Raw genomic sequence first — 214,185 nt, forward strand, 5'->3', positions numbered from 1 at the left:
AATCTTAAACCAGGTCCTAGATAAAAGCTTAGGGTTATAGCATACATAAGACTGGCTATTCATTGGGTCACAGACTGAATAGGTTGTTTGGTTGTACATACAAGTCTCCAGAGGGGTTTCTGTGTATTCATAGTATGTATGGTACCATAAAGTCTTAACTACTGTGTTTCTTATTTACGTAGCGTGCACGCACTGATGGCTACTATCTATGTGCTTTTCTTTTTGTATAGACTTAGGTACAAATAAAGCCAAGGCAAAAAGTAACATTGTTATACTAAATATGGACAGGAAGAGTTCTCCCTTGGGCAGAGAGATTGGCAATAATGGTAGCATGGTAATAAAATAACTAGTCATACTAAGATAGTAATTAAACATAAAATTTGTATGCACATCTACTCATTTGATGAAGACTCCTCAAGCTTCGGCCATGCGTAGACTAGTCAACTTCCGGTTGCATGACTAGAGCAGGGCTTACAGTTTTCCTCCAGCTTCCGCCGTGTGTAGACTGGCCAGCTTCTAGAGTGGCCAGAGCAGGGCTGCTGTTATTTCTACTGGTTACATGGTCTTGTCGCAGGATCAGCCGTGTTGGATGGTCTGGGTCTCATTGACTGATCCACTGATCCTGGGCCGCTGGTTTTAGCTGACTGTGGTGAATCCAAGGCATGATACCTGAAACTTTAACAGCAGTGGGAGTAGACAAGATTATTATAGAATGGGGCCTATCCTATATGAGTCCTAGAGTAGTTGGATTTTCTTTTTTAACTTAACTAAAGTTCCTAGGTTTGAAAGGGTGTATTGCGGGGGGGTCTGTGAGACTTATAGGCATTTTTTCTATATCTAGCTATGTACTTTTTGCATGGCCTTACTTAAAGACTGCATTTGCCTTTTTAAAGTTAGTTTTCCTAGTTTACAGAGATCACTTTTAATCTGACTTATGATGAGGGGTGGCTGGCCGAACAAAATCTCATAGGGCGAATACCTACTTTGGTTGGTGGGGGTGCACCTGACTCGGAGGAGGACCATGGGCAAGACCTGATCTTACCTTAGATGAGTTTCTTGGCAAAATTTCTTCAGCAGCTGTTTGAGTGTCCGGTTCATGTACTCCACTTTACCTGAGCTCCGCAGCCTGTAGGCTGTATATAATTTCCACTTTATTTTTAATAGTCAAGTTAAGTTCTGAACTATTTCAGCCACAAATGTTGGTCCATTGTCTGATTCTAGAGTTAGAGGCAGTCCAAATCTGGGAATAACGGTTAACAACACATTGGTCACCTCTAGTGCCTTCTCTGTCTGGGTGGGGAAGGCCTTGACCTATCCTGAAAAGGTGCAAATGAACACCAACATGTATTGATAATGCCCCTCTTCAGGGCAATTCAGTGAAGTCCGTAAGCAGTTTTTCACAGGGCGTGGCTCCTGTTTCCTGAACTCCCAGGGACTGAGTAGGCCCTTGTCGTGGATTGTTCTGAACACAAGTTAAACACTGTTTGTTTATAAATGGCTTGAGTAATAGCAATGAGCCATGGCACATAGAAAATAATGTCCTAATAATGTCTTTAGTGCTTTTTTTTTTTTTATGTGAGTTCCTTGGTGGAACTGTTTTACTAATCTGGGGGCCACCATTTCCAGTATGGGTAGCCTCACATTGGAGATTTTTTACCATTCTCCTTCAATGTAGTATCTATTTTCGTGGGCAAACCAAGTCCTTTCATTTGTAGTGTAGCTTGGGATCTCTGGGAGGGGAATCTCTAGGAAGGGAGGCATAGCCAAGGCTTCCTCTTTACAAGGTGGAGTTGTCATGGCAGCCTGCTTTGCCTCTTTGTCTGCCTTTCTGTTTTATTTAGCCTTCGGTGTTCTTGCTTTTTGGTGCCCTTTGCAGTGCATTACTGCCACCTTTTTGGGGGGCCTATACAGCATTTAAGAGCTGTAGAATTTCTTCCTTGTACTTTATTTCTTTACTTCCAGCAGTTAAAAGTCTTTTTTTTTCTTTTTAAATAGCCTCATGAACATGCAGAGTGGCAGAAGCATATTTGGAATCTGTTTAAATATTTGCCTTCTTGTCTTTTGCTAGCCAGAGAGCTCTTGTCAGAGCTATTAGCTCTGCTTTCTAAGCAGAAGTTCCTGCAGGCAAGGACTGCACCTCTACTACCGAGTTCAGAGTTACCACTGCATATCTAGCTCGGCGGACTTCCTTTAGTATGAAACTGCTTCCATTAGTAAAATATTCAATGTCCGGGTTCCTGAGGGGCTGATCTGTCAAATCTTTCCAGCTTGAGAGCACCTCATCTACCACATCCTCACAGCAATAAAGGGGGCCTCCTGGCACTGACTTGATGAGGAAGGAACAAGGTAGCTGGGTTTAGGGTATTCACAGTCTCTAAAGTCAGTTTATTAGCTTCCTGCCCCAGTAGGGCAGCGGCAGCTAGTGCTTTAAAACAAGAAGGTCATCCAAGTGCCACAGAATCTAATTGCCTGGATAAGTATGTCACTGGGTGATGCCGTGACCTTATGGCTTGAGTTAGAACCTTTATAGTCTCCCTTTTACTTGTGGACATACAAGAAGAAAAGTTTAGTTAGTTAGATCTGGTAGTCCTAAAACTGGGGCCTGAGTCAAGACTTTTTTTGATTTCCCTAAAAGCCTTTTCCTGGTCGGCCTTCCAGAGGAGGGGCTCCTTCTTTCCTCCCCTTTGTGGCTTTGTATAATGGCTTAGCCATGAGCAAGAAATTTGGGACGGAAATGCGGCAGAACCTTGCTGCTCTTAGGAACTTTTTAATCTGACGCCTGGTGGTTGGAGTAGGAAGTGCACAAACAGCCTGCTTTTGTTCTCTACTAAGCCATCTTTCCTCTTGGCTTATATAAAAGCTTAAATACTGGACAGTTTTAGAGCAGATTTGAGCCTTTTTTCCTGACACTTTATATCCTGCCTTTTACAGCAGGTGCAGGAGGTCTTGGGTTCCTCCTGGGTGCAGTAGCCCTTGGCTGGTGATTTTCTTATACCACAGCCCTGACCATTTTCCTTATTCTTTTGACATTCATCTTTTCAGTGTCCTTTCCTTTTGCACCGTGCACATTAATCTCTCTTTAGCCTCTGCAGGCTTTCAAATTCTTGTCCAGAATAGCCTCTTCCACGACTGCGTTCATGCCCATGTCCAAGCCTCCTTGCAAAGTCAGCTTCTCTTCCCATAAGGGCTGCTGCTAGCAAATTAGCCTTTCTTAAGCCTCTGATCAGCCTCCTTTTTTGCCTGCTGATCTCGGTTAATGTACACCTTGGTAGCCACTTTAATAAGCTGTGTAGTATTCACGCCTGCGTAGTCTCTGCGATTTTTGCGTGATATCTCCTTGGGCTTGCCTTACAAACGCTGTATTCACCATGCACTGATTTGCAGCAGCCTCAGGGTTAAATGGAGTGTACAACCAAATTGCGTCACAAAGTCTTTTATAAAACTGGCTGGTGCTTTTATCTGTACCCTGCAGCACCTCTGAGATTTTTTTCTATATTGATTGCCTTTTTCTTCTACCATCTTTTAGCCTTTGCAGAAGTGCTTCTCGGCATCTTTGCAGGCACTGAAGCTGGACTGCATCATCTGTGTCCTAGTGGGGGTCCACTCGTCCTCTTAAGAGGTGTAAGCATAACTTGGGCACGGACAGACCTGAGACAGCCTGCTCGACTTTTCGAGCATTTCACTTTAACTTCCTGGAGTTCTGATTTCTCCTTCTCGGGTGAGACTGGGAGCCTGTATCCATTTGAACGTAACTACTTAGGGGCAGTTAGACTTGGTAAAGGGGGGTAGATTGTCCCGCGATTCTTGCAAAACCAGTTTTTTTTGTTTTTTTTTTTTTTTTTTTTTTTTGCCTTTCCTGAGACGTTTCTTTTGTCTCCATAGCTGCCAGGCTGATTTTTACTTTCACTTTTGGCCTGGCAGTGCTACAAGCCCTTGTGACTTTCCTTTTAACTCTGTAGCTGCCGGCGCAGCTGATTTCTCTTGGCGTGAGCTGCGAGCATTCTGCAATAAACTGCTAGGCAGGGCTGCATCTATTTTGCCATTAGTCAATATGAAGCCTTTGTCTGAATGTCCTGGCTGTCCTCCGACCCTAGTCACCACCTTAAAACACACGACCAATTTCTTTATCTACAGTGCCTTCGGTCAGCCAACCACACTAAAAGAGGGCTATTTTAATTCACAGAGAGTTTTCAGCATCTGAGGGGTTAACCTGACTCCTTAATCTCCTGGAAAGCCTTTTTGTAAAGTTCTTTAGCATGCATTCCAAGGAGGTAGGTTTAGAGGATTTTCCTCCTATTTCCTCCCAGTAACCATACAGCACATTCACCCTTCCTTTTCTCCCTTCAAGGCTTAGCACACTCCCTCCTCCTTTCCTTTTAGGCTGATTGGACCCAGTTGGTCCTATATGTTGCTCGGAGTATACAGCCTCTACTAAGAGACCTGCAGCTCCCTGCATGTCACTCCTCACATTGGTTTATCCTGGAACCGTCTCTTTCACACACTTTCACAAACTTCCCCTGCCCCAGGACTCCTCATCAGATGAAACTGTAGCAGGAGGAGCCGCAGACAAAACCCCTCAGACACCAAGATAAAGAAGGAAGAGGTTTATTTGACTGGGGGCATCGGCAAGACTCCTGTCTCAAGAGCCGAGCTCCCAGAGTAAGCAATTCCTGTCCCTTTTAAAGGCTTACAACTCTAAGAGGGTGCGTGTGAGAGGGTCGTGATTGATTGAGCAAGCAGGGGATATGTGACTGGAGGCTGCATGCACCAGTAATTAGATCGGGACAAAACAAGATAGGGATTTTCACAGTGCATTTCTATACAATGTCTGTAATCTATAGATAAGAGAACCAATTAGGTCAGGGGTCAATCTTTAACTACCAGGCCCAGGGTGCAGCACCAGGCTGTCTGCCTGTGGATTTCATTTCTGCCTTTTAGTCTTTACTTCTTCTTTCTTTGGAGGCAGAAATTGGGCATAAGACGATATGAGGGGTGGTCTCCTCCCTTATTCCCCCCTTTTGAGACTCTCACTCATTTTATTAGTGGGAGGTCTCACTTTCATTTTCACTACCCATGTCTTCTTGAAAGACAGATCGATAGTAATTCATATAGTACACTTGTGCTGAAGCATTTTGGTGAACTAAGGTAGCGATGAAGCTTTTTATCATTCGAAGAAGTACAGGCAGCAAACAAGGGAGCAGTAAGTAGGTTCTTATTACTATTATAACTCTTGTTGTTAGGGTTTTAATCCTCCTAGTGCTGGGAACCATTTTCTAAACATGGCCCCAGGATCAAATCCATGCCACACTTGCACAGTCACATGTGCCAATTTTTTCATATCTCTAACTATGTCTTCAACTACTTGCCCTTGATTATCTATGTGTAGGCAGCAATTAGTAAGGTTAAATTTCCTACAGACCTCTCCTTCAGCTGCTAGCAAGTAGTCGAGAGTCAATCTATTTTGATAGATAGCATTTCTCATCTGAGTTTCTTGCCAGGCCAGAATAGTCAAGGCTCTGCCGGTTTTATAGTGATTATTTTTAAGACAGCTTGCAACCATATGATTCGGTTGATCATGTAAATGGGGGTCCAGTATTCCCATGAACCATCTTGCACCTAAGAAGCAGGCCTATAATATTGTATGATTCTCTCAGAGGGCCATTTATCATTTTTTCAATTTCTTATAGCTATGCTTCTCTTTTCACGGGAAGCATAGACAAGGAAGCCCAGGAGTTCACCTGTTTTTATGGGCAGTAGGAAGAAAGATGGTTTAATGGTGCCAATAACACAACTACCTGCCCACTGATCAGGTACTTTGGTGTAAGTTCTATGACCACATATCCAGTATAATCCAGTGGGGACTGTCTAGTCCTAGTGGGACTCCAGGTGGGTCCACATGGTTTGCAACTTTGGGAATTTACTAAACGGATTTCTCTCTGTGTGATTTGAACTCCACCATGTGACTGTTTTTGTGGTACCCCATTATACAGTTTTTGTCTCAGACAACTAAGTCATCCTACGGGGTGAGTGAATTCTTTTCCTTCTCTAGCTATGCAATGTTGTCCAATAATTGAGGCTTTTAGGACCTAGAAATTATCAGGGTGATTCTTTTGAGCTGGGAATTCATCAGGAACTGGGTCTGTAGGTACTAATTCTCGGGCTTCCTATGGCCATTGATCTCTCATTACAGTTCCTCCACATACATAACATGAAGTGACGTTGAGAGACTGTGCTACATGCTCGGCTAATTGCAAAAACAAATTTCTTGTTTTTCCTGGAATTTCTGGTACTGGCACTTTTAGTTTATCATGGAAGATTTGAAATACTGGCTTAGGAGAGCATTTATAAACTTTTTCTCAAACCACGATATTTACTTGAAGATTCAGTCTAGCTCCCTCAATTTTTAGGGTTACACGTTCCCTTTTTTTTCCAGCGAGGATCAAGGGGATTGGTTATTACTGGCTCTAAGGGGTTACATTGTCCCTTAGTACAGGAAGGGCCATTTTTTCCTTTCTGAAGGTGGACTGGATCCTTTTCATTTTTTATTTTTTTAATGTGCAGATGGAATATTTGATTCATTTTAACCAGGCATTTGCATCTTGGTATCCTGTCTTGATTGCTAAAGTTTGTTTTAAGTCTTTAACTTCTATGATCCCCTAGTAAAATGAATGTATGGTTTGAGGGAAATTACAAAAACCGGTTGGGGCAGTCCATCCTTGTTTTTCAGTGGTCCACAGAACATTGGACCAACTACGGCATGAAAGCTCTACATCAGGAGGCAAGACTCCTGGTTGGCACTGGGGTCTTTATCAAAATCTCCCTGGATTAAATGGTCCTAGTTTACTAATGCCTAGTCTGAGGAGAGTCAGGAGGGACAGAAGTACTTTTCTGAAGTAGAAAGCTATCTTTAACTTGGCAAGTCCCCACAGTGTATAACAAGGAAGGCATTAAATGCAATAGTTTCAGGTGAAATTGACCTGGTTATATTAATAACTAGATGGTCAGCAATAGAATGAGGAAAGAAGAAAGAGTAATACAATAGGTTAAAAGAGTTACATTTTTCTTAGCTTTAGTTTGGTAGGATTTTCCCCTGGGACTATGGCCCACCACTCTGGAGGGAGTGGCACTTTCTTAACTCGGGTGTGATGAGTCCATCCTTTTTTTTTTTTTGCTGTACGAACAGCAGTCTCAGTGGTTAGCAGCACAAGGTAGGGTCCTTCCCAGGCTGGCTCGAGTTTTTCTTCTTTCCACCCTTTGATGAGAACGTGATCTTCAGGCTGGTGCTGGTTTACCAGAAATTCTAGGGGTGGTACATGTGCTAAAAGACTTTTAGCTGGTTTTTTGTTTTGTTTTGTTTTGTTTTTTTCAAGAAAGGAAAGTGGAAGATAAACCAAGTATATAATTTTTAAGAAATTGACCTTTTGTTTTAAATGGGGGGACCTTGGCAGTGGACTTTATAGTCCTTAGTGCCTTTTTACTGAGAAATTTCCTTTAGCGCCTATTTTTATTAGTTTTTTAACCAAAGAAAGCCAAATACCATTTTACATTTAACAGTGCTTCTTATATGATTTTTATACCTGATAAGCTAAATTTTATCTTTATATTAGTGTGTTATTAATGTTAAACCTAATTTTAATAAAACATTATAGAAATATGTATCTAATTTTTAATGTTTGACCATAAGGTAAGATTTTATAGACTCTTTTTAACATTTTATAATTTTTGCTAAAGAGCAGGTTAGTGCTTTAAGAAAAACCTGTTATGCTTTTACTTTAATGTCCAGTTCACAGAAAAACTGGATGATATTTCTTTAATTTTAGCTAATATGTTTACACACAGAATTTTCTTTACAATTAACGTTTTAAAACTTGCTTAAACCTTCAAAACAATATATTTTTTTAACTTTTTAACGTAGGTAAAAATGTACATTCTTGTGCCTCCTTATAATCCTTTTACCAAAGGTATATTTTACTTTTCATATACACCTTGCACGTTAACTTTTTTTTTAATTGTTTTACATTCAGGAGACCTAGTTACTTTTAAATTATACAACATTTTTTGCACAATTCTTTTTTTAACACACATTTTTTTATAACCTTTTTTTTCTTTCACAACTTTTACAGGCAATTTTTTGACATGCCTTAACTTTCTGACTTATTACAGACATTTCTTTCTTTAAACAACCAGTTAATTTATTTCAGGACAAGAATTTACCATATAACACTCTTTTTGTATCAGTTCGGCCCCTCCCTTTTTTTTATTAACTACTTGTATATCTCTCTCTTTCTCTGTTTGACATTCCGTCCCCCCACTTTTTTTTCTTAACTACTTGTGTATGTCTCTCTTTCTTTCTCTCTTTGACTTTCCTTTTGCCTCTGTCTCTTCCTCTCTCTCTCTCTGCCTCTCTCTTTCTCTCTCTCTCTCTCCTTGATTCCCTCTTTGTATCTTCCTCTCCATCTCTTCCTCTCTCTCTTTGCCTCTTTTCCTCTCTGTCTCCTTTCTCTCTCTCTGCTGGTCTTTCCTTGCCTCTGCCAGTCGCTTATGTTGCTGTTCTCTCAACCACTGTGTGTTGGGGGCAGGGGGGTCTAAAACCAGCTGTAACCAAGTGTCTATGTACAAGAACTGGTCTGGGTTCCCTGGCTTACATGTTACCTTGTGTCATACCTTTGAAACAAGGGACCTGTCCAGGCTTCCTTCTAATGGCCAACCTACCTCTAAAGTTGGCCAGTCTATCTTACACAAAGTTTTAAGTTTTCCTGGTGTCATGGTACTCCATAGACTCCCTTAAATTCTTTTTTGAAATTTTTCAACACAGTGCCTAGTAGGGTGGACTTATTTGTGCCTGACCTACGCTTCTTCAAGACAAAACACCACGCTCACACCACATGCACACCACAAAACAAAGAATGGGTAAAAAGGGCACACACACGCTTTTGTAGTTTGCACCAAACCACAATCAAAACCAGAATCAGAGTATCCAGAAATCCAAGCCAGGTCAAATCCAAAACCAAAGTATCAAGCAACCAAGTCAAAAACAAAAACAAAAGTGCCGGTACAGGCACACCGTGGGTGATCAGGCCACGCTTCCACTCAAATGGAGTAGGCAAGTTCCCAAGCCCAGTCCTGTCAAGCAATTCAAACCAAGTCAAAACCAAAACCAAAGTGCCGATAAAGGCATGCTGTGGGTGATCAGCTCATGCTTCCACTTAAATGGAGTGGGCAGGTTCCTAAGATTGGTCCTGTCAAGCAATTCAAACCAAGTCAAAACCAAAACCAAAGTGCCGAAAAAGGCACGTTTCCACTGAAACGGAGTGGGCAAGTTCCCAAGACTGGTCCTGTCAAGCAATTCAAACCAAGTCAAAACCAAAACCAAAACCAAAGTGCCAATAAAGGCATGCTGTGGGTGATCAGGCCACACTTCCTCTCAAATGGAGTGGGCAAGTTTAAAACACTAGTTCTACCAAGTTTTAGATGTCCAGACTCCAAGTGCTTGTTCCTTCCCGGTGTTCAGCCACTGCGTTGATCCTCCATGGGGGCCTGCCACACGCTGCTGTGGCAAGGCGTCCCACTGGGGCAAATGCCTACCAGGGAGCACTCTCAGGATCTGCATCGCTTGGGCTGGTCTGAGTCCCCAGCAGGGATGTTCCACAGGGCAGGCTTAAGCTGCCTAAGGAGTCGCCTCAACCATCCGCCATTCACCTCACTTCCCAGTCAGTGAACCAAGAAATGTTGACAAAACTCAGACACCAAGTTAAAGAAGGAAGGGGTTTATTCAGCTGGGGGCATCAGCAAGACTCCTGTCTCAAGAGCTGAGCTCCCCGAGTGAGCAATTCCTGTCCCTTTTAAGGGCTCACAACTCTAAGGGGGTGCGTGTGAGAGGGTCGTGATCGATTGAGCAAGCAGGGGGTACATGACTGGGGGCTGCATGCACCAGTAATTAAATCAGAACAAAACAAGATAGGGATTTTCACAGTGCATTTCTATACAGTGTCTGTAATCTATAGATAACATAACGGATTAGGTCGGGGTCGATCTTTAACTACCAGGCCCAGGGTTCAGTGCCGGGCTGTCTGCCTGTGGATTTCATTTCTGCCTGTTAGTTTTTATTTCTTCTTTTTTTGGAGGCAGAAATTTGGCATAAAATGATATGAGGAGTGTTCTCCTCCCTTATTACAAGCCTCTCTCGTGTCCTGGGTAGGTTCACACGCACCCACACACTCCCAGTTGCGGTGGCAAGCCACTCTTGCCACCCTGCCAGCAAGCTCTACCTTGCTGCACTTGCCGCTCTATTGGCCCATTTCCTCCCTTTTTCCAGTTCCTGTCTCCAGATCCAGTGAACCACTTTCACTTTGTTAGTGGGGACAAGAGGCTCATCCAAATCGGTAAACCTCTCCTGCCGCCCCCAGCCACTCTGGGTTGGATTAGTGGTCATTCCCCCGGAAGTGATCAAGCTCCCCTTCGTCTTTAGGGGATGGACTTCCCTGCCTTGGGTCCAAAACTTACCGCAGTTCAGATGTCTGCGTGCAACTCTTGAGATTGTCTGCAACCCTCCAGGTTCTGATGCACTGTCCGGGGAGGGGCCCTAACACTAACATCATTTTCACTCACCCCTGTGCCTTCAGGTTGAGGCCTTCCTCTGGGCTCTGGGCTTAAGTTCTCCCAGTGGTGCCTGAAGTTATAGGTCTCCCACTGCTGGGGCCCCAGATCACCTACAGGCAAAGGACACAGCCAACCTGTCCTCTCCATGGGCCTACTGGCTCGCTTGCCAGAAATGTTGTGAGATGCAGGAAGACGAAGAGAGATCTCTGGTTGAAACAGGAGAATCTTTATTGAGTTCACTCAGGCCCAGCTGACTCACGTCCAAAAGACAGGGCCCAGAAAAAAGACAGCACCTGACTTTTATACACACTTCACGAAACGGGGCGGGCTAGCTTGAAGCAAGCTTACTGTGGCATGAAAGGAGGGATCCAGAGGCAGGGCAAAGACAGGGTGGCGTATAACCGTTGCCAAGCAACCCAGATGTTTGTTATTTAGGTTTGTCTGTGCACAGGCTTGTCCTGTGACCTTCGCTATGGTGCCCAGGCAGCTGTAGTTCAGGCCTACTCAGGTTTCTCATGGCCTTTGTTGTACTTCTTAGATAAAACAGCATACTTGAAGTCACTAGTTAAGAGAACAAGAATCTATAAACTCATTCCATAAAACAAAAGGAAATGTGTTTTTCTTCTCACTGTGTTGAGGGAGTGCTGGGAGAGTCTTCAGAGCACATTAGATAATATTATCAAGACTTTTCCCGGGTCTGGGCTGTGCTTGTTGCTGCCTCTGGGACAAGTTAACCTAAAACAGGAAAACTTTTTTCTCTGTCTTTTAAATTTTATTTTTCTTTAATTTCCTGCCTCAAGACAAGATTATTTCAGGATAACCAGCAGTTTCCTTGACCTTTTGCTTGCTTTTCTGAACATTTTGAATATAGCACATTTCTTTCTATTTTATTCCAGAGTATGCAAATGTGAATGACATGAAACATCACTGTACTGGAAGAATTAATATATTACTTTTAGTAATGTACCTGAGCTAAATGACTGAAGCCTTAGGGTGCATAGAAGTGACAACAATTTGCATGACATTTTGAAGTGAATTAAATATTTTCAAACATGCTTATTTGACAGCCAGTGTTATATTTTTTAGATCAACGCAAAGGACAATGATTACTCCAAACCCAATATTTTCAAATTCACATATTTAAAGTCAGGGAAGCTACAACTTCTTTGTCAAAATTACAGGCTGCCTTACTTATGCCTATTTCTTCATCTGTATTATTTGATACTCAGAATTTTTAAATTTCTATAATTTCTGATTTTGTAGACTGTAATGTGTTCATTGCATTTGTGAAGTGATATGTAATTGTACAGTTTCTGTGAGTAAATGGAATGCTTGGGCTTTCAATACAGTATTCATATAAAAAAGAAAGTATATGATGGAATGTGTGTAGGTCATAAACAAATACTACACCATTTTATATAAGTGACTTGAGCACTCATCTCTACAGTAATGTAGAGTACTGGGGAGGAGGCAACCAATCTCCCATGGACACCAAGGGATGACTGTATATGAAGACACAGATAAGTTTAAAGTAAAGGAGCCAAAAAAAAAAAAAAATACCATGTTAACGCTAATCAAAAGAGAGTTGCAGTAGCTATATTAACTTTAGACAAAGCAGATTTCAGAACAAGAAAAATTTTCAGGGACAGAAGAGGGCATCATATAACAATAAAGGTGTTAATTCTCTAAAAAGACAATAATTTTCAATATGTATGTGCCTAACAATAGATGTTAAAATATGTGAGGCAAAAACTGATAGAACCACAAGGAAAAATAGACAAATCTGTTATAGCCAGAGACTTCAACATCCCTTAATAGATCAAGCTGCCAAGAGATCAGGAAGGATATAATTGACCTGAAAACACTATCAATCAACTTAATAACATTAAGAGCGCTTTATCCAAAAACACCAGATTGTTTGTTTTTCTCAAGTTCACATAGGACATTAATCAATCTAGAACCCATTCTGGGAGTTAAAACAACAGTTTAACATTCAAAATATGTTATCAGACCACAATGGGATTAACCTAGAAATAACAAAAAGATAAATGGAAAATCCCCAGATATTTGGATATTAAACAATATATTTCTTTTATTTATTTATTTGTTTGTTTGTTTATTTATTTATTTATTTTTGAGACGGAGTCTTGCTGTGTCTCCCAGACTGGAGTGCAGTGGCGCGATCTCGGCTCACTGCAAGCTCCACCTCCCGGGTTCACGCCATTCTCCTGCCTCAGCCTCCCGAGTAGCTGGGATTACAGGTGCCCGCCACCATGCCCGGCTAATTTTTTGTATTTTTAGTAGAGACAGGGTTTCACCATGTTAGCCAGGATGGTCTCGATCTCCTGACCTCGTGATCCACCTGCCTCAGCCTCCCAAAGTGCTGGGATTACAGGCGTGAGCCACCATGCCCGGCCAAACAATATATTTCTAAATAACATATGGGTTAAATAGGAAATCTAAAAAAAAATTAAAAATACTTTAAATGAAAATAAAAATACTACTTATCAAAATTTGTAAGATGCAGTAAAAGCAGTGTTCAGAGGAAAAATCTATAGCACTAAATGCCTATATCAGAAAAGATGAAAGATTTAAATCAATAAGCTTCTACCTTAAGATACCAGAAAAAGAAATTTAGGAATTCCAAGGAGTGCAGACTGTAACCTGAAAATTAACTGTATTATAAGTGTATCTATGCAAACATAAGAATTGACAGTGCACACACTTGATAAGATGTGACGAAAATGGCACCTTACCTCTGGGAGCTTTCTGCCAATCCATAACCCCAGTCTAATAATGAGAAAACCATCACACAGGCTCTGAGAGAGGGTAATTCTACAAAATGCTTGACGCCTCAAAGTAGTCTAAAAGTTATCAAAAACAAGGTAATTCTGATAAATTATCACAGCTAAGGGAAGCCTAAGTAGACATCACAAGTAAATGCAGTATGATATTCTGGTAGGCACCCTAGTATAGAAAAATACATTAGGTAAAAACTAAGGAAATCAAAATGAACTGTGAACTTTAGTTATGAAAAGTGTATTGAATTTGGTCTATTAATTTTAAGAAATGTATTATGTTAATGTATGATGTTAATAATAGAAAAAAAAAAAAACTAGAGAAGAAAGTACCTAAGAACTCTGTACTGTCTTTTCCATTTTTCTGTAAACCTAAAACTGTTCTAAAAAACAGTATCTTAAAAAAAAGTGGTTTTTCTATATATCTTCAATAAACTCATGGAAGAGAAACACTTGAATATAGCATTTACAACGGCTCATCTCCCCATTAAAAAGGAAGAAAAGTATATGTAGAAATAAATACATTAAAAGGTTTATAAGACCTCTCCACTAAAACCTGCAAATATTTCTGAGAAAATTAAAGACTTAAATAAAAGGAAAGATATAACATACTCATACACAGGGAAAGGCATAAAGATGTCAGTTCTCTCCAAGCTAATTTTTAGATTCAGCACAAACCTAGCCAAAATTCAACCAGTTTTAAAAGAATTTTTAATTGTGAAAATCGACAAGCTGATTCTGAAAAAAGTCAAGATAATGAACAGAAGACTTACCTCTGTTCCAGATGTAAAGCTAAAGTAATACGATGTGATATTGATTTAAGGATAAGAATATACAATAAAATAGTGATTTAGAAAAAGACACACAAATACAGTCATCTGAGATATATATATATATATATATATATATATATATATATACATACAAATAAAACAGACAGTGCATAAGATTAGAGAAATATGATCTTTCCAACAAAAGATGCTGTGTCAATTGGATATCCATGTGGAAAAATTATATATTGTATATTGACCCCTACCTAAGACTGGAGACAAAAACCTATTTCAAATGCATTGAAGATTTAAATGTGAAAGATAAAATACAGCAAAACACAGCTTTTTTTTTTTTTTTTTCCTGAGACAGGCTCTCATTTTGTCACCCAGCCTGGAGTGCAGTGGTGCAAACTCAGCTCACTGCAACCTCTGCCTCCTGGGCTCATGTGATTCTCCCACCTCAGGTTCCTGAGTAGCTGAGACTATAGATATGTACCACTATGCTTGTCTAATTTTTTTTTTTTCTTTTTTTGAGACGGAGTTTCGCTTTTGTTGCCCAGGCTGGAGTGCAATGGCGAGATCTTGGTTCACCGCAACTTCTGTCTCCCAGGTTCAAGCCATTCTTTTGCCTCAGCCTCCCGAGTAGTTGGGATTACAGGCATGCACCACCACCTCAGCTAATTTTGTATTTTTAGTAGAGACGGGGTTTCTCCATGTTGGTCAGGCTGGTCTTGAACTCCCCACCTCAGGTGATCCATCTGCCTCGGCCTCCCAAAGTGCTGGGATTACAGGCGTGAGCCAATGTGCCCGGCCCATGCTTGTCTAATTTTTAAATTTTGTGTAGAAATGAAGTCTCACCATATTGCCACAGCTAGCCTCAAACTCCAGGACTCAAGCAATCCTCCCACCTTGGTCTCCCAAAGTGCAAAATACAGCTTTTAAAAGAAAATATTGTAGAACATCTAAATGACTTTAGTAACCATATAAAAAAGCTTTAGGAGTTCACCCACCACTACACCTGCCTTACATGTAATGATAAAGGGAGTTATTCCAGTTAAAACGAAAGAATGCTAACAACATGAAAATATGAAAGTACAAAACTCACTATAAAGGTAAGAATATAGTTAAATTTAGGATATACTAAATACTATAAAGGTGGCACATAAATTAGACTTAATCCAGTGTAAAAATTTTTTTAAGTATTAAAAATTACTATAACTTCAAAAATTTGGTCATGGAAATAATATGTAAAAGATGTAAACTGTTATATCAATAGCATATGTGGAGGGGTAGAGAAATGAAAATGTAGAGATTAGAATGGTGCTTACTAGGAGATTGAGGATGGAGGAAAAAGGAAATATAGTGATGTTGGTCAAAGGGTACAAACTTTCAGCTGAAAAGGAGCAATAAGTTCTGTAGATCTATTGTGCAACATAGTGACTATAGTTAATAATATAGTGTATATTTGAAAATTCCTAGGAGAATAGATTTTTAAGTGTGTCACCACACAGACAAAAAATAATAAATGCGTGAAGGGATATATATGTTAATTAGCTTGATTTAATTATTCCACAATATATACACATATCAAAACACCACATTGCACACCATAAATATATATATATATATATATATATGGTCAATAAAAAGAATCTCAAACCAATAACCTAATCTTCCACCTTATGAAACTAGAGAAAGAAAAACAAACTGAATTCAAAAAAGCAAAGGAAGGAAACAATAAAGATTACAGCAGATATAGAAGGAGAAATAGAAAATAGAAACAAGCAAAACTGACTAAAAATAGATAATGTGAATATAACTATAACAAGTAAAGAAATTGAGTTGGTAATAAAAAAATTTGTTACAAAAAAGAAGCCACCAGATGGTTTCACTGGTGAATTCTACCAAATGCTTAAAGAGGTAACACAAATTCTTCACAAATCCTAACAATAACAACAAGTAGAAGAGAAGGAAACACTTCTTAGCTCATTTTTTGAGGTCAGTATTACCTGGATACTGAAGCCAGACAAAAAATTCACAAGAAAATACTATTGATCAATATCTCTTGTGACTATAGATGCAAAAATCCTCAGTAAAATACTAGTAAACTAAACTCAGCAGCATATAAAAAAGAAATTTATACGTCGATCAAGTGGGATTTATCTCAGGAATGTAGATTTGGTTCAACAAATGAAAGTCAAGGGAATGCACCATAAGGGAGAAAAGCTTTTGATAATCTCAACACATGCAGACAAAGCAATTGACAAAATCTAACACCTTTATATGAAACATATACTAAAAACACCAAAAAAAAAAAAAAAAAAAAAAACCCTAGTAATAGAAGGAAACTACTTTGAATTAACAAAGGGCATGTATGAAAAACCCATAGCTAACAGCATACTTAATGGTGAAAACAAAGTTTTTCCCTAAGATCAGGAACAAGACAAGAATGTCTGTTCTCCCTACCTCTATTAGACAATGTATTTTAAATTCTAGCCAGGCCAATTAGGCAAGATTTTTTAAAAGGTGAGGGATGGGGTGGGATACTGTTTGGAAAACAAGAAGTATATCTATTTGCAGATGACATGACCCTATATACAGAAACCCCTAAAAATCTACAAAAGGCCTATTAGAGCTAATATTAGGTTGGTGCAAGAGTAGTTGTAGTTTTTGCCATTACTTTTGCACTGTCCTATAAATGAGTTCACCAAGGTTATAGGATACAAGATCAATACAGAAAAATCAGTTGTACTTCTATACACTAGCAACGAACAATGCAAACATAAAATTAAAAAGCCAGTTCCATTGTGATTGCAAAAAAAAAAAAAAAGAATTAAATGACCAGGATTAAGTTTAACAAGAGAAGTGCAACGCAGTCCATTTGCTGATTTTTTTTTTTTTTTAGAATTTGTTGTTGTACTTTTTGCATCTGTAATTTTCATTTGACTTCTCTTTATATAACCTATTTTTTTCCCTGGAACTTTACTTTTTTGCCCAGAGTTTCTATTTTTTCATCTATTTTAATAGTGTTCGTAATTATTAGTATTTGCTGAAATATTTTTATGGTGGCTATGTTAAAATCTTTTTTAGATAATTCTACCATCTGTGTAATCTTGGGGTTGGTGTCTTTTATTGTCCGTTCTCATTCAAGTTGGGATCACCTTGGTTCTTGGTATGATGAGTGATTTTCAATTTCTATTTGGGCATTGCAGATATTATAAGATACTGGATCTTATTTAAATGCCGGGTTTTACCAGGCATCCTCTGACACTGCTCTGGCAGGAGAAGTGGGGTCACCTCTTGTAGGCAAGGTGGAATAAAAGCTCAAGTTCTCTACTTAGTCTTCACTGACACACAGCCGAAGAAGCGGTGTCTTCTTAGTGCTTAGGTAGGAGCGGGGCTTCAGGCTCATCACTAGGTCTCTGATGATAACCCCTGGATGGGAAAGAGAAGGGTGTCCCATTAGTGCTCCCTGCATGGTCTCCACTGATACCATGGGAGGTGGCTTACGTCTATAATCCCAGGACTTTGGGAGGCTGAGGAGAGGATGGCTTGAGGCCAGGAGTTTGAGACCAGCCTGGGCAACATAGCAAGACTCCATCTCTACAAAAAGAATTTAAAAATTAGTCAGGTGTGGTGACATGCCTGTAGAAGTATTCACCCAAATATTTGGGAGGTTCAGGTGTGAGGATTGCTTGAGTCCAGAGGTTTAAGGTAGCAGTGAGCTATGATCATACCACTACATTCCAGCCTGAGTGACAGAGTGAGATCCCATCTCTTAGACAAAAAAAGGAGAATGATTTTGGATTACAAGGATGTCCAGTGTGTGGTCATTGGAGTGTACTGCTAAAGAGAAATACTAGACAACATTTAAATTTCCTGTTTGATATATATATATCTCAATAATATATATATATCAAGTATATATATACATATATCAAGTATATATACACATATATACTTAAGACATATGTATATAAACAAATACATAATGTGGCAAATATTAGGTTTGCAACTTAATTAATTTTTAAATATATATCCACCTATGAACCATAACCCACACACAGATATGTGGTATTTCCAACAATGAGAATCTTTTTTTTTTTTTTGAAACGGTATCTCACTCTGTCTCCCAGGATGGAGTGCAGTGGTGCAATCTCGGCTCACTGCAACCTCCACCTCCTGGGTTCAAGTGATTCTCCTTTCTTAGCCTCCCAGAGCTAGGACTATAGGGCCTGCCACCATACTCGGCTAATTTTTGTATTTTTAGTAGAGACGAGGTTTCACCTTGTTGGTCAGGCTGGTCTCAAACTCCCGACCTCAGGTGATCCACCCTCCTCAGCCTCCCAAAGTGCTGGGATTACAGGCATGAGCCACTGCAACTGGCTGAGAATAGATTTTTTAAAGACCCAAGAAAAGGGGCAGCCTAGCAAGACAGAAACTTTTTCCAATAACTGCTCTACTTTAACCAAACACCACAGTAAAATGTTCACCCTCTCCCCTTACCCACATACCAGCCAAGACTGAGTAGGAAGTTTAAACTTCAACCGTACCATACAAGATGCCAAAACCCTGCCTGTTCCCCCAACCCAACCAGAGCAGTATCAGAAAAGGCCTAGTGGGAGCTGGAACTTTCATAACAACCAGGTCATAAAGAGGCACCCCATGCCTCAGTGGAGACCATGTAGGGAGCCCGAACTTCTACTCCCATCCAGTCAAACAAATTACCTCATGCCTTCTTAGTCAGGGTAGTATCAGAGGAGACCAAATGAAGAGCTGGGAATTTTACCACCATTCACTTATAAACGTGTGGGTCGGGAGAAAGAGATGAAACACAGAGAACAGAACATTAAATACAATTTAAAATAACATTAAGATATTTTATGAGAGTAGGAATATGAAAAGTTGGCTCTATAGTAATAACTAAGTAATTACAATTAAAATATTTTTTACATATTGTGTTTAGAAAAAACGAATGAATATATCATTATTCTTGAAAATTTCCTCACATATATCCCAGAGTGAAAGTTCACCTTGTCATCTTGATTTCATTCTCTTACATGCCCAGAATATCCATTTACTTTTTTCCTAACCCAGCAACCTGCGTCTTCATATCTCTACCACACTATCTTATCCAGGAAACTTCCTTCTAGAGTTCTGGGAAAGCAGTGTCCAACAGCTCTTTGTCAGAAATCCACCGTCCCAAAGCCTTAAATTAACATAATGGTGTAATTTCTGTAGGTTCATTTTCACCCCCTATTTATTTATTTTTTAAAATAAACAAAACAAAACCTTAAGCCCTCAAATGCCTGAGGTATACGGGAGCAATGACGTTGTATTTCATCAACCAATCAAGTCAGAGATTATGGGCCTGAAGCTAACGGGTGCAGACTAGGGGCGAGCTTGGAGCATGTAACTGTCAGTGAGGTTGCAGTTGGTCTGGGCTGTTTGGCTGTGAGCGAAATAGCTGCCCCCCACTTCTCACTTGCACACCACGGGATAGTCCACCTGAGGCTCCGGATGGTGAGCTCTCCAGTCTCTAGTTTCCTTTTCTGGAAGTTGACCTTTCCTACTGGTACTTTCTCTCTCAGTCTCGCCTCCTAGAGGAACAAAGGCTCCCACAGTTTTCCAGCTGCAGATTTGGCCACTCGCTCTTGGAGCTTCCGCCTTTTTTGTGGCAGACTATGAAACACTTTCCCAAAGTTCAGCTAGCCTCTCGGTTTGAACTTCTATCCCCTAGCCGCTTGCCCTCCTCCATTATGCTTTTTACATGAACTCTTTGTGAACTATCCAGTAACATGTGTTCCCTTTGCGTTACTGAAACTGAAAAGTCCAGCCCCTGGGGAAAGCTCACTGGTTCAGGGAATCGCCTCAGGTGTGTGGAGCTGATCCTGAGCCGGATGAAGGGCTCATTCTGAGTGCAGGGGCATTAGGAGGGCAATAACCCACCCACCTTCAGAGTCAGTAAGATGTCAGCGATGTGTGGTGCGAGAGTTTACTAAGGAGACAGTCCAGCCCCAGGTACCAAAATAAATTAAACCAGTAAGCATGAGCTTTGTAGTTGTGAAGATTACTGAGACCCCACAGTGCCCTCTTCAGGATGCTTTCTTCAACGAATTCTTGCAAACCCTTCCATTGTGAAGGAAGAAAGACTGTTTCCATGTTCAGGAACACGGTAAATTAATATGACTTCCGGTTCATGAGACAACATTTCTCAATGTTGGCTGACTGACAAGGACAAATTCACGTCATTTTTGAGAGAGCAGTCATTAGTTTCCTCCACACACAAAGAGAATTAAGATTTTAGCTAACATGTTTATATATATTTGTGTGTGTATGTGTGTGTGTATATATATAATTTTTTTTACATACATATAATTTTTTTAATGGAGTCTCACTCTGTCACCCAGGCTGGAGTGCAGTGGCGCAATCTGGGCTCACTGCAATCTCCGCCTCTTCAATCAATTATCCTGCCTCAGCCTCCCACGTAGCTGGGATTATAGGCACGTGCCACCACACCTGGCTAATTTTTTTTTTTTTTTTTTAATTTTTAGTAGAGACAGTTTCACAGTTTTGTCCAGACTTGTCTCGAACTCCTGATCTCAAGTGATCCATCCGCCTAGGCCTCCCAAAGTGCTGGGATTACAGGCGTGAGCCACTGTGCCCAGTCAGCTAACTTACTGATAAATTAATGCGGAGGACCTTTGTGATAACCAGTATTTTTTTCCTTAATGAGATTTGGACTCACAGACTTTTACAAAGCTGTCAAAAGTCAGCTTAAGATGAAGAGTTTTAATTACATTGAAAGCCTGTTTATTCTCATCGCTATTTCTTTACCCATACATTTAACATATTAAGCTACAGTAATGCTAGTATTTTAAAAACTATTTTAAAATGACATCTATTCTGAAATAAAGATTTCTTATGAGATTTTGGAGTAGGGGTTGGGGAAGCCAAATGGTATTTATCACATATGCATAGCCAGAGAGATAAATTGTGTTGAATTTGATCATCTGTATCTCTGAATTTAAGAGTAAACAGGATTTGTGGTAATTTTATTATTATTAATGTGATTATAATTTAACTTTTATGTTCTAGGGTACATGTGCAGGTTTGTTATGGGGATTTGTTGTGCAAATTATTTAATCACCCAGCTATTAAGCCTGGTACCCATTAGTTATTTTTCCTGATCCTCTCTCTCCTCTCACCATCCACCCTTAAGTAGGCCCCAGTGTGTTCCCCTCTATGTGTCCACGTGTTCTCAATATTTAGCTCCCACTTATAAGTGAGAACATGCAGTATTCGGTTTTCTGTTCCTGCATTAGTTTGCTAAGAATAATGGCTTCCAGCTCCATCCATGTTCCTACAAAGGACATGATCTCATTCTTTTTTATGGCTGCATAATATTTCATGGTGTATATGTGCCACATTTACTTTATCTAGTCTACCATTGATGGTCATTTGGGTTGATTTCATGACTTTGCTTTTGTGAATAGTGCTGCCATGAATGTACACGTGCATGTGTCTTTATGATAGAACAGTTTACAGTTCTTTGTGTTTATACCCTGTAATGGGATTGCTGGGTCAAATGGTAGATCTGTTTTTAGGTCTTTGAGGAATCACCACACTGTTTTCCACAGTGGTTGAACTAATTTACATTCCCACCAACAGTGTATAGGCATTCTTTTTTCTCCACAACCTTACCAGCATCTGTTATTTTTTGACTTTTCAATAGTAGCCATTTTGACTGGTGTGAAATGCCACCTTCCTTGTGGTTTTGGTTTGCATTTCTCTAACGATCAGTGATGTTAAGCTTTTTATCATATGCTTGTTGGCAGCATTTATGTCTTCCTTTTAGAAGTGTCTTGTCCTTTGCCTACTTTTTAATGGGGTTGTTTGTTTTTTCTTGTAGATTATTTTAAGTTCCTTATAGATGCTGGATATTAGACCTTTGTCGGAAGCATAGTTTGCAAAAATTTTCTCCCATTCTGTAGGTTATCTGTTTACTCTGTTGATAGTTTGTTTTGCTGTGCAGTAGCTCTTTAGTTTAATTAGATTCCCATTTGTTAATTTTTGCTTTTGTTGTGATTGCTTTTGATGTTTTTGTCATGAAACCTTAGCCCACTCTTATGTTGAGAATAATGTTGCCATTACCAGTCCCTACAAAAACACACTTAAGTACACAGACCAATGACACTATAAAGCAAGCACACAGTCAAGTCTGCATAATAACCAGCTAACATCATGCTGACAAGATTGAATCCACGTATATCAATACTAACCTTGAAAGTTTAATTGGGTTAACTACCCCAATTAAAAGGCACAGAGTAGCAGGATGAATAAAGAACCCAGACCCTATGGTAGGCTGTCTTCAAGACACTCATCTTACATGCAGGATCAAAAGAAATGGATGGAGGAAAATCTACCAAGCAAATGTAAAACAGAAAAAAGCAAGGGTTGCAATCCTAATTTCAGACAAAACAGACTTTAAACCAGTAAAGATTTAAAAACAAAAAACAAAACAAAAAAAAGGGAATAACATAATGGTAAAGGGTTCAATTCAACAATACCTAACTATTCTAAATATATATCCACTCACATAGGAACACCCAGATTCATAAAGCAAGTTCTTAGAGACTTTCAAAGAGACTGACACTCCCACACAACAATAGTGGGAGACTTCAACATTCTACTACAGTTTTAGACAGATCATCAAGGCAGAAAATTAACAAAAACATATTCAGGGCCTAAACTCAGCACTGGCTCAAATGAACCTGATAGACATCTACAGAACTCTTCACTCAAAAACAAAAGAGTATACATTCTTCTCATCACCGCATGATACATACTCTAAAATCAACCATGTGGTCAAACAAAGAACACTCATCAGCAAATGCAAAAGAATTGAAATCACAATAACCACTCTATCAGACCACAGCACAATTTTATTATTTTCTGAAAAAAATTTATTATAATTGAATGTGTAAAATTTTAAATAATTTTAGAAATGATAAAAATGCTCATGGGAACATGTATTCCTAATTTGGAAAACAATAGACTTCTTAACTATATTAAATTCAGAAAGCATGTAGGAATGTATAACTGTGGTACAGAAAACAGTTTTCCTTATTTCTTCTAGCCTGTATACTCGAGGATGGTTAGTCTTGGCATAAGAGTGGGCAAGTTAGGAGGTGACATTGCCAATATTTTTCTCAACAGTTTGATGTTAAGAGCAAATATTACCAATTGACCAAAATGTTCTTTCCTAAAGGCAGGGGCTTCCCCTGGAGCAGTGTTTCTAAACACTGTTTGCTCATTAGAATCACTGGAAAACTTTTAGAGTTGCCAATACTTAGGCTGCACCCCAGATGAATTAAATTAACCTTGGAGGGTGGGCACCAAGGCATCAGTATTTTCTAAAACTTGCCACATGATTCCATGTGTGGCCAAGGTTGAGAATCTCTGTTAAGAGACATAGCTGAGCTCACTCTTCTCTGTCACTTACATTACATTCGAGATCTTCAGGTCTACCTACAGTTCTTGATATGTTTAGGTAATGTTAAAGAATTTAGAAATCCTTTGAGGAAAACAACCAAACACAAAACCCAAAACAGCCCCCAAATCCAGGAAGTGATCTGATACTGAGACAGGACTCAGTATGTTGCTCCAAGCTGGCCTTAGGCTCATAGCTGGGCCAATGTTGTTCTCCTCTTTGACATAAATGATCCCACAGAACATCAACATCAGACAAAGTCACTCCAAACCTTAGCAAAATAAGACACAAAGGTTGTTGTGCAATCTATACAACACCAACCACCCTCACTCTCAGCTAAATGAGTGACTGCTGCTTCTGTGCCCATTACAGTTTATCTTAGCTCTAGTCCACCCTCTTTATAGTAAAGTTTTATTGAAATACTCAATCACAGAATTGTCCTCACTTTCTGACAGCACCCTATCAAAACTGAACCCTCACTTCCATACACCTTTTCCAAAATTACCCAAAGTGCAGATGCTCTAATAGGTTATTTCTAACACTCTTTTGCAGATATACCCCATGGTTTCCCATGGTGAGTCATCTCCTTCACTGCAGCAAATAAATAATAAACAAAACTTGTTGACTACAGATGTATTTCTGGTAGCATTTGGCTGAAGGACATTGACAGCTTTTCTCACAAAACCTCACCAAGAATACTGAAAAGAAGCTGGCTTTGAGACTAAATATTGAGCAATGTTGTCTTTGAATTGAGTGAATCACAGTGGTTGCTAACCTTGGCTGGGTTAAATTAAAATTACCTAAAGAGCCCAGACTGCAAACCAGACTGAATTAAATCAGAATCTCTGAAGATAGGATGTAGGCACCAGTATCATTATAGCTCCTTAGGTAGTTCCAAAAAATAATAAATATAGGGAGAGAAATTACATAAACTAGAAAATTACAGATTTGAAAACTGAGGCCAGTGGTGTTGAAGTAAGTTACCCTGAGTCTTTCAACCTACAAGCAGAAGCCCATCAGACCTATGAATGCAAGCAGTCTGACTGCAGATTCTGAAATTTTTTTTAGAGACAAGGTATCGCTTTGTCACCCAGGTTGGAATGCAGTGGCATGATCATAGTTCACTGCAGCCTTGAATGCCTGGGCTCAAAACAATGTCCCCCACCCCCTCAGCCTCCTGAGTAGCTAGGACATAGGTGAACACCACACTGAGCAAAGTTTTTTATTTTTTGTGGTAATGGAGGCTTGCTGTGTTGCCCAGTCTGGTCTTGAATTCCTGGCCTCAAAGGATCCTCCCATCTTAGCCTCCCAAAATGTTGGGATTATAGGCATGGGCCACTATGCCAGCCTGAGAATGCACTTTTACCTTAGTGGTAATACGTTACAACCTTTGTGAATGTTACCTATAAGGCTTTTGATGCTGGTGATACAATAATAAGAGGAAAACAGCACAAAATATAATCATAAAAGGATGAGCCCAACAACCCTAATAAAACCTGTAAGAGCCACTAGATATGATTCGGGGTCATTTCTTTTCTGCTTTTGAAATACTTGTTTACATATTTATTTCAGGAAGTGTTCACAATAAACGTGTATTTATTTATTTTCCCCTTCAAAATATTGTTTTATAATAAAAAATAACACATAAGGAAACATATATATATATCACATATATATGTATATGATGTGTGTGTGTGTGCGCATGTGTGTATGAAACTGAAAAACAAATTGCCAGATTATGAGATGAATTATAATTTATTTATTTATTTATTTATTTTTGAGATGGAGTCTCCCTCTGTCACCCAGGCTAGACTGCTGTGGCGTGATCTTGGCTCACTGCAAGCTCTGCCTCTCAGGTTCATGCCATTCTCCTGCCTCAGCCTCCCAGGTAGCTGGGACTACAGGCGCCGGCCACCACACCCGGCTAATTTTTTGTATTTTTAGTAGAGACTGAGTTTCACTGTAGTCAGGATGGTCTCGATCTCCTGACCTCGTGATCTGCCTGTCTCGGCCTCCCAAAGTGTTGGGATTACAGACGTGAGCCACTGCGCCCGGCCAGGAATTATAATTTCTTATCAAGGCAGCCATATGAGATGCTGATAGAAGGCACTAAAAAATGTCAAGCTACCATTATGAGAGATGGAATCATAATATCCTGTGTGAAATATAAGACCTTGATGTAAAACTTTCCTTTCCCTGGGAAGCAGACGAGATTACCTGACTGTGGTTAACTGTCTATTGCTTCAAACTCTTATCAAGGCCCCTCTTGTTCCTCTTCCAATAAGTAACAAAGAAATAGAACATATAACAATTTCCCTGATTTAAGAAAGTTTTTTTGGTTTTAATATTTTTCTTACATTCTTGGTTGCTATATACACATATAAATTTAGAGAACACCTGGCCTGTCAGTGTCCCAAATGAGATTAAAGGAGGCTGTGATTGGACATCATCATGATTTATTAATTTCTGTCTGGATAAAACAACAAAAGCGATCCAAATATTTTTCCCAGGTTTCCCTCCTACTTTGAAATAGCCGTCAGAACATGCTTCCAGGGGCTTAGATAATCTGAGGACAAAACCCTTTGTTGTCCGTCCACAGAACTAAGTAACCTGCACCAGCTTGTGGTTCCAATGACCACAATGGTGAGTGTGAATGGTTAGATGGAGAATCCTTCTTTCAGACGGTTGGATGGATTCAGGGTAGGTAACAACTGAGTAGTGCTTGGCATTATAAGTGAACATAAGGTAACACTGGTAGTCTCTATCACTTGGGGTTCTGACTTTTTTATTACATTAACTTGAAAGCATCGTATAAGGGAGAGGCATCCCTAAATTTGGCAGACCATGAGAAATCACTAGAACTAATTAAAAGAGAATAGGGCTTTTTTTCTTTTTTAGAAAATTATTACAAGGCCACCGAGAAGGCAAATCTTATGTTTCTTAGATTCAGATGGACTGTGAAAAACGACAAGATGGATGATGATACAGACATTGTTTCTGACATCAATCTTCAGAAAAATGTTTCTAGCACGTGGCTGGAATATTTAAGGAGTTTATTTTTCAGTGCTCCTGATGACCTCCCTGAAATCATTCTAACATTGTCTTTGATCAGCACCATTGGAGGTAAGTATCACTCTCTCTTTATCTGAGTTTATTCTTCAGGTACGTCTTATAAATGCTACCATATAGAATTAAGGAAAGTAGAAGTAATAGGATATAATTTTGTCCTCAAACTTATATCTTTATATCAATATTTTCAATCAAATGAATCCAATAATAATTTGCTCCTATGGAGAGACATGTAGAATCTGATTTTCATAACATTCACCCTATTGGGTTCAAAGTGTTCATTCATACTTTCTTACTTGCTATGTCAGGGTTAGGTTTCAGTGAAGGAGACAATTGAAGAAAACAGGTAGAAAATCACGGGTTAGGGCAGGGTGTTCCATAGGTTTTGTCCAAGTTATAAATTATGCCTGCTATTTTGAGAAGAAAAGAACATGGTATAAACAAAAAGAAAACACTTTTTGCACTTTCTTTGACCTGATTAGGGACTGTATTACAAAGAAGCAGAAAAAAATTAAATGAAAGCAAATGTTATGATATTACTTATTGCACTTTTATAACAATAATACACAAAGTTAAATATTTGTTATGGGCTTTTTAATGTGTAATAAGAAACTAGTTTTTTTTCACAGTATTATAAAATTTTATTTCAAAGCTTTTGATATAGCAACACATAAAAGCAATATGAAAACTAAATGTCAGGCCAGGTGCAGTGGTTCACACCTGTAATACTAACGCTTTGGGAGGCTGAGATGGGCAGATCACTTGAGTCCAGCAGTTCAAGACCAGTCCCATGAACATGGCAAAACCTGGTCTCAACAACAACCAAAAATTGGCTGCATGTGTTAGCAGGCACCAGCAGTCCCACCTACTCAGGAGGCTGAGGTAGGAGGACCGCCTGAGCCAGGAGGTGGATATTGCAGTGAGCCAAGATCATGCCACTGCACTCCAGCCTGGGTGACAGAGCGAGATCCTATCTCAAAAAAAAAAAGTAAATGTTAAATTATAACTGAATGCCAGAAGGAAAAATACAGCTGTTTGTAGACTTGATGTGCATATTTACATCTGGTTAAATATGCAGGCTCCCTAGCTTGTTTTACATGCAAGGAGTCCTGGCTTTGAGCATGCAAGCTGAAATTATGCAATGTAATCTTAATCTTTGCAAAAATTTATGGTTGTTTTGTGACTTTTAAGTTTGCTAGATTAAAAACTCTCCTGGCTGGGCACGGCGGCTGATGCCTGTAATCCCAGCACTGTAGGAGGCGGAGGCGGGCAGATTGCTTGAGCTCAGGAGCTCAGGACTGCCCTGGGCAACATGGCAAAATCCTGTCTCTACTAAAAACACAAAAAAAATTAGCCTGGAGTGGTGGTGCACACCTATGGTCCCAGCTACTTGGGGGGCTGAGGTGGGAGGATGGGTCCAGCTCCGGAGGCGAAGGTTGCAGTGAGCAGAGGTCAGACCTCTGCCCTCCAGCCTTGGTGATACAGCAGCACACCCTCTCAAAACAAAAGAAACCTCTCCTGCTGTTGTCTATAAATATTTTTCAGGAGATCGAGACCATCCTGGCTAACACGGTGAAACCCCGTCTCTACTAAAAATACAAAAAATTAGCCGGGCGTGGTGGCGGGCGCCTGTAGTCCCAGCTACCTGGGAGGCTGAGGCAGGAGAATGGCATGAACCCGGGAAGCGGAGCTTGCAGTGAGCCAAGATCGCGCCACTGCAGTCCAGCCTGGGCAACAGAGCGAGACTTCATCTAAAAAACAAACAAATAAATAAATAAATAAAAATTTAAAAATTGTATTTTTTTCTAATAATGTAAAACTAATATTTATATAGTATACTAAATTTTAGTAATTTAAAATATTAGAAACATTGAAACACTAAAACGTTTCTTTATACTTTTATCAAGAGTAGTTTGAACAATGCTTGTCTTATATAACTTAACTGGTGAGCATCTTTTCTATGCCTTGGCAAATTGTCTCACTCCTTCTTAGCTTTGAGTCAGCTTTCAAAAGTTTATCCTTTGCATTTTCAATGTAATGAAGTATACGAGAGCTCCTTTAATGTGAAGTTTTTTGCTGGCATCACTTTCTGAGACATGGTCGTTCTTTAAGTCACAACCACTTTCTTAATTTATGTCTATGCATTTGACTTTGCTAAATTCCTCTGGCTACATATCTAAAACTGCCTCTTGAACAGCAGCAGCGTTAACATTCCCGTAGTCAGCTATATCTTCTGTAATATTCCATCCGAAGCTTTGCAGCTTCATGAGATAGCTTAACGTCAATTCATGCCGACTTCTGAAATGATGAACCCAGCTTTTACTGGTAGTAATATATTCTCTTTCAGTCTTCTTGTCATTACCATTTTCTTTCAATGCAGTAACTAAGGTTATCACTTTGGCCTGAATGCTAGTCAAATTGATTGGGATTTGTTTTTGATTAATCTTCAATCCAAACAAGTAAATGTTCCATTTCAACCACAAGCAGCTTTCTGTTCCCAGTGCAATTAAAACTGAAAGACACTGAAGCAACTTAACCTTTTTACATTTATCAGCCTTTTAAAATAGGTTTGTATTACAGTTTCATGCAGGTCTGAGTCTCAACCTATCTTTGCTTTGCTGTCACCACTTTCAAATCTAATCACATCCAATTTCACTTCCAGCATTATCACTTTTCTTTGCTGCCCTGTTCTTTGCTAACCAATTACCTCTTTTGATTATCCATTTTTGTAAATGGTCATGAGTTTAATCTTTGGGGTCGAGGAGGCAACACTACTAGCCACTTTGTGCTTTGCTATCTGTGCATGAACTGATGATCAGTAATGAATCACCAACAAACTTTGAAAGAAGTAATGTAATTGAAGACTGATCATGATGCACATTTTTTTTTTTTTTTTTTTTTTTTTTTTTTTTGCACAATGGTTTATGGAATAAAGAGCTAGCAGCAAAATTTATGCAAGTTTTCCCAATACTGTGGTCATGGAAATATTAACCACATTGTTGGACTGGTTTTATTTAACTTTACTGTGGTAACTGATATTTATGCATATTGGAACTGTGCAAAGCAAGGACTGCCTGTATCTAAAAAAAGAAAAACTCCTTATTAGTTCACAAAACAGTTAACTTTTAATCCAATTTAGTTAACTACTATCCAAGCCTAATCCTGAATCAAATAAAAACTGAACTGCTCACAGGAGTTAGAAAAATGTTTGGCGAGAATTTAATGCAGAATTCTTCAAATTAGGATTTGCATAGCACAAAGACATTCTAGTTTATTTTTAGAGATAGGGTTTTGCTCTGTTGCCCAGTGTGGTGGCAATAATCACAAATCACTGCAGCTTCAACACCTGGGATGCAAGTAATCCTCCCATCTCAGCCTTCCCAGCAGCTAGGACAGGTACACACCACCATGCCTCGTTAATTATTTTATTTTTTTGTAGAGACAGAGTCTCATTTTGTTGCCAAGACTAATCTGGAACTCCTGGCCTCAAGGAATCCTTCTGCTTTGGCCACCCAAAGTGCAAGGATCACAGGCATGAGCCTCCATGGCCAGTCGACATTCCTTTGGGGATTCAGATCCCCTCCCCTCATTTCAACAGTCTTGAGGTCTGCCAAGAGTAAAGCTGTAGACAAAACAATCATCACAAGGCACACGACTGTAACTTTTTCCATAGCAGCCAGTACCATGTTTACACCTCAGTAAAACAGTAGCATCCATTCCATTAATGTTGTTTTAGTTTGTTTCTGAATGCATTTATTTCACAAATCTGTTTGTTAGGGGCTATAAACAAAATTTGTATCGACTTTTATGTTTATGTATATTTACAAAATAGAAAATTAAGTCAGCATTAATTTAAGTTATCATGAATGGTCACAAGAATTTTTCCCCTCTATAAGGGGTGGATATTCAAGGAGACTTCAAAAAGTTTGTGGAAAAATGGAATTAAAAGTATAAACTATATTTCTAAACATTAGCTTGAAAAGATAAAAGTATAAGCTATATTTCTAAACATTAGCTTGATCGAGTTCAAGACACTTTTGTAAGGGATAATACCAGCTATTTAGTCCATCGTAAAGAACAGAGAGTTCTGGGAATTTAACCACATCAATGCAGCTTTTTTTTTTTTTTTCCATTATTAACTGAAGAAAAATGTACTGCCTTTAAAAAAATTATTAAGATTAGGAAACAAAAAGTCCCAAGGTGCCAAACCGGGACTATAGGGTGGATGCCTAGTGATTTCCATCAAAACACTCACAAAATTGTCCTTGTTTGATGAGAGGGATGAGCAGGAGCTTTGCTGTGGTGAAGAACTCTCTGGTGAAGCTTTCTCCAGCATTTTTCTGCTAAAGCTTTGGCTAAATTTCTCAAAACACTCTCATAATAAGCAGTTGTTACCATTCTTGGGCACTACAGAAAGTCAACAAGCAAAATGCCTTGAGCATCCAAAAGCTGTTGCCATGACCTTTGCTCTCAACCAGTCCACTTGTAGTTTGAACTACTTCTGCATCTTGGTAACCATTGTTTACTTGCACTTTGTCTTCCGGATCACACTGGTAAAGCCATGTTTCCTCTCCTGTTACAAGTTTTCAATGAAATGCTTCAAGATCATGATCCCATTTATTTAAAATTTCCACCGAAAGGTCTGCTCTTGTCTGTAGCTGATCTGGGTGCAATGGTTTTTGTACCTCTCAGGTGTAAAGTTTGCTGAACTTTTCCAGTCAGAATTGTGTAAGGTGAACCAACTGAGATGTCTATGGTGTTGGCTATCATTTCTGCTGTTAATTGTTGGTTTTCTTCAATTAGGCCATCAACTAGATTAATTTTTTTCTCATAAACTGATGTGGATGATCTGCCACTGTGGGCTTCTTCTTCAACATTACCTTATCTCTTCTTAAAACTAATTATCCATTTGTAAACTGATCTCTTTGGAGCATTGTCTCCATAAACTTTTCATAAAGCATCAATTAAGTCACCTTTCTTCCACCCAAGTGTCAACATAAATTTGATGTTTGTTCTTGCTTCAATTTTAGCAGAATTCATATTCCTCTTTTCAAACCAATGTCTTATTCTTCTTAGTGCTTAAAACTGTATCCTTATGATACAAATCTTCAACGTCTTGATCAAATAAATATGACAAATGATGTTCTGTAAGAAAAACACTCTTCACTTTTATTCCTTCCCTGCATATTTTGAGTAATTATCTTCCAAGACCCATGCATCTTTTCCCAAAATCTCTGAGAGTACAGTTCCTTATTTCCTTCACTGTGGTAAAGTGTTTCAGAAAAGGGTTCCTTGAATTAAAAGTCGGCATATCCTATTTGACTCCTGCTGCTCCGGTATCACATACCTACAGCCAACCATGCCAAGAGCTTCCCCCTTATCTCCGCATTGGAGAGCCCTTTCTCCAGATATCCTCCAGTTTCAGAGACTGCACCCAGAGACCCATTGGCAGGTTCCCAGATTCGCCTCAATTTTGGTCCTGCCTCTCTGCTTTGCATTTTCAGGCTTGGCCTTACAAGAAGGACAATGGTGCTGATTGTGCCAGAATGAGTGAAAAGAGGAGGAAAATGAACCAGTTGCAGCAAAACCCACTATTTCACAACTAGTTTTTAAAATTGGGCTAGTTTCTCATTGTTCTGAACCGGAAGATTACGTTAAAGTTTACTTATTAACCTTTTATTGCAGGATTGCTAAAGAAATTAATCTCTGATTTATGATGTGTATAAAACTACTACAAATATTTCAGTAGTAACCCAAGAGACAATAATTGCTAATAATGTTTGTTAAGTTTCTAAGGAGATGAGAATGAGATACATCATAGGAGAAGTAAAACAGTAACCCGGTAGATTAACAGTTACACTAATTCTCTGTGCTGCTAAGTGTAAGGGATGATTTTAAACTCAGGAAAAAAAAAAAACAAGTAGTGAAACTGTAAGATATTGTTCACAATTTTAAGAAATCCTGTCACATTAAAGTTCTATAAATGAGATACCTCATTGCCTTTCACTAACAACATGTTTTTTTGCAGCATTTTTGAACCTGCACTTGAAAGACTTTCCAATTCCTCTCCCTGTGATGTTATTTTTACTTGGATGCGGTTTTGAAGTATTAAGCTTTACATCTTTGCGGGTGTGTATTGTAAATGAGTATTTTATGCTATTTATTTGAGAATCATATAAATGCTGAGATGCCATTTAAAAATGTTCAGAAATTATTCATCTGCTCACTGTTCTGCCAGTTGATAGATGATTGTTATGTGGATAGCATCAGATCAGGTGTGTAGAAAAAGGAGCCAGGCCTGCAAAAGCTGAGATCTAGCTGAGATCTGCAAAAGCTGAGTACATACAACTACTGAGTACATACAGCTACTGAGTACATACAGCTACTGAAAGTATTAGTGGCCAAGGAATGTTAAACAGATTTAGAAAACTTGGAAAAAAAATGGCTAATGACATAGGAGCTCAGTAAGACTTTGTATTGCTGGTGCAGGACTTGAGTAGCAAAAATATTGTAATATTGAACTAATCTATTTCCTCAATGAAGACTGTTTTAAAGGGTTTCTGTTAGAAGAGAAACTATTCTCTTAAGCGTGCAGATTTGGCCAAGGGGCCATAATTTGCCAGTCTGCCCTAGTCAATCAGAATGGATGTGAGAACTTGTCTGAAATGATTGACTTTCCCAAACAAATTTAGTCACTGATGTTAAAAATATTATACAAAACATGTATTCATGTAAGAACTAGAAACAGTTTACTACTTTACATGTCATAAACAGGTTTTACAATCATATGATTTTGACACAGATGCAATTTGAAGTACTTCTATAAGCTTTATTATTTGTCAGCAACTCCTTCAAAGGAGAGACCAATGTTAAGACCCATGAAGTGTCTAAGATTTTTCTCTACTTGCCAGCTAATAAGCTAGCTTGCCAGTTTCATGATCCCAGCAAAAGACATGGGACTCCTGGACCAGAGAAAAAGGGTTTTATTATCCACAGCAATAGCAGTAACCAGAGTTAACACTTTCTTGTGCCTGTTTCCTGAACCATAATCCCAAAGAAGAAAAGAGGGCCAGGTGAAATCTGTACCTACATTGGGTTATATATCTGGCCACAGAAGAAGAAATGTAAGCTTAGAGAACCTGAATTCTCTATAATGCGTAGTAAGCTCATTTGCTCCCTTGCCTATTCTTCCACATACATCTTCTATATAAGCCATGGCCAGTTATTTTTAGTTTTTAGAATTTGATACAATCACTTACTCCTTTGTGAATTTTGTGCTTGATTATCCACCTACCTGAAACTTCTTTCTTCATCTTGATTGCCTGAAAATCTGCTGCATATTCTTTAGTGCCCATGTCAATGTACTTCCTATACCTGTTCTTTAAATATAATAAATGTCTCTGAGGGAGATATTATCTTTATTACACTGGACAGTAAAGTAAACCTGTCATTTGCTCTGGAGGAAGACACTTGCTCTGCCTTCTAAGCCATACCAACATTCATGAAAAGATAGTCTGGAAGAAAAACAATCAATGCCTGTATTCATAAGCCATGGACAACACAAGAGATGCATGGAGAATTATCTCCCAAATGCAAGGATATTACCTAACACAGTAGGTACTCAGTGTTTCCCTAATAAGTGAATGTTGAATGGATACCTATAATAGGATTTCAACTAAATATCTCATGTTAAACATTGTTAATTAGTTATTGCATGAATTGCATTAACTTTCCAGTCTCTATCCCTTCTATTCTTCCACACACATCTTCTACATAAGCCATGGCCAATTATTTGTAGTTTCTAGAATTTGATACAATCACTTACTCCTTTGTGTGATATGTCTTTTAAAAATTGTCTTTCTCTACTGTTAGATTTAGGAGTGCCTAGCATGTATTCTATTCTAATAGTGATGAATAAATGAGAAGATGATATATTTGTATAATATTAGGTCCAAAGATATGCAAACGCCATACAATGGATGAGTCCAGACTTACTTTTTTGTATATTTGCACCAGTAATTTTCTTTACTACTGCATTTGACATGGATACATACATGCTTCAAAAGTTATTTTGGCAGGTAAGCTTTCTTTTTTGGTAATGTCATTCATTCGTGAACCACATATTATCTATGTTCAAATTTTTAGAATTTTTTTTCCAAAATAGGGAACAAAGAAGAAATAAAAGGGCATGGGAGTAATAAATTCAGCTTCATAATTTAGTGAATAAATCATATCTTGGCAATAGTCTGGCATATCAAAGACCCAGGGGAAAAATTATGAAAGAAAACAGTAATTCTGAGACTCAGACTCGCGTAACTTCATACCAGATATAATATTAACTCTGAAATACTACAAGAGTGCTATAAGAAAGTGTATTAGCTCCAGTAAAAGGAAATTGTTAAGAAAAGTCATGTTTTAAATACCTATGTTCTAAAGCTTCCCACATTCATATCTAAGAGAATAAAAGCAGAGAAGAAAACACAGAAGCAGCTAAACTCTAATTCAAAAACCATAAGAAATTTTGTAACATGCAAGATTTGAACTGTATCAGGGAAAGACCTCAAGAGAAAACACTCCAAATCATAAGTAGGGTGTACATTTCTTTCAAAGTAATCAAAACAGTTTTATAAATACAGCCCATTACCTAAACTGCATTAGAGGCAAATAATTTATTAGAATAATTTATACTTTTAAACCAAACGCAGACACATGGAGTTCAGACAAATGACAAAAATATGAAATCAAAAAGAACAGACTTAAAAGGGGTTTGGGTTGTCTCAGCTGAGCTCTGCCAAGCCATCTCCTGCATCTTTGGTCAAGTAGAAGTCAGCTGAAGCAGAGTGAGCTAGATGGCCCCACTCCTGTGTCTGCTGGTGGGTACTATTGGTGTTGGTTGATTCTGTATCTCCAATAATCCTGATTATCTTCTTCTTAAAATGGACTACAAAAGCAGTCTGATTTTTCTAATTGTAAATTTCTTTGCAGATACTTTTAATTACAATTCCCGGCTTTTTGGTTAATTATATCTTAGTTCTTTGGTATCTGGCAGCTGTAAATAAATTACATTTGAAGCCCACCCCATGGTTATTATTTTCAGCTATCCTTGTGAGTTCGGATCCCATGCTAACTGCAGCTGCTGTAAGAGACCTTGGTAGGTATATTGCTCTCTTCTTCTATATTTATAATATCATATTTCATAATGAACTTGCATTTGTTTTAAGATCTTTTGTTTTTGGTAGCTTTCCAGTATGAGAAGTCAGGTAGTGAGGGATTGGGGGTTGGGAATTAAGCAGAGATTTTGGAGGTCATGCTTAGGGCAGAAGAAATACCAGTGACGGGCTTATTTAGTGTCAAAAAAAGTGTTATACCCAATTGTGCAATGAGGGAGGGAATTCATTTAGAATCCTTGACTTTATGCGTACTTCTACCTTGAGCCAACAGAATAATTCTGGGACATTACAATATTGCATATACACTGTCGTGACATTTCTGTTGCCCAATATTTCTTTTCCTTTGTAAAGAATCATTAGGACAATTCCATTTAAAAAGTATTTTGCCTTTGGCATCATTGTCATCATCAAGACTGAAAGCCTAAAAAGTCAAAAACTGGTAAAATCATCAGTCATACAGTGTTTTGAGTGTATACTATTTTAAGAAAAATCAGTCTATATTTAAAAGTAAAATACCAACTCAATTAAGCCCAGAAAAACAAAAACAAAAAAAGCCTCATGCAAGAAAAACAATAATTTTATTGTCTCTTTTCATCACTTTTTAATAATGAGAACTAGAAAAATTGCTTTAAAATAGAATATTAATATGGCACACACACGCATGCATTTGCACACACACAACACGCACACTCTTTTCAATTTTAATTTCACTTTGCAACCAGTTAAAGGGGAAATAGCTATCTGAGGCAAGTAGAAATAGAGTAGGGGAGATACATCAAGTGTAAATATATGAATAAATGAGAACTGAGCCTTCAAGACAAAGGACATTAAGAGAGTGAGATGACACTTTAGAAGAAGATACCAACATCCACCACCCAACCCTGAATTCTTGTCTTCCTCCCCACACTCTCAGCCCACATCCCTGCCTCCTTGTGACTGTCAATGCCAACCCTTTTCTCCCCTATATTTGAGAGACTCTTATGATACCTGAGAGCTGATTTCCTTCTTGTATAACTTTCTTATCTTGTAATCTAGTATTCCACTGATTTTCTACCCTGCCACAATTGAATTGAATTTACTCAGAGTACCTTGCGAGGTTATTTTCATAAATTTTGTCCATCTTGCCATTACTTTCAGAATTTTGTTTCTCTCCTCCCTGTATCTTTCCAGAAGATATTTTTAAAAGTAATTTCTTCTTGGCAGCATTGTTCCTGAATTTACAAAACAAGATTTATAAGATTTAGAAAGACGTATATATGTGTATGTGTGTGTGCGTGTGTATGTGCACATATATATATATGAAAAATTTGCCCAAGACTGTCAGAATACATAAGTACATTCACATTGGCTTGAGCTTCTCATGGTCCTTTGACTCCTCCTATGCCCTTATATTATCTACTATGTATTTCTGAATATTTACATTTTGCCATAGTTCCATTTATACAATAATATCAGTTAGGTTTTGCTGAGTAATAAACAACTCCAAATGTGGTGGCTTAAAACAACAATTATTTATTATTTCTCATGAATCCAGCAGTTCTGATGATATGGGCTGGGTCCTGCTGATCTTGCTAGGTTCACTAAGGAATCTATCATCAGCTGGTGGATACTGGGGGTGCTAAGTGATCCAGGATGGCCTCAATTGGGAAGATCTACGTTTCCTTCATGTATCTCTTATATTCCTACAGAGGAATGCTGCCGTGGCGGTGGCAGAAGTCAGAGAGGAGGCAGAACTTTTCTGCTCTCATTGAGTCTCATAACAAAACAAACTAGATCTTTTTGGTGAGAAACACTGCCAAGTCTTACAGGGAAGGGCTTAGATACAGGCAGAGGTGAAGTATGGGATGGCCAAGGCAATCGAGCCACACAGGAACAGCCTTGGTGTTTCCTCTCTTCTATCAGCATACTGATTGTAGTTAGGTTGTGATTGCGGTTATAGACTGGTTGATTCACAGAAAGGACTTTTACTGTATAATAACATTTCCTCCTATGAGTTTTAGAAAATCACGATAGATGCTCAAAGTTGTAGCTTTACCACTACATGCACATTTAAGGGCAGAGGAAAAGGACAACTGATAGACATTTAAACTTAGAATGCCATCATAAATAGAGGAAAATTTGGATGGAAGTGCATAATATCAGGAACTCTCCATTCATGGAGACTGATTTCTAAAACCATTGGGAAGAATGAATGAGAAAGTCAGATAATCTCTAAGCCTAGCTAGATTATGTGGACAAATGCCTTAATACTTATGTTATAAAGCTTTGGTTTGTAACTTTATTTTATTCCTCAATCATCATTTTCTGTCTTGCCTTAAATATATCTGATTTATCATGTATGTATTTATATAGAACAACTCACTGAATTAAAAATAATAAATTTCATGTTTTCTTCTGTACTTTGAAGCAAGGAATGAGAACTTTAATTATCTCACTTACGTAAACATAATGGACCCTAATTAATTTAGTGCCAATTATGATGGTCTAAACTTAACTTGCAGTAAATCCGTAGCTAAGACCATCCTTATAGTTGCTAAGAAAATTTTATTCTTTAACATTTAATATTTAATGTTTTTCTCACTTTATAAAACATCTTTCCCCCTCAACATATGTAGGGCTTTCTAGAAGCCTCATCAGTTTAATTAATGGAGAAAGTCTGATGACCTCTGTTATATCGTTAATTATATTTACTAGTATTATGGATTTTGACAAAGAACACCAAAATAAAAGGAACCATACCATAGGTAAGGATCTTTTTTTTTAAATGTTTTTTTCTTAACATCAGAATCCTGTATTTTCTGAAAGCTGATGTGTATTTTGTAATATCCTACCATAAGTTATATTTGTAAGAATGTAATAGTGAGTATTGGTTTAGTGACTTACTCTTTACAAAGCACTATTACCCATTACTTATTTAATGTTAGTTACATATTTGTTGTGAGACTGGGTTGAGACTCTTCATGAAGATGCTTATGGGAGAGGCCTGGGATGAACCAGAATGCCAGACAACCAGAATGAGAGATGTTCTTTTTTATGTGCTGAAGATGAGCTTAGAAGATAAACCAAATAGTGCATCCACTAGTAGTGAGAGGAGGCAGCTTCTCTTCCGTTTGCCCTGGGACTATATCTCATGCAGGCAACATAAAAAGCTGTCAAATAAGGGAGGAAGTATGCATTATTAGCCATCTACAGGGTCAGAGAATAGTGCTTATAAGCAGAGGGATTGCAAAGTGCCCATGAGCTGTTTCATTTACCGCTTTCAGATAGCCCTAAACCATAAGCACTTTTCTCCCCTTTATCATGTGTATGTGTGTGTATAAAATAAATGACATATGTATAATATAATAGTGATTATAAAGTATACAGCTATATAACTATTAATCAGGAGAAGAAATTTCATGTTACCAGCATCCCTAGAAGCATCTTATGTGCTCTTCTCTGGTCAAAGCCCTGTATCTTCCTCCTAGAAAAGTCATTTTCAACATTGAGTCTCTGAATCCCTGGCTAGTGGAGGAGAGGGGTTCATAGGATCTTTTCAGGGTGTCTATGAAATCAAAGTATTTTCATAATATTACTAAGAATTTATTTAGCTTTTTATTGTGGTGCACTTGCACTGGTTTTGGAAAAGCAATGATTATAGTCTCCTTGATAAACTGACGACGTACTATTCTGCGCACTGGGTGTCTTCTTTGTTCTAAGGTCTTATGCAGCATTGTCTCATTCTGCCACTACTCCCATTCCTGTTGAAAAGGTGTGCTTAAGAGGTGCCTCCACAACATATTCTAATCCATTGATCTGTATGGTATCGAACAATTCACTCTGCTGCGGTGGGATTCTTCTACTCCCCACCTCCCCTCAGCAATGAAGAATATCTTAAATTACCTCTCCTAATATTCAGGAAGAGGAGATTTTTAGCTGTAATTGTTTTCCCTGCCCCTAGAGAGTGCTTCATTGTTGTGCAACTAGGGACCCTGTATACCTCTATTCTTTCCTATTCCTGCCTTATCCTAAAACTCAGAAGTGAAGAATATTCTTTCCCAAGAAGAATCATCCTGAGGACCACCACTCCTCTCACCCCTTCCTCAAAGGAGCTGATCCAGGTGGTGGACAGTTACCCTAATTGGGCATAGGAGATATTTACTTTCAGCCTTTGAGGCTTGTGGGCAACAGATGGGTGAAGCTCTGTGTATGGTGTTAGTTTGCCTAGCTCACGGAAGCTTGGAGCATCTGTGGTGAACCTGGAACCTCAGATTAGCTCAGAAAGGTACATTGTCTTTAGGTACTTCCAATTCACCATCTGTGATGTGTGTGAAAGCCAAACAACCATAAACACAACCTCTACTAAAATCCAGGGTGCAAAGGGAGGTGACGCAATATGGCACTCAGAGAGTGCTCACCCTAAAACCTCCTATAGCTATGACCTTCCTGCAGTTGACTAAGTTGAGCAACAAAGACATTTCTATATTCAGAAGCATTTTAAAAACTCAAGGGCCACCCTTGGGGGAACTAAAAAACCTTAAAGAAGTACAATCTTGCATGCCATTGGGGAGGATCCATGTTCACCTACTAAACCTGGTTCAATGTTCTACCAGGCTTTATTTAAGATATTATATACTGACCACGGAATTTCAGGGAAACTTATATCAGAAATAACATCTACAGGCTAATCAGGGGAACTTTTTTGGTGCTCCTTGGGAGAAGGGAAAGGAAAAGGAAGAATGGAAGTTCATTCATTCACTGATTCAACAATGATTTATTAATATGTACTATGTGAGAATTTCTATTCTAGGACCTGAGGATTTAACCATACACACAATTGGCAAAGTCCCATTGCCTCCACAGAGCTTGCCTTGTAATTTTGATAATAATCAATGGAATGGAACTTTATTTTTTTATGTTTCAGAAGAAGAAAAACTGTAAGTAATCACTGTAAAATAATAAAAGTAATAACTTCAACAATAAAAACTCTGCGGTAGGAGAAAGAGAACGATGAAGTTACTTTCTTAGACATTAGGACTTTCTCTGAACTTCAACACCTTTGAAATACAAATTTTCTTTAAGAAATAAAGATGCTTAATAAGCTTTACTGCTATTTCATTTGACATTGTGAATCAATAATTTTCAGAGTAACCATTGTTTTTATAACTTCTGTAATTATTTAAACAGTGTTACTAATCTTTGAAGTTAGCACGTATTTTATAATAGGGAAAAATTAAGAAAGATTATTTCACTCAGAGTTCTTACTCTTTCCAATTTGAGTGCTAGAAATTTTAAAACAGTATAAGCAGTAATGGCTTTGCTTTGAGACTTTTCCTGGCTTAACAAATCTAGTCAGCAAATATGTTACTTATTAAAATGTATTTTCCTTTCTTAAAGGAAAAAACAGCTTTCAAACTGGGGTCTTCTAACTCCAGATTCCTGTATGCTTCTGCCACTAGAGTTGGCCTCCATCCTATATTTCAGTGACAGGAGATGCTGGACTCAAAATTATTGCCATGACCAGCTCTGTGCCTAGAGCTCATGTGGCCTGGAGGCATGTGTAGTTCCAGAAAATGAGCCTATGATGGCCTCCGGCTCCCTGTTTTCCTGGGAAGGGCATCATGACATTGCTCTGTGGAAAGTAATTAGGCAAAACATAAAAGTAACAACACCAAAAAGCAAATATATTTTGGCGCATTAATTTTACTTTTGGAACCTAAAAAGTACTCAGAGAAGCCCAAGAGAGAAAAATGTATGTACAGAAATATACATTGCAACATTGTTTATCAGGGTGAAAAGGTAAAACATATGAAATGCCGAAAAAGAAGGAAGCCATCGGTCACTTTGGCAGGCCAACATAATGCAGGAGATTCACCCAGCTGAGGCCTAGAGACGTTCCTCTTTCTGTAGTTCCTGTATGTATTACATTAGATCTAGATTATCACTTCCATGAGTTTAGGGACTTCCCACTAGTTCCTTCATATATCTCTAAAATCTATTACACGTTTGACACATTAAAGGCACTGAATAAATTCCTCAATGGAGACCGAAAGGAGCTCTTAAACTAAACTGACCAAATTTTCCAAACTTAAGTGTGGCTTTTAGCAGTTGAAAAGAAACTCTTTCAACACAGAAACAAGAAAATACTGTCCATCTACCCCAAAGGCAGTGAGCTATTTTTATTAATATTAGTTTTAGTGGACAAATCATAATGTCTACATTTGCGGGGTACAATGTGAGGCTTTGATATATGTATACAATGTAGAATGATTGAATCAAGCTAATTAACATCACCTCATTTAACTATAATTTTTTATGACGAGAGATTTGAAATTTACTCTCTTAGTTATTTTGAAATACCAATATATTATTATTGACTATAGTCACTTTGCTGTGGAATAGATCTGAAAACTTAGTACTGCTTTCTCTTGGAAACTTTGCACTTCATAATCAACAGTTCCCTATTCTCTTCCTCCCTACATCCCCAGCCTCTGGTAATAATTATTCTATTCTCTATTTCTGAAAGTTCAACTTTTTAAGTTTCTACATAAAAGTAAGATCATGCGGTATTTTTCTTTCTGTGCCTGTCTTACTTCACTTAGCATAATGTCCTCTAGGTTCGTCCATCTTGTTGTAAATAACAAGACTTCCTTCTTTTTTAAGGATGAATACTATTTCATTGTGTATGTATACCATATTTTCTTTATTCATTCATTGATGGACACTTAGGTTGACCCCATATATGGGACATAAATAATCCAATTTAAAAAATAGGCTAAGAACAGATAGACATCAAAAGAAGACATACAAATGGTCAACAGGTGCTTTTTTTTTTTTTTTTTTTTTCCCGAGACAGAGTCTTGCTCTGTTGCCCAGGCTGGAGTGCAGTGGTGTGATCTTGGCTCACTACAACCTCCACCTCCCGGGTTCAAGCTATTCTCATGCGTCAGCCTCCCAAGTAGCTGGGATTACAGGCATGTGGCACCACACCCAGCTAATTTTTGTATTTTTAATGAAGATGGGATTTCGCCATGTTGGCCAGGTTGGTCTCAAACTCCTGGCCTCAAATGATCTGCCCACCTCAGCCTCCCGAGGGATTATAAGTGCTGGGATTGTAGTCATGAGCTACAGCACCCGGCAGTCAACAGGTACATTAAGAAATGTTCAGCCTCACTAATCATTAGGGAAAAGCAAATGAAAACCATAATGAGATATTACTTCAAATCTGTTAGAATGTCTTTTATCAAAAAGGTAAAAGAGAAGTGTTAGTAAGATTGCAGAGAAAAGGAAACTCTTGTACACTGTTGGTGGGAATGTAAATTAGTACAGCTATTATGGAAAACTATGTGGAAGTTCCTCAAAAAACTAAAAGTAGAACTCTACCATATGATCCAGTAATCCTACTTCTGGGTATATATCCAAAGGAATTGAAATCAATATGTCACAGGGATATCTGCACTCTCATGTTCATTGTGGCAATTAGCTAATTTTAAAGATAATGACAAAAAGGAAAATTAACCCAGAATATCAATTAAAATTAAGGGCAAGTTCTATTAACTACTTATTTACTCCCCTTTCTTGTAGCTCGACACATCGTGGGTGAATTTTTTTCAAATATTATAGCAAGTTTCTTGTTTGGAATTCTAAGTTCAAAACTGATTCAATTTTGGATGTCAACTGTTTTTGGTGATGATGTCAATCATATAAGTCTCATCTTTTCAATTCTGTATCTCATCTTTTATATTTGTAAGTGAGGGGCCTATGCCTATAATAAAATAACATAGAAAACTTCAAAATAAAAATATATGAAAAGTGTATACCAGGCAAAAGCTAGTAAAAACATTCAACTGATCTAGACAGAATATTTTTACTAAAATAATCTATCAAAAGAGATTAAAAATATGAATATCTATACAACAGAAAATAATGTACCAATATTAGCAAATACTATTATAAAAGAAAGAAGAATTTGACAAAACTATCATTACAGAAATTATGCCTTTCCCAGAGAATTTCATGACCAATTGAAACAAAAAAAATTATGGCTATAAAAATATTTAAATATCTTAGAAGTTTGGTTTATAAGATATATAGTTTTACCTCCCAAAACTGAATGGATATCCTTTACATATACATGTAGACAATTTGCAGAAATTAACTCGAAAAACATTTCAATACAATTTCAAACATTGTTCAACCATGATGCAATTAAATTAAATATGAACTACAAAAAGAGGGTTCCTACCAGGCATAGTGGCTTATGCCTATAATCCTAGCACCTTGGGAGGCTGAGGTAGGAGGATCACTTGAGCCCAGGATTTTGAAACCAGTCTGGGTAAGATAGCGGGACCCCATGTCTACAAAAAATTTTAAAACTAGCTAGATGTGGTGGCACATGTCTATAGTCCCAGCTCCTCAGGAGGCTGAGGTGGGAGGATCACTTGAGCCCAGGAATTTGAGGCTGCAGTGAGCTATGATCGCACTCCAGCCTGGGCAACAAAGAGAGAAGCTGTCTCTCTAACAAAAGGGCAGAGGGGGGCAGTTTCAACCTGTACATTAGATATTTTGTCTTGATAACTCTTAGATCAGAAAGGCAATCAAAATAGAAGTTACATATCAAGTAAAGCTAAATGTTGGAAAATCTATCAATATTATTAATCCATGTCCCACAATCACCTCCTCACAAAAATATGATAGCTATTGATAATTAGTCATACCATTGCTTCCTGACACAGCCTCAGAATAACATTTAATTCAGCTCTTCAGACAGCCCTTCTTATGATTCAGAATTGACATGCACGATAATACCTAGTTACCTCACCTGCACTATGTCCCCGTTACATTTCGGAATAAGACAATGGTGTATATTCTCACATCCATGATTAAAAATAATTCTGAAAGCTCTAGCTAATGTGATAAGGGGAAACATTTATACATATTTTAAAAGAAAAAAATGGGTAGATTAATCACAACATTTTATATCATATAGAAAATTCAACAGAATTAATTGGTAAACAAAGTCAGCAAGACCCTTTAATAGTTTGATATAAGATAAAGTTATCCAAACAGTTGATGATATTTTTATCAGCCAGCAATAACTAACTAGAAAATAAGAAAATTGGATTCTTTCTATACTGGTAAAAAGTTATAAAATATCAATGAATAAACTTAACAAATAGTTTGGATCTAAACATAGAAAATTATAGAAGTTATTAGGAAATATAAAATTTGAATAAATTTAAGCATAGAAAAACTTCTCTTCAGAAGTGCTAGAGTAATGGGGATTTATTATTTTCCCTCTGAAGAGGAAAAGGCAGACCAGAGGATCTTGAGGCTTTCCAGTGAATTAATCAGTGGATTAAATTCAATTATAATATACTGAGGGTTACGGAATAAAGCTAATGAATTAACAGACAGTGAGAGAATGATCAGTTAATTCAGGTAGGTTCCTCATGTACTAGTATTCGTGTGTATACTTAAATTCTTAAAAGAAAATCCAACAAATATAATTTCATCTAACATTATTTTTAATAAGTAACCCTAATTTCAAGATTAAAGGTTATACCCAAGGAAATAATTTAAAACTTTTAGAGTCAAGATGTCTCAATAAACATTTTAGGAAGAAACCTGCCAGGACAGAATTTCATTAAAACAAGGTACAGAGTAAATATAAATTTAATGTAAAAAGACTTTCCCTGTGACCCGGCTTTGTGTTTATATTTAGTACCTTCAAGATAGTCATTATAAATATTTTCCTGACTTCACCATCACCTAACAAGTTATAATACCTAATCCAGGGCTTGATTATTTCAAAGAACCTATGTCCATGATTTCTTCTTCTTTCATGATTCAACAGTGACTCTGCCTTTGCTACCATTTTCAGCCAGGATTAAAATAAAAAATAGAAAACTTGTAATTTTCCATCTTTAGAAGGGAAAACTCAATAATGTAATAAAGGCATTAATTTCACTAAATTAAACTTTATTACAATCCGTATCAAACAATGATAGAAATTTTTTTGGTTTTAAAATTTCCTTCTCTCTCTCTTTTTCTTTTACTTTACTTTTTTTTTTTTTGATGGAGTCTCCTTCTGTCGTCCAGGCTAGAGTGCAGTGGCTCAATCTCTGCTCACTGCAAGCTCCACCTCCCGGGTTCATGCCATTCTCCTGCCTCAGACTCCCAAGTAGCTGGGACTACAAGCACCTGCCACCAAGCCTGGCTAATTTTTGTATTTTTAGTAGAGATGGGATTTCATCATGTTAGCCAGGATGGTCTCAATCTCCTGACCTCGTGATCCACCCGCCTCGGCCTCCCAAAGTGGTGGGATTATAGGTGTGAGCCACCGCGCCCGGCCCTCTCTCTCTCTTAGAAACAAGAGTCTTGCTCTGTTGCCCAGGCTCAGGAGTACAGTGGCATGATCATGGCTCACTGCAGCCTCAACCTCCTGGGTTTAAGCAATCCTCCCACCTCAGCCTCCTAAGTAGCTGGTACTACAGGCATGTGCCACCAAGCCAAGTCAATTTTTAAAATCGTTTGTAGAGACAGGGTCACATTATGTTGCCTAGGCCAGTCTCAAACCCCTGGGTTGAAGCAATCATCCCATATCAGCCTCCCAAAGTGCTGGAATTATAGGTCTGAGCCACTGTGCCTATCCAAAATTTCATGACAATTTCAAAAGTTCATCTAGAGAAATTAATGTGGGAAAATAGGCAAAACAATTTTTTTAAGTGGTGAACTTTCTCTACCAGATAGGTATTAAAACATTTAATAGGTCTACAGTAATTAAAATACAACTGTTGTAACACAGGAATACAAAGTAAGTCAAAGAAACACAAAGGGCACAGAACTAGTCAAAGTATGAATGGCAATTTAATATATGATAAAAGTAGAATATCCACAATATTCTTTAGTATTAAAAACACATATTTCAATTTTTACTTATTAACTAGAACTATGTCTGCTAAGAAGGAGGTATAAGTTGTGGGCAAGTTCACAAAGAAATCATCAGCTGATTTTCATTTCAACCCTCCAGAACCCATCTGAAACAACCAGACCTCTAAAGTGTGCTCTAGCCTCAATGGGGTATGTGAAGCCGTGCAAAGATGTCCACAGTAGGCTTTACAATACAATTGGATATAAGTTGGAGGAAGAAAAAGGACATGGGGTGGTGGTAATAATTTGCAATATTTTTCAGCTGAAATCAAGTGAAGTTGCCTTTCTATAAAAGTCACGGTACTGTCACAATATCTGATACTTCTAACTCGGGTAAAATTTGTGCTGCTGCTGATGTTAAATTAATACTTTATATTTATTTCTTTTTAAAAATAGGTGAGTTACTTGGAATGTCAGGAATATTTACTCTGGCCATTGTGGGACTTCTTTTAAATTCTACAAGTTTTAAAGCAGGAGTTGAAGCACTTCTTCTTGAGTAAGTGGCTAGCATATTTTCACTTTATTTCATACACTGGAACGTATAATATCATAATAGTAACAATATCTACATCTACATGGCCAAAGTAAGATTTTCAAAGACTTGAAAACTACCCAACTAAAAACCTTTACTAGATTTTATTTTTTCTTGCCAGTATCTTTGAATCCTCCAATTTAAAACAAATTCGTAACCTTACCTTGAGTCCATGTTGGTTCTCTTTCCCCACTAATTCCTCAAGTCTCTGATTATCTCCTCAATAATTTCCCATGTAAAATCTTGTACCCACTAGTAAGAGGGTTCCAAAAGTGCAGTAATCGAGAAGTAATATTTTAATATTTTAATGCAATATTTTAAAATTAAGTTTAAGTTGAACTTAATGCAAAAAAAATCTAAAAATCAGTATTTTAAGGACAATGAGGTGCTGTGTAAAGCAAATCAGAAGAGTAAGCTGGGGCATTTGAAGAGGATTAGCAGTGTTATAAAAGAAAGTATGACCAAACTAAATGTAAGCAAGACTAAGGGTGGAAAAGTGCAAATTGTGCCTTGCTCAAGGGCATTCAGCTGAGGGGTGAGTAGTTATCAGCCAAAAGGAAGAGCACTTTCTGTAATGCTTCGATACGTAGAGTGGAAACTTGACCTGAACCACATAATGACAACATATGTGTTAACAAAGACCCTGAAAGTAAACCATGATTTTTAGAGTTTTGGGACAACGTTATAGAAGATAGAATTAATTCTGATGTAAGAAGCTTAAAAGATGTAGGGTCTTATAGGATTCTGGAGCACTTCAATAAAATTCCATGCCAATTACAATGGAAGTCAATTGTACTTACACTTAGGCAAAATTAAATGGACCACAGTTGAGGGAAGAATTTAAAATGCTACACAAGTATTAGCTATATGTATGGGGAATTATTCTGAAGGTTTTCCTCTCCTTCTTGCTCCAACTGTAAGCTGGATCTTCAAATATATTACTTATCTTTATTCTTCATTCCTTGTAAGTTGTGATGTCTTTCTTGCCTGCATTCCTAGTACTATTGAGCCTACAATTGAAGTAGGTGATCTCTCTGTACCTCATATTGATTTCTAAATCATTCTATCTCCCACTTCCTTAAAAGAATCCAATTTAGAAGCTCGTGCCATCAGAATATACCATCTGCCTCTTGGTTGTGGCTATCTGTAGAATTCTAACTCACATTCTCCATTTTGTGAAGATTTTAGTTCCTGTCTCACTGTGACTCTCCAATATTACTCTATCACCATTCTTAGTGATGTCAATATTCATACAGTTAATCCTTTACTCCGTCATCTTCCAATTCCTGTATCTTCTCTCCTTGTATAAGTATGTCCACCATTCCTCTTTAACCACCCACTCCCACAGTTGTACAAATAACTACTTCATAAACACAGTTGCAAGAATCTTACTGTCTAAAATATGGCACGTACCAACTTCTACTCTTGAAGATAGTGGAAATCTAAGATAATGGTGTTAAATTCTACTAACATCTCAAAACAACCTGTAACAGATCCATGTTAACTCTTAAACAGAGAAGGTGTACCATCTCCCATCTTTTCACTGTATGCCCTCTAGTACCTAAATTCTAACAATTCCGCAACCATACTGAGACTAAAATCCATTGATTCTATCATCTTTTACTGACCCTCACCCATCTCATATTTTCAATTCCTCTTTATCCAGGTCATTTCTTTTGTGTAAAATAATTTAATAACTTTTCATCATTTTCAGCTAAAAGTCAAAGTTGTTTGTAAATGTTTTATTCATTTTTTGATAATCATTAGCACAATGATTCACATAGATAAACCTTGTAATCAAGATGTCAAATTAATCAATTATAAATATTTTTAATTTTTTCTGAATAATGCAGATTCTGGAATTTTCTATCACGTGTTGCTTTTCTCATGGTGTTTACTTTCTTTGGACTTCTAATTCCTGCACATACATATTTGTATGTAAAATTTGCTGATATATACTATTCATTAAATATCTACTTCACACTGATTGTTTTAAGGTAAGAACATCATTAAAATTTTTCTATCTATAGATAATTGAGTAAGTTTAAAGATCATCTTTTAAATAACACAAAGATTTCATACCTTAGATTGAAAAATTGACTCAAACTTTCCAAGGATCATCAGCAAATAAATGCTTAGTAATATTTTTCTTGGCTTTTAACTAAATTTCAAAGCAATGCAAACTCTGTTTTTTTTTTTTAATTAGAAACAAACACAATTAACATTTAACATATTTTGTCCAATGTTTTTGTAATGACATTTCATGAAGTTAAGTACCTCTTATAAATAAAAATCTTGTTTTTGCTCAATATTATATAGCAAACAATTTTCTATTAATTAAAAACTACAGTTAGAAATTGCTTTTTAAAAATCATAGGGAAGCCCTCTTTGTAAACGTCTTTTTTTCTCAAATAATTTTTGTAGTTTCTTTTTCCACTGTTAAGAGGTAGAAAAAAGTCTGTTCATGTAGCTGAAAAGGAGATAGCATAGAGTGAGAAAAACCATCATAACTAGAGTCTCATAGTTCTTTAATCTCCATCACTCAAATGGTTAACATTCTGCTTCCATCTAGTTGAATTGTTGAAGTCAAGGCAGCTAGTGCCAACTAAAACAAAATTATTTCCCAAATTATCAGATCAAATTAGTGTAAAACATAGGAATGATATATGACTGAGGGGAAAAAAATCTGGCAAATATTGGACCAATTCAGCAAGATTAAAATCTATAAACAAAAAGAGAGCATTTTCTCACTTTTTATTCATTAGATTTGTTTTTATTTGGGGTGCGAATTCAGAATTTATGCACAACACATCTTGAACTTTTTTTTTTTCCTCCTGAAGGAGCATCACTCAAGGATGATGTAAAGTTACTATGCTACTCACCTAATAGAAAGAAACAAAGAATAATGCCATTCTCTTGGCATGTCTCTGTATGGAATACCTGCCGCCTTTGTTTGGTGTCATGTCAACAGTGTGTGAAAGATGTCTCATTTGTTTGAGAGTTACGAATTCTACAGGGAGTAGATTAGAGTAGAGTAGAAAGAAATGGAAAGAAACTCCTATGAAAGAATAACTTTCTAAAAATCGTTTTGTCTTTTAGACTTGTGACCCTTCTGTTAATGAGCCCTGCTTTGTCTCGAGTTGGTCATGAGTTCAGCTGGCGCTGGGTATTCACAATGATCTGGAGTGAAACGAAAGGGATGCCTAATATAAACATGGCCCTTCTGCTTGCCTACTCTGATCTTTATTTTGGATCTGACAAAGAAAAATCTCAAGTAAAGAAACCTGTATTTTCTTATTTGAATATTGTATACAACTATTGCTGTGTATATAAAATATATTTTTTGTAGTGAGGTAGCTCAACTTCACTTGGGATGTAGGAGTGATTTAGCTATGATGGCAAGACTGGGGAGAGGAGGAACAACTGGCAACTTTCCTTCACCCCATTCTAGCTTAGGAATTCCTAAGTTTCTTCATACCCTAAAAATAGGTTTATTACAAAGATCAAAGTAATTCAAACTTATCAATCATTTAAAATAGTATCTGATACAAAATGTACACTCAATAATGTTTTAATTATTTATTGCACTCAAGAAAAGTGGAAACTTTCTTATGATTGGCCCTGTTGCCTTCTGTAACTTTCTGAGGCCTCATTTAGTAATGCTATGAGCCAAAACATTTTAATTGTCAAGTAAAGCACTCTAAACAGTACCCTCAGACTCTGCTTGGCAGAAAATACTGGGCATAATTCTTCTACCATGTGCCTGGGCAAGATAATTACAAGGATCTCTATAAGAAAATTTCTATGCAGATATCACAGAGCATCTGATGCTTTTATTATCTGAATTTTTTTAAACAAAAATTCCAAGTGTATAAAGAGAAGTGGCAAGATAATCATTATGTGTCTACTTAAATAATATTCAGTCCAAATATTTAAAAAACTAATCTTTAAACTGCCTTTAAAATCAAAATTATCCAATATTGTATGACCTCTCCCTTCTATCTATTTCTTTTTTTTTTTGAGACGGAGTCTCGCTCTGTCGCCCAGGCGGGAGTGCAGTGGCCGGATCTCAGCTCACTGCAAGCTCCGCCTCCCGGGTTCACGCCATTCTCCTGTCTCAGCCTCCCGAGTAGCTGGGACTACAGGCGGCCGCCACCTCGCCCGGCTAGTTTTTTATATTTTTTAGTAGAGACAGGGTTTCACCGTGTTAGCCAGGATGGTCTTGATCTTGTGACCTCGTGATCTGCCCGTCTCGGCCTCCCAAAGTGCTGGGATTACAGGCTTGAGCCCCTTCTATCTATTTCTACATACCCAAATAATCAAGATCAATGTCATCACCATACACCTGATCAGTGTGATGGCTACCCTTGTGCACAGATCTAGGTTCTGAAATTTTTAGCTTAGCTGCTATTTGCTGCGTGGACATCAGCAAGTTTTTAGTTCCCACCTCACCTCAAGTATCAGTTTCCTTACTCCAAAACAGACTTAATAGTATCAATGGTTTGCTGGTAAATATTTAACAAGTAACTTAAGTGTTGAGGTGAGAGGAAGCCCTAATTTGCAGTATTTGTCCATTTCTGTTGTGTAATCACTTCCACCAACAGAACATCAGTCAGCTCACAAACTTCCTGAAATTGAATGATTAGCTCTCATGAGCTAGTGAGAGCCAGCCCAGCACACTACCATCACAAAGCATTATTATGAGAAACAAAAAATGTACATAAAATGCTTGGCACATTGTTTCGCATATAGCAATTGTACAATAAATACAAGCTCTGATGATGAAATTATAGTGATGATATACTCTGCAGTAGTGTTTTGAAACAAAATTTTAGTAAATAAAATCATTTAGTAAAATATCTTCACTAGAAGTAACTCCTTGAGAAGAAAGTAGCACTCCTTTTCTCAGTTTAATCTAGCAGAACCCTACAGTTAACCTAATACTTACCCAGAGACATTACAGTAAAGGGTTAAAAATACTAACATCAAAGACCTATTGCCTTTTTAATTCTGTCTCTACTATTCATAAGTTATGTTATATTGGGAATGTCACAGTGCCCCAGCCTCCCATCTGTGTGATTGTACAGTATTGGTAATTACCTCACAAAATTGCAGTGAAGATTAAATAAGCCTGGTATATTGTATTATATGACTATTATATGTGTCAGCTACTCAGGAGGCTGAGGCAGGAGAATGGCGTGAACCCAGGAGTCAGAGCTTGCAGTGAGCAGAGATTGCGCCACTGCACTCTAGCCTGGACGACAGAGCGAGACTCCATCTCAAAAAAAAAAAAAAAAAAAGAATTATGCCCTAAAGAAATGTGTATTTTAGACCTATTTGAAGAAAGACTAGAATCATACCTTAGTAGGATAATGTGATCTGCCAGTAAATTAACTGCCTGACACAAAACTTGAAACTCTTTACAGGAAGACAATGTAATCAAGACTCTCAACAATGTAACATCCATAATACATAGCCTAAAATCAAATATTACTGTGCATGTGAAGAAGCAGGAAAATGTGGTCTATCACTAAGAGAAAAAATTATTCAATAGAAACAGCCACCCAAAGATGACACAGATGTTGGAACTAGCAAAACTTTAAAAAATATACTCAAGAATCTAAAGAAAAAATGGACATAAGAAATGAAGATATGGGGTATTTCAGTGAAGAAATTGAAACTATAAAAAAATCGAAAGAAAAATTCTAGCAATAGGAAATATCCAAACTAAAAATTTTTGTTATCAGCTTAATGGCAGATTGGACTGTGCAGAAGAAAAAAAAAAAAAGCTCTAAGTTAATATGTTCTACAAGAGTGAGAAAATATATGAAGCAAAAACTGATAAACCTAAAGGGAGAAATAGATAAATTATAATTGGACATTTTAATACTTCTCTATATAACTCAACAAATTATAGAACAACTAGACAGAAAATCAGCACAGATATGAAAGAATTGAAATCATCATCGACCAATAGGATCCAATTTTTATGGAAATTATATCAATTGATGCAGAAAAAGTATTTTACAAAATGTAAAATTCATTCATGATAAAAACTTCAAAACATATGAATAGAAGGGAATTTTCTAATGTTGATAGAGAGCATCTGTAAAAAGTCTATAGGTAACAACATAATTAATAGTGAAAGACTGTTTTCCCTTTAAGATTTGGAACAATGTGAAAGTGTCTGCTTTTTCTTTTTTTAAAACTTTTATTTTAGGTTCAGGGGTACATGTGCAGGTTTGTTATATGGGTAAACTGCGTGTCATGGAAGTTTGGTGTACAGATTATTTCACCCAGGAAATAAACATAGTACCTGATAGATATTTTTTCCATTCTCACCCTCCTCCCAACCTCCACTCTCAAGTAAGCCCAGTGTCTGTTGTTTTCTTCCTTGTGTCTATATGTATTCAACGTTTAGCTCCCACTTATAAATGTGATATATGGTATTTGGCTTTCTGTTCTTGTGTTAGTTCACTTAGGATAATGACCTCCACCTCCATCCATGTTGCTGCAAAGGACACGAGGACATGGTCTTGGGTTTTTTTTTGCTTTTGTTTTTTTGTTTTTGTTTTTGTTGTTGTTTTGTTTGTTTTTGTGTTTTTAGAAAACCTTTTATTTTAGGTTCAGGGGAACATGTGCAGATTTGCTACATAGGTAAACTCACATCACAGGGGTTTGTTGTACAGAATATTTCATCACCCAGGTACTAAGCCTAGTACCCAATAGTTATTTTTTTCCGATCCTCTCCCTTCTTCCATCCTCCATCTTCAAGTAGTCTCCACTGTCTGTTGTTCCCTTCTTTGTATCCATATATTCTCATCATTTAGCTCCCACTTATAAGTAAGAACACCCAGTATTTGGTTTTCTGTTCCTGCGTTAGTTTACTAAAGATAATGGCCTCCAGCTCTGTTCATGCTCCTGCAAAGGACATGATCTCATTCTTTTATGTGGCTGCATAATATTCTGATATGGTTTGGCTCTGTGTCCCCAGCCAAATCTCATGTTGAATTGTAATTCCCAGTGTTAGGGGAGGAACCTGGTGACTGGATCATGGGGATGGATTTTCCCCTTACTGTTCTCATGGTAGTGAGCGAGTTCTCATGAGATCTGGTTGTTTAAAAATGTGTAGCACTTCCCCTTTCACTGTCTCTCTCTCCTGCTCTGCCATGTGAAGATTTTGCCTGCTTTTCCCCTTTGCCTTCTGCCATGATTATAAGTTTCCTGAGTCCTCTCCAGCCATGCTTCCTGTATACCCTGCAGAACCATGAACCAATTAAACCTTTCTTCTTTATAAATTACCCAGTCTGGCCGGGTGTGGTGGCTCATGACTGTAATCTCAGCACTTCAGGAGGCTGAAGTGGGTGGATCACTTTAGGTTAGGAGTTTGAGACCAGCCCGGCCAACATGGTGAAACCCTGTCTCTACTAAAAATACAAAAATTAGCCTGTGTGGTGGTGCGCACCTGTAATCCCAGATACACAGCAGGCTGATACATGAGAATCTCTTGAACCCCGAAGGCGGAGGTTGCAGTGAGCCGAGATTGCACTGTTGCACTCCAGTCTGGGCGACAGAGTGAGACTCCATCTCAAAAACAAAAACAAAACAAAACAAAAAACCCAAACAAACAAACAAAAAACACCCAATCTCAGGTAGTTCTTGATAGCAATGTGAGAATGTACTAATACATATTCTGTGGTGTATATGTACATTTTCTTTATCCAATCTGCCATGGTGGGCATTTAGGTTAATTCCATATCTTTGCTATTTGTGAACAGTGCTGCAATGAGCATAGGCATGCATGTGTCTTTATGGTAGAACAATTTATATTCCTTTGGGTATATACACAGGAATGGGATTGCTGGGTCAAATGGTAATTCTGATTTTAGCTCTTCGAAGAATTGCCACACTGCTTTCCACAACGATTGTACTAACTTACACTCCCACTAACTGTATAAGTGTTCAGTTTTCTCTGCAATCTTACCAGTATTTGTTATTTCTTCACTTTTTAGTAAGAGCTATTCTGACTGGTGTGAGATGGTATCTCATTACGGTTTTGATTTGCATGACTCTAATGATCAATGATACTGAGCTTTTTAAAATATATGCTTGTTAGCTTCATGTATGTCTTCTTTTGAAAAATGTCTGCTCATGTCCTTTACCCACTTTTAATGAGGTTGTTTGTTTTCTTGTAAATTTGTTTAAGTTCTTTATAAATGCTGCATATTAGACTTTTGTCAGATGCATAGTTGGCAAATATTTTCTCCCATTCTGTAGGTTTTATATTTACTCTGTTGATAGTTTCTTTTGCTGTGCAGAAGCTCTTACGTTTAATGAGATCAATTTATCAAGTTTTGCTTTTGTTGTGATTGCTTTTGGCATCTTTGTCATGAAATCTTTGTCAGTATGTCCAGCATGGTATTGCCTAGGTTGTCTTCCAGAGTTTTTATAGTTTTGAGTCTTACATTTAAGTTTTTAATCTATCTTGAGTTGATTTTTAAGTAATGTAAGGAAGGGGTCCAGTTTCAACCTTCTGTATATGGCTAGCTAGTTATTCCAAAACCATTTATTGAATAGGGAGTCCTTTCCCTATTGCTTCTTTTTGACAGCCTTGTCAAAGATAATATGGTTATAGGTGTGCAGCCTTATTTCTGGACCCTCTCTTCTACTCTGTTGGTATACATGTCTGTTTTTGTACCAGCACCCATGCAGTTTTGATTACTGTAGCCTTGTTGGACATTTTGAAGTCGGGTAATGTGATGCCTCCAACTTTGTTCTTTCTGCTTAGTATACCTTGGCTATTTGAGCTCTTTTCGGTTCCATATGAATTTTAAAATAGATTTTTCTAGTTCTGTGAATGTCATTGTTAGTTTGATAGGAATAGCATTGAATTTGTAAATTCTTTGAGGCAGTATGGCCATTTTAATTATATTGATTCTTCCTATCCATGAACATGGATTATTTTCCATTTGTGTGTGTCATCTCTGATTTCACTGGGCAGTATTTTGTAATTCTCATTGTAGAGATTTTTTACCACACTGGTTAGCTATATTCTTAGGTATTATTTGGGCAATTATGAATGGGACTGCATTCCTGATTTGGCTCTTGGCTTGATTGTTGTTGGTGCATAAGAATGCTGATGAATTTTGTATGATGATTTTATATCCTGAAACTTTGCTGAAGCTGTTTACCAGTTGATGGAGCCTTTGGGCCAACTATGAGGTTATCTAGATACAGAATCATGTCTTCTGCAAATAAGGATAATTTGACTTCTTCTTTTTCTATTTGGATGCACTTTATTTCTTTCTCTTGACTGATTGATCTGGCCAGGACTTCCAATACTATAATGAGTAGGACTGGTGAGAGAGGGCATCCTTGTCTTGTGCCAGTATTCGAAAAGAATGCATCCAGCCTTCGCCTACTCAGTATGATACTGGCTGTGGGTTTGTCATAAAGGGCTCTTATTATTTTGAGGTATGGTCCTTTGATACCTAGTATATTGAGAGTTTTTAACAGAAAGAATTGTTGAATTTTATTGAAGTCTTTTCTGCATCTACGGAGATCTTCATATAATTTGTCTTAACTTCTGATCAATCACATTTATTTACTTGCATATATTGAACCAACCTTGCATCCCAATCAAGACTACTTGATTGTGGTGGATTAGCTTTTTCATGTGCTGCTGGATTTCGATTTACTAGTATTTTGTTGAGGATTTTTGCATCAATGTTCATCAAGGCTATTGGCCTCAAGTTTTCTTTTTTGTTGCTTCTCTGCCAGGTTTTGATATTAGGATGATGCTAGCCTTATAGAATGATTTGGGGAGCAGTTTTTCCTCCTTGGTTTCTTGGAATAGTTTAAGTAGAAATGCTACCAACTCTTCTTTGTGTATCTGGTAGAGTTAGGCTGTGAATTTGTCTGGTCCATGGCTTTTTTTGGTTGGTCTATTTGTTACTGATTCGATTTGGAAACTCATTACTGGCCTGTTCAGGGAAACACTTTCTTCTTGGTTGAGGCCTGGAAAGATGTATGTGTCTAGGAACTTATCCATCTCTTCTAGGTTTTCTAGTTTGTGTGCATAGGGGTGTTCATAGTAGTCTGTGATGGTTATTTGTATTTTTGTGGGGTCAGTGGTAGTGTACCCTTTGTCATTTCTAATTGTGCTTGTTTGAATGTTCTCTTTTCTTCCTTATTAGTCGAGCTAGCAGCTTATCTGTCTTAGTAATTTTTTCAAAAATATAAAGAACTACTCGATTCATTGATCTTTTGAACAATTTTTTTTGTGTGTTTTGATCTTCTCAGTTCAGCTCTGATTTTGCTTATTTCTTATCTTCTGCTAGCTTTGGGGTTAGTTTACTCTTGCTTCTCTAGTTCTTTTGGTTGTGATTGTAGGTTGTTAACTTGAGATCTTTCTTTTTGATGCTGGCATTTAGTGATATAAATTTCTCTCTTGACATTGCCTTAGCTGTGTCCCAGAAATTCTGGTATGTTGTCTTTTTGTTCCTATTAGTTTTGAAGAACTTCTTGATTTCTGCCTTTATTTTATTATTTATTATGAGTTTTATTTACCCAAAAACTCATTAAGAAGCAGGTTGTTTAATTTCCATATAATTGGGTGGTTCTGAGTAATTTTTTAGCCTTAATTTCTGTTTTTATTGTGCTGTGATCTGAAAGTGTTTACGGTATGATTTTGCTCTGTTGCATTTGCTGAGGATTGTTTTATGTTTGATTGATTTTAGACTATTTACCATGTGGTGATGAGAAGAATGTATATTCTGTTGTTTTTTGATGAAGAGTTCTATAGAGGTCCATAAGATCCATTTGGTCCAATGCTGAGTTCAGATCCTGAATATCTTTGTTCATTTTCTGTCTTAATGATATGTTTACTACTGTCCGTGGAGTGTGGAAGTCTCCCACTATTATTGTGTGGGAGTATAAGTCTCTTTGTAGGTCTCTAAGAACTTGCTTTATGAATCTCAGTGCTCCTCTGTTTGGTGCATTAATATTTAGTATAGTTAGGTCTTCTTATTGAATTGAACCCTTTACCATTGTGTAATGCCCTTCTTTGTGTTTTTAAAAACTTTGTTGTTTTAAAGTCTGTTTTGTCTGCAAATAGGATTGTTTAACTCCTGCTTTTTTTTGTTTTCCATTTGCTTGGAAAATATTTTATTTTGAGCTTATGAGTGTCACTGCAGATGAGAAGGGTCTCTTAAAGACAGCACACCATTGGCTCTTGGTTCTTTATCCAGCTTGCTGCTCTCCATCTTTTAAATGGGACATTTAGCCCATTTACAGGCAAGGTTATTATTGATATGTGTGGATTTGTTCATGCCATTGTGTTGTTAACTGGTTATTATGTCAGTTTGTTTGTATAGTTGCTTTATTATGTCACTAGTCTGTGTATTTATTTGTGTTTTTGTGTAGGCTGGCAGTGATCTTTCCTTTCTATATTTAGTGCTTCTTTCCAGATCTCTTCTGAGGCAGAACTGTTGGTAACCAACTCTTTCAGTATTTGCTTATCTGAAATAAAAAAATCTTATTTGATGTTCACTTAGGAAGCTTAGTTTGGCTGGATATGAAATTATTGGTTGAAGATTTTTTGTTTAAGAATGTTGAATATAAGCCCCCAGTCACTTCTGGCTTGTAGGGTTTCTACTGAGAGATCCACTGTTAGCCTGATGGGGTTCCTTTTGTAGGTGACCTGCCCTTTCTCTCTAGCTGCCTTTAATTTTCTTTTCTTCATTTTGACATTGCAAAATCTGATGATTGTGTGTCTTGTGGATGATCTTCTTGCGTAGAATCTTGCAAGGGTTCTCTGCATTTCCTGAATTTGACTGTTGGCCTCTCTAGCAAGTTTGGAGAAGTTTCATGGACAATTTGCTGAAATATGTCTTTTAAGTTGTTTGCTTTCTCCTCATTCCTTGCAGGGATGCCAATATTTCGTAGTTTTACCTCTTTACATAATCCCATATTTTTCAGAAGTTTTGTTTAACCTTTTTCATTTTTTTTCATTTTTGTCTGACTGTCTTATTTCGTGGATCAAGTCTTCAAGTTCCAAGTTCCTCATCCTGATTTATTCTGCTGCTAATACTGGAGATCACCTGTGGAATTTTTGTAGTGTGTTTTTCAGCTCTATCAGATTAGATCTGTGCATCATTTATTGTGATTCTTAGCTTCCTTGGTTTGGTTTTGCCATTCTTCTGAATCTTGATGATATTCATTACTATCCATATTCTGAATTCTATTTCTGTTATCTCAGCCAACTCACCCTGGTTAAGAACCCATGTTGGAGAACTAGTGTGGTCATTTGGAGGACATAAGACACTCTAGCCATTTGAGTGGACAGAGTTGCTACATTGGTTCTTTCTCATCTCTGTGTTTGGGTGTCCCTTTAACTGTGGTGCAGATTGAGTGCAGTCAGTAGACTTCTTTTCTGAATGGGCCAAGGCTTTGTGCAGAGTCTTTATTTGTAAATGACTTCTTGTCTTTGGTTTCACAGGGGGTATATGTTAGTGAGGTATTTTTGGTGTTGAAACTTTGGACTGTGAACCAGTAGGCGGTAGTTAGGTATTGTGGTTAGTTGGTGGGCTCTTGCTCAGTCACATGGCTCCCCTATATTTCCTCACAGTTGCAGCCATGCTCTCTGTCAATGACCTGAACATGTGGGCTCCTCTCCTACTTGAGTGCTGGCTGTAGATCACAAACTGGCACTCTAAGACTGCCTACCACAGCTCTTGTGTGATCTCAGGTTTTATGTTTCTTCCCCAACTTGGAGGCAACAGTGGAAGGGACCTTAGCAGTGGTTGTGGATGAAGGTCTGTTGCCTGTCTACTGGGAGCTCCACCCCAGAGAGATGCAGGTGAGCAATCATTCAGTGCAATTGTCCAGAATAGGGGGTCTGTGCTGTGGGCCCCAGCTTAGTGAGGAGATATGGGCTTAGAGGCCCACATAAGAGTCTAGTTACTTTTTCATAAGGATGCTGTGGTATACTGGCAGTCATCTCCAGTCCCTAGTCTGCTCAGATTTTCCAGGACCTGAAGGTATCACTAGTGATGACTGTGAAACAGAAAAATGGTGGCCTGCCCCTCCCCCTCCCTTTTGGAGCTCCAGCCAAGGGAGGTACAGACATTTTGCCAGCCTGAACACACCAGCAGGAGGTGGCTGGAGTCTCTAGTTGGTGGATCCCACCTAGTGAGGAGGAATGGGATCATGGACCCACTTAAAAAAGCAGTCTGGCCTCTTTTCCCAGGGGCAGCAGTGCTTTGGGGGCAGTTCACTCCAGTCCTTGGTCACCCTTGACTCTCTAAAGCCTGAAGGCAACAATGGCTAAGCCTACTAAACAGCAAAGATGGCAGTCCACTCCACCTTCTGAGAGCTCTGTCCCAGAGAGTTTTGAAATTGCTCCTGGCCAGAAAACACCAGCAGTGGTGGCTGGAGACCCCAGTCAGGGTGTTCCACCCAGTGAGAAGGATCAGAATCAGGAACCTGCATAAAAAGGCGTTCTGGCTGCTTTTTCATAAAGCAGTTGTGCTATTCTGGGGGTCTGCTTGAAGACTCTCCAAAGCCTAAAGGCCACAGTGGCTTAGGTTGAGAAGCAGCAAAGATGGTGGCCTACCTCTCCCTCTAGGTAGCACCGTCCCAGGGAGGCTGGAAACTGCTGCTGACCAGAAAACACTGGTGGGGGTGGTCATAGACTGTGGTCAGGAAATTCTGCCCAGTGAAGAGAACCAGGAACTGGGACCCATGTGAAAATGCAGTCTGGCTGTTCATCCATAGAGCTGCTGCACTGTGCTCCCCAGAACAGGGAGGACTTTTCCAGTCCCTAGTCACCTCAGAATCCCTGGAGCTCAAAGGCAACAATGGCTAAGCCTGTGTAACAGCAAAGATGGTGGCCCATCCCTCCCACAGGGACCTCCATCCCATGGAAGCCAGGAACCACTGCCACCTAGAAAACACTGGCTAGGGTGACTGGGGAGCCCAGTCTTCAGTCTGACATGCAGAGCTACATGAAATATTCACAGAGCAGCCACTCAGGCACATATGGAGTCCTGGGCACTTCAGATACCTGGGCTTCCCAGCAAAAATGGCAACAATTTGAGCAAAGTTGGGAGTTAGACCCCTGTTTATACTTCTAGGAAAGGAGATGATTCAGGGGGCTGACCCAAGAGTTGCAAAGTTCCATGGGAGAAGCATGCATACCCACAATCACTCATTCACTCACCCACCCGGAGAGGACAAGCAGGATCAGGGACCTGCATAGGAAAGCAAGCCGGCTACTCTTCCATAGGGCAACTACACTAAAGGCAACAATGGCAAAGGCTGTGAAACAGCAAAGATGGTGGCTCGCACCTCCCTCTCAGAGCTTGGTCTCAGGGAGGTGTAACGCTGCTATTGGTGGATGACTGAAGTTTCAAGCAGTGGGTCTTATCCCGGGAGGTGCCATGGCAGCGATGCCTGTAGACCATTGCTACTCATCCCCCCTGGATCACCTCCTTTCCTAGAGTATGTACAGGAGTCTAATCTCTGACTTTGCTGAAGTTGCAGCCACTTTTGCTGGGAACCCCAAGTATCTGAAGCACCTAGGGCGCCACCTGTGCCTGGATGGCTGCTCTGCTAAGACTCCATGTTAGACTGAAGGCCCTGATGGAGTGGGTTCACGAGGGGATCTCCTGACCTGAGGGTTGCAAAGATCCATGGGAGAAGAGTGAGTGCCCGGGATCACTCACTCACACATCACTTTCCTGGGGAAGGGGAGGCTCCGCTGACTCTGTGTCACTCCTAGGTGAGTGGTCATCCTGCCTTGACTTTCCTTGTTTTCTGTGGGTCAAGTTTTTTCTTGATGAATCCCAATGTGTGTACCTGATGTTTCAGCTGAAAGTGCTGTATTTACTCACCCCTTCTATTTCTCTCCATGATAGAGGTGCATACTAGCTGCTTCTAGCCAGCTATCTTGGTCAATTTCCCAATCTTGTTCTTTTTATGACTGCAGAGTATTCCATGGTGTATAGGTACCGCATTTTTTAAATCCAGTCTACAATTGATGGGCATTTTGCTTGATTTCATGTGTGTGCTCTTGTGAATAGTGCTGTGATGAACATACACATGCACATGTCTTTATGGTAGAACAGTTTATATTCTCTTAGATATATACCCAGTGATGGGATTGCTGGGTCAAATGGCAGTTCTAAGTTCTTTGAGAAGTCACCAAACTGCTTTCCACTATGGCTGCTCTAATTTACATTTCCACCAGCAGTATTTAAGTGTTCCTTTTTCTCTACAAACTTGCCAGCACCTGTTATTTTTTGACTTTTTAGTAATAGCCAGTCTGACTGGCGTGAGGTGGTATCTCATTGTGGTTTTGATTTGCACTTCTCTGGTGATAGCAATTTTCACATGTTTCACATGTGTGTTGGCCATCCGTATGTCTACTTTCTTCTTTTGTGAGTTGTGAAAAACCATAGAAAACACCAATGAAGCCAGAAGTTGTTTATTTGAAACAATAAACAAGATTGATAGGTTGCTAGCTAGACTAATAAAGAATAAAAGAGACTATCCAAATAAACACAATCAGAAATGACTTAGAGGACATTACCACCTACCCCACAGAAATACAAGAATCCCTCAGAAACTGTTGTGAACACCTCTGCACACAAACTGGAAAACCTACAAGAAATAGATAAATTATTGGAAACATACAAACTCCTGAGATTAAACCAGGAATAAATTGAAACCCTGAACAGACCAATAATGAGTTCCAAACTTGATTCTGCAACTAATAACCTACCAACCAAAAAAGCCCAAACAAATTCATAGCTGAATTGTACTATATAGATAAAGAGCTGGTACCATTTCTACTAAAACTATTCCAAAAAATTGAGAATAGACTCCTCTCTAATTTATACTATGAGGCCAGCATCATCCTAATACCAAAACCTGGCAGAGACACAGCAGAAAAAAAACTTCGGGCCAATATCCTTGAAGAATATAGATGCGAAATCCTCAAAAAAATTCTTTGGATGCCAGGTAGATTCAATACATACAAATAAATAAATGTGATTCATCACATAAACAGAACTAAAAACTAAAACCATGTGATTACTTCAATAGGTGCAAAAAAGGCCTTTGATAAAATCCAACATTCTTTCATGTTCAAAACCCTTAAAAAACTAGATATTGAAGGAAGATACCTTAAAATAAGAAGAGCCCTCTGTGACAAGCCCACAGTCAACATCATACAAAATCAGCAAAAGCTGGAAGCATTCCCCTTGAGAGCTGGAACAAAACAAGGATGCCCATTTTCACCATTCCTATTCAACACAGTTCTGAGAGTCCTAGCCAGAGCAATCAGGCAAGAAAAAGAAATAAAAGGCATCTAAATAAGAAGAGATTAAGTAAAACTATCTCTCTGTGCAGAAGATATGATTTTATACATAGAAAACTTTTTGTGAAACAGAATTTGAAGAAAACTACTTTAATCTAATAGAAGGGATTTATTTAAAAAGAAAAACTTAAAAACTTAAAGGTAAGTGACACTTAATGGTAGAATACTGAATACTTTCCCTTAAGTTTCAAATAAGGGCAAATACATCTGCTTTCTTCATTTTTATGGAACATTATGCTCAATGTCCTACCTCAGGCACTAGGGAGAAAAAAGGCACACAAATTGGTAGATACTAAATAACCAGTAGAATTAATAAGTGAATTTAGCAAAATCATGAAATTCATGTTCAGTATACAAAACTAAATTATATTTTTATTTTTATTTTTTTATTTATTTATTTTTTTAAATTTATTTATTATTATTATACTTTAAGTTGTAGGGTACATGTGCATAGCGTGCAGGTTTGTTACATATGTATACTTGTGCCATGTTGGTGTGCTGCACCCATCAACTCGTCATTTACATCAGGTATAACTCCCAATGCAATCCCTCCCCCCTCCCCCCTCCCCATGATAGGCCCCGGTGTGTGATGTTCCCCTTCCTGAGTCCAGGTGATCTCATTGTTCAGTTCCCACCTATGAGTGAGAACATGCGGTGTTTGGTTTTCTGTTCTTGCGATAGTTTGCTAAGAATGATGGTTTCCAGCTGCATCCATGTCCCTACAAAGGACACAAACTCATCCTTTTTGATGGCTGCATAGTATTCCATGGTGTATATGTGCCACATTTTCTTAATCCAATCTGTCACTGATGGACATTTGGGTTGATTCCAAGTCTTTGCTATTGTGAATAGTGCTGCAATAAACATACGTGTGCATGTGTCTTTATAGCAGCATAATTTATAATCCTTTGGGTATATACCCAGTAATGGGATGGCTGGGTCATATGGTACATCTAGTTCTAGATCCTTGAGAAATCGCCATACTGTTTTCCATAATGGTTGAACTAGTTTACAATCCCACCAACAGTGTAAAAGTGTTCCTATTTCTCCACATCCTCTCCAGCACCTGTTGTTTCCTGACTTTTTAATGATCGCCATTCTAACTGGTGTGAGATGGTATCTCATTGTGGTTTTGATTTGCATTTCTCTGATGGCCAGTGATGATGAGCATTTTTTCATGTGTCTGTTGGCTGTATGAATGTCTTCTTTTGAGAAATGTCTGTTCATATCCTTTGCCCACTTTTTGATGGGGTTGTTTGTTTTTTTCTTGTAAATTTGTTTGAGTTCTTTGTAGGTTCTGGATATTAGCCCTTTGTCAGATGAGTAGATTGCAAAAATTTTCTCCCATTCTGTAGGTTGCCTGTTCACTCTGATGGTAGTTTCTTTTGCTGTGCAGAAGCTCTTTAGTTTAATGAGATCCCATTTGTCAATTTTGGCTTTTGCTGCCGTTGCTTTTGGTGTTTTAGACATGAAGTCTTTGCCCATGCCTATGTCCTGAATGGTACTACCTAGGTTTTCCTCTAGGATTTTTATGGTATTAGGTCTAACATTTAAGTCTCTAATCCATCTTGAATTAATTTTCGTATAAGGAGTAAGGAAAGGATCCAGTTTCAGCTTTCTACTTATGGCTAGCCAATTTTCCCAGCACCATTTATTAAATAGGTAATCCTTTCCCCATTTCTTGTTTCTCTCAGATTTGTCAAAGATCAGATGGCTGTAGATGTGTGGTATTATTTCTGGGGACTCTGTTCTGTTCCATTGGTCTATATCTCTGTTTTGGTACCAGTACCATGCTGTTTTGGTTACTGTAGCTTTGTAGTATAGTTTGAAGTCAGGTAGTGTGATACCTCCAGCTTTGTTCTTTTGACTTAGGATTGTCTTGGAGATGCGGGCTCTTTTTTGGTTCCATATGAACTTTAAAGCAGTTTTTTCCAATTCTGTGAAGAAACTCTATATTTTTATATACTAGCAACAAACAAACAGAAAAATGAAATAAAGAACATAACAATAGCATCAAAAACATGACATAGTAACCAAAATAATGAAATACGTATGTATCAGTTATCATTATCTATGGCTATGTAAAAAATTGTCCCAAAATTCAGTGGCTTGAAGCAAGAAACATTTATTATCTCAGTTTCTGTGAGTCAGGAATCTGGGTATAAATTACATGGGTGCCTCTGATTGTTTCTCTCATAAACTTGCATTTAAGCATAAACTGGGGGTGCAGCCATCAAAAGGTTCAACTGGGGCTACAGAATCTGCTTCTAAGGTGACTTGTGTGGTTTTGTTGACAAGATTCAGTTGTTTGCAGGCAGTGAACTAAGGGCTTTAGTTTCTTGTTGACTCTTGGCCAGAAGCCTCCTTGTCATTTGGACCTCTTCATAGGTCAGCTCGCAATATGGTAGCTGGCTTCTCTCAGAATGACTATGCAAGAGAGCTAGAGAGAGCAAACCCTCAAGACAGAAGCCACGGTCTTTCTTTAACCTAATTTTCAAAGTCACTTCCCATTACTTCTTCATATTCTATTTATTAGAAGTGAGTCAATAAGTCTAGTCCATATTTAAGATGACTAAGTATCGAATATCAACAGTATATTTCAGTATATTTCAGTGTGTGAAATACACACACACACACACTCAGTGTAAACTGAGTACCACTTTACATTTTCTCTTCCAGAGTGAGATGTATGCAGTATGCGGCCATGTTTGCTAACATATTCATTCTTGACAAAATTCTGAGATTATAAAATGTATATGGTTAATATTTGGGCTTGTGACCTGACTTCTAAGAGCTGCTTCTATCACAGAGTTAGGTATTCAATTAACAAAGTAGAAATTTGAGCACAACCTTGTCCACAAGACATTTTAAACAAACATGTAGCCCGGTGTAGTTAGTAGGTGGATGGACGCCACTTTCATAAGTTGAGGTTGAGTTCACTACTCACTTGTGCAGCTTAATATGCTAGGTAGGGACACTCCCCCATGGGTTGTCTTTATATCACCATCTTTCTAAGCCCAGAGATGTCATAAGTGACAGGAAAAGTGATAGGATTGAGAAATGGGTGTCACTGCTTCATTTGGAACACATTGTTAACTATGGTTGAAAGATCAAATAAAATAGTAGTTTTACGTTTCAACACAAGTCGCTATAAGCAGTCCTTGATGTTTTTTTGATGGTATCAGCTGGAAAGCCTCAAATCTAAGAGGGCTTCCCACTCCAGATATAAAATAGATGTTGCCTGTTGCTGTGCTTATAAATGAAAAAGGAAGTTGAGGACACTTTTGCAAATGCCAGAATATAAGATTCATTCAGTGTGCTCCCTGGGCCTCTAAAGCATGCATTGACAGGATTTGCTTATTTTCTAAAATTAGCTTCATTCAATATTTATTATTCTCCTTTTCCTCTCTGAGAATGAACTCTGTATAAAATAAGCTTCTGCCTATTTGCATTTATCCTCCAAACCCAATCTAACAGGATGTTTTCAATTTAAAAACAAGAGAGGAAAAGACCAGAGTTTTTCAGGAGAAAAACTGGAGGAAAATGGGGACAAAACCTCAGAAAGCAGCTATTCCTAGCAGCTTCCTAGTTAAGAACCTCCATGCGGACTCTAGTCTCTGTCTGTATTCTTCCGTATTTAACCTTCAGATCGTAAGCCTTTTCTGGCAAGCTTTTCTTCTTCTTCTTCTTTTTTTTTTTCTTTTTTAAGCTCTTTTCCTGAAACTTTCTATGAATGGCTATGGCATCATTAATGCTGCTGAGTTTCTTTAAACTCTTCGCACAAGCAAGTGTGTAGCTTAAGGCCACTACTGGTGAGGAAACCAAGTGTCCTCTGTGCCTTTTTACTTTCTGTGAAGTAATTTAAGAACATCTAAAAAATTAGATTTTAAAAAGTTATCATCTTGGTACAACACCGTGTGCATATACACTTGGGAGCTTAAAAAGGTGTTTTGTCTGGAACTTAGAAGCAGCTCTAAATCTAGTAGGGCAGACTTTCTAACATACCTAGTTTTATTTATTGACTTTACTGGAGTATGATAGGAAAATGAAGATTCTTTACTCAGTTCTGGTATTGCTCATAACTTACCGAGAGGCTAATACTAAACTTGGAAAATTGTTTAAGTACGTTTTATCAAGCAGTCTGGGTTTTGTTTTTTAATACAGTTTTTAATGGATATCTGAAAACTGAAGGAAACTTTAAAGGTTTTTTAGTGGTGCAGGTGAAGGTGCCAGTTGCTATTTGGTATCACACTCTACAAAAGCTTCATTACTTTACTTGATGCTGGTTGCTAAGCAGCAATTGCACAGAGCATTAGTCTACTGGGTGCCTTTACAAGCCAGAGGCTGATGCTACACTCTTGATGTCATGTGAGGAAATAATGCACATGCTCTAATTGCTCACCAGGAAATAAACCTAGAAACAGAAAATGAAGAACAAAAAGGTTGCTTGAAATAAGACATGATCAACATGACCATATTTTGAAACATTTCAGGAAGGTTGCTTCTTGTCAAACTTGCCTGGCAGAGTTTGTTCAAAACTTGTATTTAATAAACGAACACCCGACTTACAAAAAAAAAAAAAAAAAAAAAAAAAAAAGGTGACTAAGTATCAACAGATAGATACCTTTGAAAGCCAACTTAGAGGTTTCTTTCCAAAATATGCAAGACTTGTGCACTGAAAACAACATGGCATTGTTGACAGAAATTTTAAAAAACCTACATAAAATATATGTTCCAATCATGGATTTGAAGACTGGGAATTATTAAGATGTCACTATACTTGATGCAATTCCAATCCCAGAAGATTTTAGAAATAGATACACAAAATCTGATTTCCATATAGAAGTACAGAAGACTGAGAATAGCCCTAATAATATTGAAAAGGAAGAACCAAATTTAAGGACTTATACTATCTGATATCAAGACTTACTGTAAAAATACAGTAGTTAAATCAGTAGCATCCTGGCATAAGAATAAAAAAATAGATGAATGGAGCATAATAAAGAATTCAAAAAAGACTCACATTTATATGGTGAATTGGTTTTTGACAGATTCTGAAACAGTTCAATGAGAGAAAAAAATATTTTTTTCAATAAATGATGCTGAACTACTGTATTCACTTAGAAAAAAAGAAAAGAAAAACTCTATTTTTACCTCACACCATACCTAAAAGTGATTTGAGATGGACCATAGACTTAAATATAAAATTAAAAACTCTAAAATTTTTTGAAGAAAATACAATGGTAACCCAATTTTTAAAAAATGTACAAAATATTTGAACAGACACTTCTTCAAAAAGAAAGATGTGTACTAATATGCATGTTAAAAATATTCAACATTATTACTCTAATGAAACGCAAATTAAAATCACAATGAGACACGTCATATGCTGTTTAATTTATATGAAGATTTTGGAATTGGCAATTCTTATCTACAGAAGTAGACATCAAAATACTTGCTGCCTCTCATTGGTGAAGGACTGATTAGGAAGGAGCATTAGAGAAATGTTGGGGATGTGAGAATATTTTGCGTCTTGACAGGACTGAGAGTTACAGGAGTAGATATACACTGTCAAAATTGACAAAATGGTACTTGAGTACATTTCAACGTATGTACATTTTACCTCAGATTTCCTTATTACCAATGCTTGGGCTGCACTCTTGAAGAATTACATCAGAATATTCACTGGGGATCTCCTGGGCACCAATATTTTAAAGTTTCTCTTGATTCTAATGTTCAACTTTGGGAGCCTCTAGTGTGGTTTCATGCTCTATCCCTAATTCCACCTGTGGATATAGAACAGAAGAGTAGCTAGGGTTAAACATAAATTCTGGAAGTTAGAATTCCATAAATCCCCAAAAATGTGTAGCCTCAGACTGAAAAGTGTTAGTTCACTTGTCTATCAAGACTGACTTGGGATACAAGAAGATAAAATATCAAGTGGCACCAAAGACATTTATTGCTCCTTCTTCCTGACAATGAAAGGGTACCAATGAGGCAAAGTGTGAGATGGAGAACACATATCAAGGGCCTTGAGTTGTTCTCCTTTCCCAGGTGAGGAGAAGTTTTTGATGCAGATATGCTGGTAATGTTGAACAGAGAACGATGTGGCTATGCACAGCCAGGTGTGTATAGTGGATAAGGACTGATAAGTATAAGTGTATTCTCAGCTACCAGGAAGTGCAACAGTGGAAGTCAAAGATAAATATTCCTTCCCAACGTCTGTATAAGTGTTGATTTACTTGTCAAAACTCATGTCTTAATTTTGGTTTGGTAATAAATCATGGATGAATTATGAGCAGGAAGATGGAGAATACCCAGAGTGCTTTCATCATGTCTTAGATTAATTCTTCCCCTGCCATGAGCATCTATTAACACAGTACAACCTAGCTTAATTTATATTGTTAAATATAGGCTATATTATATGAAATTATATGAATACTTACTTTATATTTTCTTCAATTCTAGGTATTATTTCATGGAGTGTTAGTATGCCTAATAACCCTCATTGTCAATAGATTTGTTTTGCCAACAGCAGTTACTATACTAGGTAAGCCCTAACAATTACTATTCCTGTGGAGAGAAAAACATTCTAAATATGGTCAAAAAGTGATAATAATAAAGAAAGAATCCATAAGCAGCATAGTGAGACTCCGATCTCTACAAAAAGTCTGAAAATTAGCCCGGTGTGGTGGTGTACATCTATAGTCCTAGCTATTCAGAAGGCTGATAGGGGAAGATTGCTGGAACCCAGGAGGCTGATGCTGCAGTGAGCCAAGATCACACCACTGCACTCCACCATGGGCAAGACAGCAAGACCCTGTCTAAAAAAAAAAAAAAAAAAATATATATATATATATATATATAAATTATATAACTATGAGTCAGTGGTGCCTAATTTTTTTCAAATTTTATTTTACATATGCAGGTTTGTTACATGGGTATGGGTATATTGTGTGATGCTGAGGTTTGAGATACAGATCTCATCACCAAGGCAGTGACCACAGTACCCAAAAGGTAGCTTTTCAACTCACATCCCATTTCTCTTTCCCCACTCTAGTACTCCCTGGTGTCCACTGTTCCCATTTCTATGTTCATGTGTACTCAATGTTTAGTTCCCACAAAAGGTATTGGATTTTCTGCTCCTGCATTAATTCACTTAGGATAGTGGCCTCTGGCTTTATTCATGTTGCAGCAAAGGGCATAATCTTGTTCTTTTTTATGGCTGTGTAGTATTCAGTGGTGTATCTGTACCACATTTTCTTTATCCATTCCACCAATGATGGACACCTAGGTTGATTCCATCTCTTTGCTGTTGTGAACAGTGCTGTGATGAACATACAAGTGAATGGGTCTTTTTTGTAGAATGATTTATTTTCCTTTGGCTATCTTGGGGTGGCTAGCTTGAATGGTAGTTCTGTTTATAGCTATTTGAGAAATTTCCAAACTGCTTTCCACAATGACTGAACTAATTTATATTCTCCTTTCTCACCAGGAGTATATAAGTGTTCCCTTTTCTCCACAGCTTTGCCAGCATCTGTTATTTTTTTGACTTTTTGATAATAACATTCTGACTGGTGTGAGATGGTACCTTATTGTGATTTTGATTTGTGTTTCTTTGATGATTAGTGATGATGAGCATTTTTTTCAGGTGTTTGTTGGCCACTTGTAGGCCTTCTTTTGAGAAGTGTCTATTCATCTTCTTTGCCCATTAAGATTTTTTTTTAGTTTTAATTTTTGTGGATACATAGTAGTTGTATATATTTATGGGGTACATGAGATATTTTGATACAAGTATAAAATGTGTAATAATCAATTAAGGTAAATGGAGTATCCATCACCTCAAGTGCTTATCCTTTGTGTTACAAACAATTTAGTTATACTTTTTTGTTATTTTTAAATGCACAATTAATTATTCTTGACTATAGTCACCCTATCGTGCTATCAAATGACAGATGTTTTTCATTTTTTCTATTTTTTGAACACATTAATCATCCAAATTTCCCCTTAGCTCCCCACTACTCTTCACAGGCTCTGGTTAACCATCATTCTACTCTCTATCTCTGTAAGTTCAATTGTTTTAATTTTTAGCTCCCACAAATAAGTGAGAACATGCAAAGTTTTTCTTTCTGTGCCTGGCTTATTTCACTTAACATGACCTCCAGTTCCACTGATGCTGTTGCAAATGACAGGACCTCATTTTTTAAAATAGTTTAATGGTATGCCATTATGTATATGTATAATATTTTCTTTATCCATTCATCTGTTGATGGGCACTTAACCTTTGCCAATTTTTAAATGGGGTTATTGGTTTTTGCCTGTTGCTTTAAGTTCCTTGTAGATTCTGGATATAAGATCTTTGTTAGATGTATAGGTTGCTAATATATTCTCCCATTTTGTAGGTTGTCTGTATACTCTATTAATAGTTTCTTTTGCTTTGCAGAAACTCTCTAGTTTAATTAGGTCTCACTTGTCAATTTTTGTTTTGTTACAATTGTTTTGGGGACTTAGCCAAAAATTATTTCTCAAGACTGATGTGGAAAAAGTTATTTCCTAGGTTTTCTTCTAGGGCTTTGAGGTCTTACATTTAAATATTTAATCCATCTTGAGTTAATTTTTGTATATAGTGAAAGGTAGGGGTCCAGTTTCATTGTTCTGCACACAGCTAGCCAGTTATTGCAGCACCATTTATTGAATAGGGAATCCATCCCCCATTGTCTGTTTTGTCATCTTTGTCAAACATCAGATGGTTGTAAGCATGCAGCTTTACTTTTGGGTTCTCTGTTCTGTCCCATTGAGCTATGTATTTGTTTTGTACCAACACCATGCTGTTTTGGTTACTGTAGACTAGTAGTATAGTTTGAAGTCAGGTAGTGTGATGCTTCTGGCTTTGTTCTGTTTCCTTAGGATTGTATTGGCTATTTGGGCTCTCTTTTGGTTCCAAATAAATTTTAGAACTGTTTTTCTCTAATCCTGTGAAAAATGACATTAGTAGTTCAATAGAAAGTGTGTTGAATCTGTACATTGCTTTGGATAATGTGGCCATTTTAATGATATTGATTCTTTCAATCCATGAGCATGGAATGTTTTTCCATTTATTTGTGTCATCTCTGATTACTTTTGCAGTGTTTTATAGATCTCCTTGTAGAGATCTTACACCTCTTTGGTTAGCCGTATTCTTAGATATTTCTCTTTGTTGTGGAGATTTTCTTCTTTTTTTTTTTTTTGAGACAAAGTCTCGCTCTGTCGCTCAGGCTGGAGTGCAGTGGCGTGATCTCGGCTCACTGCAAGCTCCGCCTCCCGGGTTTACGCCATTCTCCTGCCTCAGCCTCCGGAGAAGCTGGGACTACAGGCACCCGCCACCTCGCCCAGCTAATTTTTTGTATTTTTAGTAGAGACAGGGTTTCACCGTGATAGCCAGGATGGTCTCGATCTCCTGATCTAGTGATCCGCCCGCCTCGGCCTTCCAAAGTGCTGGGATTACAGACCTGAGCCACTGCGCCCTGCCGATTTTCTTCTTTTTTATTTTTAAAATGTTTGTGGGTGCATACTAGGTGTATATGTTTGTGGGGTACCTGAGATGTTTTGGTACAGGCATGCAATGTGAAATAAGCACTTCATAGGGAATAGGATATCCATCCCCTCAGGCATTTATCCTTTGAATTACAAACAATTAAATTGCTCTTTAAATTATTCTTAAAATTTAAAATGTAACTCTTTAAATTATTCTTAAAATGTAAAAGTATTATTGACTATAGTCACCTTATTGTGTTGTCAAATAGTAAGTCTTATTTATTCTTTCTATATTTTTGTGCCCATTAACCATCCCCACCTGCCCCCATTCCCCACCACGTTTCCCAGCCTCTGTTAAACATCATTCTACCCTCCATGTCCATGAGTTAAGTTGTTTTTATTTTTAGATCCCACAAATAAGTGAGAATATGTGATGTTTGTCTTTCTGTGTGTGGCTTATTTCACTTAACATAATGATCTTCAGAAAACACAACAGGTGCTAAATTTCTTAGGAAGCTAGAAACTGGATGTATTCTAAAACAAAAAGATAGTTTGAGAGATTGGAGTCTTAAAAGATAATGCAGATAATTTATCATATGTGCTTAACTGGCTCATGCAATTATAGAAGCTAAGTCCCAAAGTATGCATTCCAAAGGCCTGAGAACAAAAAGAACCAATGGTACAAGTTCCAGCTAAAGTCTGAAGGTAGGAGAAGACTGAAGTGCCTTCTCAAAGCCCATCAGGCAGAGACAACAAATTCTCTCTTGTTCAGACTTCTGTTTCATTGAGGCCTCCAAAAGATTGGATGAGCCACACCCACACTGGGAAAGGCAATGTACTTCACTCAGTCTACCAATTTAACTGTCACCCTCATCCAAAAACACTCTCACAGACACACCCAGAATGTTTGGCTGAATATATGGGTACCCTGTGGCCCAGTCAAGTTGACACATGAAACTAACCATTATACCTCTGTTTCTTTGTTTCCTCATATATCAAACTGGGAAAAAGGACTCACCTCAAAAGGTGGCCAGATAACCAAAAACGTAATGCATGCAAAGTGCTGAAATATGCTTTTGCAAAATATAGTAAGCACTCAATAAACATTAGCTGTTACTATTACATGCCTCACCTTCTGTGAGAAGAAATATGAAAGCAGAAAATTTTTAACTCTTTAGTATTCCCATTATTAAACAATTTATGTTGAAATTTTACTTAAAGATTAGTGACAATAAGTTAAAAGGAAGCTTTCTAACCCATATCAAAATGGTGGTGTTTCTACTATGTATCAAATGTGTGTTTGTATCAAAGGTCTTCGTGATGCCACGTCAACAAAATATAAATCAGTTTGTTGCACATTTCAGCACTTTCAAGAGCTAACCAAGTCTGTAGCCTCTGTCCTTAAATTTGACAAAGATCTTGCTAATGCTGATTGGAACATGATTGAGAAAGCAATTATACTTGAAAACCCATACATGGTAAGCAAGTAATATCTTTTTTATTGCTTTAATGCAGATTTGATTACACTGAAGTATATATCAGATCATAAATATTAATTCACAATTTTTAACGTTTGTAATTGACAGAGAAGTCGTGTTGATAACTCTATTTAACCAAGTAGTAAGGGGGGGTGTTAAGGAATTTCATGGTAACTGTGGGGCAAAGTAGAAGTCATAACCCCTTTGAATACATATGTTTAAAATACATGTTTTATGTTTATGTTTAAAATACATATGTTTAAATTCAAAAGAGGAAGCTGTGTACTGGAGATCCTTTTAAAAGACATCATAGGTCAGCACAGTGGCTCATGCCTGTAATCTTAGCACTTTGGGAGGCTAAGGCAGGTGGATTGCTTGAGCCAAGGAGTTTGAGACCAGCCTGGCAACATGCCAAAACCATGCCTCTATAAAATATACAAAAATTAATTGGGTGGTGGTGTGCACCTGTAGTCCCTGCTACCCGGGAGACTGAGGTGGGAGGATCACTCAAGCCTGGGAGGTTGAGGCTATGGTGAACCATGATTGTGCCGCTGCATTCCAACCTGGCCAGCAGAGAGAAACCCTTTCTTAAAAAGAAAAATTATATATATGTGTGTGTGTATATGAAAGTGAACCTTAGAAAATGGCTAGTTCTTGACCAAATTGGGAGGGGCCAGGGGCCTTTGTTTGTTTATTTAGGCTATTGTATATCTAAGCATTTGCTAGACCTTAATTTATGGTTAACAATATTTTTAATATAAAATAGAATTCAAAGCCAATACCATAAGTTTAGCTGTGCGAGATGTCACCTTCTGCTTCTGAGATATGCTTTAAGATATCTGCAGTCAGACTTATTCTTTTAAGAACACTCAGCACACTCATCTGTCATGGTTTCCCTCAAGGGAAATAGTAAAAGTTGTCCTGGAGTCCTCAGAGCTGCTGCACTTTTCCATGTCCTACATCATGTCCAATTTTCAATGGTTTTTACAATGTTTTTGTTTTTGTTTTTTTGCATCACACAATATGAGGGGCCGAGTTCTAGGAGTGCTTAGGTGAGATAATTAGTCTCTATGAAGTAGAATTCTGAAAAAGTCCATTTCCTATCCACTGAAACAGTGCTTAAAGCTCCAGATAGGAATTCAGAACTAACCATTGTACCTGCAGGAATACTGCCAGGATTTCTGGATGGAACAAGTACCGTGTCATACCCAAGGATTTCTCTAGTAGCTTCCAATACCTGATTGTGAACTTTTGCTGACTTGTCTGCATCAGAATTATCTAGAAAGCTTATTCAAAATAACGATAGCGTTTTCACCTGCTCTCTGAAGATTTTTATGCAGGTGGTCTGAGCAGGGCCCCAGGAATATTTTAAATCCACTATCCAGCTAATTCTAAAGTAGAAGCCAGTGTTGGGGCCACCACTCTGGTACTTGATCTGTTTCAGAAGGCAGAGGATCAAATGACTACATTCTCCCTTCTGTGATGCAAACATGAGGGATATTATAGTATTAAAGATAGAACGCTGACCTTGGAATCAGAAAATCTGACTTTATAGCCTAGTTTTCTCACTTAATAGCTTTGTAATTTCGAGCATATCATCAATTTTCTCTAAGCTTCAGTTTCTCATCTGTAAATTATTCATACTCCCATTTCCTTTATGTGTGTTCACTTTCTATTTTACATTAAGTGATCATTTTAAAGCAGTGGTTGTCAAGTTTTAGCTGCAGCAAAATTTTCAAATGGGGTTTTAGAAACACAGATTGCTGCCCACTCCTCCAATTATGATTCAGTAGGTCTAAGGTGGGATCTGAGAATGCACGTTTCTAGCAATTCCCAGGTGATTCTGATGCTGCTGGGAAACCACACTTTGAAAACTGCTAGTGTAAAGCATGATCATATATGTGATAGCTTTTTAAACTGTTAATAATGCCATGTAAAAGTAAAGATATGATATAACTCCCCCCCACAAAACTGACAATTATTTTACCTTCTATAACTGAGCAAATGATTAGACATCTAAGCAAATGATGAGGATCTGAACATTTTTCTGTATTTATTTCTGTAAGAAATATATGTCTAATTTCTATAAGAAATTCACTCACATTGCATTCTAGCTGGGAAAAGATAATATCTCATGATGGTTTTGATTTTCATTTTGCTATTTACTAGTGATGTTAAATTTTTTAATGTATTTGTTGACCATTGTGTGTCTTTGAGAAATGTCTGTTCAGATCCTTTGCTCATTTTCAAATCATACTATTTGTTTGTTTGTTTGTTTGTTTTTGCTGTTGAGTAGATTTGCTACCATTTTTGAAAGCAAACTGGTACAAAAACTGCTTGTGGATTATGCTAAACAATGTGTTAATATTCATGTGTTTTTTGTTCTTTTATTTATGTTTTATTTAGTTGAACCAAGAAGAAACAACAGAACAGCAGAAGGTGAAATGTCCACACTGTAACAAGGAAATAGATGAGATCCTTAACATTGAAGCAATGGAGCTGGCCAACAGGCGTCTCTTGTCGGCACAAATGGTACTGTGTTATTCTCTTTTGAAATTATTTTTGGCTAAAAATTATACTGGAAAATTCCTCCTTTATAAAGACATCTTGATCATGCTCACTTAATAGATTGTTTACAAAAGCAAAGGGAAGTTTGACATTGTCTTAGGAGTCTGCTTGATCGCAAAAAAAAAATGAAAGAAAGAGAGAGAGAGAAAGAAAGAGAAAGAAAGAAAGAGAAAGAAAGAAAGAAAGAGAAAGAAAGAGAAAGAAAGAAAGAGAAAGAAAAAAGAAAGAAAAAGAAAGAAGGAAAGAAAGAAGAAAAGAAAGAAAGAAAGAAAAAAGAAAGAAGGAAAGAAAGAAAGAAGGAAAGAAAGAAAGAAAGAAAAAGAAAGAAAGAAAAAGAAAGGAAAGAAAGAAAAGAAATTCACTCACATTAGCTTAAGTAGAGTGGTTTATTTATGAAGAAATGGCAATTTCACAGATCCCAATGGCAGAAATTGCAACTGGGGTTAAACTTCAGATGTGTTAGGCAATGAGTTCTGTGACATTGCCCATGTCTGGATCCAAGCCAGTTTTTCATGTAATGATACAGCCAAATCTTCTAATAACTGACAGAAGAGGGTATTATGTTTTCATTCAAATCTTGGCTAAAAATTAGAGAAATTCTGTAACACAGCAGCATACAAACTGTTGGAAATTTTACCTTTTCAAACTAATATTTTATTCCAATATGAAATGTAAATTTAGGGTCAAGAGGGTAATTTTTATTGCTGTTGTTTTAATTGACATATAATTATACATATTTGTGAGGCATAATGTAATATTCCAATACATGTATACATGTGTCATGATCAAATAAGGGTAATAAGCATATAGATCACTTCAAACCTTTATTGTTTCTTTAGGTTGAGAAGGTTCAAAATCTTGTCTTCTAACTATATGAAAAAATACAGTAGATTATGGTTTACTGTAATCACCCTGCTGTAGAACACTAGAATTTATTCCTCCTATCTAACTGCAAGTTTGTATTTGTTAACCAACCTACTCCTGCTAGCTCGCCTGTCCCCCTACCCTTCCCAGCCTCTTGGAGCCACTATTCTACTCTACTTCTATGAGGTCAACTTTTATAGCTTCCACGTATGAGTGAGAACAAGCAGTATTTATTTTTCTGTGCCTGACTGCTTTCACTTAACATAATGTCCTCTAGTCTTATCCATGTTGCCACAAATGAAAGCATTTTATTCATTTTTATGGCTCAATAGTATTCTGTTGTGTAAATATACGACATTTTCTGTATGCATTCGTCTATTGATGGGCACTTAGGTTGATTGCTTATTTTGGCTATTGTGAATTGTGCTGCCATAAACATTCCCCATATATAAACATTGTATTCTAGCCGGGAAAAGATAATATCTCATTATGGTTTTGATTTTCATTTTCCATTGACTAGCGATGTTAAATTTTGTATGTACTTGTCGACCATTTGTGTGTCTTTGAGAAATGTCTATTCAGATCCTTTGTTCATTTTTAAATCATACTATTTGTTGGTTGGTTGGTTGGTTTTTGCTGTTGGGTAGTTTGAGTTCTTTGCCTATTCTGGATATTAATGCCTTAGTAGAAGAATACTTTGCAAATATCTCTTTTCATTCTGCAGGTTGTCTCATTATTCTATTGATTGCTTCCTTTGCTGTGCAGTCATATTTTAGTTTGATATAATCTCATGTGTCCATTTTTTCTTTTGTTTCCTGTGCTTTTGAGGTTGTAGCCATGGAATCCCCAGTCCAATGACCTGAAGTGTTTCTCCTCCGTTTTCTTCTAGTGATTTCATAGTTATGAGTCTTACATTTAAGTCTTTAATTCATTTTGAGTTTATTTTCATATAAAGGAGAGACAAGGGTTTAGTTTCATTCATCTGCATGTGACTATTAATCCCAACACTATTTATTGAAGAGACTCTTCTTTCCCCAGTGTACGTTCCTCATGACTTTGTTGAAAATCAGTTGGCTATAAATAGGTTTTTTATATATATATAAAAATATATTTCTGGGTTTTCTATTATGTTCTATTGGTCTGTGTGCCTGTTTTTATGCAAGTACCATACTGTGTTGGTTGCTATAGCTTGTTGGTTGTAGTATATTTTGAAGTAAGGTATTATAATGTCTCCAGCTATGTTCCTTGCACTCATAATTGCTTTGGCTACTGGAGGTCTTTTGAGGTTCCATACAAATTTTAGGAAGGTTTTCTCTATCACTGGTATTTTGCTAGGGATTGCATTGAATCTGTAGGATTCTTAGGGAGTATGGTCATTTTAACAAGATTTGTTTTTCCAATATATGAACATGGAATGTCTTTCCATTTTTTTGTGTTCTCTTCAATTCCTTCATCAATCTTTTGTAGTTTTCATTGTAGAGGCCTTTCACTTTCATGGTTAAATGTATTCTCATGTATTTTTGGTAGCTATTATAAATGGGATGTATGCTTTGATTTCTTTTCACATAGCTGTTAGTCTGTAGAAATGCTACTAATTTTGTTTGTTAATATTGTATCCTGCAACTTCATTAAATTGGTTTATCAGTTCTAGGAGTTGTTTTGTGGAGTCTTTAGCTTTCCTAAATATAAGATTTTAACTTACCCTCATTCAGCATGATGTTGGCTGTAGATCTGTCATATATGGTTTTATTGTATTTAGGTACATTCCTTGTATATCTACTTTGTTGGGAGTTTTTATCATTAAACAATACTGAATTTTATCAAATGTTTTTTGAGTCTATTGAGATGATCAAATGGCTTTGTTCTTTCTGTTAATGTGATGTCTCATGTGTGTTGATTTGTGTATGTTTAAATATCCTTGCATTCCTGGGATAAATCCCACTTGATCATAGTGTATAATATTTTTGACGTGCTGTTAGATTTTGTTTGCTAGTATTTTGTTGAGGATTTTTGCATCTGTATTCATCAGGGATATTAGCCTATAGTTTTCTTTTTTGTTGTGTTCTTTGCTTTTGGTATTAGGGTAATGCTAGCCTCAAAAAATGAGTTTGGAAGAATTCTTCCCTTTCAAAAATATTTTTTTCTTGGGAGACTTTATATTACTGCTGCAATCTTGTAAGTCTTCATTGGTCTATTCGGACTTCCTATGTCTTCCTGGCTCAATTTCAGTAGGTTTATGTGTCCAGGAATTTATCCATTCCCTCTAGGTTTTCCAATTTGTTGGAGTATAGTTGTTCATAATAGTCTGTAATGATCCTTTGAATTTCTGTGGTCTCAGTTGTTGTGTCTAGTTTTTCACTTCTGATTTAATTTACTTGTATCTTCTCTCCTTATTTTCTTAGTCTAGTGGTTTGTTAATTTTTTCTTATTTAAAAAACAACATTTTGTTTTTCTGATCTTTTGTATTATTTTTGGTGTCAATTTCACTTATTTTACTTCTGATTTTTATTACTTCTTTCCTTGACCTAATTTGGGGTTTGGTTTGTTCTTGCTTTTTTAGTTCCTCGGGGTGCATAATTAAGTTGTTTTTGAAACTTTGTGTGTGTGTGGGGAGGAGGGGGGATGTAGTCTTACTCTGTCACCCAGGCTGGATTGCAGTGGTACAATCTTGGCTCACTGCAACATCCACCTCCTGGATTCAAGCAATTCTACCTGAGCCTCCTGAGTAGCTGTGATTACAGGCGCTTGCCACCACACCTGGCTATCTTTTGTAATTTTAGTAGATATGGGGTTTCACCATGTTGGCCAGGCTAGTCTCAAACTCCTGACCTCAAGTGATCTGCACACCTCAGCCTCCCAAAGTGCTGAGATTACAGGCATGAACCACCACTCCTGGCCCTCTATTTTTTTGATGTAGAAGTTTATTACTATAAGTTTCCCTCTTAGTGCAGCTTTTGCTATATCACATAGGTTTTGGTATGTTGTGTTTCTATTTTTGTTTCAAAATAAAGAATTACCTTCTTAATTTTTTTCCTTGATCTATCAGTGGTTGAGGAACATGATTAATTTCCATGTGGTTGTACAGTTTCCAATGTTCCTCTTGTTACCAATTTCCAGTTTTATTCCATTGTTGTCAGAAAAGATACTTGGTATAATTTTAATTTTTTAAAAATTTGGGGGGCTTGTTTTGTGACCTACCACATGCTCTATTCTGGAGAATGATCTATGTGCTGATGAGAAGAATATGTATTCTGCTGTTCTTGAATGAAATGTTCTGTCTATAGTGCAGTTTAAATCCAATGTTTCTTTGTTGATTTTCTGTCTAGATAGTCCTTCCAATGCTGTGAGCGGGATTTTAAAGACCCAACTATTATTGTATTGGAATCTTTCTCTTCCTTCAGATCTAATAATTTTTGCCTTATGTATCTGAGTGCTCTGGTTTTTGGTATTTATATGTCTTCTTGCTGATTTGATCCCTTTATCATTATATAGTAAACTTCTTTGTCTCTCTTACAGTGTTTTACTTAAAGTCTATTTTATCAGTTATAAGTATAGCTATATAACTACTCCTAATCATTTTTGGGTTCTGTTTGCCAGAAATATCTTTTTTCGCCCCTTCACTTTCAGTCTGTGGGTGTCATTACAGGTGAAGTGACTTAGTTGGGTGTCACTTCAGTGTGTAGTTGGGTCTTATTTTTTAATCAATTCAGCCAGTCTATATCTTTTACATGGAAATTTTAATTAGTTTACATTCAGGGTTATTATTAAAAGGTGAAGACTTATTCTTGTCATTTTATTAGTTGGTTTTTTTGGGGGGAGTTGGTGTGTATTTCTTTTTGTTTGTTTATCTTTGAAGTTTGGTGTTTTTCTGTAATAATAAGATTTGATTCCTTTTTCTTTAAGATTTGTGTATCTGCTCTATCATTGGCTTTTACATGTTTTTACAATCTTAGTTATTGTTGTTTTGCTTCCAGATATTGGACTTTTAAACATTTCTTGTGAGTCCAGTCTAGTGATGGTGAATTCTCTCAGGTTTTATTTGTCAGGGAAACACTTGATTTCTGAAGGATAGCTTTTCTGGATATAGTATTCTTGGTTGAAAGTTTTTTTTTTGGGGTCTTTCATCACTTCAACCATATTATCTTATTCTCTTCTGGCCTATAAAGTTTCTGATGAGAAATATGCTGATATTCTAATGGAGATTCCTTCATATGTGACTTGACACTTTTTCTATTTTTAAAATTCTCTCTTTGTCTTTGACTTTTGACAATTTAACTATAATGTGCCTCAGAGAATAATTTTTTAGGTTGAAACTTTTGGGGAATATTTGACCTTCCTGGATCTAGATGTCTATATCTTTTCAAAAACTTGGAAGCTTTCTGTTATTACTTTATTAAATATATTTTCTATGCCTTTTCCCATCTCTTCTTCTTAGATTCCCGTAATGATAACATGTGTTTGTGTAATGATGTCCCATAGGTCCCATGAGCTCTCTTGGGTTCTTTGGCTTGCTCGCTTGCTTGCTTGCTTTCTTTCTTTCTTTCTTTCTTTCTTTCTTTCTTTCTTTCTTTCTTTCTTTCTCTCTCTTTCTCTTTCTTTTTTCTCTTTTCTTTCTTTCTCTCTCTCTCTTCTTTCTTTTTTTTTCTTTCTTATCTATGTATCTTTCTCTTTTTCTCTTTGTTCTTTCTCTTTTGTCTGACATGGTTATTTGAAAATATCTGGCTTCGAGTTTACAGATTTTTTCTTTCTGTTTGATCTAGTTTGTTATCAAAGCTCTCAATTGTATTTTTTTTCATTCGTTGAATTAGCGCCAATGTTTCTGTTCGGTTATTTTTTTTAATAATATCTATCTTTTTGTTGAATTTCTCATTCACATAATGAATTGCTTTTCTAATTTTATTGTGTCCGCTGAGTTTGCTTAATATCATTATTGTAAATTCCTTTTCAGGTAGTTTCTGCATTTCCATTTCTTTGGGACCAGTTGTTGATGAACTATTGTGTTCCTTTAACAGTGAGATATTTTCTTGCTTTTTCATGTTTTTTGTGTCCTTGTATTGATGTCTTTAGATCTCGTGAAACACTTGCCTCTTTCAATTTTGTATAGTGGCTTTCATGGGGAAAGACTCACCTGCAGATATGTCCCAAGGTATCAGTTGGGTAGGGTGCATTAGCTTTATACTGGGTGGATACAATAGCATAGCCTCAATACAGTTTCTTCAGTTACAGTCAATGTCATTGATGCCTGTGAGTGCCTCAGTTGCTTAGGCTGCAGAAGTTTGTGTGGCTGGTATACCTATGTGGGGTCTGCTCCCTTGTGAATGAGGGAGCTGGCTATGCTACCATGGGTAGAGAACCAGGATCATCTGTGATCTGGGGGAAGTGCAGGGACTGGTCAGTCAGAATCTCTTCTCAGGTGCTACTCCCTTGAGGGCAGTGTTCCAGGCTGATCTTCACTCTGGGAAAGCAAGGGGCTGGTTAGCCAGCAGCTCAGCTCATATGCTGCTATCCTTGAAATTTTGCTTTTTAGTATAGTTAATTTTCCTTGTAGGCAAATCTAGTAAACCTAGGTAATATTTTTTAGGCTAAAGACTGTGATTTATTCATCTGAATGTCTTCAGTGAATCCCACAATGTGTAGTACATAGTAGGCGCTCAATTAATATTCACTCAATTAATTAATCTGAACGTCTTTGGAGTATTTCAGGTTTATTATAGGATCTAATAGCTCTTCTATTTTGATAACTCAATTCTTCTCTTCTTTCACTCCTCTCTTGCTGTTTAATTTCCTTTCTTTTTCTTTCTTTTTTTCTTTTCCTTTGCGTGCCTACTTTCCTTTCTTTGTTTCTTTTGTATTGAGATATATATCATTCTTTGTTTATTTCTGTCTGATAAACTAACTTCAAAAAGTATCTAATTTTGCCTTACAAATGATATAAATGTCAATAATACTCTCTAACTTTCTAACTAAAATGTTAACTATAGATGTACTTTTAGATGTACGTTTAGAGTAGCCACATGTTTTCATTTCCCTTTTCTCAATCTACCTCTACGTTCATTTAAAAAAAAAAATTGCTTACTAGGCCTTGTACCCATGGCTGGAACATGAATTTAGTTCAATGTTCTGAAACCTCTTTGTGCTCCTCTTCTATTTTTTGAAAAAAGGTTTCTTTATGTTGCTCAGACTGGTCTGAAATTTCTGAGCTCAAAGAATCCTCCTGCCTTAGTCTCCTAGAGTAGTTCCCTTCTTTTTTTTTTTTTATTATTATACTTTAAGTTCTAGGGTACATGTGCATAACATGCGGGTTTGTTACATATGTATACTTGTCCCATGTTGATGTGCTGCACCCATCAACTCGTCAGCACCCATCAACTCGTCATTTACAGCAAGGAAGGAGTTCCCTTCTTTTCACTTTTATACTTTAAGTTTTGTTTTAACGATTATGCTTATTATTCTTATAAACAAGAAGCCGTTTATAGATATATTTAATTACATATTTCATTCTTTAATATATTGATATTATAATTTTCACTGATTATTTCCGATAATATTCCCAGTTGAGAATATCTTTGAAATGTATTTTTCAATGGTTTGGCTAGTGTCTCTAGTGTAATTTTATAGAAAAAAAATTGATTAGTAAATATTTAAAGATGTTTCAGATCAAAAAATAGGAGTTTTATCCAAGTAATGATACATTTATATGAAGACAAATGGATGATTTTTATGCAATTAATAAATTAATATTTATGAAATTAAATACAGCTTTCTTTTTTGTTTGGATACCTGTAGAGTTATTTTTATTTCCTTGTAACTTAAAAATGTTATGAGGCCATGTCTTTTAGTCACTTCCCAATTTTAATTTATTTCAGGAAAATATGGTGTTCAAGAACCCACAAAATAAATGAAGGAGACTTCATTTTGAGTCTTCTTTTTATTATTAATATGATATGTGACTAAGGACTTATCTATTTAGTTTTTATTCTCCCGATCTATAAAAGGGGAAACTTATGGTGACTGAATAACCTCTTTTTCACTTGTGATATTCTATGTTTTCTGCAACGTACACTCCACGTAACTTTTTGATTTATTGCCTCAAATGTTTGGGTTCTACTATTATATTTCGATCATTGATTTTGTGCTATTGTTATGTCTTAATCAAGAAATCCCACTTTTCAAAGTAGATTGGATTTCTCTACTCTGTTCTCTAGATCCTCATTTCACTTAATATCTTCTGAGTTCTTCTTAATTTTAGATATATTTTCATGCTTATCTTGATTTGTTGATTTGGTTTCTGCATTCCCATTGGGAAAGATAATTTAACAATTAACATCTTCTGGTATCTAATTGCTTTGGTATTTGTATTGCTAAGCTTTCACGAGATCCATATAATCTTCAGCTTCCTCATTTTTTCACAAAATACTATTCTTATCTTGAGGATACTAAGAATATTTTGATTTAATATTGTTTTAAACATATTTTAATGATATTTAAGGAGAAGAGTGCTACTCTATTGAATTCCTGTAATTATGGGAAAAGTTTTTTCATCCCACATCCTCAAATGTCATTGCTGTTTCTTTCTAGTATTTCCCCAAAACAAAGCAGTGTTTAATATTCAAAACTGATCATGCAGAGAGAATCCCTGCTGCAGAACCTAGAATTCTTTGGTCATATAATAAATTTCAGTTAAGGAAGTTGGTCTACACAGTGATTCTCAACAGTGTTCAGCACATGGATGCCAGGAACAGTATCAGATACTGGTTTCCACATCATCAGACATAGTCCCTGAAGCTCAGAAGGGTCTTTACATATGTATTGAATGAAGAAGTGACTGCATTCTGCCAAACAGTAGCAGTCTCTTATTATAATATTCCTTATAAATTATAAAATTTTCTATAAATAATTATATAAGTTACAAAGCTATAATAATTTTAATCCTTATCACAGATGAGGCAGCAGAGCCTTGTTGCGGAAATATTTGAGAAAATTCAATTAAATAAAGACGTGTAGTAGGATTTTTTTTTTTTTTACTGTAGGGTTTCTCAGAGCCTTTAATATTCATTATTAACTTCTGAGATGTGGATATAGCTTGCAGCAGTTCCCAAACTCATTTGCCAACAAGTTCAGTTTATTTTTTGAAAACCTAATTCCATGTCTAGAAGACCTCTAGTTTCCTTCAGAACCAGTGTGGCTCCACCCAAAGCCAAGACCTATCTTATCCAGTAATCTTATAATCTGAACTCCATAGAAAGATTCTTTTTACAAACATATTAGATTGAGTGTTTTTACTTCTTTATCACACATTTTTTCCCATCAAGATTGTAATAAGTAGTCATTGCTATTCATGCTATATAATGACTTGAATTAATATTTCTTTTAGGCAAGCTACCAGAGACAATACAAGAATGAGATTCTGTCCCAGAGTGCTGTCCAGGTGTTGGTAGGTGCAGCAGGAAGTTTTGGTGAGAAGAAGGGAAAGTAAGTATGTTCTCAAGAGATGGCTTCTATTCTAAGCCACAGCATTTAGGAAATTACCCAAGTGAGTTTTCTTGTTTTTGTCTGATAACTTGGCTCCCTCTACTATTAACATTAATACCCTAGTATTACAGAAGAGCTGCCTGCTCTGTATCCCACCCTCAGGCCAAACTATCTATTTCCAGTTTCCCAAATTTGCTGCATTCATTCATACCTCTATGATTTTGAACAAGCTGTTCCTTCTGACTGAAACTTTCTTTGGTTCTTTGTCCTCCTGCTGCCAAAAGGTAAGCTAGGGTAAAGAACGCTTCCTTTTAGACAATTTGAATGCCAGACTAAGTAAGGGTGAAGCCTTCCTTAATCCCTCCAGGTACATCTTCCCCAATACATAGGTATTACTTCAACATCTTCTCTTAATACTCAGCACACATTTGTAATCTTATAGTGATTTCTTTAGATATAGGTCTCCAAAATAAGCTTGAGTACCTCAAAATTAGTGTTTTGGGGAGTACCCTCAGATCATCCCCTGTGGAGGAATGCTAGATCTATGATTGGGCAAAGAGAGGGGTTAAACTGCAATGCAATTGTAACAATGTCCACCCAGACACACCTTCTTGTTCTAGACAACAGTCCTGAAGACACCAAAATTCCCTGCTTAAATTATCCTAAGCTTATTTTCAGAGTCTATTTGGGCCTCTACTCCTGGTCCATCATCCCATGAGCAAACCAGGTCTTTGGTGTGCATACCCCTAAACCTGAAGGATGTGCCAACCTTGTGTTAAGTCACACTTATAACATTGTGGTACACTGAAGGATAAAGTTAGATGTTAGAAAAGAAGCAGCCAGAAATTAAGGGATATTTGCATTTCATTTCAAGTACAGACTTTCAAAGTAACTAAGAGTTTTCATTTTAAACCTAGTCATACAAATCATTATGACATTATATGTGTCATGATAGGAAGATGAAATATATCTTATTTAAAATATTGTTTCCTTGATTTATAATGCTTGAATATTTTCATCTATGGTACCAGGGTCTCCATTTGTCCTTTTGATCCAGGTCCTTCTAATGCTTTAGGTGACCAAGTAAAGTTGCGGGAGTTGAAAGAGAGGGCTGGGCAAATGTGATCAATTCAAAACAATATCATGCATATTTTAAAGAAGAAAGGTGCACATTGTACAGGGGAAGTTTTTAATAAATGACACAATAAAAAGCATCATTAATATATTTTCCAGGAGATGTTAATATAAAAATAAAACAACAGGCTGGGCATGGTGGCTCATGTTTGTAATCCCAGCACTTTGGGAGGTCAAGGTGGGTGGATTGCCTGAGGACAGGAGTTCAAGACTAGCCTGACCAATATGGTGAAACCCCATCTCTACTAAAAATACAAAAAAATTAGCCAGGCATGGTGGCATGCGCCTGTAGTCCCAGCTATTCAGGAGGCTGAGACAGGAGAATTGCTTGAACCCGGAAGGCAGAGGTTGCAGTGAACTGAGATCGCGCCACTGCACACCAGCCTGGGCGACAGAGCAAGGCTCTGTCTCAAAAATAAAAATAAAAATAAAACAACATAGAGCAATTCAGCCCACTGCCTCTATTTTTTTCTCTTTAAATGTTCCACAAAGGCAGAAGCAACATATGACTATGAAGGCAAACTTTGGAATGTATTACATTTTTTATGCATACATGTAACAGATATACATTAAATACCAATATGTGCAAAGCTATATATTATCAATATATGCCAGTCACTGTAGGGAATATTAATATTAGCAAAATGGTATTCCAGCCCCTAGAGAACTTTCTATTGATTATGCTTATATTCAGTTCTTGCTTCTTTGCTGAGCTGCCTTGGAGTTGATTTTACCATTTGCTAATTATTCCTATCAGTGCCTCATGTGTCAGGGTGACCCGTGGCAAGAAAAACAAGTCTAAGAAAAGAAAGAGTGGAGGGTTTAAACAGGAGCACCAGGACCTATGCTAAGTGCTTGTATAATTGCCTAGAAAATAATATTTTGAGCACATAGTTTATTTTTATTGAGTGCCATACCGGGTACAGTTTTAAACACTTTACACGTATTAACCTATTTTACCTCAGAAGAATCTTATGAGATAGATGCTGTTATTATATTCACGATGCAGATTTTCTTTCCTAGGAAAGAAAAGCAAAGAGAAATTAAATAACTTATGCAAGGTCGTTTGACTCATAAATTACGGAGTTGGGATTCAAAGCCAAGCTGCCTCACTGTCTAGTTAAATAGATCATACTGTTCCCCTAAATCAGGACTAAACAGTGAACACGTTGATAGGAATTCAAGAGCCTGAATTACTTAGTAATTTGTGCTGTAAAGTGTCACACATAGATATCACAATAAGACTATATTAAATGCTTATTTTTGTGGGTCCAGGGGGCCCTCTCGTTTATTATCTCTGTGGCAACACTTACCACATTTTACTGCAATTGGTATTTACATGTTTCATCCCAGTAGTCTGCTGGAGCCTTGAGGGCAGACCAGTATTTCTTTGTGGTTTATCTTTAGCATTGAACAACCATAGCAGATGTTGAATAAATATTTTTTCAATTATAAATGAAGCAAGTCATATACACATTCAACATTTTCCATTTATTTACCACATATTATATTGAATTACAGATAATTGAATGACTTCATTATTTTCGATTACATTAGTATCCCTGTAGTAAGATAGATAGATAGATAGATAGATAGATAGATAGATAGATAGATACACAAGTTTTAAAGTAAGAACATTATAATTCATGGAAAGGGCGAAGTTTACCTTTGAACTTAGGTTTCCAATGCCCTTCCATTAAGCCACATTATAAGGTAGGGCCTCAGACCCAAGGGCAGAGCCTTACTCTCCTTCTGATCATGATAATGAAAGTATCTGGTCAGCAGAAGGTAAATTCCTTGAAAAGCCAAGGAGATTGGCTAAACAAGACACAATCATATACACAGATCTGAGCTGTCTCAGTTTAAAAAAAAGCCAGCAGAAAGCTACAGAAAACTTGGGACAAGGGCTACCAAAATTATACTGAGCTCTTATAACCAGTGACTTCTCCGAGTTACCATTTAAACTCATTTTTAGTCATTCTAAACCTTACTACCTGCTTTGAAGGTGAAGACAAAGAGATGGGAAGATGTGTGATATGAGTTGGATGCCTTATACATGCTTTCCCATTTAATTATCCCAGCCTAACATCGGTATTTTTATCCTTACTTTGCAGATTAGCAAGAAGTAAATGAGGTAATGTGTCCATTGCCATACCAGACAATGGCGAGTCTAACATGAAAACCCAGGTGTCTGAATCCCAAATATTTGAAACATAGTATGTTTTCTCTCCCTGAACCTTGAAATCTCCATTATTTTCAACCATATATCTCCAATTTTTAATACTCTCTGTTTAACAAGTGAGCCTTACAATCTAGCTTCATGAACTATGCCCATGAAAATGTCTTAATCCAGCCATCATGGCACAAAATAGTCTTCCTGCTTTCTGACAGTACAACATTAAACTTATTTCAAAATGTTTAAAGCATGTTTGAAGATTTCTTTCTTTTTTTAGATGTATGCGTCTTGAGACAATAAAGAATTATTCCGAAAGCCAAAAAACAATTACCTTTACTAGAAAACTACTTCTCAATTGGGTGTATAATACCAGAAAGGAAAAAGTGGGCCCATCAAAGTAAGAGCTTTTCAACCTTATAAGAAATGCTATTATATTCACTTGAAATTCCCTGTTTATTTCTTTTAAAATTGTATCCTGAATATTTTGCAAAATATTTTGAGTAATTTTACAATGAAATTTCTTTTTAAAAATGTTTGCATATTTTATTATTTGAAAAATGGCCTTATTTACAGTCACAGAAAATGCTCACAAACATACCTACAGTAAGAAAACAAAAATAATTTGTATGAACAAATTCACTTTTTATACCTGTTACTAAATCAGCCTTGAAACTCACCACAAGTTTTGGTACCACCATAAGTTGTTAGAGTTTTCATAAAAAATCATAGGAGATTATGGCATAATCTAAGAGAAAAATGATCTGGCCAACATCCACTGTAAACCTTAGCTACATCCTTTTAATTTTTTATTTAAAAAAAAAAAAAAGGGTTTTTTTTCCTGTCTTTACAGTTGATGTAAAGCCTTGAAGTGGGTGGTAGCCACCTCAGAGGAGACTGATGAGTATCCTAGGGCATAAAGAGCTACGGAATGTTTATTAGAAATGTGAGGGTCAGTCACCACCCTAAATTTCTTATGTACATTTGTAAAGTTACTTGAAGAATAAAAAAGACAGGAATAGTATTCTCTTTTTAATTGAGGTAAATTTCACATACATAAGTTAACCATTAACCATTTTAAAGTGTACAATGTAGTGTTATTTATTAGTCCAAAAATAAACTGCATATTCATTAAGCAGTCATTTCCCATTTCCCCTTTCCACCCTTCTCCTGGAAAGCACCAGTCTGTTTTCTGTCCCTGTGAATGCATTTATTTCAAATGTTTCATATGAATGAAATCATCACTATGTAGCCTTGTGTTTCTGACTTCTTTCACTTAGCATAATGTTTTCATCCACATGGCAGAATGTGTTAGTAGTGTAAGGGTCATCCTCTTTCTAGCATGTATCAATATGTGATTCCTATTGAAGGTTGAATAATGTTCCATGGTAAATATACCACATTTTATTTACCCATTCATCAGTTGATGGACATTTGAGTTGTTTCTGCCTTTTGGCTATTATGAATAGTGCTGCCATGAACATTCATGTGCAAGTTTTTATTTGAATACCTGCTTTCTATTCTTTTAGGCATATCCCAGGGGTAAAATTGCAGGACCGTGTGGTAATTCTATATTTAGTTTCTTGAGTAATCACCAAATTGTTTTCCACAGCTGGTATATAATTTTGTTATCAGGAAATATAAGTCCTTCAACTTTTCTTTTTCAAGATTGTTGTAACTAGTTAAGGTCCCTTACAATTCCATATAAATTTTAGATTGTCTTGCTTGTTTCTGCAAAATAAAGAAAAAAGTCAAGATTTTTATAGGATTTTGAATATTGTTGGAACAATATTCAAAATAATAGTATTCGTCTCTGAAAATAGGAATTATCAAAAGTTAGAAAATATTCTCTTTATTTAAAAAAAAACATTCCAGTTTGAATTTTTCCTGTGTTATACCAAAAATATTTCTATTAAAAGTAAAAAGAAAAAGTGAACGAGATTTACGGAGGGAGAGAAAGAAAAAGGAGAAACCAGACTCAAGACAGAGGAGGATCAGTGGAAGAAATTAAAAGGAAAATTTCTGAAGCAGGATGCCAGAACGTGTTAGCTAGTGGTGGCTGCTTTCAGAATTAAGGAGGGCTGGCCAGGCGCGGTGGCTGAAGCCTGTAATCCCAGCACTTTGGGAGGCCGAGACGGGTGGATCACGAGGTCAGGAGATCGAGACCATCCTGGCTAACACGGTGAAACCCCGTCTCTACTAAAAAAAATACAAAAAACTAGCCGGGCAAGGTGGCAGGCGCCTGTAGTCCCAGCTACTCGGGAGGCTGAGGCAGGAGAATGGCCTAAACCCGGGAGGCGGAGCTTGCAGTGAGCTGAGATCTGGCCATTGCACTCCAGCCTGGGCGACAGAGCAAGACTCCGTCTCAAAAAAAAAAAAAAAAGAATTAAGGAGGGCTCTGTGGCTGTTGATAAGCAGAACAGAAATGAGTGTATTTGAAAATCATTTAATGTAAACCTTTTATCAGATAAAACTGTCTTTTTATTTTACAGATACTTCTTTTTTCATTTATGCCATACAATAGTATTTACTGAGGAATTTGAATATGTTGGATACCTTGTGATATTAATGAATATATTTCCTTTTGTAATCTCTTGGATATCCCGGTTAAATGCAATCTACCGCAGAGAATTAAAACACACTAACTACTGTTTTCTCACACTTTATGTTCTAGAGGCACTACTTAAGGTAATCTAAAATTTATGTGTGTATGGAAGTGTGATATGTCTGACAGGGAGATTTCCTAGCCTTGTTTTTCAACACTAGCAACAGACAATTTTCTGAAGGAGTGTGTGAATTTCTTCCTCACATCTCCAAACTTTAATTTTTGAAAGTGATTTTTATAGTAACTCAATAGATAATATACATACTTGAAGCACTGATTTCATATTTCTGAAATAAATTTTAAAATGGTGTGTGTCAAAGGGACGCAAAGTGAGTTTAAAAGGTATTGGCAATGTTCTCAGTCTTAGCAGTGTGGTGAGTACTTGAATGTTCGTTTTATTATTTTTACACTGGATAGATATTTTTATATCTATCTAGTATGATAGAGTAATACACAGAGTACCATGGGAACAGACAGAAGGAACTTCTTATGCGGAATAGTAGGGTCAGAGAAGGAAGGTATTCAAGGGAAAGTGACACTTCAGTTGAATTTTGAATAATGTATAGGTGTCAGAAAAGAGAATAAGTATGAATACATTGCATAATAAACAAGAACAAGGGAAAACATAGAAGCAACACTATGACACGTGTGAGGAATACCACTCCCAATGACTGAAGCTCAGGAATGAGTTGGTCAGAGTGGAGATTGGAGAGATGTTAAATGTGTTTTCAAGATATGAAAAATGAAGGAAGAGACATAGATGTGAATTAAATAATAAAGGGCAGGCCATGCTGTCTCATCTACTTTCATGACATCAACTGTCATTCATAGTCTAATGACTCCCAAATTCATGTCTATAGCTCAAATTTTATCCAGAGCCTTAGGTTATATAGGTAACTGCTGACTAGATCCTTTGGACAAAGTACTGTGCAAACATTACAAGCAGCATACTGAGAAGAAATGTGTCTTCTCTAATCCTACTCTCCCTTCAGAATTTCAATGAAGACCCAATTTCCCAAGCTGAAATCTACAATCATCTTTGAAACCTGCCACTTTCTTAGCTATAGTAGGTTTCAAGAAATCATTTTTTGAAATATACAGAAGGACTGACTGTATGAAGTATCACAAGATAGTAGGAATTTTGACTATTTTTTCCCTTGGAATAGATGCTTCAGTATTTTAGCTATTTGATTTCAAATTAGTATGATCATTTACTAGTATAAATATATATTTTAACATGTCTAAATTCAAATTCTTCTTCTTATTATTATTATACTTTAAGTTCTAGGGTACATGTGCACAACGTGCAGGTTTGTTACATATGTACACATGTGCCATGTTGGTTTGCTGCATCCATTAACTTGTCATTTGCATTAGGTATTTCTCCTAATGCTATCCCTCCCCCATTCCCCCACCCCACAACAGGCCCTGGTGTGTGATGTTCCCCACCCTGTGTCCAGGTGTTCTTATTGTTCAATTCCCACCTATGAGTGAGAACATGCAGTGTTTGGTTTTCTGTCCTTGTGATACTTTGCTGAGAATGATGGTTTCCAGTTTCATCCAAGTCCCGGCAAAGGACATGAACTCATCCTTTTTTATGGCTGCAGAGTATTCCATGGTATATATGTGCCACATTTTCTTAATCCAGTCTATCATTCATGGACATTTGAGTTGGTTCCAAGTCTTTGCTATTGTGAATAGTGCCACAGTAAACATATGTGTGCATGTGCCTTTATAGTAGCATGATTTATAATCCTTTGGGTATATACCCAGTAATGGGATTGCTGGGTCAAATGGTATTTCTAGTTCTAGATCCTTGAGGAATTGCACTGTCTTCCACAATGGTTGAACTAGTTTACACTCCCACCAACAGTGTAAAAGTGTTCCTATTTCTCCACATCCTCTACAGCATCTGTTGTTTCCTTTTTAATGATTGCCATTCTAACTGGTGTGAGATGGTATCTCATTGTGGTTTTGATTTGCATTTCTCTGATGACCAGTGATGAAGAGCATTTTTTCATGTGTCCATTGGCTGCACAAATGTCTTCTTTTGAGAAGTGTCTGTTCATATCCTTTTGAGAAGTATCTGTTCATATCCACTTTTTGATGGGGTTGCCTTTTTTTTTTTTTAATCTGTTTAAGTTCTTTGTAGATTCTGGAGATTAGCCCTTTGTCAGATGGGTAGATTGCAAACATTTTCTCCCATTCTGTAGGTTGCCTGTTCACTCTGATGGTAGTTTCTTTTGCCATGCAGAAGCTCTTTAGTTTAATTACATCCCTTTTGTCTGCTTTGGCTTTTGTTGCCATTGCTTTTGTGTTTTAGTCATGAAGTCCTTGTCCATGCTTACGTCCCAAAGGATATTGCCTAGGTTTTCTTCTAGAGTTTTTATGGTTTTAGGTCTAACATTTAAGTCTTAATCCATCTGGAATTAATTTTTGCATAAGGTGGAAGGAAGGGATCCAGTTTCGGCTTTCTGCATATGGCTAGCCAGTTTCCCCAGCACCACTTATTAAATAGGGAATCCTTTCTCTGTTTCTTATTTTTGTTAGGTTTGTCAAAGATCAGATGGTTGTAGATGTGTAGTGTTATTTCTGAGGCCTCTGTTCTGTTCCATTGGTCTATCTCTCTGTTTTGGTATGAGTACCATGCTGTTTTGGTTACTGTAGCCTTGTAGTATACTTTGAAGTCAGGTAGCATGATGCCTCCAGCGCTGTTCTTTTTGCTTAGGATTGTGCTGGCAACGCAGGTGCTTTTTTGGTTCCATATGAACTTTAAAGTAGTTTTTTCCAATTCTGTGAAGAAAGTCATTGGCAGCTTGATGCAGATGGCATTGAATCAATAAATTACCTTAGGCAGTATGGCCATTTTCATGATATTGATTCTTCCTATCCATGAGCATGGAGTGTTCTTCCATTTGTTTGTGTCCTCCTTTATCTCGTTGAGCAGTGGTTTGTAGTTCTCCTTGAAGAGGTCCTTCACATCCCTTGTAAGTTGGATTCCCAGGTATTTTATTCTCTTTGTAGCAATTGTGAATGCGAGTTCACTCATGATTTGGCTCTCTGTTTGTCTGTTCTTGGTGTATAGGAATGCTTGTGATTTTTGCACATTGATTTTGTATCCTGAGACTTTGCTGAAGTTGCTTATCAGCTTAAGGAGATTTTGGGCTGAGATGATGGGGTTTTCTAAATATACAATCATGTTATCTGCAAACGGGGACAATTTGAGTTCCTCTTTTCCTAATTGAATACCCTTTATTTCTTTCTCTGCCTGATTGCCTTGGCCAGAACTTCCCACACTATGTTGAATAGGAGTGCTGAGAGAGGGCATCCCTGTCTTGTGCCAGTTTTCAAAGGAAATATTTCCAGTTTTCGTCCATTCAGTATGATATTGGCTGTGGGTTTGTTATAAGTAGCTCTTATTATTTTGAGATACATTCCATCAATAACTAGTTTATTGAGAGTTTTTAGCATGAAGGGCTGTTGAATTTTGTCAAAGGCCTTTTCTGCATCTACTGAGATAATCATGCGGTTTTTGTCATTGGTTCTGTTTATGTGATGGATTATGTTTACTGATTTGCATATGTTGAACCAGTCATGCATCCAGGGATGAAGCTGACTTGATCATGGTGGATAAGCTTTTTGATGTGCTGCTGGATTTGGTTTGCCAGTATTTTATTGAGGATTTTTGCATCGATGTTGATAAGGGATATTAGTCTAAAATTCTCCTTTTTTGTGGTGTCTCTACCAGGCTTTGTTGTCAGTATGATGCTGGCCTCATAAAATGAGTTAGGGAGGATTCCCTCTTTTTCTGTCGATTGGAATAGTTTCAGAAGGAATGGTACCAGCTTCTCTTTGTACCTCTGGCAGAATTCGGCTGTGAATCTCTCTTGTCCTGGACTTTCTTTGGTTGGTAGGCTATTGATTATTGCCTAAATTTCAGAGCCTGTTATTGCTCTATTCAGAGATTCAGCTTCTTCCTAGTTTAGTCTTGGGAGGGTGTATGTGTCCGGGAATTTATTCATTTCTTCTAGATTTTCTAGTTTACTTGCATAGAAATGTTTATAGTATTCTCTGATGGTAGTTTGTATTTCTGTGGGATCGGTGGTGATATCCCCTTTATCATTTTTTATTGCGTCTGTTTGATTCTTCTCTCTTTTATTTATTAGTCTTGTTAGTAGTCTATCAATTTTGTTGATCTTTTCAAAAAACCAGCTCCTGGATTCATTGATTTTTTTTGAAGGGTTTTTTGTTCTCTATCTCCTTCAGTTCCGCTCTGATCTTAGTTATTTCTTGCCTTCTGCTAACTTTTGAATGTGTTTGCTCTTGCTTCTCTGGTTCTTTTAATTGTGATGTTAGGCTGTTGATTTTAGATCTTTCCTGCCTTCTCTTGTGATCATTTAGTACTAAAAATTTCCCTCTACACACTGCTATAAATATGTCCCAGAGATTCTGGTACGTTGTGTCTTTGTTCTCATTAGTTTCAAAGAACATCTTTATTTCTGCCTTCATTTCCTTATTTACCCAGTAGTCATTCAGGAGCCGGTTGTTCAGTTTCCATGTAGTTGTGCGTTTCTGAGTGAGTTTCTTAATCCTGAGTTCTAATTTGATTGCACTGTGGTCTGAGAGACAGTTTGCTGTGATTTCTGTTCTTTTACATTTGCTGAGGAGTGCTTTACTTCCAACTATGTGGTCAATTTTGGAATAAGTGTGATGTGGTGCTGAGAAGAATGTATATTCTGTTGATTTGGGGTGGGGAGTTCTGTAGATGTTTATTAGGTCTGCTTGGTGCAGAGCTGAGTTCAAGTCCTGTATATCCTTATTAATCTTCTGTCTCATTGATCTGTCTAATATTGACAGTGGGGTGTTCAAGTCTCCCATTATTATTGAGTGGGAGTCTAAATCTCTTCGTAGGTCTCTAAGGACTTGCTTTATGAATCTGGGTGCTCCTGTATTGGGTGCATATATATTTAGGATAGTTAACTCTTCTTGTTGAATTGATCCCTTTACCATTATGTAATGGCCCTCTTTGTCTCTTCTGATCTTTCTTGGTTTAAAGTCTGTTTTATCAGAGACTAGAATTGCAACTCCTGCCTTTTTTTTTTTTTTTTTTTGCTTTCCATTTGTTTGGTAAATCTTCCTCCATTGCTGTATTTTGAGCCTATGTGTGTCTCTGCACATGAGATGGGTCTCCTGAATACAGTACACTGATGAGTTTTGACTCTTTATCCAATTTGCCAGTCTCTGTCTTTTAATTGGATCATTTAGTCCATTTACCTTTAAGGTTAATATTGTTATGTGTGAATTTGATCCTGTCATTATGATGTTAGCTGGTTATTTTGCCCATTAGTTGATGCAGTTTCTTCCTAGCATCGATGGTCTTTACAATTTGGCTTGTTTTTGCAGTAGCTGGTACCAGTTGTTCCTTTCCATGTTTAGTGCTTCCTTCAGGAGCTCTTGTAAGGCAGGCCTGGTGGTGACAAAATCTCTCAGCATTTTGCTTGTCTGTAAAGGATTTTATTTCTCCTTCACTTATGAAGCTTAGTTTGGCTGGATATGAAATTCTGGGTTTAAAATTCTTTTCTTTAAGAATGTTGAATATTGGTCCCCACTCTCTTCTGACTTGTAGAGTTTCTGCTGAGAGATCCGCTGTTATTCTGATGGGCTTCCCTTTGTGGGTAACCTGACCTTTCTTTCTAGCTGCCCTTTACATTTTTTCCTTCATTTCAACCTTGGTGAATCTGAAAATTATATGTCTTGGGGTTGCTCTTCTTGAAAAGTATCTTTGTGGTGTTCTCTGTATTTCCTGAATTTGAATGTTGGCCTACCTCGCTAGGTTGGGGAAGTTCTCCTGTATAATATCCTGCAGATTGTTTTCCAACTTGGTTCCATTCTCCCTGTCACTTTCAGGTACACCAATCAAATGTGGATTTGGTCTTTTCACATAGTCCCGTATTTCTTGGAGGCTTTGTTTGTTTCTTTTTACTCTTTTTTTCTCTAAGCTTCTTTTCTCGCTTTATTTCATTAATTTGATCTTCAATCACTGATACCCTTTTTTCCACTTGATCAAATCAGCTACTGGAGCTTTTGCATGTGTCACATAGTTCTTGTGCCATGGTTTTCAGCTTCATCAGGTCATTTAAGATCTTCTCTACAGTGTTTATTCTAGTTAGCTATTCATCTAATCTTTTTTCAAGGTTTTTACCTTCCTTGCAATGGGTTCAAACATGCTCCTTTAGCTTGGAGAAGTTTGTTATTACTGACCTGCTGAAGCCTACTTCTGTCAACTTGTGAAAGTCATTCTCCATCCAGCTTTGTTCCATTGCTGGCAAGGAGCTGCGATCCTTTGGAGGAGAAGAGATGCTCTGGTTTTTAGAATTTTCAGCCTTTCAGCTCTGGTTTCTCACCATCTCTGTGGTTTTATCTACCTTTGGTCTTTGATGTTGGTGACCTACAGATGGGGTTTTGGTGTGGATGTCCTTTTTGTTGATGTTGATACTATTCCTTTCTGTTTGTTAGTTTTCCTTCTAACAGTCAGGTCCCTCAGCTGCAAGTCTGTTGGAGTTTGCTGGAGGCCCACTCCAGACCCTGTTTGCCTGGGTATCACCAGCGGAGGCTGCAGAACAGCAAATATTGCAGAGCAGCAAATAGTGCTGCCTGATCCTTCCTCTGGAAGCTTCATCCCAGAGGGGCACCCACTTGTATGAGGTGTCAGTCAGCCCTTACTGGGAGGTGTCTCCCAGTTAGGCTATATGGGGTTCAGGGACCCACTTGAGGAGGCAGTTTGTCTATTCTTAGAGCTCAAACACCATGCTGGGAGAACCACTGCTCTCTTCAGAGCTGTCAGACTGGGATATTTAAGTCTGCAAAAGTTTCTGCTGCCTTTTGTTCAGCTATGCCCTGCCCCCAGAGGTGGAGTCAACAGAGTCAGCAGGCCTTGCAGAATTGCAGTGGGCTCCACCCAGTTGGAGCTTCCCAGGCTGCTTTGTTCACCTACTCAAGCCTCAGCAAAGGCGGACCCCTCCCCTCCACCTACCATGTTGCTGCCTCGCATGTCAATCTCAGACCGCTGCACTAACAGTGAGCAAGATTCTCTGGGCATGGGACCCACCGAGCCAAGCGTGGGATATAATCTCTTGGTGTGCCGTTCGCTAAGACCATTGGAAAAGCACAGTATTTAGGTGGGAGTGTCCCGTTTTTCCAGGTACAGTCTGTCACGGCTTCCCTTGGCTAGGAAAGGGAAATCCCCTGATCCCTTGTGCTTCCCAGGTGAGGTAATGCCCTGCCCTGCTTTGGCTTGCCCTCTGTGGGCTGCACCCACTGTCCAACCAGTCCCAGTGAGATGAACCAGGTGCCTCAGTTGGAAATGCAGAAATCTCTCATCTTCTGCATCAATCACACTGGGAGTGTAGACCAGAGCTGTTATTCAGTCTTCTTGTAATGAACCCCCTCAAATAATTATTTTTAAGAAGAAAGATGTTATTACATTAAACCACTATAGACACCACAGTTGTGACTGTTGGTCACAATTCTGTAAAATTTAAAAATTATTTGTTCCAGTATTATAAATTTAGCAGATCAATTAATCATTAGATAACAGTTAAGTGAGATAAAATATGCAGGTACAGATACTGGATCTAAAATATTCACATTAACTTTAACTAATCCAAATTTCACTTTAACTAATAAAATGAACTCCTTCCATATTTGTATTCTACTAAAAATGTCATATTTAACTAGAAACCTACTTTAACTATCTTCAGTTGGCATTCAGCTAGCCCTGGACAAAATTGCCAGAAAATCTTTTTCAATTGTGGATTCAAGGCAATGAAATCTTTGTTTCCAGAATTCAGACTAAGTTATGGTACTAATGCCTGCAAATTAATATAGGGAACACAGGGAAAGGGAAGGAACTATATATTCTAACTTGATTTTATGCCTAGCAGTAGGAGATTTGTAAGTGCTTCCATTTTATTATTTTCTTTTGAGTTGCTTCTAAAAAGTCACCCTTTTTAGGGATCCTTAAAGAATGTTGTCTGAATCAAGAAATATTCTAGTTGTCGTTGCTGGATCTCTAGATGTGTGAAGGAGAAAATAGGAAACAAACAAACAAACAAACAAACAAAGTAATATGCTTTTTTTAAAAACGGCAAAAACAATTTCTCAACTGGCAACTATCTGATTTGAAAGACTGTCAAATTAGTGGACCTATTTAGAATTATCCTAATAAGCTATTCTACCTCCAAGGTAGGAATACATGATTATGGAGTAAAACATACACATAGAAAATATGTATTTATCTCAATGTTTATGTGTTGATGAAACCTTATGTTAGCTCTGCAAATATATTCACTGAGATAAAGAAAAGGGTTGGTGGAATTGCTAAGGTAATTCTGACAAAATATTTACTTCTACTTAGATCTTCTTAGGAATTTTTTTGAGAAATTAAAAATAACTTATTCTGCGTTATCCCAGAATGAAATTACACAAGTAAATTTAGTGAAGAGAGCATAATCTTTTAATAAATACATTTTTAAATCTTGAACTACTTTAATAAAAACTTTGCCCACATGTATCACAACAAATGTAAACTAATTTTTCTTGACTACTCAAGATCATCATTTTGTATATAAATTACAAAATAATAAAAAATGGACACAACCCCCAGGATTTTTATGGCATTTAGGGCAATTTGTTTTAAATTTAAAAACCCTGGCATACTATATTTTTGTCTGAATTTGCCTTTCCATTGTTGCTACTTTTTACTAGTGTCGTTATATAAATCTGTTTGTTTTCATTATACCTGTCCTTTAAACCCAATCCTAAATTAATAGTCCTAGGAGTATTCCTTTACTACAGGATAAATTTGATGAACTTGTTTGTTTGTTTGATTTTGGTTTCCTGAAGATATTTCATACATGTGGAGTAGATAAGAGAAAAGCCTAACATGATGTTTAAATTATTGTGGAAAATGGTGTAGTAAAAGCAGAAACAAACATGATAATGTAATTTCCTTTTAAATCAACAGATAGCAGCAATGAGGAAGGACTTTTTTTCACATACCTGGAACCTATTCGAGTTAGCAATTACATTAACTGGCATATTATATGCAATACTTACTGAAATAGAAGCCATTAAGTATATTTTTGCTGTGACTGAAGTAATAGTCTTTATAAAACTTGTTCAATTTATTCGTGTACTACGCATTTTCAAGGTAAAGAACCAGTCAATCATGCAGTTTCCAATTCCTACTGATTGTTTCATAAAACATAGAGTAAAATCAGTTTACTAGTTTTATGGTTACCATTTTCTGTTGGGTTAATGTTTATATTTTAAATTTTAGCTCCCTTTGACAAATTAAGTTTTATAACATTTCATATTATAAACATCCAAATTATATTAGGAATTCGTTGAGCATATGAAAGTATAGAAATACTCATCACAACTTTTCCTTTAAATAGACAGCACATGAGAAATTCTATATTAATGTAAGTATAAGTTAACCTCCAAGTAATGTTTATTTTTATAGAAACTTGGGGAATAAAAGATGGAAGTTAACAAAACAACCATGCAAACTATTTATAGGGAGAAAGAAAATAGCCTACATTTGTACAAATCAAGAAAAAAATACATATAGTATTATAGAAATATGGTTTCAAAAATAACCTTTGATTGTCTAGTAACATGTTTCTATAACAAATATTATGGGTAGTTATTTTCTGTGTGATTATTTCAATGACATGAAACTCACTCCTTCACAAATAAGTATATATATGAACGTAGATATACTCTATCTTTCCTATCTTTTTCACTATTCATACACAAGCAAGATACATACATATATAAGCACTGTGAGAAATACAGTTAAATAAAACATAGTTCGTATGGAGATAAAATTAATAGAATCTTTACATTTAGATCTTTCTTACACATGTAAGGAATAATTTAAAACATTTTTGCTACTGAGAGGCATAAATCAACTAGGTCAAAGAGTACACAACCAGTAGCCCGCTTTTTCAGTATTCTAAGGGACCATAAGTAGTGCTAGAGTGCAATTTACCTGAGGAAGGCAAGTCTAGTGTATTCCACTGATAAATTAATTCTTTCTGATAGGAAGGTGTACAGAGCCTAACAAATAGTTCAGATGAAGAAACTGATAAACCACCTAAGAAAAGTTTGTTGATATATTCAAAAAACTCTGAACTATGGTCTTATGTTAAATCACAGGCCCTTGGAATATGAAGATGAATTAGATATTGTCTCTTCCCCTGGAAAGCTTATTGTAGAAGAGAAATCACAAGTAATCTAGATATTGGAATGTTATATGGTAGGATAAGTACAAAACAGGAGTATGCACAGAATGAGAAAAGACTTCCTTTATTAGATGATACTTGAGCTGAATCTTGAAAGATGAGTATAAACCCTTTGGGGATTAGTGGCAGGTAGTTGCAGGGTAGAGTATGGAGGTTGTGGAACATAGATAGAAAAACAAAGGGATCAATGAACCCTGCAGAAGCTAGGGGACTGCACGATGGTAGCTTATAACCTGGAGACTTCAACCCTCAGCAAAGAAACACGGAGAAGAGAAGTTAATTTTGGGGTCTAACAGGCAGTATGGTTGTGATGGCTTCTCATCTGACCAGACCATCTAGTAGGAGGTGTTATAGGAGATTTAGCATGCAAAAATGGCAGTAATTTACTCATTTTATGACCTAAGCACAGAAGATTAATTGCATTGTTTTCCAAGAATTTAAACCAGTTGAAAATAGCATCCAATTCTCTATAAGGAAAATAAGTGAAGAATAAAGTCATAAATTTCACATAGGTACTCCCAAATTATTAGTTATAGGGAAATAGCTATAGTGATGAAGTTATAAAGATGCCACTAAAAAAACAACGAAGAACCTTGGCAGGTTATTGTAGTTATCTTTGAGAAATAATAATTTCTTATTATTAACTATTTTGATTAAACTAATCAACATATCATAAAATGATATTTGTGCAATTTATATTAATGGCAGTCCTGTTTAATTCAGCTCATAGCACCGAAGGTGCTGCAAATAATAGATAAAAGAGTGAGTCAACAGAAGACCTTTTGGTATGGAATACTAAAAGGATATGTCCAAGGCGAAGCAGACGTAATGACTATAATTGATCAGATTACAAGTTCTAAACAGATTAAACAGGTAAGAAAACCTTAAAAACTAAGAAAAGACTTCACTCAGCCCTCAGTTGCCCTCATCCATCATTTTTTTCTGTTCATATATGCAGATATCTTTGACTCCTGGTTTTCTAATTAATTTCTTTAAAAACTTAAACTAGGTTACATGTGAATTACTCAAATGCCTCCTTCTGAAATGACCTGTACCGTATTAGCGAGTTACAAGGCTAGTATAAAGCACCTTTCTGTCTTTGTGGAGGCTATCACGAAATCCATGTGCAGTGGTTAGCTTTCTCCCAATGCAAGCTCTAAGATCTGTCAGGCTATGGGCGTGTAAAATAGGAAGTACTGGAAGGTGAGAAGTGAAGGCAGGGTGGAGAAAACAGGGCTTCCTCATAATGCCCAAAAGCTTCTTTAATCTCTCTCTATCCTTCTTTTCTACACATTAAACAGTAAAGGAAATAAAAACAAGTGATTCAGCAAATAGAAAGAAGTAAAGAAAATAATAATTAAAATAGAGGGAAACCTAGTTTGATTTTGTCATTATGCAGATGAGAAAAAAGGAGGCCAAGAGAGGTTAAATGATTGTGCCCAAAGTTCCATAGTGAGTAAGCAGCAAAGGTAATTCTAAGGCCTAAATTCCAGATATTATTTTTACTTTCTAGATTGAGACAGATTAACACTGATATGTGCCCATGAGTTTGTCAGCTACATGGAATTCAATACTTACTTTACTTTTCAAGACGATTTAAAACATTTCAATGCTATATTTTATGTGCCCAAAAGTTTGTCATTGAGAAATTGAACATTCAATATGTGGTAGAACACAAAAAGTAGTATCTTCCTCTCTTCACCTCCTGCAACTTTAAAACTCTTTTCTTATGTTTTTTATTACCTTTCCTAACCACTGATATTTAGCACTTGAATTTGGAGATACACAGGAGAAAACATGAAAAGACTTGAGTCCCTAAAATATTGTTTTATTATCCCTAATTTCTACTTTGATTCACCTTGGCCAAAACTTCTAGTCTCTTAAGATTGAAAGCCATCCTGGAATCGCAAATTTGGGGGCTCTCATAAAGCTGCATGGGGAAGTACCTACCTATGTTCATAAAACATAGACTAAAATCAGTTTACTAGTTTTACGTCTACAATTTTCTGTTGGGCTAATGTTTGTATTTTAAATTTTAGCTCCTTTTGACAAATTAAATTTTATAACATTTCATATTACAAACATCCAAATTATATTAGGAATTAATACCATGCCTGCACTTTTCAGAATTATGACTCGCCTTCAGATGTCTCAAAATTGGGCTAGGTTATACCTCTTATCTTCTCTATCACTGTAGCTGAAGCAAAAAGTGCTGTAACACAAAATTCAATTCAAACCCCTGAAAACGTCTTCATCATACTTTTCTTAAAACTATTAACTTAGGTTTAAAGTCCATCAGTTGCAAATGTAAGGACATTTTGTAACAGTCTGTTTTTCCAATGGGGATAACATTTCTTTTGTTCCTTAGATATTATTAAAGCGAGTGATAAGGAATATGAAACATGCTACGAAAGAGCTAGGTAAGTAGCTCTCATCCCATTTAGCATGACCATCTCCTATCATCACCACTTCAGAAAATCAATGGTTTTCATAACTCGAGCTAATCTTTGAGGAAACTTACTCACTAATAATACTGAAGTAACTTCAACAATTAATGCAATCTTATTTTCTAGTTGAGATGGAAATAGTGTAATAGCTCTTCACACTTTCTCTCTCTGCTTCATACAACAATGAAGGCCTTTTGATTTCTCTTTAGACAAGTTGCCATGCTATGATTATGTATGCCATTATAGTCTTGTAAATTCCATATTTTTCCAAACCAGAAATACATGTACCTTCCTGAGTGACACAAGAAAAGAAGTTACGTTTTTCCTCTACTTGCTACAAGCTGCCATTTAAGGATTTAGGTCTTAAATGAGTTGAAATTAGACTATAATCCTGCAGAATCCTATTATATCTGCTGGGAGGCCCAGTGCCAAACATGGCAATAGCCTATTCTCTGAGTCATGCCAAGTCATGCTCCTGGCACAGGACAAATCTTGAGAGTGGCACAGTCACAACCCTACAGTATAATGTTCATGTATAGGAGGACAAGAAAATTGTATACCATGTGGTGAGCTACAAAAGGACACAGCAAACCTGGAGATGAGGTCATTTGAGAGATCTTCTATGACAGATAGTTACCAAGCCAGATAAGAGGTTATGATCAAGGAAAAGCCCAAATGTAGACTCTAAGATGAAGTTTTCAGAGACTTCAGGAATCTAGATGAAATGGGCAGAAGAGCATAGATGTATGAGTCATCTAGATGCACTGGCAGGTTGAGTGGACAATGGCCTAAGATGAGTGAAAGGAAGTAATCAGAAGCCGTATTTAATCACATAATCTGTAGTTAAAAATTCGGATTCATACAGATTAAGAAAATGAGTCATGAAGTCCAGACATATAGGCCTAAGCAGCTTCCCAGTGTCCACTGCAGGTGCAGGTAGAAAAGTATACCTGTTAATGCTAGAAACGAGGCTACGCATCCTTCTCCATGGACTTAGGCACAAGTATGAGTGCTGCCAAGAAAACTTCCAGCAGAACTCTGGCACTACTAGTGAATTATGATTGATCATAATGGCCCCTTCAGGAAGAGATATATTTCTCTATGTTCCCACGGTATTCCATGGGTTTAGAGCAGAAACATTAGCTTATTGTCCACACAAAACATTTAAAATAATGTTCTTATTTAATCTAAAAATAGTTTGTTATTTTTTAGGCTACTTAGAGTATGATCACCCAGAAATTGCTGTCACTGTGAAAACAAAGGAGGAAATTAATGTTATGCTCAATATGGCTAGAGAAATTCTTAAGGCTTTCGGCTTGAAAGGAATTATTCATAAAATTGAAAGTGCTCAAATTAGTAAGGTAAGGCAAAATATTTTCAAAGCAAATATATTTACTTCATATGTAATCATTCATGACCTTGACCTTCAAGGTTACATTTGACTTCTAATACAGGCCATTTCTAAGACAGGAAAATCTCACTTAAAATAATTGTCTAAAGACAAACTCCTACGATAGACAGCTTCCTTTCTGCAGCCCAGGTGGTTAGCCTCTCTTTTTATTTTTGCTACAGTAACAGACTACCTCTTTCTCTGCTTTGCTGCCAAACCAAAAGTCTGATGAATCTATTCTTCATCCTAGATTACAGTGGGTATTATTATGTTTGGGGAATTATCTGTGACACTGAAATAACATTTTTCGTGTAAAACATGATTTGTGAGAACACTCAATTGTAGGGTTAGTGTTGACTATATTTCTTTTCTAAGTTACATAAATAGTACTATGACATATAAAGGATAGAAAGAATCCCAATTCATTCTGTAAGTACAAACTTGACACCAAAATTGGATATAACATAAGAAAAAAAGCATAAAGCTGTTATACTTGTAAATATACATTCAAAATTTGTTGGCATGATAGCAGTGAACTGAATTGGGTAGCATATTAAATGTGTAATATACTTTATCTTGGTAGGTTTTATCTCCCCAAACAACTGTGCAACTCACATATTAAAAGATGAAGAAGAAAAACCATTTGATAAAATTTAACCCTCATTAAGAATGTTAATAAAAATCTTAGAAGACTAATAGTAGAAGGAACTTCCTTAACTTGATAAATAGGATCTATTAAAATTTTGTATCAAACTTTGTGTTAGATAGCAAAACATTAAGAGCATTCTTATTAAAGTTAGGAACAAAAGAAGAATGACAAGTGACATTCCAAGCATTGAATAACTATGCTGGAGGTCTTATCCAAGTCAAGAAAAAAAGAAAAAAATTGAGAGATGAAAATTTTGGAAAGAGGAGAAAACTGCTATTATTTGTTGACTGATTAATTTAAAATCTTAAGGAATTAACTTAAAAGCAATAGGATTAATAAAATAATTCAGTAGTGTCCGGAAATAAGAGTAATATATAAAATTATTCTCCAATGGAAACATTTAGAAAAATATTATTATATTTACAATTACAATTAGAAACTCTAAATTCTTATCTATGAACCTAACATAAAATACATAACACCTATGTGGCAAGAACCAAAAAATTCTGTAGAGTAGAGATTAACAGTCATTTTCTATAAAGGAAAACATAGTAAATATTTTATATTATGTGGGCTGTATGGTTCCTACTACTGCTACTAAATTCTGCAATTGTAATACCAAAACAACTACACACAACATGTAAATAAATAGGCATGGCTGTGTTCCCCCGCCAAAAAAAAAAAAAATCCTGTTTACGAAAGCAGGTATTAAGCAGGAGCAGGCCTACAGGCAGTAGTTGCAACCCATATTGTAGAGAATCAATATCTAAGGCATGAATCATCCATAAAATAATCAGTTAATTTAATAAAACTTAATTAAAATTCACACCATGTTAGGGAGCTTAAGGATTTTCCTTGTACAATTTATTGCTCAGAAAGTAGTTTTTAACAAAACAGTAAGAATTGAGAGAATTCTAGGAAGAAAACAGAGTTGGAAGTTTCAGAAATCTGTCTCTCCTTTTAGACAACAATTGCACTGGCAAAAACTGTCTGATGTAACTATTTTGGAAATCTGAATTCTATGAAGGTTTGCAACTTTCAGGGGAAGGCTTGGATGATAAATTTTGGTTAATTTCTGTCATATTTATCTCTTAGCACAGTAATAGCTACTTCTCACCCCTCAGCACCATGGCAGGCAGCTATGCGTGTGTCCTTGGAGCAACTTACAGCTTGCAAGAGCCAGATTGGCAACAAAAGACTCTGTTCTCTAAATATCTTGCATCTGTACTCTGATGATTGATTACTGCTTCTAATCAGAGGAAAAGGCAAAGAGGTGGAAACCATTGTGGTTGCACCTCCTCACATTATTGTAATCCCTCCCACTCTGGCTAAAGTGACTTCCAAAGGATTTAAAAGGCCAACACTCCCCATTTCAGGGAAAAGATCAGCAGAAGATTCCCACCGGCCCCCAATGCCATTGCAAGCACCTGCAGTCCTCCCTACAGAAGTATTGCACAGTCTTTCCAAAACCTGAACACTGTTTGGGGAGCTGCTGGGAATTTATGAAGCTGCTTTGCTCCAGATTAGGATCATAAGGTGTGCACCCCCCACTCCCTATCTATCCACTGTGAGCCAAACTGCTGCACCATTGCACCATCTTGACACCAGAGCCATTTGTGGAGTGTACCCTGCTCATGGGACCAGTTGCTATTGCACCCCTCCAGCCCTGGAGCTGTCTCTTCATTCCACCAAGGCCACATGAATGACTGAATGCCACAAACGCAGTTGCGTGAAACTGGGGCCTAGGATCAGCTGTGGCTCTGGTCCCGCACAGAAGGAAAACCAACCCCCACCACCCGTAATTCCAGCCAGAGAAACAGTCTTGCAGCCCCATTCAGGGCAAAACCTCTGTTGAAATGGCCTAACCACTGTGTCTCTCCTGCAACCAGGAGAGGCCCCCAAGCCAGCAAGTAGATAACACACCCCCAGGCTGGCAGAGCAACTACAAGTGATCCAGCCCCCAAGTTAGTTGGCATGTCATGTACATGCATGTGCCCCCAACTTGAGAGGCAGTCTGGCAAGTTTATACCTGGCAAAGTCATGGCACTACCACCACACACTCTCATAGCTTAGGCCACTGAAACACTTGCAAAATGCACTAGTATGGATTCCAGTTGGAGCAAAGTACATGGAGACTACACTACTGCATCCATCTAGATCCAAAGCCAATGCCTTATACCCAACCAACACCCCAAGACCTACTCATGCCAATGAGTCTTTCCCTACAAAACCTATTTCATAAAATTCAAAGAGGCAATTGTTCTGCCAGATGCATAGAAATTAGTGTAGTGACACATCAAACATGAAAAAGCAAGGAAATATGATACTTCCAGGGGAGCACAATAACTCTGTAGTAACAGATATGCAAAATACCAGAAAGAATTTTAAAATAATCATGTTAAGAAAACAGTAGGATACAAGAGAATACAGATGGACAATACACCAAATCAGAAAAACAATTCATGATTCAAGTGAGAAGTTTAACAAAGAACAAAACAGAAATTCTAGAGCTGAGGAATTCAATTAATGAAATAAAAAAGTACAATTGAGAGTTTCAGCAAAGACTAAACCAAGCAGAAAAAATAATTTCTGAACTTGAAGACAGGTCTTCTGAAATAACTCAGGCAGACCATAAAGAAAGAAAAAAACAAAAACAAAGAAAGAAGAGACATAATAAAAGGTAGACACCACCCAATTGTCCATTAATAGATGAATGGATGAGCAAAATGTGGTATATACATACAATGGAATTTTATTTAACCTTAAAAAGATAAATCCTGATACATACTACAATATAGATGAATCTTGATGACTTGTGCTAATTGAAACAAGCCAGTCACAAAAAGACAAATACTATGTGATTCCATTTATATAAGGTGTTCAGAGAATGAAAAGATAGAGAAATAGTGGAATGGTATTGTCAGGGGCTGGGAAAGTTGAAATGGGGAATTATTGTTTAATGGGTATAAAGTTTCAGTTGTGCAAGATGAAAAGAATTCTGGAGATGGATGGTGGTGATGGTTAAGCAACAGTATGAATGTACTTAATACCACTGAAAATGAAGGGAGCCTTAGTCATTTAAAATAATTAAAATAATAAATTTTTATGTTATGTGTATTTTACCACAGTAAAAAAAATTGGGAAAAAAAACAGTGAGAGGGATGTTTGCTCTACTAAATATTATGACATGCTATAAATCCATAATAACCAAATAGTGAAAAATTAGAACAGAATAAAAAAATTCAAGGAAACAGACTTGAGTCCAATAGCAAACATAAATACACATGGTAGTCTAATATATAATATTAAGTGACATTGCATATTAGGAAGAAATGATAGATTATTCAACAAATAATTCTGAGATATTTGAAATTCATATGAAAAATATAACATTAGATCCATACCTCACACCATATAGAAAGAAAAACTTCCAGATGCAATAATGAGTTAAAATTGCCAAACTCCTCCAAAAAAGCAAAGAAGGAATACTTCCAAGCCATTTTATGAGGCTATCATTATTCTGCTATCAAAGCCAGATAAGGGCACTGCAAGAAAATTATAGACCAATATTTCTGATGAACATACATGCAAATATTCTTAACAAAATATTAACAAGGACCTCTTCAAGGAGAACTACAAACCACTGCTCAACGAAATAAAAGATGACATAAACAAAATGGAAGAACATTGCATGCTCATGGATAGAACGAATCAATATCATGAAAATGGCCACACTGCCCAAGGTAATTAATAGATTCAATGCCATCCCCATCAAGCTGCCAATGAGTTTCTTCACAGAATTGGAAAAAACTACTGTAAAGTCCATATGGAACTAAAAAAGAGCCCGCATTGCTAAGACAATCCTAAGCCAAAATAACAAAGCTGGAGGCATCACTCTACCTGACTTCAAACTATACCACAAGGCTATAATAACCAAAACAGCATGGTACTGGTACCAAAACAGAGAGATAGACCAATGGAACAGAACAGAGGCCTCAGAAATAACACTACACATGTACAACCATCTGATCTTTGACAAATCTGACAAAAACAAGAAATGGAGAAAGGATTCCCTATTTAATAAATGGTTTTGGGAAAACTGGCTAGCCATACGTAGAAAGCTGAAACTGGATCCCTTCCTTACACCTTATACAAAAATTAATTCAAGATGGCTTAAAGACTTAAATGTTAGACCTAAAACCATACAAACCTTAGAAGAAAACCTAGGCAATACCATACGGGACATAGGCATGGGCGAGGACTTCATGACTAAAACACCAAAAGCAATGGCAACAAAAGCCAAAATAGACAGATGAGATCTAATTAAACTAAAGAGCTTCTGCACAGCAAAAGAAACTACCATCAGAGTGAACAAGCAACCTACAGAATGGAAGAAAATTTTTGCAATCTACCCATCTGACAAAGGGCTAATCTCCAGAATCTACAAAGAACTCAAACAAATTTATACAAGAAAAAACAAAGAACTCCATCAAAAAGTGGGCAAAGGATATGAACAGACACTTCTCAAAAGAAGACATTTATGCAGGCAACAGATACATGAAAAAATGCTCATCATCACTGGTCATCAGAGAAATGCAAATCAAAACCACAATGAGATACCATCTCACACCAGTTACAATGACCATAATTAAAAAGTCAGGAAACAACAGATGCTAGAGAGGATGTGGAGAAACAGCAACACTTTTACACTGTTGGTGGGAGTGTAAACTAGCTCAACCATTGTGGAAGACAGTGTGGTGATTCCTTAGGGATCTAGAATTAGAAATATCATTTGACCCAGCAATCCCATTACTGGGTATATACCCAAAGGAGTATAAATTATGCTACTATAAAGACACATGCACACGTATGTGTATTGCAGCATTATTCACAATAGCAAAGACTTGGAACCAACCCACATTTCCATCAGTGATAGACTGGATTAAGAAAATATGGCACATATACACCATGGAATACTATGCAGCCATAAAAAAGATGTTCGTGTCCTTTGCAGGGATATGGATGAAGCTGGAAACCATCATTCTCAGCAAACTATCACAAGGACAGAAAACCTAACACCGCTTGTTCTCACTCATAGGTGGGAATTGAACAATGAGATCACTTGGACGCAGGGCAAGGAACATCACACACCAGGGCCTGTCGTGGGGTGGGGGATTGGGGGAGGGATAGCATTAGGAGAAATACCTAATGTAAATGATAAGTTAATGGGTGCAGCAAACCAGCGTGGCACATGTATACCTATGTAACAAAACTGCACATTGTGCACATGTAACCTAGAACTTAAAGTATAATAATAAAAGAAAATTAAAACTTTAAAAATGCATACCTTTGAACCAGTAATTACACCTGTAGGAATCTACAGTTATTCAAGAATAAGCAAATATATGTGTTCAAACATATATTATAAACAGTCTATATGTCCATCAAGTTGGAGATGGTTATATAAACTGTAGTATGGCCATGCAAGTGTGGTATAGCCATGCAAGCACAACATGTATGTAAATATATGCTTACATGTAATGTAAATAAACATGTAAATAGATATGGAAACATATATGTAAACATAAATAATATTATATGTAAATAAACAAGAATTTTAAATATCTATACATACTGATACAAAAAATTCACCAAGATACACTATTAGTAGGAAAAAATAGCCTGTAAAATTATAAGATTATATATATATAAGATGGTCATTTTAGATTTTTTAAAATTTCTGTAGATACATATATCTATGTAATACATTTAACAAATATATACAAAACTTTTCATATTGCCCCACGTGGAAGAAGAAATGAGAAGGAAAGAAGGGAAATGAAGGGTGCCTTAGCTATTTATTTTATTTATATTTTCATCGTGCTTGAAACTTTTACTTGAAAGTGTTCTTATATATGACTTATATAATTAGTAAACTAATTTTTAAAAAAAATTCTGACTGGTTTCTCAAGTCCTCCGGTTGCCACAAGTTTTTTTGAAAGCAACCAGAATAGAATCCTGAAGACACAGTCTTGCTTGATCTTCTATTGGTTACATCATTAACACACAAAGCCTGTGTGCCTTGTACAAATTGAAACAAACTCACCACATTCAATGAACTCACCACATTCAATGAAGGTTATTTTTAGTTTAACGCTTATTATACAGAGTAATGGTCCAGTCTGTAATTTCATTTGACCATGGTGAGAAGACCTGTGAAAAGCAGTATCTCCACTGAAGAAGAAACATAAACACCAGATAAAAACTTACACAAGTTCATGGTAAAATAACAGAAGGGAGAATAGTGAAGGATTAAAATAAATCTTTACCCACTTGATTCTCACAGCAACCTATGATGTGGGATACTATTGTTGTTGAGAGAAAAAAACAGAAGCACAGAGAGATTAAATAACTTGCACCAAGGTCAGATAGCTAGTAAGTATGGAGACGTTATTTTAATCCAGGCATTCTGATCCCAGAACCCAGGCTCTTAAACATAACACTATAAAAAGCCCAAAATAGAAAGAGATGTGTGTAGCCTTTTGAGCTTAGAAAGCAGAGTCAATATACCTGATTATTCTGCAAGATAAACTTTGCAGAAAATAGAAACAATGAACAGAAGCAATGCCATTTAGAATGCCTTATATAACAATGCTAGGTTGAAGTTAGCATTTTTTCTGTATGAATAATCAATGGATCCAGCATAATTTATGAAAAAGACCATCCTACTGCATTGCACTGTGCCTTTGTCATTATTTAAGCGACTATGTAGGTGTGGATAAGTTTCTGGACTCTTTTTCTGTTCCACTGTATTATTTAACTATCATTAAACCAAATCATATTGTCTTGATTACTGAAACTTGTTAAGTTTTCACATATGATTGTGTGTGTCTTCCAGCTTTGTTATTTTCTTCAAGACTATTTTGACTAGTTTTGACATTTTGCATTTTCAAATAAATTTTAAAGGCAACTTGGAAATTTCTACTAGGTTGGCCTACTGAAATTTCCATTGAGATTCCATTAATCTTGTATATCAATCTAGAGAGAATTGATAACTTTGTGATATTGACTTGATCTACTCACATGATATATCTTCACTTAATTAGGTTTTAATTTTGTTTTAATTGTTTTTGTTTTTTTTTTTCTGTCTAGAGTTCTTATACCATTAAATTCATAAATCTGAACCTTTGTCTTATACCATACACAAAAAATCAATTCCAGATAAATTATATACATAACTGTTAAAGGTAAAACAATAAACTTCTAGAAGGTAACATAAGAGAATTTTCATGATATTGGCATAGGCAAAGATTTCTTAAATAGAATACCAAATTGGATTTAAATAACATTAAAATTAAGAATTTTTCTTCATTAAAAAATTAAGAGAGCTAAAAGACAGTCCACAAAAAGGTAGAGGATACTTGCAAGACAAATATTTCCAATGAAGAACTCATATCCAGAATATACAAATCAATAAGAACAAAACAGAAAGTTCATTTTTTAATGTGCAAAAGATTTGAAAGTGCACTGTGCAGTGGAAGCTATTTAAATGGCTAATACACATAAGAAAAGGTGCTAAATATCATTGTCGTAAGCTTGATGCAAATTAAAACCCAAATGAAATACCAATACACAACCACCAGCATACCATTTTTTTTAAACTGACAATACCAAGTGTAGACAACAGTGTGGAACAACTGGAACATTAGAGTAGAAGTGTAAACTGATGTAAGTGCTTTGAAAAAATATTTGGCAGTACCTATTAAAATTGAACATATGCATACTTTATGACCCAGCAATCAGATTAGATAACCATAAACTTAACAGAAATATGTACACCTGTACACTATATTCGTAGCAGCGTTACTCATAGAAACCCCAACTGAAGCAATCTAAATGTCAATCAACAGTAGATAAATAAAGCTGTGGTATCCATACAACCTAATACTATACAACAATGAAAATAAAGTGAATAAATTTTTGCTTTCTGCAGCGCCATAGATGAATCTCAGAAACATAATGTTGAGCAAATGAAATCAGACACAAGTACATTCTTTCATTTCATGTCAATAAAGCCGAAAACCCCAGAGAAAGCTAAACAACGATGATAGAAGTATAGAGGTTATCTTTGGATAGAAGTAATGATTAGAGGAGAACATAAAGGAGGATTCTAGGGTGAAGCAAATGTTTTATTAATCTAGGTGTTGGTTACACAGATGTTTTTACTTTGTAATATTCTTTGAGTGAACATTTACGACTTTTACACTTTTTTTCACATCTGCTATACTTCAGTAAAATGGTTTACTTTAAGAGAAGCTTATCTGTGACTTCACAATAATGATCATAGGGAAAACTACCTAACAGGTACTATACTTATCACTAGGGTAACAAAATAATCTGTAAACAAAACCCCCATGACATGCAATTTACCCATGTAACAAATCTGCACGTGTCATCTGAACCTAAAATAAAAGTTGGAAAGAAATAAAAATGATACAGAAAGATAGAATCATGATATAAGGAGAGGCTGGAAATGTTCATGGAAGAAGAAAAATGTCAAATGATCAAGAATAGGAAATAGTACAAAGACCTATCTGCCTTAAACATTCTGAGAACAGCAGTTTGGCTCATCCCTTTTCTTAAATTTTATGGTTTTAGTTAATCATGGCCAAAAAGAAAGAGATGCTTGAGTCTAAATCTATTATCAGACCTCTTACTGTTGAAGAAGTCCTATATCATATTCAGTGGCTAGATAAAAACCAAGACCATATAAACTTCATTAAGGTAACATTTTTATTTCCTATTAATAATATTTTTAATGTACTAACAAATAATATCTTTAAAAATAAGAATTTAACCATGATACTGTCTAGTTTAATATTCTCTAAATGTTCCTTATTGCCAATAGGATAAAATCAAAATCGTTTTGAATAATATGCAAAATCTTTCTACAATCTGTTTCCTGCCTACTTCTCCACCTTCGTCTTCTGTTTTCCATTGTCACATACCCTCTATTCTCTATTTATACTGAACCAATCATGGTGTTCCATGCACATTACATGTTTTTCTAATTCCGTTCATCTGTGGGTGCTATTTACTTTTCTTAAAATGCCGTTGTATTTCACTTTTTTTTTTTTTCAAACTTTTCCTGCTTATTTCTTTTCTGGAAACATCCCCACCAGAGTACTCAGAGAAGTAGGCTTTGGGGCCAAATGCCCCACCAATAGAAGACCATCCTGTGAACTATATTGTTTTCAGAGGACCAATATTGCTGCCATTGTACCCAATGTGTACCTTTATTATAGCATTAAGTACATTACATTACAATTATCTTTAGGCCTCTCTCCTACTACATTTTTTATCTCATCTATCTTTTGAATACCCAGCCCCTAGCACTTTGCATAATGCATATTGGATGCTCAGTTAAGTGCTTGTGGAATGAACAAATAAATGGATCTAACTTGTTCTAATGTTCTTTTACATATATCTATTCAATGTCAAAAGACCAATTAAATTTTTCTACCTGATTAAAACATTTTGAATAAATGAATATTTTATTTACCTGATCAGTTGTTTAGAGCAGGAGTATGTATGACATATGCATGCCATTAGCCTACATCTGTTCCCATAACTTTTCATCCAGATGAAAGATTTTTATCCCCTAATTACATTCTCATTCCTAAAGTATTTCTTTTCTAATCCATGTATAAATACCCTATCTAAAATTGCATATATTCATAAAGATCCACCTTCCTCTTTACTCTTCATAATTTCTATTTTCTCTTACAAACTTATTACTAATATATTTCAGATATTATCAAATGATAGTAATTTTTTAAATGTAAAAACTTTTTTAAAAAATGCAAATTTTAGGCCAGGTGCGGTGGCTCACGCCTGTAATCCAAGCACTTTGGGAGGCCGATGTGGGCGGAAAACCTGAGGTCAGGGGTCTGAGACCAGTGTGGCCAATGTGGTGAAACCCCGTATCTACTAAAAATGCAAAAATTAGCTGGGCATGGTCGTGGGCACCTGTAATCCCAGCTACTCAGGAGGCTGAGGTAGGATAATTGGTTCAAGCAATTCTCCTTGCCTGGAACCCAGGAGAGGGAGGTTGCAGTGAGCCGAGATCGTGCCACTGTACTCCAGTATGGGTGACAGAGCGAGACTCCATCTCAAAAATAACAATAATAATAAAAAAATGCAAATTTTAACATTCCCAACCACTCCTAAAATGTTGTTTATAGCTTATATATTTGGTGGTATCTTTTAGGAAAAAGCCAAAGTTGTAACATTTGATTGTGGAAATGGTATATTTGAAGAAGGTGATGAGCCCCAAGGAATCTATATCATTATTTCAGGCATGGTAAAGGTAAGACAGAGGTTTTTGTTTAGTTTTGTTTTTTGTTTTGAGACAGAGTTTCTCTCTTGTTGCCCAAGCTGGAGTGCAATGGCATGATCTTGGCTTACTGCAGCCTCTACCTCCTGCCTCAGCCTCTGAAGTAGCTGGGACTACAGGCATGCACAACCACACCCTGCTAATTTTTTGTATTTTTAGTAGAAATGGGGTTTCACCACGTTAGCCAGGCTGATCTCGAACTCCTGACCTCAGATGATCTGCCCGCCTCAGCCTCCCAAAGTACTGGGATTACAGGTGTGAGCCACCGCGCCTGACTGGGCAGAATTATTTATAAATGCACTTGTGATCATAAGTTTTTAAAGAAAACTTTATGAAATTGATAATTAGTAGCTTTCCAGGTTAAGAACTGCACAGTTTCTTTTTTAGGACAATGACTACCATCTAATGATAAATTTTCATGTACAGACACAATGGATAACACTATTCATCATTTTAAAGACATACTTTCTCACAAATAACAGGAAACTTTCAAAATAATTCTTTTATGATGGAAAATTATGATATAAATTGTTATTCAACTTTGTTGATCTGAGTTAGAGATTTAGCCATTCTAAATGGCTATAGATTAACTGAGTAGGAGGAATCAGAAAGATCAGAGTATTTAAGAATGCTTTGTGTCTAAATCATTGCTAATTTAATAATTTTACTTAAAAAGAAATAAAATATTTATTCTCAAGACAATATGTAAATATTAGAATTGTTCAAACCAAAGTGGAAAAAGCCATAAATTAGTTTTGGTGATACAAGTTAACTGGCATATGTATTTTTCTCTTTCTTTGTTCCTGAACAGCTTGAAAGATCAAAGCCAGGTTTGGGGATTGATCAAATGGTGGAGTCAAAGGAGAAAGATTTTCTGATAATTGACACAGACTATATGCTCAGTGGAGAAATAATAGGAGAGATAAACTGCTTAACTAATGAACCTATGAAATATTCTGCCACCTGCGAAACTGTAGTAGAGGTCAGAAAAACTTCATCTGTGACTTTTGTTGTGTTTTGTTAAATATCTAATACCAGATTTAAGGTTATTTTAGTATTTAGTCTGTTTACAGTGTAGTTGATAATTTATTTTTAAAAACTAGGAATAATAAAGGAACAAAACTTGTTGAATTAAAAAGCCCTGGCAAAATAGCTTATGAATGTTAACCATAAAGAAAGAAGAATTTATCCAGAAAAACCGGCTACATAAGCTCTTTCATGGGGAAATTGGCTGGCATATGTTAATTGTCAATACCACAATTTGAAAGAGGAGAAAGGAGATAAAGACGGGGCTGGAATCTATTAATATAAAAGTTGGGCAAACTATATGGAAGTTTCCCTACACATGATTGAGAAAAACATCCTCACAGTACCAAGGGCTCCCACTGGCTTAATTTGAACTCAAAAAGAATAATGACTGTAAATAATTAAACTCCATAAATATGTGAAAATCCATACATTGATAATGATGCTAATTTTTTAAATTTTTACTGAGGTTGCTAGGATATCATTTTATTACTCTGAAAATGGATTTTTTAAGAGAAAAAAGTAAACATTTATCTTGCCTTTCTTCTATGAACTCTTTCAAAGTAGCTTTTTAAATGAGGAAAAATTTTACGTAGAATTTCAACTAATAAACACAGAATGAGAGAATCAGAAAATCTCCATTGTGACATCGCTAATAATAGATCTAGGAAACAACCTTCAGTTGATGCTAAAACTACTGAGTGAATGTTAATAGAAAACTTTGTAATGAAGGAAATACTACCTAAGGACATTGGTCAATATTAGTGTCACTAAATGGGACAACTAGGCATAATGTACCTTGTGATGTGACGCAGCGGAAGTGTTAGCACCACTCACGAAGTCTCACAAAAGAAAAAATCTGAAGTTCTTCAAGTCTGTAGACTGAATCAGTTTACAGAAAATACAGGAAGGAGAGAAACCAGTTCATTGACACCAAGAGGGAATAATCACTACATTTAGAATGTGGAAGAGTCTGCAGACAAATAACCTGATTTCTTTAACAAATCAATGGCATAAAAAGTGAATGGAGTAGCAGTTATGGTGGTTCATGCCTGTAATCCCAAAACTTTGGGAGACTGAGGCAGGAGGATTGCTTGAGGCCAGGAGTTTGAGACTGTCCTACAACATATCCGCAAAAAATTAAAAAAAAATTAGCCAGGCACGGTGACACATGCCTGTAGTTCCAGCTACTTGGGAGGCTGAGGAGGGAGGATTGCTTGAGCCCAGGAACCCAAGGTTCCAGTCAGCCATGATTGCACCACTGCACTCCAGAGCGGTAACAGAGCCAGACTCTGTCTCTGTTTAAAAAAAAAAAAAAAAAAAAAAAAAAGTGTGTAGTGGTAGAGGGGAAGAAGGCAAAGGAAAGTTATTAAAAATGGACTCAAGAGATATAATAACCAAATAAATACAATTGCTCTAATTTGAACAAACCAATTATAAAGAGGCCTATTTGAGATAATTTAGGACATTTTAATGTGAACAGAATACTAAATGATATTTTTATTGTTGGCATATAATCACATATGTTATATACTTAAAATATCTCTATCATTAAAATGTTTGAAAATAAAATTATATATTTAGGATACCAGGAATTTGCATAAAAACCCTCTAGCCTTCTGCTTTGGGCTATAATGAAGCTACATGTAACAGAGCAGCACATCCTCTATTAAAAAACAACCTAAAACTTAATAAAATATATGAGGCAAACGTGATTTTTTTTCTATTTAAATTTTTTTTTGAAAATTATTTTCTTTTAATCCTTTTATTTTAGGTTCAGGGGTACATGTGCAGGTTTGTTATAAAGGTAAACTTATATCATCCAAAACTAAGAGATGAGAAACTCACAAGGTAAGCCCTACATTCACCCGATCCTCCGCTTCGGATCATTTCCTGACCATGATGCAATAAGAATCCAAGCAGAAGATGGCAATCCTGCTAAGCTGAGAAATGAGACATCAGAAGTTGTGGAAACTAACCTGGCTAGAATCTGCAGAGCAGGAAGTAAGAGAAAGTCTTAAACAGAGAAAGACCCAAGTAGTCTGTGTGGTGGTTCTCCACAAGTCCTTGGTTAAGAGACAGGCTGCAAATGCCCAGGATGAGACACAACTAGATTTACCAGATTGTTAAGAAAGGAAAAGAGATACCAAGAGTCAGGCAAGGCGCGGCGGGTCACGCCTGTAATCCCAGCACTTTGGGAGGCTGAGGCGGGTGGATCGCCTGAGGTCAGGAGTTTGAGACCAGCCTGGCCAACATGGCGAAACCCCGGCTCCAATAAAAATACAAAAATTAGCTGGACGCAGTGGCGCATGCCTGTAATCCCAACTACTCTGAAGGGTGAGGCAGGAGAATTGCTTGAACCCGGGCGGTGGAGGTTGCGGTGAGCCGAGATCACGCCAGTGCACTCCAGCCTAGGTGACAGAGCAAGACTCTGTCACAAAAAAAAAAAAAAAAAGAGAGAGAGAGAGAGAAAGATACCAGGAGTCAAGAAGTCAAGATACCTAACAGAAAGGAAAGATCTGTTAAAATCTCAGGCCCACAGCTGAGAGACCAGAAAGAATAGGCCTTAGGAGTAAGAATCATGACCTCGAAGAAGGTTTGCTCTTATTCTAAGACCTAACAAAGCCTTGGAGCAAGCCCTGACAGCATTCATGGTTGAGACAGAGTTTGGAGGTTAAGAACCACCAAGTTACACTGTCTTAGATACCTGAGGTTTTCTACTGATTCACTCAAGCAAATCGTAAAATCCAGATATACAAACTCAGTGTGATCAGATAGTAAATGAACTGCCTGCTATAACAAAAATCAATAATTTTCAGAGGAAGATAAAATAATCTAGAATCTCTGTAGTGTTATCATGAGCAACCATGAATTACAAAACAAGCAAAGAAGCATGAAATTGTGATCTATAGTATAAAAGGTGAGGAGTAAAGCATTGAGTAAAAACCATCATGGAGATTGTCCAGGCTGTAGATTGGTCAAAGACTTTAAACCAGTTGTTAAAAATGGATTCTGGAGAGAGGTGGCCAACGTGACTGACTAGAAGCAGCTGGTGTGTGCTGCTCTCACAGAGAGGGATGGAAGGGACAAGTAAACATAGCATTTTCAACTGAAACATCCAGGTCCAAACGTTGCGACTAATCATGGAAACAACTCAATTCACCGAGAATGGAGAGAAGCAAGGCAGGATGACCACCAACCTGGGAGCGACACAAAGTCAGGGGAACCTCACCTGCCCAGGGAAGCAGTGAACGAATGAGCAGCCCCAGGAACCCATGCTTCTCCCATGGATCTTTGCAACCCTCCAGTCAGGAGATCCCCTCATGAACCCACTCCACTAGGGCCTGCAGTCTGACATGTAGGGCTATGTGGAGTCTCAGCAGAGCAGTCACTCAGGCACATGTGGAGCCCTAGGAGCCTTAGATACCCAGCTGCAACCCAGCTGCAACCCTCAGCAGAAGTTAGATCCCCATACCTATTCCTAGGAGAAGGACTGAATACAGGGGACTGACCAATGATGGTCTGCAGGCCCATGGTACACCACATGATAAGACCCACTGACTCAGAAATCCAGCCAGCCATGGGTAGCAGTGTTGCATCTCTCTGAGAAAGAGCTCCCAGTAGGTGGGGTGGGCCACCACCTTTGCTGTTTCAGAGCCTCAGCCACAGTTGCCTTAGGGCTCTAGCAAATCGGTGGCAACTAGGGACTAGAGCAGACCCTCAGCACTGCCCAGCGGTACTATGGAGAAGCAGTCAGACTTCTTATTCATGCAGATCCCAAATCCCATTTCTCCTCACTAGGCAGAATCTCCCAACTGGGGTCCTCCAATCACCCTTGCTGGTGTTGGCCAACTGGGTTTCAAACCTCCCTGGTACAGTGCTCCTGGGGGAAGATGGACCACCATCTTTGCTATTTGGTCAACTTAACTATTCTTGCCTTTGGGCTTTGAAGAGTCCAAAGCAACTGGAGACTGGAGCGGACCCCCAGCTAGTACAGCTACTCTATGAAAACATGGTCAGACTGTTATTTTAAGTGGGTCTCTGAGCCCATTCCTTTTCATTGGTTGGGACCTCCTGACGGGGGTCTCCAGCTACCTCCTACAGGTGTGTTCAGGCTGGCAATAGGTTCATACCTCCCTGGGGCGGAGCTCCCAGAGGGAGAGGCAGGCCACCATCTCTGCTATTTTGCAGCCTCCACTCATCGTTGTTACCTTCAGGCACAAGAAAGTCCAAGGTGAATAGGGACTGGAGCAGACCCCCAGCATACTGCAGCAGCCCTATGGAAAAGTGGCCAGACTGTCACATGGGGCTAGTTCCCACATCTCCTCACCAGGCAGGTCCTCCAGGCCTGGAGCTCCAGCCACCCCTTGTCAGGGCTATTGAGCCAATAGCAGTTCTGCAACTCCCTGGACAGAACTCCCAGTGGGAGCCGGGGGTTGCCATCCTTGCTGTCTTGCAGCCCTTGCCCTTGCTGTCTCCAGGATCCAGAGAGTCTGTAGGGATCAGAGGCTGGTCCGGAACCCCAGCAAAGAGCAACCATCTCACAGAAAAGTGGCCAGACTGTTCTCCACGCAGATCCTGATCCTCACTTTTCCTCAATGAACAGGGCCGCCTGGCCTGGGACTCCAGCACAATGACCCAACCCTTGCCTGATCACCACAATCAAAGACAGCCCAGCATTTCTTCAAGGAGGAAACCATAGAGTCAACTCACAACCCCTCTGCCACTACAGTGGCAGTGACTCAGCCCTTACAGCCCTGACACTGGAAAGGAACAAAGGGCCTAGTCATTATGCTGGCACCTCCAGCACATGGCAGCCACCATATGGAGGGGAGTCCAGCCACCATATGGAAGGGAACCACTCCCCCCACTCTTCACAAGGCAGGGCCCCTGGCTCATGAAAGTAGAACAGTTGCTCCATCCACAACTGAGCATACTCACTGGTAGTGGCCCAGAGTTTCCCGAGGGAGAGGCTCCTAGAGGCATACAAGTACACCCCTGCTCCCGCCACTGCCACAGTAACAATTGTATCCCTGCTGCCCTTGGTCTGGGGAAGAAACAAAGAGCCTGAGGGCTACACCCGAGTTTACCACATGCCACAGGTACCAGACAGGGGAAAGATCAATCTTTCCTCCCTGTGAGCTTTTGGCCCCCTCATCTCCACCAAGAAAAACCCCAAGGTCATGACAACGATACACACAACCCACTCCTCCAGCTGACCAGTAACAGCAGCTCCACATTTCATGGAGGTGGAGCCCCCCAGGAGCAACAACTTACAGAATGGAAGACAATGATTGCAAACTATGCATCTGACAAAGGTTTATAAGCCAAAATCTCTGAGAAACCTAAACAAATTAACAAGCAAAACACAAACAACCCCCTTAAAAAATGGGCAAACCATATGAACAGACACTTTTCTAAAGAAGACATACATGTGGCCATCAAGCATATGAAAAAATTCTGATGATCACTAACCATTTACATTTGAAATACAAATCAAAACACAATGAGATACTATCTCACACCAGTCAGAATGACATTTATTAAAAAGTCAAAAAATAGCAGATGCTGGCAAGGCTGTGGAGAAAAGGGAATGCTTATATCTTACTGTGGGAAATGTAAATTAGTTCAGTCATTGTGGAAAGAATGCTGGCAATTTCTAAGAGAACTTAAAACAGAATTACCATTCAACCCAGCAATTTTATTATTGGATATATACAGAAAGGAATATAAATCATTCTACTATAAAGACACATGTATGTGTATGTTCTTTGCAGCACTAGTCACAACAGCAAAGACATGGAATCAACCTAAATGCCCATCAACAGTAGAATGGATAAAGCAAATATGGTACATATACACCATGGAATACTATGCAACCATAAAAAAGAATGAGATTTGCAGCAACATAGATGGAGGTGGAGACCATTATCCTTAGCAAACTAACACAGGAACAGAAAAGCAAATACTGCATGTTCTCACTTATAAATGGAGCTAAACATCAAGTACATATGGACACAAAAAAGGGAGCAAGAGACATCAGAGCCTACTTGAGAGTGGAGTGTAGGGAGGAAGGTAAGGATCAGAAAACTACATATCATGTACTATTATGCTTATTAACTGGGTGATGAAATTATTTGTCTACCAGATCCCTGCAAAATGTAATTCACCTATATAACAAACCTGCACCTGTATCCCTAAACCTAAATGAAAAAATTTTAAAAAGCACACACATGTCAAAATTTACTTAAGGACTAGAACTTTTTAATAGTCCTGTACATATTGAAATTTTTGGAATTTGTATCCTTCCCACAAAAACACTCCATGCCAGATGGTTTTACTGATGAGTTTTATCAAACATTTCAGGAAGAAATAACATGAATCTTACACAGACTTTGTCAGGAAACAAAGGAGGAAAAAAAGCTTTCCAGTGCATATTATGTGGCCAATGTAAACAAATACTAAACCTTGAAAAAACATTTCAGCAAAAGAAAATTACAGGCCAATATCCCACATTAATGTGGATACAAAAAATCATTAATAAGATATTAGCAAGTTGAATCCAGGAATACATTAAAAGAATTAGACATCAAAACTAAATAAATAAGCTTTATTTTAGGAATATGAGATTGACTCGACAATTGAAAATCAGCCATTGTGATTCAACACATTATAAGAAAAAACCAGAAAATTTATATAAGATATTTGATACAGAACAAAAAGAATTTTACAAAATGTAACATTCTTTTAAAAAATCTCCAAAAACTAAGAATAGAATGACACTTCCTGAACTCAATAATGGGCATTTATTACAAATTTACAGCTAACATCACATCTAGTGATAAAAAACTAAGACAATAAGACTGAGAGCAAGACAAGAACGTTCACTCTCACCACTTCTATTCCGTATTCTACTGGAGTTGTTAGCTAGTAGGATAGGGCTAGAAAAAGAAATAAACTGACTTACAAATTACAAAGAAAGCACTAAAATTGTCTCTGCAAGATGGCATGATATCTACATTTTTAAGATTCTACCAAAAATAACTAGAATCTATAATGAATTTAGTAAGGTGGCAAGATACAAGTCCAAATTCCAAAAATTAATTGTGTTTTCATATACTAGAAACAAACAACTGGAAATAAAATTTTTAACTCTTTTTACAAAAATAATCAAAATATAAAAGGGATAGACATAAAGTTAATGAAATACATGGAATAACTCTACAATGAAAACTATGGAATATTTCCTAGATAACTGAAAAAAGATTTAAAAAATGGAGAAGTATGCTATATTTGTGAATTAGAGCCCATAATATTATTAAGATATCCATTCTTCATAAATTGATCTATAGATTCAACACAACCTCATTCAAAATCTCCACAGACTCTTTTTGTAAAATATATATGAAAATGCAGAGGACCTACAATAGACAAAACAAATATAAAAAAGTTAGATGATTTACACTACCTGATTTAAAGGCATATATCCCGTGTAATTAAGGCCACATGACGTTGGCTTTAGGTCAGGATGTAGAGATCAATGCAACAGAAAAGATAATCCATAAGTAAATCCACACATACATAGTCAATAGATTTTCGACAAAGGATCAAATTATCTCAATGGAAAAATTACAATATTTTCAACAAATAATCCTGAAAACACTGAATATCCATGCAGAAGCAATGAACCTTGATCCCCATGTACTAGGCCCAAAATGTAATGTGGCATGATCATACACTTTAACATGAAAGATAGAACTATATAAATTATAGAAGAAAACATAGGAGAACTTAAGATAGGCAAAGATTTCTTAGCCAGGATTTTTTTAAAAGTACTAACCATAAAAAGAAATATTAATAAATTGGATGTCACTAAAATTAAAAATGTTCTGCTCTTCAAAAGACATTACAAAAATTACGAGCAACAGGATCAGGGAAAAATATGAGTCATGGGCTTAGGGACTTTTCAAAAGTTCCCCAACAAAAGGATTTGATAAAAGAATCTATAAATAAGTCTTACAATTCAAAAATAAGAAGACAAACTACTGAATTAAAAACTGGGCAAAGAATGTGAACAGACACTTTACAAAGAATATACAAATGGCCAATAAACACTTGAAGATGTTCGCCATTATTAGCTGCCAGAAACATGCAAATTAAACCCACAGTGGTATGTCAATACACACCTACTACATTGCCTAAAAATAAAAACACTAACAGGTATTGGCAAGGACATGGAGCAACTAAAATTTTCTTTTCTTTTCTTTTTTTTTTTTTTTTTTTTGAGACAGAGTCTCACTCTGCCTCTCAGGCTGGAGTGCAGTGGCTCCTGATCTCAGCTCACTGCAACCTCTGCCTCCCGGGTTCAAGTGATTCTCCTGCCTCAGCCTCCCAAGTAGCTAGGATTACAGTCACACGCAACCACGCCCGGCTATTTTTTGTATTTTTAGTAGAGACGGTGTTTCGCCATGTTGGCCAGGCTGGTCTCGAACCCCTGACCTCAGGTGCTCAGCCCGCCTGGCCTCCCAAAGTACTGAGATTACAGGCATGAGTCACCACTCCTGGCTGAAATTTTCATACGTGGCTGATGAGAGTGTACAATGTTGAAACAACTTCTGAAACAGAGATTTTAATTTGAACAGTGGTTTTGGTCTGAAACAGTTTGTCAGTTGCTTACAAAAGTTAAATATACATGTCCTATACTACACAAAAAAAAGATACTGACCCAAGAGAAATAAAATCCAATGTACACAAAACTTGTTTTTGACTATTCATAGAAGTTTTATTCTTAGTAACCAATGGTCTGTTCACTTTTAGCATAAGCATTTTATTTTTGCCTAAAAAGTTTGATCCCCTCAAATAACATATTTATAGAGGCATATATTTATCTAAAAAGGTCAAATAATTTTTAGTAATTTATTTTCTATTTTTTATCTTATAAAAAATAAAATATGTATAAATCATACATGTGATAATGGGTTTGTATCTAAAATATATAAGGAACTCAAAAGTTCAACAGCAAGAAAATAAATAATACAATTAAAAATAAGCAAAGGACCTGAATAAACATTTCTCAAAAGAAGACATACAAATGGACAACAGGTATATAAACAATGTTCAAAATCATTAATCATCAGAAAAATGCTCATGAAAATCACAATGAGATATCACGTTACACTAGTCAGAAAGGCTATTTGAATTCCTTGTAAATTCTGGACATTAGTCCATTGTCAGACACATAGTTTGCAAATATATTCTCCCATTCTGCAGGGTTTTTGTTTCTCACAGTGAATAGGTTACGTGTTCACTTGATTATTTATTTTTGTGGTACAGAAGCTATTTAGTTCAATTATGTTCCATTTGTCTATTTTTGTTCTTGTTGTATGTGCTTTTGGGGTTTTAGTCATTAATTCTTTGCCTACACCAATGTCCAGAAGAGTTTTCTCTAGGATTTTTTTCCAGCATGTTTATAGTTTGGGATCTAACATTTAAGTTTTTAATTCATCTTGAGTTGATTTTTTAAAATGTGGTGAGAGATAAAGGGTCTAGTTTTATTGTTTTGCATAAAGCAATCAAATTTTCCCAATACCATTTATGGAGAGAAATTTTAGATGACACAAACAAATGAAAACATGCTATGCTCATGGATCAGAAGAATTAGTGCTGTTAAAATGACCACACTGCCCAAAGCAATCTATAGATCAAATGCAATATCTATCAAAATGCCATGATTTTTCACAGAATTAGAAAAAAACTATCCTAAAATTCATAGGGAACCAAAAAAGAGCTCAAATATCCAAAGCAATCCTAAGCAAAAAGAACAAAGCTGGGGCAGTCACATCACCTAACTTCAAATTATACTATAAAGCTATAGTAATCAAAACAGCATGATACTGGTATAAAAATATACACATACATGGATGGAACCAAATTTAAAAACCCAGAAATAAAGCCACATTTTACAGCCAACTGATTTTGACAAAGTCAATAAGAACATAGGGAAAGAACATACTAATTTTCACTGATAGACACATTTTATTAAGTTTCCAAGCTATTATGTGAATCTTACCTAATTAAATTATTAGCTTTAATAGTGTACATAAACAAAAAAACTTTATTCCTTAAAACATAGTGCACAAAATAAAATACCAAATTTACATCCTTCTTTTCCAGACATGTTTTATTCCCAAAACTCACTTGTATGATGCTTTTAAGCAATGCTCTCCTCTCATTGAACATAAAATGTGGCTAAAAATTGGACTCGCTATTACAGCCAGAAAAATCAGAGAACACTTGTCTTATGAGGTAGGAAGTGCTTGTATAAACTTGTCTTTCTTTCTTTGAATGGAATGGCATTAAAACATTATAATTGACTATTAATGAATATATATTAAACTTCATAAACTAATAATAGACTGAAATTGTGTTTTTAAAACAGGATTGGAACTACAAGATGCAACTAAAGCTCTCTAATATTTATATAGAAGATATACCAATGACCACCAAAACTGATATCTATGATGAAAATGTAATCTATGTTATCCTCATACATGGAGCTGTAGAAGATTGTCAGTTACGAAAATTTTATAGAGCACCTTTCTTAATTCCTATAACATGCCATCAGGTAAAGAAATATTGATTCCTGTCTTCAGGTCAACATGCCATATGTCCAACAATGTATTAACATCAGGAAAACTGTCAGTATAATCTTAAGCTTTTCACTTTCCAATCTTCTCCCTTTTCCCACCACTCCATAAACACTCACTCATACCCACAACCACACCCACATACGCCCACACGCACCAAGTTCATTGACCGCTTTGGCACTTGCTAGCCCAAGCATAAGCTATTCCTATCCAATGCCTATGATGGCCAAGCTGGACATTTTGGCTACAGTTAGATTTTGGTACAGTTATTCATTGCAAAAGAGGGTGCATTTATTTTACTCACAAGTTGCAGAAAAACTGTACCCACAATGCTCTAGAAACGTTCTGCCAGACTGATGCTGAATTGAGTATTAGTAGTATTTCCACAGCTGCTTTGAAAGTGAACATCTTCTCATATTTAAACTGTTAATTGAGTTCCCCTGACAATCAAAATGAGAACCTGAGCCATGTAAAGAAGGAAAGAAGTATGTTTGTGTGTGTATTGTTTTGTGTTGGGGGAGAATCAGAGAGGCACATGTCAAAAGGAATCAGGGAACATGAAAGATACAGCTACAAAAAGTAATTCAAAGAGGACTCAGAGTTATTTAAAATATGCTTGTATATAGTGCTATATATTGAAATGATAAAAAAAAAAGATACTTACAACTTGTCCTCAAGAGATCTTTCAACCAAGTGGAAAGAAATAAGTAAATATATTAACAAAATGTTTTACAGCTAGGATGAAAGCACTTACAGGGTAGATTTTGGACATAAGAAAAAAGTGTAATGGGGATGGGAGGGATCCCAAGGTGAGAAATGATCATAAGAAAATTTTCTAAGTGGACATCAGCAGCACTGACGTAATGCTTAATGACAGGAAGTGAAACGTTCTCCACTATGCTGCTCTCTACCTCTATCCTTGAACACATAACAGAAATTTGGTGTGGGTGCTTGTTGAGAATTTAGACAGTCAAGCAAGAGCCTGAAGCCTGGTAAACTTTCTCTACTTACTTCCGTAGACACAGAGCCCTACTCATTGTGGATTTGGGTACCAATGTGATTCAAACTATGTTGAAAACAACCACAGGATGGAAGAATATTTTAAAATATTTCTATATGGCAGAAAGAAAGTTTAATTCTTTTCATTAAACTTTCTTTCTGCCATGTAGAAAAAGTCTCTGGATGATTTTTAAAGGGCCATTGGTGATTCATTCTTAATCATTTTTTCATATGGAATAGAAATATTTAAAAATCAATGAATGTATATGGAATATTGACTTTTGCAAAACTAACATACCCAAGTATTTTAAGATATCATTTTTTATTTGTGTTGATTTAATATTTTCCAATTTTCCCAGATACTTAGAGAAAGTCAGAAATAGCAGCTTACTAGAAAATTTTTAATAGTAGGATATTTGCTCAGAAATTAACTTGCATTCTGTCAACTTTCAGATACAAGGTATTGAAGATTTCACAAAAGTAGTGATTATTCAAACTCCGACTAACATGAAAGCATTCAGATGGAATATTAGAAAGTTTATTCCTAAACATAAAAGTTCTCTTACACCAGGATTAATGCGTGAGTTAGATTTCTTTGAGCAATTGTAAGAACTTACTTTTCCTTTATAAAATAGTCCTATGTATATTTGGAAACTGTTGTTTGCATTCTGCCTAATGTATTGAGGAATCCTTTTAACTGCCATATTTGCTATTCAATGTATGAGTTCAGACAGACAATATTGAAGTTATGTTTTTAAATTATTATATATTTCATCCATAAGAACAAAAGTGCATAATTATCAAAATGATACGAAAAAAGGTTAATGAGGGAATTACTAACTGTTCCCCCAAATTAAGATATGTTATATAGCAATAACATTAAAAATACCATTGTCCTGTCTGAACAACAAACATAAATCACTGGAACTGGATGAATAACTTTAATATAAAGCCTATTCTTCATACAGATTTTAATAGATAAAACTTTAATCATAACATATATGATTATTTAATCACTACTATTAAGCCCTTGATTAAAATTTGAAAAATACTTTTGAGACAAATTTAAAAATTTAATTTAAATTTTCCATTATAAATCAAAAATTTTAAATTGAATTTTGAGATAAATTTTAAAAATTTAAAAATTATTGAATAAGTAATAATAATAGAATTTAATTGATCAATTCACTAAAGGAGAAATAATGTTCAAAATTTAGAAATATAGAAATCAATTTTAAAACCCTGTGTCTATAAAAAATATTACCAATCAAGAGATAAACCAAAGACAATTCACAGGTGAAAACTTGCATTGAAAACACAACGTGCAAGATGTTCAATGCTGTTAATATTTACAGAAACAAATTATGTATTTGGTCTATTTAATTTGTGAAATTTCATAAGAATTATAATACCTCTCGACCAAACCAATGTAGTGAATCTGATACACATTCTTACTTTATTAATAGCAATGCAAACAATAAAGTAAATTAATCAGGAGATTCCAAAAGCCAAAAAAGAGTTTATATCCTTTGACTAAATAATATGTCTAAATATTTATCCTAAAGATATATAAAGCTAAAAAAGAAAATGATAATTGAGCATTATTTATAAAAATAAAATATAAGAAATAATAAAAATGTATAATGATAAATGAATGGTTAACTAAATCAGTACATCAGTCAACGTGATTGAATGTTATATAAGCATTAAAAACTTGATTTTCCATATTATAACTTTTGAAAAACCAGTGATACAAGGAAAGAAATAGCAGACACTGGGGTCTACTTGAAGGGGGAGGATGGGAGGGAGGAGAGGAGCAGAAAAGATAACTGTTGGGTACTAGGCTTAATACCGAGGTGATGAAATAATATATACAGCAAACTTCTGTGACAACCTGTTTACATATGTAACAAACCCTTCACATGTACCCCCAAACCTAAACTAAAAGTTAAAGAAAAACCAGTGATATACATCAAGTAAAAATACCAAGAATATAACATTGTTACTAATTTAAATGAATTTAATCTTTATTATGTACAATCATATAATTTTACATCTATGTGGACACAAAATACTGTCATTGTATGGGTCCTCACTGACCTTAAGATTAAGCATATACAGAGTAGCATAACCAAGATAATGGAATAGAAGGTAATCCATTCATATATCCCACAACAAAAAAAGAATTCTGTCCCCATACATGGCCCAAAGCCTCTCTGCAGGAGCCTCAAAATTTAGGTAGGAGTTTGTGAAGTCTTCACATAGCTCACAACTTAGGGGCATCATTTTGAGAATGCAGATTGACTCCAGGTAGCTGATACTACAAGGTTCCTTCCACATTCAAGTCCTGAAATTATCCTGTCCTCCAAGGGACTTGGCTCCTTCCTCATTTGGTCTTGAGCCTGAATCCAAAACCATCTGTCAAGGGATCTGGGAAGTATCATGCATACTTGTGCCTTGGCAGAGAAACTCACCTGCCTGCTGACATCTATCTCAGTGATGAATCTGAAAGTTTCCCTGTGGTTTGGCTTCAACAACTCTCAGCTGAGGTCCCAGCTCAGCGCTGCTCACACAAGGATCTAGAGAGAGAATCACCAATATCACACAACCAGGGAGTCTGAGCCCCCCTGACAGACTTGCCAACTTCCAACTCACAGCAGATCCTGATGGCACCAAGTCTCAGGTCTGGCTCCTCCCACTGCAACCAGTAAACTATCCCCCTCTGTGCTGAAACCTGCCAGGCATGCCCCTCTGAAGCAATAAGACAAGACTCTCCAGCCTGTGTCCCACAGCAGATCCCAAATCAACCCAATCTCAGCTCCAGCCCTTCCTGCTGCAGTCAGGGAACTATCCCATCTGTTCAGGGACCTACTAGGAAACACATACCTATATGAGTTGATGTGACAGGCATACCAACCTCCATCTCACAGCAGATCCCCAGAGGGCTCTGTCTCAGCTTTGTCCCCTCCTGCTGCATCAGGGAGCTATCCTGTCTGTGCTAGGTAATGTGCACTACTCTGAAGCAAGACTGACCTCTGCAGCCTCTGTCCCACAGCAGATCCTGAGGGGACAGTCTCAGCTCTGGCTCCTCCAGCTACAGTCAAGGAATTGCCTTGCTTGTGCAGGGACCTGCTGGGTAATGCATGCCCAACTAAGCCAACAATACAGGCCCATCAACCTCCTTTCTCTGGCAGATCCCAAGGGGGCCCCGCCTCAACTTCAACCCCTCTCACTGAAATCAGGGACCCAACATATCCCTGCAGAGATGGGCAAAGAGTCACATCCATCTGGGCCATTGGGACCGTTTCCAGACCAGCACTCCCACACAACACCAGAACCCTCCTTGGGACTTCCCCAGGTCCATCTGGGCCTTAAAACTACATCAACCTTGAAATCCTTGTGAGAGTCTTGGTAAGCATCCTCTAGTGCTGAAAGGGCTCCAGTGATGACAGATTCGGGTAACTAAACAATCAGTCTGCCAGAATCCATGGAAGGCTCTCCAAAGGCAGACAGGGACAGGCAAAGGCAAACTGTGGAGACTAAAATAAATACCTAATCCCTCAATGTACATGTCCACAAGCATCAAGAATATTTAGAGCAATACAACCTCACCAAATGCACAAAATAACATGTCAGAGACCAACCCTAAAATGATGGAGATGTGTGATCTCTCAAAGAATTCAAAAAAACATTTTAAGGAAACTCTCTGAATTTCAAGAAAACACAGGATGAATTCAGAAGTTTATCAGTGAAATTTAACAGAGATCAAAATTTTTAAAAATCAAACAGAAGTCCTAAAGCTGAAAATAAAATTAATGAAATAGCATCAACAGCAGAATTGATCAAATAGAAGAAGGAATCTGTGAAGTTGAAGACAGTCTAGTTAAAAATACAATCAGAGGAGAAAAAGAATAAAACAATAAAGCTATCTTACAAGGTCTAGGTGACAACATCAAAAGAACAAATATTTTGGTTTTTGAAGTTAAGAGAACTGAGAAAGAAAGAGGTGTATAAAGTTTGTCTTAATAAATAATAACAGAAAACTTTACAGACCTGGACAAAGAGATAAATATCTAGATACAAAAAGATTAAGTCATCAATCAGATTTAACTCAAATAAGAATACCCCAAAACATTATAATTAGGTACTCAAAAGCCAAAGATAAAGAAAGGAAAAGGGACTTTTGAGCAAAAGCAATGAGGAAAAAAAGAAGGAAATAATATGTAAGGGAAATCCAATATGCCTGAAAGCAGGCTTCTCAACAGAAACCTTATAGGCCAGAAGGAGTAGAAAGATATATTCAAAGTGCTGAAGAAAAAAAAAAAAAAAATCTGCCAAGCACAAATACTATACTCAGAAAAGCTAAACTTTAGAAAGAAAGTAAAAATAAGGACTTTCCCAGACAAAAAAAAATGTTGATGGCATTTATCACTACCAGACCTGTCCTATAAGAAACGCTAAAGGGAATTCTTCAAATGGAAAGAAAATATTATCAATGTGATTGTTACATTAATTTGGTAATCATGGTGTGTGAATCACTTATATCCCTACTAAGAAGAATAAAAGACAGAATATTTAAAATATACTATGACAATTTTAAAGAGATAAGCAATATAAAATGCAAATTGTGACATTAAAAATCAAAATGTAGGGTAAGGAGGGAATTGCTGCATACCGATGTTTTTGTTTGTGTGTTTGTTTCTTCTCTCTCTTTTTTTGCAATCAAAGTTAAGTTGGTATTAGTTTTAAGTAACTTATTTAAAACATACTACCAGAAAAAATGACTAACCACAATGGAAGATAGTAAGAAAGGAAGAAGAAAGGAGAATAGTTACAAAACAACTAGAAAACAAGTAAGACAATGGCAGTAGCAAGTCCTTACCTATTAGTAGTAACAATGAATGTAAATGGACTACATTCTCCAATCAAAAGACAAAGCATGGCTTAATAAATTTTTTAAAAACCCAACTACATGCTGCCTATGAGAAGAACTCTTTGCCTATAAAGATACATGTACGCTGAAAATGAGGGGATAGAATAAAATATTCTATACAAACAGAAACCAAAAGGGGAAGAATAGCTATACTTATATCAGATAAAATGGACCTTAAATCAAAACCTTTACAAAAAAAGAAAAAAGGTCATTATATTAAAAAAATGGTCAATTAAACAAGAGGATATAACAGTTGTCAATATACATATGTGCTAAACATCAGAGTCCCCAGATATGTAAAGCAAATATTAAGAGATCTAAAGGGAGAGGTGGATTGCAATACAATAGTAGTAGGGAACTTCAACACCCCAGTTACAGCAATGGGCAGATTATCAAGACAGAAAATTAACAAACATTGGAGTTAAACTAGACTCTACACCAAATGAGCCTAACAGACATTTACAGAGTATTTCATTCAACTGCTGCAGAATATACATTTTTCTTATCAGCATATGGAATATTCTCCAGGATAGGCCACATGTTAAGCCACAAAACAAGTCTCAACGATTTAAAAAAAGTCAAAACTATATCAAATGTCTTTTCTGACTGCAATGGGATAAAACTAGAAATCAATAAGAGGAGGAACTATGGAAACTGTGTAAATACATGAAATTTAAAAAGCATGCACCTAGATAACCAATGGATCAATTTAGAAATTAAAGGAAAATTTTTAAAATTTATTGAAATAAATGAAAATGGAAATACAAAATTCCAGAACCTATGAGATACAGCAAAACCAGTACTAAGTGGGAAGTCTATAGCAATAAATGCCCATACCCCCAAAATAGAAACACTTAAAAAAAATCTAATGACAACCTCAGTGAACTTGAAAGCGAGACCAAACCAAACCCAAAATTAGTAGAAGGAAAGAAATAATAAATGAGCATAAATAAATAAAATAGGAAATAATGATGATTTTAAAATTTGGCAAAAAAATTTGTTTTTTAAAAAAGATAATTAACAAAACATTATCTAGACTAAGAAAAAGAGATACACCCAGATAAATAAAACCAGAAATTAAAAAATAAAGATTGCAATGGATACCACAGAAATACAAAGGATCATCATAGACTACTATGAAAAATTATACACCAACAAATTGAAAAACCTAGAAGAAATGGATAAATTCCTGGACACATACAACCTATCAGAATTTAAACATCAAGAAACAACACCAGTACAGACCAATAACACATAACAAGATCAAAGCCATAATAAAAAGTCTCCCATTAAAGAAAACCCCAGGATCTAATGGGTTCACTACTGAATTCTAATGAATATTTAAATAATAACTAATATCAATTCTACTTAAACTATATCAAAAAATTGAAGAGAAAGAAATACTTTTAAATTTATTCTACTAAGCCAGCATTATCCTGATACCAAAACCAGAAAAGGACACAGGAAAAATAGAAAACTACAGGCCAGTATCTTTGATCAACATAGATGCAAAAATCCTCAACAAAATACTAGCAAACTAAATTCAACAACACATTAAAAAGGTCATCATTCATCATGATCAAGTGGGATTCATCTCAAGGATGCAAGGATGGTTCAGCATATGTAAATCAATAAATATGATGTATTACATCAACAGAATCAAGGATGAAAACTCTATGATCATTTCAGTAAATGCAGAATAAGTATTCAATAAAATTCAACATCATTTCGTAATAAAAATCATCAACAAATTGAATATAGAAGGAACATACCTCAACACAATAAATGTGACATATATGACAAACCCTCAACTAATAACATATTAAGCAGGGAAGAATTTTAAAAAGCTTTTCCACTAAGATCTGAAGCAAAAAAGGATGTCTACTTTTACTACTATTCAACATAGTACAGGTGGTCCAAGCCAGAGCAATTAGGTGAAGGAAAAAAATAAAGGTATCCAAAGTGGAAAGGAAGAAGTCAAAGTATTCTCGTTTGCAGATGACATGATAGCATACTTAGAAAAACCTAAGGACTTCATACCAAAAACTCTTAAAACTGATAAACAAATCCAGTAAGGTTGCAGGATACAAAATCTACATACAAAAAATCAGTAGCATTTATATAGGCTAACAGTGATCAGTCTGAAAAAGAAATGAAGAAAGCAATCCTATTTACAATAGCTACAAAAAAATAAAATATTTAGGAATAAATTTAACTTAAGAAGTGAAAGATCTCTACAAGAAAAACTATAAAACACTGTTGAAAGAAATCAAAGAAGGCACACAAAAAAATAAAACATATTCCATGTTCATAGACTGGAATAATTAATATTGTTAAATTGGTCTATACTACCCAAAGCAATCTGTAAATTCAATGCAAACCCTATCAAAATGTCAATGGCATTCTCCACAGACACAGAAAACAAAATCCTAAAATCCATAGGGAACCACAAAAGACCCCAAATAGCCACAGCAGTCCTGAGCAAAAAGAACAAAACCAGAGGCATCACATTACCTGATTTCAAATTATACTACAAAGCTACAATTACCAAAACAGCATGGTACTGGCATAAAAACAGACACTTCAATCAATGGAGCAGAATAAAGAATCCAGAAATAAATCCATGCACTGATAGCCAACTCATTTTCAACAAAGGCACCAAGAACATATATTGGGAAAAGGACAGTCTCTTTAATAATTGGTGATAGAAAAACTGGATATCCATATGCAGAAGAATGAAACAAAGTTCCCATCTATTACCATATAGAAAAAACAACTCAAAATGGATTAGAGACTTAAATTTAAGACCTAAAACTGTAAAACCACAAAACAAAAACAAAAACAAAAAAAAACAAAAAAAGTTGGGAAAATGCTATAGGACCTCACTCAGCCTGTCTGAAGATTTTTTTGCCACAAAAGAACAGGCAACCAAAAGCCAAAATAAGTAAGTGGGATTATATCAAGCTAAAAAGCTTCTGCACAACAAAGGAAACAGTCTACAAAGTGAAGAGACAACCTACAGAATAACGGAAAATATTTGCAAACTATTCATCTGATACGGGATTACTAACCAGAATATATAAGGAACATAACTCCATAGCAAAAACACAAGTACTCGATTTTTAAATGTGCAAAACATCTGAAGAGACATTTATCAAAAGAAGACATGCAAATGACCAACATATATACGAAAAAATGCTCAACATCACTAAAAATAGAGAAATGCAAATCAAAACCACAATGAGATATCATTTCACCTTAGAATGACTACTGTCATTTAAAAATTTAAAATACTGGAAAATATACCAAGAAAGGGGAACACTTGTACACTATTGGTGGAAATGTAAAGTAGTACAGCCATTATGGAAAACTGTACAGTGTTTCTTTAAGAAAAAAAAACTAAAATTAGAATTACCATATGATTTAGCAATCCCACTGCTGGGTATATACTCAAAAGAAATAAAATCAGTATGTTGAAGCAATGTCTTCACTCCCATGTTTATTGCAGCACTGTTCAAACACCCAAGATATGAAATCAACATAAGTGTTCATCAACAAATGCATAAAGAAAATGCAGTGTGTGTATGTGTGTATATACACAATGGAATATTATCTAGCCATAAAAAACAATAAAATTCTCTCATTTGCTGCAATGTGTTTGAGACTGGAGATCATTATCTTAAGTTAAATAATCCAGGCACAGAAAGACAAATGCAACATGTTCTCACTCATATGTGGGCACTAAAAAAGTGGATCTTATAGAAGTATACAGTAGCATAATAGTTATCAAAGACTGAGAAGGAAAGGGAAAGGAGATGATGAAGAGAAGTTGACTAAAGGATACAAAAATACAATTAGAAGGGATAAGTTCTAGTATTCAGTAGTACAGTAATTATAGTTAATTATAGTAATTATAGTAATTTCCAACTAGCCAGAAGAGAAGAATTGTAATGTTCCCAACACAAAGAAAAGATAAATATTTGAGATGATGAATATCCCAATTATTCTGATTTGATCATTACCCATTGTATACGGGCATCAAAGTATTATATGTACCCCCAAAATATGTACAACTAATATGTATCAATAAAATATTTAAATTGTCAAAAAAATTAAAATAAAATACCTTGATTCTCTGCTTTTAAAAATGATTAAGCATATACAGGGCATAGTTTTGGGCCCTTCACCATCTGCCCTTTCACCTGCTACCTTCTCTCCCCACTCTTTAAAACCTAGCCATACCAAACTACAAATGGTTCACCTGATATAGAAGACCTGGTGGCCTCCCATTCCTGAGCCTTTCCCCATATTGTTCATTTTTCCTGAAATTCTCTATACATCCTCTTCCCCACATCTCCTCATTTCATGGAGCTAACTCCTTATCCTTGAAATCTCAGCTTTTTCTCCAAGCAGCCATCACTGATACATCCCAAATTCACAAAACTGCACTATGTGACTCTCCTGTGTGCTCCCATAGCCCAACATATACACAGTCCTGTTTTTACCATGTCATGTTTCTTTGTATGTTTGCTAGTCTGTCTGTTTTACTAAGTAGAACTCCTAGAAGACATGAATCTTAACTCTTCTGCTTTCTTATGTATCCTCATTGCCAGCAACATGCCTGGCCCTCAATACATATTAATATAAAAGTATTTTGGGATATTGGAGTGATAGATGACTTTGTCGCTCTACTTTCCAAACTTTTTGCACATTTATTATATAATCTCCACAATAAAAGACTTATAATCACTTTTTAAAATGTGACCTTTTTTTTTTTTTTAAACCAAATGAGATTACCACCAACTTCAGATCACAGATCCTGAGTGTGAGTGATTTGAATCTGATCTAATCTGATAGTTGGACTAATAGAAATAGTCACTTGCTTCAGTGGTTGAATTAACAACTTTTTTTTTTTTTTTTTTGAATCAGGTTCAACTGAAACATTGGAAGCAGGCATTCAAGGAGAAACAAAAACAAATGTTAAGGAGGTGAATTTAAAGCAGCCTTTCTAAAGGTTTTATTTTGGGTAAAAGAGAGTCTAGAGTTTATGGAAACTACCAATGTGTTTCTCTTATTCTGATAAAGTTCATCTGCTAGTCATTTTGTAGATTTTGGTGTAAAACACTTATTTTAGCACTGGGTACAGTGGAAATTATACTTATTTTTAGGGAAGTATTAGAGAAATGACAAAGAAAAACAAAGTTCAAGGGATGCCAGAATATCTGTCTTGAATCACATTAGCAACAGGGCACTACCAGGATGGCTACAGTGCTAGCACACCCGAGCCCTTTCCATTCCCTCTTGGAGTGCCAAAATCTGGACTGACCTTAAGTCTTTCAGTGCTACCTCAGCTATGCATCTGGGATCTTTAAGCCTGAAAGCAGTTTGCCCTGTGTTCACAGTGCATGACAGAAAGAAGCAGCTCAATAATAAATGCTCTAATAAAATATATCCCAGTTAACCTAAATTATTCAGAAAGTCCCACAAATATTGATCAATTTCATGTTCCTCTACGACCCTGGGGATCTTGAGATCCTCAAAATCTTGAGCCAACTTCACAATAGGATTCCAAGCTATGAAACACTATAGGACTCTGGAACTGAAACTGAACAGAGAGAAATCTAATTAAAATACTCCACCAAATCTACACCATCCTGTCTGTGTCTGAATCGCATGGACTCCAGATGTGCTGGAGAGTTCATTTTTAGCTTTAGTCTCTGCCAGATTGGTTATATTGCTCCAGAAGATGCTGATTATAATATTCAGAATCTGATACATGTCTGCTATGAACACACAAGCCATAAAATTGTGTATTTAGTTGTTAAATACTTATTTTACATCGATTAAGCCTATTTGTTCTATTAGCACTAGACATAAACCTCTGAGAACAGACACTCCTTTTGTCCCCAACATCTCTTCACAAATATATGTTGAATGAAAGATGATCATAGGCTCTGTGATAAGTTGAAGATGTTCCTCATCCAAGTGCCCTGGCTTTTAAGAGGACAACACACTTCTCCAGTACCCAAGTTTCCATCCCTCATGAAGGAAGGATGTTCACTCTCTCCAAAAAGTATTTTGGAGACTTCTTGGGAAAAAGTTTCCTCAAACCTTTCCTATTTATTGCCTGTTGAATGGAATTCATGGCAGAATAGCATAAGGGTCAAGTATGAGACTTTCTGGATTTGACTCTAGATCCTACCACTTAATAGCCATGTGACCTTGGGCAAATTTTTTAACCTACATAAGCATCATTTTTTTGTCTACAAAAGAGTGATAATAGCAATACCCACCTCTGTAGAGATCAAAGAAGTGAAAAGTACACTGCACAGTCCTTGGCACAAAGAAGCAATTCCTATACACAGTTTCCATTATTTTCGGCTCATGCCTTCTCAAGACAGGAAACTACTTCTCCAAACATCTTTGACTCTTCCCATATTCTCTGAAAAACATGGATACATGCACCTATTCTAATTCTTCCAAACACAGTTGCTCCTGAAGGCTAGAGAATAGCAAAGGGAAATAACAATAGAAAAATAGATGAGGAGGACATTTAAAATAAAGTATTAGATGACTTCTAGAGCCCATTGACAAGACCATCTTTTTTTTTCTTTTTTCTTTTTTTTTTTTTTTTTTTTTTAGCAATGCTACCTTAGCATATTTGGAGGGATCGAAGGAGGAAAACTAATGTTTTTCATGTACCTAGCCTCAAAGAGTGTTGCTTTTCCATCAATTAAAAAAAATGATGGCATGATGGCTGTTAATGAAGCAGGAGTGTGAAAATAAAAGTTTGTTAAATGACACGAAAATTGGCTATTAAGACATGTAAAGAAAATCATCAAATTTTGTTGTTTAGTAGATGCTTTTTCTCCCTGAAGTTAGAACCTGGCTGTGTTAGAGTCAACTCTCTTCCCAGGATCCCAAAACCTTTTCTCATCACTACCATTCCAGGATTATGGCTTTCTCTTTACGTAATAAAAAGTCCATCAAAGTTGTGGGGGAAGGAAAGACAGATCACACTGTTACTGTGTCTATGTAGAAAGAAGTAGACATAAGAAACTCCATTTTGATCTGTACTAAGAACAATTCTTCTGCCTTGAGATGCTGCTAATCTGTAACCCTAGCCTCAACCCTGTGCTCGCAAAAACATGTGCTGTATCGACTCAAAGTTTAATGGATTTAGAGCTGTGCAGGATGTGCTTTGTTAAAAATGTGTTTGCAGGCAGTATGCTTGGTAAAAGTCATTGCCATTCTCCAGTCTCGAGTACCCAAGGACAAAATGCACTGCGGAAGGCCACAGAGACCTCTGCCCAAGAAAGCTTGGGTATCGTCCAAGGTCTCTCCCCACTGAGACAGCCTGAGAAATGGCCTCATGGGAAGGGAAAGACCTGAATGTCCCCCAGCCCGACACCCGTAAAGGGTCTGTGCTGAGGAGAATTAGTGAAAGAGGAAAGCCGCTTTGCAGTTGAGATAAGAGGAAGGCATCTGTCTCCTGCTCATCCCTGGGAATGGAATGTCTCAGTGTAAAACCCGATCACACATTCTATTTTCTGAGATAGGAGAAAACCACCTTATGGCTGGAGGTGAGACATGCTGGTGGCAATACTGCTCTTTACTGCACTGAGATGTTTGTGTAAAGTCAAACATAAATCTGGCCTACATGCACATCGAGGCACAGCACCTTTCCTTAAACTTATTTATGACACAGAGTCCTTTGCTCACATGTTTTCCTGCTGACCCTCTGCTCACCATTACCCTGTAGTCCTGCCACATCTCCCTCTCCGAGATGGTAGAGATAGTGATCAGTAAATACTGAGGGAACTCAGAGACCAGTGCCAGTGCAGGTCCTCCATATGCTGAGCGCCGGTCCCCTGGGTCCACTTTTCTTCCTCTATACTTTGTCTCTGTGTCTTATTTCTTTTCTCAGTCTCTCGTCTCCACCTTGCGAGAAATACCCACAGGTGTGGAGGGGCAGGCCCCCTTCAAAAAGGTCTATCATCACATCAAGTAACAAAGTGTTTTGAATCCCAGGATGGAGCACACAGTACTGCCACTGCCAGGAGTCCCCAGCCTTGCTCCCTGCTCTGTAGACTGAATTCTACCAGCCCTGCTTTATAAATCTGACCCTTATTAACAGTCTCAGAATTTGAGTCCTGTCTCCTGTCTCAATTTCTAGATGCAAGAGCCTGCACATTTTCTTAATGATCTCAATGACAAAGTTCAACTGTAAGAAGTCCCTTAGAATAAACCTAGGAAAGTCAGGTAAGCCACTCTGGTTTCCTCAGTAGGATCAGGAGCACATCTGTCCCTGGAGATACAGACTTAAGCCAAAGTTACTTGCCCTTTATGTGACAGTGTGAATTATAGCTCTTTCCACTAGTCAGATGATTCTTCTAATTACAGTATTTCTAAGCTGTGATTTAGAGAATTAACTTTAAAATAAGACTCCTTTATCTAGATTTCTGAAAACTTCATAGTATTCTGGTTTCCTGTATATATACTGCTACTTAATCTCACAAATTGGCTGCTCTCAATTTAGCAGGTTATTTTTCAGGCTACCATGTACTGTTGGAAGATATAAAAAGATAAGTTATGACTTCACTTCTCAAGTGTTTATGTTCTAGTTAAGAAGACAAAACCTACCAGAAGGCAATTAACCACAAAGGATACACTGTGGATAACACCAGCTGAAGTTAAAGGAATTCAAGAGAGAAATGGCTGGCTGTGGGAATTAGCAAAATCTTTGTAAAGAAAGGAAGAGGATGTTCATGAGAGAAGATAAAGGAAAGCAAGACTTTTGGGGAACAGTGAGGACGACAGTCTGACAGTTAACTGTTCAAAATGTGTCTATGGGGAAATATTTGTGTGTGTATGCTTTATGTGATTTTATGTTACATAAATCATATCACTAAGTTAAAAAATAAAAGCCATCAGATAAATAGGTTTATCTCCATTTTAAAAATGTAATTCTTCAGGCTGGGCATGGTGGATCACGCCTGTAATCCCAGCACTTTGGCAGTCCAAGGCGGATGGATCATGAGGTCAGGAGTTCAAGACCAGCCTGACCAAGGCGGTGAAACCCCATCTCTATTCAAAATACAAAAATTAGCCAGGCACGGTGGCAGATGCCTGTAATCCCAGCTACTCAGGAGGCTGAGGCAGAAAAATCACTAGAACCTGGGCAGTCAAGGTTACGGTGAGCTGAGATCATGCCATTGCACTCCAGCCTGGGCAACAGAGTGAGACTTCATCTCAAAATATATATGTGTGTATACATATAATGTATATATATTTCTTCCATGCCACCTCCATATTTTAAAATGTGGCCATATTTAAAAGTAGATTTAAAAGCTTAAAATACCCTTTGAAAAAGTATTTGCAAGATGAATTTAATGGCAGATTAGAGGCTTTCAGTGTGCCTCAGCCACTTGGAAATAGCAAGATAGTGCATAAAAATTACCTCCGTGAGCATAGAAGGAAATTCAAGAAGGAAAATGGGAATCCACTGGAATCATGAGGGACACCCCAGATCCCAGAGAGGAGAACACTGGCAAACACCCCCCATGACGGCATCTACCTCATAAAAGTGAGTGAAGCCCCAGTATATGAGAGAAGTAGAGAGCTTCCCTTTGTGACTCATCTTTCTACTGGAGATCCAAGCAACCCAGGCCAAGGGAGACCACTTGGTTTCCCCCTAGACCTTGAGTTAACTTAGGAGAAAGGCACTGGAGAAAGTTGTAGACATTTTCCCAGACCTGGGATGAGAGCAGGATGCCATTTTTAATCCAGTCACATGAAAAGTCAGTCATTCTTGGGTGACTGAGCAGTGTGGCTATGCAGGCATTTTAGTCTCAAGCCAGAGACTGAACACCCTGTTCTGGAGCAGAACACTGCCAGAATTGTGGAAAGTGCCTCAACAGTAGGTGCTAGAATTGTGCTTTTCCCCATTGCAAGTCTAGGGTAGGAGGAAAACTGCTACACCTGTATTTTCTCCCGGGTAGTGAGACTTGCAGCCAGGGCCAGCTTGGCAACCAGGAACTTATCTGTATGTGCCATTGCTAGGTGCCTTATCCTGCTCCCCTGAGACTGTGGTGCAGTGGGGCCCTCTCTGCTCAAACTCCAGGTAGAAATACAGGTATTTGGAGCAGTCATTCTCCTTGTTCAGCATCCTAAACCATCCCACCCTTCCTGGACACAGATCATGGTGCAGTGGGGCTCCCTCTGCTCCCTACCCAGTCAGATCTCAGGTGTTCAGAGCACCCGTTTGCCTTGTTCAGCAGCTTGAGCCACATAACCCTTTCTGGACATAGATCATGGTACAATGGGGCTCTCTGCTTCACACCCAGGCAGACCTCCAGGCATTTGGAATACCCATTCACCTGGTTCAGCAACCTAAGCTGTGCCATCCTCCCTAGACATAGATTGTGGTGCAGAAGGGCTGTCTCTGCCCCAAGCCCAGGGAGATCTCCAGACATTTGGGGCACCTGTTTGCCTGGTTCAAGAGCCTGAGCCACCCCATCCTTTCTGCACATAGATCATGGTACGGCAGGGTTCTCTCCACTTCACACTTAGGCAGATCTCCAGGCATTTGGATTACTCACTCACTGGATCAGCAACCTGACCCACCCCATCCTTTCTGTGCAGAGAGATCTGGTGTGTGTTACTCTCTCTCTGCTTCATGCCCAGGCAGATCACCAGGCATTCAGAGTACCCACTGACCTGGTTCAACAGCCTGAGCCACCCCACCCTTCCTGAATCATGATGCGCTGGGACTGTCTGCTCCAAGCCCAGGCAGATCTCCAGGCATTCAGATTATGCACTCACTGGATCAGCAGCCTGACCTAACTGCTCCCCGCTCTTCCTGTGCAGATATTTTGGTACAGGGGGACCTTCTCTGCTCCATGCTCACACAGATCTGCAGGCATTCAGAGCACATGCTTCCTTGGACCAGCACCCTGAGTCATCCTACCCCTCCTGTGCAGAGGTCTTGGTGCAGGGGGGCCATCTCTGCTCCACACACAAGCAGATCTCATGCATCTGAAGCACCCACTCTTCCAGATTAGGAGCTTAGGTTGCCCCACATCCCTGTGCAGAGAACTCAGAGCCAAGGTTTCCCAACTCCATTCCCAGACACACCAGTGAGTACCTGAGGACACCCACTGGTTCTCTATTGGCACTGGTTCTTGCACCTGCTATCAGGAGACCTGCAGAAAGACCTGCCCAGTCAAGACACACCCTTTATGGCTCCTACTCCCCATCCCCTCAGGGCTGAGCAGAGAACTCAGACCACTGTGCATATTAGGAATTAGTCCATTGCCTAAAACAATAGTTTCTGCCAGTAAACATGAATAAAGTATTACCTAAACACATTGGCCACAGCCAGCTCTTACTGTAAGTGCCATCTACACGCTTGTAGGATGAACTGAACAGCCCAATATAAAACCTGCCAAAACTCTTATTAAGACATAGAGCTATAGTAGCAAAGCCAAAACAGCATTCTGTATAGTCATACCACCTAGGGAGTGGGGAAAAGGGAAGGGAAAAATAAAAAAAATAAACTAATAATAATATTGTTAAAGGGAAAAAAGGAAAATTCTACTCACATGAAAAGAATTACAAAAATTAGAAGTGCCAGTGTCTCCAGATGAGAAAGAACCCATGCAAGAATTCTGGCACCATGAAAAATCTGAATGTAGTAACACCACCAAAGGATTGCACTAGCTCTCCAGCAATGGTCCCTAACCAAAACTCAGAGATACAGATAAGGCAGTCAAAGCATGGATTGTAAGGAAGATTAATGAGATCCAAGATGAAGTTGGAAATTAACACAAAGAAACCTTAAAACAATCCAGGAAATGAAAGAAGAGATAAACACTTTAAAAAAAATCAATCAGGGCTTCTGGAATTGGAAAACTCACCCAAAAATTTTCAAAATACAATTGAAAACTTTATCAATAGACTAAACCAAGGAGAAGAATGAATTTCAGAGCTTGAAGACCACTCTTTTGAACTAACCCAGTCTGCCTGAAATAAAGTTTAAAAGAATTTTTAAAATGAGCAAAGTCTTTGAGAAATATGGGATTATATAAAGAGATCAAACCTATGAATTATTGGCATTCCCTAGAGAAGGAGAAAAGTCAAACAACCTGTAGAATATATTTCAGGAAATAATTCAAGAAAACTTCTTTAATCTTGCTAGAGATGTAGATATCCAGATACAAAAACCTAGAGACAGTATACAAAATGAACATCCCCAACACATCACCAGACTGTCCAAGGTCAATGCCAAAGAAAAAATTTTAAAGTCAGAGAAATAGGGTAGATAACATACAATGGGAACTCCATGAGGCTAACAGCAGACTTCTCAGCAGAAACCTTACAAGCCAGGAGAGACTAGGGGCCTATATTCACCATTCTGAAAGAAAGAAAATTCCAACCAAGAATTTCATATCTTGCCAAACTAAGCTTTATAAGCAAAGGAAAATTAAAATATTTTCCAGACAAGAAAGTGCTAAGGGAATTCATTACCATGAGACCACCCTTACAAGAGACTGTTAAGAAAGTTCTAAACAAGGAAACAAAAGAATGGCACCTGCTACCACAAAAACTCACCTATGTACATACCTTGCAGGCCATATAAAACAAAAGCACAATAGAAACTGCACAATAGACAGCTAACAACTTCATAGTAGGATCAAAATTTACATATCAATATGAATCTTGAATGTAAATGGTCTAAACACCCCCATGTAAAAGGCATAGAGTAGCACGTTGAATTTAAAAAATAAGACCTATCCTTCAAGAAACCCATCTCACACATAATGACAGCAATGAGCTAAAAGTAAAGGGCTAGAGAAAGATCTACCATGCAAATGTAAAACAAAAAAGAGCAGGGGTCACTATTTTTATATCAGATAAAACAGACTTTACATTGGAAACAGTAAAAACGGACAAAGAAGTGCATTATGTAATGATAAGGGATTCAATTTAACAAGAAGACTTAACCATCCTAAATTTACATGCACCCAATATTGGAGCACCTAAGTTCATAAAACACATACTTCTAGATGTATGAAAAGGCTTAGATAGTCACACAATAATAGTGAGGGACTTCAACTCCCCACTGACAATATTAGACAGATTGAGGCAGAAAAGTAACAAAGAAATTCTGGACTTGAACTCAACACTTGGACCTAATAGACATCTACTGCATACTCCACCCATCAACCACAATATATATTATTCTCATCTGCACACAAAAAATATTCCAAGATTGACCACATGCTCATCCATAAAGCAAGTCTCAATCAATTCAAAAGAATCAAAATCATACCAACCATACTCTTGGACAGCAGTGGAATAAAAATAGAAATGAATGCCAAGAAGATCTCTCAAAACCACACAATTACATGGAAATTAAACAATTGACTTCTGACTGATGTTTCAGTAGACAATTAAATCAAAAAAATACTTTGAAATAAATTAAAACAGAGACACAACATACCAACGTCTCTGGGATACAGCAAAACTAGTGTTAAGCATAAAGTTTATAACACTAAATGCCTACCTCAAAAGTTAGAAAGATCTCAAATTAACAGTCTAATTTCACAACTAGAGGAACTAGAAAAACAAGAACAAATGAGCTACAAAGCTAGCAGAAGAAGAGAAATAACTAAAATCAGAGAACTGAACAAAATTAAGACAGAAAAATCCATACAAAGAATCAATGGAAATAAAGTCGGTTTTTTGAAAGGATAAACAAAATCAGTAGATCACTAGCTAGATTAAAGAAAAAAGAGAGATCCAAATAAGCACAATCAGAAATGACAAAGGTGACATTGTAACCAATCCCACAGAAATACAACAGATCCTTGAAGACTATTATAAACACCTCTACACACACAAACTAGAAAATATAGACGAAATGGTGTATCAGTCCATTTTCGTGCTGCTGATAAAGACATACTTGAGACTGGGCAATTTATGAAAGAAAGAGGTTTACTGGATTTACAGTTCCATGTGGCTGGGAGGCTTCACAATTATGGCAGAAGGTGAAAGACACATCTCATACAGTGGCAGACAAGAGAAGAGAGCTTGGGCAGGGAAACTCCCCCTTATATAATCATCAGATCTCATAAGACTTATTCACTATCATGAGAACAGCACAAGAAAGATGTCCCCGTGATTCAACTACCTCCCATCAGGTCCCTCACACAACATGTGTGAATTTAAGATGAGATTTGGGTGGAAACACAGCCAAACCATATCAAATAGATAAATTTCTGGGACCACACAATCTCCCAAGATCGAATCAGGAAGAAATTGAAAAACTGAACAGACCAATATCAGGTTCCAAAATTGAATCCATAAAAAACCCTACCAACCAAAAAAAAAAAAAAAAAAAAGAAAATGCCCAGGGCAGATGGATTCACAGCCAAATTCTACCAGATACACAAAGAGAAGAAGAGCTAGTACCAATTCTACTGAAACTATTTCAAAAAAAATCAATGAGAAGGAACTCCTCCCTAACTCATTCTACAAAGCCAACATCACCCTGATACCAAAATCTGGCAAAACACAATGAAAAAAGAAAACTACAGGCCAATATTCCCAATCAACATAGACGTGGAAATTCTCAACAAAATTTTAGCAAATTAAATCCAGCAGCACATCAAAGAGTTAATATACCATGATCAAGTAGGCTTTATTTCTGGGATGCAAGTCTGGTTCAACATCCAGCAAATCAATAACTGTGGTCCACCACATAAACAGAATCAAAAACAAAACCATATGATCATCTCAATAGACATAAAGGAAGCTTTTGATAAGATCCAATATCTCTTCATGATAAAAAGCCTCAACAGACTAGGCACTGAAGGAACACACTTCAAAATAATAGGAGCCATCAAGCTCCTATTATTTTTGGGACAAGTCCACGGCCAATATCATACTGAATGGGCAAAAGCTGGACCCATTCCCTTTGAGAACTGGAACAAGAAAAGGATGCCCATTCCCACTACTCCTATTCAACATAATACTAGAAATGCTAGCCAAAGCAATTAGGCAAAAGAAAGAAATAAAAGTCATCCAAATAAGAAAAAGAAGTCAAACTATTTCTCTTTGCAGGCAATATGATTTTATATTTAAAACACCCTAAGGACTCTACCAAAAGGCTTCTGGAGGTGACAAACAACTTCAGCAAAGTTTCAGGATGCAGAATCAATGTACAAAAATCAGTAGGATTTCTATACACCAATGTTCAAGGTGAGAGTCAAATCAAGGACACACTCCCATTTACAATATCCACACACACACACCCCTTAGGAATACATGCAACCAAGGAGGTAAAAGATTTCTATAAAGAGAATGACAAAATACTGCTGAAAGAAATCACAGATGACATAAACAAATGAAGAAACATTCCATGCTTGTGGATTGGAAGAATAAATATTGTTAAAATAGCCATACTGCCCAAAAAAATCTACAGATTCAACACTATTCATATTGAATTACCAACATAATTTTTCACAGAATTAGAAAAAAATGGCTGTGTGTGGTGGCTCATGCCTGTAATTCCAGCACTTTAGGAGGCCAAGGCGGATGAATTGCAAGATCAGGAGTTTGAGACCACCCTGGCCAACATGGTGAAATCCCATCTCTACTAAAAATACAAAACATTAGCTGGGTTTCATGGTGGGCACCTGTAATCCCTACTACTCAGGAGGCTGAGGCAGAAGAACCACTTGAACCCAGGAGGCAGAGGTTGCAGTGAGCCAGGATCACGCCATTGCACTCCAGCTTGGGTGACAGTGCAAGACTCTGTCTCAAAAAAAACAAACAAACAAACAAACAAAAAAAAACAAAAAGCCAGGACATCACAATACTATAAAAGCATAGTAACCAAAGCAGCGTGCTACCGGTACAAAAACAGACACATAGACCAATGGAACAGAATAGAGAACCTATAAACAATCTAGTCTTCAACAAAGTTGACAATACAAGCAATGGGGAAAGGACTCCCTATTCAATAACTGGTACTAGGATAACTGACTAGCCATATACAGAGGAATGAAACTGAAACTATTTCATTCTTTCCCCTACCTTTCACTGTATGCAAAACTTCACTCAAGATGGATTAAAGGTTTAAATGTAAGACCTCGAACTATAAGAATCCTAGAAGACAACCTAGGAAGCACTATTCTCCACACTGGCCTTGGCAAATAATTTATGACTAAGTCTTCAAAAGCAATTGCAACAAAAACAGAAACTGACAAGGAGGACCTAATTAAACGAAAGAGTTTCTGCCCAGCAGAATAAACTATCAATAGAATAAACAGACAACCTACAGTGTGGGAGAAAATACTCCCAAACTGTGCATCCGACAAAAGCCTAATATCCAGAATTTATAAAGAACTTAAACAATTGAACAAGCAAAAAACAACGCCATTAAAAATGCATGAAAGACATGGACAGATGTGTCTCAAATGAAGACATATAAGCAGCCAACAAACATGAAAAGGTGCTCATCATCACTAATCATTAGAGAAATACAAATCTAAACCACAATGAGATACTATCTCACACCATTCAGAATGACTGTTATTAAAAAGTCAAAAACAACAGATATGAGGAGGCTGCAGAGAAAAGCAAACGTATACACTGTTAGCGGGAATGTAAACTAGTTCAGCCACTATGGACAGTAGTTTGGAGATTTCTCAAAGAACTTGAAACAGAACTACCATTTGATGCAGCAATGGCATCACTGGGGATTATATATACATACAAATTATTCTAACAAAAAGACACATGCACTTGCATGTTCATCATAGCACCACTTACAATAAATAGCAAAGACATGGAATCAACTGAGGTGTTCATCAGTGGTGGGTTGAATGAAGAAAATGTGGTTCATATATGCCATGAAACACTATACAGCCACAAAAAAGACCCAAATCATGTCCTTTGCAGCAATATGGATGCAGCTGAAACCCATTATCCTAAGTAAATTAACACAGCAAAAGAAAACCAAATATTGCATGTTCTCACTTATAAGTGGAAGTTAAACATTGGGTACTCGTGGATGTAAAGATGGCAACATTAGACACCGGGGATTTCTACAGAGGGAAGGGAGTGAGGGGTCAAGGGTTGAAAAACTAACTGCTGGGTGTTATGCTCAGTACCTGGGTGATGGAATTATTTGAATCCTAAGCCCATCATAACGCAATATACCCAGGTAACAAACTTGCACATGTATCCCCGGAATCTAAAATAAAAATTGGAAAAAAAAAAGATTTTTAAAAAATTATTGCCCAAAGAATACTTTCATATATTATCAGCAGATATTCTCTTTTTTGTATATTGAATTTAAGTCAGAATGATTTAGGTAATGTTTAATGCATTAATCTCTTTTACCTCAAGAAAGTAATACTGTCATAGAAAGCAGAAGGAAATATAAGGAGGTGCTGGAGATTGATAATCTTCTTGGCAGGAGGAAACCCAAGTCAGCAGTTTCTTATATAATCCTATAATAATAAAAGCAGTTCAAGAATGGTCCAAAAAAAGAATTAATTACTAACAATAAGATCAATATCTGTACCTTGGAATAATGTGTACAAGATGATTAGGAAAACACTGTAATTTCAACAGGCAAACTATGAACAACTAATTCAAGTAAAAGACAATACCTAACAATGGGGAAAATAGTAATCTAAGAAATGCAAATTTAAAAAAAATAAAGTATTAGCATTTGCTTTTTTAATTGACAAATTTTTTATTCATTGGTAAAATCTATTTCCTTTGAAATAGAAGAGGAAATAGATGAAAATTGAGAGATATTGATTTTCTCATATTTTGCTGGTAGAAGAGTAATAACAACTTGTAACAAAGTTAGAAGAATGCTCACACACTTTGAATTAGTGATTATACTTCCAGGGATTAATCCAAAGTAAATTATTCTTACAGTAAATGTGTATAAAACATCCAAGGCACCACTACTTTTAATGACAAAAGAAAGAGCTCAAGTGTCTAACAACAAGATTGTCTACAGAACATCCATATGAGGAAATATCATGCAACCATTAAAAGGGTTGGTTGTACAGGTCAATGTAAAATATGAAGAGGAAGGCAAAATATGCAACATACAACACATACACATCTTTTGACATGAAAAGGGTCTCGAAAAGATCAATACAAATTAATTATGGAATTAGAAGGATGAGAGTAGGAGTGGTTTTGTTCACTTCTCTCATTTTATGTGGTTCTATTGATTTTATAATCAAAAACATGATTATGAAACTGTTAAACATTATTGAAATATAAATTATTTGAAAGTTATTTATTTCTTCTTAACACCCTTTGCATTCAGCAATACTGGTTTGATGAGAGGGGGTTTTTATAGTCTGAACTGAAGCTCAATGAGTGGTAATGGATTAAGTCAATCCTTCTCACAATGGACAATCCTCCTCCTGACAATCCATAAACTATACCTGTTCATTTTAGCAGGCATCAGTGGCTTTTCAGACTCTGACTCCTAGGTTAAATCATTCTGCCACCACTCTATGAATGACAAGGTATTCACACTCACGTGCTCAATTCCTTCCTTGGCCTTAGCAAAAATGACCAAGTGTTTCTTATGGGAATCAAATTGACCCTCTAATACATCCTACTCTTGTAAGTCACTCTTGTAAGTTGTAAGTCAATGTTGAAAATACCAAAGCCCTCTATGCTTTTGTTTTTTCTTTGCACTTCTATTAGGAAAGAGTGAGACTGTTATGAAGACTGAAGCATGTATTAATACTGTGGCTATGAGAGGCGTCCTGCTGTAGAAACACACTTCCCTACATCAAGGAGCAACATCAAGTTGGATCCTATGTGGACGATCTTGGTGCTAAGCAGAAAAGAAGTTTGGACCTTGAGACCAGCCAGTTCAACACATATACTTTTTGCAGAATTTCCTTGATTTAAAATATTCGTTATTTTAAATATACAAAACATTTTAGAAATTCTTAGAGTAAATTTTAGTCTTAGAGCCAGAAAATAAGCTTATAGCCATCTAGATATTTTGCATATTGCTCTTACAGCAATAATGGTTTGGTTCACTTTATGAAAAATAAAATGTATTAAAATATAGTTTAAATGTTGTTCTTGATCCAAGTATTGATTTGTTTCACTCGTTGCACTTCACTCATCTCGGTAGCTCTCAGAGAATTATAATAGTGAGGAATGAAAACTGATTCAGACTGAATCCGGCAACTTAGGCCTAAGTGAAACTTTCAGTAATCATTTTATTCACCATTATACTCACAGCAATGAGCACAATGCCTGGCGTGTAATTTGAGAAAATAGTCTTAACAGTGACGAGTTAGTCCATGCTTTCTCTATTGGAGGCATCCAACACATGCCATAGAGTTATGATGAACTCATTTTGTAACAATCATATAAGGTAAGTACAATTATTCCCAATTTATGAATGAGTAAACTGAAAATCTTACAACTAGGAAGAGGCAGGGCAGAGATTTGAAAACAAGTTATAAAACATATCCCTCTAACATGGTAAGCCCTAAATACATACCTGAAGAATTAATAAAAATTTAAAGCTACGTCTTCAGAGCCAGACTTCCGCCTGGGGGTTTGGAAATCTCAATGCTATGCCAAATAACCGGTGGTGGGCACAGTTTTAGAAGCCAAGTATGGCGGCTCCTGTCACAAAAGTGTCCTTGTAGAAAAGACAGCTTGGTTTGTTTCTGTTGACAATGTCAAATCAAACTGCTACCACTTCTCTCCACAACTAACCGTAACCAGTTTTTTTCCCGGTGATGATGACCTGACAGCTGTTAAGTGTTTAAGGAATCCCATTAATGAGAACCCCTCCTCTCCTGAGTTCTGAACCAACTGAAAATTGTGATAAAGGGTTAAAGCAGATGGAGATTAAAACATTCACAAGCTCACCATTGTTACTCATGGAGCTGACATTAGATCATGTGGTTGCCTTCTTTACTCTAGAATTGGAAAGATTGACTACTGTAGGCATTTGTCATTAAGCTTAATGCAGAGCTGAGAACAGTAGAAAATGCAGGATTTCTAAGACTAAATTTACTCCAAAAAATATCAGGAAGAAGGGGATTAACAAAGAATGTCCAGGTTCTACTTCCAAATTCATCAACCAAATAAACCACCTCTCTTCAGTAGAACAAATGAGAAAATGAAGATGGGCAGCAATATAAAGGCAATGGAGAGGTCAGCCCTTGATCTAGAGCAAGCACCAGGAGAGGGAAGAAGTGCTCTCCACCAACAGTAGCTGTTACTTAAGGAGAGCCTAATGTATCTTCTGATATGCTATTCTGAGTGCTTTTCCCTCATTAGCTTATGCAGTCATATGAATTTTGGGAGGTACGTACCATCATTAGTTCCATTTTGCCAAGGAAGTAATGGAGCTTAGAGCATGCAAATAAATTGCTCAAAGTCACACAGCTAGGCATGATGACACGGATTTAAATCCTCCAAGTACAATCAGTATAACGCTTTTTAAGTTATTTAGATTTTATTATGGAAATTTAAGCCATTGAAGAAGTATTGCATACACTCCATTACATTAGTCACTGTCAATGTCATGGACTAGGTTTGTGTACTGGATTGTAAACCTTTTCCCTGTGGGAAAGGGCCACTACACAAGACACTGGAATATAAAATCCTTGTACCATGCATGATGTATATAACCAGCTTTATCTTCAGGGCATGGTGGGTTATGTGCCTAGGGCTCTGCTTTTACCTGAAAGAATGTAATGTACAGACTTTGGCTGAGGAGGGTGCTTAGAGCTCACTTTCATTTGGCTCTTCAGAGGAAACCTGCTTATTTGCTTACAATGCCCGGAACATTGTCTGCTTTTAAAATTTTTATATAAAAGGCTTTCCTTGGTCCATTGACCCTTGAATATTTTTGTAATTTAGCTTTATTCTTTAACTTTTATAATGCTTAAACCTGGTTTGTACTTTTTCTGCAGATACTTAACTTATCTTCCCTATTCTATATTAGTTTTACTAATGAAAAACAGGAAACTTTGCAAATGAAGAAACATTCTCCCCAAGGGTCATTCATTCTCAGAGAAGTTCTGTGCCACCCTCCTGGTGGTTGCAGCTATGAGAGCACTCCCAGTGAACTGAAAAAGTTCCCATTCTGTTTCTAGACAATCATCTCTGGATTACCATGGCTCCCGCAAAGTCAATAGAGCTATGTGCTGAAATCTCTTCACCGGAAAGCAAAAGTCCAACCCCAACGTTCACCTAGAGAGTTACTGAAACTCTGTTATCTCCTCTTTAAACAAAATACTTTTTTGTATGGAATAGCAGCAATTAATAGTTACAGTTTTCAAACACATAACTATCTGACATTAGCTAGGACCACTAATCAGCTCATATTCTGTATCACAAAGTATATAGGTAGAAAGTTCTATTCAGGAAGATTCCTCAGTACTCTGTCACCATGCAGCCTTTATCCTCTTTTAAAGGGAAGAAGAATAGGGAAGTCTTAACTAAACTATTTGACTCCTGGTTCTGTAAGAAGTCTTAAAGAAACCACTTCTTTTCCCATAATAAAATGCCCCAAAAGAGTTTTCTTTCTGCATAAATAGTTCTCCCAATTCCCTTTCCTCTTTTCATCATTGCCAGAAAGTGACTGGACTAGGACTAGAATTATCCCATCTAGGCCTTTGAAACTGCAGGAGTGTCTAGAATCACTCTTATCACTCACTCTTATCCTAAAGGTCTCTAACGTGCCTTGTGCTGAGGCCAGCCCAGATTGTGAAAACCGCGTAAGAACTGGGAAGCCTTGACACACTAAACATGCTAATATACTACCCCTTATTGACACATTGGAGCGATGTAGACCAGGTTTCCAAGTCAACCTTATCTTTCAACAAGTACTTATTAAGTAGGACAACAAATGGATAAATCCACACCCTGTTTGATATATCCTAGCTCTGTCACTTCCTATTGGGATATCCTTGAGCAAGTCACTTGAGCCTGGTGTTCTCATCTACCACAAAGAGGAAATAGTATTTATTCCACAGAATTCTTACATGAAGAAATTAGAAATTGTATCTAAAGCATTTAACAGAGTTCCTGGATTATTAGCAAGCTCTCAACAAATACTTATTTTGATTATACTTTTCTATGATCTTCAAAGGATAGAGCAAAACAGTCATTGGTCATTAATTTTTTACAGCAATGCCAAAGGATAGGAAAGAAAATTTAAAAATCTCAACCCAAATGTTCTCTGATTTCCCTATCATCTGCTAACAAATATCCAGACTTTTATTTCCAATTCAACACATACAGTTTCTTACATATGTTAGAAATATAGTTTCTTACATGTGTTAGGCACGAGGGTTAACACTGAGAAGAATAAAGAGTGAATCTGTGATTCAAAGATTTGTTATCTGGGCTTCTTTGTGTGGCGGTGTGTTGCTCTACTCATTTATGGAGAGAAGATGTATTATTTATAGTCCAGTCAGTTTCACAGCAGTAAATCTGTATATTATAAATATCCTGCTCTTTCATGCTACTTTACACAACTGATGGATAGCTAACACTTCCACAGCTCAGCTTCTCCATCTAGCGGCCTGAGTAAAACAGACGCTGGAAAGCAATTCCTAACCTTCCCCTAAATTACAATGGGCAGGTTGATTTCCAGAACTCACCCTACCATGGCTCTCTGGACTGAAAGACTCCTTTAGACAATATTGGAACTAATTAAGCCACCCTTGGAGCAGCATCCAGGCTGTGTCTGCTCAGGCTGCCCCAACCAGGGTCTGGGATCTGTTCATTCATACTGGTGAGAAGTCAACAATAGCCCTACTCACTGGCTAAGCACCCTGTCCATGTTGTCTCTCTTTCACAATGCTAAGATGTTCTGGTCTCCTGCTGCTAGCCTCTAGGTAGTGCAAAAGGTGCTGAGGCCACTGAGGAGGTGGCACTTTTAGGTTAGATTGATTGCTTTTCTTTTTTTCTGAAGGCAACAGGGAAGAGACAGGTTAGTTATAATGATATATGAAGATTCCTTCAGACTCTCGCATATACATACCTCTTTTTTTCACACACAAAATGGCCAGACCACTGGTTGTCATCCCAGATTTTCCATACGCAAGGAAGAAGCATTCGATAATTTGGAACACATACTCTATTTTTTATTGTCATTATCCAGCCTGGGTAAGGGAATGGTTTTGAAAGAGGAGAATAGGAGAAACAGACTAGGGTACCCCTAGGTTTCTTAGATCTATATGCAGTAGAAACTTCTAATTTTTAATATAAGCTTTGTTAAGAATATTCTTTTTTACTTCAATGCTTCCTTTAATTTATTGATGGGAGGATTTTCCTGATTTTCAAATATTTACAAAATAAGAAAATTCACCACCGTAACATCTTTCCTAGAGTCAATTACCTGAGGGATTCATGAAAAAAAAAAAAAGATTAATGGGGCTACTATTGGGGAAACAGAATTAAAAGCAAAATCTCCTGCTATTTCAGAAAACCTGTCCACAAAAATAGAAGAGAAAGAAAACACTCTTATTGCTGAATAAATATTCAACCAGAATGTAATGTGCACCACAGGCAATCCCCTAAAGAGATTACAAAAACAGAAGGAAATATTCCCCTTTTATATACCAAGAAGATATCCTACATTGCACACATTTTCTCAAGACAATGACTAGTATTCAAATAAGAGGACTTGACAGCACCGTTTGTCACATCGAGTTTATCTGAAATTATTTTTGTAATATATTTGCTAATTGCCCTTAAAAATGAATTTTCCCTTTCTTTTTGATTGGAGGGAGATTTGCAATTTGGAGTCAGGTGTCAACTGAAGTTAGGCTCTAGAGAATTGTATTCTGGAATACTTGAGCATGGAGACTGCACATGGATGTTAGGGTGTGTGCTCTGAGATAAACGAAAGCTACAGTGAGAGAACATAACCAATCCCAAAGATAATTTCAAAGAACAACGACAGCAAAGATTAGGTGGGAGTAGTATTTGACAGTGCTTATTTGATATTGTCTGTTAAAGCAGCAAACTAGATTGTACAAGTCATTAAAGTTGTGACCTTCTTGTACATGAATTTTCTAGCCAGTTTCCTTTCCTTTGCAAGAGGTAACAAAATATGAAACCCTAGAACGTGTGAGAAGTTCAGACATTAGGTAGGTATAAGCAGGCTCTCTGTCCAGGGCTATTTTCTGTCCTGCAGGGGCTAGTGAGTCTTGGGTATTTTTATTTTATTCTCACATTTGTGTTTTTTTAGAAAAGTGAATGGTCAATAATGGCTTATCTTTTATAATAAAATCTTCTGTTTTTAATAAGCTGCTCCTGGAAATCCCTCACAGAGCCAAAAGGAAGTTTGGAAAGCAGCTATATGGAGAAGAATGATGTGGGGTGAATCTGGGGTTGCACAACTAGTACCCTAGTTTCTGGGAAATTGTTTCTTCAAAGCCCACTCTCCATGCTTCTCCTGCCTGTTTTAGATAGGACCTTTACATTACTCAAGGACAAGCAATAAAATATTTTGCACTTTGTTTTATTTCTTTCAAGGAACTTCGTAAGAGCAGTCCTGTATCTGCTTTTCTTGCCATTGAACCCACAGTGCCCAGCACATAGTGGGCACTCAACACATACTTCTTAAAGGAATGAACAAACAGATGAGTGACCAAACTAGAAACAACCATCAAATATAAGGATAATACAAAAACCGATGATTCCGGTCCCCAGATTTCTTTCTTTTTTAACCTTTTTTCTATTGAGATTCATTTATATGCAGTGAAATCCACCCTTATTAGTATACAGTTCTATGAATTATGAGAAATGCATACAGTCATGTGGCCACTAACACAATCAAGATAAAGAACAACAACAAAAAATTTCCTCCTGTCCTTTGAAAGTCAACATCTCCCCCACCTTTTGCTCCTGGCAACGCTAGTATGTTTTCTGTTCCTATGGTTTCACCTTATCTTGAATGTCACAGAAGGTAGGCTTTAAGTCTGGTCTCTTTCACTTAGTATAATGCATTTGAGATTGATCCTAGTTATTGCATGTATTAATAGTCCACTCCTTTTCAATGATGGTCAGGATTCTGCTGTGTGGATGTAATATAACACGGAGATTATTTAGCAATTCACTCAATGGAGATCAGTTGGGCTATTTCCAGGGTTTTTCGGCTATTATGAGTAAAACATATATAAAAATTTATACACACATTCTTAGAGGATGTAAGTTTCACTTGGCTAAATGCCTAGGAGTGAAATTGCTAGGTTGTACAGTAAGTCTATGTTCAATTTTGTAAGAAATTGTCATACTTCTGAGATGGGAGAGTCCCCTTGACCCCTTCTCGGGACTTGCGACAGGGGTGTGGCCTACTTACTTGGCCACCACCATACTTAAACTCTCTGTGGGAGCGGGAGCACACAGGCAAGAGGGTGCCAGGGCTGGGGTGAGCACTTTTGAGCTCCAGCCCAACAGCAGCATCTAGAGATGTGTTACAATTAATGCTCTTTTAGCAGTTGCCATTCGTGGACAGCTCAATTTTAACCCACTCAGTGGAGAGTCAGGGTGACGGCCTTTTACACCCTGCCTTCTTGGTACCCGGGTTCTTGTTTGGCATCCAGGCATAATCAGGTTGCATGAATGGTTTGAAAGGTGTTGAATGTGGAGGATTTTATTAAATGGTGGAAGTGGCTTTCAGTGGAAGGGGAGCTGGAAAGGGGATGGTACAGAAAGAAGGTGATCTTTCCCTGAAGCCTGCTGTCTCTGGCCAGGCTCCTCTCTGAAGTCATGCCACCCGAAGCTAAGCCGCATCTCTGACACTCAGTTGCTTCTCCTCTTGATGTTCAGCTGCTTGTCTCTCTGCCAGCTGAGGTCTGGGGTTTATATGGGTTTATATGGGCACAGAATAGGGGGGCTGGACAGGCCAAACAGTAACATTTGGGCAGGATAACAGGGATAACCGTTCTCATTTAGGGCTGCAGTTTCAAGGCTTGAGGGTGGGACCTTTGCCAGTGAGCCACCCTCTTCTATCCAGTAAAGCCATCTGCCTTCTGTCCTTATCGCTTCTTTCCAAAAAGGCTGTCATTTTGCATTCTCATCAGCAAAGAATGAGACTTCCAGTTGCTCTGTTTACCTTGCCATGACTTGATATTGTCAGGGTTTTACAGCCATTGTAATAAGTGTGTAAAAGTGTTCCACTGTGCATTTGATTTACACTTCCCTAATGACTACAATGTTCATCATCTTTTAATGGTCATCTGTATAGTTCCTTTGGTGAAGTGTCTGTTCAAATATTTTGCCTATTTTGTTATTGGGTGTTTGTTTTCAGATTTGAGAGTTGTTGATACTGTATTTCTTACAGGTCTGTGGCTTGACTGTTTTAACCTCCTTCTGACGTTTTTAAGAAGACAATGTAATTTATAAATGTAAATACCTGCAGTGGAAAAACTCCCATGACCCATCTGTAATTTCAGACCTGGGATTCCCCAGAGGTTTGAAGCTCTCATTGACGGGTAGTTGCTGGTTATGGCCAACAGCCAAGTTGATTCAGACACTGACATGTTAGAACATTCTGCACGTGTGCGCCTCTAGCACTCCTCCCCCAGCCTCTTCCTCCCCTCTGCAGAGACACCCTTCTCATTTCTGCTGTTTCTGCATGGGTGGCCAGAGCCACACAGCCCTTTCTTTAAGTCAGGAGTTGTCCTGTCAAAGCACAAGTCAAGAAGGAAGTGATAAAGGGACTGAGGGGAAGCCCTGAGAGGACTGAGAGGATGGGAAACTCTCTGCTGAGAGAAAACAGGTAAGTAATAGACTCCCTTTGGGAGAGCAGAGGAGATGGGACAGGGCAATACAGCAAGGAAGAGAAAAAGAAAGCTAGTATACAGTTAGCACACTAAGTCGGGGTAGAAAGTAGTTGGGTAAGCAAACTGCCAAGCCTTCAGTGCCTACTCAGTGCCAGATACCACATTAAATTTCCCTTCTCCGAAGAATCATGGTGAGCAGCTGATGGAGAATAGCTGAAAGGTGGAAAGACTTTACCAAGGAAGGTCTATATAATAGGTTACCACCTAAGAAATGAAAAACTTTCTGAAAGCCCAGGAAGGAGATGCTCTCCTGAGCCCCTCATGCTCCACAAGGAGGTCAGAATCACCACCCTCTTTCAGCCAGAATTTTAAGTTTGAAACAAACAGCAAGCTTCCTGCCACCTTGAGGCTTCCTTTGATGTGCACTCCCTGTAAGCAGGTAAGCAGAGGTCATCTAAATTAAATAGGCAGAGAACTCGGATTTACTTTTCTGGACCTCAGTTTCTTTATACAGTATCTACCTTAGAGGGTTCTAGTGTGTATTGTGCTAGCATAGTGAGTGCCTGACACAAAGTAGGGTTCAAAATTAGAAGATATTTTCTGCTTTCTTTTTTTTGACCATTATCTTCCTTAATATCAAAGCCATCATTGTAAAAATCTAGTGCCACTAAAGACAAGGTAATCTCTAGGGTATAAACTGGGGCGATCTAGGGAGAGTAAGCCAGCCAGAGGGGGTCTTCACAGGGTTATGTTTGGAATCCCAGGTCTCAGTTCATGCCACTGGAGAGTGGAACACAGGAAAAACTGTTAGCCCACTTTTGACCACTTGCTGAAAAGAAGATTGATGGTCCTGTGGAATATCTCATGTCCCTTCCTAAAAATCATGTTGTCTGAGACTTCTCTACCCTGGGTCCTCGCAGCCCCTTGTCAATCTTCTACTCTAGCATTGTTCTAACAATTATATAAATTACTATTTTTATTACTAGATATGAGCTGCTCAAATGTAGTGATTGTTTCTTATTTATCTTTGAATTGCTGGTTCCTGGCATTGTTTCTGGCACATGACAGGCACTTAATAAGTGGTAGATGATTGACTAGAAACATAAAGAAATCACCATTCTGATAATCAAACAAAACAAAATACAGAAATGATATGAGTTATTAAGTCCTGATTGAAGTCACATATGGAATTTGTTTTTTAGAACTTTGATGTGGGGGTAAAAAATTATGACCTTACTATGTATTTGTAATAACAAAATTGGGAAATACAGAAAGTATAAACAAAAAAAATGGTAATTGCATTTATAACTACTGATAACATCGGATACATTCTGCTTATTTAAATTTCTGTATTCATTAGCCATTTGTATTTCTTCATACGTGAAGAGCCAGTAATGTCTTTTGCCCATTATTATTTTGATATATTTTGTTTTATTGATAGTAAAAGCTATTTGTGCTTTGAAGAAGTTAGTCCATTCTCATAAACATTGCAAAAAAAAACTTAAAAAAATTTTTTACTTTAAAATTTTGTTTTATGTAAGAAAAAAATACTTTTTCCAAGGTACACACATTGTATGGTGTTTGGACTTCTTATAGTTTTGTGTTTATTTTATTTTAAAGAAAATTCAATTTTAAATCTAGAAAGCTTTTTGGTTTCTGCCTTTGCATTCATGCTTAAAATTCTTTGCTCTTCCCAAGATAAGACAAACCAACCCAAGTTTTGATTTTATTATTTTACATTTGGCAACATATATTCAGTATATGGTGTCAGATATAGTTTTTTTTCCAAATAGTTGATCAGTTTGCCCAACATCTTTATTTCTATGATGATTTAAAAGGTCTCCCTTGAGCCAAGTGCAGTGGCATGCACCCGTGGTCCCAGCTACTCAGGAGACTGAGGCAGGAGGATTGCTTGAGCCCAGGAGTTTGAGGCCAGCCTGCGCAACATAGCAAGACCCAGTTTTAAAAATAAATTCATTAAAATGATTAAATAAAATGTTTCCCTTAATGTATTCAAAAGTCTTGTATATACCGGTATTTAATTTTCATTGTCACCCCAACACCCAGTTATCATCCAATCAGATACCCCCCAACCGTGTCTCTCCAGGTCAAATAAGCTAAGAAACTGGGGAAATTTTGCACAGGATAGAATGGCACCCATCCCTTCTTGAGAGGAGCTCAGTCTCAGAGGAAGGGACCTGCCAGCAGCAAACCCAGCTTTTCCTCCTTAGTGGCTGTGGCTCCTCAGACCAATTGCCTGGCATTCTGGGCCTCAGTTTCCTCATTAGTGTAAAAAGTATAATGATAATATCTATCTTACGGATTTATTCTGGGATTAAATGAAATATAACACACAAAATGATTGGCATATATTAAGTAGTGTTTAAGTGTTAGTTTTTTTTATCCTCATACCCCCAGTTCCCAACAAATGGAAAGATGGGTATACAGAAATCTAACCCAAACAATGAACCAATTTATTTCCTTTATTCAATCCTTTTCTTCTCCTTCTATCCCTTGTTCTGGGCCTCCATGCTTTCTGTGAAAGATGGTGTGATTTACACAAGACAAAGCCAGTACCCTTCCCCATTACTTGTGTATAGCTCCTGGAACTGCACCAAAGAGACAGTAGCTGAGGACCTCAGGCCTCTCTCTGGACACTGATACTCTCAGGGTCATGATGAGGATCCCTGGATATTTGGGAACGGACAATTTACGATCACTCGTTCACGGCAGTTGGAGAATATCAGTGGGCTGTTGCTGTGGCAATGGAGAGCATGTCAGATCAAAGGTAGCTTGTGGCATGTGCTTGAGGAAAGAGTATTAACATATGTGAGGGCAACCAGTCAATTTCAGAGTCACACACAAATAGCAGAAATGAGGAAAGTTGGAAAAAGTATGAAAATAAGTGGTAGGCCTGGTTAGGAAATACTTAGCCTGTTTCTGATACGTTGAGTTTCAGGTGGCAGCAGAACTCTCAAGAGATGCCTTGGAATCTGAGAATGCAAAGCCCCAAACAGAGAACGTCCAGGTGAGAGCAAAATCAACCAAACTCCCCCCAGCCTTTGCCCAAGGAGAATGAAGTGTGTCAAGCCATGGACTTCACATCCCAGTGAGGGAGGGCCCTGTTTAGACCAGCAGCAGTTGCAATAGTAGCAAATGTGAAGACAGGACAAAAGACAAAATGCTGAAAAACTTTGGACAGGAGATGGGCTACTTTGCTAGAAGCCTAATGTAACTCCTAGCAACAGGAACTAAGACCCTGTTAGTCCCTGTCATGCCCCGTTATAAAATAAGGGGTCTTATTTCCTGTTGTCCTTTTGTTTCCTGTTGTCCTTTTGTACCACAAAGGTACCTTTGTGCTCAACCTCCACCCTAGCCATTTTATTTTAAGCTATAGATGTCTATTTCTGAGGTGAACACATGCCAGATGTTATGACAATTTTTAGAAAGTTTGTGGAGACACTGTTGTGATTGCCTTGATGCTGTTAAACAAAGACCACCTCATTAATTCTTTTTGAACAGACCTTTCAAACATCCAGCCCTTAAGTATTCTCTCTAAGGAAAGGAATAATTAAAATATGGAACTAATGTTCCAGGATCCGAGAATCCCAAGGGGTGACAAGGTCAGTTTTTCTGTGGTCTGTAAAGTTATCTGTGCTTTTCACATGGTTTCAGGAGGAGATTTTGAAGGAGGAGCAATTAAAAAACAAGCGCTGTTGTTATTTTTTAACACCAATGCCTGCGTTAGGGGCTGGAAACCCAGAGATTCCTTTCAACAGGGTGCATTTTTTCAGTGCAAATTGAGAATTACATATTTTCAGGGGTATCAGCGGGCACATGTTAAGGCATACAGTTCAAAGGATGAAATAAATCAGAAGGGTCATGGCATTATAACAAGGGAGGGGTTGGGTAGACCAGAGAGCCAGAGAAGGCTTTGTGAAAAGGACAGATACCTCAAATTGCTGACATGTAACCTCAAGTTAAAGATATTTGTCTGGTTTTCTTCTTGGAGGCTGTCTGAACCCATCCCAAACCAAAACAACCATGTTGAAATGCAAAAATAAATTGCTGAAAAGTCGAGTAGAAGAAACAGCCAGCTTACAAATAGTTTTTGCCCATATTTAACCTCAGCTTATTCTTATAACTCCCTGTGTAAGCAGTATATACATCCTCTTTTACAGATTTAAAAACTGTGGCCTCAGGAGTTCAGAGAGTGTCTCTCAAAATCATCCCCCTCCTCTTTTCTCACTCATTCCTCCTCAGTGAACCTGGTTTGTTAGCTTAGTGTGATTCAGTAGTTTTCTTATGATGTTTCCTTAGCAACTAAGTGGAGATGTAAGCAAACGGCCTGAAGCACATTGAAGGTAACCTAAAGAAGAGGAAGAGTTGCAGCTGTGCCTCTGGGCCCCAGAGGCTTTGATGGTGCATAGATCTTAGAGGCTGTCAGAATGCTCAGCCAAGCGGGTGACCACAGCCAAGGTCATGATGCAGTCAGCCTCTCCTCCACTGCTCCTCCTGATGGAACTTCATGGGAAAGCTCACTGGGGAGACATTTTTGGATGGTGTTTTCCAAAGGTTTTTACATACTGTGACTGATACACATACTACTTTATAAAGAGCTTTCACATTCAACCATGTAGGCAGTTGACTATGCCTCAATTTCAAAAAGATGTACAGAATGATACTTAGACATTAATGTCGATGTAGGACTGCATAGCGATTCTAAGCCTTTATGCTACAAGAGAGAAGTCACGTTATTTAACTATATCGCTGGAGTCATGATGGTAGATTTGCTGACCTCCTGCAGCAGGGTTGTTCTGTCCTTGGCTATTCATTCTGTATTCATATCTTCATCAAATATTTATTGAAATCCCATTTACTGTGCCAGATGTTGTGTCATACACTGGAAATACATACCACAATGCACAAGATCAATATGGTCCCCAGCTTTGCAAAGCTCACATTCTAGTGTAGAATATAGACAAGTGAGCGAACAATTGCAATATACTGTAAATTGGAGAAATTCAGAGTATAGTAAAATACTGTACAGATATTGCCTAACCCATACCTGAAAAAAATGATTTGTAAAAGTTCCACACATTTGTACCTTCATTTCCTGGAGATAACTCTTGTGTGTTCTTCATTACAAGGGAACCAAGGAAATTACCAGAATTGAGAGTGAGAAAATTTTTTTTTTTTTTTTTTTTTTTTTTTGCTGGGAACACAGCAGAAAGCTTTTTCCTGAATTTGATAGTATCATCTTCATCCTAGGAGGACAAAGGCATTCTACTGTGAGAGATGTGTCCAAGTTATCTAGAATGAAACAAGCTGCGGGGAGAAAAGGTTTTCCACAGAAATGGCAAAAGGGAAAGAGTCACCTTAACAAAGCTGCAGAAATCAGTTTTATGATTTGCCATCTCTCTTGGGTATTTTAGATGCTGGGATCACCGTATCGCTGAAGGGTGTTTCTGCCTTCCCTGGTGAGTGGACAGTTGTTTTTAGGAGTTACTTCCCTAAGTGTGGCTTCAATGTGGTATTTGCTGTAAGTTACCTGTGACTGTCTGTGGCCACAGCGGAAGTCTGTTACTAGCTTCACCTAAGAGTTAATCAGGGAAGCAATCCTTCCAATTTGATGAGAAACAGGAACAACAGTCTCATGGGTGGCATGCTGTCCTCAAACACGAAAGCCTCAGAAGCAAAGATGAAACTAGCTACTAACGTAGAAAAAAGACACCTTTTTGTCACACTGCAAATCTGAGTCTGCCTGTTCCGAAGCACACGTTTCTATCGCTTGTACATAGAACTTACAGTCGGGGTGATCGTATAACTTATCATTCAAACTAAGATACCTTTGAGAGTGAAAAGGATGCTAAAAATAATTAAAGCTCGCTAAGTGATTGATAATGACCTTAACCAGGCGGAGGCAAACCAGGACATATGGTCACCCTCACAGCAGATGTTCTTGTCTACTGAAATGATGATGAACTTCCATTATACTTATATTGCATTTTTTCAGGGGGTCTTTTATACAGTGTTCCCTTATGGGAAGAGTGTGTTTGTTTGTTTGTTTGCTTGTTTTGGAGATCATAGATTAGAATTGAGATTGAAAATAATCCTGGCTCCTTCACTCACAGGATAGAAAAGAAATTGATACTTTGTCAGAAAAAAAAAGTCTCCAAAAAAGTAACCTATATCACCATATTTCCCCATCTATAAATCAATTCCCTATCATATTTAGAAAAGAGAGAGGGGAGGGGAGAGAGAGAGAGAGAGAGAGAGAGAGAGAGAGAGAGGCACAAAGGAATATATTTCTACTTGGCCTTATCTTTTACTTTTTTCTTTTTTATTTAACTCATCTATGCTGAAGGAGGTATTATAAAAAGGCATATAACTTTAACAAAGAGTTAAAAGTAAGTTTTGTAGGTTTGTGTCATTTCCTTTGAGAGTTTCTGAATATTAAAACAATTTGCTTTGCTTTGCTTTTACAGGAAAAAAATACTCATTTTTGAAAAGAGGCAAGATTCCCAAAATGAAAGTAAGTCATTGATTTCCTATCATTTCCACTTTTGATAAGACTTACCTTTCCAAACTGCTTCTTCTCTATGTTCCCAAAGCCCCTTAGGCTTATTTCAATTACAATATCTACACATTTTGCTGCAATGTATCCAATTGCTTGTCTTTTGTCCTCACTAGATGGTGAGCTCATTGAAGCAGGAATTGGCTCATTAATCTCCAAATTCCTCAGTTAGTGCCTGAGGCCTGGAGGCTGAAGGCAGTAACTGGAGGCAAGGATACAAAAGGTGGAGGAGAAAGGCACTTACAAGAAACTGCAAGAAAGCCAGCCTGGGATAGGGGAGGGGTGGGGCCTCCTGGTCAGGTTAAAGATTTTCATCTTTGTCTTGAGAGCTACAGGAGATACTGGCTTTACACAGGGGATGGGGAGTGGGGGGCAAGTATGATTAGATTTGTATTAAACATATCACCCAGGTTCCTGTGCAGAAGACAAATTGCAGCAAGGAGTGGGAAGAGCGGATACCAGAAGACCACTTAGGAGGCTGGTGCAATGGTCTCTGGTGATAGAACAGCGTTGAAGTTAAGGAGAAAGAAGAATTCTAGAAGGAGAGTGTGATGAATTGTATCACACCTAAAAATAAAAATAAGGAAGTGTAGGCCTGAGGACAAGCCATTGTGTTTCTGAAGAAGAAAAATGGAAGAGTTTTGACTTTGCCTTCCTTAAAGAGGAGAACCTAGTTCATTTACATAGAATCTTAAAATCTAGCCCTGCAAGATGTGTAAATGAATAATATAGCCTCCCTCCCTAGCCACTTCACTCCAGGAGCGGTGGGTCCCAGGGAACCTCAATTTCCATCAGAGCAAAACATAATAGAAATAAGACCGGATGCTAAAACTCCGTGCTGAAGATGCTTTTCTTATAATGATAATCAGGGAAGTCTTAGATGCCTATGGGAGCTTATGGAGATGTGGAAATTCAGAATGTGAGGACCAAGAGAACGTCAATCCGTATGCCATATGGTAGCCTCCTCTGTAGACCTTCACATGAGGGCACATGTTTGTTTACGGACCTGGTATGTTTGCAAGAGGGAGCAAGGGTGTCAATGTGCCTCTTTGCTGAATGGCCAGAGCCATTTGGTCTTAATTAGGCTTTGAAAAATTGCCGTGCTCATTTGTTGTTTGCCAGCAGGTACAGGAATGAGAATGTTTAGCTTAAGACTTTCCTGTTCTGCCTAACTCCTCGAACAACAATTACCACACCACCACCATCCTGTCACCTAGACTAGAAACGACGGCCCTCCACTCCACAGTGTGGATCTCTCACAGCCCCTTGTCTGTCTCCTGTGCTAGCTTGTGGGCCTTTTGAGGACAGGGACTGTTTCTGATTCTTCTTTGTCTCCCGAGTGCCGGATGCAGAGGCACTGAATTTGGGTAAGGAACAAAAATCAATTTTGTGTAAGGAAGGAGAGGGGGCTAGGTAAGGAGGGAAAAAGAGCTGGAGGGAGAAATTGTGATTTCCTATCCAAACACTAACCAAATGTGTCTTCCTTCTCTCACCTCTCAGACTGAGAACAGCTCCGGCTGTGACTTGTTTAGATGTCCTGTCACTCCCCAGGGATATGCTGTAGCTCAGAACAGCCTGAGAAGAGCTACCCCAGCTGTTTCTTGGCTTTTTAGTTATTTATATTCTAGCCTCCCCTGCTCCTCCCCTCAAATCTCCCTATAACGTGAAATTCATTGAGTGTATTTTCTTTCTCCAGATGAAGGAATGTCATCTACTCCCATCCAGGTAATGAGAACATCTCTAAGTTATTTCTTGAGATGATGATAGAAGTGCCGACACCCTAAATGGCAGGAGAAGTTGGCCTCCGAGATCCCTTCTGACCCTTACATGGAGAAAGACTTTAGATGTCAGTGCTCGTGAACCCGGGTGGCATGTTCAGGGCCTGGTGGCAGAAGCAGCAGCAACTTGTGCTGTATAACTTATTGAAAGGAACTTAATGACCACTTCATTTATGACAGACAACATGCTGAGTGCTTTACACACATCAACTCATGTAGCTAAAACAACAACGCTTGAATGTTGCTGCTATAATCCATCCCATCTCCCCATTTTATAGACGAGAAAACTGAGTGATTAAGTGATAATTCCCCAAAACCAGATCGCTAACAAGGGGGCAGAACCAGATCGCTAACAAGGGGGCAGAACCAGGATTCAAAACCAAGTTTCACTTCAAAATCCATGCTTCTCCCCGTGTACTTTGCTGCTTTGCTTTTTACCTCCTGATATCCCATCATAAGTGAAACCTTCCCTTGAGTTGTTTCCTTATTTAATAACATAAATATCTCTAGAAGGTATTTAAATATCATAACCAAAACACTTTAAGGTATTATAAGATTATTCTTTTTTTATTTTTTTGTTTTGTTTTGAGACAGAGGTTTGCTCTTGTCACCCAGGCTGGAGTGCAACGGCACAATCTCAGCTCACTGCACCCTCCGCCTCCTGGGTTCAAGCAATTCTCAGCCTCAGCCTCCCTAGTAGCTGGGATTACAGGCACCTGCCACCACGCCCAGTTAGTTTTTGTATTTCCAGTAGAAATGGGGTTTCACTGTGTTGGCCAGGCTGGTCTGGAACTCCCAACCTCAGGTGATCGACCCACCTTGGCCTCCCAAAGTGCTGGGATTACAGGCATGAGCCACCATGCCCAGCCAGATTATTCTTTTTTATTAGAATTGGCTGTCCTCCGAGCCCTGAGACTGGGAACTGTATGGGTAGTGTCTTAGTCCACTTGTGTTGCTATAAAGGAATACGCAAAGCTGGGTAACTTATAAAGAAAAGAAGTTTATTTGGCTCATGGTTCTTCAGGCTGTACACTCATAACTGCGAGGATGGCACCAAGCCATTCATGAGAAATCTGCTCCCATAACGAAACACCTCTCACTAGGTACCGCCTCCAACAATGGGAACCAAATTTCAACATTAGATTTGCAGGGAACGAATATCCAAACCATATCAGGTGGTCAGAGGTCACTCGGGAACAAGGGGCAGAGAGGATGCACCTGAGTAAGCTCTAGACCTTAAGCACTCTTGCTGCTGGCCTAGTGGTTGGGGTGGAAGCAGTCATTTAGAAAAAAATGGCCAAGAGATGGGGAGGAGGTGGTCATAGAAGACAGACTTGACCCAGGGTCAAGCCTGTGTTGAGACTGAAGTGTAAAGGTCATGGCAAGAGGCCAAATCTTGATGATGGCTCTTCTTTGACAAGCAGGACAATATTGACCAGACCTACTCAGAGGAGCTGTGCTATACCCTCATCCATCATCAGGTTCTCTGTAGAAGGCCATCAGGGAACTCTGCTGAAGAGTACTATGAGAATGTTCCCTGCAAAGCTGAGAGACCCAGAGAGTCCTTGGGAGGAACTGAGACTGAGTATTCACTTCTACACATGCCTTCTACCCCTAGGCATGCCCGATCCCCAGAAGATGAATATGAACTTCTCATGCCTCAAAGAATCTCCTCTCACTTTCTGCAACAGCCACATCCACTTACGGCCCCTTCTGAGACCCAGTTTTCCCATTTATAGTGAAGTGGTTGGACTAGCATTTGTTTAGCACCAACAAATAAAAGGTGGGATGGGGGATCTGCCTGAAGCAGGGATGGGACACAAAGTCCCTCCAGCTTACCTCCCACAACAACCCTTTCCCTGCAGAGCATGGTTTGTGTACCACAAGTCCTCTTAGCACACAAAAGCCAAAATATAAAGGTCAACCATTTATCCTGAACACCACCATTTGAGAAAGAGGTAACCATCTTTGGTTCTACATGATTTGGAGATTATAGTGGTGGGGGGCGCTCCCTGATTCCCCTAAAGCTATGCACACCACAAGGGGCTCTGCTCTCTGTCTGGGATCTTCTTATAAAGTGTTCCTATGATTGTTCCCTGAAGTCACAAGGAAGCTTTACTCATCATACTAAGTGTACCCAAGGGGGAGTTCACTCATTACCGTGACCTTCCAGCTCAGCCCTCACCCCACGGGAGCCTGTGTTGCTCCTCTCACTCCATGTGTCTAAGCCATGTCTTTTACATCGTGTCCTTTGACCTGTTGGCCCCCAGGGTCTGGTTGGTTATGTGAGTTGAATCAAGAGGCTCTAGGCCAGATGTTTACATAATTTTAACCTATATGATTTTATTTTTAACTTTGTATTTCTCCCTAGAAATCTTAATAAGACAATTGTAGCATCAGACAATGTTAAGAAGAATGATCCTTGGAGATCCCATAATCCCACTACCCTTGTTTGGCTCAGAGAGGATAATTTACCTAATGATACATTAAAGTTAGTGGCAAAACTTAATTTGGAGCCTGATTTCCTACTGACTTCCAATTTAGTGCTCCCCCAGTATGCTACATAGAAAGCTCTCTGCAATATACTAAATGTATACTAAATGTATATATTTAATAATGTCATGTATAAAATATGAATAAAATATCCACATAGGAAATTAACACACATATAGCTTCTCTGATAGGCACTCCTCTATGTGTCCTGATTATTTACTTTCTCTTATCTTTTCCTTAGTGTTCCTCAAATTATATCTATCCTCTAAACCAGGGATCAGCAAACTGTAACCCCCAGGCCAAATCTGGCCCACTCCCTATTTTTATAGATAAAGATTTCTTGGAACACAGCCACACTCATTTCTTTGCCTACTATCTATGATTGTTCAACCATGGGAGAGTTGAGTAGTTGTGACATGGACCATAGGCCCTTAAGAGCCAAAATAAATATACTTTGGCACTTTTTGGAGAAAAAGTTTGCAGACACCTGCCCTAAATTATTATAGTTTGACAGAAACTTAACAGAAATGTGTTTGGTTACTGATGCATAAGAGCAGGCACCAATAAAATGGCATAAAAATATTAAATCACAAATTGGATAAGTGAGACCAAGACAATTTAGCAAATTCTGCTATTTCTGTATTCACACCTGTGTTTTCCACTTGTTTTATTTAACGCGTGGCTACTGTCTTAATTTTAGGCATGCTAAAATAGTTTGTTTTAAAGAGGTTTATTTAAGAAAGCAGTAGGTACATTATGTTTACTAGACAGGCCCTTTGACCAGCTAAGCGACAGGGACCCTAGTACATTATGTTTAGTTACTGTTTTCTTCTCAAAGTTAACCAAAGCTGAATAACTTTGCTATTTAAAATGTGCTAACTCCCAAATGAGGAGAAATGCAGTGGCCTGAGCTTGGATGTGTCAGGTTTTGAAGACTTTGGCCAGGTGATGGTCTTCAGCTAAAGAGCCAGCTGCATCTTGGTATCTCCTCCTCTGCTGACTTCCTACTTTTAGCAAGATTCCTTCACGTGGAACTCTAGCTGATCCTTGACCAGGATCAGATCCTCAAAAGGAGGCATTCATGTTAGCAGTGGATATTGTACAAGATGTAACATGGCTTAGAGGAAAGACTGTAGATCCCAGAGACAGATCATCGGTCATTCAAATCCTGGTTCTCTCTCTTCCTCCATCTGTGACTTTGAACGTGCTACTGGGAGGCTCAGCTCCTTCATCATCGACAGGAGGATTACATCCAATGTAGGCAATCATCTATTACAGATGCTGAATAAATGATATCAAAGGGTACAGAGAAACAAAAATCTTTTATGATGCATGGAAAAAAACCATGCTGATACAGCTGGTTATTCAGGGTCACCCAGCAGTCCTCCAGCAAGGTAGAAACACCAAATCAATGAGTTTATGCTAGAAGTTTTCACGTGGCTACTGGGCCATTGTGGAAGTAGACTGGTTGAAATATTCTTAGTATGACATAATATTTGTTTGACCCTCATCCTGTGAAAGCATTATCTGTCCCAAACAGTATATGCCTTTTATCAGGGACACATTCAATATAAATGTTTAACCAAAGAAAGTTGTTTTTATAATGAAATTATAACAGGGATTTACAAGAGGGAATTATAAGAGGGATCATGAAAGGGAATTACTTTTGAGCAGGGGAAGCCATTTGGGAGTGCTTCAAGATACTCAACATGATATATACAATTATGATTTCTAAGTCAAAAGTAATATTAAGAACAAAAAAAGAGTTAAAAAAATCCTGATATGAATGTAATATACTCAATGTGTAGGATGTCTCAAATTTCCAGTAAATAAATTTTAATGTCCCAAAATACCCACTATGTCTGTATGTAACGCTGATGCTGTTTCCCCTACATTTCAGGATTTCTGATGAAAGCTGTGCACCCCCTTTGCAGAAAATGCACATTCACACACACACGTTTGTATATGATGTGTGCGGGAGATAGGGATGCAACACCTCAGCGAAAGAATCCCTGTCCCTGATAAAGAACCTGAGCCTGAGCATTTAAATTACTCTCTCAAGCCACAAACATAACCAGGGAACTCTGCCTCCCTCATGCTGGTCTTAAAACTACTTAGCCAACATTCAAAGGCACAATTTATGCCGCAACTGCAGACTTTGTGGTTTCCGTTTCACATACATACTGGCATCTATAAATAATCCCTTATTCTGTGAATAAATTCTTATTTAAAACAGAAGAGAAAAATAGGAAGAGGGCAAAGACAGGGCGGGAAAATCTGTTGACAACAGGTTGAAATGCTAACGTTTTTTAGGACAAACTTGAGTGATAGGTGCTTCGGATATTCTCAGGGATTGACAGGCACCGACAGAACAGGAAATAGAAGTCTCCAGGATTCCACGAGGGCTCCAGGGAAGAGTAGATTCTGTTTCTATTTGTCTCTGTTCATTTCCAAGCCTATAGCCTCAAGTTCAGAAAGCCACTTGATCTGAGCGTACCTTGGTTCTGCCAACTGTTAAGTGGACCAGTGTAAATTCTGTCTACTTTCCTACAGAATTCTCTTTTGCAAGGCACTTGCTGAAGCCTTGAGAGGTCATCATCATCATATAAAGTCTCCTGCAGTCTGAGGGCCCTCCGTCTCCATTCACCCCTGACTCCTGACCACTTGTGCTCCTTAGGAATTCCCAGATGTCAGCCAAGCCTGAACTGAGCATGCCTCTGGGGATCCTGCCTGGGCTGGAGGCCATTCATAGTGTGTGGTTGCCCTGTGATCTAGGCTTTGCCCTCAACAAGCGGTGGAACTCCGGGCTGGTCCTCCCAGCTCTCCAGAATTTGATTTCCCAACTGTGAGATGAGGGAGGTGCCTTTTGAAGCTGAGTCTATAATATCTAGTCACAAAGGAAAGATTCAAGGATGTCTGTGGATAAAGCTGCCAACAATGCAGCAATAGTGTGAATTAACTTATTTTAAAGCAATGAAAGAGTGATGGGAGAGGAGAAGGAGCATATTGAGAGATTTCTCCCACTTTTTCTTAGCATTGATCAGACTCTGAATAGGACAGGATTCATGTCCAGAATTCACATGTAAAAGACAAAGTAGAGAACATGTACCTCATCCTAAGAAGACACAAACATGTGTAAAGGAAGGCAAATCTTATTCAAATCCCACCAGGGCTTCAGGATTCGGCTTGAGTCCTACTTCCTACAAAAAACCCTCCTCTGATTAAACTATACTGACCACTCTTTTCTCTAACCACTCGCAACCCTACTCAACCCTGCTGGGGTTTCTGTTTGTTTGTTTTTTTGTTTGTTTGTGATGGAGTTTCACTCTTGTCACCCAGGCTGGAGTACAATGGTGTGATCTCGGCTCACTGCAACCTCTGCCTCCTGGGTTCAAGTGATTCTCCTGCTTCAGCCTCCCGAGTAGCTAGGATTACAGGCACCTGCCACCATGCCTGGCTAATTTTTAGTAGAGATGGGGTTTCACCACTTTGGTCAGGCTGGTCTCGAGCTCCTAACCTCAGGTGATCCACCTGCCTCAACCTCCCAAAGTGCTGGGATTACAAGCCTGAGCCACCATGCCCAGACTGCCTTTGTTTTTAACTCCTGGGTATTTTTTTCTGCTGTTTCCTGTTTCATCTGTACTGATCCTAACTCCTTAATAAAACTAACAGCTTCTTTTCTTATTGTCTTCTCCATTAGTATCCCCTATAGCCTTCTATAAAACACATCATTTTTTCAAATCTATAGAACTAAATTAAATTGAAAGGCAAAAACAAAAAAAGAATTAGACACATGGCTGGAATTTTTGTTGGCGGAGGAATAGGAGCGGGTTCTGCCAATATGGCTGTTGCCATTCTATCCATATCTAAGTGACATCCAGAGAAGAGCAGTTTTTCTTCTCAAATCCTTCAATTTTTGAAACCTCACTATGTACCAGGCATGATGCTCATCATGATGTTGCGTGATGAGCAGTAGATTTATCTCCTATAGCAGAAAGTGCATTTGCAAGTGACATTTTCTTTCAAACACCACCAAATATGTTAGTCACAAAGGTTAGTTTTTCCATACCATTTGGGCAGGAAAGTCGAACCTATGGAAGGTCCTCTCTATGACTTGCAAGTGGTCAAAACCCAAGACAAGGTACTTGCATCTTGGTGCTTTCCAAAGAAGAAGGGAAGAACAAAACCAAATCCTGCCTCCAGATATGAACAGGCCGTTCCTTCAAGTCCAAGCCCTTTCAGATACCAAGTCCTGCCACAGAGGACCTCAGAGAAAGAGGAGGGGATGGCCTCTGCCTGCTCTTGCTGGAACAGAGAGGAGAACCCAGGCCGCCCCCGCAAAACTTGGCTTGATCTTATTCACCCAGAAGAGGAAGCTGCCCTAAGGGAAATGAAAAGATGATGTTCAACACCATTTACTGCAAGAAACAAACAAACAAACGAAAACCCAGCCCAAAGCTCAGCCAATCGGAATGCAACAACACAGATGCAAAAATAATTTATTGTAAATGTTTTTAAACCATTCTCCATTAAAATGTTTCATTATTTTCTACAAAATACAAATACACTAAGGTTCACATTTGACATGTAAAAAATAAAGAGGAAGAAGAGAAATCCACTAGTTTCACTAGTTTAAGGAACGATCAGTAAAATGAGACAATGATCTATAGTATATGCATCTTCTAGTTAAATAAGAAAGCAAATTCACATTATCCAGAGTCCTGGGTCATAAAGAACTCAAGTCAAATCTAGTCTAAGGCAGACACTAGCTCGTGCCCACACACAGCTGCCTTTCACACTGACTTTAACCCAGGGCTGATTTAACTGACAGACGACATCTCTCACGATACAGCACAAAACTCTTTCTCCTGGTAAATTTCTTTTCCCAACAAAACAAACACTCGGTTCCCTCACAACAGGCAATTCGGTATCTGTAGACAATCAATACAGTCACTAATATTCCTTCTACCCCCCAAATAGCTGGCAAAAGCTTCCAACATTTTATTTTCAAAGAAGAGTGGTTCTTCCTGTATCACAACCATCTGTAACAGGATACACAATCATTGCCTGAAGACACTGAGTCCTACAGGAACGTTTGCAGCACTGGGCAACAAAAAGCCAATGTGTAATATCCAGAGCAGATGTTAAACAGCCTTAATGATTCCCTAATGGAGGTTTCTAAAAATATACATGGAGTGACTATCCAAAGTGATAGTAGTATGCTCAAAAGTCACAGGGACCCATATTTCCAAAAAGCGTGTTCAGGAATCACAGGAACAATGAGGAGTGGCAAAATAATAAAGAAACACACAGCTCCCATCTGTAGCTAGCTATATATACAGATCTCAAAGTAACGTTGGTGGTGTGCCTAGGGCTGGTTGGCTGAGATACTCAGGTACAGGTCATGGAAGTAGACACAGAACCACACTGCTGAGGTCTTCTGAAGTGGCTTCCTTTTCTTCACAGCCTGGCTTTGAGGTAGATCAAAACGAATGGTGGGAAGGGAGGAGGGTGATTTCAGTGAATGATTGGCTTAGTCTTCCTAACCTGGCTGTCCGCCTCTCCCTGCTTTACCAGCTCATGCTTATGCGATCCCACCTAAAAGAAGGCAGTGCACCGCTGCACTAAAGAAAAAGTAGCCCAGGTGGGTGGGGTGCTTCAAGGATAGCAGTGAGCCATGATTGCACCACCGCACTCCAGCCTAAGCGACAGAACAAGACACTGTCTCAAAAAACAAAACAAAACTAAACTAAAACTAAAACAAAAAGCAGAATACCAGTGACCTCCCACAGGGGGATGTACCCGATGACCCTATCGCCCCCACCCTAGCTGGCTTCCTGCCTTTGTTAAGACTGGACCCAGCTGAAGCGGTGCTTGGGAGCTGTTTTACTGGGCTTGGAGCCAGCCTGCAGAATCAGGAGAGAAAGGAGTCTCCATCCCTCTGGTTGTTGCTGGTGCTTCTGTATTAATCCACAGAATCTTTTCTGCAAAACAGAGTGAATTCCCTTCATCTCCAGGACAGGGTGGAGCACTGCTTTCAGACATAGACCAACCTCCATCACCTCATTCTAAAAAGAAAACACAGATGAACAAAAGTTACTGATTTTTAAAAACATTATTAAATGCTTAGGTTTTTATTTCATTTCATTGAATTTTAACATAAAATCTTAGATAAAATTGCAAGGTTTATAAATTCCTAACAGAGGAAATTTAGTCTTCAGTCCACACACACACACACACAAACCACTCTGAATACATGTCAAAAGGCAAATCACATTTATTGTTCATTGCTTATTTGTTTGGGTAGGATGCATGAGAAATAATTTTGATGATGTGGTTTTTGGGTGCTGAGGACATTTTAACATCCAGTCTCTTTTCATAATCTAACCATAAACTCTAAAATTTCCATTTTTAAAACATGTACAATATACTGTGAGAAATTCTGATGAGAGAAATGATGTGAACCCTAAGGGTCAGGTGCAGGTACAGATGCAAAGCCCTAAACAGACATGACACAGGGGAAGCCCGCCGAGGTCTACAGGAGTCCAGCCTCACCACCACTGACAGGACTGACAAGATTCACTATTCTCCCTAGCTGGCACTTTTTCCTCTTCTCTCTCACAAAAATCCTGGTTTTGTCCTTTTTCCCTACTCAGTCTACTAGCTGACTCCTTCCCATGTGAGAACATACCAAGTACCTCCTCTGTGTCCAAAGTAACTCAGGATGCTGACCTTTCCTTTGACCTTTGTAAAATAGACTTTCCCCTCTTAGCCCATGGCCCCACTCATCTAGGAGGTGAAGAAGATCAAAGACAGGGAAGGGTGAGGGACGATGGACTTAAAAAATTCCTTTATTGTGATATTTTAAGGAAAGTTTTTATTTTTATAAGGCATCCAAATATGCATGCAGTCAGGTCAAAATAATCGCCGTATTTCCAAATTAGAGAATAAGAAGCAAACACACAAAAACCCCTCAGGAATCCAAATTACAACCTAATTTCGGATTCTACTTCTAAAGTGCACATATTCAAACCCCAAATGGACCATAGGCTGGCCTCAGGGAAATACTCGGAATCCCTGAAATTGTCTGTACAATTTTGTGTTGTGGGGAGAGGTATGTACATTTTTTTTTTCCCTGGGGAGAAGGTACACGGCTGCCTTCAGATTCTCTAAGGGGCAAACAAACCAAACAATGTTAAGAATCTTTGCTCTTTGAAGACTGAGAACATTACCATTGTGGGAAACTAGTTGCCCAGCTAATCACAGGGTGGGGGTGGCAATCCCCCAAGCCCACAGCTCACGTGCACGGGGAAACTGGCGAAAGAGCTCACTCCATCCCTCTTGGTCCCTCCAAGGGCCCTGGGCCTCTCCCTGACACATCTTCCCTGTCTCTAGAGTTTGCCTCTGCGCTCATCCCCCATCTGCCTGCCTGCCTGCGATGAGTCCCTCTTCTTCTTTCCCTATTTCCCAACTGCTTCTCTGTGTACCCTTCCCTTTCAGAGGGCAGTGACACTTACATTCTGAAAACATAAAATGGCTCAAATATTGCACATTCATGCTCTGGAAAGTGGGACATGGGGTCACAGAAAACCCCACGTTTTCTCAGCATGTCCCATCAGAAGAAACATCTGAGAGAAAGAGTGCAACTTCCAGAAGAGCAGAGGCTTTGTTCCACTCATAGCTGCTTCCCCAGCGCCTGCTGGAGCACCGAGCCCTGGGGAAACCGCTGAGTCTCTTTGGCCAAGCTCAGGGGCTTCTGGGAGCCCTCTGCAGGCCTCATAAGCAGCCCGCCCTTTATCCTGTGTTGTATGAACCTCTCAGCCTCGGAAGCCTCTTAAACCTTTCCTCAGACCTCTGCCCACCTCCCTGGCCTCCATTTGGAAGGAGTCAGTAACAATTTTTGCAAGGGGCCTAAGAAAATCAAGACCAACCACAGCACAGCAGCAGCCCCCACAGGCATCGCAGGCCTCTTTACACAGGAGGAGGCTGAAGGTTTGTGGTTTTTTTGTTTGTTTATTGGTTTGTTTGTTCTTGTGAGACGGAGTTTCGCTCTTGTCACCCAGGCTGGAGTGCAATGGCGCGATCTCGGCTCACCGCAACCTCTGCCTCCCGGGTTCAAGCGATTCTCCTGCCTCGGCCTCCCAAGTAGCTGGGATTACAAGCACTCATCACCATGCCCGGCTAATTTTTGTATTTTTAGTAGAGGTGGGGTTTCACCATGTTGGCCAGGCTTGTCTCAAACTCCTGACCTCATGTCATCCACCTGCCTCAGCCTCCCAAAGTGCTGGGATTACAGGCGTAAGCCACCGCACCTGGCCTTTTTTTTTTCTTTTTAAAATTACTGTAATTGGGGCATAACCTCTTCACTCCACACACATATATTGTCTGCCTGACCCACAGACACACTTTATTCAGGATGCTCTGTGAGGAGGATCTCCATTTATGAGACATTTCCAGTGAGCTAAATTTGGCCTTCTGAATGGCATTCTTAAGAACTGTTTTACATAACATTCTGCCTTCTTAGGCCAACATTACTCTTGCCTCTCATCCTCAAGAAACAGTGTCATCATAATAAACACCTTGTCTTGTACTATGCACTAACACGTGTGCTTTTAACCCCCTGTTCCATGCTTTTGATTCTAGACCGTTAATGCACCTGCTGCCAACCACAACTACTTCTAATTTGCCTTTCATTCATTCAACTAGTATTTACTGAGAACCTACTAAAGTGGAGAAAGTGATTCTGATGGACTGTGGATGAGAACATAAAATATTCAAGATTGTTGGCATTATGGGCTAAATAAGAGCAAACAAGCCTCTGAGCCAGGTATCAGAAACTGAGATCAGCAGCAAAGGCCAGAGCTTCACTACAAAGCAATGGAAGGACATTTTGAGGGCCTGAAGCCATTTGGCCTTCTGACCTTCCTTTCTGCCAGGTTTTGTTCCGAGGGTTAAAAGTTCTCATATTCCGATAAATGGGGTGTTTGTTACATTTATTAAACAACATATCTATTTCCTTGTTCTGTTCTTAATTTTAAAAGTTGACGAGTAAATTTGTCATAATTTTCTAAGGAAAGGAATAAACTTGTCCCTATTAATTTCTTAATGGTCTCAGTGGCCTTCAACAGAAAAAGAAATAGGTTCCCCATATTAAGATACTCTGAGCAATTTAGCTGTATCATTTATTTCAAATTCTTCAATTCTTACTTCTCTTGGGAAACCAGTGTCTCCATAAAGTTTGCTAATCATGTTGTAAAGTAGGATACAGGGCTTAGAATGTGGGTGAACTGCATGAGGAAACATGTAGCAATGTTCATCTTTATGGTTGAATTATCTTTTCCATAACTGTTCCCCAACTACACTGTGTAATTATGGAGGGCACGGACTGTGTAGCCTCCACAGAGAGGGGAACATCACCTCACAGCAACACCATGCGCTGAGGGGACGAGTGAAGAAATGAAGAGTCTGACACAGTGCCAAGTCACCAAAGTTCCCAAATCGAACCAAACCAATCTGACTCAACTGGTTTGAGTCACCTCCAATCTGGTTCACCTGTTTATCATCACAACTCTGACTTCTTTACTTGCTCTACTTACCAGAGAGCAGGAGGGATGCTGGATCAAGCCCCAGACTCTCACAACCAGGTACGTTCTCATCATGGAAATCCTGTAGCAAAATGCCCAGCACCGACTCCTCACTCATCATATACTTCATAACATTTTCATCATCTGATGGAACCCCAAACTGCAGGTGGTAGGTTACTGTGGCATTTTCACCACTGAAAGGCAAACCAGAGACATTAAAGCATAGACAGCATCACACTACAGCTCAAGAAATGAACTTAAGCAATAGCTTTTTTTAAAGTTTTGCATGTTCTTCCAGTACAAAATAGCAAAGAATGTTCTGTCCTGGAAGAACATAGTGTCCTGTAAGAATCCTTTTCCACAGATTCATCACAAAAAGTTGAGGTGATCCTAACCGCCTCCTTCCACCTAGTACCCATCCTCCTGGAATCCACTGGGAGAGGCCATCAGAGGGAGAGGTGCAGCCCATCTCCGGTCAAGATGCTGAGAAGATCCCAAGCTTCGCCCATCATCTGTTCCAACCCCAGCCTTCATCCCTCGAGGCAAGCCAGGGAAGCCTCCCCTTTTCTCCACACACATTCCTTCTTCATGTTCTCAGCATTGCCCCCACAAAGGTGTGCCAGGGATCTTTAGTTTAATCAGTTCTTTATTTGACCTATGAAAATGTTGAAGGCACAGCCAAAGCTTCCTACCTGGGTCCAGACCTTCTGAATGTTGGCAGAGACCACCCTGTGTATCAGCAACAAATCAGGCTTCCCTGGTTTGTCCCCAAAGTGAGAAACTTTTCTGTCCCATTTCCAGAGGCCCCTAGAGCAAGATAACCAAGCCCTGTAACTCTCAGTAATGGGACCTAAGGAAAGGGAATTTTCATCTTCCTAGAACATTTTTTCCTATTTCCAAAATAAAAATAATCAAGGGTTACCCTCCATTAATTAGTGTCTAATGCTACTCTTTAAATGCTACTTCAATATTTAGTTTATTCGTAGTTATCCTATTACTTTGGTTCAAGATGGGCCAGATTAAGAACCCAGCAATAAAATAACGAGCAGAAGGCCACATCGGAGACTATCACCTTGGGGAAGTTTTGCAGATGCGCCAGGCCCATTAGTGTGAATCAGGCCACTGCCCCTGCTAAGGACAGGCAAAGAGCTCCCTCTTCTGGCCACAGGTCACACAGGCCGCTATTCTTGGATCTTACACGGTGGCTGACAATTGAGTTATAAACTCTGCTACAGCTGGGAGATGTGCCAGATCCTGCAGATCAGATGAATAATGGAGAGTCAGGACTCTCAAGAAACTCATAGTTTCAAGGATGCCCTACAGGAAAGCCAAAAAATGCACTTTCAAACTGCAATCCAGCTACTCTAGTTTGCAGGTGTCATAACTTGTTCCCTGAGCTCTGCCCTCTAATTATCGCTAATGAGGATCAACACCTACACAGCCAGCCACCCTGCATTCCCAGGGGCAGGACTTGGGCTGGCTAATGGAGAGGGCCAGAGTCTGACCTTCAGAAGACCAGGTCAGAAGCTGAATGGGAAAATCAGGCCACCTAGCCTGGCCTGGCCAGCCCATCCTAATCCCCCATGGCAGGTCACAGGGTAAATTTATGTAAGGCTGAATTCTGAGAAAAGAGCAATTTTCAGGGCCTTTCCCCCAGCTGCCCACCACTGGAGTGAGTCTAGCAGCCAATAAGCCAAAGGGCATTTTTCTAGGTTCTAGTTGGGCTAGTCCAGGGCTGAGGTCACGATGCCCCTGTAAACACAAATGCATGTGCCGAGGATTTAGCCGCCTTCCACCCATGTGCAGCAGCACCTTTTGGGAAGCAATGGCTTTTCTTCCTCAATTCAGTACTTTAGAACCCCTGCCTGGACGTCTTGAAACAAAGTGAGGAGATGTCACCATAAGTATCATGTACATTGGGTCTGTTTTGTTTTGTTTGAGTCTCTCTGTGTCACAGGCTGGAGTGCAGTGGTGCGATCTCGACTCACTGCAACCTCTGACTCCCTGGTTCAAGCGATTCTCCTGCTTCAGCCTCCTGAGTAGCTGGGGTTACAGGCATGCGCCATCATGCCCAGCTAATTTTTGTATTTTTAGTAGAGATGGGGTTTCACTATGTTGGCCAAGATGGTCTCAATCTCCTGACCTTGTGATCTGCCTGCCTCGGCCTCCCAAAGGTCTGGGATTACAGGCCGGAGCCACCATGCCCAGCCCTTTGGGAGTCTTTAAAGAAGGAGATCAAAGGCAGCCTGCACCATATGTATCTGTAGGCTTCAGGTCTGTTTGGCCCCACACCATAGTGCTACCTACCACCTGCTTTATGTGCCTCCCCTCCCAGGTCTGCTAATATTAGGGTTTGGAGAACTTATAGTTTGAAAGGGGACTCTTAATATAATACAACTTTTGATGGTCATATTCCAGAGACATCTCAGGCATCATGGATAATGAAGCTTTGATGTAAATTTTAAGTCATCTCCAATAGTCCCAATGATGTAAAAGGATAATAAACTGACTTCACACACATATATCCTAATGCCTACATCTCAAGAACATTAAAGACGAGGAGGAAATTAAAAAAATAAAAAATACATATGGGTGTGTATATCCTATGTGTGTGTGGTATCTGTGGTGCCTATAATAGATACATGAACAGAAGTAATTACACTCAACTCTTGACAGCTATTAACTCCATGGAAGGGAATGGCATTAGTTATTGGTAGTGGCAGTGGAGAAGAAAGGAGACAGAAGGTAGGCTTTTCCTGTGCATACCTCTTTATGTCTTCTTCTTCTTCTTTTTTTTTTTTTGACAGAGTCTGGCTCTGTCACTCAGGCTGGAGTGCTCTGGCGCAATCTCAGCTCACTGCAACCTCCCCTCCCGAATTCAAGAGATTCTCCTGCCTCAGCCTCCCGAGTACCTGGGATTACAGGCACCTACCACCGCACCTGGCTAATTTTTGTATTTTTAGTAGAAGGGTTTCACCACGTTGACCAGGCTAGTCTTGAACTCCTGACCTCAAGTGATCCGGCTGCCTTGGCCTCCCAAAGTGCTGGGATTACAGGCATAAGCCACAACACCCGGCCCCTCTTTACATCTTTAATACTAAACAAGGAGAATATACTCCTGTATTACTTGTGCTCCTCAGAAGCAAATGCCTATACACCTATACATAGATTATATCACTCATATCACAGCATTACCTGAGATCTATTTCTACTTCTACCCTTAGCTTATTTGAGCATTCATTGTTGAACAGGAATCGTTTACCTGGGACTGGCTTTTCCTCTATTCTGTGTGACCCTGGTCGAATCACACCATTAATCTGGTCTTCTTTTTTCTCATTTGTAAAATAAGGGAGTCAAGCCTGTTGGTATAAAAGACCTTCCTAGCACTGACATTCTGTGATTTCTGTGATTCTATTATGGGTTCCCTTCATGCTCTGAGGCTCTGGGAAGCCCTGCTAGGTAAATGATGAAGGGTGGGGTGGGGGGGATCTCTTTCCAGAGAAAGAGAGCAAAATGTAATGTTCCACACTCTTACCTGAAGTCCACTATTTCAACTGAAGTAAAATAACGACTCAGAGAGGGCGATGTACTGTACACATCAGTGAGCTAAAACAAACAGAAGCAAATTAAACCACACACATTACTGACAGATTATATTACACAACACCTGACAAAGCAAAACTACTTCTATGGCAGAGGAGATTCCATTCTAGACTGGAATCAACTTATCTGGAAGCTCTGGATCAAGAAATAGGAAGGTTTGAGCCTACCATAAACCAAAACTCAAGTTAACGCTACTTCAAAAGAACCACATTTATAAGGACCAAATGACTCAGCTTCTCTCAGAAGTTGCACTGGCACCCTGTGGCCTTGGTGGTGAGAATGTCAGCAGCTGGAGCCCACACAGACCTCACAGACCATAGGAAGGAGAGAAGACCCCAAAATGGCTGCTGGACAGCAGCAGCACAGACCACTTAGCACCTGGGACATTGCTTAGCCAGGGCTTCTTTCTCCCTTCTCCAGAGCTTCAGCATAAAGACAAACAGCCATGCTAAGCCACGGGTCTAGCATATCCCCTGGACAAAGAGACAAACAGGGGAATTGCAAAAATACGGAGGCTTTATTTTATGCATGAAATATTGCAAGCATCATAAAAAATAATGACACCTGTGTTTCCACTACCTAGCTTTCGTGTCTTCACAGTTTGCTATATTGGGTTTGGCCCTTTAATTTAAGAAACAAAATAAAGCTAAAATGACCCCTACATACCATTCAGCTCCTCCTCTCTCTCTTCCTTAGTACTAACCATCATTCTGAAGCTGGCATGCATCCTTTCCTTGCATATTTCAACAAATTGCTACTTATTTATGTAATCATAACAAAATATAATTTGTGTTTTTATTCAAACAAAAGGCACCATATTCTACAAAATCTTCTAAACCTTGCTTTTTTTCACCAAAATTACATTTAAGATTTATTCATAAAATAAATCTCAATAAAAGGCATTTACCTAACTCCTGCATAGATTCGTTTAAATGAGTATACCAGCTTATCCATTCCCCTACTGATGATCACATGCACTATTACCAATTTCCCCCTATTACAACCTATGCTGAAGCAAGCATCCTTAATTTCTCTGGGCATCTCTTCTTGGGCACGCAGGAGTTTCCAATGGGCATATGCCAAGAAAAGGAATTGTTGGGTTCAAGGGTAGGTTCATCTCCAACTTCACAAAATTGCTCTCCCTGTCCCATCCCTCCCAGCAATGTATACATATCCATTTGCCACATCCTTACCAGCACTTAGTGTTACCAAACTTAAATTTTTTCCACTCTGAGGAGTATAAAATAGTGCTTCACGTTATTTTAATCTGTACCGCCTCACTTACTAGTGAGGTTGAACATCTTTTCATATGTTTATTAACTCTGGGACTTCTCATCTCTGAATTTCTCACTCATTTCCTTTCTTTCCCTTGGCTTATCTATCTTTTTCTCATCTAGCTGAAGTGGTTAGTTTTATATTCTGGATACTAGTTGGTGATATTATGTTACACACATCTTTTTCCAGGCATTGAGTAGTTGTGTTTCAGAGGTCTGAATCCTAAACTAGTAGTACTCAGGAACATGTGCCATCCCCAGCTACCGCCATTATGGCTTAATGACCTATTACTTTATTCAATAACAAGCAGTCAAACATACAAAAACAGCAGTGCCCTAGGGAGAGCTCACCTTGCTTCCCCTCAACTCTGAATGGAATGTCAAGGACGCTGCACTTCCACAATACACTCCCATTTAATTCAACATGTACAACCCATCTCTCAAAGAGAGAACAAAAGATGAGAGTGCCTGCTATTTCTGCTCTTCTAATCTTGTCATTATTGTCGTGATCTTTATAAAAACCTGGCATAACAGGCATTAAAACATGTCTCCCCTTTTTACTGGAAAATAAAACAGCACTCCATTCCATGAGATGAAGAAAACCTGTCCCAGGTCACTCTGCTAGTAAATGGAGAAGCCAACATTCAATCCTACGTGTTATGAACAGTAAAAACCAGCTTCTTCCCATCTGACCACACTACCCAGTGAAGATGAAATGGATATATATACAATGAAGGAAACTGTCTCCTGAAGAAGAAAATGACTGGGTCGTTGTACAGCTCTTAAGTCCCAAAGCACAGGATATTGCCGATAGGCTGACAGCCATTTAAAAAACTCAGGAAGTAGGAAAGCAGCTTTCACAGGAATGCTGTGATGGGGAGGAGAATGAGGATGCCGTAGAGGAGGATCTTTTCAAGCACCAATGTCAAGCACTCACGTCTCTCTCTTCCTTTTGGACTGAGCTTCCTATGGCAGGGGTGATATCTATCCTTCCTTCCAGTCTTCTCTGCTTCCTCCTTCCCTTCCTTCCTTTATTAATCTCTAGGGCCCAGCACAGTGTTTTGCACACAAGGGCTTTCAGCAAAATTTTTAAGTTAAAATTTTAAGGTAACATATGGAGTGGTAGACTAGATCACTTTTTGTGTTCACTTAAAGATTCTTTTTGATCATGCTCCTCTGCTGTACTTAGGACATATTTATATTTGGGGAGCTGTTAGTCACACTGTCCACTTTGGGCCCAAAGAAGTGAAATAGGGAGGTTCCTCAACCCTTAGTCTGGTGTCTCCCACACAATGTCTACGGGGCTTGGTGCAAACTGAGCAAGGAGCTCAGCGAGTTGATTAGCTGAGTCTGATGCGGTGGCTAATTAGAGACCAGCTTCCAGAATAAGAGAGGTGCCATCATTAGCTCCTAACCCATGCACAGGGTGTGCTGGTTCGCATGTAACTAACACGCTGGCTTAAGCAGAGTAACAGCCCCAACCCTGAGAGGAAAAAACTGTGGCAATGACGCATGGCAGGACCTGTGTTTAGAAAAGCCAAGGGAAAGGGCATAAAGTTCCAATACTGTGATATAATAAAAATACATATACGTTTAGTCTCTGCCCCAGTTCCTGGCACAGAATTCCTAAAACCCTTGTTACTTCCTGAGTGACAGGGGTGCCGGGTACATCTTTTACTCTAACATTTGATCTTTACCCCAGCTCCTGACACAGACCTGCTCCTAAATCTCTTGCAGTTTCCTGGGTTATAGGAGTGTCTTTATTTCTGATGAGGCAACTCTTGGTGGGCTGCTGGATGGGAGCTGATCATCAGAAAGACCAAGCCACAGCTAGAAGCTTGGAACTTTCAGCCAGTGTGGTGGAGTGGGATGGTGCACGCCTGTAATCCCAGCTACTCGGGAGACTAGCAGGGAGAATCACTTGAAGCCAGGAGCTTGATATCAGCCCACGCAATATAGTGAAAACGGTCTCGAGAAAAAAAAAAGAAGAAGAGGAAGAAATCTGAAGCTTTTGGCCCCACCTCCACCTCCATCCTCCAGAGGGGAGAGAGGCTGGAGAGCAAGTTCTCTCCAGCATAATAATGCATAATAATCCATCATGCCTATGTGATGAAATCTCCATAAAAATCCCTAAAAGACAGAGTTTGGAGAGCTCCCAGGTGGCTGACCACATTTACAGGGAGGGTGGCACACTTGAAAGGACATGGACACCCACGTTCCGTCCCACATGTCCATCCTATGTACCTTTTCATCTGGCTTTTGATATGCTCTATTCTCTACAGTGTACCCATAAATGTAATGCTTCCCTGAGCTCTGTGAGCTATTCTAGCAAATGATCAAACCCAAGGCAGGGGTTTTGGAAACCTCAGATTTGCAGCTGGTTGGTCAGAAGCACAAGTGACAACCTAGACTTGTAACTGGCATGTTAAGTGAGGGAAGTTTTGTGGGGCTGAACCCTTAAACTGTGGGGTCTGCACTTACTCCAGGCAGATCACGTCAGAATTGAACTGGATTGTAGGATACACAGCTGGTGGCAGATAATTGGTTGGTGTGGGGAAAAAAAACACACATGTGGCCACAGAAGTGTTCTGCATTGAATGTGGGTATGGAGAAAAAAATAGTTTTTCCTCCACAAATACTCACTTCCATTTACCTTTTATATCCATAAACTTCTGGAAGTTGACCTAATGGAAGAAAGGAGTTATTGACCTGACAAGAAGACAGGAATACATTTAGGTGCTAATTTTTGTTCCTGAGCATATTTGGTTGGGGAATGAAGGGCAGGAATCTGTCACTTCACTATGCCTTACTTTGATCATGTGTAAATAAGATAATTCTTTTTTTTTTTTGAGACCGAGTCTCTGTTGCCCAGGCCAATGGCGCGATCTGGGCTCACTGCAAGCTCCGCCTCCTGGGTTCATGCCATTCTCCTGCCTCAGCCTCCCAAGTAGCTGGGACTACAGGTGCCCGCCACCACGCCTGGCTAATTTTTTGTAGTTTTAGTAGAACCGGGGTTTCACTGTGTTAGCCAGGATGGTCTCAATCTCCTGATCTCGTAATCTACCCGCCTTAGCCTCCCAAAGTGCTGGGATTACAGGCATGAGCCACCGCGCCCGGCCCAATATAATTCTTTTAAAATGTTTCTCAAGTTATTTTTATGTAATCTCATTTGCACCTGAGTTAAACAGAGAAAGTGCACTGATTTCTACTTATCAGAGAAGAAACTGGCTCAAAGAAATCTGTGGACCCACTGCAGGCATCAATGTCAGTCCCTGTTCCTTTGCCACTACCTACTGATGAGCCCAAAATACCCGGAGAATTTCCTCGTGTCTGACTCCGTGCAAGAGATACGGTTGTAAGATGAAAAATGAACATTCATTTATGTGGGGAGAAGATAGAGAAATCAGACTGTTACTGTGTCTATATAGAAAGAAGTAGACATAAGAGACTCCATTTTGTTCCGTATTTGAGATGCTGTTAATCTGTAACCCTACCCCCAACCCTGTCCTTGCAAGAGACAGGTGCTGTGGTGACTCAAGGTTTAATGGATTTAGGGCTGTGCAGGGTGTGCTTTGTTAAACAAGTGCCTGAAGGCAGTATGCTTGTTAAAAGTCATCACCATTCTCTTAATCTCAAGTACCCAGGGACGCGTACACTGCCAAAGGTCACAGGGACCTCTGCCTAGGAAAGCGAGGTGTTGTCCAAGGTTTCTCCCCATGTGATAGTCTGAAATATGGCGTCGTGGGAAGGGAAAGAAAGACCTGATCGTCCCCCAGCCTGACACCCGTGAAGGGTCTGTGCTGAGGAATTAGTAAAAGAGGAAAGAAGGCCTCTTGGCAGTTGAGATAGAGAAAGACATCTGTCTCCTGCCCATCCCTGGGCAATGGAACGGCTTGGTGTAAAACCTGATTGTGTGTTCTATTTACTGAGATAGGAGAAAACCGCCTTAGGGCTGAAGGTGGGACTTGCTAGCGGCAATGCTGCTCTTTGTGCACTAAAAAGGTTTATGGAGATGTTTACATATGCATATCAAGGCACAGCACTTTTCCTTAAACTTATTCATGTCACAGAGATCTTTATTTATATGTCTTACTGCTGACCTTCTCCCTACTATGATCCTATTGTCCTGCCACTTCCCCTTTTCTAAGATGGTAAAGATAATGATCAATAAATACTGAGGGAACTCAGAGACCTGTGCCGGCTTGGGTCTTCTGTGTGCTGAGCGCGGTCCCCTGGGCCCACCTTTTCTTTCTCTATACTTTGTTTCTGCGTCTCATTTCTTTTCTCAAGTCTCTCAATCCACCTAACGAGAAGCGCCCACAGGTGTGGAGGGGCAGGCCACCCCTTCATTCACCTTTGAAATAGACAGTCCACTCTGCAACAGGTGACACATGTGGATGCTGACTCCTCTTATTTCTGCTCAGCAAATGCAAAACCTCTCCATTAAAAAAGCAGCCAAGAGGAAAGTAGCAAGAAGCTTCTCACTCAACAACTTGCCCCAGGAAGCAGGTGGAAGGAAAGGAGAAAAGGGAGCTGAAGATAAGACATAAATGAAGAGACTTCCGGGACTCGAAGGAAAGGGTGGCGGGGGTGAGGGATAAAAGACTACAAATTGGGTACAGTGTACATTGCTCAGGTAATAGGTGCACCAAAATCTCAGAAATCACCACTATGGAACTTATTCACGTAACCAAATACCACCTGGTCCCCCAAAACCTATGGAAGTAAAAAATAAAAATAAAATGAATAAATTTAAACAACCTAAAAAAATTTAAAGACATAAATGAAGAGAAGGAGGAAGAGAAACCTGGAGTAATCATCACAGGATACAAACTCCTGTGATAAAAGAAGCAATTACATCTCATGCATGGGTACCCAGAAACTGACTCGAATGTGACCTCGATGGAATCGCCTCTTCAGGAGCTTTTGTAGGAATCAAATCGAATGGAAGTTAAATAGCACTCACTCCATTCAACCTAGCAATGGCAGAGAAGAATCTAATGGAGGCCAGGCTGTTCTTGCCCAGATTTTCTTATCAAAATTTCTGGGTCTGGCTGTGAACCACCCTGTCTTTGACAGGATGATTGGGATGCTCCACCCAACCCTCCTACTCTGGCTGCAGAGCTTCCGTCTTCCACAGAGGGTTCATTCTCCTGGGTTTCTCACGCCATGACTGACACCGTCATCCATCTGCCCAATCACTCAACCAGAGCCTGGAGTCACGCTCTCCTCACCACCACCCAATCAGTCACGGACTCTTGTTGAGTGAGAATACCTCTTAAATCTCATGCAAATCTTCCTTATTTTCCTGACACTGCCCTAGTTCAAGCCTCCCTCGTTTCCCACCTGGACTATTGTAACACCTTCTAACTGATCTCTTCCTCCTGGCGTTCTCCATCAAAACACAGAAAGGCTAAAAGGAAAAATCTAACTGTGTCAATCTGCTGATTAAAATATTTTGGTGCCTTACCGAAGAGTGGGAAAGCCTTCGTGACCTGACCCCTGCCTTCCTTTTTAGCCTCATCTCTGCAAGCCGTCACCACAAAGCACAGGAAGGCCACAGTACATACTATGCAGATCCTTCAATGTCTCAGGCTTTTTTATTTAGAACATTCCTATCTCATTTCAAAACTAATCCTGAGCATCACTTCACTTAAGAGGCCTTTCGTGCCTTCATCTCCACCTCAGGTAGCTCAGATGCCCCTCCTTTGCCATTGTAAAACACACTAGAACATATCACACTGTTATAAAACTATCTTTTTAGTCACTTCCTGTACTTGGACTGTGAGACCACTGAAGGCACAGACAATGTGGCCCTGGCACTTGGCATGCTGTCTAGCACATCGCAGACCCTCAATGAATACTACAGGTTGAATTCAATATAGGACCTGAGGGAGTAAAAAGAACAGTGTCCCCCAGCATTTATGTAGCTGGAGGCCAGGACTCTTCCCTCTGGCTTTGCACTACAGTAAAGACATGTACTTATATTTTAACAAAGTTTTATTCTAGGCTCAGGAGAATACACGTGCAGGTTTGCTATATAGGTAAACTCGTGTCACGGTGGTTTGTTGTACAGTTTATTTTGTCACCCAGGTACTAAACCTAGTACCCAATAGTTATTTTTTTTTCTTCTGTTCTTCTACCTCTTTCCACCCTCCACCGTTAAGTAGGCCCCAATGTCTGTTCCTCTCTTCGTGCCCACGTGTTCTCATCATTTAGCTCCCACTTGTAAGTAAGAACATGTGGTATTTGGTCATAAAATATATTTATAAGCATCATTTTCTGCTAAAATCCAGACAAAGAATCCCAAATTGAAGTTACTTACTCTATAGCTCTATGCCAATTATTCTAGCAGAACTCATACTCTAATGTCAATAACTCCTCAGGCAAGTACATAAGATGGAATTACCTTTTCGGTGAGCAGGTGAGGCAATTCCTCTTCAGCAACACACTCCTCTGGAATCTTTAGCATGACCAAGAATGTTTTATTTGATGATAATTCAAGTATTTCATTTTCATCTTCATCAACATAAGTTACTAAAGAGAGTAGGGGAGGTGGAAATGAAAAACACAAAAAACACCTGTATATAATAATCAACTTATTTATTCCATTGACTGCCATACTTGAACATAACTATGAGCATCAAGGGTAAAGGCTGAACACAGCAAGCAAGTATAAGCAGAAATGCTTTCTCCACTCAGTAAAATTGAGTAAAATACAGGGATTTGCCTCCATCAAAATAAAAAGTTTGTTTGTTTTATGGCAAAGGGGTCTCAGATTCCAATGAATACAGACTGGGGAAAGGGCCAGAGGGAGTAGGAAGAATATGAACTTCCTTATTAGACTGAACCTGCAGCTTAGCTAGGTACATAGGTGTCAAGGCAGGTACTGGGAGACGGTAGTGGGTGGGGATGAACAATGAGTGATGGAGGACAGGAAGTGGGAACAAGCAACTGCATTGACTCACCTCCCAGTTCTGTGCTGGCAAAGACCACCATGAAGAAGTGACATCGTCGACCCAAACAACAGAGGTGGGACTAGAAAATGAGCATGCAAGTCCATGTCTTGAAGTCTCCCCAGGAAGACAGAGGATGAGCATGAAGTCATCGCTCTAGACTATGTCTCACAGGACAGGTATGTTGACATGCTCTGCTTGCAGAAGGGAAGCTAAACTATACTCAGAGCCCCAGGGTGTGCACGAATTACGTTCCTGGGACAATTAGTTATGTGTTGCTGCTTGTGTTTAATGACTGCTATCTAATTGATTTTTAAGTAGTTGGAACTAAAGGAAAATCCCAAAGTGAGGATCCAGGCACCAGAAGCTGGCACTAGTGTGCTAATTATGCTCCCCTGGCTCCACGCCAGCCTCACCAGCTGGCCCCACACAGGAGACCACCTCTCTGGCCCTGAGAAAGGCATAGGTGGGAGGAAGCAGGTGCTTATATTGCCATAGACTTTAAGACCATAGTGGAATAAATTCAGTGTTTGTGATGGAAGGACAGGCAAAAAGGAGGAAGATTCCTGGTATTCCTGTTACTTATTCTGTGAGGACATCTGGAAATGTGAAGCATTTGGAGCAAGGAATGTGCAGAAAAGAGTTAATATAGCAGGCCTGGGATTGCTAGCATAAGAAAGGCCTCCTCGAAATTGGTCCTGGCTGGCGTCAGAGAACCTGGATTTTCCCCTGATGAGAGGGGCTCACTGTGCCTCAACGGTTTGTACAACGTGGCTAACATCTCCTTTCCTTTTGGGAGTCTGGATTTTTGGTGCATGGTAAGCAAAGGCTACGCATATGACCAACCCCCAGTGAAAACCTCAGGCACTGAATCTCTAATAAGCTTCCCTAGTAGATGAGATCTCACATGTGTTGTCATAGTCTATTGCTGGAGGAATTAAACAAGTCTGGTGCAACTCCACTGAGACAGGACACTTGAAAGCTTGCTCCTGGTTTTCTCTGGATTTTGCTGCAATTAATCATTTGATGTAATGTATCCTTTTGCTGTAATACATCAGTCATCAGTAGGACTGCAAGCTGAGTCCTGTGTATCCTCCTAGCAAATTGTTGAATCTAGGAATGATCTTGGGACCCCCAAACATACGAACATAGGGAATTATCCCTGCGTCCTTACTTGCTATAAGTCATGATATTATGTTGTATGATTTTTTTTAAAAAGTTATGCCTTCATAGCAAAAAACTTGCAAAGTACAGGAAATTGTAACAAAGCAAAGAAAAAAATACTAATAATCTTGCAATCGAGAGGGTTTTTTCCTCCTATACTTGATATTACATATTTGAGGTCTTAACAAATAGATAATTTATATCCTGATTTTTGTTGTTTGCTGCTATTATTGCTTACTTATCCTGATGGTTTTGTTGTAAACATATCAAAAGCCATTTCCCATGTGCTTAAAATTCCTTGCAAAGATTATTTTAACGGCTTCATAATAGGCTCGCCTATTTTCTTAAATATGACTTTTATCATTTTCAGCTTTCTACTTCTATAAATAATATTTCAATGGGTATCTTTGAGTTCTATACCCACCATGTAGATTTCCATAACAGATGTCAATGCCTCTGAAAACAACAGGGGATGCCAAGAGGATAGATACAAGATTCAAATAACTGCTAAACTCAAGGACACTGAGAAGCGATACCAAGTGTGAAAACAGGCCTCCCATAATAGCTCTAATGACACATATTTAATGTGTATCATCCAAATCATGAATCTGTAACAAGACCTATCTAAATAGTTGTGTGTGTCAAAACAATAACAATAGTAACAACGACAGGCTTACCCAGTCAGGAGAGTTTTTATGTCACTAATGAGATAATCTGGGCTGTACTTATTCGTGTAGAAAAAACATATTTTTAAAAAATCACAAAAAAGTGTGTTGTATGTTGAAGGAACATGCAAACAGTTATTTGGCTAGAACATAAGAAATTAAGCTTGAGAGAGAGCCCTTAAATGCCAGATGCCTTCAAGGGGTAATGGAGTGTTGTTAAACATCTCCCACGAAGAAAGTAGAGGCCGGTGTTCAACGGAGGTTAATCGGGTGGTCATGGATGGGATAAAATGAAACCAGGAGAAATGAGGCAGAGAGGCCAACAGGCACAAGTTTGGAAAAGACTGATTTGACTGACAGCAGTGGGAACAAAAAGAAAAAATTAATGAGAAAGCCCAGGATAGTGGAAACAGAGCTGACTTTAAAGGTAGCCAGACTTAGTCTGAACTCCTGCTGGCTATTTGTTAGCCAGGTGACCTTGAGCAAGTCATTTAAATTTCTGAAGCTGCTTCCCCAACAGAAATATCAACACCTACAATGTAAATGATAGTAAAGATGAAAACCAACATGCATAAAGTATCCTGCATGGTGCCCTGTAGTAAGTGGGAAAGTTACTATCAAGACACTACCAAGGAATAACTGGTAAGATTTGGCCATTATCTAGACATGGGAAAGAAGAAATCAAAAAGGTTTCCAAGATATCAAGCCCAGGAACAAGAATAATAATAGCTACTGTATTAAGTATGATGTGCAAACACTCTGCTATGCACTTTATGAATATATTTTCCTCACATAATCCTCACAACAACCCAATGAGTTAAATATTGTTTTCATTTTTAAATGAAGACACTGAGTCTTAGAGAAAATGTGTAATTTGTTCAGGTCAACGAATTAGCATGTATTAGGGTCAAGGTATATTTATAGCCTCAGATTCCGAAACCTTCACATTTATAAATGGGAAAACAGGCCCAGAGGGTTGACAAGTTTGCCTAAAGTTACACAACTGGATAGTAGCAGAACTTAAATAAACTTGGTCTTATATAAAGGGTGAATGAACGGGGAAAAGATGAGCAAATTGTGATAAAGGATATGCTGTGGTCTGAATGTTTGTGTCTCCCTGAAAAATGCATATGTTGAAATCTAATCACCAACGTGATCGTGTATTAGTCCATTCTCACACTGTTACAAAGAACTACCTGAGACTGCGTAATTTATGAAGAAAAGAGGTTTAATTGTCTTACAGTTCTTCAGGCTTAACAGGAAGCAAGGATGGGAGCCCTCAGGAAACTTACAATTATAGCAGAAGGCTCAGGGGAAACAAGCATGTCTTATCATGGGGGAGCAGGAGAGACAGAGAAAGAGCAAAGAAGGAAGAGCCACACACTTTTAAACCATCAGATCTCATGAGAATTCACACACTATCATGAGACTAGCAAAGGGGAAATCCACCCCCATGATCCAATCACCTTCCACCAGGCCCCTCTTCCCATTCAACATGAGATTTGGGCAGGGACACAAATCCAAACAATATCAGATGGTCTTAGACAGTGGGGTCTTTGGGAGGTGATTAGATCATGAGGGGAGAGCACTTATGAATGGTATTACTGCCCTTATAAAAGAGGCCCCAGAAAGCTGCCTTTCCCCTTATACCATAGAATATATAGCTAGAAGGCACAATCTATGAAATAAAAAGTGTGCCCTCACCAGACAGCAAATGTGCTGACACTTTGATCTTGGAGTTCCAGCCTCCGGAACTGTGAGCAATAAATTTCTGTTATGTATAAGCTACCTAGTTTATGATATTCTGTTATAGTAGCTCAGGCAGACTAAAATAGCATACAAACAAACAGTAGTTTCACATGTATAATAATTGAGATGATGACAGTTAATTTTAGATAAAGATCTCTAGCCAAGAGTACCTTTAAAACTCAGGAAAATTGTACAGACATAGATCTAGGAGTCACCTTCTTGGAGGCATGGCTGCTGTCCTGGGAGTGAATGAGCTCGCCAAGGAAAAGAATGAAGAATATGAAAAGTCAGAAAGCTGAAGAGAAGCCTCATGAACCCACAATGCAGAGGCCAAGAGTAAAAATAGCAAAATCAACCTAAAGTCCAGGAGTTCTATAGACTCAGAAGAGTATAATGAAGTTGACAGAGCTAAAAGCTGACAGTAAGGCAGGAGACAGAGAAATGTTGGCTTCCATGATCAGACAATTGCTAGTAATCTTGGGAAGAAAAATTGGGAACAATAGATACAAGAGGTTTGGAAATCTGCAAGATTCAAATGCAGACCTTTGTTTGTGGAAGTGAAAAAAGAGAGAGAAAAAAACACATATCTAAATGAAGTAGCAAGAATCCTGATGGAAGACTGCTTTGAAGGCGAGAGGATGCTTGTGCATTTGAAGAGTTAACTCATTTATACCTGAGGTTGCAACTTTTTGAATTTTTGCAATTGGACTTTGGTGATGACCTTGAGCAGTGGGATATAAATAACTTCCACATGATTAGCATTCCAATAAAGGAACACAAGGCATAAATTAAGAAGAACCTGAGGATGCTTAGAGAAAGGAGGAGATATCTGAAGATCTCTGGGTTAGAGGAAGCTGAAAGATACTATATGGAGACCACAGTTAAGGGTGTCTATCTTGGTAAAGTAGAGAAACATCAGCAATTTGAAGAAAAGATAAACAGGTGAAAATTGAAAGAAATTTCAAGGTACTGGGTCTAGTGCTGCTCTCACATTCCTGCCCCAAAGGACCTTGGCAGCTTATAGCTTGTTAATGCCATCTGCCTAGGATCTTCCAGTGAGTCACCCTATACCAGGGAGCATTACCCTGTGAAAATTGTCAGTCTGCCAGAACCACGTGACATCATAAAATGTAGCTCTTATTCACAACTGAAAGGCAAACAAATCCACTCAACACAATGTCACTTAGGAAGTTGTTGCTTATATCTCAGTACCACAGCATTCCTACTCATAAAATGTGTGTAAATTAAGAGATTAGGGTCAGGCAAGAATCTGTGGTATAATGTTGGGGGATATCACATAAGGGTCTCCAGGATGTTATCAATTTAAATCATGTTTCTAAGCGTCCACCTACTTGTCACAGTTTTGTTTTTGAAATATTTAAAATATTTTGCCCCAACCAAAACTTCATTAAGTAAAGTGTTATCCAGGGTCTCACCTCTCCATGACTAGTGTGAATTAGTGAAGAAAGGAGAACCCTTGAGAACACTCAACTGGTTCTCCAAATTATCCAGAAAGAAAATGACTTTGAGAAAAAGATGAAGGCTTTTGTTTCTGCACCTTTCAAATCAGGAAATTTATAATTCCTTATGGAGAAGGAAAGAATCCGTTAATACTTTTTCCCTAAACAGTCTCAAATAACAGAATTCCCTGGGTTCCGCCCATAAAAATGGACATTAAAAAAATTTCCATGTTGATTGTGAGTCTGGAGGAAGGGTAGCCTCTTTTCCCTAGTCCATACAAAGCCCCTACTCAGTGCCCTAAGCTAAGCCATGATCCTGAATTTGTCATTCTTCAACAGCATACCAGGGCAGAGTAGTGGACAAGCCCATCCCATGTACAGGCAATAAAGGCTGCACAGTCTGTAGAGAATGAGCAGCAATAGTAAAATCTACTACAAGTTGGTCTGCTTTTATTATCACTACATGCTGACAACTCTTAATTTGAGTGACAAAATACAACTCCCCACTGGATACCCTGCCTAGGTACCCTATTGTCCCCTCCCCAACTTTCTGTTCTGAGATGCTTTCACTGTCCCATTTTATGTACACCCCAGCTGCACAGTTTTGAAGGCTAAAGAAATTCCATCTTAGTTATTATTTCACTGTGTTAACTTCTGATTTCACTGTGTTAACTTCTAGCTCTGGAAATGCCTCTAAGATTTCTATTTCATCTACCATTCCATGTATAAGAGCACATACTTACCATAAATCTCACCCTCAGGTCAAAATAACCTTGACATTATCTACATGCCATAAATCCTGCCCTTATGCAATTGTAAAACACATCCCTTCTGAAGCAGGCATACCCTTTTTCCATGGTATTTAAGCCCTGGGCCTTTGGGGTAATGGTGCAGGAATGTACCATCTCCTCTCGCTGCTGCCCAAGGCATGGCTTCTGTTCCTAAAACCCTGTTAAATGTTTCTGTCTGAGTAACTGGATTTGTCAGTTTTTCTTTAGCCTCTCAGCTTCCCCAGCCTTTCTGGGTAGTTTTACAAAGTCCTGCCTACTGAAGAACAACAGTTAACCCTTCTGCCTCCAAGCTTCAGTCTGAAGACTATAGAGCCTTGAGGCAGGAGATTAAGGGGTCTAGAGAAGGGTAAACAGGCAACGAATGGCAAATGTAGTTCCTGAGGAACTTTAGTCACTCAGTAAATCCAGACAGCCACAGGCACAGCCCTTGAGTCTCCCAACAGTGTTTTTGTCCCCAGACAATGTTTCCCACGCAGTACTTGAAAGTTCCACAAATATCTGATTCATATTAACAGGCTTGGCAATTAGGAAGTGGCTGATTATTGCAGATCATCCCCCAAAAAAATGCCTACAGAGCTGCTCTAGGTGAGGCTGGGACTGTCACAGAAGGGAGCCCCTGCCCCACCCATTTTTACCTACTGCATCTCCCCCACCCCCATGTCTAACATGACTCTCCCCACAGGCTCAAATAGCTAAGAGCTGAGATGCCAAGTAAAATAAAAATATTTCCTTGATTTAAAAAGTAGTTTGAAAAAAACCTCTCTTACAGCATTGACATGTTAGAACACAAATTTACAATTAAATTAAAAATAAAGTTTGCACTACAAGTGTCAAAAAAATTCTTCCCTGAATATTATCCCATAACCTTTTACATCTCCAGAAAAAACTGTGGAAGGCAGTGAAATACCTTCCTCTTGTAGACTGCTCTTTGTGAGATGAAGAGGTTAGACGACTTTTTGAGAATGGAAGACAGATCCTGGGTCTTGTGCTTTAGTTTCTTGAATATTAAACCATCTAGATCTCTTGAATCATCCTTTATGATAGGCTCCAGATGCCAACAGGATCCAAATATCAACTCCCAGGATAGCACCAACTAGTTATGTCAGGACAAGATCGTGCTACTAAACCTCATTTTCAACACCCATATGTTGGAATTGATATGAATAGCAAGTATGGCAATGCTCACACCAAAACTATTGTCCTCAGCATGACGGAGGAGGTACAGCACACTTTATTAGCTTTTTCCTACCTTAACACCAGCTTATAGCCTAAAAGAGTCATCTACCACACCTGAACAATGCCCTAAGTAAAAAAGTAGACATGGTGTCTGGCCAGGAAACTCATGTGCTGGAGGTTGACTGATATCATCAGAGTTTTCCTATTCCTTCAGGAACTACAAAACTCTAAGACAGGAAATAAAGGGGTTGGGAGAAGGGGAAACAAGAGGTAAATGGAAAACGTAGTTTCTGAAGAAAATTCCTGAGAACTCCCTCTGGAGAGACTGGGGAGTTACCTCTTCTTGCTCTCATTCTATGACTGGGTTTGCAACGGGGAGCTGGACTCAACCCATACCCACGTGAAGGCTGGATCACGCTTGGGAGTATCCCAGCCTCAGACGAGCCCCTCTCTACCATCACCCCCACATATAAATAAAAACAATTTTCTTCTTTCCCATTTTGAAACTGAAATTATTGTCCACCGGAGGATGCTATATTTATACACTGTAAAAACTTTAACAAATACAATAATCATTAAAAAATTGGTAACTACCTAAAGGGCTCTAAATAATGTGGAAGACTATATCATGCAAATCATAAAAATAATAATGTTCACAAAGAATTTTTAATGACTTGGCAAAATGATCTAAACATAATATCAAAATCCTAAAGGTAGTCCACAAGACTATGAAGAAATCTAATCTCAAATTATTTTAGAAATGCAAGTAAACAAAAGACTAGAAGAAAATATTACCAAATATTAATATTATGAATGGGTTTTATGGGTAACTGAACATGTATCATGTTTCAATCAAAATAAGCAACAAAATGAAATAATATATGGAATAGATGTAGTCATATATAGTTAGCGTTCTATAAGTTTTTTGTTTTATACACACATATGACACTAACAAAATAAACAGTCATTTCTAAAATAAGTTAAAATTGGGCCAGGCATGGTAGCTCATGCCTCTAATCCCAGCAATTTGGGAGGCCAAGGCGGACAGATCACTTGAGGTCAGGAGTTCAAGACCAACCTGGACAACATGGCGAAAGCCCGTATTTACTAAAAATACAAAAACTGGTTGGGTGTGGTGGCGCATGCCTGTAATTCCAGCTATTTCAGAGACTGAGGCACGAGAGTTCCTTGAATTTGGGAGGCAGAGGTTGCAGCAAGCCAAGGTTGTATCACTGCACTCTAGCCTGGGTGAAAGTGAGACTTTCTCTCAAAAAATAAATAAATAAATACAGTAAGACAATAAGAGTTTTAGAAAACGCTTTCAAATGCATTATTTATTATTTTATCATCATAGTAATATATCAGACACACCAGATGAAGTATAATTGTTTTTAGCAAACAAATGAAAATGAAAAGAATTCACATTAACAGATATCAGGATATAATAAAATATAAATCAGTGATTAGTAAGTTAAAATATTAAGAAACCTCTTCAAGATCCAATGAGCAGAGTTTAAAGTAAAACACTGATTTCTCTACTCCTTCTGGAGCTTATAAAACAACAAAATACAGCAACAACATAGAAAAAAAAAAAAAACACAAGAATCAGGGATATCTCCCACCCATACAATATATTCCAAGCCAGTCTTAAATTCACATTATAAATAATGAAGTGGCTATGAGTACATCTTCCATTTCAGTGTAAGTCACGAGCCTTAAGTAAGTTCTTAAAATGTGTCAACTTATTCACATCTAAATCCTCTTACCTCCAGAAAGACACATGCCTATGATGATCACTACAATAAGACCTAGGAAAACGGAGGTGATGATCATCCACAGTTTGCACCTTCCAACCACATTCTTATTACAGGAGCTCCAGTGGCTTTCCTTGTTAGCCTAGAAAGGCAGAGGGAGATTGCGAGGCAGTCATTTTGTTGCAACAGGCATTTCTGAATACCTAGGATGAGCCAGTGACACAGAAATGAAGGCAGGAAGACCCTGATCTCAGGGCAACACTCTACTGAATCAAGTTTACAAAAAGATAGATCAGAGGCAGAACAGAACCTTGCCAAGAAGTTAGCAGGAAAATCCTCTAGGGGCTCTGAGGTGGGGAGGATAGGCGGGATTTTGAAAGATGGATTTTTGAAGGCTTTCCAAACCCAGGAAAGAGCATCCACAGTGTGGATTCGTAATGCAACCAGCCAGCAGACTAGTCTGCCGATTGGAATGTGGGTTTCAGAGGCAAATAATGAAAGTTAAGACGAGAGAGAGTGAAAGGCTGGGAGCACACTCAGAGGGTGTTGATGGCTGTCCCAGAATAGATTGGACTTAATTGGGTGTGCACTGGTAACTTGAAGGTTTTGAAACACCAGAGCCGAGTTGAAAATTAAGGGAAAATGATGTGTAGTTTAGAGTGGAAACACCAAGAAAAAGCCATGGCCTAGGTTCTATGTAAAAAAGGGTTGGGAAGGGCAATGAAAGGACAGATGGAAGAGACAACAGGAAATAAGCTGCAAAGCTGGAGTGAGAAGGCTGGAGTGGGACAGAGGAGGGGCCAATGAAAACAAGTACAACTGCTATGGTTTATTGAGCACCAGCGTCGTTTCACTTAACCCTAACAGCCCTTCAGGGTGTGCACTAGCCCATTTCAAAGAGTGTGCACTATCCCATTTCAAAGACGCAATTCAGAGAGACGAGCCAGAACCAATCCCTGCTGTGTGTCTGCACAAAGCTCTCCAACTTTCCCTTTTGTCCACATCACTGTGTGGAGGTCTGATTTACGAGGGTGTCATGGAGGGGCCCCCACCTTACCCTATGTGGTCTCACGACTCTTCTCCTACTTCCCACTCCACCATTAGGTAATTCCTACATGGAGACCATGGGAAACAACAGAATACAATGGGAAAAAAATGTTTCTGTATCTAACACACTTAGATTCCAAACCAAGGTATACCACTTAAAGGCAAGCTGGTTTTAAGCAAGCTACTGAAACTCATAGGCCCCAAAGTCCTCAACTTTAAAATATATAAATACTAAATGTAGCTCACAGGACTGTTGCGAAAACTAGAGATAATGGACACAAAGCATCTGCTAAACAATTATTGGGAGCTCAGCTGAAGCGTGCAACCGCGCCTCCGTCGTTCCTCAGCGTTGGCCATCCCACAAAGCAGCAGCCGGCACTCAAGGAGACTCGCTCCTGACTGACACCTGGCCACCTGGCCTGCTTTCTCTCCCATTCTTTTTTTTTTTTTTTTTTTTTTTGAGACGGGGTCTCGCTCTGTGGCCAGGCTGGAGTGCAGTGGCGTGATCTCGGCTCACTGAAAGCTCCATCTCCCGGGTTCATGCCATTCTCCTGTCTCAGCCTCCCGAGTAGCTGGGACTACAGGCGCCTCCCACCACGCCCAGCTAATTTTTTGTATATTTAGAAGAGACAGGGTTTCACCGTGTTAGCCAGGATGGTCTCGATCTCCTGACCTCGTGATCCGCCTGCCTCGGCCTCCCAAAGTGCTGACACATACCTAGGCCCCACCTGCGCCTAGTGGACCAGATTGTAAGGGAGGTGGGAGCAGGCCATGGCAGGCCTCTGGTCTGAGCCCTCCCACCCTTAGGGAGCTAGGTCAAATCTCCCCTTTAGTGGAAGCCTCCCTCCCCACCTGCCCTCAGTGACAGCTTCCAATACCTGAGCTGTCCACATAGCCCATCTGCTGCTGCGGCTGACTGCCCTGTCTGGTTTCAGGTTCAAAAACAAACAGAGACTGGTCTTATCTTGCTAGGTAAACTGAAACCACACAGAGGAGGGGTGCTCTTACACTCCCCTGTTCTTATATTCCATACCTGTGCCTTCTACAAGTAATATACATTTAACAATTGTGTGCTGTTTAGTTGTAGGGGCCTCCAGAAATTTTAAGAACGGACCCTGAGAAAATCTAAATGAGGGGACAAATGTTGGATTTCCCAAGCGCACTTGACACTGACTGTGAGGCCCAGCCTGTGGGTGCGAGGGGAGCACTTAAAGGCCCTGGGGATATCATGCCAGAGGAGATCCCTCTTGAGTTAAGTGCATTTCTGGAATCCCAGGGATAGGGTCACCTCTCATCCCCACTCAAAACCTGCATAACTGCTTCAAAGCCAGGGAAAGCCACATGGGAAAAAGGCATCCCAGTACAATGAATCCTTAATTTCTCAGGGGACAGAAACATCTCCCCATTTACAGAGCTCCTGAGGCCGAAGGCCTGGTGCTATTTTCAGCCCTCACACAAAAGGCAGCTGGAACCCATAAAGATTAGCACAAAATGAAATCTCTAGTTTCAAAGAGATGTCAATGCATCTCCTTGGCCTCTCATGCCTTTACTTATGCTGTCCCTTAGAGATCATAAATTACGACTCTGGTGGGTTGAAAAAAAAACACTAATTACTCTATGACTTCCTGGAAGAAATCAGCTCAAAATTATACAGCCGTCATCTATAGGCAATGCCTCTTCCTGCAGCCTAGTGCCCTCACTGACCTGTCCTCAGCTCGAAGAGCAAGACCGCTGAGTGCTATCCCTTACATGATTAATATTCACAGACTTTATGTCATTATAAAATGGTCTGTCATGACAAAAAATAAAAATAAAAAAATAGGCATGACGGTTTACACCTGTGGTCCCAGATACTGAGGAGTCTGAGGTGGGAGGATCGCTTGAGCCCAAGAGGTCAAGACTGCAGTGAGCTATGAGCGTGCCACTGCACTGTAGCCTGGGCGGCAAGAGTGAGACTCTGTCTCAAATGAAAAAAAAAAAAAAAAAAAGCACACGGAACTGTCAGACACTCCCAGCCAAACAATAGCTTGTACAGTGCTTCTCAGCAGTCTGCACATTAGAATCAGCTGAGGAATTAGTGTCTTTTAGAGGTACCCCCAGGAGATTCCAATGTGCCCTGAGGGTGAACAGCCTCTGATACAATAGGTTTGTGCTACTTGTGCCATCTGAGTCTTGCCTCTAAACTGGATCATGAAGACACACTGCCTTCTTCACTGGCTTCATCTCTCTTGCCCAAATTCTAGGTCATGAGGAGAGGCCCCAGGTAGATTCTTCTCTAAGGTGCCTTTCGGAGATATTTGCAGCTGCATCTTACATTCTATTATTGTTTTACACGGCTTAATAATTTACATTTGCAAACTGCATCTTATATTCTGTGATCGTATTCTATGGCTCAAGAATTTTCGGGGCTTTCAGATATATTCACATCCGTCTTTAGATAAAGGTCTAAATACATGACACAGGATCCTGCAACAGTGGCAGGATACCTATCTCTTAGATCCAAAAAGCTTTTCTTCTTTTTGACTCAATCAGAAGCAGATATTATATAGATCAGGGAAAATTTTCTTACAGGTAGGAAACTCTTTATAATATTCATTGTGGGATTTAATCCACTTGTTTGATCCAAGCACAAAAGAGCCAGTTGATTCTTGTCCTAAACTGAACAACACATGGCAATGGAGCTAATTTTTAGATAGCCCATTGAAATAAATCTTTTTTTTTTTTTTTTTTTTTTGAGACGGTGTTTCACTCTTGTTGCCCAGGCTGGAGTGCAGTGGCGTGATCTTGGCTCACTGCAACCTCCGCCTCCTAGGTTCAAGCGAGTCTCCTGCCTCAGCCTTCCTGAGTAGCTAGAATTACAGGCATGCGCCACCATGCCTGGCTAATTTTGTATATTTTTTAGTAGAGACAGGGTTTCTCCATGTTGGTCAGGCTGGTCTCGAACTCCCAACTTCAGATGATCCGCCCACCTTGGCCTCCCAAAGTGCTGGGATTACAGGCATGAGCCAATGCGTCCAGCCTGAAATAAATCTTACTTGCCTCAAAACTATCAATTTACTGGTTTGTTATTCTTCAAATGATGTTGCCATCTCTTAAAATGCCTCTGGGATTTCTATTTGAAAACTGAGCCAGAGCCCCTGTAATGAACCATAAAAGAAAACCAGCCTCACTCTATTACCCATAATTTCTTTTTCACTTTTGATCCAACCATACTGCCATGTTTACAGTGACAGCAGGCAAAGTAGAGTTCAGCGGCTTCTATTCCTTTGTCTCAAGTGCCAAGCACACATCAAGAAAGGGAAAGAAGTTCTTTCTACTGCTTTTGTTCACTCTCCCATCACAGCTCTTCCAAGGAAGAAGAGAGATGTCTTCTTCCCAATCATTCCAGAACTGTTCCCGATTCCTCACCCATCCACCTGCAACTCCATCATTCCAGATGTGACACTCAACTCCTAGCTCACTTAAATTACCTAATTATAAATTACCTAACTTACAGAAATTAGTAATAATGAATAATGTAGGCAACTATAAATAAATGAGTATAAATTATATATGACATATATTTAAATTAAATGCTGATAGATGATAGATGATAGATAGATAGATAGATAGAATAAATCAACAGAAACAGCATAGTTTTGAGATCTAAAAAACATAAGTTCAAGCTTCAGAGGCACCACTGAGGGAACGTGAGCATTTTGGTAACTCCTCTGAGCCTCCCTCAATTTCTTCACTCAGCATCTTTAATCTGACAAACCAGAATACTGATGCCTTCCTCTTAAGTTAGCTGTGATAATTAAATGCATTTATGCATCAAAAGTATTTGTCACAAGACAGTCACTAAACAGGGTGAATGAAAATACATGAACTTCAGCTACATTGCAAAATTAGAAATCTTAATATACAGTTCAAAGAGACCAACACACAAAATTCTTAAGTGTCTGAATCTTGTCTGAATCTTTTTAATAAGCCTATATTTATTGACTTTTCTAACTGAAATACACTTCACCTTATTTTATAGAAAAAAAAAAAGAATGATTATCACATTAGGTGATGCTTTTTTTTTCTTTGTTAAAGATTTCCCTTTAACAAAGTCCAAGCATTCCTTGAACACACTCCAAGTGCTCCTGTAGCCCTTCACCTTCACTCCATCCTGTTACTGAGGACAGCTCTCCTATTGGGTGACCTACAAAGTTAACTTACAAAGAAGTCTAGGGTATCTGTACATACCTTACTAACAAGGACGTCATGGGAACACGAAACAACCATTGCTACAGGGTAGGTGCTAAACAATTACAGAATACTGATAACCCTGCATGGATTTGGCGTGTTCTACCCATCACCTGTTTTCAACAAGGCATTCCCGGGCCTCACAGAAGTCCGAGTAGGCACACATTACCACTACGGGACAGCCTTGCCCCTGGGACACATTGTTTAGTGGTGAAACTGTCACCAGATCTCTGGATTCAGTCCCAAGCTAGGGAGTTTTTAGGGTGTCCGGGTCTGTCTAATCTGAGGCAAGTATTTCCAACTCCCATTCCCAGACACCGTCCTGGAGGACCCATACAGCAAGTTCACAGTTGTGGCCACTTGCACTGGTGACCAGACTATCTTTGTTCAACCTTCATTCTTCTGTGGCATTCATATTTTATTCAGAAAGAAGTTTCCAAATTACTCTCCAGAGTACCTATAAAAGCAAACTTTGCAATAGTTCCAGGAATCAATGTAGAGCAAAAGCAATGCTTTCAACTTTTGAATTTCCTGCTTATCCCTAAAATCAACAGCTGGGCAGCCAAAAAGTTGGGGGTGGAGGAGTGGGGCCTAGAAAGATGAGGTCGGGGCTCAATATGGGGAGTTCTGTGTACCCAGAAAACCTCAAGCCAATCTTAAGAGTTAATCAGAAGGTGGATGGCTGGGAAGTCAAAGCTCTGATGTTTTACAAGTCTTTGATGAGAGCGAATAATGTTTCCATCATTGCTAGGGTTGAAGCAGAAAAGAGCTTGGCCTAAAAATTGCCAGGGATTGAGAGGAGGTAAAAGCAAGGTGGGCGAAGTCTCATCCTTCGAGACAAGAACTTTGAACTTATTTTCTTTCAATTGAGCAGGGCAAGTTCACCTCCACCTGCCCCCCCGACCCGCCCGCACCATCCCCACGCCAGCCCTAGTCCTTCTCCTTCGGACCGCTTTCTCTCCTCTGTGCTCTCCCCTATCTCTCTTCCTGCAGAATCGAATGGCCAGGCTGGGAGAAGGCAGAAAGTGCTTGGCGGATGGTAGGCATGGAAGAGGGCTGGGAGCTGCGGCGAGGTGGGTGGAGGCAAGGGAGAGACGCGGCAAGGCAGTGAAGGTAAGGGGAAAGCTTAAGAGATTCTTAGAGAAGGAGGATACTCCATCTGTCATTCTCATTGTCCCTACTGGAAAAAAGAAAAACTGAATTAAAAGTTACATAACTTTAAAAAACTACCTCTATCTCCGGAGTATCTGAAGACAGGAGCGGCCACACCTCACCCCTAGGATTCCTAAAGCGCCTCGGGGGTCGGAGGGGTTGGACGACCCCAGGGGCTGGGGAGGGGACTGCTCCGGCCGAAAGGTGTCGCGGTTACTCGGCTCCATTCAGAGCACTCGAGCGCGCCCCACCCTCGCTCGGCGCCGGCGACGCCCCGCCTGGCTGGAAACCCGAAACTCGCGGGTGCCAGGCCCGGGTCCTACTACTGTCCCGCCGCTGGCAGGTTAGGGCCAGCGCCAAGGGGACCTTACCTCGGCCGGGGGGGCCTCCTCGTCCAAAGAAGGGAAGACCTTGACGGCACCATTGAGAGGCGTGTGCTCGTTTGGCTGCCGCACGAGCACCGAGAGCTCCAGCTCGTCTACGGGTGGTGAGGGTTGGGCCAGGTCCATGGGCGGGCGGAGAAGGTCTGAGCCGCTCCGAGGGAGGCCACAGCGCAAGGAGGGTCGAGCGACCTCACCGCCTCACACTCCACCCACTGGGCGGGGCGCAGCGGCGGGAGCGACCGGAGCCGACAGGAGGGGCGAGCGGTGAGTGGCGGCCACTCCCCGGAGCGGGTAGAGCACCTAAAGCCGTGCTCGCAGTGGGCTCTAGAGCCGAGGGCTGTTTTTCTGGTTTGTTCAGGGCGCTGCCTGCTGTGCGTTTCCCCGCGCCTGCAGATGCGGACCATCTGCGTTTAGGGGCTGCCTGGGTGTCGGGCTGTGGTAAGGAAAAGATGGGCCGGGCCGCACCGTCCAACGGAGGAAAGTTTGCGATCTAAGCCCACGAACTGTTGGTTGTTGGGGTTTGCCACAGTCCTCGCGGTCTAGCAAAAGTGCATTCATTCAATCAAGAAATAACCATGCCTCGTGCCAGCATGGTGCTAGGTTCTGAGTATATGAAGGTGAATAATATACACCAACACACTTCCTCGTCAAGTCCAGAGTCAGGCACAGAGACAGTATTGTGTGGTGCTGGGGACAGTGGACTCTAAAACCAGTGTACCTGGGTTATTCTCCACCCAGGGCGTTCCTCACTGTGAGACCTCGGGCTTCATCTCTCTGTGCCAATGTCCTCGCCTGGAAAGGTGGTGTAATATTTGTACCCTCCTAATATAGTTTTTACCAGGATTACAAGGGTTGCTGTAAGCAAGGCACTCAGAACAGTGATTGACACAGCAAGCACTCATAAATGTTGACCATTATTATTTATCTTTGAGGGGAGGGGCCTTACACACACACACACAAAATTCCTGCGCACACACAATCTCCTTGACACCCTATCTATAGTTCAGAACTTCCGGTTTAGTTAGCATGGAATTATGTTTGTTAAGCACAGCGTGGATTGGGCCAAGGGCCTCACCTCTCAAGCTTCTGTTCCGAATAGTCTTGTTCCTTATTTTCACCCTCCACGCAACACACACACACACACACACACACACACACACATTAAGACCAGATCATTAACAAGAAGCATATAAATCAGCTCCACTCCAAATATGTTGACTTGAGTCCAAAAGTCTGGCATATTCAGTGCCTGATGTTGAGACACAGCCTAGCTATCCTGTCTCCAGTTGTCTGGTGCCTGCTACCAGATCCCCTGAACTTTGGATCCATCCGCCTGCTAAGGGGAGTCTGCAGTGACTCATCTGCTGACCTGCACTGACTTCTGCTCCAACAGGCAGATCCTGCAAGAATCAGGCTGCATTCTCAGCTGGGAGTTTTGAACAGGAATTTTAACCAAGGAGCAAGGGTTAAGGGAATCAACAAGGAATGGTGAGGTACCCAGGGACTAGCAATAGCACGAAGCTGTTAACACTGTTAACACCCCTAGGCCTAAACGGGACTGGAGACTGATTAAGAACTAGAACCATTGAAGGGTGTGGGAATTTGCAGGGAGATCTTGATAGGATCTGTAGTCACAAAAACATGCAGACCTGACTGGAAGCACTGAGACCTCTCAAACTTCTGAATCTCCCCACCCCCATCCTTACCCAGGGTCCAGAAAACTTTTCTCATAGTTCCCTCATTTGATTGCAGGAGTTCAGCCTAAATGTGAGATTTTTTTTCTCACATCAGATGGATAGTAGATATCTCCAAGCCTGGTTTCTCCAGGCACAGATACCTAAAGCCTCCTTCACTCCCCCAGAGAATCAAAAAGCAACTGTTCCTGTCTCATGCACACCCTAAACCACGTCTTCTAATGCCTAATTTTGAGTACTGTTAAGCAAGGTTTATGTATTCTGTAATTAGATTTGAATGCATTTCTGTAATTCCATATGCCTAACCCTTGTCCTATGTTACAGTGGAAGGAATATAAATTCTGAAGGCAGACAGAAGTGGGATCAAATTTAGACTCTCACTATCTGTGTGTTCTTGGGCAAGTCGTTTAATGTCTGTTTGTTTTCTTATAAAATAATTCCTACCTAGCAGAGGCAGGAAGATTAAGGTAAAGCATTTATTCCTGTGCCTGAAAAATGAAAGGATCTCAGTAAATGCTCCATTACGTTACCCGTGTCTTTGTAGCTAATACCCACCCTCCCGCAACCCTTAGCACCTAGCACTAACCCTTGATTCAAAGTTTTCTTTTGATATTGATTTTTCTTCCTGTCCTGTCCTATATTCCTGATCACTCACACTTGCTGACACTTTCCATAGTACCTGAACTACTTAGATTCTTATTTGCAACCTGTTCCTGTTCTGGTTAACTGCAAATTTCTTAATCTCCAGACAGCTGACCTAGAATGCAGATGAGAGTTCCAACCCTACCTGAAGACTTTCTTCATCCTGCCAGTTTCACTCCACTCTAAGGATTCAGAATAAGTTAGGAAGAGGTGTTTCTCCCTAGAGGTACAACCAAGTTTAGATTAAATGATTCTGATGGAAGTCAAGCATTTGTGAATGAGGAACCAAACTCTACCTAGATTTGTTTTTGTAATTCCTTCAGAATTTATTTACATGAGGGTAGCTTTTTAAATGCACTATTATTTCAAAAATAGATTTCTTCAATATAATTTAAAATTATTATTGACTCAATTGCTTTAGGTTGTTTGAAGAGTCCAATTTAAATAACATTAAAAAATTCAAACGTATTTGCTGACCAATATAAGATTTTTGATGTTGCTTTTCTGTAATAGTACTTGCTCTTCTTTTTAAATCCTTTTTAGAAGCAAATAATTTCCTAAATGATTATCATATAAACCAAAAAAAACAAAGTGACATCATCAGAGTGATATCACCAACACACCAAAGCATCTCATTCCCTTCAAATAGGTCAGTGACTCTGGAATACGCAACAGTTTGTTCCTGTGTGTTGTCAGATGGCAAGTAGTACTACTGCGAACATCAGCAACCGGGTCAGTCACTCAAGCTAATCAAGTAGAACACAATTGAGAAATGGTTGCTTGTGGTGCTTCACTGTGCTGTTTTCAAGGCACTGTGAAAGAGGGCATGAGTCCCTACAAATTCTCCCCAATAACGTGGCACGTGAAATGCTGCTGTCTTGGTTTATGAAGGCCATTTTACTCTGCTAACAAAACCATTCTTGGGGCTTGCCTTACTTCACACCTTTGCAAGAATGAAGTGGATATTCACACTTCATTCGGGTTCTAAAGGCATCTTAACAAGCAATATCCGAGTAAGTTAGGTTTGATTTTCAACCTTTTCCGTGCCTCAGCACTGCTAAGGAACATAGTGTACTCACTTTCATACCAGTGAGGGCCTATAGTGGTAGTGCATACATGTGCTTTCACAAACTCCCTCTGATGGATCTCACAGATCATGCCAGCCCTCCTCCATCCCGTAACTGAGATCACAGACTTAGGCAAAGGTTTTCATGTATTTTGTGAAGAGCAATTCTATGCCCTAGAAATGACCATAAAGTAAAAAGTACAACTCACCTTGTATATAGGTCACAGCCATCCAGGCAAAATAAATATAGATTATAAGAAATATCAGCCTAATTCGCTCTTCTGTCCAGTGGATTCAGTAGCCAAGTCCTCCCTTTTGAATTAGTGGTAGACTTGGCCCTCTGAACTGCACTGTCATATAACCAGTTTACTGAAACCTTTGAGGCCCATTCATAGAGGTATTATTAAGATGCTTTATCCTTAATCTGAGGGAACAGTCTTTTAACAAATAGAAGTATGCTCTATGAACTGAAAAAGTTATCTGGCCTGGGGGATGACACCTTTTGCTCTCTCTCCTTTTGCTGTTACATTAAGATTTCCTAAGGTTCTGTGCATTATTCTATTAATAGACCCTACCTGATAATAGTATTGTTATTACTGCTTTGACTTTATAACAGGAAAACAAATAATATCACTCTTTTCTCTGTTGTTTTCACTCATTTGGTGGTACTATCAATTCTGGCTTCTGTTGATGAAAAAATATTCGGAGATCAAGTATGAAACCCTCTAAATCCAGATAAAATAAATCAAGAACTAAGATACATTGAGAGTGTGCTATAGATTTACAACTATGT

At 38.4% G+C, this 214,185-nt stretch overlaps 3 protein-coding genes and 1 long non-coding RNA gene across 15 annotated transcripts; 2 read left to right on the forward strand and 2 right to left on the reverse strand.

Annotated features, from left to right (window-relative positions):
* Window positions 1-17,273: 17,273 nt before the first annotated feature.
* On the reverse strand, window positions 17,274-18,817 carry LOC105470403 (uncharacterized). The gene is made up of 2 exons (XR_980490.3): window positions 18,682-18,817; window positions 17,274-17,602 (listed from the first exon to the last, which is right to left on the reverse strand). It is a non-coding gene; the product is annotated as an uncharacterized lncRNA (long non-coding RNA).
* Window positions 18,818-19,533: 716 nt separating this feature from the next.
* LOC105470402 (solute carrier family 9 member C1) lies at window positions 19,534-154,449 on the forward strand. Of its 10 annotated transcripts, none has more exons than XM_011722371.3 (29): window positions 19,534-19,690; window positions 26,605-26,783; window positions 32,758-32,858; window positions 34,679-34,807; window positions 35,715-35,880; window positions 38,515-38,643; window positions 43,463-43,624; window positions 47,207-47,306; window positions 49,196-49,339; window positions 50,442-50,616; window positions 70,192-70,273; window positions 74,548-74,714; window positions 77,121-77,246; window positions 86,521-86,618; window positions 90,206-90,325; window positions 92,418-92,613; window positions 101,556-101,741; window positions 103,564-103,713; window positions 105,209-105,260; window positions 106,500-106,648; window positions 115,985-116,110; window positions 117,597-117,695; window positions 118,534-118,704; window positions 128,922-129,053; window positions 129,187-129,372; window positions 130,847-130,973; window positions 140,256-140,314; window positions 143,503-143,588; window positions 154,080-154,448. In XM_011722371.3, exons 2-28 carry the CDS (start codon window positions 26,633-26,635, stop codon window positions 143,554-143,556), a joined length of 3,537 nt encoding a protein of 1,178 aa, XP_011720673.2. In that variant the 5' UTR covers window positions 19,534-19,690; window positions 26,605-26,632; the 3' UTR covers window positions 143,557-143,588; window positions 154,080-154,448. The 10 variants fall into 10 exon arrangements, with proteins under 10 accessions (XP_011720673.2, XP_070948531.1, XP_011720674.2 ...); XM_011722372.3 differs by lacking the exon at window positions 19,534-19,690 and adding an exon at window positions 19,746-20,188; XM_071092430.1 differs by lacking the exon at window positions 26,605-26,783 and having other exon boundaries at window positions 19,551-19,690.
* A 7,522-nt stretch (window positions 154,450-161,971) lies between these two features.
* Window positions 161,972-174,854, forward strand: LOC105470404 (germinal center associated signaling and motility). 3 transcript variants are annotated; one of them, XM_011722379.2, is made up of 6 exons: window positions 161,972-162,150; window positions 165,108-165,182; window positions 167,590-167,634; window positions 168,643-168,689; window positions 170,428-170,456; window positions 171,934-174,854. In XM_011722379.2, the coding sequence occupies exons 1-6, from the start codon at window positions 162,122-162,124 to the stop codon at window positions 172,246-172,248; spliced, it is 540 nt and encodes a 179-aa protein (XP_011720681.2). In that variant the 5' UTR covers window positions 161,972-162,121; the 3' UTR covers window positions 172,249-174,854. The 3 variants fall into 3 exon arrangements, with proteins under 3 accessions (XP_011720681.2, XP_011720682.2, XP_011720683.2); XM_011722380.2 differs by having other exon boundaries at window positions 161,973-162,150; window positions 165,114-165,182; XM_011722381.2 differs by lacking the exon at window positions 161,972-162,150 and adding an exon at window positions 162,157-162,593 and having other exon boundaries at window positions 165,114-165,182.
* Window positions 174,855-174,960: 106 nt separating this feature from the next.
* C2H3orf52 (chromosome 2 C3orf52 homolog) lies at window positions 174,961-210,193 on the reverse strand. Its single transcript, XM_011722383.2, has 6 exons — window positions 209,979-210,193; window positions 203,191-203,320; window positions 193,873-194,000; window positions 186,122-186,192; window positions 182,599-182,780; window positions 174,961-179,070 (listed from the first exon to the last, which is right to left on the reverse strand). Exons 1-6 carry the CDS (start codon window positions 210,114-210,116, stop codon window positions 179,066-179,068), a joined length of 654 nt encoding a protein of 217 aa, XP_011720685.2. The 5' UTR covers window positions 210,117-210,193; the 3' UTR covers window positions 174,961-179,065.
* Window positions 210,194-214,185: the final 3,992 nt, after the last annotated feature.

Source organism: Macaca nemestrina, chromosome 2, assembly GCF_043159975.1.
Source record: "Macaca nemestrina isolate mMacNem1 chromosome 2, mMacNem.hap1, whole genome shotgun sequence".
Taxonomy (NCBI): Eukaryota; Metazoa; Chordata; class Mammalia; order Primates; family Cercopithecidae; genus Macaca; species Macaca nemestrina.

Coding starts and splice junctions, on each gene's coding strand:
- LOC105470402 (XM_024789314.2), top strand. CDS start 26,594: ATGTTTCTTAGATTCAGATGGACTGTGAAAAACGACAAGATGGATGAT. Junction 34,808..35,714: donor TTCAAAAGTTATTTTGGCAG/GTAAGCTTTCTT, acceptor ATTTCTTTGCAG/ATACTTTTAATTACAATTCC. Junction 86,619..90,205: donor TTTGGTGAGAAGAAGGGAAA/GTAAGTATGTTC, acceptor TTCTTTTTTTAG/ATGTATGCGTCTTGAGACAA.
- LOC105470404 (XM_011722379.2), top strand. CDS start 162,122: ATGGGAAACTCTCTGCTGAGAGAAAACAG. Junction 168,690..170,427: donor GCAAGATTCCCAAAATGAAA/GTAAGTCATTGA, acceptor TTCTTTCTCCAG/ATGAAGGAATGTCATCTACT. Junction 170,457..171,933: donor TGTCATCTACTCCCATCCAG/GTAATGAGAACA, acceptor TTTGACAAGCAG/GACAATATTGACCAGACCTA.
- C2H3orf52 (XM_011722383.2), bottom strand. CDS start 210,116: ATGGACCTGGCCCAACCCTCACCACCCGTAGACGAGCTGGAGCTCTCG. Junction 203,321..209,978: donor AGGAGGCCCCCCCGGCCGAG/GTAAGGTCCCCT, acceptor CTGCCTTTCTAG/GCTAACAAGGAAAGCCACTG. Junction 186,193..193,872: donor CTCACCTGCTCACCGAAAAG/GTAATTCCATCT, acceptor TGTTTGTTTTAG/CTCACTGATGTGTACAGTAC.